The 220,893-nt window shown below is 41.3% G+C and overlaps 3 protein-coding genes across 11 annotated transcripts; all 3 read left to right on the plus strand.

The window, feature by feature from the left end:
• The first annotated feature begins 41,613 nt into the window (after positions 1–41,613).
• On the plus strand, positions 41,614–117,106 carry SPATA13 (spermatogenesis associated 13). 6 transcript variants are annotated; one of them, XM_065678520.1, is made up of 13 exons: positions 41,614–41,790; positions 73,294–75,093; positions 87,454–87,816; positions 89,522–89,666; positions 98,767–98,903; positions 99,320–99,499; positions 100,361–100,546; positions 103,213–103,392; positions 104,024–104,256; positions 106,646–106,775; positions 107,316–107,688; positions 111,858–111,932; positions 113,138–117,106. In XM_065678520.1, exons 2-13 carry the CDS (start codon positions 73,456–73,458, stop codon positions 113,317–113,319), a joined length of 3,822 nt encoding a protein of 1,273 aa, XP_065534592.1. In that variant the 5' UTR covers positions 41,614–41,790; positions 73,294–73,455; the 3' UTR covers positions 113,320–117,106. The 6 variants fall into 6 exon arrangements, with proteins under 6 accessions (XP_065534592.1, XP_065534591.1, XP_065534594.1 ...); XM_065678519.1 differs by lacking the exon at positions 41,614–41,790 and adding an exon at positions 59,436–59,531; XM_065678521.1 differs by lacking the exon at positions 41,614–41,790 and adding an exon at positions 71,487–71,525.
• A 982-nt stretch (positions 117,107–118,088) lies between these two features.
• On the plus strand, positions 118,089–126,416 carry LOC136013932 (complement C1q and tumor necrosis factor-related protein 9A-like). Of its 2 annotated transcripts, none has more exons than XM_065678527.1 (4): positions 118,089–121,976; positions 123,037–123,228; positions 124,531–124,593; positions 125,197–126,416. In XM_065678527.1, the coding sequence occupies exons 2-4, from the start codon at positions 123,063–123,065 to the stop codon at positions 126,000–126,002; spliced, it is 1,035 nt and encodes a 344-aa protein (XP_065534599.1). In that variant the 5' UTR covers positions 118,089–121,976; positions 123,037–123,062; the 3' UTR covers positions 126,003–126,416. The 2 variants fall into 2 exon arrangements, with proteins under 2 accessions (XP_065534599.1, XP_065534598.1); XM_065678526.1 differs by having other exon boundaries at positions 118,090–120,154.
• A 6,879-nt stretch (positions 126,417–133,295) lies between these two features.
• Positions 133,296–206,870, plus strand: MIPEP (mitochondrial intermediate peptidase). 3 transcript variants are annotated; one of them, XM_065678528.1, is made up of 19 exons: positions 133,299–133,631; positions 136,374–136,547; positions 140,181–140,269; positions 142,427–142,513; positions 143,426–143,489; positions 145,288–145,470; positions 148,035–148,191; positions 148,629–148,677; positions 149,323–149,383; positions 150,023–150,075; positions 162,067–162,220; positions 163,155–163,232; positions 164,203–164,407; positions 167,123–167,232; positions 175,299–175,373; positions 181,259–181,378; positions 197,548–197,669; positions 198,442–198,515; positions 206,618–206,870. In XM_065678528.1, the coding sequence occupies exons 1-19, from the start codon at positions 133,461–133,463 to the stop codon at positions 206,710–206,712; spliced, it is 2,121 nt and encodes a 706-aa protein (XP_065534600.1). In that variant the 5' UTR covers positions 133,299–133,460; the 3' UTR covers positions 206,713–206,870. The 3 variants fall into 3 exon arrangements, with proteins under 3 accessions (XP_065534601.1, XP_065534600.1, XP_065534602.1); XM_065678529.1 differs by lacking the exon at positions 175,299–175,373 and having other exon boundaries at positions 133,296–133,631; XM_065678530.1 differs by lacking the exon at positions 145,288–145,470.
• The last annotated feature ends 14,023 nt before the right edge of the window (positions 206,871–220,893 follow it).

A 220,893-nucleotide genomic window follows, 5' to 3' on the forward strand; every position in this document is an offset into this window, starting at 1 on the left:
GTGTAGTTGGGTTTATTGGTGGTACTAAAAGGATGAAGCACACGTCAAGAAAGGAGCTTAGTCCGTGCATTACACTGGCAAATGAGTGATCAGTGTGGCTGTGGTGCTTTTTTAATATATAAACAATTTGGCTAGAATTAAAATGAGACTGAAACACAACTCTGGCACTTGAGGAACGATGCATGCCTCCTTCAGAAATTATTTATTAACCTCTTGATTATGTTACTTACAAAAACAGAGCAGTAAATATTTTGATCTCTTCAGATCTGAAAAGTGATTTCTGTATTTGCCATGTGCTAGCCCAGGCTTTTGCTGCGTGACACACCAGTTGCAACGAGCAGAGAGGCTGAAGAGAGTATTTCTTGTTTACCTCTCTGGAAAAATAAACAGTGTTTTAAAAAGCTCTGGCACTCAAGTGTATGTCTCCTGATTTTAGCCCACAAGCAAAACACTCCACAGCTGCTTGGAAGACAAAAGGAAATGCAGCGTGTGATAGGCTGGTACATCTGCCCCCACAAATGTTTTGTCCAGCTTGATAGAAATGATGGCTCCAGTGGCAGGGAATGGACGTAAGAGCTTCCCACAGCTTTTGGGATGCAGTCAAGCATAGCTGAAGAGCTCCATGAGGTCACTCGGGGGGTGACATCTTCTCCAACCTCACTCACCAGCAGGGATTTGGCCCAGACTGACCTGCCACCAGGTAAACTGGCTCCTTTGCACCAGATTTTAATGTCTTCCACTTTGGGGCTTTAACTGAAGCAAATGTGAAGCCTTTCAGCTTTTTTTGTGCATGCACAACTACACAGCCATCCCTATCTAGGTGGAAAAGTATCTTGTTTCTCACTTCAGTGAGAAGACCTACTTAAAAGGAGAAGAAGGTATAATTTGATGCATAGACCCCTGCTTTCTCTATAGCCTTAATTTTTCAGCTCGCTTTCAAACGGGCACACTCACCTTTTGCATTTCTGTCAGAAAATGAAATGTGACAAGAGCAAAATGTGCAAATTTTGAATTGAAATTATTCTTCTGATGGGAAGCATCAATGCTCAGTCAAAAAATTATGAAGGACAGGAACACTGAGCTTGCTTTAATAACACAAAATTAAGATTTCTCTCTAATTCCTTGCAGATTAAAAGAATTTGCAGAGCCAGTCTCAGTAAAATAACAAAGGCTGTGTGATTGAGCTTGCTGACTAAAGATAATTAGTAAATACTATTTGAGAAGTGCCTGTGTTGAAAAAAGCCAGATAAATGATTGATGAGAAAAAAATCTGACAAAGGCCTTTCCCTTACCGTTAGTTTTCTGTGGATTGATTGTATTTCTTCTCTAGTCAAAATTCATTTGCTTAGTGATTTCTGAAGATAATATATTTTTTTTTTTTTACTTTTTGTTACCAAGAACTCATTGCGTCAGTGGTTTCCAGCCTCTACTGAGTGAGTATCCCACCCACTGCCTCATTTTCTTCCCTGACACCCCCCCCCCATTCCAGACCCTGTGGGTCTGGAACATGAAAAAGGGGAGATTTGTACCATAAACCATCTGGCAGCACTTCCCTTTGGTGTTTTCTGTCACTCCCTTCACCTCTATTACCAATGATACAGGAGGGAGTCTGACAGCAGTGCTGGGGCCCCTGTGTTTCCCATCCTCAGGTGCACAGCACCATGGGGAGAAGCAGTGCATGGCTCAGGTTCCCTGCTTCGCCCTCCCTAGACCCAGCTCTCACCCTCTGCTTCAGTGCTGAGGATTCAGTGTGCCTGTGTATGGAGGGACTGAGGGAATATGGAGTACATTCGGCTTTACAGTGGTCTATAGTGCTACCTCTCCAGGGCCACAGCTCGTAGCTCAGCAGGGAGGTGAGATGCTGTCTGCAGGAGAGGTGCAGTGCAGAGAAGCACAGCCAAAGCTGTGTGACCAGCATTAACATGACAGGGCTCAACTGTGGGGATAAGTTGCACAGCATGCTCATGACTTTTGTCACTCAGGTATTATATTACCATCCCTGGTTTCTAATCATAACTCTCAAAATTGGACTTCCTATAAAACACGGTCTGAAATGTCCTTTCTGCACAAGTCCATAACATCAATATCATAGTTTCATTCCATGGCTGTGTAACTACCTAGGTCTGGGACCTAGGCATTTGAACTGATTTTGTTTGTGGATGGTAGGAAAGCTATTTCTTGTTCCTTAAAGTTAGGTACTCATTGTAAAATCTTTTCTTCCCTTTGCCTGGCACATATCGTTGACTTTTAAACTTCCTGTGGTTTGGGGACTGTCTTTTGCCTTCTACTTTTTCACTAACACCATTGAGCCCAGCCTAGATAGGAAATTCTAAATGCAACCATAATATAAATATTAGAGTAATGGTCACACCAAACTAATTTGATACAAGAGCTGTAGAAACAGAACACAACACTAACCTTAACTTGCTTATGTGAAAGTAAAAATGGTTGACTAGTTTTTTGCAGCATTTGTGCAAGTTGAACTCAGATACTACATTTCAGCTAGCCTATGGAATGAATCAGATAATAGCTGGAGAGGGTACTGACATGTACTAATGAGTTATGTTGTTGTGTGGCTATATAGAAAGGTTATATAGAAACCTCATGAATTTTATGCAGTGTGATTGATTGCCTGACAATTTAAAGTGAAGTCCCTGAATAGTTCAGCCTCCCAGATGTTTTTTCTCTCCTCTTACATCTCTGTTTAGATATCCTTTATCTCTTTCTTTTTATGATTTTTTCCATTTACGCTTTTTTGAGCAAGGAATTTTTTTCTCCTCCTAACTCTTTTTAATTCACTCCCAAGTTTAAATGACAAATAAGAACTACTAGATACGAAACCCCTGCAAGATGACTGACAAAAACCAAAGAGCACAATGTTTTCCACACACAGTGAGCACTAGAAGCTAACTGCTTATAATCTATCATCACTTTATAAGTTGCATATAGGTCATAACTGTAAAAACTTTTATGCCTTTATATGAGTTTATTTGCCTGGGTAATTCCAGTGTAGTAAATGAGACTAACCACAGAACCTCAGGCTACTACACACAGACTATGTCTGTATTAGACTTAAGCAGGGAGAGGCAATGGTCTTCTGCACAGGGTTACAGTTGTTTTTATTACCAGCCTGTTAGGATGCTCCCCAGCATAGGTCAGAGGCAGACTAGCCAGCACTAGGTCTGCACTCAGGCAGTGTGTATAAAACCCTTTTGGGAAGATGGGAAATCTTAATAATGTGGATATGGTCAAACCATGCCACTTGCCTTCACAGCAAGGTACTAACCTCTGCCACTCTTTATTGTGCTAGAACAAATGTATCCTTAGGAGCTACTACTATATAAGGGGAAGCTGCACAAGATCCATAAAGCTTTGTGTCATAGAAATCATAGAATCATAGAATAGTTAGGGTTGGAAAGGACGTTAAGATCATCTGGTTCCAAACCCCTGCCATGGGCAGGGACTCCTCACACTAAACCATCTCACCCAAGGCTCTGTCCAACCTGGCCTTGAATACTGTCAGGGATGGAGCATTCACAACTTCCTTGGGCAAACCATTCCAGTGCATTACAACCTTACAATAAAGAACTTCCTTCTTATATCCAGTCTAAACTTTCGCTGTTTAAGTTTTAACCCATTACCCCTTGTCCTGTCACTACAGTCCCTAATGAAGAGTCCATCCCCAGCATCCAGCATCCCTATAGCCCCCCTTCAGATGCTGGAAGGCAGCTATGAGATCTCCACGCAGCCTTCTCTTCTCCAGGCTGAACAGCCCCAGGCTGAACCTTTCTCAGCCTATCTTCATACGGGAGCTGCTCCAGTCCCCTGATCATCCTCATGGCCTCCTCTGGACTTGTTCCAACAGTTCCATGTCCTTTTTATGTTGACGACACCAGAACTGTACACAGTACTCCAAGTGAGGTCCACGAGAGTGAGATGGGTTAAATGTCTGTCACAGTATTCACAGGTCTGCCTAGCCCCTGTCCATCAGTTCCGTAGCCCCATCATAGAAGGCCACCAGATTGGTCAGGCAGGATTTCCCCTTAGTGAAGCCATGCTGGCTGTCACCAAGCACCTTGTTGTTTTTCATGTGCCTTAGCATGCCTTCCAGGAGAATCTGCTCCAAGATTTTGCCAGGCACAGAGGTGAGACTGACTGGTCTGTAATTCCCCGGGTCTTCCATTTTCCCCTTCTTGAAAATGGGGGTTATATTTCCCTTTTTCCAGTCATTGGGAACTTCACCTGACTGCCATGATTTTTCAAATATGATGGCCAGTGGCTTAGCAACTTCATTTGCCAGCTCCTTCAGGACCCGCTAACGGATTTTATCAGGTCCCAGTCAGTTGTGCACATCAGGTTCCTAAGACAGTATCAGACCTGATCTCCTACAGCGGGCCTAAGGTCTTCAGTCTCACAGTCTGTGCATCTGCCTTCAAAGACTTGGGTGGAGTGGCTGGAGCAAAGAAGTCAATAAGAATCTCAGCCTTCTCCAAATTGTTAGTATCCAGTTCTCCCGTTTTTGTAGCCAAGCAGTCTCAAAATCCAGTCTGATACTGATACAGGGTTTGAAATGAGGAAGAGCCTGAATCTTTCTTAATTACTTCTCTGAAAACAGAGAGAGGCATCAGACTTGTTTTAATCTTCTTGTTAGTGGAAGAGCTTATTGTTCTGTTAAAAGACCAATACAGGCAGAGGTGTTATGAGGAGGTCATATATATCCTCTCAAAACTGTTAATGTGATGAGCTGGAAAACAAGCTGTAGCAGTAAGAAAAATGCTCTGTGCTGTTTTGAATAGTGTCTGAATCCAAACCCATGAAGAGTAATTGCTGGGGGGTAAGGTAGTTCTTTCTGAGGTCATTTGCTTTTACTAAAATACAAGCTAAAAGGCAACAGGAAATGAAGATGACACAGGGAACTTTTGAAGGAGCTAGTGAAACTTTGTATCTGAGTGTTGTTTCCTTTTGATATCAACAGGAGTACAGAACTCTTCCTAGTAAAAAGATTATGGGACTATAGCTGCATGAATATCGAAGAAAGAAATTAAAATAAGGGAGAAATGGATATTACAGTTGGCAAAGGTATTTCTGGGAGCTGGTAATTTAGCATAGTATCATAGGATAAAAAAGAACTATGATTTGAAAGAAACTATTTTGCTCTAAGAAGGATGTCTTAACTATAATTTTGTTATATTTTATATAATTTGCAGTACTTCCTATGAAAAGATAGCACTTGCACATCTCTCAGTGGTGTCTGACTTGGCTGACGTATTTCATATATATGGTGTTTTTTATCTTTCGTTCTCTCCCCTGATAACCAGTCAATGGTGACAAAGACATTCGCATTGCTATTCTTTCAATGGAATTGTCACATAAAATACAACAGAGGAAATCTAACTTGGTGCAGCAAACTCCATATTCTTTGGAGCTCATTTCAGAGCTCTTTCAGAGCTTCATTTTTTTACAGAGAACAAGTTTTTTAATACCTGGTTTGTTAGCACACACCCAGTTCACAAAGCATGAATTCTATACATACTATAATACATAACACATATGTCTCCCATAATACAAATGCAACTTGTACCCTGGAGTTCCCATTCCAGTTAATTTACAAAGCATTCCTGCAGAGGTATTTACTGTTGGCCATGTGGGTCTTGCTTGCACAACGAGAGGGGCAGGCAGGCAGGGTGGATGGGCAGGATACCCAGAGGAAAGCTGGCACAAGAGAAGACCTCAGTGCCTGGGAAGGACTCAGATACTGTGGTGACAGGTATAATAAAGATTCCTGGATAAAGACAATACTGGCCATTAAGGATGAAAGCTTTACAGATATTATTTTGGATTAGTACTTTCAGCTGTAGTCAAGTGCTCTTCCTTGAACATCTCTATTAGCTAAAGAAATTTCCACCACCACATGCTTGTTGTTGCTTGTGTGAACACTCCCTAACCCACTTCCAGTAAAACGAGCTGGATTAAACACTTTAAGTAATTCAGATAATTCTGATGGAGACAAGTCAGAGGGTGATCATGTAAGGGTATCTGCTGACAGCTATGTGTGGGGGCTAACCTCCATCAAGATACCAGTGATCAGCTGGGCATGGGGAGCACACAGGTTAAAAGAGAACTTGAGTGCACAGCTTCAGATGCTATGACAATTACTTTTCCTAATGTTTCTGGAGAACAGCGATATCTTCCTAAACATTGCTGCATTGTAACTATAGGAAATTTGGACATCTGCAGCAGGCATAGGTGGTGAAAAAAGGCCAGTTTGCCGCACCTCTTAGAGATTGCTGGGAGTGGATGGAAAAGGGTTTGCACCAGACTCCAAAACTTTCAAAATGATCTGATATATTCGTTTTCTTGTTGTCGGCTTCCCAGTTCTAAATTCTTCATTTCAATAACATCTCATGTCCATTCTTATTTCCTCTGGAAGGTCTGGTTGACTTTCCTCATTGAGTGAATGTATTGATGCAAGAATCCTGTCTTTAAGTATTAGTGACTTTGATAAAGCATCTTTATAACCGGCCCTCTGTAGTTTGAAAGTACCTAGAAAAGGACACAGTGGTTAAAAACCAGGATGTTTGAAATCTCACTAAACACAAAATTACCCACTGTGTTCCTATGCAAGGAGAGGAAAAATACAGGATCCTGATGGAGCAAAATACTTTGGCATGCATCTAACTCTAAGCATGTGAATAATCCCATTGCATTTCATAGGCTTACTCTTGCAACGATATGCTCATATGCCTGTTAAGACAGGACAGACTAATAGGCCATGCCATCACACACTGATGATACCAGTACCGCAGTAAATATGTATATCCAGCAGGGTGACTCACACAAGTCCCCACTGTAAAGCAGTTCCTCAGCGTGTCTCAAAACTAAACCTAAGCAGTCAAGGATCATAATAGAAATACAGAATTTGTTTTGTTCCTATTTGTTTTTGGGTTTTGCTGGAAAACTTTGACCTGTCATGCAGTTGCTCTAGGTTTTGGCTTGTTATAATGTCATTCTTCATGAGTTTGAAGACCAGGTGAGATCTACGTAAGAGTTTCCCATGGGTATACCTGGATCATAGAGAAATGTTAAGCAATGCTGTAGACAAAATAACAGGCTTATTAAACAGTTGAAAAAGTATGTCCTCTATGACTACAGAAGGAACTGGAGATTTGGTAAGCTATTACTCTGTCCATCTTAGACTGTTTCCTCATTGAGTGTGACAGATACTACAAATGGTCCACTGGCAGTTTAATTACTGATGTGGGATAAGGCAGGTTAGAAAATGAAATATTCACAAAGACAATTGCAAAAGAGTTGCACGGTCCTCTTCATCTTCTTATTCCTAGTGTTGTTGAGGATATACTGGTATCTTAGCAGTACATAGTAAAACAAATAAATAAACTCAATGTTTTATTTCCCTGGCTGTGGCTAAAATTTCTATTGCTCTAGTAGAAGTGGATAAACTCCTTCAGCTGCACAACTGCTTTTGGCAGGAACTCTGGAAAGTTTTAGTGGGAAAAGTGTAGCATAGCTGGAAGATCAAGGGGTGAACAATCTATCTGTTCTTTCTGCAGATAACTGAAAACACGTCCCCAAGCCGACAGACTTGTCTTGAATATTATTATAGCTTGCTCAAGTGGAAAAGTAGAATAATGGCCATTAACATACATTGGCTATATACTGTAGGGAAACAGACTCCGCATTTTGGGTTCCTGCCTCTTCTAAAGAGTATTCTACAAATATGAGAAAGTGACTTTCACCAGGAAGTGAAATCAGTTATAATTTTTTTTCTTTTTTAAAAAATTGAGTTTTAATGGAAAAGCACAGATTTTGAAAATGTTAAAAAATACGAGAAAACAAGATTTTGCGGAGCAAAGTACATGGAAGAAGATTAGTTTTAGTGCAGTTAGTGAATTTAATTAGTTTTAATGACTCATAAAAATGGAGGTTTGTTCTCAGTTTAGAACCAGAGGTGAAAGGCTATTCCAGGACTTACAGATAAGGATATTTCTCTCACCTGCTATTAAACTTGTAATCAACCTTTTCACAGTTCCACCTGGGACACTAAAATATGATAATGCTACACACGAGAGTTTCTTTTGGCATGTTATAGGAGAAGTGCAAAGAAAACATAAATGTCTCAGTTCCACTCAAAAAGGGCCATAATATCCAAGCTCTTGTATGGTTTTGAGCTGTGTTTTTCTCTCTGTTTTACAATGCTGGTTTCAGCCAGTATGATGTTCAATCGTTAATCATGTGCATTTTAATCATCCTAATTTATTCAAATTTACATATATGGATAGTAAACAACAATAGAAAAAACACAAAGAGTGAGTGTAAATGATGTTTTTAAATGTATTTTGGAAGAATATTTAGAGATTAAGCTATGGAACTAATATGCAGTCTTGTTTTGGAAAGGCCATGCAAACATTTTGAGCCCTGCCTGTTGCTAGTAGACACCCTGGCGGGGTATTTTGCTCTTAAGGCCCAGAACTTCTGCTTTATTTCTCTGTGCTTTTATGCCATGAAAGTTCTTGCCCTTGACAGTCCTTAAGTGAACATAATCCAAGACACACCACACTTTCTGACAGCCCCTTTTAACAGGCATTCCAATGCATTTTTCATACTTAATCCTTCATGCAGCCTTAATCATCTTCCCTTGAAAAAGAAATGATACTGCTCACCTACAGCATTTCTAACTCTACACTTCTTTGTTTAAATTCTCACTTTTATAGATTGGCAGTGAATTTCTAGGAGGTAGTTGAGTTCTAGTTATGCAAGTTTATTTTTTAAGATGTTTGGTTTGGGGGTTTTTAGGAGTTTTGCAGTTCAATAACTTTCACTTTTTTAGTAATTTTTTTTTTTTTTACTTTTGTGGGAATTTTTCAGGCTATCCATCACTTCTGCTTTGCAGTTATAATGCTGTAGCGTTACAAAAAGTATCATAGACTTGTTTGGGTTGGAAAGGACCTTAATGATCATTCATTTCCAATCCCCTGCCATGGGCAGGGACACCTTCCACTTGCCCAAAGCTCCATCCAACCTGGCCCTGAACACCACCAGGGATGGGGCAGCCACAGCTTCTCTGGGCAACCTGTGCCAGTGCTTCACCACCCTCATAGTGAGAAATTTTTTCCTAATAGCTAATCTAAATCTCCCCTCTTTCAGTTTAAAGCCATTCCCCGGTGTCCTGTCTCTCCATGACCTTGTAAAAAGTCCCTCTCCAGATTTCTGTTTATAAAATGAGTCAACACAGTATTTCATAAGTAATCAGCATCAGTAACGATGTACCAGCTAAGCTTTAGTTTTATGGAGCCGTACTCAGATGTGTAGCATTTGTCTGCCATGTTGTTCTCACAGCACTAGCACAGGGAAGGAATTTAAATGTACAGCTGCTTTACAAGTGCTGACTCTTTGGGCTTTGTGCTGTTGTTCCAAGAGCCCTTCGAACTATCAAAATCTGTCACTGTCTGATGAAAGAAGTGGTCTCTTCCTGCCTTCATGGCTGCTCATTTCTGCTGCAGGGTTATCTAACCACTGAGTTAGCACTCGTCTCTCTGGCTTTACAGTGATGTGGGCTGGTGAAGTGCTCCAGGTAAAATTAACTTGCCCAAAAAACTGTTTGGGAGCAGCTCCAGTGAATTGAGTGAATAAAGTGAATAATCTTATTTGACTCACCCTATTCAGTGCAGTAGAGTTGGTCATTTCTAGAGGAGCTCTTGTAGGTGTGATAATTGAATGCTGACATCATGAAATAGCTAATGCAAAAGCACAGACATTGACCACTGTTACAGCTGTGTGCACCAGGGTCATAACTGGATGGAAGGGGACCAGGGAACCATCTTCTGAGCAAGCGCCCTGGAAATGTTGCTCATTGGTGCAGAGGCATTCACGATGCTGATACCTGCATGATGCTACCAGTGTGCTCAATGAACAACACTTGCCACGGTGGTTCAACAAGGGTGACTTCCCTCACTTTTATTCAAGTGCTATTAAGCTGCACAAAAGGAAGGAGGAGATAGGCTTTGGCTTTTCTCTGTTCCAGCATAACCACTTGGAATCTTCAACAATCTTCCAAGGTGTGGCAAGCCCACTGCCTTCTACCCCACTGGCACACTGATGGCGATGTGCCACCAGGGCCTTATTCTGCCAGGGCAGAGAATGAGCTTGGCTCACACACACATCCTCAGACATATCTGTTATGAAGCCCTAACACATTCCTCCAGGGATTCTGCCAGCACCAGTTCCTTCCTGTGTACAGCTAGACCTGTGGCTCAAGGAATAGGCAGTAAGTATAGTTAAATTGCTTCTTATTTCCTGAGAACAGAACTTCTTGCTCTTCCAGCAGCACCACAAGTGCTGGAAGGGGTGCCAGCTGAAACTGCAAATGTCTTCCCTATGGCTGAAAAGGTAAGAGAAATCAATGTGTCTCTGTATTGTCTTTCTGCTCCTTAGGAACATGAGAACTTTTCTGGGCTAGCAAACCACTAAGACTAAGCCTTATGGTGTCCTGGCACACGCATCTGCATAAAGTAAATCCCTCGGTTTGAGCTTTGTCTGTGTGTGCATGTGTTTGTCTTGTAAACCTGCCTGCCTTCTCACCTCTTACTATTTTGAGGAAAGCTTGCCCTTTTGTCTGAGTGCACTGACTTTGGACTAAGAGGTCCTCCTGCCTGGTCATGGACTGGACCTGCATACCAGACAGCTCTTGCGGGGCATCTTGCTGTGGACAACCATGGCTTTGTGGTATAGCCCCTGCCATCACAGCCACCTGGGAAGGCATGAGCAGCCAGATCGGAGCCCACAGACCTCTGAGCCCTCCTTTGTCTTCATGGCTGTGTGTGCTGGTACAGCAGGGCTTAGACAGACTGGACACTGAGTTCAGAGGCAGTGACTAACATCTTGCTTCATATTGAAGATGATTTCTTTCCACCATGTTTGTAACTGTGAATTTCAGAAACCTTACTTTACTCCCCTGGAATAAATAATAACAATCAGTCTCCATCAACATACTGTGATTCAACATCCTGACATTTATGAGCTCGCTGTAGGAGTTTAATTAATTAAAGATGATTCTGCATTCTTCACAAAGAAGATTGGCTTTTCTGTTTACATTCTCATAAACAGTCTCATATGCTGGAACACTTTGGATAATTCCAAGGAAATATGCTTCCCTCCCACTTTGAAAGTATTCTCCCTCAACATTTTTGTGTGTTGTTTTTATTATCTTTGCCTCCAGTAAAAATCCTAAGATAGGTACGATTTTCAAGGAGAAGCTTTCTGTAAAAACAGCCTTTAGCACATGTCAACAGATTTAACAAAAGATTAAAGAGAAGCAAAAGATTCATAGGAAGTATGAAAATACAAAGTAAGGCTAAATCAAACCTGCCAATATTCTTAGACCCAAGTTTTTGTTTCCCTTCCAATAACAGTATATCTTCCAATGTGTTGCATCCTTCAGTTTTAAAGATAATTCCAATGTAAAAAAATATCCTGTTCAATATAAAACATTGCTGCCATTGGGATTCTGTATTAAAACGAGGGAGTGACAATGAGAAGTATGTATTGCAGCTGAGAGCAGCCTTGTAGGAGTATGAGAAGGACAGCAATCTCTGGTGGCAGGAGAGAAAGAACAGGCTAATGCAGCAAGAATTGAGATTCCAAGATTGCAGATTTGGGCCCAGGAGCCCTGTGCTCCTGTTAGCATCATAGCACTGGAGTGGAGCAGAAGCAAGGACTGTAGTGGGATTCTCCCCAAAGCCCAGATGGCCTTTCCAGGTCCAGCCTGACAAACAAAGTCTTCCTTCTCAGTATAGCAGAGAGAAAATCTCCAGCCAAATGCAGAAAAGCTGCAGAGCCTTTTTGGGTGGCTTTTTTCATCTACCTGCCTTTGTTTGCAATCTCTGTAACTCTTCATGCAGCACCTGATTAGCATATGAGGAGGAGTGCTGGGCAATGAAATCAGAATACTATTGATTTTCAAGAAATCTAGAAAAAAGAAAGAACCTTAAAAATCGGAAGTGTGACTTCCATTTTCTTAGCAGAGTCACAACTTCATCCATATTTGTGAGTGTATAAAAATCAGAGAAGTAAGAAACACCATATTCTATCATAACAAGCCCATCTCCTGCCCCTTGTGTCTATTCTCCCAATAGAGATGATGAGCTTGATACTTTTGAAGATGGAAGGCTGGCACAGAGGGGTCTTGGAGGAATGCAAGAAACATCTACTGTGTGCAAGGAGCACGTCTCAGGAGCACAGCAGAATGTCTCAGCAAGATAAATGAGAATGCCCTGAGCACTGTGTTGGCAGGAGGGCTGCTACCAGTACCTGCATGAGCACATTTTAAGCTGGCTTAGACATGTCCAAGCAGCTTTATAGTCAATGCAACTGCACTGTTACTAACATTAAGCTGAGGCATGCAGCCTCCTAGTTTTACAGGCCTGAAATTTCTTTCTCATAGGAACCCTTGATACTGCAGATTCTGTGTACACCTGAGACCTGGGGCCAGGAGGAGACCGAGCGAGAAGGAGCATGACTTGGCAGCCAAGTAGCTACAGCACTTACCTCCAGAAGGGGTTTTGGCTTCCTTTCTCTGCCCTCAAGATTATTTGTGGTTTTATATCTTGAGCATGCGAAGTACTTCATAGCCCATCCCAAGGGACTGAAGCTTCTGGCATCTAGCAGTGAGACACCCTCAGGCCTGCTCTCCTCCGAGTCCTAAAGCTCCTGAGGTCCTGGCACCCCAGCCCAGCTGCATTAGGAGGATCCTCTTAGATCATTCTTCTGTAGCCTCATGGTTATGAGGCTTGTATTGGAGATAGAAGATATTAATGTGGATTCTACTTGGCCAGGGGATGCAATTAGCTGTCTTGGACAATTAAGGTGAAAGCAGTTTCCCGAGCCAGATTATCTGATCTAACAGAACGCCACTGAGAGGCAAAAGATCACCTGCTTCCACTACTGACTTAATGCCAAACCCACTAGTCATTGGGCAGCCTGCAAACAAGTAAACTCACTAATCCACAAGATGAGATGAGATTGAGATGAGATGGTATCATATAATATGATGAGATGAGACACCCCAAATAACTCCTTGATGGATAAATGATTTAAACCTTTTGGCAAACAGGTCTGAGAAATGGAAGGGGTGGAAAGGACGACCATGCATCTGGGAAAAAGGTGAAGACCTTCCCTTTCAGCAGCAGTGGGTCATTGGATTAGCCCCACAGCTAAGTCTCACATCTCTGAGGCACTCAGCAGCCGCAGATGAGCCACCACTGGCATCTGGAAAACTTTCAGGCTGAGCAGAAAACTTAGTGTGGAAATGCTAAAGAAGATGCAGAATCTTCAATTTATTTGGCCTTACACGTTTAAATTTTGCATACCTCCCATTTAGACATGAAAATAGGCCTTAGTTCTGCATTTGCTTAGTCTCAGCTTTGACACATTGGCTCTTATGCTTCTACTGCTAAATTAAAGACTCCCATAGTTCCTGTATAACTACTTTTTGATAAACTAAATATTTTGATCCTTTTAAGTCTCTTACTGCAAGGCATTTTCTCCAGTTCTTTTGAGGTTCTTTTTTGTTGCTTTTTTAATTCAACATGATTTTCATCCTAAATCTGCTCAGTGCAATCTGGACATCTGTAAATCGATGGGTCCGGATGGAATGCACCCACGGGTGCTGAGGGAGCTGGCGGAGGTCATTGCTAGGCCACTTTCCATCATCTTTGGTAAGTCGTGGGAAACGGGCGAGGTGCCTGAGGATTGGCGGATGGCAAAGGTCACACCAATCTATAAGAAGGGCAAGAAGGAGGACCCGGGTAATTATAGACCGGTCAGCCTTACCTCCATCCCTGGAAAGATGATGGAACAACTTATTCTTGACTCCATCACTAGGCATATCAAGGATGAGGGGGTCATTAAGAACAGCCAACATGGTTTTATGAGGGGGAAGTCATGTATGACCAACCTTATAGCCTTCTATGAGGAAGTGACTAAGTGGAGGGATGATGGTAGAGCGGTAGATGTAGTTTTTCTTGATTTCAGTAAGGCATTTGATACTGTCTCCCACAGCATCCTCATAGATAAGCTAAGGAAGTGTGGGCTTGACGATCAAGTAGTGAGGTGGATCGAGAACTGGTTGAAAGGAAGAAGGCAGAGAGTTGTGGTCAATGGCGCAGAATCTAGCTGGAGGTCTGTGACTAGTGGAGTTCCTCAGGGGTCGGTGCTGGGACCGGTGCTGTTTAATATTTTCATCAATGACCTGGATGAGGGAACTGAGTGCACCCTCAGCAAGTTTGCTGATGACACAAAACTGGGAGGAGTGGCTGACACACCAGAGGACTGTGCTGCCATTCAGCGAGACCTGGACAGGCTGGAGAGTTGGGCGGGGAGAAACTTGATGAAATTTAACAAGGGCAAGTGTAGAGTCTTGCATCTGGGGAAGAACAACCCCATGTACCAGTACAGGTTGGGGGTTGACCTGCTGGAAAATAGTGAAGGGGAAAGGGACCTGGGGGTCCTGGTGGATAGGAGGATGACCATGAGCCAGCAATGTGCTCTTGTGGCCAAGAAGGCAAATGGCATCTTAGGGTGCATTAGAAAGGGAGTGGTTAGTAGGTCAAGAGAGGTTCTCCTCCCCCTCTACTCAGCCTTGGTGAGGCCGCATCTGGAATATTGTGTCCAGTTCTGGGCCCCTCAATTCAAGAAGGACAGGGAATTGCTTGAAGGAGTCCAGCGCAGAGCCACAAAGATGATTAAGGGAGTGGAACATCTCCCTTATGAGGAGAGGCTGAGGGAGCTGGGTCTCTTTAGCTTGCAAAAGAGGAGACTGAGGGGTGACCTCATCAATGTTTACAAATATGTAAAGGGTAGGTGTCAGGATGATGGAGCTAGGCTTTTTTCAGTGATATCCAGTGATAGGACAAGGGGCAATGGGTGTAAACTGGAGCATAGGAAGTTCCACGTTAACATCAGGAAGAACTTCTTTACTGTAAGAGTGACAGAGCACTGGAACAGGTTGCCCAGGGGGGTTGTGGAGTCTCCTACACTGGAGATATTCAAGGCCCGCCTGGACAAGTTCCTGTGTGATGTACTGTAGGTTACCCTGCTCTTGCAGGGGGGTTGGACTAGATGATCTTTTTAGGTCCCTTCCAACCCTTGGGATTCTGTGGATTCTGTGGATTCTGTGTGGACAATTGTAACTTATTCTGTTGTGCATTAAAAATTCAGCAAAACCCTCATGCATCCCTGGAGCAACTTGTTATTCTGTGACTAACAAGGCAGTAGTCTGAATCAACAATGTTTTCCTATTAAATATATGCAAAGTTTTCCTGTCACTATATCCCAGTACATATGAGTAACCCAGAAGCAAAATAGCAGTCTGGAAAAGTATTTGCCTCACAGAGAGGACCTGACAGAAGGCACAACTGCGTATGCAGTTCAGATGCACAGTGATTTTCCACATGTTGCCTTGAAGCTACTTTTAAATATATTTTTGGAGAGGCATTACTTTTGACTGTGGCAAATTTGTACAGCAGAATGATACCTATGCCTACAAGATTAATAGCTATATGGAAATTAGCATTTTACCTTTTGTTGCTTGTTCTTGATAAGACCAAATTATTTTTCACAAAGTCATTTTTATTTAAGAATAAAAGCACTGCTATTACAGAAAATGAAAAATGACACCATCATGACAGCATACGGATATGTGTTCAAGCTAGTGGCTCATGTATTTACATACAAATGTTTGTATTCAGACAAAAACTGGAAGCATAATACAAAGCACAGACAGAACCCCATTTCCAGAAGATGTTGACAGTATCTTGGCATTTGAGGAGCAAAACCCATAGAGTAAATTTTTTTGTTCTCATTCGTACACATTAAGGAAAGGGACAGGTTGCTCTTACTCTCTTTTTTGCTGCTCCTGAGTATTTTCTTACATTAAAAGCATTATGCAATATGGTCAAGTAATTTCTTAATCTATCTCACTGTCTAAACAATGCTGAGCTTTTTGTCATGGCCTCTTGGTATTCTGTGTTTCAAAATTGTATGTTTGGGCTTACAGAAGTCTCCAGATACATCTAATTGTCATTAGTAGAGCTGGAGGTGGCCTCTCAGCTGCACCAGAATTTCCCAGCTCCCATGGGATGGAGATGGGAACAGTGATTAGATGTAATGTGGCTTTGGGAGAGTTTAGCTTCTGTGGAAAAAACCCAGCGCTCCAGGACATCTCAATTGGAAGGTGGCTTACTGATCATGGCTGCATACTGGTAATGGAACAAAACTTCACTGGGTCTGCCTATGCTTCCCTGCCTGCCAGCAGTGCCTCTGTTCCTGTTCCTCTTAAACTTACTGTCAAGTGTGACTTACTCTGTGTACATGTAATCTGTATAATCTCCACACCAATAAAAGCAGAGATAAGTGCCCTCTCTGCAGCCTGCACAAAACAGGCTGCAGCACTTCCCTGATGCCATTACACTATGGTTTTGGTTGTGAATGGAGACAGGTATTTTCTGTGTATTATCCTCAACTCAGCTAAAATCCACACATATGTCCAAATCCACATCAAGTGGCCCACTAAATGAAAGTGCTTTGAACTAGGAGTATTTATGTGCTGAAAAGCCGAAACAGACACTTTTAGAAGGAAGATTCCTGAGTGGCATAAGCTAAGCTAAGCTGATCCCATCACCTGGTTCTGTGTTCATTATAGGTCTTCCCTAGACCCAGCCACATCTCATCTGGCCATACCTCTGCCTACACATTTTGACCCTTATTTGCACTATTCCCAGCTGGCCCCACAAATGAGAAATTCTGGCTTTATCTCAGCCACTCATCTGAGTGGCAAACCTCTAAAACCAGCTCTGCAAGCCAGCCAGCCATCTGGAACAAGCAAAGTTCATTTCTGAAGTGTACCAACAAAGCAACCTTCAAGCTGGTCTCTGGAGCACTGGCTCACAGCCAACAACAACTTTTCTGTGTGAGGCATTGCAAAATATTTGCAGTTCTGTACTGACGTTTCCTTTTATTGTTTTTTCTTTAAAGCCCTCGTCAGCTATCTCCTGCATTGGTGAGGTGTTTGCCCACCTCTGTAGAACTTTAGTTGCATGCAATAAAATGCTTATCTTGGTTGCTTATCAGGTACTGCTTGTCTTTTTACAAGATGAGTCCACCATTGATCTGTATCAACTGATTTACTGTAGAGAAACAAATGCATAGAACTGAGTCATTAAAATATCGAATGATTCTACTGTTCAGCACTATCAGAAGGGGCAAAATTGCAGCTAAGGTTAATTTTGTTCAGTATTTCTCTTGGCACATTTGCTTTTTTTCTGCAGACACTTGAAATGTTATCACCAAATTGTCTGAAGCATTTATCTCTTGCCAGTAACACTATCAGTTCAGACCTAGTAAGACATGTTCAAGCTTTTCCAGCATAAGCACTATGTACTTTATGAAGTCTAAATTAGGTTCTTTATGAAATCAGCATTGGTTATATAACCACCATGCAGTTTCATTAAATACGGATTATTACTAAGAACATTCTTTTTTGGATAATTTTGCAAGCTCTTTTCCAAGGACAGCAGAGAAAATCTTTCAATCTGACATACTGCAGGGAAGGAAGGAAGGAAGGAAATAGTTCTTGATTTTTCATATTTAAATGCAGTGCATTTCTGCTTGTCTCGTGTTTCATTTGAACTTTTCTATCTTCAGAGGATGTTACAGAGACTACTTGGGGATAACTTCATCTGAATATCCCATAGATGCATTTCTGGGCAACTTTTTAAACGGCTGAAATTCTCCAATATATCTGATTATTTTATAGTTCTTCCTGTGCTTAAAGTTGTGGGTGACGTTTGTATTGCCTGTGTTTGGGCCTGTTCCTTACAGTCCCAAAGGCTGCAGAGCTCCAAGGTCACACATAAGCTCTGTTTAGAAAGCCAATAACTTTTCCTAGTAAATAATGTAGTAAGTTTTTATTTTTTTTACTCCAAATCACTCCCTAAACTTTCATAGGCTGACAATGCACACTCCTGATCTGCAGTGGCTCATCTTCCCATTCCTTTCAAGCTTGTCCTTGGTGGGTTTGGATTTTTATTTATCGCTTATTTGATTTTCTATGGCTAGATTCCTTATGACACTTTCCTAAGACAGCTGCTGCTGGGTTTATGATACACTGGAGCAGCAAAGAGTCTCTCCCATCCTACTGTCTACTGCCTTTCTTCCCTTTTCTGACTGTGGAACAGGGAAGTGCTCATGTGGCTCCAGTGCTTGGGGGCTGGATGGACTCACCCACTAAAAGATTGTGTAGATCAGTGTAGAAAAGTTTGTTAGATAATGTAGGTAAAGCAAACCCACAATCCGCTGAAAAACTTGGGCTGCTTTCTCCTCCTCCAGCTCAGACCAATTCAGCATGTGGTGTTTTTATGTGGAAATCAGATTTTAAAAAGCTATTTCTTTTAATTATACAAGATAAAAAAGGATTGGCCAAGAATTCCTGGAAGTAAATAATATGATAATTCAGTAGCAAACTTCCTGACACTGCTTTGAAATGCATTTGTAAACCAGTAGTTCCTAAATATTTATGGCCTGTACAGATTAACAACCTCTATAAAAAGATGTTTACAGAGGATGCAGGGACCAGGGATACGGGGCTGCTTGGTGTGTAAGCTGTGCATCACTGAGATATTTTACTTTTGCTACTAAGAGAATTCCCAACTGATGAAGAATGCCATTTTGTTTAGGACTTTTCACTTCCACCAAGGTCTAGCCTCACAGCAATACCAAGTTTTTAATATTGACTTTCCTGCCCTTAAAAGCCATCTTTTGCACAGCAATACAATGCAATGACAGGAGTATTGCCACAGGCTGTTTGAAAATTCCCAGCAGACTTTGTTTTTTGATGGGAGAGAACAAGGGCAGCAGTGGTTTACATCATTAGGACATCACAATGTCACTGAAGAGCTCAGCTCAACATACAGAGGAGAAAGGGAGAAGGGAAAGGGAAGACATCCAAGGGAAAAAGGAGCTGCAACCTGAATTATAACAGCTCACAGACCATACAAAGAAACAAAATAATATTATATTTACAGGATCAGAAGTACTGGATTTCATGGTTGTTCCTTATATAAACCTTCTTTCCATGAGTAACTGACTTTACGGATATAGTAAGGATCCTGTACATACGCTCTGCTATGTGATATAGCCATTCTTAGCTACCTTAACCTGAAAACAGGCTATCATGAAACAGCCAGTACTCTGTGGTGCAGAGGGAGATCCACTGTGGACTGAGCCTTATACCATAATTTTATACTCCTTATGTTCAATGAGAATATAGCTCAGTCTTCCTATGAAAGTGAGCTTGCAAGAGACGTCATTTAGAAATGGATGGGGAGACAGCCAGGAAACAGGGGAGCTCATAATTGTCTCTGGAAAACACTTTTTACATTACCAGCAATATAAAGGGTCTTTAAAGCAGTTCTATTGCCATAAAAGGCAGTCTGGAAGCTGGACTTAGTTATGGTTCAAAAAAATCTTCCTGTAAATGACAACTAAGACCTGTGTACTTTCAGCAGTGTTGAATTAGCGCTTCTAGGATTTCCATGGGCTATGACACTGCCGTATTGTATAAGAAGAGCATGGTTTGAAATGAAAGAACAAGTGAAAGCTTCAGAGATGAGGGGTGCCCCTAATAGGAACATGTTAGAGAGCAAAAAGTGGAGAGGTCAGCCACTGCTCAGAGAACAAAGTGAGAGATTTGTCATGTGTGGGAGGAAAAGAGTGGGACACTAGCCTTCTCATCAGTGCATGTGCTCTGTAACCCTGATTTTCCCATGTTTGATCCTCTTATTCAGCCATGCAAAACTTTTCTGTCATATAGCATTACAGTAACCCAAATTCAGCATAAAGCAGAGTAAACAAAGCAAACAATGATCAGCTCCAGTCCAAGCCTCTTTGATACATGAAAAACAGGATGCAGCTCAACCTCATCGTAGCCTGTAGGTCACTTAAGTGGCAAACAAGCTTTTTAGTTTTCACCCAAACCACAGTTGTTTTCCTATGGGTACAAAAGGAAGCCCAAGAGATTGACATTTTCTGGAAGTGAAAAGCTATTATTGACTGAGAAACTATATCTTATCCAGAGGGAGGCTATAATCTCTCAAAATTCTCTGTGAATGTGGGTGGGCATTTCCACCCATCTCTCTGATGCATGTGTTTGAATGCCTGAGATTTAAAAGTACTGATCTCAAAGTTTGCCTCTCAGATGTCTGGGACTCCATTGATATTTGAGACACCCATTTCAAGTATCCACAAGTTGCACTGTGTTAGGACAAGTGCTCTTTTCAGAGGTTTCCTGGTGAAATAATGATTTGACTTTTTTTATATCCAGTATGCCACTGGATGCAGATTTCTAATACTTAAATCAAGCCTTTGTGAAGTCTTAGAATTGGTTTATTTGCCTTTTGGTCTATATTGCCTCTTTGAACGCTTAGAATAAATTTTGTGAAGGGTGAGGAAGTTATATTCGCGCCTATGACATCGTCATGTGCTCTTTGCTGGGTACACAATGTGATACGTGCTCTTTGCTGATCTGGGATAAGACTTACTTGGCAGAATGGTTGCTGGTTTAGGCTACTGAATCTCTGATGTGCTTTCAGTTTCTGCAGTGCTAGATTACTTTGGAGGATATTGCTGCTGAGAACTGAGCGTCTGGTCTTGAAAAGTAAAGGTATATAACCAAGGAGATATTCAGACCTAATGACTTTTGCGTCAGTTAAAGGCATGTTCTGCATTTTTGCAGCTTTGTAGTAAAATTATTATAGTAGCAACATATTAGTTATAATAGTTCCCTTTTTTGATTTTTAACACTACAGACTTTCTGAGACAAGAGAAGGTTTAGTATAAAGGGGTTTCAAGCTTTTTTTTGTATTGAGGAACCTCAATATTTTCCAGTGAGAGTGTGAAGCCTTCTGTAAGCAACATACATGTCTGCTGACAGTAGCGTGGGTGCAACTTGACATTAATTACACCCAACCTTCAGTAACTACAAACTTTCTTGAAACAGTCCAACTCCCTCCCACTTTCCTCCTACTTTTCTTTCTCTCTTGCTCTTCTTCCTACTGTTTTGGTTTTGTTTTTTTTTTTTGTTGTTTTTTTTTTTTTAAGTTGGATCTAGGAGTCATTTCCGTTGTAAACTGAGTTTTCTTTCTGGTAGCAAAGTGAGCTGAACTGACCTGCCCTGCAGCTCCCTAATTGCTTTTCTCCTGCTGGCACAAGAAAGGCATCAGTGGAGCTCATGGTAGGGACAGTCAGGCAGCCTGTTGCAGTGATTGCCTTGGAATTGTGTTGGTTTGGTGTAATATGAGATGCTCTCACAGCTGTCCTTTCCAAATTCTTTAGTAGAAGTCCCTTGATCCTCAGGGATCTGTAACCCACAGAGGAAAACCACTGCTTAACTAATCGGATTATCAGCTAGCTCGCTTGCATGTAATACATATTTAAACACTGCTTAATTTGAGATATTAATTAGAGCCTGCACTGAAAGAATATGCATAAGTCTTTAATTACGTGGAAAGATGCTAGATCTTCAAATCTGTGGATGGAACTCTTGTTCCAAGGGTTTAAGAAGCTGGTAATTGCTTGTGATAACCACTTTACTCTGTAAATTGGTTTTGTCCATGTACTGGTGTCGTGGTTTAAACCCAGGCGTCGTGGCTCAACCCAGGACAACTGGCAAAGTATTGGCTGCTCTGAATTATGTTGCCACCCAGACTGAACCCAAAGCAGATGAGGGTTTTGTAAATTTGATATTTTCCCATAAAGCTTCAACATTGTCCCAGTTGTTTGTTGTCTTAGAAATCTGACTGACTGTGAGTGAACTCAGGCTTCAGGGCTTTTTTGACTCTAAATTGTCTGTATTATAACTTTATGTTGTGCCACCTATAATGGGAATCCCTTTATGTTCTAGGTTTATTCAACAAGGGACGGAAAACACCAGTGTGCTTAGTGCACAGAAAAGAAATAGTGTATGCCCCGTGACTGGCTTCTTATCAAAACAGCACTGATTATTTACAGCACTGGTGTATTTACTAATCCCATTTGTAACCACGTCATCTGTGAATGGATGCTGATACAATTCTGATACACGGGAATGCATTATTTTCAGAACAAATAGTGGCAGGTTTTAGGGAATCTCTGAAATGATTCCTTTGCCAGTTCCTGAACTAAACTGTCACATGGAGAGCTTGCATGTTTAGCAAAGCTGAAAAGAAGGGTAGGGATAGAGAGATCTTCTTAAATTCAGTTTTCTGTGCAGGACTGATACCACTTGAAAGATCCTTAGATAAATCCTTAGAAGTTACTCAAAGAATATAACTTGGAGAGTGAGAAACAGTGAAAATTTGCCTTGGCACAAAATAATTCAAATGAGATTAAATCTTGCCTCTCAGCCTTTCTGAAGGCTTTTTTTTTTTTTTTTTTTTTTTGGCAGTTTGTTATATTAATTTGAAGAAAAATAAATTAAATACCTTTAAAACTACTTAGAACTTCTTTGAAGCAAAATCCTGATTTAGATCCAATGGGAAGCACACAAATACACAGAGCAGAGAGACAATCGCAAGCCTGGATAAGGTCGTGCCTGGAGTCTGAAAGCTTTATCAGGATGCATATTCTAAAATGAGTCCACTGAATCTCATGGTGAAGGGCAAGTGCCTACATAATTGCATTTTTCACATTGTTTTTCACAAAAGCTTTGCAGGAGGGACTTTTGTAGCAAGGTTTGGGTTTTTTTTTTCACAGAAGGTCATTCTAAACTGTACCTGATGCATTGGTGATAGCTTCCTTATGGAGATTATTCAGTTCTAAGTTGTTCATGGAATTAGAAGAGTATCTGTAATAAATACAATGAAATTCAGCTCTCAGCTGCTTTCTCGTAAAAAAAACCCAACATAGCATTTTGCTTCCAAATTTGTGAATCTTCTAATTTCAGTACTATATTGGAAGAATTCATTACTAAATCATAACACCATTACAAAAATTGAATTATGAATTTGATAATCAATAATAAATTTGATTCAATTCTGATGTTACACCACTGCAAGTGTAGGAAAAATTGCAGTTATCACAGAATATTGGTCTAGATTTTATGGCTGCTTGCGATTGTCCAACCTTCATCAGTTTAATACAATGATCAATTTAGTCCATCTAGAATGTTATAAACATTTCACTGCTGTACTTCACTCTACTGCTTCAACATGCAACCAGCTTCTCTCAGCTAAGGAAGATTTGATAGTACATGTCACATGAATGACAGGAAGACTTCTGGCTAATATTTAACACCTAGGCAATTTGGAAGTCCCAGTGAAAAGAATGTCCAATAAAGTTACATATGTAAATATCTGACGTTAAAAACTGCCAAAATACAGAACTATCATAGAGTAAATCTAACTAATTACTACAAATTTATTTCTTGAGATACCTGCCCAGCAACTATACATGGAAGCTCATCTCTCAGTCGTGCTCTGGTCCAGCCTTGTCCCATTCGTAGCCTGCTTTACTGATAGAGACCTCTGCCTTTTCTGCCCATCAGTAACCTGGCCACACATACTGTTACTCTGCCGCATCATCTATTCACACCCTGCTCTCAGCACATCACCTTTGTTAGTCCTGCACTACCACAAATATGCTTCCCCCTCTCCCTTTTCTGAATTCAGTAATAAACCAGCAAATGTTCTGTGTTTATCGTTGCCACAGGTAGGATTTTCAAAGCTGTTTAGTTTTACATTCCATGAAGTTAATGGCAGAATTACTCTTCTAATCAAATTAAATAAACCAGGCCAACATGGATCACCCTCAGAAAATTGACTGTGCTTATTATTTGAAGGAAACACACCTAACCAGGAACAAGAGCTAGAAAAAGCCCTATGCAGACTAGTTTTTCGTTGCTGCCCTTTCCAATATTTACTTTTATATTTGCCAGTAAAGAAATGCAAGTGGCTGTAACAGTATGCTTAGCATCTGTCAGCGATGTACTCATAAAGAAATCTTTCTAATGGAGTACTCAAAGCAGGTGAGCTCCTGTGATTCTCAGCAGCCTTCCAAGAGGCCAGGGTTGGCAAGCTCAGCAGAGCAGGCAGAATAAAATAGGTTTCTAGCAATGATCATAGGAAATTTTCATCGAATTTGAAAACTATAGAGAACTGATACTTTCTCTGAGACAAGCAACAACTAATTTCAGCCTTGTCATAAATACAGCAACTTTACAAAAAACGGGAGAGTTTAGACTAACAAACCTTCAAGTTCTGCATTTACCACTGAGCCTTTTATCAGTAATGTGTGGTCATTTTAAAGTAGCTGCGTTCACACTGTAAACCACCCTGTATTGGTATAGTTTGTACTTGTTGCCAGAAAGGAAACAAAGAGGCCCCAGCTGAACCGCAGGTTTTAAAAAGAAACAATGTAAATTAGCCTGTGTTACAGTACCACAGTTAGATGGTTTCCAATATCTGGCATTGCTTCTGAACACCTAATGTGAATGCATCTGTCCTATACCGTCTGAATAACGTAGATACTCCCATAGCCTCCAGAACCTCACTTAGAGAGTCTTTCGGGAGGTTTCCCTCTTGCAGGGATTATTTGAACTGGAGTATTTCTACAGAATCGGGACGGCTGGAAGTGACCTCTGGGACATCTGGAGGTCTCTAGCCCAACCTCCCGCTCAAAGCACCTCATGTGAGAGCAGGTTGCTCAGGGCCTTGTCCTGTCAATTTTTGCATGTCTCCAAAGATGAAGGTTCTGCCACCTCTTTGTGCAACCCAAATCCTCATGGTAAAAAAAATTGCTCTCTATTGAGTCAGAATTTCTTGTGTTACATCTTGTGCCCATTGCTTCTTTCCTTCTACTGGGCACGTCTGAGAAGAATATGACTTTGTATTCTCTGCAGTCTCCTGTTAGGTAGCTAAAGACAGCATCAAGTACTCTTCTAAGTTGTATCACACAAATTTGAAACAGTATCTTCTTTTTTGGACCTCAAGAAGCTTAAACCTCCAGCCCCGGGTTAGAGTAGTCCTCAAGGAAGGGAGGCCCAGGGCAGAATGAAGGTATTCAAACATACACCTCAACATCCTAGCACATGGCCTGGGATCAGATGGGAATTACTCTTCAGAAGTTCTGCCCAGTCTTGAAGCCATTGTGTAGCAAAGACTGAAGACTTCAAAAACCCAGAGAAAGGGAAAGAACAGTGGGGAGCCCGGCTCTGTGACTCTTTTCCATTCTGTTTCTTGCAGCAGGAACAAATTATGAATTTTGCATGGAAAAATCATTGTCTAAAATGTGTTAGTGGTACTAAAAGCAAAGACTTGTAAGCGGTAGGGTCATTAAGAGGTACAGCTAGGCTCCTTCCTTTGCTCTCTCTCTGTGGCCCCATAAGTCTTTTCACCAATTCACCTCAGTACAATGGCCAAGCTAGGGAGAAAGGTAGCGAACCACCATAAGGGTTAGCTGGTTAGTGTTTGTAAAAATGCTTTGAAAAAAGAGGAGGTCTAGTTAATGTCTTGCTCTCTGCTGTGTACCAGAAATGTGTTATTAGTCATGTTTATTGTGAGACTGATGAAACAGTAAACTTGAAGGATTGTTGTTGTTCTAGGCATTGTACAAATTAAGAATGGCAGGCAGCCCTGTTCAGCCTCATGGGTTTAGAAAAGAAATAGACATTAAAGATAGGACTCATCCTGCCAAAGGCAGATAGATGTCTGCTAGACATCATACAAATTAATTCCATCTTAGAAATATCTTTTTCTCACTGGTGACAGGGGACATATTGATGTATTAAATTAAGCTCACGCCATGAGAAAAAGAGGCAATACTGAAGGGTAGAGCTCATAATGATTTTGCAGAAAAAAACCTCCATGTTGCGTTACTTAGAGGGGGTGAAACAAATAGAGAGGTAAGTGAAAGAAGGAATAACATGGAGGGGGACAGTACAGAGGAAAGAGAAGCTCTAGGAGGTGTAAAAAGAAGGAAGTTGTGATGATGGGTTGAGAGAGGAGAGGAAGAAAGGGACTAGCTGGTCAATGAGAGACATACAGATCTCCTGGGTGTCCAAAGATTGCTGCTTTGGGACCTTTGGAGGACATCCCTTTTGCCTTTGAGCTTTGAAGGCAAAGCTTCCCAGCAGGTGTGATCTTGGCTGGGGGGCATTGCCCCAGCTCCCAGTGCAGCCCAGTGCACAGTTCTTGGACATGTGGCAGTATCTTTGCCTGGGTCCATTCCTTTTCTCTGTTGCCTTGGCTGGTCCTATAGCTGCCTCTGCCAGCTGCTACATTATGCTCCTGTTCAGCACCTGTGGCTCCATCAGATACCTGGTGTCAAGTTTTTTCCTTCCACTGTGTTTTGGCGATAGCTGTCCTTCTGTAAGAAAAAGACAGGGATATCTCTTTAGGTTTAGATGTTGCTCCCACATCTAAGTAATGTAGTGCTGGCAGCATGTGGGATTTCTCCTCTTACATCTATTGTATCTCCAGCCAGGTAGACTTCAGACAGGGATATCTAGTTCACCCAGTACTGAAGTATCATTAAATGACACCTTCAATGCACACATGACTCAAGGTGATAGGATGTTTTGCTTCAAGACAAAACAGCAATTGCTTTGAGCTGCCTGAAGGTACACACCCTTTCTAAACTAACATTTAAATCTTATCCAAGAAGAGAATCTGAAATCACATGTCAGTACAGTGCATTTTAAATGAATCCCTGTGGAAGAATCACTTTAAGCACAAGGCTCAGTACTTAACCCCTGATATATCAGGCTCACAATGCCTCAATAAACCAGAAAAATGTTCTAAAGACACAAAGAAAGAAGCTGATGGTCAATTCTGATTAAATGTAGTTTGTAGGCAAGGAGTAAGAGGGTAAATGGCTATTCTGCAGATGCAATGGGGCATCACTGCCCAATCTTCCATCACTGCAGATGATGGAGAACTGAGGTTCACCAGTGCTGAAATAGTCCCTGGTTAGCCCTGGATCAGGAACACATCATGGTTACTTTAGAGCTCCTTGGTTTTCTGAGCTCTTCAAATATCCCAAGGGTAAAGCTAGCACAGCTGTGTATCACACAATCCCAAAGAGAGATCTGGGCTACCTGCTCTGCACTGTCTACTCCCTAGAGGATCTCTCCAGGGTCTCAAAAAAGATCATAAGTGCAAAAGATCCAAAGTTAGCCTGGAGAATTACAGCTGAATACAGTATGAATGTACATACTGTTAAAAGGAAAAAACCAATGTTTCTTATGGCCAAATATGCACTTGGTGCGGGTTGGTTTTTTTTAGAAAGGTGGATTGGTCAATGCTGAATTTCATGTTTTTTTCCCTGAGACTGTGACAGTTCACTGTAAGCTTTAAAGTCTGCCTCACATAACCATGGCATAACTTCACAAATGTTAGCTAATTTAATGTTTAACACTTTCTTATTGACTTTTGTGCCATGGTTTGTGTTTCTTACAGATGGCCAGACTGCACTTACTCTTTGCATTGGTGTTCAGGAGGGTGGGTTTCCCTTCCACATCCATGTTATTCCACTTCTGCTCAATCATGCACTTTTGGAGCCACAGTCCTGGTCTCTTGGTATGTTCTTCTTTAGACAATTTGCATAACACATCTTACCATCACTTTTTTTCTATTGTGCCATTCATTATGGACTTACAGGACTATAAACCACCTCAGAGGATTTGCTGAATCTAACACGCTTAGTATGAGGCTCACGTAGCTGTCTCTGGTTTCCTACTGTGCTGCATCCGTACATTTGTAGCTGCACTGCAGCCTCTCGTGTCCCACGGTCCTGCAGGTTCATGCCAGATGCAGATGATATGTGGTCCAGCAACCTGCTGCCTCTTGCCACACTTTGGGATCTGGTCCTGAGTAAGGTGCCATGGTTAATGAACAGCAGGTTGGAGACCCAGCCTGCAGGCTCTGTGCTGCTGTCATGCTCCCACCTTCACAGCTGTAGGAGGGACCTAATGTTGATGTGTTCTGGCTCTCTTACGACTCACTTGAGAAAAAGACAAATAACTTTGGTGAGGCTGAGCAACAGTAGGCTACAAGCTTTATAGGATTTATTTGCCACTTCGTTTTCTTTTGTAATTGTAGTAATTACATTGTCCATGCCTCATTGTCATCTCAGAGACAATTCAGAAGACCTGAACTGCAGAGCTGTCTGCATTTGAAATACTGCTGGAACAGACTGCCTCCTGAAACGCACTTTGAACCACAGTGTTATTTATACATAGTCCATAAGGGGAAGATACTTGCAGGATGTTAATCTCTTCTGCCTCCCAGCTTGTTCTGAGCAGGGCTAGAGCACAGGGGTGGAAAGCACTTTTTATTGTTTATTACCTGATGTTCAGCATGCAAGTGAGAAATCTGCTCCTCTGTAATCGAGATCAGATGAAAAGCTGCCTGACCTGCAGATGTCTGAAAAAACAGTTTGTTCTCATTCCTCATTGTACCTTGCAGACAGCTGTAATGATTTGCCCAGAAGTCTACTGCTGTACTGTGTCTAATAAGGTAACTTTGCCGAGCTTGAAATTAGACATTTAGAATATCATCCTCCCTGAGCAGAGGCAGGATCTCTATTACTTTTAATAGCTGTGTTACTGTGTCTAACCAAAGTATCTTTAATTGATTATTCAATTTAAGTCATCTTCAATTCAGGGAATGAAAGCCAGGCCTCCATGTTAGTTTCCCACAATCCCTGCAGGACTTTGATGTGTTCCTTTGTAGCCACTTCCCCTCTGGAAACATGGGATGTAACATAAAGCGTTTTAACAAGAAGGTGTATTTGTGTTTTCTCATATACCTTCACATCTCACAGGTTCAGCAGTTCTGAAGCAGTTACTGAGAGCCAAAGTGGTTATGGAGAGTCACAAACAACTTGGGTACATTATCATTAGGTGTCAATATTATATCAGATCATGGTTTGCCAGTAGATATGAGGAATGCAAGTATTTGGCTACTGTGGAGATGCTTGGCTTGTATCTATCCAGGCCCTGGAAGGGCCGTTCCTCCTATGATTGCTTTCTGCCTGGTCTGACATGATGCTGGTCTGTTCACCTGGGGCTTTCAGTCTCCTCTGGCAGCACTCAGTTCAATTCTAGGCCAGAGTGCAGCTTGCTCTGCCTGAGACACTGCAGGTGTTCCCCAAAATTTGCAGCTCCAGGGGCTGAGAGTCAGACAGACTGTTACAGAGCCATGTACCATTTCCTCAGCATTTCCTACATCAGTGGGAGTAATAAGAACATAAAATCTAAACCAATCCACAAAGAGCTGGATAATTAAAATAATCCATTGCTGCAGGACTGGCTGGCTCAAGCCACTGCTCTGAACAAAAGCCAGAACTCCATGTGACAACCCTTTTCATAACTTTTCCTGGCTTCAGGGCAAAGGAAAAGACAAGGGAATGCCTTTCAGCCCTTCCCTTTAATTTTTTTCCAATTGCTGCTGGGTTTTGCATGGGTTTCTTGGAGCATTTTCTGGAGATGACTTACAATAAACACCATGTCCCTGGGATGTATGTCTGCTGTATGCAACAACCAACTGCACTTCAGCAGATGAAGCAGAAGTGTCATCGGTCACTGCAGAAAGATGTCCACTCATCAGAGTGACAGGCAAGTGACTGTATCAGTGCATCACCCCAGTGTCACTGAGCTTAGAGGTGGCCTTTCCAAGCCTGGCTGACACTCCTGGGCAGCAGGGGTGTATTCAAACTGCCACTACTGATATTATCTTTGCTTTCTAGATAAGATAAATTGAGAATTTGACTCTCTGGCACAGTTAAGTCTGATACTTCTCTCAAGCACTAAATTCATTCATTATTTATTGTTGTTGCATATTATTTGTGAAAAGCTGGTTTCATGCTCAGTATTTTAACGAATTTGGACTCCCGTCTCCATTCAGTCTATCAGAAATATCACAAAACGGAAAGCAATTTTTTTTCTGTTAGTGAGAATTAAAAGATGCTGTGGAGCAAAGATGAAAGGACTGTTGTCACCCACCATTTCCATTTAAAACATGAGCTGTTTGGATTTATAATGTGATGCCAAAGAAGCGCTCCATTATTATGCATAATCATGTGGGCACAGTACTGACTGTGCTACTTGGCAAGAAGGACCCAGTGAGCCAGTCATAGATGTTTTGGAAATTTCTCATTGCCTGACTCAGGGCAGGCAGATGAATTTAGAGGGGCAAGTACCATACAGCCCATTGCTCAAGTTGTCAGTAGGGTTCTGTTTCCCACTTATCTTACCGCTTACTTTCCATTTCTTGATTGTGAAAGATGGCCAGGTCAATGAAGAGCGCCTTTCTGTGAGTGCAGTATCAGCATCACTTAACTTCCTCAGCAGTCATGTTGCATCTTCTGCCTTTCTCGGCTTATGGCATCTGGTTTTGCCATTTTATGGAAATGTAAATATTTACCCAGCAAAGTAACTTGACTATTTGAAGAGAGAAGATTCCATAGTGTATGTTTCCTTCAGCTATATTAATGTCTTGTGGTATAGAAAACATACGGAAGTAACCAATGAGACTGTAATTAATTACATACTTATTTTACCAATGTTGAGACTAGTTTCTGCCTCGCTTCAGACTCTGGAGAAAGTAGCAGGGTGACTGTGGATTTTGATTCTGATCTCCCAGCTGCCTTCAAGCTCAAAGCCCTCTTTTGAGTCAGCTATGGTCTTTTGACACATCACCGTTTAGATGCAGGGTTTGCATGTTTAATCCCTGTAAGCATAATTAAGCAGGCCCGGATTTACCAGCAATGCCAAGGAGATGTTAATCCCTACTCATTTGCTCCTGCCCTTTCTGACTCCCCTCCCAGAGCCTGCGCTGAGAGCAAGAAGAATGACACCCTGGTGGGAAAGGGTGGGATCTAAATGCTCCTGAGAAATCTCAAAGCCTCCCCTCATGGCTAAGGCAGTCTTGAGCAACATTTCTATCTCCAGGACTGTAGCACAAACTAGAAACCACAGACTGAGAGATAAGTGAGGTGTTTCTCTTGGCCCTGTTCTCGGAGTGGCTCAGTGCCCTGTGGTTTGGGATTTTGCAGGATTGCAAAGGAAAACTGGGATTCAGCTAATGGAGTCCCTGTCACATCTGGATCTTGTATGTGCTTTGTCCCCATCATAGTACCTAGCAGATTCAGGGCTGCATCTGATGCTGCCCATTGGCCTGGTTGCTTTTCCTTTGTCTTCAGTAGATTCTCAGGTTCTGCCTCATTACACATTAAAGGACCTATATCCTCCTTTCACTGACCCAGGCTTGACCTCATCTGTGAAAGGCCCCTTTCCCAGAGTTTGGAGAAGGAAACCTGTGCTTGGGAGTTGATGTCTCCCTGTGGCTGAGGGTGGCATTGTCATATGTGTCTGTCTGTTGTAAGCCTTGTTTATCTTTCATATCATTTTCTTTCTCTCCAGCTTAGTTAGCCCGATTTTGAGGATACTTTTTACCTATATGTGACTACACGCATGCACGTAAAAGGAAGTGAAAGAGAGCAGAGCTGTCCTGTGAACTGCAACAGCTCCCTTCCTTGCTCGCTGCACAAATGATGTCTGCAGCACTGGTGGACGGTGCCTCTCCATCTGCTTGTGGCACTACAGAGGGAATACACTAAGGATATCATGGAACAGGTTAGGGTAGGTAGAAAGAGCAAGGTTTCCGTGTTTTGGCTGTTATATCCTAGAGAACTGCTGCTGAAGCCCAGTTCCCAGAGAGGTGACTGTGCTTGCAAAAGTGTATTCCAATGTCTGTCACTGTTGCTGTCGTTTGGATGACTGTATTTGTTAGTGTACATAAACAGAACTGAAGCATATATCTATGCACTGATGTAAAAAAGTGGGGAAGAGTCCTAAACTAAACTATTTGCAAAAGGAAATAGCTCTGTGACTGTTCTTCCTTCGAGTTGCTGTGTGTCCCGTTTTCACGAAGCACACTGACCTGCAGGGTAGGTGGGGAAGAAGCACATTTCAAGAATAGGTTACTCTGTGCCTGAGAAATGTTTGCATGGGTCTGAAATGGTGGTGTTGTCAGAAATCCTTCATCCCAGGGAAAAACCTAGAGGTTCAGTCCAGCTCAGAGGTTTGGGTTTTGTACGCATGCGAAAGAGGTTAGATGGCGAACCCCACGTCCTTTCTTGTTCAAGGTAGAACCAAGTGTCATTTTATCTGAAATCAGCAAATATCAGCAAGAAATTCAGGCTATTTATGTCCAGTGTAATAAAAATTTGTTTTGAAATGTGTCATTTGGCCTAGTTCAAAAGAAGCAGAGGTATTTCTATTTTAAAAATGAATATATTAATTGTACTGTAGTTGTTTAAATTAGAAACTATGGCATCTCAGAGGATGATAACTTAGTCCTTTAAAACTGGCCTTTTTAGAGGAATCCTAAGCGTATATAATGTTTGCCACATGTAACAGATCTGTGTAGTTTTACCTGAGTCATCATCCTCCTACTTGTATTGCTATTTGTTTACTTAAAACCAAAACACAAGTCTCTGGGGAAAGTAAGCAAACCATCGGTGCTTTGATCTACATCATGGTCAGTTTTCTGAGGGGCCTGAGCAGTTTAAGCTCTCATCCCTGCTGGTAAACACCCCAGGGTGTGCTGAGAAAGCAGAAGTAAATGGCGCTGAGTTTAGGGGTTTAAAAAAGTCTTTTAAAACAAGGATGCTTTTTCTCCCTCTGTCAGTAACGTGGTTCCCTACAAAAACAGTTTTCTGTGCAGTTTTCTGTGAATTCATACAAAACATGTGTGGAGCCGTTCAGAAAACTGTGCCTGCAAATCGAGAAAATTATATTCTTAGAAGGCCAAAATCCTGAGTCAATTGAAATTTGTAGGTGCTGGTTTTAACACCAGCTTGATTATAATCTGACAGCCACTGTACTTGACTCACCAGCAACTAAACGTGCAGCCTGATGTGACAAACTGTAGGAGCTGTCACTTACTTAGCAAAACAGGGTGAAAATGTCACTGAGGCCCCTGTGGCTCAGAACGATCCCAGCAAAAATCAGGCATGAGCTTTGTGAAGGCTGGGCTGAGCCATGGTTATTGTGAACAGGGATAAGCAGGCAGTGTCAGCCGCTCACAGAATGGCAGCAGATAAAACCCTGATGGGACACACTCCACAGATCACAAGTGGGAGAATGCGCTGTCTTTGCTGACCTTACAGAGCTACAGAGGGAGAGTTTCCAGGGGACCAACAGGACAGCAGCACTGTCTTCACATTGGTGATGTTACAGAGCTCTGCAGGGGTCATCCCCTTTACTAAACCTTTATGATCTGCAAATGGTTCCGCTTCACCTTCCTTAACAGACTAACATTTCCACAGCACTCATCAGCAGAGTAATCAAGTACCTTCATGTAGGAGTAAACGTCTTCTGAATAACACAGTCGATTTAATTTGATTTTAGACTTGCTGAGTGCACTCACACAGCAGGGTGTCAGTACAGGTAGGAATGGTAAATACAACACCCATAACATTTCACCAGTGTCAAAGTAAACAGGTTTCTGTTCTGAACTACAGACCACTTTGTTCCCCCTGTCCTCAAGTGCCAGTGGATACCACAACGGCCCTGCTCTGGGCTGTCTGGCCACTGATGTTGCTAGGGTCCAGTGGCAGACTCTTTGAGAGGCCTGCTCCTTACCCCCATCTGAGAGCAGCAAACTCCCAAATAGCCATCAGCAAGCGAGATAGGTTCATAATACTCTGCTCCTGGCAATCCAGGCAAAAAATCTGTCCTGATTTACTCGGCATCCTGGCAGCATTGTGCATGGAGTGGATGGCTGCAGGTCACTGCTGTTGTACTGAAGTTTTCCTGAAGCCCTGAGTTTCAGAGACTGCTCGGGTTAGGTTTAAACCGCTCTTCTTTGGTCCTAATAAGCCTCCAACCATCTGGGCTGCAGATCAGCTTATGAAGTACCATGCCAAAAGCTCTGTGTTTCTTGCACTTGTGAAAAGATAAGAGCAAAGGTCGACAAACTGAGAGCTGAAGCAAGGAAGAGAGAATTCCAGTGCCAAGGACTCTCCACTTGGTGTCTTGGCTCCAGCTGCCAGGCATTTAAACCCACAGGCTGTGAGCAAGAGATGGCATGTAAAATATGAGAAGTGGCCAAGTTTATTTAATATGTTGTTTTTTCCACTGCTCTCAGCACTGTTATCAGAACACTTAATTTAGTTACATGGAGCAACGTGGAAAAACACTGGTGAGCATAAAATGAAAAAGCTACTTCTAAGTAGCTTCCAGATTAACTTATTAGTCTCTTTGCATTGCCGGAAATCTAATGAGGCACTGATTACATATAGGACTGATGAGCTTTAAAATACACTCAATTTCAGCTTTTATATACATATTACTCAAAAAAGCCTTGGGGCAAGAAAATACAAAGTCATCTTGTTAGGACCTGAGTGCAGATACCTCTAGGTCTTTTGAGCTGGCTGCTCAAAGGCTTTCTCTCCAAGAAATGGCCAATCTGGGGGGCTGCTTTTCTCAATCATTCTTTTGGAATGGGACCACTGTAGCTGGAAGATGAGCTCATCAGCTCTCCGGTATGGGATAACCCAGGTAACGGGAAATCCCAAACAAGGCAGGTCATGTGGAAACCCTGGGGTCATAGACCTCACCAGAGCTGCAGGCTCTGAGAGGGTCTGCTCTCCTGACCAGTGTTCCAGGGGCCTGGGAAGCAGTTCTTGTCCATGTATAGAGGACAGAGCTTATTTGATAGGTACTTAAATGAACAGATTATATGTGCTTCTCACAGTTACACACTACCCCTTCCTCCTGTGGTTGCTTGAATAGTCAGTGCAGCATGACTGGAAAGTGCTGGGGATCTGTTGCTAAGACAAAACTACTTAGAACATGAGCATGACACTCTTTGCTCCCATCTTGGCTTGATCTTACATATAACTAGAGTGGTAAAACAGGTACTCACTGAGAGAGCCTCAGACTGTAGCCACCCGTACAGACACAGACACAGCATGATTTGTTACCTTCAGTGTATCTGTAGCTTTTACACCCTTTTTGCCCTGCTCTGCATTCTAGTTCACAGTTAGTCTGCAGTTTTGCATTCACGTTTGAACATTGGCAAAAGAGTGAAATCCAGCTTCTTCACCTGTTCTTCCTCCCACTTTTCTCCACCATGCATCCTTGCTGCCTGCCTTGTTGACAGGTCTGGTACTGCTCCAATCACAGAATAAGCTGATGCAACTCACTAGAACAGCAGAGAATTGAGTTAGGAAAACAAGAGAATTGGGAGAGGGAGGAACGTGCAGCTGGAAATGGAGGTGGGAGGGAAGGAGAATTGGGGAAGGAGGATAGCAAAGACCTTCTTTTTGTGGCAGCCATATTTTAACTTGGTTCAGCAGCCATGTGAAATCACAGCTTCCCCCTGAGCAGCAGCAGTGCTTATCATGTTAGTCTTTTCAGGAGGACTGTTCAGCATGAGTAAACTTCGCAGATGCTGGCACAATGTTTTCCAGAGGCTACAGGTGGAGTTGGTGTCACAGCCTGGGCTATATGCAGATACACCCCATGTTTAAAGAACAATGTTCTGGTTCTGATCAACTGATTGATTAACTGATTGACTGATGCTATGCCACAAGAAGGCCGTGCTTGGGAAAGCATCCAGCTTGCAAGTCCTACCTCTCTCAGTACTTTTCATCCAGAAGATTCATAGCTAGAGGAGGAAATTAAAAACTGAGGCAAGGCAGGAGGCAAACTGGTCTTTCAACTTGCTGGGCCAGCTGAGCAAGAGACATGAACAATAATATTAGGAGACCTTTGAAAGTATTTTCCTTTTTAGAAGGCAAACTATCTCTTTAAAATATTATGTCTTCCTGCAAGCAGGGCATTTAGAGAGTAAATTGAAATCACTCCCACGAGCGTTCATCCCTCTTTGAAGCATGACTGGCTACAGCAACCTGCGCAGCACAAAAGCCAGCAAGGGAGGAGGCACTGTGTCAGCCTACAAGTATTTGCTATAAAATATAATACAGACAGAAGAGACATTCTCCAAATCCTTCTGAAGCAAAGCCAGGGGTGACTGCACCAGCCTGCTATGGTATGCTGGCACTCAGACTGCTATTTGATGAGCCCTGAGTCTCCTTCCTCCTCTGTGCAGGTGTACTTCATCCGCAGTGAGTGCCACCCTAGAGGAGGAAGATGATGTCAGCATACCAGGGCAGGGGTGGGAGCTGGTGCAGGCTTGCAGGCAGAGCAGTCAGGAATCACAAGGTCACTTGGTAAATCAGGAGGCAGGTCAGAGTCCTCCAACAGTGCGTCCAGGTACAAATATTGCATCATCTGAATGGACTCATTGGTGGCTCAGAGCTGTCAGGGCCCTGAAGGGCAAAGGAGCTGCACAGTAGCTTTAAACAAATTAACACTTTCATGGTATTTGTTTCTGTCTATGTCAAGAAATAGGTTTTCCTTGAGAAAACCATTTGCGTTGTGCAAACTATCCATCTGTACTCACCATGGCTTGTAAAGTATGTGCTGGGACAGATCTGAGGCTCAACTAGTAACCAGCGGTAACAGCTACTGTTGACGTGATGCTGTGGGTAACCCGTGTTGAGATGTTATTGTACACTGAGCACTTCTTCCCCTTCTTTCCCATCAGGATGCATCCCAACCCAAGCATAGTCCTGGCTCATGATTGCATGTTGTGAATGCTCTAGCATGCCTGTGGGAGCTGGTTCATCTCACTGGCTGTAGTAAAAATAGAAAAGAAAAAGAACAATTGTCAGTTGAGTGAACTAAATTTACTCATCAAATCAGCAGAGGGACAACAGAGCTGGCATTAGGTGCAGGTGAAGACCATTGCCCAGATAGGAAGGAGGAAACTCACTCAAGTGGCAGCAAGCCATTAACTAAGGCGTGCACCTTGTGAAACCTTACCCACTGATGCAGTGATGTAATTACTCCTTTTGTCACTTCCTGGCACAGTTCTGTGAAAATGATCTGTGCAAGCCTCAGTGTTTTTCACTGATTTTTTTTCTTCCTGACCATTCTGAGACTGAGAAGAGGAGGGACAAAATGTGCCACCCTGTTGGCAGTTATGAGGAGACAGCAATCCTCAGGGAAGTGTTCATTGGTGGCCTGAACAACATCTCTGGCTGTGGCCTAAGGGTACACCCAGGCAGTATATTTAAACAGGGCTAAAAGATAACTACTCTCAAAAAGTGCCTGGCAGCCCCCCTTACCTTCCCACTTGGGTGCACTCCCGCCCTTTCCCTTGGAGCAGCACTGATGCTTGTCTTGATTCTGTGGTCAGAGAGTTAATACAGGGTAAAACAATCCAACAGGAAGCAAATAAAGACTTTTCTGCTCTCTAAGATAAATTAGCTAACGAAAGGAGTCAGGCAAACATCAGCTCCAGCATAAAGAGCTGAGCAGAGGACAACCCTTTCAGCTGCTGTTAAATGGCACAGCTTCACCAGCAAGAGCTGTAGGCAGCAAAATCATTGCGCTTGCACTCTAGTTTGAATAAAGAGCACCTGCCTCTTCAGGCATGGTGCATCTATTTGCTGTAGCTGACATATCTGCCACTGTGTTATTTAGGACTCAGATTCAATAAATTTCAATAAGTTGATGCTAAGGTACTTCCCAAAACACCGCACTGAACAGCGGTACATGTACAAAGTTCAGAAAACTTGATCGAGTGAAAGAGCTTGGATTCTTGATCTGCTTTGGGTAAGGGGCATCTCTTCGAGGTGAATGGGACTTTCAGGTTTAGCTTTTGAAAGAGTGGATCATAAGCTTCTCATTTTGTTTGCTGTGTGTTTTTATCCTGGGCTTTGCCTTTTAGGTTTGCCTCAGTTTTTTGTGGTCTTTTATGGACTGCATCCTGCTGGACTGAGTAGGATCCTAAGGAAATGATTCTGTAAAACTCAAGTTACACTCAGAAAGTCAAGGAGGTCAGCCCCGATACGGAAAGGAGTTCTCAGCCCCGGCTCTGACAATCTGCTAATCCCTTCAGGCAGTTTCCAAACGACACTGAGACTCCTACTGAAAGAGGCAAATCAGTATTATATTCCATAAACTAGTTCAAGGATGCCTATAGAAAGTTCATGACTTGCATGAAGGGCTCTGTAGGTTCCTGTGTTCTCCCTGCATTGTTTTGCTCCCTATGGCTAAGGCTGTACCCAGACTTCCCCACCCCATTGTCCTGCCCTCAGCAAATAGATCCTTGGTGCCCACAGCAATGTAAATAGATGCTGAATACTGGCCCGAATAATTAAGCTTTAAAAATGTAGCCGAAAATCCATTGTCACACAAAATGGCGCATACAGATAAGAAGCAGGTAATTGACAACAGTCTTTTATAGTCTGTACTTAACCATAAATGCTGGCCAGAATTCAGGAAGGATTAAGTGTTTCTACAGGAACCAGAACATTTGCAAACATAGCACTAAGCAGCTGCTAATGCTTGTGCTTGCATCTCTGGGCCAGAGCCCATTTCTTGTGTTCCTTTGCTCCTTTGCTTTCTAAAACACCATTACAAAACGATACAGGACTTTTCTGCTATCTCATCAATATAGTGGTTCACCTTCACTTGCAGGCCTAGTAAGTGTGCTTGTGCAACTTTCTGTTATCATCTCCTGAAATCCTGCGGCTGATGTTGCCAAACCGCTACAATTCTAAGTTATCTATGTATGATAAAACAGTCTAATTATGATATAAGTTCTAAGTAAATAGTCCAAGCAGGGTATCTTCACAATTTGATCAAAAACAGATTCAGGAAAACAAAGCTAAGCAATCTTAGCACAAACTATGCTGTGGATATTTTCCAGCAAAGGTGTTTCTAGAGTCCTGCTAAAAATAAGTTATAGAGCATATACTACTCTGGCTTTGTGTGGAGTTTGGCTGTTGTTTGGTTGGTTGGGTTTTTTTTTTCCCAGTTACTAGCTTATTATTTCATGGAAACTGGGCTCCCTTTACAAAAAAGAGAAGTTACTTTAGTACTTACAGTCTTGTTAACAGCAGAGTATTCATTTGGTATGCACAGAGTACAGAAATACAACTGATTTACATCTTATCTATTTTGTAATTTTTTGAGAGACGATAATACATTATTCAAAGTTGAGGTTTTGAGTTTGTGAACATTCTGATTTTATATACCATGTGTGGAAGATCACAGGTACTGTACCTCAGTCACCTGAAACACTTTCTGAGCTCAGCCAGCTGATATTCCTCAAGTACCTGCGTGGCTGCAGTGCAATAGCATTTCAGCGGCTTACAGTCTGTAGGGACTGGGAAGAGCATTGTCCCATTTGACTCAGAAAGCACAGACACAAAAAAGCTCAGATGGGAATTTGATATTATGTATAACCTACTGTAAGTGGGGCTGCTATTGTGCATTCCCACTGCACTGTCACCCACCTGCCTGCACTGCCTGACTCTGCATCCAGCAATTGAACAACTGGCAGCTTAACCAGCTGATGAAATGGAAGATTATGACTTTTGGGTGGGTTGGTTTTCGAGTGGATCAGTTGCTGAAACCATTGCCCCAGTGGCCCCAGCATTGGCGAGGCACAAGACAGATTGTGGCAGGGGATGCAAGGAAAGGATGAGAGTGATATTCCCCTTGAGCCTGCAGCTCATGGTTACCAGCTCATCAGGTGCAGTGTCAAACTGAGCTCAACGGCAAGTCCAAAGAAGACCTGTTCAGAAGTGTAGCTCCTGTTCCCTGCCTCAGTGCCACCAGAGCTACCAATGCATTTTTCCTTGGGCTTCACTCGGAGGCAGGGCAGAGGCCCAGCAGTGCACCCTTTGGAGTTACTTTAAAATATTTTAAAATCTTAACCAGACCTTGTCTGCCGAGGTTTTGTCTTCACATACCCAGGAAGTGTAAATTGCACAGCAGCGCGGTTTTGTGCTATAGCTTTACAAGCTTCATAATAGCTACCATTTCCTGCAAACATTTACAATATTTAAAAGAATACTTGTATTTTTGCTATTGGGTCAGGATATTGGCTGATGATAGTCTGAGAAATACGTACTGATGCTGGACCCGTATTTCAGAATCTATCCTTGAAAAAGTTTAATGAAATCTTCCCAAAGGATAAGACTTCCAAAATCATGAGCTGTGAATGCACATTTAGACCTCTTTTCTTTCTCTCAAGAGGATTTTAAGGTCTTCTCCAACCCTAACCATTCCATGATTCTATGAATTTTCCCACTTAAATGACAGTTCAGGAAGTAACTAATGATTCTCAGCTAAACTCCAGGAAAAACATATGGATGAAGAACTGATCCATTTTGTTTTGTGGGTGTTTCTGCGGGCAATAAGCAGGAATATATTGCGAAGGAGATGATGATGCCTGAGTGTTGGGGGAAGGTTATGGTCATTTGTGATGAATCTCAAGGTTGGAGAAAAAGAAGTTATAGCTTCCAAAATGCTAGATCTCTGACTCTTTATGCTGCTCTGCTGTTTCCAAGCTTAAGCACTTGTCTAACCTGGCTCAAAGACAAGTTTTCCATAGTAAATAATGCACAATTAAGCCCTTAAAGACGTTTGTAAATAAGGCAGTTGTTATAAGGCAAAATTGAGTTAAAACACTGAAATATTGCTTTGAAAGCTCTTTTTAACGCCAAGTACTCAGGTTTGGGTTTTGTTACTTTTCCCTCCACCCTCATCCTTTTGCAACTGGGGTCAAAAAAGCCCTGCAAGGCAGCACGGTTGTGCCCCTGCTGCCGGGCTGCCCCCACAGCCTGAATTACCAGTAAAAGGTTAGAATCTGAATGCAGATCTGTGTAAGGTGGCATCAGTTTGGACAAGTGGATGCCTTAAAACCCATTAAACCCCACGTGGTCCCTGCAGCACAATTCTCTTTTATCAATCTCCCCTCAACCTCCCGGAGACTAAAGAGCTCATCTCCATAAGGCTCATCTCCATAGGACTGGGGAAGCAAAGCCTTGCACAGGCTTAACATGTTTTTGACCCTCTGCTATTTCTTCTGGCTTGATAAACTTTATTGGGAACTTCGAAGATGTGTCAAGCATCTTTGGAGGAATACGATACATGTATGTGAAGAAGTTAGAGAAAAATACAAAATCTTGGAACCTCCTTAAAAATTCTGAATGTTTTACTTCACTTAAAAAAGGGCCACGTATCTGAATAATGGATTTTTCCCTTTTACTTAGTAATACACTTTCTTCAAAGAGTTGTGGAAGCCCTTAATATTAACCACTGTAATGAAACAACCCCTTAGTCTGGGTGTGAATTCTCTAGTGTATAAACATTCACTCTCTTTATTTCTTCCTTAGACAAATAAAACCACATAAATCAGCCTGCTGCAGGCTGGATAAATCTTTCTCATAATGAATTGCTTTATGCAGATGGCTTCTTAGGGGGTCAAAAACTCAAATGTGGTTACTATGTCAACAAAGGACAGGATTTAGGCATTTTTCTCAAGGACTTACGTCTGCAGAAGGCTGAGGGGAAATTTATGGAGCGTGTTGTGCTGACACTCTTCCAGCTGTTCCTCCCCCTGAGTGCAGAGGAGGCACAGGAACGGCTCCAGGGTGCAGCGGCTGTTCCAGAGACCCCCAAGCACTCGGAGGAGCCTGGAGGGCTGGGGCTCCTCACGGAGGGTGATGTGGGCTGCTCAGAGGGGGCTTGGGACATTGCAGGAGAGAACAAGAGCACTCCTGCTTTTCTGTGTGCTGAGATCTTTACCTGCGGTTGAGGAAGGATTTGTACATGCAGGTGTCTGCTGTGCTTGCTGAGGAGTTGGCAGAGAGGTAAGACAGATCTTTTCTCCAACAAGTTTCCTTTCCTGCTCTTTTCCCCTTCCCACCCTAACTTACGAGCATCCCGGTCCCGTTACATCCAGAAGCCTCTGAGCGTAGCTATGTGATTGCTGCTGCTGTGTTCCAAGGGTGGCTGTGTTTCTGCGCCTCTACAGGCAGGCAGAGTCCCCTTTCTAAACCTGAACCTTGGTTGTAGAGGCAGTGGTGTTCAGCTCTGGAGTCCTGGGTGCCTATGGCCCTCAGAAAACTGAGAAACATAATCCACAGTCAAGCGATGTTATCCCTAGTTCAGGGTTATTTGGGGGTCATGAGTGCTTGTGTGTTTTATTATTGCATGAGGCAGGTTTTTTAATTTACATGAGGTCATTCCTGTTCATGTCTGATCTGGTAAAATTAGTTAGGATGGGTGAGGAATGGTAGGAACTGCTGAGGGGAACTCGGTGCTGGCTGGGACATGGACATAAGGAGATGTGCTGGGGGCTGCCTGTGCCGAGTGTAGCTGGAGTTGTTCTCTGAAGATGCTCTGCTGCCCTTATGTGCAGCTGCCCGTGTCTCACCCCTGCTTTTCCAGCACAGATTTCTTTCAATTCCAACCCCCCATCCTTATGTATCACAGCTAATCTCGTTTGGGCTAGTTTGCTCATGGGATTTTGGAATTCATCACACAAGCACATTTTTTACAGTGAAAGTGAAGCCAGTGTGTAGCATTTTCTGCTTCCTTTACACCCACAAACCCCGAGCCTTAAAAAGCTGCTGCCTCGTCAAGTCCTGTTACTACATCAGCAGACCCACTTTAACAGAGATGCATGGGGCCTCACGTATCAGACCACAGAAAAGCCATCCCAGTGCTCCTGCAGGAAAAGAACAGCTGTGTGGAAAGATCAATAAACACGACCAGTTGCTCCAAGAGTCATAAAATGGAAAGACTCCACATAATAAAATGTGTGGCAGGGGACCCTAGCTCCAGACAGTGCAGGACAAGTCCTGGGAAACACAGTAGTTAATGGGAAGCCTCAAGCTTGTTTTCTTTGGGTGGTTCCACACATAAAAATATTTGGTTTAGGAGATGAAATCACAGAGGTAGGAAGAAATACCTATGCAAAAAGAAGCCTTGTTTATGCTTAATGCATTGGATAAACTGTTCATGAATGATTTAGCTATGTGAAAATAAAACACAGTGCTACCCAGGACAGAGAGACCTCGGGTGAGCTGCATGTTTGTTGGCTCGCTCTGTGAGCTTTAAGTGTCTGGTGCTGCTTTGGTTGGGTTTATTAATTCTAAAAAAACCTGTGAGAAACTTCATGAAAACTGTTTCATTTCAGTGAATTTTTTATCTTTCTACCTGGATTTTCCACGTTACTCTAGGTCTTTGCTCCCTTGTTGGATCTCTGGTTTTCCCCAAGTTTTCCTTCAGCGCTGAAGAGAGAGGAATCCCTTGGGAACACATGATTTCCCCTTTCTGGCTTGCTGCCTCCTCTTCATCGTGACCCAGAGGCCCCTTTGCTCTCTTTGCAGCTCTCTCATCCCACCCCTTGCTCTCCTCAACCCCTCTGATGTGGTAGTCCTTCTCCATTGCTCTCACATCTCCCCCAGCCTGGTCTACTCCAGCTCTCCCACCTGTATCCTGCTGCTGCTTTCACGCCTGCTCATGCTCACCAGCCTGCGTCACCACCTGCCTTGCTCTGCCACCACTCTGAGAACCTGCGAGCACCTTGTCATGACAAGTTTCCCGAGGAATGCTGCAGGCTCCGCAGTGATGTCATGTGAAGGAAAAAGAGCAAAGAGCTGCCCGGGGTTGTATCTTTGCTTCAGGGCAGCGTATACAGCACTTATGCAGAGCTCTGAGTCCATCTCTTTCATGCAAGCAGCTGCAGTGGTTTCCCTGCCTGTATAAACCTTAACGTCAGGAGGTTTGCTTTTTTCCCCTTCCCTTTGACATTTCTTCTTGAAGCATTTTGACAGCTGTGTGCCCATGAACTCAGAACTTAAGGTGTGATCGATGGGCAAATTAAGATTGCTAAATAGTTTTACTGCTAAATCCTAGAATTAGACTGATTTGTGTTGCGTAGGGGTTTGTATACACGTGAAAAACTATTGGTAAAACTATGGCAGTAACTTATACCTCTTCAACTCCAGTAGGGATTTGGAAGAAGACTGGAGGCAGCGGGTGAGAGCCTGTGGCCCCTCTCATGCTTTGAGCCATGTGCCAGGGTCATTAGCCCTTCCTGCCATTTCCTTCCCCAGCTGAGTGTTTGTGTTTAGGCCTCTAATTCATCACATGGAAACCTGCGGTTCAGTAAAGACGTTCAAGTAGGGCTTTGTGTTACTACAACTGTATTAGTAATAGAATTATCCTGTCTAACTTTCCTATACAGGCAAAGGCCAGTGGTCTGCTTTGAGTCTCACTTCTGCTGCCTTTAGCTCATATGGGATAGAATCCAAAGCCCACTGAACTCCCACTCATCTTGGTGGGCTTATACTCTGCCTCGTTGCAGCTAATCTCACAGATAGGAGCTCCGGGATAAGGTTCTTTGATTCTACCTCAAATGAGTATTAAATTTGCCTAAGGTAAACCTTACTTAGGTATTTATGTAGGCGGTATCTTCACTACTGGTTTCACTTTGGGGCTGAGTCAATCCTGGATATGCACCTTCACGATTAGATTCTTCCCCTTCTGCAATAAGACTGTCCCCCACCACAGTGGGGGTGTTGCAATGACACACTTCAGGACACCATATCAGGTATATGGGCTTGACTGAATCCAAGTCCCTTTTACACCTGTGTGCCTCAAACTGTCTTTCTGTAGAGTGGTCAAATGGGAAATGTTATATGAGCCCCATGTGCTTTGATCCCCAAATGTCTCTTTCCAGCAACACTTTGCACTGTACTCACACGTGGTTTCCTAAGAGACTGGTTGGTTTGGACCAGCATTTCTCTTTCCTGTTTGTACTAGTTTTACCCTGAGAGAGCCTAGAGCAGAGGAATCACATGGAGTTGTTGATTGAGAATTGCTGTCACTTACGTCACTCATGGGTGAAGACTCTGGTTTTCTGTTTAACCAAATGTGGTTACAAACAATGCAGGAACGGTCACTTTCAGTTGCAAATTGTTTCAAATTTTCTTAAGGGATTAGAGGGACCATGTTGCTATTCAACAGGGATTTGCAGTTCCTGCACAAGGCCTCCTACTCTGAACAGGGGTGTGACAGTCAGTGAATCTGGGGTTAAGCAGAAGTGAATTGAGTACATAAATTAATCTCGAGGTCCTCAAACTCCAAAACCCCTGCTGCATCTGGGAACGGTTCTGAAACTACTTAAGATCAGTTCTGTAAAACCCCATGGATAGACCCCAAACCAGACTCAAGAGCCAAAATTCTCTCTCTGATGGAAAGAAACAAAGTATTATCAATAAAAGTCTCATTTTTTGAAATGGGACTATCATGATCTTCACTTACCAGAAAGTCACAGATAGAAAGCCCTTGCCTTCACTCCATGGAGAGCCAAGTTACACCTGTCTCTTTTGGTGTGTAGATAAGACCCTTCTGATGTCAGACATACAGGAGACAGACATGCCCCAGGCTAGGGCATCTGACATTAAATGGAGATAATTTTTAGATCATAGATGAGAGTAGTTCATGTGTAGCTATGATTCAAATTTTACAGTGGTCTTCCTGGACCCAGCCTTAAAAAAGATGAAAAGATGAAGGTACTGATTTTTAGGTGGAGACACAACTGTATTTTAATTCATTGACTGTAATTACAAAGCACCATGCTGCCATCAGGCAGGAGCATGTCTGCGCAGCACATGTAACTAAAAGTGACAGTCTGGGATACTGACCTCTAGACCTATGTTAGAACCCAGACCCAGATCAGTGATGGAGACATCCAGACCTAACTGGAAAGATCACAGAACCATAGAATCAGGAGATTCTGTGTTTCTCCAGAAGAATGCTGTCATAGACATAAAACCATGGTTGCACTGTGTGCCGTGGACACTTTACCTAATTTTCTGATTGGAGATATAGGAATCCAGGGAAGCTGTAGGAGAGCCATGTGATTCTGCCCGCAGACAGGGATTTTGTCTCATGCACGTGATGGGCTACACTCGCTAAAACTTGGGACTTGCTGTATGTCCATACTGCATCCCATGTGCAGGATGTGCACGTGCATGGCAGCAGCATGCCTGAGGGTCTTGTTGGCCCATTGTACCCTCTGGTGGGCTCAGTCACCTGCCATCTAGAAATTCTTGGCAAATTATCTAATTCCTTCTTTTCCAACCAGACTGCATTTCTGGATGGAAGAATGTACTATTTGAACAGGTAAGGCTAATAAGAGAACTTAAAATCAAGTTAGTTTTTCCTTACTAGCATAGATTAAGCAAATTAGTGGGCATAATTCCTGAAGACAGTGCATCAGTGAGATGCACTTCTCAGGGAGAGCTGGAAATGAAGATTTCCTTGTAGACTTCGTAAATCCTTTCCAAAACCCTCTGTCTTTTGATAGATTAGTACAATCAGCAAACAAATCACAAATGAATTAAGAGCAATGAAACATGCTGAAGTCATGCATGACTAATTTGTACTTGTTGCCTTTCTTCCAATTTGCAGTATCACTGCTGCTAGTGGCATTAAGTGTCATCTGCTCTCTGAGGGGCCACAAACCTTGTTGGAGAATCTTGTATTTAATTACATCATCTTGTTTCTCCTCTTATAAGAATGTTAACATGTTGTCTTATGAGGTTTGAAAAGACCATCGCCTGTTTACTGTATCTGTTAGCAGACCCAGGTTTTTATGCATTTTTGTCATCTATATATAACTGTCTTTTAGATTCCAACACACAAGGAACAGTGTGATTTGCCAGTCCTCAATGCCACTCTCTGCATGTTCCATTTCCAGAACCCTAGAAGGATGTAAGCAGGATTAATTTCCAAGAGTTTATGAAGGAGCTCTGATAAACTGTCAATTATTCAGATAAAAAGCTGGTGCTACTTAATGAGAGGCATGAACACTTAAAGAGAAGGGAAGAAGGAGAAATGATTTATGATTATTAGAACCATTTGTGACTCTTTTAAAATTGTTATCGTAAACAAATGAGGACGCACTATTTTTATCTTTTCTCTGTTAATTCCAATCTTGGAATTTCTACTTTTTTAAAACACCAGTGATACAATTGTGGATCAGCAGATAGGTGATCTGGACATTTTTTATTTCATGAAATAGTGTAATTGTAGTCTATTTATTTGAATCAAAAATAAGCATCAAAGACATAAGTATTTGTGGCAAGATGAAGGCTCTAGGAGATGACTGCTGTGGTATGGAAGACTGCCACATCCACATGTGTCCCAGATGAGGGGAAAAGGTCAAGGGCTGTAAGATGGGCTTGAATAAGGCCATAGAGGTTTTTAATTAGAGGTTTTAACAAGCTTACCAACTAGATGAGAATTACAGCTGTGTGGCAGTGTAGGGGAGCAGCAGTTACCTTCATATGCTCCGCGGAGCATGGACAGCTTTTGAATGCAGTTTTGTAATGAATCGATCTAGCAGGCGCAGGCTCAAGACCTTTTTTACAGCTTGCAAAAGCAACCCTATCTTTAAGGAAATCGGTCTGTACTTTGCACTGTTGGGGCAGCAGACAGATAATCTCCTCATAGAGAGACCTCCAGGCCAGTATAGTCAAAGCTTAGCCAAGACAATGTGAATCTCCACCCTGTAAAACTAGTAGCCCAAACTGCACAACTTAAGCTATTGAAGTGTTATTTTCTGTCTTCTTGGTCTGTTTTAGATTTAAGCAAAATACCTGGCAAATCCGGCCAATTAATGAAGTGAAGCAAAAAGAAAAATCACCGTAATTTGAATCTGCTTATTCAGTTATCTTATTTCTAGAAGTGGCAGGTTTATGACCCTGTAGAGCTTTGGTAACTGGCACCACTTACTAAGACAATATAGATTTTTTTTTTCCTGAAGAAAATGGAAACAGTTCTCACCTAGAATACTGTTGAATTGCAAAATACTGATATAAGCTTGGAGTCACTGAGTGAACCTGGCTCATGCCATGCATGTTTAGGTCTTACACTGTAATAGTCTCAGAATGCTGTGATGGATAATTATACACACACAAGAGCAAACATACATATATGATTTTAATGATGAACACCAGGTAGATATACTAGGGAGGTAATGAGAATGTGAAGGATGTTATGGTGCACTGGTTGTAAGTCTTGCTTATATGAATTTCACAAAGGCAGAGTTTCAATAACTCCTACATGTTAAGCCCTGTAAGTGTAGGAGAGGCGTTACTATAGAACTCCAGCACTAGGAGCGCGCAGTTGAGTGGCTCTGTGTTGAACAAGGCAGAGGCTGAAACAGCAGAAGCTTTTCTGCCCTTCCTATTACATTCATAAAGACTGTCACATCATGTTTTCCTCTTCATGGATCCCTGATTGATCCCTGAAATTGCATAACCTTCCTCTTGTCACTGTGCACAAGGTATCGCTCCTGTCTCCTCTCATATACTTCTTTATGGTACAAGATTCTTCTTCACTTGAGGCAAAGCTCCCCATCTTTCTCTCAGCCAATCTTGCCTTCAGATTTGGCTGTAAAATCTTACCAAGTTCAGAATCAGACTGAAGAGTCAGTTAATTTCCCTGCAACCCTCCTCCTCTTTTTTAAATAGAAGCATCACATTTTCTGTCCTTCAGTCACACAGTATTTGAAATACTTGTTAAACATCCCTCCACATGAAATGTCTTTTGGTTAATACTGGGGTCTGAGAGAAACAGTGCTTTGTATTACTTGGTCTTTTTTGAAACTTTGGGTTTACTGGTGTTCTCAAGGTATTAACACCGTATGTATGTGGCCCTGGAGGAGCTGCTCCGCTCATGCTAATTGCATTATTTTAAAGAGAAGGAAAATAGTTTACAGGACTGAACCTCAATTCATATCAATCAAATACACCGGTGGTTCACTAGGAACACAGCACATGGCTTACTTTTCCTCCCAAAATTTTCATTACATGAAGCCATGCTTACAGATAATAATATGAGTTATTGTGATAGAAAGTTGCTTAGCACAATTTTAATCTAGCTCCAAGCAATCCTGAAATGCAGTTTCACCAGCCAGTCTGTTGAACAGTCTTCTAAATCTATATATACTTACACTGCTGGCACATTATGCCAAATAACCAAGGAAAACACCTACATCATTAGAAAGAATTATATGTCTGAGAGATTATATCATGTAACATTCCCCTATCTCTTTCCCTTTGTCTCCCTGGTATGAAACTGGAAGGGAAGGAGAATGTCATAACTTTTGCTAATGTAAAACACAAAAAAATTCTGAAAATTCAGCTTTGTCTCGTATTTCCATCCAGGACACTTAATCTCCGAACCAGTAAAGTTTCTCAGCATTGATCTCACCATAGATTCCACAGCAATCTTTGATTTTGAATCGCAATAAATTTTGAGTATGTTTGATGAGAATACTTTTTATCTAAGTGGTGTGACCATATATGGACACACAACTGTACTGAAAAGTTTGGTTTGATTAGTCATTGGGTCTAGCAGTCTTACATTTGAAGGCAATGAAAAGTTCTTTCCATTGACTGTAGTGGTAGGACAAGGGGTAGCGGGTTAAACAGGGGAAGTTTAGACTGGATTTAAGGAAGAAGTTCTTTACAGTGTGGGTGGTGAGGCACTGGAATGGGTTGCCCAGGGAAGTTGTGAATGCTCCATCCCTGGCAGTGTTCAAGGCCAGGTTGGACAGAGCCTTGGGTGACATGGTTTAGTGTGAGGTGCCCCTGCCCATGGCAGAGGGATTGGTACTAGATGATCTTAAGGTGCTTTCCAACCCTAAATATTCTATGATTCTATGATTCTATGTACAGTAAGTGGGAATCCAGAGTATGCTTTGTTTTCTGTGCAGACTACAATGTGCCGTTATGAAGATGGCGGCAAGAGACAACTTTCTATCAGAGTGGGATATGTGAAGGCCAAGTTTGGCAAGATAAATGAATAGCTGTAGAAAAGAATGAAATCCCAGGAAGGGAAAAGACACAACTATTGAGAGCTAAATGGACAGGCTGCAAATGGAAACTGTCCAAAAACCACAAGTGATGTGATAGGGAACAGCTGAGCTTTTAACCTTTCCTGGAAGGTATTGCCACGTTTTCAAGTTCTCAAAACTGTTTTATCAATGCCTTGTGACATAGTGTGTTTAATGCTCTCTATAATTTACAGAGAAATAATTATTATTTACGATTAAATAATTATTAGGTCATTAGTTAAATTAGACCCAGAATGCAAACAGTTACTAATAAAAAAGAGATTAAAGGTTTTTTTCTTTCTCCTGGAGACACATCCCTGTCAAAGTATCATTAAAAGGAGAACCATATTTTGCACAGCATTAAGGAAGTCACCAGAGAACTGGAGACTATCCCACTCTCATACGTATGCACAGAAATTTGCATTTGGGAAGTAGAAAGTGAATTGAACAGTGAAAATGCACAAATTCACTCATATGCTTGACAGATATTTGGTATATTATGGCATTGACTTTGCAAGAGGTTGGCCCTTATGCACAGTTGCTTGCACATCTATATTCTAGTGGCTCTGTTTCTAACATCTGCATAGATTTTACAGTAAAATTTGCTGAATTACTTGAGTCTGAGTTTCAGAAGTAGAGACAAGGGGCACGCAGCCCAAAATAACTCCAGGAAAAGACTGGTGTCTACAGTGCCAGTGGCTCATTTATCCTGGATCCAAGCAGGATAAGTGCAAATTCAGTCCCTTTTAATACATACAGCCTGTTCATTCTGAGCAGGAGGGGATGAGAGAGATTAACACTCAGACAGTATCACTTGTGTCTGAGATATCTGTCTCTGTGCTACATCTTTGCTGCATATCTGAGAGTCAGCTGGGAAGTGTGCGACCTGCAGTTGTAATGGAACCTGTGGGACTTCAGACCCTGCCTTCAAGGCAAGACTCATCCTTGATCTCATACGGGATTTTTCACAGACAATCAGAATGTCATATTTCACATTTCTGTATTTTTTCATATTTTTTTCTGTTGTGCAAATGCTTTATCCCTCCTGAAAGCATACCAGTTTTCATTAATTATGTTAAACAAATCAAGACCACTTTAGTTACACTTAACCTAGCTTTGCTTCTGCACAGGCTGCCCTTATATATGTTGCTGGCAGCAACCGTTGCTTTTTGGAGACCAGCTTTCCCACTGCTGTATGCACTGGTAGCATCAAGTAAGAGTTAATTTGGTGTGCAAGAACCAGCTGTCTCATAAATCCAACTCATTTCTTTCATTCACCCAAACCATCCTATTGGAGTAGGGCATTGAGCTCCAGCTAAAATGACCTTGATTTGCCTACTAGGCACCAGCTGCATCCGGCTATATTTAATAAGTAATTAATTCTTTATCTTGGTCAGCTTTCTTCATTTGTTTTCCTGATTAAATTATGGAGTAGAGATTTTGATAAATTTATCATCCCTGTGGCTTCTATTTCACTTGTATTTTACAGATCTAGATTAAACTTCCCAGCACTGCTTACATATTCAGAAGTTCTCTTTCATATGTCCTCCATTTCCTAGGTTGAGAAAATAAAGGAGGCTTTTGTGCACTTGGGCCAGTAGAAAATAAAAGTCTGTTGTAATATTCAAAGTTCAGATGTTCAACAGCTCACTCAGCTACCCACCTGAGGCAGGACAGGTACACTGCAGCAGCTGCTGAGCTTAAGCCACATATTTTGTGGGATGTTTCCTTATTTCTAATGAAGGAAACTTCTTTATAAAAGCTCCTGAATTCATTTTTACTATGCTTAGCATTTCTATGATGAGGAGTGTACTTCCTTATTCTCTTGTAATTTTGTCTAGCTCTTAATTATGGTAATCTCATGTTCTACTTGCATATGGAAGAACTGAAGCTAAGAACGTCAAATGAAGCCAGAATCTGTCCCTGCATTAACACTGTTGCAGAGACTGAATTGCAGCCAGAGTGCTTTTTCTAAGAAGCAGATAAAGCTGTCTCTGGGCAAACCACATGAGTATAATAGTTCAGCCAGTTAACAGACTAAATAACCTTAATAATGATAATGATGATGATGATGATAATGATAATACTAATAATCACAACAATAATAATTATGACAATGATAGTGATGATGATGTATTAGGTTGCACCAACCAGAAAAATAAAATAAATGCAAAAGTTTTAAAGAGAAATCTTGTAGAGAAACTTTGTCTAAAATTAAGTTGCTGAATGATAACAGCAGTTTGGAAAGTGGATGACTACTGGGAAGAGTTTGGCAGCTTATGATACTATAAAATTGTCTGAAAGTTGGCTATTCTAGATTACTGGGTTCCTGCAAAGTCCTCTCATAGGACTTCAAATTCACTCTGAGCTGAAACAATTTTCTTTTCCTCTTTGTCACTTGTCCTTGCCTATGACAAAGGTCAGCATTTTTAAGTACAGTGCTTTGGAACTGTTTGAAGTAAGCTGTTGCCTTGTTCCAGTGTGCTAATCAGGACCTTGTAATTAAAAGTAACCTCCCAACAATGGACTGAGGGCTCCATGGCTCTTTGGTATGCTTGGTGGTTTGTGTGTGTGTCGTTGAAATGTTTTTGTGTTTCTGATGGAACAGTTTAGCTATCCAGGAAGAAAATAGCCAAGTTGGCTAAATACCTCACAGTTATACACTTGTGTAACATACTAGAGAAAAGGTTAACATGGAACATGATACTTCCTGGTGCACTGGCTGCTGAGGGAGGAACAACGGTTTGAGAAACTGGTGGCATTCATCAGCAGGGTTCTGAATTCCCAGCTTGTAAACGAGTTGAATGAGTTAAATATGTTACTTAAAATCTGAATGACAGCATCAAACGTGAGTAGCATGTGGAGAAGCTAGATCAAGAACAGCATGCTTTTAAGGAATTATTTGTTATGTATTACAGTTCATTGGGATTGTTAAAAAAAGAAGAATCCCCTCCTAGTGGTATGAGAAGCAACTATGACCATCATTAAAATACTTGGGCAATAGTCCAGAAACCTAATTTGCATACATGTCCATACGTCTTCCTGCCAAATGCCCTCCCCTTTCTCATTCTCTCCTGGAAACCCATCCTTCCTGTTTGTTACTTCAGCTCTTTCATCACCTATGTCTGCGAGGCTGGAGGCACCCAGCTCTCAGCACCCTCTGGCAGGACTGGATTTTCAAACCTAGATGCAGCATTACCTGGGCAGGAGATTAAAATCAAACCAAAGGGAATACACTTCAGCCAAGGTACAGATTAATAATGGGGATTCAGTAAAATACAAGGATGTATGATTTAGAAACAAATGAATTAGTGAAAATAGAAAGAAACCAGGAAAATTCATGGAAAAGTGCCCTAACAGAAACACAAAATAGCGTATACTACATGCAGCCTCTAAGAAGACTAAACTTTAGTTTACCAGAACAAGGGAAAGTACAATAGAGGAGAAAATTTTATGTGTTTGTCTTGTTCCTTGTTCCTCCTAAACCACTTGAAGACGAGAGTTGCTTAGATGGCTTTTCAGTTCAGTCTAAACGAAGTAGGTCCTACCTAACAACTTCCTCTTGAAAATGAGTTCAGAAATCTGGCTCAAAATCTTGTCCTGGATTTTGCACTGCTCATCTCCAGTGTATCTGGTTATAATTTAAATATTAACATCTCATCTGGTAACTTTTAAAATAGATATATTTCTTGTATTTTACCAGCTGCACTTTAACATCAGTGTTAGAAACTCCCTTACCACTGATAGTACTGAAGAGATACTGTCCTTGATGAAAGTTTTACAGTCTTCCTTATGAAACAGGGTCTTATTGTTGAAGAATACACATTAGTGGGTTTTGCTTTTGTGGATGTAATCTGTTGCATGTTTTCTGTGTGACAGCATGAGAAAAAGAAAGAGAGAGAGAGAGAATCATCTAGTTCCAACCCCCCTGCCTTTTCATCTTGTTACAAAGAAATCAGACTTTGGGGGCAAAGGACAGTGGTGTTTTTGTGTATTGACAATAGCAGTATCAAATCAGCATTACTCCCAAGTCCTACAGAGAATGCTCCTGTGCTGAGGACTCAGTACACTGGTTTACCTTAGCAGCAGTGAGGTACTCAGCTCTTGGGCTGAGGAATTAATCTTCTCAAAGGCTTTAAAATATTGTTAAAAATAAACCAGGATCACTGAAAACATCTTTTCAGGTGGCAGCTGTTAATCTGCTCGCCTCTGCATTGCGTGTCCAGGCCTAATTGCCTTGTGTGACCTGGTGATGAATTGGTCTTATGAATGATGCTGTGCCTGGATTACTTTGCAGTTGCTAACCTAAATATTTGCAGGGAGGATTGTCCTTCTTACAGGGCCTGCTTCTCGTATTGTGTGAAGTTGTTAAGGCTGAGAAGCCTTAATGTAACTGATACAGCAGCATGCAGATGTGCTTACTTTTTTCTTTTTCTTTTCAGTTTCTTTCTTTGTTGTTTTTCTGTGTTCTGACTATAGTAAAAATTATGGCACTAAATGGTGGCAAGTGAACTGTTATTCTATTTTTTCTGTATTTTCAAATGAATTTTGATCTAATTAAAAGTAGTCGATGAACATTCTTGAAAGCCACATCTTTTATTTACAGAACATAGACAGCATGGGAAACATGCTTTGTTGTATTAACATGCTCAAACTCAGGTTATCAGTGTGAACATATTACTCCTAGCAGTGTGTTTAATGTCCAAGCCCTCTTAAGCCTTCTTTGTATAGGTTGAGACTGCTGGTAGTGGTTGTAAAAAAACAATAGTAGCTTCCAGAGAGACAATGGTCCTCTGGAAATGTAACAGATTTCCAACTAGTAGTAATCAAGGGCAGAAATTCTGAAGCAACCATGGATTTTACCAGATGCTAAACCATCACAGGATTGAAATCCTGGTTGTCAAAGGGGGCTTGAGCCATTTCTGTATCTGCCAGTAGGACAGCACAGCAGGGCACAAGCAATCCAGGAAGTTTCCAGAGTGCATAGAGGATAACTTGCTAACACTGGTGACTGAGAAGCCAGCAAGGAATGACACTCTGCTGGACCTCCTTATGCTTCCAGAAAAGATCTGGTTGAGGACGTGAAGGCTGGGAGAAGCTTTGGCTGCAGTGACCAACAGTGACGAAGTACAAGATCCTGAGAGGAGGAAACCAGACAAATAGCAGGATCACAGCAGTCAAAAGAGCAGACTCTCTTCAAGAGAGCAGACTTTGGCCTCTTCAGGAATCTCTTTGGAAGAATCCCATGGGAGAACATCCTGGAGAGAAGAGAGCTGATTGCCTTTCAATAATCACCTTTTTCTCCAAGCTCTAGAATGGTCCAGTCCGAAAAGCAGAAAATCAAGCAAAGATGACAGGAGGCCTGCATGCATGAACAAGGAGCTCCTGATGAGCTCAAACATCAAACAGAAGCACACAAGACTGTATTCAGTTTACATTGCAGGATTTTGGCACTGGAGCAGGTATCCACATTGCCGTGTGGAAAGGACTAGCCTAGAGCAAGTGGGTATTTCCTGAAGTAGCTGCAGTCCTTTGAGAGCCCACACAGGAGCAGATTCTGCTGAGAGGAACTGCAGCCCATGGAGGAGCCATGCAGGAGCACGTTGATCTTGGAGAAATGAAGCCCATGGAGATGACCCATGCTAGAACACTTCTCAAAGGACTGCAGCCCATGGAATAGACCCACGCTGGCGCAGGTGAAAAGCGTGAGGAGGAAGGAGCAGCAGAGACCAGCTGCAATGGACTGAACAGAACTAACCACAGTCCCCCATTCACCTGCATTACTGGGGTAGGGTCTGGCAGAAAAATGTGCAATGAAGGAATGAAGCTGAGCCTGGGAAGACAGGATGGATGGCAGAAAGGTGTTGTTTTAATTTGTCTTTGTTTCTCACTATCCAAACCTATTTTAATTGAAGCAAATTTAATTAATTTTCCCCAGGTGGAGTCTGTTTTGCTCATGAAAGGAATTGGTAAGTGATGCCCCTGTTTTTGTCTTGACCTATGAGCTTTTCTATCTTGTTTTCTCCTTCTGTTCTTTTAAGGAGAGGTAGTGAGAGAGTGGCTGGGTGGCATCCAGCAGCCAGCCAAGGTCAACCCATCACCAAGAGGTAGAAGCAGGGGCAGGTGACCTGGGAGGAATGCAAAGACACTGTCCAAGCATGCAGAAATGGGGTTAGAAAAAGCAAAACCCGCAGGGAATTGAAACCAGTGAGGGACCTAAAGGACAACAAAGAAGGCTTAAAAGGGTGTATCAGTGGTAAAATGAAGACAGGAGAAAATGTGGGCCTACTGCTGAATGTGGCAAGCAACCTGAAGGCAAAGGCTATGGAGAAGGCTGAGGAGTGCTTTCTTCAGTTTGGTGTTTGGTAATATGAACCTTCAGGAATCCCAAGCTCTGCATGGGAACACATGAAGAAAGGAAGACTTTTCTTCAGTAAGGATCTGCTCAGGGAAGATTTAAATGAATCTGAATGTACAAGTCCATGGGACTTGATAGAATGCACCTATGAGGGCTGAAGGAGCTGGCTGATGTCATTGCAAGACAAGTCATGATGATCTTTGAAAAGCTGTAGTAACATGGGGAGGTTTCTGAGGACTGGAAGAGAGTAGTCACTCCTGTCTTCAAGGGCAACAAGAAGGATCTGGAGAAGTACAGGCTAATCAACTTCAGCCCTGTCCATAGGAAGGAGGCGGAGCACAGCTTCCTGAACTAGATGATATCCAGAGGTACCTCACAACCTCAACACAACCTTCTATTCTGTGACTAGGTACTCAAATCTAACACATAATTTTGCTAGACTCTACCCAATTGGACATTTGTTCAGTTTCTGTGCTTAAATCTCAGTAAGCCATATATTTATATTTGTCTCAGTAGTGATTTAAAACCTCTTTGTCATAATTTCAGACAGTAAAAATTATTTTGGGACAAGGAAGTTATTTTCCATTGAGATGTACTTGCCCTATTTCTGCTTTGACTTGTGTAGGTAGCGTAACATAAGCCCCTAATTCTCACTGACTTTGGAAAAATGCACTTTCATACTTTATAGTAAAAACCTGGATAAAACAGCATAGAATGGAGGTGGTACTGTGTAGTATTCCACTTCTAAAAATGAGGTCATTAGGCCTGGATAGTTCTGATTTCCTGCTAATTTTGAAGATTATACTGCAGTTAATCTGGCCTTCTGTAGATTTCTCTTGCTGTTTTGGCTGCTTCTGCCTTAATCAACTCTTAAGATTTGCATTGAATAATATTTTTTTATGCAAGTTTGCACTGCTGATTGTTTCAAGTTCAGGAGGTTGCTCTCCAAAACTTTTTTCACCAAAAACCTGAACACTGCTTTTACATTTTGACTACTTCACATCTTGGGTGCCAGCATTTCAGCTCATCAGATCAAAATCTGAAATGCTCAAAATGTAAGGAAAAGTCTGAAAAAAATTGAAAATATTGTAACAGGCTTCATACAGAGGAAAAGTTTAACTTACTCCAGTTTGTAAAGTACTCGGAGAGTCTGAGATTGCAGCTACAATTCAGGTACAAATATAATGGTCTATTGTCCTCCAAGCAGGAACCTCATCAAGATATTTCAGTTACTGAATTGCAAAACTGGACTGGACCTTGCCGCTAGTCTTGCCAGGAAGCTAAGGGTCATATAGCTCTCCAGACTTAGGTCTGTCTTCTACAACAGCGTCTGATATCCTAAGCATAAGCACAGTTTCATGGGCAGGAGTACCAGAAACTGCGAGAAAAGGCATTTATCACATTTGTGTCTTTGTTGCTCTTTTCCCTTTGTGATCTGAATCCCAATCCTTCTCTTTGCACTTGTGAAGTGTCTGGAGATTGTCTCATGCCAAGTAGTATTATTTAATTTTCAGTTTCTCCTAAAATTTAAAACCACCAAGCAAGACGGGGTATTTCTTCCCTTCCTCCCTCCCAGGACCATGATCAAATTCAACATTCACATGGAAGCATCCTAGGTGAAAATTCGTGGTGAGTGACTTGAGACTAAGAAAATTACTTGGATTTAGCCTGTAAGATAACCTTTACTTAAAGATTTATAGAAGCAGAGGAAAGTCCCCTTAGCTTTACTGGGCTTTGTATCTGACTCAGAAGGCTCAAAATGTTAAAAGCACACCCTTGCATGGGAAGAGTATGGCTGTGAGGATCTTGCTTCTTCCTTTTCACTGAAGGCTTTGAGAGTAAGTCAAACATTGTGGAGTTGTGATTCTCTCTTTATACTCTCATATAGTTAATTTTCTTGGCACTAAGATTCCAGCAGAGCTTTCAGCTAAAATGAATGTAATTAATAATTGGGAACTCAATAATATTTGAATTTCAAATTATTGCATGAGACATATGACGCCTTGTACTTCCTTATAAGTGATTAATTGGGTTTTGAAAATTATCTTGGCTATGTAAATCTGTTATTAAGGAAATCGGTTGGCATTTCTACTTTCAAGAAATGAATGTAATATTGCCATTAAAAATTCTCCTTGCGATTATTCACAGAATAACTCCAAGAAATGTAAGACAGAAATTAATTTCTCTTTGAACTAGTGTTCTCTTCCATTCACAACTGCAGTTATTCTCCACATCTTGCTACTCTGATTCAGAAAAAATGCAATTGGAAGTTGCTATTTCTTCTGGGGAGGAAAAGAGAAGTTCAAATCACATTCTAGCGGATCTTCCGTATATATTACTTTGTCTTCTGTCTAGGGATATATAGGAGGGAGCTGCACAGGTCCTTTTGACTGGAGAGCACAAAGCCAGGGGCATTCTCTGTTTCTGTATGCGATGCCAAGCTCTCGGTATAAATGTGGGTCTCCAGCTGAATGAGTTTCTCCCCCTGTACACCACACAGCAAAATCAAGGAAGCTCAGGTCCCATCTTTCTGGCAAGCATATACCTGGTTTTCCGCACTGTGTTCTGCCACTGGGATAACTCAGCTCCCCAACTGCAGTGCCTTCTGCTCACCCAATTACTTTCCTATAGTACTTTGCAGCTCTCAAAGACATAATTATACCTTTGACTTCTTCCTCTTTCATCTGTTACAGTAAATGACCAGGTATGGCCAGGTATGTTTTTGACATTTAGTTCTGCTGCTGACACCTGCAGATACTAGAGCTGGCTGATAGAGTTTTAAGGTTTGTTGTTGTTTTCATCTTTGTGGATGTGCATTTAGCATGTGCCATTCTGGATCACCCATTTTGTCCAGGTGCAGCTTGCTCGGGGTAGATTCCAGCTGATAATAACCAACTCACAGTTTGCACAATATTTATCTAGAAGTCTTTGATCACAACTTTACACTATTTCTTCCTTGACTGCTTAATTTTACTTTCACCAGATGCTCCGAACCTTTCCTTTCATATCGTAAATATATAGGAATGCTGCATATGAGACTATTCAACACGAAGATTTTAATAAAGCGCTCCTGTAAACATGCTTGCTTCTCTGTTACAGTTATTCTAAGTGTATGTTTAACTTGCTGATTTCACACACCACTGTGCAGCCATTTGTTATATATTAACTTCAGACTCAAACCCGCAAGATACTGACTGCTTCTGAATCATGCCAAGTCCCTTTTCTTCCCATCAGCGTTAAAGGGCTTACAGGGCACTCAGCACCTTGCAGGACTGAGCCCTGGATCTGAGCAACAGCAGCCTCTTTCAAAAGCCAAGCAGGTTTTCTGGAACAAGGTTTGTACTGTAGTGGGCAATATTTTGTGCAATGGATTTTTATACGTTTAGATTAAATCTTATCCAGAGCAACAGATCTTGTAGTTAATGGCTGCTGGAAGACATAAACTTTAGGTATATAAGATGGTAGTTAACTACATTTTACAATTATGGCTTTATTAGTTGTTTCAGTTAAGTGCAATACCATACTAATCTTTGGTGTGCTGGTGGCAGCGTGCTTTGCCCCTCTGTTGAAGTGTGTCTGGTTTTTAGAGTTGCAGATAATTTGTTTAGTTCATGTAGCAAAGCCATTTGGGCAGTATTTACCCCTGAGCTTACCCCTACTGGAAAATGGGGTGCTTTGTGTACTGCTACTTCAAGGGGATCCCACTGGCAGAGGCATTGGGGGGCAGATTCCCTGGCATTATCCCAGATTTCTGGAACACCCTTGGGCTTACATTTTGGAAAACCAGGAGAAATATTTAGTGGCCAAATGTATCTTAATAAGACCAAGATGTAGTGTAACCTGTGTATACTACAGTATTAATCACTACTCTTTCTCTGAAACTTGGTTTGGGAAAAGACTGTGGTGTTAGTCTGCATTGTAAATTCAGATGCGTTTGGCACAGAAAAAGTGTTGTAACATACTGTTTCCAAAAAGTTATTCTTGCTGGTTTGTATGCAGATGAAGAGCATAATCTTCCATTGTTTGCAAGGAAAAAGTAATGGGGTTTAATTCCACCCATAAGCAAGGAAAATTACTTCCAAACAGGCAGCCCCTACCTTCCCTGTTCAGCACCCTGCCGTGCTAGGCAAGCAAGGAGGTGCTCTTTGATTTTGATCCTGGTATCACCTGCAAATGGTGGTAATTAGGAGCTGAAAACTAAACCTGAATTTTGCTTTCAGACTTACACTTCAGGTTGGGCAAAGACCGAGGCACAGTTCTGCTCTAGGGACTGATGGAGGAATCTCTCTTCAATTCAAATGTACTTGTGTGCTAATAACAGTAGCTTTTCAAAATAAGCAGTGACACTGTTGGCCTTTGCCCTCACTCCCACAACTTAACTATCAGTTGTGCACATAATTATGTGTGGATTATCTCTTGAGATTGGTGTTATTTTAAGTATGTACTAGTAGAGGATCACATACTTGAATCGTCTGCAGGATCATGGCTCTGGCGATATGCTCTAACTGAAATCAGGGGATGAAATTGGTATGTAAATAGACTCAGGATTAAGCAACTTGCTGACTGTCAAGTTGGCTGCTGTGCTTTTCTGGACAATAAGCAAAAAACCCAAACAAAACTGAGCTTTTAGGAGTCTTTAGTAAATTGGAGAGTTTTCTGTGCAGCTCTAAGCACAATTAGCTAAGCTAGCAATTCTAAGAAGTTAAGAGGTTTTTACCCATTAAAAGAAAGTCAGGAAGTAGGTAGAAGTTTATGGGAACAAAAGTGGACTGCTGATGCCAGTGAAGTATTTTCCAGAACTTTCAGCATAGGATGAAGGAACCACATGATCCCATATAAGAATATTGCAGCAGAAAGTAGTCACAAGTACTCAATATCCTCCCTGGGAAAACAGCTCCTGGTTTAGGGGAAATGAGCCTGGGGCTGGCTGTATGCTAATTGCTTTTCATTGCTATGTGTTAACAAAGCTGTTTAATACTTGCTGTAAAGCCTGGATTTCACTCTCCTCTCGTTTAATACCAGGTTAAATCTGGACTAATAAGCTCTCAAAAGCTTAGAGGTTCCAGTAAAATGAGATTTGGTTAAAAATTACAAGTTGTTTTCTACTAGTAAATGTTGTAGCTTTAGTGCCCTAAGCAATGAGAGAAGTAATACTGGTGAGAAAAGAGAGTACGCGTCATTGGGATATTGAATGATTTAATAGAGGGTGCTGTGTCTTACTGCAAACCTTAGGATGGGTTTCTTTCTCCGGAGAGCCTGAACTCCCTTTGTCCCCCTTTTCTTAGACTTCAGCACAATGAAAAATGTAATAGTCAATTTTTAATCATTTCCAAGTGTTTGTATGATGTATCCTGGCCTGTATCAGACATAGTGTGTTCATCAGGGCCAGGGCAGTGATCATCCCCCTGTATTTGGCACTGGTGAGGCTGCGCCTCGAATCCTGTGCTCTGTTCTGGGCCCCTCACTACAAGAGAGACACTGAGGTGCTGGAGCAGGTCCAGAGAAGGGCAACAAAGCTCATGAAGGGTCTGAAACACAAATGTGACAAGGAGCGGCTGAAGGAGTGGGGGGTGTTTAGTCTGCAGAAGAGAAGGCTCTCTACAATCTCTACAGCTACTTGGAAGGAGGATGGAGTGAAGAGGTAGCTGGTCTCTTCTCCCAAGTAACAAGTGATAGAACAAGAAGTAACGGCTTCAAGCTGTGAGAGGGGAGGTTTAGACTGGATAGGAGGAAAAATTTCTTCACCAAGAGGGTGGTCAGGCATTGGAACAGGCTGCCCATGGAAGTGGTGGAATCACAGTCCCTAGAAGTGTTCAAAACACTTGTAGATGAGGCCTCTAGTGACACAGTTCAGTGGTGGTCTTGGCAGTCCTAGGGCAAAGGTTGGACTTGACGATCTTAAAGGTCTTTTCCAACCTGGTTGATTCTGTGATTTTGCTGAAGTGTTGAAAAATCAAGATGTAGAATATTGTGCAAGGAGCAGAACGGCTGTTATTTCAGTGTTTCACAGGCAGCAACGTCTGTGACTCTGAGGGCTCAACACTGAACAGGAGCTGTTTGTCAGCAGAATGATAGCAGGATTTCTGACAAATGAAGCATCTTCTCTTGACCTGGTACATTGAAGTATAAAGCTGATCCTGCAGTCAGCCGGAATTGGCTTGTTATAAAGGTACACCCATGACTCTGGTTAAAACAATTATTTGGAATGTATTTGTCTGTGGCTCTTCAGGACTTCCAGAGTTAAAGCTTTCATGTAAACCTTGTCCCTGCTAGGAAAATTACCAGATGCTGACAGGGGGTGTCACCAGTGGCTCAGCTGAACATATGCTGCATACGGCTTGGCTGCAAGTGCCGGACAGGGAGGTTCCCTGCTGCTGCTGAGACTGCTGAAAACAGGTTTTAAACCGATTCCAGGGCAACATTAAACGGCAGCCTCTATGTAGTGTCCATCCTACCAGCGAGACTGAACAACTATTCAAATGTAGATTGGCCTGCCAAAATTTTGTTGCATCAAAAAAGTGTTAGGTGGCATCTTTATTATTACACAAATGGTATTTTTTAAGTACTTAGCAATCCCAATATCCTTGCATTGAGATTACATTTGTATTATTTTGTGGTGAGGCTGGAATCGAAACTGAACCAGAGACTGAATGTAAAACAGATTTAAATCTCTATTCACCTAATGATTGATTTTGATCTCTGAATTTGGCACGACAGCCCTCCCTGAAAAATTCAATTAACCATTTTCTGGAGAAAGTATTTTCTTGCTTTTCCAGAGAATACATTTTAAAGTATTTCCTGCCTGGGATGGTGCACAGACTTTGGGGCTTCTTTTTGTGCCTTTTGCAAACCCGCTACAGGCACCCACCTCATACTCACCTCACACCCACACATCCTGGTACCCTACAGCTTTGAAACACAACGCATGGAATAAGTTGAGGGCAAGTGCATGTTCCTTTAGCCCTTTCCAATCCACAGCCCTCCTGGGCAGCTCCGGAGACAAATTTCAAGTCTGGAGCCATTTCAGAAGTCCCATTGCTTGTGGAAGGAGTTTCCACTCACCTCCTGGCACTTGGATACTTCCACCTTCTGCTCTGCGACAGCTTGGGTGCAGACGGGGGAGCTGGTTCAACTCACAGCCTGGCAGCAAAAAGCAGAAGGCATGTCCAGCATCTCTCACTTTAGGTGGTGGCAAGCTCTTAGATCAGCTGGAGCCAACAGTTCTACTTTCATCCATACAGACCAGGTAGATGGAAGGAGATGACATGAAGAGGAGCAAGTGGTCTATGGGGCATCTCTGGGTCAGTGTGGGTAACAGGAGACAGCAAAGCAGACATGCTTCTCCTGGAACAGAAGGAGAAAGTTTGCTGAATTACATCATGAAAAGTGAGATATGGGAAGAGATCTGACTCAGTATTTTAGTATTGCTTAGCTAAAAGACAACCTACGACAGAATTAGTGCAAAGTGCCTCACTTTCATACTGGAGCAGGAAACATGGCTCACATCTCCAGCTTAGTATTTTAATTATATACCCCAGCATGTTGAGGGAATGGCTTGTAAGGTCTTTCTTGTTATACCTTCTTAACCTGAAATTTGACATGGTCTTTTTAAAAAGGCCTGTGGCACTGACAGGAACTGAAATGTCCATTTTACTGTTTACATTGTTTAGGCAAAGACAGTCCACCATTGTAAATTAACTTTCATAGTAAAGAAATGTGTAATCTTTCCTAATCAGAGCTATCCTGTGCTCTTACAAGACATAAATTATTAGGCAGATCTGCAAATCTGCAAAATTTAGAAGATTAATGGACCATCATCAAAATAGGCAACTGAGCCTTGAAATGGGCACTTTAATCTGAACTCCTTTCAAAAAACTGGAATTCAGGGTTTGTCCTCTGCACGGGTAGGTAATGGATTATTTTCACCATGTGTATACTTTTTATAGCTCTCATCACTGTATTCATCAAAGTGCCAGAGCAGCATTGATGGATTTGTCCTTGCAGGCCCATAAGTTATAAGGTACTACTCCTATCATCACTTATTTTACACATATGGCACTTAAGCTGAGAAAAGTATACTGAACTGCCAAGGTCAGAGAGGAACAAAATGCAGCATATCTCTTCGCTGCCTCAGTCATGAAGACATCTTTGCTGTCTGAGATGGGGGTTTCATTTGTTCAGATAATTTACTATTACTTGGGGGTCTGGTAGAATCCAGAGTTGTTTAACCTCTACTCTTTGGAATATGAGTGTCTGAGGCAATGGCCACAAAGGACTCTTGGGGCACTGGTTCCAGCCCCCTCTGTTTCAGACAATTTGGTAACTTAGGTATACATAACTAACTCACCTCAGGCTACTATAGTTAGGTTTTCTTCCACATCATTCTGATAGGAAGACAGTTGCACAATTCCGATGTTCTGATCTTAAAGGAATCTGGTTTCCCACCAATCTGACTTGTGCACCTGCAATATCTTACAGGGGCAGTCCATAGGTATTATTTGTATTGATTCCTAGAAACAATTGTTATATTACAAATAACATCAGGTTGTAAGAGATTTCCTTGACTATACTATGATAAAAGATCTAATTGAACATGTATGGTTGGTTTTAACAGGACCAGTAACCTAGCCCAAAAATTATAAACTTGTATGTGTCTGATTCCATGTCCAGACAAGTAAGTTTTTGAGCGAGCAGCACTGTGTGTTCTCTGTGTCTTTAAAATCAGGCAACTTCCTTTCCCGACAAAGTAAATAGACAGTTTACTTAAGTTTCATCATCCATGTTTTAAAAACCCCTCTTGATTTTAGTATTAATAAAGAAGAGAATTAGTTACTACAACACTGCAGAAACAAAGGGATGACTATTTACTGAGGCTTATTCTTGCTTTAAAGTTTTCAGCAGGCTAAATTTAGAGCACAAATTTTATTGAAAAGGCCTAGCACGTAAATGTTGTTGTAGCACTTCATTGTTCAAATGGGGTTTTTCTAGTTTTTCCATTCCGTGGGATTCTTGATAGAGTAAATAAAAACAAAAAAGTAGAAGCTATTGACAAACTAGAGGTAGAATTAGTGAGAAGGAAAAACATGGTGGAGCTGGTAATTCAACCTTCTGGCACAAGAAACATGACCATGAATGTTAATGTACTTCAGAGTATAATAAAGACAGCAAGTTTGTCCTTGTGAAAACAGACTAGACAAAGAGAAGTACTGATACTAATTGAACCCCCTCCCCACCGCCCCACACCAAACCTCAGTGCTTTCCCCTCAAATGCTCCTTTCCTTAAACTTACTGAGATACTCTTCTGACCCCATGAACATACCAAAAGCTGTGACTGTGCAGGGCTTTTTGACTTTGCCAGCACAGAGTTAACAAAGGTGCACAGCTGCATTCTAACCAGTTGTGTATTTCTTGCATCACACTGGGCCAATTATTCTACTGAGACCTGTTATTTTATTGTAATAAGCATCAGAGGTAAGATGATCTTATATATAACTTTGCATAATCTCTACTGATGTGGCATCGTTCCTAATGAAGTCCACTACCTGCTTCACTTGTAAAGCATTTCTGTCTTTTCTAACATCTGACGGACACTACCTCTGCAATGTTGCTGCATCCCTACTCCCTTCAGCACAACCGAACAATTTAAATAAGGGTTGGGTGCTACCTGTGCTTCCTCCGTGACCCCAGGGAGAAGCACCATTGCTCGGAAACCAAATAAACCCACATACAGCCCCTTTCTATGGCTCATACACAAAAATGCATGAAATGCACCGCCTCCTCCCAGTCACCCTAGCCCTGGTCTGAGAGGTGCAAACATCCACTGCAGGTGACCCTCAGCCCTCAAACTCCTCAAGATCCTTTATGTATGTATCCTTCCACTGATACATTTTGGCCTCCTGACTGTATAACAGGGCACCTTCATGTCCTCAGGTGATTTTGGAAGGGCAGTTTTGAATAGAGAGGACGGAATGGCAGGGTAATTAAGTGGGTGGGGAAGAAAGTTAATAAAGAGCTCCTAATAGTCACTTTTACATGTTATTATTTCAAGCAAGAAACATAAATACAGAATGGCTGTAGGGCCATCAGATGCTGCAGTGAGAGGTATGACATTGGAAGGGATGGCAGGTGGAGCAGAGAAAGAAGAGAAAGCAAATGGCTGCAGAGTGGGACAATTCCAACTCTTTGAAATCTCACCCTTTCCTCCCAGCTAGTCCATATCATTTTGATGTACATCCATCTAACAGAAAATCTGGTAACTTTTTTCAAGGCAAGAAACGCCCCCCCCCCCCCAAAAAAAAAGAAACAGCATAGAAAAAAGATTAAAAAACCCAATTTTTTACTAATTTCTTCTTCCTATTTCTGTGTACTTTACATCTCCATGGCTCTTTCCCTTCCTACATCTTACACTTTGTAAGACACAAAATAAAGGTGGAATTCAGCCTTGCTAATTGGTAACTGGAAGTCTTCTTTATGTTTAAACACAATGATCTGTTTATTGGAAACTGTTCTTCTGTAGTACCAGCCATCTCTTCATGTCATGCTGTCTGAATAATGCCTCTTGAGGATGGGGAAAAAGAATAGCATCACAGTCAGACCACTCGGGGTTATAAATAGCATTCTAGCAGTCTGAAAGGCTGAAGCCATCATTAAGTTGCATGCAGCTGTAGTGGTGTAGGTGGGTGAGTAAGAGCAACTCGGAGATGGGATAATGGTAACCTGGTACACAATGGTCATTTTTCATTGATGGTGTCACTCCATTGGGCTATTGTGTTCTCCCTAAATTAGGTCTCTGTTTATCAGAACTGAGCAAGCTCAGCAGAACAACCTTGGCAAAGCACGTTTAAAAGAAGATTACAGGGAAAGACAGATTGCTGTGTGTTGTGTTTTAGACCAAATTGTGACAAACTTTCCTCACTCTGGTCATTAACTGCCTTTATCAGCAGCAAAGTAAATGCCACAGGAAGTGGCCTTTTGGAAGTGGCATACCATCTTCCTGCACAGGGGCAATGATGACTTTCACTGGGCAAATTAAGAATACAGCAGTTTAACCCAAGCAGTTCTTCGAGTGTTCTCCTTAGCAACGTGATTCATTTTCTGGAATGGTTTTTTTCAGTGCCAAGATGACAAAGGTCTTGAATTTGGAAAACCCCTTTCAATCTATTGTTACTAGTTTTGTTGCAGATAAAAGGAAATGGAAAAATCCTACATTAATTTCACATGGTTTATATATAAAACAGATGAAAATAATTAGCAGCCTATGTTAGCTTGATCTTGAATACGCAAACATACTACTTTTCCCTCTTTTCTAAACTGAACAGAGATCTTGATCCTGCTCTCAGTCAAGTCGGTGGGGGAGCTGCTTTTAACGTCAATAGATATATGACTCAGCTTAATTCCCCCTGTGGGACCTGTCACTGTGTAAAGATTCCTTGGAGGTTAATTGCTTACAGGAGAGTCTCTGCCTGCGATGTAAAAGGGAGGTGCAAATTGCAGAACTGAAGCATTAGCCATGTATTGCAGCCTGGAGAAGACACTGTCATTTAGAGCAAAGGGATCCCTTATTTCAGTGATTCTGCATTCTAATAGTTAAATTTGGTCACTCATTAATTTATAGTATGTCTTAGAGAGTCACTTCCTTTGCCATCTTGCCCAATAGCTGTTAAAGTAGAACAAATGTTCTTATGTTTTCCTGAAATTATTCCTTTTGGCTCTTTTATATTCTCTTTATAGTACTTAAAAAAATAAATAAATCACTACTTCAAAATAGACTTCTGAAAAGTATCTGTAAAAGAACCATGAAAGAAATAACAGAGCTGTCGTAGTGGAATTTCTAAATTACATAGAAAGAGTAATACTCATTTAGACTTTTCGGATTTAAGTGAGTGACTTTATTACATAAGTGTGCCCTTCACTATTCTGAGAAAGCAAAGAGATGTACCACTACCCATTAAAAGTTGGGGGAAGGGTTTTTCTTCATCATTAAAACTCTATATTCCTTCTTTCATGTCACATTTTTTGTAATCCTTTCTTACCTCTATTACACTTGGAATAATCCTTCTCATTCCTTGTCACATGTGCATTAAACCTCCTCTAAATTACAGACTTAGAGCTTCTAGAACAAGCATTCTGTTTTTGTTGTGGTAAGTGTGATGACCGTTGTCATATCATCATTAAAAATCCCATCCATGTACCAATCTCGAACTTATTCTTGGGGCTCTTCACATATTACTGTACTTGGTCAACCATAACACGAACTGGTGGCATTGCCTCCCAGTTCACTGCAGCCTTTTTTACTCGTCTGGAGTCAAACTATTAGCCTGTAAATAACAGAGAAACATAAGAAAGTGCTATGAATTTGCTCTTATTTACACTTTTTCAATCATTCTCAGGGGCAAATAACCTTAATCCTCTCAAGAAATAAAAAAGCTGAAGAAACTGACAGCTCAAAAGTGCTTTTTTAAAATAATAAATTTGTATGACATTTCGCTTTTTTAAGATTGTAGAAAAACCTCTATATAGGCAGGACTAATCTACTGAAAGTTTGTTTTGTAACCTTAAAGAAACACTATAGCTCATTTTTCTTCAAATATTGTAAGAAATTGGAAAGTGTTCAAGTTTCTAGAGAGAAGAGTGATTTGCCTTCTTTCTTATGGCAGTGCTGTTGATAAATTTTGCTTTGCATAATTTTACTAAACCTTGGTGTAACAGCACTTGAATACCATATACACTTCCTAGCCATTAAAACCATAATATTCAGATTAAGAAGATATTTAGGTAATTATGGGTCTCCAAAACAGAAAGTGAATCTTGTTCTCAGACACACTCTTTGGTGTGCTGCGTCCGTGCTTTGCTAAATAGTCCGTGGAAGAGCAGTCTCTGACTCAAGGAGGCTGCAAGAGTTAGAAGAGGGTTTTTGCATACTACCAGTGTGCTAACAAGTCTGGAAGATTAAAACTGTAGTCTTTACTTTTAGAAACTTGATGAATGTCTAACTGACTAAATACTGTTACCTCTGTAATTGCAATTTTCTAGGTATTTCCTTTATTAAGTGACATTTAAAGAATACAACATACAGTACATTTTACCTAACTATCTAAAGTGAGGATTTTAGCAGGGATTTCCATGGCAGGGGGGTTGGAACTAGATGATCTTAAGGTCATTTCCAACTCTAACTATTCTATGATTCCATGACATTAAGTTCTTGCAAGCATGTTTTTAGCCTGTTGGTACCTTCTTTCATAATTTCTATTTCTTCAAGACATTTTTAACCTGCTGATGAGCTTCAAATATGTTTAAAAGAAAGGTCCAGATCTCAAAGTTACCAGAATTTCTCAAGTTTCAGCAACACTGTTGGCTGGATAAAGGAGACACCCAAATTAGTCCTTCAGTTCAGCTCAATAGTTTCTTCTGCTCTGTCTTTTTGTCCAGCTGGTGGAGAGAGGACACAGGAAGATCTGGGGGTTCCCTTCTCTGTGGGCTTGTGGATTTAAAAGAATGTGCAATGGATGAGTGCAAGGGATATATCTGGCATATTGATGGAAAAGAATGTACAGGAACATAGAAACACAAATTCATTGAAATTCAGGTTTGAAGAGTGCTGTCAGAAGCTTAAAGTGACCAGCACAAACCCCCAGAGATACCAGGAAGCCTGTGAGACAGGTTTACAAGACCCGTTACGTGTGTTTTTAAAGTTAACTTCTGGTACATTTCTCACCTCATATAAATGAAATAGTATTTCCCTTGGTCATTTTAGCGCCTTCACTGAGCTCCCTTCCGAGACTCCCCTTTATCAAAGTCTGAAGCAGATACTTCTTCCTGTCTGCACTGACTTGAGGACTTCCCCCCAAGCTAACACAGGCATGGTCCATAAGGGACCCTCTCCACACAGTGTCAGTGTTTCCCGTCTTAATCTCTGTTTATTTCTCCTCTGCTTCCCATGCTCAGCACTGTAAAGCAACCACTTTGCCTGCTCATTTGACTCATTCTTTAAGACTTACTCCTTTCATGGGGTGTCCCATAAAGCTGAGGCCAGCAGGACCTGGGCTGGTGTCAGGCCATGCCTGTTGCTGCTGACAGCAGGAGCAGCCTGTGGTCACTCCCATAGTTATTTGCTACCTCATTTGACCTATATCCCTTAAGCCCATTTGTTTGCCTCATCACCTAACTACACCTGGCCTTTGAGAGCAGGCCTACAACTGCTCTCCAGAGAAGCAATTACAGCATGTACAGTCACACTGGTCTCAAAGGAGAGGCAGTGGGGCTGATGCCTTTGTTATTTCTTCAGGGTGTCTGTGCCATGCATTCTGTGTTGCCCCATTTTAATTTTGCCTCTTACCTAAGCTACGTTAAAACAGTTCTAATTCTGTCTATAGCTCCAGTCCACGTATAGAACTATTCTTAGACAATAAACTATTTGAGCAAGGATTAGCAGTTGTTACGGGTCATGATATGGGGCTGTGAGACATTGTCTCAAAAAACTTACCTCATAATATATGAACACTATTCAGATTGTGCATAAAATGTTGCTCTAAATATACTTTGCTGGGGTGAAAAAGGAATGACACATGATCAGAGGCTTTTTTTCAAATACCTTAGGTTTACTAGGAGGAGTAGTTATAGTGCGTAAGGAAATGGACTATTTAACCTGCAGTTTAGAGCTGGGAAAATAAACTCACAAAATCATCAAATAGGTTGGAAAAGACCTTTAAGATTATCAAGTCCAGCTGTTGCCACAGGACTGCCAAGTCCACCACTAAACCATGTCACTTAAGGGCCTTACCTATGCATTTTCTGAACATTTCAAGGGATGGTGATTCTGCCACTTTCCTGGGCAGCCCGTTCCAATGCCTGACCCCCCTTTTGGTGATATGCAGCCTAATCCTCAGCTGGTGCACGCTTGAGCACGGGTAAGAACTAGGCGATGTGTTGGCCAGTGCTACACGGCAGGACTACAGCGCGAAGCCTGTGCCATGACAAAAGCAAGGCTGAGAGGAGCCCGCGTCCCTAGAATGCACGGTGAGAGGTGAGGCGGCAGCACGGGTGAAACTGTGAAGGTTCCAAACGCGGCGACCCCGGGTGGCCGGATGCCTTCAGCCGGGGCACCGCCGCTGCGCGCAGGGCTGACTCTCCTTCCCGCAGCCCCGGCTGCGGCCCTGCGGGAATCCCTTCGGAGCGGGCGGAGCGGAGCGGATCCTGACCGGGGTACCCGGGGGCTCCCGCCCCGCCTCTCCCCGCCCCGCCGGGCCGGCGCTGCCCGCCCTCCGCTGCCATAGCGATGCGGGCGGCGGCGGGGACGGGCTGCGGCGGCGGCGTGCGCCGGCTCCCCCCAGGTAAGGCGCTGCTCCGGCAGCGGCAGCACCGCGGGGAAGTTGCTGCAGGCTGCGCGCTGCGAGCCGAGTCCTTCGTTTCATTGCGTTGTGCTTGTTCTCCTGCCTCTCCCGCTCCCTTTCTCAGGTGCGATTTCTCCCAAAGCCGCTTTCTCTGGAACTTCCCCGCCGAGAGCAGTGTCTCGCTCTCATTACTGCTATTTACTCTTTCATATTTTTCCGCGTGGAAATTCGCCAGCGGTCCAAGAGCACAGGGACAGGCCCTTGAAGTTTCGGTGCCCTGCGGGTTTTTGTCCGGCCCCCGTGCCGCGGTGGCGGGGACAGGCTTGGCCCGGCTCGGCTCTGTACTGCCTTGCAGCCCGGCGGGCTCCCGCCGCGACCCCGTGAATGAGGGGGATTAAAAACAGCGCAGAGGGAGACTGCAGGCGTCTCGCTGGAACACAAGAAAATCCTTTTATCCCGGAGGGACGGAGGCTCGCAAAACTTGTTAAAGTGCACTCGGGGGGAGCAGCCTTAAAACCAGTGGGTTCCGAGCTCCTCGTTTCACGTGGTGGTCGGGGTTTGCTGTGCGGGGTTCGCCGCACCTCGGCCAGCTTGATACAGCCCGGCAGCGGTGGAAGCCCCGGCAGGTTAACGCACCTCTTTTGGGGGCTCTGCCGCTGGTCCCCCGCTCTCCGGGGACCACCCACCACCACCCGCTGTCCCTCGGAGCCCCTGCGGCCACTTGAGTGGAAAGAAACAAAGAAGGGCCAGGGCTGCCTCTCTCCATCAAGCAGAGCTGCACGTCTTCCTCGTTTCGGGGTGGGGAGATATCCCTCGCCTCCTTACCCCGGCAGTGGCAGGTTTGTGAGGATCCCACTGGCACTTGCAGCGAGAACCTTCATTTTTAAGATGGTGCCAGCTTTGGCCTGAACATCCCTGTGTGTTGGACTGAGTGCTTTCCGTGTGTTGGGCAGCATGGGGGTGAAAGCACCTGCCTGCCTGGCAGAGACACATGCCTGGTGGTGCCCACACACTGGAATGTGGTTTGGGCTGCTGGATCTCCCAGGATCAGCCTCGGGGGGAGATCCCTTATGCAGCATGTCTCAGTCACAGAGACTGGTCAATTCCAAATTTGTTTTCATTGTGCTGTCATGACAGCATAGCCCAGCTTCTGGCTTTATGTACTTCTGAATCTTGTTTTCTTTGGCTGGGAGAAACACTTTCTGTGCATTTGATGTAACTTTTAGGTTTACCTGCTAGGGCACAGACAAGACAGTTGAGCATCACACAGCCTTCTGACAGCAGCAAGTGTAGGAAAACATCAGTAGGTTTTCCTCTTCTTTGCCTGCTGTTTGAGGATTAGGTGGCACTTGATGTTCATGCTCAGTTCTTCGCGTGAAAACTCGTGTGTCTTGGGGCTCAGTGCTCAGCAAGATGAGGAAGGAGACTGGATTGCTGTCGTTGGGGGTTTCTCTGTCTTAAGTGTGTGAATTATATTTAGTGTTGTAATGTAGTTGTGGTAGTCATACTGAATTTATTAGCTTATTAAGCATTATTGAGGATGAGTACATATTGAAATTATTCTGGTCTCTTAAATTGCTAGTGAATGCAATAATACTTTGAGGGTGTTGTGAATGCCTTCTCTCCACTGCAACACACCTTTGTTCAGTGAGAAAGAACTCCTTTATTTCCTGTGTGCCTTTATTTCCTACGATAGGGCTCAAACTTCTTTTAGTTAGGGACTTTGTAACAGATTTCTCTAATGGTTGGTTTTGTTTTCCTGGTGCAGGCAGTGCAGCCTGAGGGAATCAGCTCACCCAGCCGATGGGAAAGCAAGACAAACCAAGGTGCAGCAGATGAAGGAGAGGCAGCAAGGTCAGCTGGTGGAGAGGACAATGTTGCTGCTTTGAGCTACCCCAGCCTCCATCTCCACGCGTACAGCGTCGAGAGCATGACAACATTTCCAAATGGCTGTGGAAATGGCACCACCGTTACTTGCATAGTTATGGAGAATAAAGAGCCCCACAACCAAACTACCTGTGTCAGCCGTAATGGGGGGTACAGCACCAGCAACAGTCATGAGGAGGAAATTCAAGAGGATAAACTCAGTCCTTCCAAAATCATGCGCTTTTTCACCACCCCTCGGAAACGGGCGAACTCCAGTTCTGACAGGCCTCGCTCACTGGTTTTGATGGGCAACACAGCCACATGGAATGCTTTGTCTTCCATCAGAAAGATGGGATCTTTCAAGAAGCTGAAATCTTCAGTTCTCCAAGGAATTCAAACACGGGAATGCTCAGACATGTTAAATGAGAATGGCGTTGGCAAACAGGGTTCGAACGGGACGGTGGTGCGAGTTCAGACTAACAGGTATTCCTATTCGGGACCTCTACAGGACTTCCAGAATGAGGTGGATGGTTTAGGTTCTGACTGCTCTGATGCGGAGGAGTGTGATGAGTCTTTCCTGAGGAACACTCACCGCTCACGCAGCATTCGGCGGGCTTATGGTGCTGGCCGCATAAATTTGCTAGACACGGATAAAGTTCAGAGTCATCACAACTGTACAAGGCCAATGTCGCCTGTCATCGCAGAGCCAAAGATCTGTGAAATCTTGGTGAAAGACTCTGAAAACAACAGGGTCATTTATCGGAGAAGCAAAAGTTCAGATAACTTGAACTTCCTGAAAAAAAGCTCATTCAAACGGAAGTCCACCTCGAACCTTACCGACCTCAAGGTACCAAATGACAAACAGATGCCAACCAGGACTGTGAGTGATACTTCTGCTGACTCGGACAAAACCGGTGGGAATCCCGAGAGGAGATCCAAGCGGTGGAGGAGCCCTATCAGGGCAAAGGATTTTGACCGAGTTTTGAAACTGGTCAGTAACGTTACAGATGTTGCATGGAAGAAGGATGGCTCTAAGAGCATGGCTCCTTCTCCCACTGAGCAGTCCCAGAGAACAAGGTCGAACAGCAGACTGCATGATGACTACTCCCGCAGGGTTTCCAGCAGCACGGATCATGACAGAAAGAAATGCACCTCCACGGTATCTAGTCCAGACACTTCCTTGTCTGGAACACCTTGTCTGCAAAGCCCTGCAGTTGCTCAGGATAAAAAGGTTGAAATGAATGTAGCTGTTTCTGAAGACAAAAGCCTCGGGACGTCATCAGGTATCCCAGACTCCGACAGCTTATCACCCATGCTGAATGACATTAGTCCATTTCCCAATGAAGTGTTCTATTCAGACTCGGATGAACCAAAAGCTACACAGCAGTTTACATACGAAGCTGAAAACACTCATGTTCCGGTCAGGCCAACTACTCCAAAGCCTGAAAGTCCTACTGCAGAGAAGGTCAAGTGCAATATGAATTTACAGTGTCCAAACCATCACAGCACGTTGTCACTGAACTCATCGGAGAGTGAGGAGAGAGTTGAGGTACCTGGGCTGAAGCTGTGCAAGAACCCTGTTTGCTTCCAGGACTCGGTGCAAACTGTGTACTACGATGATGGAAATGAAGACAGTGGCATAAGCAGCCACTCTCAGCTGAGCCTCAATATAACCTCTGGTGCTGAAGAGAAAAAGGAAGAGGTAAGAAAGAATGCAAAATCCTTTAGAAGCTGTATATGTATCTATTTATTAATGCAAAACAATGCAAACAATGCAATATAACCTGACTACTAATACCTATTGCAGGTTGTTACTGCTAAAATATGCTGACAGCAATTATTTCCTTTAATATATTCTCTTTGGATGCTAACGTCAAATTATTTTTTCTTTGTGCATTAATATCAAAGACAGTTTTGGCAGCAATGGCATTCCTGTTTGTTTTCAAGGGCAGCTTATTGAACCCTGCAGATACATCACCTTGTCATGTGGTCTTGTCGGATTTTACCAGCCTGAGCAGGGTCTGGCTGTGTTTCCTTCTGAGCTGAAAGGTCTCTGAAGTGTCTGACTGTTTTGAATTAGCATTGATTCAGTGCAAATAATTGGCTATGGAAGTCTTGAAGAACATGGTAATATTCGTAGAGCAGTATAGCATGAAACATATAGTAGAGAGGTTTAAGCATGGAGATGTGTCCAGTGTTTTCATTGGGCAGTGATGGCTATGCTGAGGGTGAGCTGTTTGGTTATTTATTTGCCTTATATTTAAGTTTCAAATGGCAATACTTTAGATGCTGGGCAGAGTGTGTGGCTGCTAATGTTTTGGTGAAGATACCACCATTTCACTGCACCTAATGCATCATTTTATAGTCTCAGTAGATGGGTAGGAAGAGGTTGCAGCACCTGAGGTAAGGTCATGTAATAACCTTACCTAAAGCACAGTGTGAGCTGGCACTAGAGCAGTTGCAATGGTTTGGCAGTGTTGGTGAAGAGCTGTCCGACGTATCCTGCACCCATCTGAAATGATGCAGTTACTGAGCCCCAGCAATGCGCAGTAATGTGGGTTTTGGGATGAGGCAGCAGAGAGATGTTTGCTGCTCACTGGGAAAAATGCACTGGGGCAAAAATCCCTCTGGATCTGTATGAGTATAGAAACCATTCACAGAATAAAGCTGGCATCTTTTAGGTCACCTCAGTTCGACTAAAAGTATCTGACACCTTAGGAATGGGGTAGACGAAGGCAATTGTTGCAGCTGTACAAACTTCAGCATTTCATGCCGTGAAGTCTTACAATGTCTGTGAAACTGTCTGACTTTTAAAAGCTTCTGGTTTTTGCAGACTAACTGTAAATGGTTACAGAACTTATAAATATTGCCCTACTGGAGAAAAGAGAGTTTGTTTACTGCAGTGCTTGCGCCTATGGTAAGATTGGAAAAATAAACCCAGTGTATATAAATTTTGGGGCTTTGAGGTTATTCCTCTTCTGGAGTCCCAGAATTACCCCAGAATCCATCTTTTTCAACATTCACTCAAGAGTGTGTGCAAGGAGATGCTTTCACACCGCTGGAAGATGTGAGAGCACCAATGTGGACATGTATCAGTTGTATTTCTCAGGAACAAAATGGGAGGTAAGAATTAATGCTACTCATCTACCATCTAGTGGTGATCTGCGATCATGACTCAAGGGAAATTCAGCTGGTCCCTCCCCTTGGCTTCAACAAACCAGTACAGTTTTTAAATGAATGTGTACAGTGGGTGGATAAAAGTTACTGCAGTTTCAGTTTTAACACCACATTGTGTTATTATCTAACATGCAATTTAAGCTTCTCTTTATATTATAAAGTATTTTAGGTTAATTGTGAGTGCCTTCTAGTGCTCATTTCTGTTGTCTAAAACACGGAGTGTGCACTGATGGCAGTCTGAGTGGTGAACGGGTGCTGGTGTGGGATGGAGCCCTGCAGGAGATGAAGGAAATGGTGGCCATGGGATGGACTCCTTGGCTGTTTGGGCAGCAGTGAGGGACTATAGCCCCATCCCTCTGCTGTGAGCAGTGCATGGAAGTGCTCTGCTGTCAGCAGTGCATTCCCTGTGTATGGAAGAACAGCTGCAACCACCCAAATGGTGCAGCTGCATCCAGATGTCTCTTCAGATCCAAAACTCTGAAGTTTTGGAGGTGTTAGCTGTGGATTGGAAGCAGGAGCTGTGCAGGACAAGGTTTACTTCTGTCTTATCATGCAAGAGATATGAATTCTGTCCTCTGTTTTTCCGCTCCTGCTCCTCATCCTATATGCAACCTTAAAGCTGTGGCACTCAGAGTGACTACAAAACAGGAAGAATGCTTCTCCCTGCCATTTCTTTGGGAGGTTGCTTGTTTCTTCCTCCTTTACAGCATGCTTCCTTCAGTGTGGAGGTAGCTTGGTATCAAGGGTACTTATGCCAGGTTATTTTTTATGTGGAGTTTATGCAGCCTGCAGGCACTTTATGAATGCCACATGCTCACACAGTGAGGTCACTGGGGTTTGAACTTTTGACTACAATTCATTTTCATTTCTACCTTATACCTCTACATTACAGAACTGTACCCACCCAGCAAGTTGTTCTTTTGACAGTCAAGTGCTTGGTTCATTCTCAACAAGCATTTGGGATGCCATGCTGAGTCATTTGTATCACAGATTTTAAAGACTTTGTCTGAACCTTAAATACACTGTGTTGACAGACAAATCTGCACTGTTTCCATGTTTCATGCATCTTCTTTTCTGTATGGTTTTCCTGTAAAAGCCAGTACATATTCCTGTACAGCCACTAAAATCTCTGTGGCTTGCAGACATGTCTCAGTACAAAGCTTACAATGTGCTAAGTGGTCAGGCTCAAACGTGTTCTCCTTTCAGGACTGGCTGCTGTAGCTGGAAGCAAATCTAGTTTTTTCCCTTACCCACTCACCTAGTAGACTAGCTGGCAAATGAAGCCTGTGGAACTTGGCCTACCTCTACACTTTCCCAAATGTGGAAACTAAACATTTCTATCTTGTGTTCCCCCAGTGCTGTAGTGATGACTTTGCAGTACGCACACACAGCTGTCTATCACTTTACCTGAATCAATGTTTTCCGGATTTTGTTCCCTATGTGATTCATTCTGGAGATCCTGTCACTTTGTCACTTTGTTGGCTTCACCAGAAGGCAAGATTTGCACTGGAGCAGGGGTGGTGTTTGGCCTTCTCGGTTGTTGATCCTGCCAGAGGTGGCTTCCCAGGGAAGAGCTAATGAAGTGTAGCCTGGATCCGTGCCTCAGCACTTCTTAAGTTGCAGAGGCGTGAGTCACCAAAGCTCGTCTGTGACAGCCCATGCTTTTACAGCCTCTACTTTGTGCCACTGTCACATTCAATATGTTGCTTTTAAATACATCAGGAAATAATTAAGTACAAGTTTGTATTTGGCCTGTTTCGCATGGTCTTTACTTCCCTGAAGAGCCTCATGTCACTGTAAATAATGAAAGCTTAAACTCTTTGCTTTGGACTGGCATGTGTCAGCCACTAAGGCTGCCTGAACAAAAACTGCAGAATTTGTTGCAAAAAAGACAAGTCAAGCTGTTTGACGTTTCACCTAGTCTTTCACAAGGTCTTGGAGCAGCTGCTGTCTAAGTTGCCCTGCTGGCATCTGACTTTCCAGTACACCAGACTTGTTACCAAAATATCTTATCTGCATGACTATAAGTGAATGATAAATTACAGCGAAGAGGTAACTCTGGTGTAATTAAGGTTGAGTCACGTTTTGTTTGCAGACTGTATTTTAAGCTCTTTAAGACCTGTCTCTTGACTCATTTGTATTTGTGCCATGTGAAAGCCGGTGGTCCCAACTAATCTACATCATGCAGTCTATCAGCTGCTGGCAGAATTGAGCTGGGTTGTCCCATATAGGTCTCTGGATATTGAGTGCCAATGGCTTAACCTGGAGGCCAGCTTATGGAGAAGAGGAATAAGAGCTGTACAGGTGCGAATATGGAAAGGATTCAGCTCTGTCCTCACTGTTTGTCCTCCCTATTTCTTGCTTCAGAAAGTGTCCTTACAGTGAAGGAACAGAGGGTGGTGGCTGGATGTGGTCATGCTCAATACCCACAGGGAGCATGCAGCAGCCAGGAGCTGAGAATGAGCATGCTTGCTACCCTACCACAAGCTCCCAAGTGCTGTGGGGCTGGGCATGAGCACACCTGCTGGGAGCAGGCTGGCCTCAGCTCTCCAATGCTTCTCTTTGGATTTATTCTCCTCTGGTTCATCCACATGCAATTTGGAGCGTGGCTTAATCTGTATGACTGAAAATGTGCTAAACAGCAAAGGATAATTAGATAACGTAAATAAGAGGAGAGCTTCTTAAAATGCTATGAGGCTTATAATTTGGAGCAAGGGCTCACCACTGATTCTACTAGAACAGAACAGCAGAGCACTGTAACAGGCTCTCAGCAGCATCTCTGACAGTAAACTTGGGGTTTCATTTAACCAGAGTGACACTGGATTTACACTGAACTGTCTGACCTGCTCTGCACAAGTCAGGATACATTTACAGAAGGTCTCCACAGTTGCGCAAAAACAAACTTTCAGGAGAACTTGCCCAGAGCAAAACCAGAAACCCCTGCGCAGTGCTGCAAACCCAAGCTGCAGAACTGATCACTGAAATGATACTGAAGGGAGCCCCCAAAGGACACAAATATCTTCCTATCTCAGCAAAAAAACTCTTCCAACTCACCGCAGCAGAGGTTTCTGCTGTTCAATATGTCCTGTAAGCATTTGTTGCTGTATCCTCTATTAGGAAGAAGAAAAAACAAGGCAGTAGTGGCAGTAATCTGAATTCTGCATCAGGTTAAAGTAGTGGACCAAGTAACTCTGCAGTGCTGAATAAAACTGGCCATTCCTGAAAACCATAGAGTAAAAGAGAAGTTACATACAAAACCATACAAAAGGGTCTGTGGATGCTGGAAGGGGGAGCTTAGATGGACTCCCACTGCAGATAGCCTGGGGCAAGCTGCTCCCTTTCCTTACTGCATTTGTGCTCCTCTGCCTTTCCAGAGGGACTGAGACTTGACTCTGCTGTAGCTCTCCTCTCACACCTCAGTAATACCCAGGTGTTGCTTACCCTGGGATCAGGATAATAAGCACCTGAGAGAGTGGAACAGTACTTCTGACCATGTAATTTGGTTTTTACATTGAGCACGGTGTTGAGCTGTTAGCACTGAAAATGCATCTCAATGATAGGAGGTTGCAATGTCCTAATTCAGCAGAGGCAGCTGCAGTTTCCTCTGAGCCGCCTGTGTTTCCCCTTTCTGGCATCCGGAGGCAGCTGTGTTGCTTGTGGTACCAGGATGCTGAGCGGGATGCTATGGGAGGCTGTGAGACCAGCTGGGTGCTGGAGGAGACCAAGCACAGCAGTCCTGACTCTTCCTACTCCAAGATCAACCACAGCAGCCTCACCCTTACTCTATGTTCTAGGAAGTAATAATTTGCAGAAGTACAGCTGCCTGAGGCAGTTCCACCCCACGCAAGCTGCAGTTTGTGACTGCTGCTAGGACATGACAGTGGCTGGGCTTGGGCAGAGACAATGAGGTTTTGCTCTGGAAGGGTGGAGAGAGGGGGGAACCAGAGGACCTTCGCCTGCAGAGACACTGAAGAGATGCAAAGGCCTATGGCTTTTTATGTTTTGCTTTGCTAGCATAAAGTTCCACTTCCAACATGTGGTTATCATCTGGCTTTTGAGGTTCACCAGCAGATATTACAAAGATAGCCTGGAAAAAGTTGCTTGTTTTGCCAAATAAAAGGAAACCGGATTTTTTTTTCAGACCTGTTACTTGATCTGGGGTGTTCTGAGTCAATTTAGAAATTCCTCACAGGTTTATTTAGGGATTATCAATGCTTATACATTTCCGAAAAGGAGGTGAAGGCATGCATACTCCTTTACTATACACTAAAGGCTTGCTGTTCTAGTTCAATAGTGAACAGGGACAGCACTAGAGCATCACCCGGCTATCCCCAAGTATCAGTCACAAGAAAACTAGTGGAAACAGTCTCCTGGTTTTAGCAGGCTTGCATTTTTATACGACTGATGAGATTTCTGCAAAGCAAATGCATTTCCCTGCAAACTCCCATATGTCAGTCGGAAATATGTTAACTGATCTGGTTTTGGAAATGAGTTAGAGGAGAGGATGAAGGAAATCCTTGAGGCTGAAGAACAGATTTGATAGTCATGAGATCCGCTTGTCATTTCCAGTTCAGCCTTATGCTTCCTCTGTGACTTAACATGACTTAACTGCTTTGTGTCTGCTCCTTGTCTGTGCACTGTGAATATTATGAAGGTGAACTGACTAATCATGGTAAAAAGCATTATGCTGGTTGATCATGATAAGCAGACTTTCAAGGGTCAGGTTAAATGAAGCAAACCTGCAATAAAAATGCCTTAGAAAAAGTATGGCTAAATTTTGTTTAGGTTTGTTATCTATACAGCCAGATCTTTTAATGTGGTTTTATAGGTATGATCTGTTAGAACACCACAATTGCTCTGGTGTCAACAAATCCCAAGAGTAGAATTATATAAATCTTTTCCCAACTTCTAAAACTTTCAAAATGAGTGTGTTACCACAGTAGTTTGTGTTGTTAATGGGGATTGATTTTACCCTATTACAAGGCACAGTAATGTAATTTTACTTTATTACAATGTGTAGCATTTCCCACACCATTTCCAGGAGCTCATATAAGTACAGTGCAGTGGTATTCCTTTGGGAGTCCCCCTTTGAAGCAGTGTTCAGCAAATGTTTAAACCGTAGGTCTGCTCAATTTTGGGTGAGGGAAAGAAAAGGCAGATTATCCTGCTATAATGTTTATAACGTGCAAGCAGCTAAAACATATGTTGTATTACTTTTCTTCTGCTTTGCTTGTTTGTATGGGTGTAAATGTGTATGTTCTTAAACAGGGGTTTTTTGCAGTTCTTTCACAGATCATTTTCTGTCTTGCAGACCAGTGGTTGAATAGCACTGTGTATTTTAGGGACAGAAAACCAATGCATTTATTTCGGGTCTTCTCAAAGGCTAATTAAAACGAAAAGATGCTAGTGGCAGAGGGGCAGAGGGATGTAAAAAGAGAAAGAAGAAATCACTTCCAGGGTAACTATTGCTGTGATGGTATTGCTGGAAATTGTCAGCCTGTTGGATCAACAGGGCTCTCATAACACTGTAGGACCTTTTTAGAAAATCCAGAAAGAAAGCAATGAATGTATTTTCTCTGGGAGGCTGTATTGTCTTTGGAGACCCCTAATCTCTGTGTCTGTCATAACAGTTTGCAAACAAAAATATTGATCATGTCCATGAAACATAAACCAAGCTTTTGACCTCAGTTAGTAGTGATGATAAATGAGCTTCAACTAATGCTTCCCCACGGCTATTTAGCAACACGAAGAAGTGCAAAGGTTGACTTCTATGATGTACCTGGGTAGAGACATGTTGTCTGGACTTTTACTCTGTTAAGTGAAGGTGATAAAATAATTTATAACCACTAGGTCATGATCACTTGGTTGTTTACATTTTTCGTTGCTTGTATGAACTGAAAAGTCAATCCTAATATTACTTATTGAGTTCCTAGCATTTGGCAGTTACTGTGTCCTACTATTTAGCTGTTTAGTAGTCACCAATTATAATACTGGCATATAGCTGACATTGCTAGCATAAGAAGTTTGTACATATTTATGTAGACCCCTAAATGTACACGCACATCTGTACTCGTGATCAAAATACAGAGATACTTATAGCACAAATACTGTGAAGCTTTTAAGCCTTGTCATTGGCAAAAGAACATGACTGATTATTGATCACATCTTTTCATTGAGAACTGTAGTAATTGTGCTCTGAAACTTCTCAGCCTATGCAGGTTTTCCTTGTAATTTATTCTCAGCCAGAATTATCATCTGTTTAATTTCTCACACCCTTTTATAAATTGCATCTGGAAATTAATATTAATCTCTTGTAAAGACCTTATTAGATTCTTATTATCACCTTTCTCTGGATTAGAGAAAGGCAGCTGTAGTGAGCAAGGCAGAATTTCAGCCAGGGAGCTCAACATTACAGATGTACCAAAAGAAGAAGCGTTGCAACTTATCGTGGCACTGATGAGGGGGAAGGGGTGTAAAAAAGGCAGAAGGAACCAGAATGCCCTTTCCCCAGGAGACCAGCAAGGCTGGGGGTCCTTGTCCAAGAGGCACCTGCCTGTGACTTCCCAGCAGCTTGCCAGGTAGGGAAAGAACTTGCAGGAGATTTAAGTGTCCCCTTATATTGCCGTGCTTGTCTATATGTGTATGTTATGAAGCACTAATTGTCTAAGTACATTTAGAACATAAAAATTAAATTTTAAAAATTCCAAATAGGTAATGGTAGGGGTTGAAATGCAGATTAGTGGGCAGGGAGCCTCAGCAATGTACTCAGGCATCGACCCATTTATGGAGTGTTGATTTCATTTTCATTAGGGCATCCCTTTTCATAAACACATTAAAAAATCATGCAGAGATTGTTTTTCCTTTGCTGTTGTGGTGGCAGCAGTACGTCAGCCCTCACAAGCATGACAACAGCAAGTTGCCAACCAATAAGCTGCGTTGGGTCATACTTATAGTTTGGGTATTTTTGCTGCAGTGAAGAGCATGGTCAGGTATACGGTGAAGTTATGCATGCTAGTTTAACTGTGCCAGCAGAAGTCCTGCTGTGCAGTCTCAGGTACTGGCAATTTTTTGTTGTTTCATTGGTAAAAGTTGCAGCCATATAAGTAAAACTTTATCAGCACTCAACAGGTCAGATCTCAAGCTCCTTGGGCAGCAGTCTCTCTGAGGACAATTTTGGGTGCTGAATTTATTAAATACACACTGTAGTTTGAGTAGTAGTTGCAGAACCTGGCTCTCATCTCAAAGGCTAAGCTAAGCCTCCAAAGGCTAAGCTAAGATTTCAGTGGTTAAACACCTGATGCTTATGTTGCTTGCTTTAGTAATAAGTAACAGGGAATGCCAGCAGCAGTCATGTGCCATTAAATGCAACAGGGTTGTACCAGTGCCAGATCCTGTTGGGTGAGGTCATGATGAAGTCCTTGAAGCTGCTGTGCCAGGGTTGGGAAATCAGCCTGTACCTGGGCAAAGAAGGGATTTGGTCTGGTTGGGCTCAGACTCCATGGCGTAGTTATCTACCTGGGAACAGCCTAGGAAAGCTCCTGCCATAGCCTGTTTGGTGCGGTCAGGGGGCCCTGGGGAGCACATCCCAAACAACACACCTGAAAGTGGCACCTAGAGCTGAGTTATCCAAAAGTAGTGGTCAAGTGCAGTGAGGAGCAGGTATCCAAGACAGCTGCGCACAGCTGTGAAGAACCTTGTGGGGAAGCTGCACCTTGCTGGAGTAGGAGATGGGGATCAAGGCAGGCTCCCACAGTGCTGGGGAACATGGTTGTAATGCCACCTACATCTGCCTGCAAAAATCTGCAGCTCAGCTAAATTACCTGAACATGAGCTGGTGGAGGTGCCCTGCCTGGTTCCCCCTTGTCTCCAGGGGCTGCTTCTGGATGGCACTGGCCTTTGTAGGTCTGGTGTCATACTTGCATGATGCATGGTACATGGAGATATTTTAGATCCCTTTGTACATTTGAAATGGCCCTGAGTGCCTATGTTCAGGCAACAAAGTTTCACCCCAGATTCTTGCAGACAATGATGGCAGCTTTAACGCCTGGCTAGCATACAGACACCTCCATTGCAGACATAAACATTTAGGTGTGGGAATCTGGAGCTGAATCCTGCCCTAAGAGTGACATATTGTATCGGAACAATAGCAAATAAAAGTGTAGCCTGGATTGAAGTAAATGTTTATTTTAAATGGTTGGATTTGTAGATATGCAGCTATTGAAAATTGAAATACAGCATTGTAACGCTCTGTTGTAGAAATTTAGCCATCCAGCTAAAATGGATTTATTTGCATCAGTATAAATAAGTAGAGCTGTTTGTGTTTGTAGTTTCAGAGGAAACCTGAGGATGCAGCCTAAAAGACACAATGACTAATCTTGATTGCTAACATTGGTGATCCTGTGTGTGAATTCCAGAAAATAGTGCGGATACAGCTTAGACTTTAACTTCTCAGAAATCTTTAAATTCCTTGAGATTTCTGACCAACACTTACAATGCATGAGTCAGTGCATGACATTTTTAGTTTCATCCTATATGAAGTGCCATGTGTATCTCTACTCTTGTCTGTAGATGTTACCAGTAATAAACCTGATTTCATTTATAAAGGATTAATCGAGTGAAGGTTATTTGAAGTCAGTGGTCAGTGGTATAAAGCCAGTGACGGGTGGTACAAAATTGTTTCCTCAGAATTTTTTCATTGATGTCAAGAATCACACTTATGCTCAAGTGACCGCAATACTGGAGCCTGTGAGTTGTGTGCTTGATATTTTACTCCTACTAGTAAGTAGTCACTTGATCAGGTCTTGCCAGAGTAGGTCACTTAGTGGAATGTGAGGTTATCAACCTCATTTCCTCTGATTTTTGCTAAGAGAGGATTATATTTTCTGGTTTATTAGTATTCTTCAATGCAGTTTGTGGATCTAAGCCTAAAAGTACATGTCCTTCAGTGTTGTTTATCGCACAGGTGCTGTCATTTAGCACATATCCAGCTGTCATTTAGATCACTACAGTAGGTGGAGTGCTGCAGAAGGAAAGCAGTCCTCTCTTTGCAAATGTTGTTGCTCAAGATAAGGGCGTAAAAAGCAGATTAGGAGATGACATGTGACATGTCCTTTCCTCAGTCTAAAAGTACAGGATCATGAGATGAACTTTGCCTGACTGGTTATGTAGAGAGCGTGCGCACATTTGTAGCTCTTATGGACAAGACTTTGCACAACAATAACATAAAATGACTCTCATGAGCTCCTTTCTCAGCCACTGCATATGTGGAGACCCTTTACCTGTGTCTGATTCTGAGGTAAGCACCTTCTTTAACCTGTGCTTTTGTTGCTCTGACCTCAGAGCAGCTGTGTTTAAGGGACAACTTTGCTGAAGCTTCATCGGTACCAGCCAGGGAGTCTCTTTCTCTACTGAATTGCTTGTACTACTAGAATTGGTCCTGAGCTAAAATCTGCAGAGAAGCTGAAGCATGTCTGAGTGACAGGTGTGACACCATAGAAATTGGAATTTATGCAAGTGCTCTATTTAGAACAGATTTCATGCTGTAAGTGAAAAAAGTGAATGTAGAGCAATATATGACATTGCTCATTTTTCATACCTTAATTGCAGTAATCATCTGTTAAAATGCTGATTGTTTAATAGCTACCTACTAGCTAAAGTGCTTTCAGGAAGTGAAATTTATCTTCAGTTGTCTTTCAAACAAAAAGTGAAATCTGCCCACTGTATCAGGTGAGCTTCTAAAAAGGGTCATCAGAGTTGTACTGGCCTGGTTGGGAATGGTAGGTGGAGAAGAAGGTGACAGAACTGAAGTCCTGTATCACAGGCATCACTGCTCAAGACAGATTCTGGGATGCATGTTTTCTTTCAGTATGAAAAACCTTAAATGCCTTCATCTGGTTTGAAACAGATGAACAAAGTATAGCCAGAAACAAAACTATGCCTCTCTTTTTTGGAATACTTATTAGCTTTGAACATCATCAAAAATGTACTTGGATAGTCTAAAGATATCCTAATAAAGAAGTAGGCTTGCTTGTTCTTTAAACCAATCAACCGAACAAAACCCCATCAGAAAACCAAGCTCAGGAGGGATCATGACTGCCTGTTTGGTATCAGCTTACAACTACTTGGGATCAGCAAGCAGTAGCACTGCAGCTGTACTGTTTGTTTTCATCACTGAGTAGGGATTAAGCAGAAGAATATCACAGAATGGTTTGGGTTGGAAGGGACCTTAAAGCTCATCCAGTTCCAACCCCCTGCCATGGTCAGGAATGCATTCCACTAGATCAGATTCCCCTAAACACTGTCCAACCTGGCCTTGAACACTGCTAGGGATGGGGTAGCCGCAGCTTTTCTGGGGAAATCCAGTGCCTCATCACCTTCATAGTGAGGAATTTTTTCTAATATCTGATGTAAATCTACCCTCTTTCACTTTGAAATTGTTGCCCCATGTCCTCTCACTACAGGTGCTGGTAAAAAGTCCAGAAACAAGGCATGCTGGTTGAATTATTTTTATTGGTGTTACGTGTAACATCATAGTTGTGCGCAGGAACAAGTCCTTTAACACCAGAACTGTCTTTCCAAGACATGTTTGTGAATTCAGTGTTTATGTTAGGGCCTGTACGTGCTGCTGAGGTAACAGGTGAGTTTTTAGTCCTACTAGTCATGTTTGCCTAAGAGGTGCTGCTGGTTAAGTGTTAACCTTACTCAGCAGAAGCATCACGATGTCTTCCCTTTGGAAAGTTACTCTCTTTCTGAATTGTCAGCTGCATTTGTTGTGTTTAAGGTAACTGTTTCTTTTTAGAAATGTTAAGTTGATCTGCCATATGAGAAAATCACAAATGATTAACTGTCAATGATTAGCTTATTTGACTTGTTCACATTTAAAAAGGTTGTTTCTGATGAACACTGGAAGAGGTCCCTATCCCAGGATGAAGAAAAGGCAGACACACAAAAGGTCACACCCAGGAGATGGGGCTCTGGAAAAAGATCTCGGCCCAGGCCTCTCTCAGACTATGGCCAAATGTCGATCAGAAGTTTCTCTATACCAGAAGATGCAGTTGCAGTGGAGTCTCAGATGACAGATTGCACAGATGGAGAAAATCAGCCAGGACTGGCTCCCGTCGGGTCTGCGATCCAAAGCAATACAGTAGGCTACCACAGAGGGAGAAAAAGAAGACCCATCTCCGTAATAGGTGGGGTCAATTTCTATGGAAGTGGTCCGGCAGAAGAGATAGAAGGTCTGCTGACACAAGTAAGATAAGAGATGTGCTCTCTGCAAACTGCAGAAGACCCTTTCACTTCCTTGTCTCTATCTTCAGCCTAGAAAATAGAACGGATGCTTCCTCTCTTCCTTCCCTTTTGTCAAGCTGACATCATGTACTTACTGCTTTCCTGGTCACTAATTACTTTGTCTTGTTGTTAAACAACAAACCAGCATGGAATAAAACTGATACTGACTTTGGGATAATCTTTTCTGTATTGTAAATTAACCTTATTTCTGTCTTGGAATGGTCATTCTGTCTTGTAGTGGTATATAAGAGCTCATTTGCATATAATACAGCTGTGTATTTAGTCTCCTTACAGGATGCAGGGCATGAAGAATAGAGGAGTATAAACTGATATGATAATAACACACTGTTTATTGATCATTTCAGATTCTCCAAAATAAGGCCTATTCAAAACCTGTGGCCTTAGCTGTTGTGTTCAAAATCTTGGTAGTGGCATAGCAAGGATACTTAAACTAATAAGTACATTGCTTAAGAAAATTGGTGATAAATGATAAATTAATGAAATAAAGAATCTTAAGAAAACTGGCAATAAGAATAAAATGTCTGTTTATGTACTACTAAATTGACCTGATGGAATGAATGGAAGCCTGTAAGAAAATAGCATGTGGTTGAGTTAGCACTTGAGTAGTTCCTATATACGAACCTGCCATCTCTTTTGGCTTAGGTGAGAGAGTGATTTTTTTTCCCCCAAATCTTTGAAAACTCATGGGAGAATTTGAAAAGTGTAATGCTAATTCCTTCTTTGTTGTGTTTTGTTTTGGTCTGACAGCTTAGGTGACAGAAAAACATTTTCAAACAATATGAAATCACTGGTTTTATAACACAGTGTCGAGACATAGTTCATTAAAGAACCATCCCTAATGTTTCTGATTACTTAATAGAAGGCCTATGAACAGTAACAACTGAAAGCTAAGACCTAAAAATGATGTTCTCTGCCACTGATGTGCTGAGGTCTGCCTGTTTAATGTTGAATGTTTATGCTAGGTCATTCAGCCTGGCTAATGTGGGTTCGGGGTTGACATAAAATTAAACTCAATTTGCAAATAAAGCAGGGATAGGTCCTCTGATCATAATTAAGCAAATGAATCTAAAGAAAATGTCTTCTAGATAAAGTTACAAGTAAACTTAATATTACCTCTTTTTAATGAGGCTCTTGAGAACTTGGGAGCAGAGGATCATTTAGACAATTACTTTTGTCTTGTAATATTACGTTTACTTTACTTAAAAGCAATACATTTATTTTAAGTCAGCAAATGTCCCAGGAAATGAACACAACTTCCAGCCATAGTGTTTCTGGTTGTTCTTTCACCTTGGGTTTCCCTTGAGATATGTGTTTACGATGCCAACAGGCATTGCACAGGCTGTTCTCAAAGCAGTTAGATCCCAGAGCGTTTGGTCACAGAGTATTTTCATCTTGTAATAAAAATTATAGAGCATGTCTGATCATAACAGAAGCCTAAGGAGTTTTAATACAACAGAGACCAGTAACATAATAAAATGTTTTCTGTGATGCTGGTAGATATGGTATGCAGTGTTTAAGCAATGTCACTTCAAAGTAGGGGACTTGGCTGCCCCTGTAATTAGCTGGACTTAATTCATACCTGAGTTTTCCTCAGTTGAAGTTCCTGGTAGCTTTACTAATACTGGCTTTTCCTGTGTTCTCTGTAGCCTGTAACACGGCCACCCGTTCCAGCGCACCAGGTACCCCCTTACAAAGCTGTTTCAGCAAGGTTCCGGCCGCTCACCTTTTCACAAAGTACCCCAATTGGCCTGGACCGGGTTGGGCGGAGGCGGCAGATGAGAACATCTAATGGTAAGATGGGCAAGTCTTTTTAACTTTCTAGATCTCAACTTCATGCTCCAGCTTGGTCAGGAAGTGCATTAGAGTGTGGAACACAAAAGGGTGCAAACCAAATCGGTGACAAAGTAGCACCCAGCTAAGTTTTGTGTTTCTCATTAGAAGTTGCTATGTTCATGTAAAACTTGTTTTTCACACCTGTTTGACATTACTGTGGTTTATTCTTCCGTACCGCTTATAAGCTCATATTTTCCACTCTATTCACACACTTGCCTGAACATAGTAGAATATGAAGGAAGGAAGATCTAATATGCTTGAGTTCATACCCACAGTCACACCACACATGTGTTTCTAATTTTCTGTTTGCCATGTATTCAGCTTAATTACCTTGATAGTCAAGCCTTCAGTAAGTATCTTGTGTCAGAGAACCATATGCAGGGAGCCCAGTCAGTGTTCTGGTGCATGACAGACAGGTTCTTGGAAAACATTGCTTTTTTTAGAAGCACTACCCTTTATCAGACTCTCTGAGGTGCACTGTGTATTTTTGCTGTAATTGTTTACTATTGGAGTACAAGGCTACCTTCAGTTAACAGAAAGTGTTATGTAGTGTTAGTGGAATGTTTCTTGGCAGGTGGGGCCAGAAGAACCTGGGTTAATACCATTTGTGTTTTTTCATACTGCTGTAAACATAATCTGAGCAGTTTACCCATGTTTCACTGGCAAGGATTGGAAATAAAAGGAGAATTTTCACTCTATATACTTCACTGTTAATAGTGAACACTAATAGTGAAACACTACTGGGAATCTTCACTCTGCCTTTCTGTGGAAAGAATAAGTAAATGTGTCTAGATAGGGGCTTGCCATGACTGAAGTAGGAAGCAACAAATAGCATTTTCAATGTTTTGTTATTAAAACTATACATACGTTTGTACATACACATATGCCAATATACACACAAGTCACTATTGGCTTTTATAGTTCTAAGCTAAGTTTCAGCTGCAGTGATGTCTGACTTCTGCTCAAAAAAATCCCTCAACTACAAATTACTTTATGTAAGAACATGTTAAAACTGCATTTTCCAATCTTCAGTAGAGCATGACAGCTTTCTTCAGAAGATGCTCTGCAAGGAACAGACTTGAGAACTTTGAACTACAGCAGTGAGATACATTATATGTACTATATTAGTATTAGTATATTAGTATTTTCCTTTAATTTATATTGTAATAAAATATTGGGAACTACTTTGAAAACCATGGCTAGATTGCGCCCTTGCTGTATGTATCTCAGTATACTTAATGATCCAGACTAGACATCAAGGTAAATTAACATCTAATGCTGTGACCCTTGCTGAGATTACATAGTATCTCAGCCCCTGATTCCAGAAGAGAATAACACTCAAAGAATAACAGGTTTGTCATGAGCTAGTTTTGGAAAAAAGAGACTCTTTAAGTATCACAGAGAAGGATGTACTTTTCTATATTTACTTCTCCTTTCCATTTCATGTTTGGAAACTGCATGAAATACTACTACTTAGACAACTGCCTGAGAGCATTCCAGGAATTTAGCTTTCAAATAATTGGCCTCCTAAACGTAAGCATCAGGATGACAAATACAAAAAGCAAGGTTCTGGCCACTTTTGAAGACAACGAAGCCAAAGCAATATTGGTTATTCTAGGTGTCACTTTTATGACTCATTGCAATAAATGTAAAAGTTGAGCAGGAAAAGCTTCTGAAATCAAAGCCTTGAGGACAAGTGGGGAATATCATTGACTTTGCAGTCTGAAAGTAGTTGCAAAGATCTGTTAAGTAGCTCCAGCAAAAAATAATGACGCGATTACTGTCACACATTCTGATTGCTTTCTTTTTTCTCTTAAATTCGCAAGGCATTTCCTTGTCTTTGAACATGTGAGAGTTTTTTGTTTGCTCATGTACAGTGAAATTTGATAGCACAAAAGCCCTTTATTATAGAAAGAAATTCTAAACGCAAGCACTGCAAACCAGTGATGTCTTTTTTTTAGTTACTTGCTAAAGCCTAATACGTTGCATGTCTACTTTTATAACAATGGGAGATAGAATTGAAGATGTACATTTTTAGAAAAACAACAGTTACAAGACAGTAAATTGTCATATTGTAGGAGACAGAGTAACAACCAGCCAAGACGTAAGGGAAACTTCCCTTGGGACTTACATTGCTACTCTTCCTCTAGAACTACTTTTATAATATCTTAAAAACAAACCCTTTTTTTTTTTGCGTATTGTGGTGTGCAACTTGAATTTGGCTAATTTAATTGAGCTCCTTTAGATGGGCTCAGGTCTGAGTAGATGGGGTGGGATTCAGCTCAAGTCTAAGTCACCTAAATTTAGTCTAAATGTAGGTACCTACATAAGAGTTAAACATTAGAACACCTATTAGAGGCACTAGAGGACTAGGGCTTGATTTTTACCCACCCCAGGGTCCAGTGCTGTGTGGGGTACCTGAGCATCTGCCTGCAGCTGGCAGAAATGACAGAGGACCTATGGGAGAACTATTCCTTTCTTCAGTGACAGCTGGAGGCCAGCAGGATATCCAAAATACTTCAAATGGCACTAAACATCTATGTTGAAACAACTGATCTGAGGCTCTAGCCATTGCAGTCAATGAAAGAGTAGGAACTGCCTTTGGATGCAGTGTATTGCTCTGTGAGCTGGAGAATAACCAGTATATAACCATTGTGCAAGCTGTATAGAAATAAGAGAAAATATTGTACCAGTAAAAGCGGGTATCTAACGTGTTAAAGAAAAGAAAATAAGAACCAAATCAGATAAGCAAATTGATTGTATCATCAAGTGTCACAGGATCCATGAACTGGAGTGACATGCCTAAACGAGAAACAATATTGTGACAGAATTACATTATGAACCACTTGAGATCACCAGGGCAGTGACAGCAAATGTGACAAACCAAGGAACCAGAAAAGTTTCAAAGGCAGCAAGCACAGTCATAAAAGAAGATTTAAATTGCTGTGGTATGGGTTAAGAGTTGTTCTTGAATCATTCCTGAGCTGTGTGCAGGATCACACGTAAGAGCTACTCTGTAAGAGTGCGATGTGTCTCTATGGATTCCCTAGCTAATCTAGGTGACCTTGGCCGGAAGAAACAGATAATTTAGGGTGCTGTTCATTGACCAAATACAGACAGACGATGAATCTTGGCTGCTGTGTCCGTAGTGCACTCTGAGCAAATATCCTTGCAGGAGTGAGAACAGTAAAAAAACTTAAATGGTATGTGTTTTAATTTAAAAAAGGGAAAGTGAATAAAACTGAGAAGTCTTTTATGTAACAAAGGAGTTTAAAGGAGCAGAAAAAGGTGCTGAATGCTTGCAGGCAGCATGGAGATTATTCAAGGACAGCACAGGAGATGCTTAGAGCAAATTCATGTCACCTGTCAAAACAGAATCTGGAAACACCAGAAAAGGGTTCTGTCATTAAACACATGGAAAAGGAAACTATCAGAAGAAAAAAAGGCATCCTTCAGATTGTTGCATTGCATCCAAATAGAAAAAAAACCCCAAACCTGTAGCAATTTTGATGCAAAACTACAGGAATGTAGAAACAGTTTGCTAAAGATATAAGAAGGAAGATCCTCCCATGCTTTAACAAATGAGTAAGTACTAAGTAAAGGAGAGGGGGAAAGTGGTTGGTTTCCGTAAGAAGAGAGCTCATGAGTGGTGCCAGATGTTCAGTGTCTTCACAAATAATGCGGGAAGGGAGGTACAGAATGAAATGATAATTCTTGCTTGTGTGTAAATTATTCATGGTAGTACAAGCACAAGCTGCTTGAACAGAGTTGCAGGAGGATTTCACAATGCTGAGGCAAAATGCACAGCACTGGCAGCACGTGAATTCAGTGTTGATAAAGGCAAGGTAGTGCACATGGAGGAATATGAGCCTGGTATGCTTGCAGAGGAACGGACTTTGAGCTGGATATTGTCATTCACAAAGAGATCTTGCAATCCTAACAGACAATTAAAGTGTCAGTTCAGTGCATAGTAACAGTCAAAACAGTAAATAAAAGGGCAAGAATTTGTAGGAAGGGAATAGAGGACAAAACAGAAAGCCCAATTGTGCCACTGGTGTGGCATGTGGGGGCCATCTCCCTGTTGTTCCTTTCCACCTCAAAAGGCATCTTTTACAGGGAACGATATAAAGGCAAAAGGACAAGAAAACCTACTCAGTGCCTCTGTGCGAGGAATGATTAATGCAGCCAGGGCTCTGCAGCTTGGCAAAAAGGGCAGTAGAAGAATCAAAGTCTGATTGGCATTGGAAAAGTGAACAGATACTAGTTACTGTTCCAATAATGCAATAACTGAAGGGCATCGAATGAAATAATGAGATAGCAAGTTCAAAATAAAAGACAGTTTTCACACTCTAAAAAATTAAACAATGAAAGTAATTGCTACACATGATATTTCACATCCCGAAAGTTTACAGAAATTCAAAAAGGGGGTTGAAAAATTTGGTTCATTAAACACAGAGATATCACTTCTGCCCCAGGAGGGATCTGACTCTGATCTGCAGATAGCTGAAACTTAGGGAAGTACCTCAGAGAAAGGCCATTACATGCCTCATCTACTTTTATATTCTTCCCTGGACATCTCCTACTGACTGCTGTCAGAGCAGTGGGTGGGGGTACCTTTGGTTGCCCCAGGGTGGAGGGTCCTGTGGTGCCAGAGTGGTATCTAGACCTGGATGTTCTTGAGGTGGGTAAACTAGCTGTTAGCATTAGTATGTGCTACCTACAGCCTTTTCAGAGTGCCCTGGGCAGTGGGCAAGCGAGTTCAGCATACACTCAGACAGGGTCACTGTGGGCTGCCACTAAAAAGGACAGCCTGCGCCGCCTCCTATCCCTGCCTGATCCCTCGAGGAAACAAAGCCACCACCAGCTCAGCCCAAACGAGTACTTTTGTGGTGGTTCAGTTGGTGGCTGCACAGTTGGGAGATGAAGAGATCCACCCTCCCCAGCAGCATCCCATGGTGGCATTGGGTTAGTCACCAGGTAAAAGCACACAGGCTGTTCTGTTCTCCAGAATTCAAACCGAATGACTCTTCTTCAAAGATAATTTTTAATGCATCTTCAGAAAGAGCTGTGTGGGATTTGAGCTCGTTTTCCTTTGGCAGTTCAGCTGGTTTTCCCTTGTGGGTAGGGGTTTGACATGGCTTGTGCTCTGGCTCATTAAAAGTGTGAAGCCTTCACTTGCAGGTCCCATGATCATAGAATCATAGAGTGGTTTGAGTTGGAAGGGTCCTTAAAGATCATCAGCACTTCAATGTTACTTCTGTTTGCTGGGTTGTTTGTTGGGTTTTTTTTTAATGATTTGTGCTCAGAAAACTGTGTATAAACATAGTATGTAGCAGCTTCTTTTCACTGTGCTATCCAACAACTGTTCTTGCAGCAAGAAAAAATAGGGGTAGTCAGAAGAGGATTCCTACCAGCCTCCTGTACTGCAGCCCAGTCTGAACTTTTGTAGGAAGATGGCATTAGCATTGCAGGGTGATGTTTGGCCTTTCCTTCTCGGTAGAGGCAGCGTTAGGGGAACCCATGTGATTTCAGTGGGTGTTGAGAGGTCACTGTGTGCAGAAATGCCTCCAGGGTTTTGTGAACCCTGAATCCCTGGGGAGGCAGTCCCCTGTTACAGGACAGGCTCAGCTGAGCAATGGAGTTTGCAGGTAAAGAGTGAGCCATAAAGATTATGGAGCTTTCCAAGATGTAAATGCAGTGCTGTGTACAAGCACAGATTGCAGCAGGCTTTGCACTCTGCTGATGGCAGTAGCTCCTGTCTTTGCTTCCAGTGCATGAGCTGATCCAGCAGAACACCGGTGTGAGGGTGGTAAATGCTGGCCCATGGTGAATGAATGAGGTTGTGCTCTGGCTGGGTCAGTCCCAGTGAAAGCTGGACTATTTGGGTGCTTTCCTGCTTCATTCCCTGTTTTCTGGAGCAGCTGAACTAAGTTTGTAGTTTCAGGAAGAAAATGTCTCTGTCCTCCTCTCTGTTCCTGGGAGCAGCCTGCTGCAGCCTTAACACTTTAGCTGCTTGTGCCCTAAATAATGGTACAGCGTTTGCCTGTGAAGCAAGAGAAGTTTTAATAACTATGCAAAAAGTATCTTCATTGTTTACTTCTGCTGGAATTTTAACCGGTATAACGTAACACAGATAGACCGATACTTCTAACAGTGTTGTAACACAAGGAACTCCCAGCTCCCATCCAAATAGTCCTTCCCTTTGAATTGCAGTCATTTGAATATAGATTGAAATCACATTAAGCTGCCGTAATGAAAAACAAATGCACTCCTTGGCTGGCTGCGTTCGAGACGCTGGGGCTCTCTGGGAGCGGCACAGGCGGCTGCAGGCACAGCGCCGGGGCCCAGCAACCAGGGTTTTGTTTCTTTTCTGGAACTTCCTCCCTAAGGGCACCCCATGATTTCAGAGCGCTCGCGGCCAGCCCGAGCGCGCCGCTGGCAGTTCCCGGCTGGGCTCGGCCGCGCAGGCACGGCCGGCAGCCCAAGGCACCGCACAGTGCCTGCCCGCTGCGGGTAGCTCCGAGCCTTTCGTCGTCCTCCGCCAGCCCTCCAGGACCCAGCATCACCTGTTGGAGGTCAGACCCTTGCCTGGGGTTGTCTGACTGCAGCATGGTAGCGCGGGGGGGAATGTCCCGGTTTTGGAGTCTGGAGAGCCTTCAGATGGGTACGTATGAGGATAACATGCTCTCTCGCGTGCTGATTTTACAGTGTTTTTAGAGTGAACTGGTAAACTGTGGCAGGCAAGGGGCCTGATTCTGATCGTGCTTATACCGTGTCACCCACAGGAGCCTGCAGCCTTACAGTGGTGACAGAGCTGCTAGGAGATTAGAATCAGTCCCGGGCTGTTAAGTTTTTGCATCCTGTTGGTGCGATCAGAAAGCCCACGCCTGCCTCTGATATTTCTGTCTGTAAACAATAGAGGACTAGATGCAGAATGCAAGTGACTGATTTTCACTGATTTCAACTATGAAGACAATGTAAGCTTGTTGGTTTGGTACAGAATAATGAACGGTTATCAGTCTCCAGATTGCACTCTTTTTTCATCTGGAGCCAAGTGAATTAGGTTATTTTGGTGTGCTCTTGTTACTGGAACAAGCCATCAGGCAGTACTGATAGTACAGCAGAGATGTATAAATGATCACTGGGATTAATTTTTTGGTGTTGCTTTATAGGCTGAAAATTGATGCAATGAATTATTTATTTGCAGGTTGGGTTTTTTTATAAAGCAGTTTCAGTAAGTTTCACAAGATGTGTTTTAAAAGTTTGTCAGCACTCACATTTATGAGGCTGTAGGGAAAAAAGAATCTTATTTTTTTAAATAGAGATCCTGCATCCTTTCTGGTTAGGCAGATTATACGATTAATATGAGTTTATATTTAAAATGCCAGGGAGTAGAACAGAACAGTCAAATAGATATGTTCTGTTACATCAAGGCTGTGCTGTATTTTTCCACCTTTGAAGGAAAGAAAAATCTTACAAGTCTTTTAGTGAATCTGTGCAGTAATCAGTTTTGATGTCTCTTATGAATTAATACCTAAATGACCAAATATTCTAATGATGGTATAAGTGCCCATAAGGAGGGGGTTAAGGTGTTTCTCCCTGTAAGGTAAATAATGGACGGGCAGTGGTGTGCCTGTGCGTTATGTAGGTGTGTAGAGTAAAGCCAGGAGACATCTCTGTGACTCACCCATCTGGAGCCCAGAGCTCAACAGGCAGGTGGTACTCAGTCTTGAAGCAGGGCAGAGAAGAGGCAGGTCAGGGCCCTGCTGCTCAGCCTTGCTGCTATGTGCAGGTGAAAGGTTTGGTAACTGCGCTTAAAGGCCCCTTACAGGGCACTGTGTAGCAAGAGAGATGCTTTGCAGGCTATGTGGCAAACTACCTGGGACACACTAGCCATTAGAAAAGGAGCTCAGTGCTACCAACCCATTCTGATGATATTATTATTATTTATTATTATTTTTTTTAATCGGATTTTTGAGCATTGTATGATTTTCAGCCTTTCTAGTTATTCACTGCTTGAGACTGCCTTAGGAATAAATCCTTAGGGATAAATTAACAAGGACCAGGGGGAGTACTCAAGCATTGGACCACTGGTCATGAACACTTCTTGGTTACCAGCTCATCCCCTGCTCTGTTTGACATTACAGCTGGCTTTGAAAGGCAAACCTACTCTGAGAGGGCCTAGCACTGAGCAGTGTGGGCATGAGTCAGCCAGTCTTACTTGGTCCTGAGGTCAGATCCCAGTCCTCTTCATCTGCCAGAACAGAGATGGACACCAAAAGGATCTACCACCCAGTGATGTACCCCAAACGGGTTTTACAGTTTTATATAGTAACTGCAGATTTACATGTGCATAGTGACAGTCACATGACATTTCTCTTGGTTTATGTGGCTGTGTAATAAGATGAAGCCCATCTTAGTTCTGGCCTCTATCTCCTTACAAAGCTGCCTCTTTGGTCAGAAGATGCACCACTGTCAAACCAAGTGTGATTTGAGGCAATTAGAACAAGTGTTATCTCAGGCAGTCCAGGCTCTCTGTCCCCCTGGGGGATACCCTGCAGATACCTTGGTGCTGCCAGAGCCTCCCCCAGCATGTGAGAGAGGTGATGGCAGCCGGCTCAGAGGGGCACAGGGGTTTTGAGTTCCTGCAGCGATGTGATGATGTGACAGAACCCAGCCTGGGACTGACAGTAGCCCCCTCTGCCTGCCCACTGGAGCTCTCTGATCTGCCACATGGGAAATGGCATTGAGACCTCCCAGCTGATTCATGTCGTTTGAGATTTCCTCTGGGTAAAAAATTAACAAATAATGGTTGTAGTTCTGGTTTTTGCACATAAAAAGGAGAATTTCTAAGTTTCATCAGAGAAAATTCCAAAGAAGAGTGAAAAGTATTCAGTGGTGGAAAAGTGTTTTTCCTGAGAGCTCTGCTGTCCTTCACTTGTGCTGTTATTGTTATATTATGACAACAAAAGCAACCTCTCAGCAATTCCTCCTGCATTGTTTTTTAGGAGAAATCATAAAAATGATGAAGTAAACAGCTGTTGCATCTTTGTTTTAGTTGCTGCAGATGGTGGGACTGAATCTTCAGCCTTAGTGGATGACAATGGCAGTGAGGAAGATTACAGTTATGAGGAGCTCTGCCAAGCCACTCCCAGGTACCTGCAGCCCGGAGGGGAACAGCTAGCAATTAATGAGGTAACATCCTGGGCTTTGCATTGCTGTAATGACGGGGCTGGGGGTGTTTCTCACAGATGTGGTGTTTCATATGAGTAAAAACTGGAATGGCAATGGCCAGTGTCACGAAGAACCCGGCAGCCATGGTGTCCTGTCTCTGGCAGGGCCCATGGGCTGATGCCAGGGGAGGAGCACAGTGACTAGTACTTCATTGGGAGCGTAACTTGTTAGCCTATGTAACTGCTCTGGATTAGGACTCTTAATTGTTCCCCCTAATAAATATATGCCTGGATTTCTGAAAATCCAGAATTTTAGTTTTATCCTGTAACAGGAGTAATCATGGGCACCCTATGGAGTTGTTTTGATCTTTTAGTAGTTCACAAACAGTTAGTTGTTTATCGCTTGTCCTTCACAACCTCATTTTCTTCCCATCTCAGCTGATAAGCGATGGCAGCATTGTCTATGCAGAAGCTCTCTGGGACCATGTGACTATGGATGATCAGGAGCTGGGCTTCAAAGCTGGAGATGTCATTAGAGTTCTAGAAGCTTCCAACAAAGACTGGTGGTGGGGAAGAAATGAGGATAAGGAAGCCTGGTTTCCAGCGAGCTTTGTCAGGGTGAGTAATTGTCTTACACAAGTGATTCTCTGCATCTTTGTATCTGAAAATCAATGGTGTAACTTCTAATGACTTCACAAGGAAAAAAGCCATAGAGAATCACACCCCAAGATTCCTTAGCTCCTTTCACACCTGTTAATCTGGCTTCTTCCTTTGTGTGGTCCTTTTGTAACCAAAGGAATTTCTCAAGCAGAAATGAGGGCAGCAGAAAGCTCAACCGGGAGCAATCAGTCTATACAGAAAGGACACATCATCTTTCACAGGCGAGTGGGGAAAGCTGTGCTGCAGGGATTTCATGGTAAAATAGGGCTTAATTTATTATCACAACATTGTGTAGGAATCTGGTTCACAGTCTGAACTCCCCAGTTAGAACTCAGCCAGATTAATGACAGTGTAACTCCTGTGTTCCATAAAATTGAACCATGTTTTAGAGATTAATGTAAAATGCTTTTTGAGAGACTGTAATGAAGCTTGAGCCACACTGGATAAAGTTCTACATAAAGCACAAGAGATGGTTCCTGCCTTTGCCTTTCCTTGCTCTCCAGCCAACATGGGCAATCAGACAAAGTCGAAAAGGGAGGTGCTGTTATCCATACTGTGTAGGTGGGGAACTGGGGCAGAGGGAGACTAGTTAAGAGTGTTTGAGTTGCCTACTTTTGTAATTTCTGCTCATATGCTGGCTTGGCTAAAATCACACAAACTATGAATGAGGGTCAGAAACAAGTTCAAGTCTGAAAAATAACAGGCAACACATTTCCATAGCAGGTCCTCTCTTAACTGTAAGAAGTTTGTAACTGTTTTATCACCCTTTGTAAAAGTTTGCTGCTTTACTGTAGCTTGCTTTGTTTGTTTTGGCCGCAGCTGCGAGTTAATCAGGAAGAAGTGCCAGAAAATGGTAGTAGTATCCAGGATGAAGAACAAGATGCAGATACTAGCAAGCATCGCCAGAAAGCAGCTGAAAACAAGGATCAGATGAGAACCAATGTTATACAGGAAATTATGAACACAGAACGAGTCTATATCAAGCATCTCAAGGACATCTGTGAGGTACATGCTTTTACCTAAGGGCATTCTGCCCTAGTGTGAATAAAATATTCCATATAAGTTGAGAACCGGAGTGATTTCTTATATGAGAATATACCCAGTTGCTCTTCTGAGGCTGTCAGTCAGACCCTTCTTGTGCCCTCTTACAGATTTCCTCCCTGCTGACTGCCACAAGGCACCGCTTCCTTTAAAAAAACCCAAACATTCCACTTTTGGCATGGAAAAAGTGCTTTGCTTGCCTGACCACTATTTCCAGAATAATGAGAGCAGGAAGTTGAGTTTATTTAGAACTTTTTGCCACTTGGTTTAGGTAGAAAACTTTCAGTAACTTTAATAAAATCAATTACAGTTCAACTTTTTGAAAGTAACTTTTTTGTTGGAGGCCCACACTTGGACAAAAAGCTACTTGATACTTTTAACTGAAGTTTGCCTCTTCTTGTGTGGACTGTGATGTGTTTGACCTGTATTTGACTTATATTTGTGGCTAGCATCTGGAAGGGTGCTAAGCAACCTACCAAAATATTCTTTGTACCCTTAGCCTGCGAAGTCTCTGTATTTATCTTGTTGTCATCCTTTAGTCCATCACTCACCTTTAGATTCTTTCACTGACAACAAAACAGAGAAGACAGCAGTGGGTTCTGGTTTTGGTTTTGGTGTTAGATCAAGCTTTTTTCATGCATTTCGAAGAAAGAAAAAAAAGGAAAACAAAAGAACAAAAACTGGTTGCTAATGGGCTAACTTTAAAAGGTGAACTACAGGTTTTGTCATTTAGATTTGCTATTTACCTAAACTAGTGAGCTTGACTGTGTGCCTGAAAGATCAGGGAGAAATTTTTATATGCAGCTGTGTTGCTGCCATAGTTCTCTGACGTTGTTCACTGACAGCATGAGTTCTAGGACATCACTTCTCATATTTTCTTTTTTCATATTTTTCATTTTCATATTTTACTGTTGATTCTTATACTGATCTTATTAATTATCTTTTTGTAATACATATATTCCATACCTCTTTTTAAAAATCTGGCATGCCTCTGAGTTTAGTGGAAGAGAGAAAACACACATTTTCCAAGTAGAAAAGTGATGCTCCATGTCAACATCTGGAGTAGAGACAGTCTGCTTTCCTCAGAATGAATCTGTAAGGTGATGCAAGTAGGACATAAATAAGACTAAGTCAGAAAATCTGCTACAGATGGCAATCCAAATTTGCAAACTCTGCACTACAATGAGTCACTATGGCTGGTGCAGTCAGGGTCATTTAGCTGGAGCATACCCAGAAAAGTAAATTACATACAGTAAGTGTCTGTAGTCCACATTACAGGAGCTACACAGGGATTAGTTTTCCTTGTTGGAGTTATCCTCCTAACAGCAGTAAATGTAGTAGCTGGCTTGCAATGTAGCCACAGCACAGCCCTCAGAGCAGATGGCTGCCGGGGAGACAGGAATATTCATAACAGTGCCAGCAGTATTCAGGGTTGTTTCCTGGTAAACCTCACCGGAGCAATTGCAAGGCTTTTTACAGCTGTCTGCTCCCAAAGTGATTCTGGGGAAACCTCCCTGAAAGCTGCCAAACATAGGACCCTGTCAGATAAACCCCATTACACCAGTTAACCTTCACACTCATCTGCACACTGGCGCCATAGCTGAGATGAAAGTATGAGCACAGCAGCTAATCCTGGTTATTCCTGGTCTAGAGAAAGGTGTCCCTGCCCATGGCAAGGGGGTTGGAGCTATATGATCTTTAAGGTCCCTTCCAGCTCAAACCAGTCTGTGATATTCAGCCCCTGCACTGTATTCTCCTTGCCATGCTCAGCTTTGTGGAACAGGTACCTAAGGATGTGCTGGCTGTGTGGCAGCTGCTGCTGAATATTTAAGCCCTGAGAGGCCTCTGATCTACCTTTGTTTCTTAGTTATGCAAATGACAATGCGATCTAATGTCCATTACTGATGGCAGAGGACTCAGTTGTGTATCTACTTAACACTGCATGCAAACCAAGTGAACTGGACCCCTGTGATGTTCTTGCAAGTAAAGGAAAAAGAACTAGAAAATAAACTGCATTTTTATGTGCAGTCTTGCCTGTACCTCTTGCCAATTGCCTCCTGCCAGTACCATACAGATTTTACCAAACAGCAGCATTCTGAATGCCTCGTAGTATGTTCTTCATTTTGTTTCTCTGGCAAAACTTAGGCTGTGCCCTACTTACCTAGTGGTTAAGGAACTAGTACTTTAACCCTCGTAGAAGCCACCTTCTAATGAACTATTTTAGGGTTTGTTCTCATCTGCATAGAGAAGAATTGTTATGGCACAAGAGAAATTGCTACCAAAAAGCACAGCAGCTGAAGTAGGAGCATGCATGGAGCCTTACACCAGGCTTGCCTTCAGCTTGGCGGGTGGTCATAACAAGGAGATGCAAATGGACTTTACACACTCTGCAGGTTTCTGGTTCCCTGATTCATTTATGGCACTGTGGGACAGAAGTAGGACTGCAAGAGTTAATATGTAAGCATTTCAGTTGCGGATGGGAAATAGCATGTCTGTGTGTGTGTTTAGGGCTGGGAAACAACTCGCCTGCATGTTGATCACAGGGGTTTTGCCACCTCAAATGGGCTTGTTCAGGGTAGAACCTGTTTTTGCATCTTCAGGCTGAAGAGTGTTTGTAATTTCATTTGCAGGGTTATATTCGTCAGTGTCGCAAACATACAGGAATGTTCACCACAGCTCAGCTAAGCACCATTTTTGGAAATATTGAAGATATTTACAAGTTCCAAAGGAAGTTTCTGAAGGATCTTGAGAAACAGTACAACAAAGAGGAACCTCATCTAAGCAAAATAGGGTCATGTTTTCTTCAACATGTACGTTGCAGAAGTCAATTTTATTTATGAAATTAGCAAAATATGATAAGAAAATGCTAAGTTACCATGTTAGGAGGGGATCTTAGTAACAAGTGCTTATCAAATACTAAACTATGTGTATTATTTTAGAATGTAAAATAATTTGCAATTAAAGAATTATTTAAATGTTTTAGATTTCTCCTTATCTTTAGCAAGCATGTAACTTTGTGTACAATTCTGTTTGCTTATCAAAACTGTAATGATCACAGATGAGCTGTAATATTTGCAGTGATCTTACATGGGGCATGCAAAAACTTCCTAAAGAAAATAAGGAAGGAAGGTGGTGGGGAAAGAGGCTGTGAGCTCATGATAGGCACTTGATAAGCCTATAGCTGCCTTCCCCAAAGAAAAGTACTTAAAGTGGGTTTGATTATCCTCACTCAATGGGGGCCTCTATTTCTGTGTTCTGACAGAGAAGATACATAGTTTTGGCAGTTACAAAATAGATTTCTGCCTAGTTCAAAGGTTGATCAGCCTGGAAACCATGTAAGGAATGGGTTAATTAATCAGGTATAATCGATGTTACAAAAATGTGTTTCCCCTTTATAGACAAATACTTCAGTTAAAGCTTTGATTTTTTTTTTTTTAATAGCAAGAAGGCTTTGCAATTTATTCGGAGTACTGTAACAATCATCCCAGTGCCTGCATTGAACTTTCCAACCTAATGAAACAGGGCAAATACCGTCACTTCTTTGAGGCTTGTCGCTTGCTTCAGCAGATGATTGACATTGCCATTGATGGTTTTCTTCTCACACCTGTTCAGAAAATCTGCAAATACCCCCTGCAGCTTGCAGAATTGCTCAAATATACCACACAGGAGCACAGGTGAGAGAATGAATACAAATAAATATTATAAGATTTGTATAATGGTAATAATACGTAATTACTCAAGCTTTCTGGGTGACACAACACAGAAGCTTTTGAGATCAGGGACAAAGCTCCCATTGACCATTACAGACATGAGCCTCTTACTAAAATGGGCATCTTGAGACCATCACAAATATTAATGAAAACAGTACCTGGAAATGCAGCCCAGGGGACTGGCAGGGTTCAGGACAGAATGCAGAATAAGTGAAAGAGGGAGAAGGAAAGGAAGAAGGTGCTGAAATAGGATGCAGAGAGGGATGTGTAAATCAGAGTGGAAAGAAAAGCACCAATGTGTCAAAGAAACGAAGAAGGAAATCCACAGAAGAAAGGAGGAGGCTGCATAAATATTGTGGACGCAAGAAAAGGTAAAGAAGGACTTAGAAAAAAACCCCAACACAATCTAAGCAATCTTGGAGGTAATATTTTAGGAAATTATTAATAATAAACATTGCCTTCATTTGCAATAATGTCCAGATATTAGAGTTCTAGCTGGGGTAGATAAGAATTGAAGTTGCAGATTATGGCCCTCTCTAGTATATACCTGGCCTGATTAATTATTTGACTAAATTAAGATTTTATCTTTAAACATCTGCCTTTTTACCTTGTACACTGCAAGACAATTGTTCCATTGTGACCCTTGTGCTCAAAGTCCAAGTGCAGCCTGAGGCAATGCTTCCTTGGCCAAAGTCTGCACTTCTTTAACCTTGGGAAAACTCCCCTTGGAGACCAGGTTGTTTTTTTTCATCAGGGGCAAAATGTGAAGTATTGTATTGAAAAATATATTGAAAAATGTGAAGTATTGCATTGAAGGGGATGTGAAATACTAATGTTCAGGTGTGAAATGTCCCCGTTCAATTCAGTGGCTACCTTGGAAGTCCTGCAGTAACAATTACTAACATGGGTATTTCTTTCATTGCTACTAATCTAGAAATATTATTCTGTGAGCTATTAAACCTGCAGATGAAGTGACAGCAAGGTCTTGCTACCTTCCACCTATAGTACCTGTTTTCCTCATCTGTGGCACAGCATCCAGAGATGCCTGCAAGCACAGACAGTCACCTGGTGTACAGAGATGCTCACAAACAGGCAGACCTACACCGACATGGAGCCTTGATAAAGCTCCAGCCAACTGGGTTTTTTTGGTAGCTTTTTGGTTTGTTTTCATAAAAAGTTGGAAGATCCAGTGTGCACAGCCTGCCATGAAGGCTGCGGGTTATGCAGCAAGTGTGGAATAACATACTCGCCAACAGAGTAAGAAGGAACTGAGATAAGGAAGGGCAGGAGTAGCAGCGCAGATATGCAGTCACCCTGTGGGCCACCTCCCTGATGTTAGTAGGATCCTGTCATTGTTAATCTCACTTTTTGTATACAGTGTGGCAGAAAGCACACAGATGTAAGAGAATCTCATCCATCAGCAGCAGCTGATGGAAATAGGAACTGAGACAGAAACAGATAAAAAGGACAGTGAGGCCAGCCTCTTTGCAGGATTATTTCTGGCTCATGCTGTTTTCTACTTCTGGCTTCCTTTTCTGCAAGAGGCATTCTGATAAAGGAGGGAAGGCAGCTGCTGTGCTGGGGCTCTAAGGCAAGATACAGGTCTCTTTGCTTCTCTCATCTCAGAGGCTTCATTTGAGGAAGGTAAAGGAGTGATGGAGGCTATTCATGGGGGAACGAAAACCTGGGGAGATTCATAAGCATGAGGGGAGCAGAGCAATGGAAGGACAGGAGGCTTGCATTTGAGCTGGAACAGGAAGGGGAAGGTGGCTGTCTTGGCTCTCATGCACTTGTTCCATGAAAACATGTCAGTTTGTGACCTTTGATTCCTCTCTCTGGTGCCCATGTCCTTGGGTTCCTCACTCACCCCATTTGAGGTTGCTTTCAGTATTTCTTTTGCTCATATAGCATTCTTTATGTGTGTTCATTGATCCAGTGGGAACAAGAAGGAGAAAATTCTGTTGTTAAACACAATTAAAGGAATGCCCCTCCCAATAAAATCCCACTAAAACTGTGCTTAAAAATAGTTTCCTTTGGTGAAATGTGGATATCACTGAGATCAGTGGGAGTTCTAGCACTGTTTTCAGTGGAGACAGTATTGCAATCCTTAATCTACCTCCTCTGCTTCCTTCTGCAAGTTTAATAATTTGCTTAGCAATGCAGCAGCACTGAATTGTACATACCACCATGTGAAGTTCAGGGTAGCTGAAAATCAGGTTTCTCTTATTTAAGTACTCTGAGTTAGAGGTATACATGGGCAATGTGGGCTAATAATTCAAGCACTGTGTTGCATTTTGTGATTGCATCATATCCATTGCATAAGTGATCTTTGAAATGTGCTTACATTTCACAGTGATTATAACAACATAAAAGCTGCATATGAGGCTATGAAGAATGTAGCATGCCTGATCAATGAGCGAAAACGCAGACTAGAAAGCATAGACAAGATTGCATGTTGGCAGGTCTCTATCGTAGGCTGGGAGGTAAGTGTCAGCCTGTCCCTTTCCTGAGCAAAGGTACTGTGTACAGTTCTTCATGTCCTCTGCAGGATATGTTTTTCTGCATAGTAGGTTGTTTATTGTCACTGCTCAGTTAAAAGTCCAGTTGCTTCATTTGCACTGGTTCTGTTACTGATTACCTGTTTATAAATCAGGAAGACCCGCTTGTATTAACATGGACACTTACCTTTGAGATGACACCGGACTGAGATGAAAAAACAAATTCTTTAGAAGTGCTAGACCTATTGAATCTCCTTTGGATTTTTGGTGGTTCTGTCAGAACTTGAACCTACTTCACTGACTGCCATGAGTTTCCTCCTGATTGATGCAGAAATACAGTAGAGCAGAACCACATTCGTTGAGTTTGCCTGTATGAGATTAACTACATTCTATGTCATTTTCAAATCTACTAATAAAAATGCAAGAAAAATTAATGAACTTAAGACCTGATTATAAGATAAGACCGGTTAGGCACACTGTAAGATCTTAATGTACTATTTACCTCACGCATATGCATCTTCTTAGGGACCAGATGTGTTAGCCAGAAGCTCAGAACTGATCCACTCGGGAGAACTGACCAGAATATCAAAGCAAGGCAAAAGCCAGCAGAGGACTTTCTTCCTTTTTGACCACCAGCTTGTATTCTGTAAGAAGGACTTACTGAGAAGGGACATCTTGTATTATAAGGATCGTATTGACATGGACGAGATGGAAATTGTGGACACTGAAGATGGCAGGGACAAAGACTTTAATGTTAATGTCAAGAATGCTTTTAAGATAATTAACAGAGCAACAGAAGAAATTCATTTGTTCTGTGCAAAAAAACAGGAGGATAAAAAGAAATGGATGGAGGCCTGCAAGAATGAGAGGAGAAGGGTTCAGGAAGACAAGGAAATGGGTGAGTGGAAGGATTTCCTCTCTAAAAGGTGGTAAAAACAAAGGGGAATGTTCTTGCTTTTACACTTTATGCATTGTGCAGATGTGCATTCTTCCTTCTGGAACTGGTATCTCTTAACCAACATGACCTTTAGTGTAAGTGAAGCCTCTTCAGGTGTGTTTTACCTGCCATTGTGCACCAGAGACCCAGGGCACTTAGCTATGACATCCATATCACAGTGTAACCCATGTCATTCTGGTGCATTAGGGAGAGCAGAATGAGATATGAGATACAAGATGCAATTCACCAAGACCAATCAATAGTAAAAATCCATCCAAAATCCTAGCGCTCTTGTATGCATCATTAGCCCAAAACATCTGCTCATAAAGGACACTTTGTTATAAAGCCACACAGCAATAATTGTAGATTTATACTGTCCATGTTATAAAATCACACCTCCTGTATCCAGGAGACCTGTGCAGTTGCATGGTATCATTAGTTACAAACCCAACAATAGCACCACTGGGCAGTTTATAGAGAAATGAAGCCTATCCTTCAGTGAGCAGGAATAAAAGTAGAAATTCCTAAGATCAGCTCTAGACTGTGCCCTGTGGGACACTCTAAAGACAGTGTCTTCCATGTGAATATATATTTAGGATTGGATTTTTTTGGTGGTATTCTGGGGGGGGGGGGGGGGAAGGCCAGAGGGGGCTGGTGATGTAGTGTGTGTCATATTTTCATGCTTCTTTTAAGATCAGTGACATCAGCTCCAGCAAAATTTCATTGGCACACACAAAGAAGGAAGCAATGCTAATAGGAAAACTAAGTCTCTCTCTAATATTCCTAAAGAAGTAAGAAAAATGTTAGCGCATCTGTGTGCTGACTGCAGGAGAACTTACCCTTTTTATAACACTCTCCAGGCTTAGGCTGTAAGACGACAGCAGATTAAAACTGGAAGTGCAGTGTAGTGGATGATGTAACTCAAAAATTATTAAAATGTAAACAAGATGCCAAATCTCATATTCCGTGTTCACTTAAAACACCTGAGAGAAAGACAAGAATAACCCTTGGATTACAAATTTAAATCTGTTCATCTTAGTGGCTTTCTCGTGTTTTGTACTGTTTCAAATACAATAAAATAAGGTCTCCTCCATGTGTTCTCGATAGCCTGTAAGCTGAAGAAAACACTTTCAAGTTTACCAATTTATACTCTAAAATCAGTTCTGAATCTTCTCCATGGCACCAACTGTTGCAATTAACCCAAATTGTCTCCAGACTAGACCAAAATGAAGCAGCCACAGCTAAACATTTGTGAAACTTTCCCAGACCCAGCTCTTCTGTGCTGAACATCATGGTGTGATATTATGCCCCTGTTGGGCACAGCACTGATGGCTTTCACAAGTTGCTCTATGTGGAGTTTGTTCCGTCACCTTTTGCTGATGGGGATGGCTGTTAGCTGCCTTCCTAATTCACCTAAACAGAACTTTAAACCAAAGTGGATATTGCAAAAGGGTGAAGGTGATCAGCAGGTAATGAAGCAGTGCAGACGCTCTGAGGATGAGCATCCCAACAATCCCTCTTACAACAGTTACCGAAAGCCTCCATTCCAGCATATGAGAACAGTCATGTGAAAGGACAATATGGAATAAATCACAGCTCCTGCACTTCTGTGAGTAGGACTGAGTGAAAGAAGATAAAATGTGAGCATTTTCCATTCCCATCCTTTCTGAGGAGCGTTCATGAGCTCTTTGTATCTGTATCTACACCTCCTTCTGCAGTGGGTGCTTTATGGAGCACCAGAAGAGTATGTTGAGTGGGCTAAACGCTCTATGTCAGGATGCTTCTGAGGCTCACACTAGTGCTTGCCTTGGGCAGCAGCAAGTCTGTCTTTTGCAGGCAGTGGGGTGTTAGCACTCCTAAGTGACACTGCTGCAGAAATCCCCAAGCATGAGGAAACTGAAAAGCAGTAGCAGCTGTAGCCCTAAATGTCATTATATATTCTAGAGGGACCTCATGAAAACCAACATAGAATCATAGAATAGTTAGGGTTGGAAAGGACCATAAGATCATCTAGTTCCCGCACCCCTGCCATGGACAGGGGCACCACACACTAAGCCATGTTGCCCAAGGCTCTGTCCAACCTGGCCTTGAATACTGTCAGGGATGGAGCATTCACAATTTTCTTGGGCAACCCATTCCAGTGCCTCACCACCCTTACAGTAAAGAACTTGTTCCTTACATCTAACGTGAACTTCCCCTGTTTAGCATATGATATTCAAAAGGGTACTCATTCAACAGTGGTGGCAGCGGCAGTGGTTAACAATGAGATTTGTAATAATGACACTAACCCTTATTTAGGGCTGGGTCACAGATTCCCATGGTGCTGAGCGTAAGGATTGCAAGGGAGGGTCCTTTGTGCTTGCTGCTCCCCTGGCACTGTGCAATAGAAGAAAATACAGTATAAAGAGAAACTGTATTTTTTATACTGGCACATAGGCACGTGCAGTCTCTCTTGCCCATGTAACATCCAGCCTTCTGGAAATTTTCTTTTCAAATGTTGCAACTCATTTTTCTGATGTACCTATTTTGGGACATGGATCACGCACCAGAGGAAAGACAGCTGAGTTGCAATAGCTGATGTCCATCTGGTCTTGTGAGTCACAGTGGCTTGTTTTCTTCATTACTTAGAAGATTGCTTCTTTTCTAAAATTTCTTCTTTTTCTTTCTTCTGCATAATTGAACATTTCCTTTAGCCAAAACCAGTGGGAAGGTGCCAGTATTCTCAACCTCAGGTTTAAATTTATCTTGTTGATTTTGTAAGCTATCTTGTTGGTCTTCACACAAAGCCTCTGATCTAACCACTCAGAGAGCAAGCACATGCTCTTCCAATTCAGAACTGCAAATGGCATTTTACTTCTATTTCCAAAGACACTTTGCTGCTAGTCACTGTCTCCCAAACCATATCTAGCTTTTCTTAGCTTTTATGAATATATGGGAAGAGAAGGCCACAGCCAGAAAATTGTTCTCCAAACCACTAATAGTAACCCTAAGAAAGTGGTCTGATCTCTTTTGATGAAATTGCTTTCTTTTTTTTTTAACGTTTCCATGCTTCTATAAAGGGATAAAATCCCTCCAGAATAAAACAAACTTCTGCTAGCCCAAAATTATGGCTCAACGCTGTTTTATTGTTAGTTAATAGGCTGATTTGTAATAACTTATTCGTAAGTTGAAGCTAGAAAAAGTAGAGGCATTTTAAAAGTGTAGGGAAGTATGGGAAGATGCAAAACAGAACCAAACCAGATGCTTCTGAGTTTGAATTACAGCTGCTGTGCTCTTTATGTGCATATGAATGAAATGAATGACAGTGTGTGCACCCTGTTGTCTCCTTGTGCAAATGTAACATATCCGTGTATCTCAGCTGTCTTGTACACAGGGAAACTGGAGTGCCTGTGCATGGACTCAGACGACACCAGTCACTGGTGTCACTTTTCATAGCAGATGTCTGGCATCCCTGTACTCAGCACAGATTAATCATACACCTATCATGTGATAATAAATAGCATAGGGGTGGCCACATACTACAGCATCATGTAAGATATACAGGTATGCAAACAAGTACATGAGAAACCAGGGTGAGACATCCAGCTCCAGTCTGATGCAGCCACAACCACATCACAAGCTGCTTTGGTGTCTGTAAGATTATGTGATGCTCTCTCCTCTGGGTGGAGGCAATGGTGCCCACATTTGTACTACTATAATACCAGCGACTTCCATTTGTTACTCCAAGTTAGCTCGGAGTGAGTGAAAAAAGAAACAGATTCTGCATTTGTGATCTACTACTTGGTGCCTTGTAGAAGTGTTAATGTACACTTTTATTTTTAAATCTCTTGTTATCTGGACTTGGCTATAAAAAGAACTTTTTAATGTGGTGAGTTCCCCAGTGATTGCCATTTGCAGGAACTAGAAGGCAGCTTTTCCCAGTAATTAGCAGGCACATGAATGTTCTTATTGTTATCGCAGTGAAAAACTAAATTTATATGATGAAGTAAAACGTACTTCTAAAAATTTCATGTATATTACTATTAAGATTTAGTAAAAATTATGTATAGTTTACTTTTTGTTTTAAATTAATGTAATCAAGTATTAGATATAGCATTTTTACCAGTGCCTCAATTTACACTCTGACATAGGAATGGAAATCTCAGAAAACCAGAAGGTACAAGCCATGCAGAATGCCCGTAAGTCAAGACATGGAAAGATTAAAGGTGGGTGTTCGGAGTTGCTTTACTTACTCAGTAAATACTTACTCAGTATTCTTCATGTTAGGAAATGGCTCAGTCTGGCTATGGTAGTGTTCTTCAATCTTTTAAAAAATGTTCATAGTTTATATGGAATTACATTGTTATTAAATAATTTCCATTAAACTGTTTACCAAGTATTCCTCAGACAGGCAAGTCAGCATTCTCTTTACTACAGAAGAACTCAAGACGTAAGGCAAGCAGTTTATTGAAGCATGTAAGAAAGCAGATGCAAAAATTAAATAAGAAATGGGGGTTACTTATTCCTTCCTTTGCTTTTACTCACACAGCTTGTTCTTCTTTAGCAATTCTGTGCTTTGTTAGAAATTCCTTCTGCAAGCCACATGTTGCTGTATTTGTGATAACACACTAGAAAAGGTTTCCTTCTCTCCTAGGCTAGGATGGACTAGAAATGTGTTACTTTGGAAAGAGCATTGTTATTTCTTTTCTCTCTCAGAAAGAAGCGTGTTGTGATTTTGTCCTTTTCCATCTTAAAGTCAAATTTGGGTAAATCTCTAGTGTGTTGAGAAAATAAATTGAGAAATTTGGACCAGATTAAGCCTGAATTTTGGAGTGATGGAGTTGATGTTAAGTGCTCCTCTACTCCCTGGCAATACTATTACTGAAGCATTTTCTCTTTATCAATCAGTAGAAACCTATCAAACCTGACTATATTTTCAGGGAGTGGCTGAAAATTGTGATCAGGAGATTCTGTTCAGAATGCACGAAGGTCAAGGTCCGAGAATATTGCCATGGAAAAACATTTTCAGAATGGAATAAATAACAATTTTTTTTAGCAATATTTTACCCACCCATATTCTGATAGTTGAGTGAAATGCAAGTATCTACTGTGTTAAGTTATTCCTTTGAAAAAAAACAGAATTTACTTGTATAAACAATACAGCCAGGCTACGTGAAACTGCAGCTTATTTTTGGTAGTTCTGTAATGTTATTTTTAGTGGTGTCATTCTCCTCTTCAGCCAATCAATGCAGCAGTTAAAAAGCCTAACATCAGAAAAGGTTAACCATTACTAGTGCATCTGTTCAGGATCATGGCAAAATTTATACCGGCTTTATTGACCACTGAATTTGTCCCATGATCCTGTGCAATTTTCCCAGTATTGGAAGCTCTGCTAGCTGTCTCATGCTTTCTGAAACTGTTCCTTTTGCAGGTGTAAGCTATAATGGCTGTCCTGTGCCTCCTCCACACCAAAGCCTGCACCCTATTCATCAGCGCCACATCACTGTGCCTACCAGCATCCCACAGCAGCAGGTTTTTGCCCTGGCGGAACCCAAGCGGAAGCCATCCCTCTTCTGGCATACCTTCAACAAACTCACCCCCTTTAAAAAGTGAGAGGCCAAGGACCTGGGAAGGACATCGGCATGGTGGGAGACTTACTCCAGAGAAGGACCTTGGAGACATGGTGGAGCTCATTCGAGCTCAGTGAATCTCCAGTTGTGGAGGCAAAACCTTCACCTCCCTTGAGCCAGAAATGCAGCCTTTGGCTAGAAGAAGAACGAAGTTTCTTAAGACAGCTCTGAAGTCAATGTTGCCAAGTGCCAGCATTGCTGATGAAGAGCAGTCTCCCGTCTGACAGAGACAACTTGCTGTCACTCTGAAGCAGCAGTATTTGATCTTTGTTTCTTAGTTATGTTGAAGTAGTGAAGGAATCATTCAGGTCTTTGTAACATTTCATTTTTCTTAACCTTGTATTGATGGCCAAATTTAAGATAGGGAGGAATTTTTCCTTAGTGGTGTATAAGCAAGGAATCTTGGGAGAGTTTTCTCCTTCCTTTTGGAGCACTGAGGTGAGACCACCTATCAAAATCAGGTGGAGACATCCCATGCAATTAACCAACTGTTTCAGAATTCAGTGCACCCTAATCCTTGCTGTCTTTTTCTATTAAATTGCCAGATGGCAGGAGAACATCCCGCAAGGCCTTACCGTATTCCAGATTGGAACAGGGAAATTTTATTCTGTCATATAGAAACATGAACAGAGTGTGAAATGAACTGTAAAGATACGTGCATTTATTGCACAGAAGTGGAAACAAGAGGAGCCCAGGGCATCTCAGAATGATTAATTTCAGTCACAGCAATATACTACATGCATGTAAGCTCTTTGGAATGGAGCTTTTATATCACTTTTTGTGCACTTCTTTGCCTGGGAGATGCTTCTTTATATTTCCAACATGCTTCTTTCTCTGTGTAAAAAGTATTTTTTTTTGTTTTCTAACAAAGATAATGTGAATGTACAAAGTCAAGAGCTGAGACAGTATGTGCTGACTGCTGGATATGTTACATAGTTCTCACCCTTTATATTCGTATAGCTTGAATTAGAAAGTGGATAAGTAACAATGTAAATATATTGAAGCAGTCTGGATTCATGCTCTTTATACACAGTCAGTTGCCAATGGGTTTTGACCAATTTTCTTCATAAAGAAAGAGAAATCCTTAGTGGAGGAGACAGAGAAACTCTGTGGACCAGAGGCAGATTTTTGTCTCAGAGTCTCTATTGGAAGGGGAGAACCTGACTAAGATGGATTAAGGTCAGCTCTGGCCAGCATATGCAATACATGATTTGCATTGCTATGATTTACCTATGACATGAAGTTGATTTGGGAGAATAACGTCTAAAAAGCCACCAGGAAGAAACAGGATCTTGGTATTTGCAGCACTGATCTTTTCTGCTTTGATAGCTGTCATTAAGAATGACAAGACTGCTGGTGATATAGAAGGAAGGACTTTGTATGTTTCAGAATTGATTTGCTATGAATGTCTTTACAATGCTTTATCCTATGCTGCTGATTAAGGGCATTATATGATGATAAGGATAGATCCAAGGGTATTCTTTGACAATGGACACAATCAGCTTTGTCATGAATCTGTAATATGTGAAGAACAAACAAGGGGCTAGAGGCCAGGCATCTTAACAGCAATGCAAAAAGGCCTTATTTTAAACATATATTTGTTCCTACTGCTATTGTTACCTCTATTTCTTATTTTATTGTCAGTGTTGTGAAGCCCACTAGTCGTTAGCTTTTGTGATTTAATAACTTTGTGGCAACTTATGCAAAGCCCAGGTTTGTGGTTTTGATTTTAAAATACGTCTTTTGACAACTGTACATTTCAGATGCCTTGTGTACATAGGTCAGCAATAATGCAAAGTCTGGATTGCTCAGCCGGATTGTTCACTGCATAATAAACTTCCTTGCTTGTGCTTTCCCATAGTGATGCGAGATGACCTGAAACAGTTAAGAACAAGCTATTTCTGTTCAGATTTTTTGGGTTTTTTTTAAGATAATTCTAAATGCTCAATTTAAACATACAGAGCAGACTTCCAAATGCAGGCATGGATGCATGCCCTTTCCCTTAAATGAGTAACTCTTTTGTGTTTCTTGCATAGACATTTTTGTGGCTGTTTACCACATTCAGGTCTGCAAACCAAAGCGATGCATGTACTGTGGAAGTGGAGATTATGTTTTTCATAATCACACTTCAAAAGACTTTTCTAGATGGAAAAAAGAAGTGTCTGAAGTTGGATTGCAGTGCTCACCCAGAAACATTCCCAGCCGGACAAGAAGATGTTAGGAGATCCACACTTACTTACATATGTGTCCTTGCTGAAACCTACTTCCTTGAACGCTTTGGGTCTGTGGAGCGCTGGAGAAAAAAGGAGGTATTGGGATGTATCTTCTGACACATGAGTGCCCATTGAGGCTCTTCTCCTCTTCCCACATACTAGTGCTGGTGCCTTAGCCCTAAAAATGAACAGAAATGTTTGCATATGGTTTTGGATGCGGGAGTTTTTTTCTCAAGAATCAAATGTCAGAAATATGAAAAGCAAATGTTTCATGGTGCAGATTACTCAGGAAAGTTTTACATATAATGCCCTACGTAAACACATGGTGGTTTTATAATACTCTGTATCTGTCTTTGCAATCTGACCTTGCAACAGATAAAATATAACAAGACAGACCGAATTCAGACCACACCATAATCTTTTAAACAAATTACAGTTAAAGGAAAACACACAATTACATTATCCAACAATTAAGACAAATATTTCCTTGGGGTTCAGCCTGACTTTAGAGTCTGTGGGAAAAAGATCTGCAACTACTAAAATATAAAAGTTCATACTCTAGCAGCTCTTGTCCTGATTGTCCTTCTAATGACAAAACTTATGTATGATCAGAAAGGTATGACAGCAACTTCTGCTCTTTTGCTCTTTCTTTTGCATGCTTTAAGTTACCATAAAAAGTTCTAGGGCAACTACTAAGCATATTTGTGCCTCATTTCGATAAAGCACGGCCAGAGCCTTCCTGACGGCCTGCTGAGCAGATAACCTCAGACTTTGTGCATAAAATGCAGTAAAATGTAATTGTCCTCAAATGTGTTCCCACTGAGTTAGGAAAATGCCAAACCATAATTGCACCTGACTCAGAGCATTTGATGTATAAAATAATAAGATTGTTTTACAAGTGGCTCTTGCCATGCTAAATTTCACATTGAGTTTTAGTGGTCAGTGTAATAACGGAGTTCGAGGACAGACTACTCAAATGTTCCACAGTTTAGTTGTCTTTTGAAAATAATTACAACAGAGTTTGGAGCCAAAGGTCCTCATCCATAGCTAACACAGTACCTTTCTTTGACTGCCTTTCTGCTTTCTTTTCTATACTTGTGGCATTTGTATGTAGGAGATGCCTTCTGAATGATCTCTAATTTAAAATTGTTTGTTGTAAATACTAGGGATGACATTCATATATATATATTTTTTTTTGACAAGTGTTTTGTAACATTTTATCTTGCATACATTGCTTTGTGAATCTTACTATCTGTGTGCTGTTACACATGTTGTAAGTGAATTGTCCTGCCTACAGAGCAGAGGAATTGGCTGTTGACAGCTGAAGTACAATGTGTAGGACTCCAGTAGTCTGGTGTACATTTGTTTAGAAGTAATTGCATTACAAGGTTTATTTACTCTTAGAACATTGTTTGTCAAATGAATCTATTTTCTGGAAATAAGTACAAACTTACATTCCCATTATTTTTCTCTTATTGTACATGTTTGAATTAAATAATGTACAAGGCTGAAATTCCTCAGCTGTGTCTTATAAAACTTCATTATCCGGTTTTAAAATGGTTGTGGAGTTTTTCTATTGTCTACAAAATATTCCCTGTGATGCAAAAATATATCAACTGTCATATTTATTATTTTAAAGCAAAAGAACAGTTACTTAGTTTTCCAGTAACAGCTGCAGTACTTCCCAGCACAAGTTCATTTTAACAACTACTAAACCTGATTCTGGGTTTGAATCATTGTTCAGACAAAAGCCATCCTTGTTATTGCCCAGCCGTGTGCATCCAAGATCACTCTGCTTTACCTTGTCCTGCCAGACAGCTCCCACAGCACTCCTTGAAAGTAAATGCAAATGCAGCTTCTGTATTAATAAAACTCCTGCTTATGGAGCATGGTGACAAGTACTGTAGTTCAGGTGGGGAAGGATAAATGCTCATTTTCTTTGGAACAAAAGCAAAACCTTTTGAAAGGGTTCACCCAAAAATTACGTTCTGTAAATGTGTGTGAAGAGGCTTACCTGCCGGCTTGTTAGAGCAATGCGCAACACTGACGGAGATTCAGCTTACCACTCTGATTCAGGGAAGTTATTCCTTTCTCACTATTCTGACAGAGCAGGAGACCACATCTGAAAGGCACGCGTGTCCTTCCTGCTTAAGGCTGCGTCAAAAACTGTTTCCTGGAGACGTGTGAGCTTTAACACACTTTGCTGACATCTTCTCATCAAAAATGCTTTGGTGAGATCAAATGCTGGTAAGAATAGTTGAGTTTGCCAGTTCTTTCTGCCTCCTTCCACTGTCCAAGCTCTTATCTCTGTTTCTTGGTTTGCCTTAAAGCTGAGAGTATCCCAGGCCTCCTGAGTGCTGCTGCTGCAGTGAAATGTGTGCTGAGTGCTCCCAGATCAAAGTGAAAGGCACAGTCAAGCACTTAGGTAGATTGGATGACTGAAAAACATACTTTGAGCAAACACTGGAGCAGGACATTGTGCTCAATAGGCTTTCTAAGGAACCTGCAATTCATCTGGCCATGGTGAGCTCATTTGTGCATTTTACTTTATGCTTTTGCAGTCAGGCTGAATCCTGAAAACTGCACATCATGCAACGGAAGCATGCAAACATTTAGTGTGTTTCTGAATGTTTTTCAAAATTCACTTATTCTAATTAGCTAGAGAGCATGTAATTGTGAGAATATGTCAAAACTGCATAAACTGTCAGCATATGGGGGATTTTTAATCTTAGGTCTGTGTTAGGTTCCGTTCACTGCAGCCAGAACTGACTCATGGTTTTCAGGTGAGTACTGAGAGCTGAAACTTAGATATTTAGGCTCTGGTTTCAAAAAAAGAAAGACTTGTGTGTGTATGTGTTTTTATATATATATATATATATGTATATATTTACACCCCCTTTATAGACTCCATATGGCACCCCCGGATGATGTCTCTGCTGGCACCTACAGCAGGTAGCACCGGAGAAGTGATACACACCCATTGCACCCTCCCTCTGTTTATGTTGCATCTTGTATTTCTGTTGTGCATCTTGGCCAGGGGCGGAGGGGGTAGGACGGGAGACAATGGGGTGATGATACCTGGCAAGGTTTTACCCAAGGAATTTTAATGTTTTAAACATTCAGGGTGGGCCACCAGCAGTGACAGACAAACCACTCCAGACAGGTGAAGGTTGAAAGCTGTCCACATCACTGGGGTCTGGTGTCAGCCAAATGCAGAAGGGCAAATCTGAGAGGGCAGAGGTTAGCAGAGCAAGGACTGCCACTGCCCTTCCAGGGCTCAGTTTTGCTTACACGAGAAACACAAGATGATGTAGGATTTATCGACTGTTTGATTTTTGGAAAGCTGAAACCGCTTCAGGGAAAAGGAGGAGCACCAGGTGCTCCTGAGGGACTTTGCTAGCAGAACAAGGTATGCATCAAATTCCTCCTTGCTACTTTCACACTGGAAATAAGAAGGCAGACGGCCCAGTACATGCACTGAAGTGAACTGTCAGTAGTCATATTGGCTAAGTACAGTTAACCTTGGCCTTTACCTATAAGTATACCCATACATTGAGACAGCTACTCATGAAGGACTGAAAAGGTATCTAGAAGGTGCTCTCCTAATAAGGTTGGGTATATCTTCTTTTAATAGCCATCTATCTTATGGTCATTACCACCATATTCAGCTCATAACAAAGGCAATTAGCACAGCAGTCAATCTAAAAATCCCTGCATCTACTGCCATTCAGATGCAATGTTTTTTTAAGAGCAAATAGTGAACTTTTGCTACTATGAAACTATCTCTAAGGCATTATTCTGTGATGATACAAGGTACATGAGAAAGCACCTGATATTAATGTTTGCCTTTAAGGCCATTCTTACACCAGTTTCCTTGGTTCTCTGCTAAGAAAGCATCAAACCAGACTAATTGCAGAGTCCCTCAGGGTAGATGTAACTAATGAATTATGTCATTCCATCTCAGGATTGGGACAGACAGACCGTGACTGTTATCAGTGTAAAATAAACAGCCTCTTCTGGGCCAGTGTGAGGACCCTGCCACCCCAGGACTGCTGCTGTGAGCGCCGTGTCCCCAGAGGCCCCCAGTGCTATCCCCCACAGAGCCACCAGCTCTCCCATCATGGCTTTCATTTCTTCTCTACCAGCACAGCAGCGAGGTTAATTTGGCTGCAGAAGTTCATTCAAGTAGAGCAGCTAATTGCTGCACATTGTTCTTCCTCTTTCTCAGAGCACGGTAGAGGCAATGTCCCAGATACAAATCAGGGCACCATAACGCTTGCAATATTTCCCTATTACCACAGGGTGGTGGTGAAGACCTTAATGGACACAATTCGCTGCTGAGCGGTGCAGTAACGTATCCTCACATTTGATACGTGACCACGCACGTCATATCTCTGCAGTGTGGGAACCCCCTCAGACAGTGTTTTCAGTCACTTGCACCAACAGGGGTGAATTGAGGCCACTTCCTGTAACACATTAACTCCTGTTACTATTGGTTTTATCCTTCACTGTTCATAAGCACCATTGAAGGAGATGATATGCTCAGTTGCTTTATTTCCATTAGTACTTAGACAGCAGAAGTTGCAGTAGTTTCAAGAAGACGCAGTTAAGTATCAATTTATGGCTTCTTCAAATTTAGTTACCAATAGTAGATAATTTAGTAGCACAATAGCTTTGACTGATTCTTGAATGGCTAGATGGGGAGCCTGCTAATTACACATGAAAAGCTTTCTTTGGCATTCAGTTTATTTACTTTAATTCAACTTGGTTGCTTCTTTTTCATAATCACCTAATATTTGTAATGACATGTTCACAGCATTGTGATTTTTAATTTCTATAGCTTTTATGTCAGTAATTCTGTTGTAAATTGCTTGATACATGAACTAAATTTATTACATGTTTTTGCAGCACAATAATAGTAAAAGACATTCTTCCATCCTACAAACCAACCAAGCTAACATTTGTGTAATGTATTTGTATAATGGAACAGGCAAATCAAAGACTGACTAATCCACTTTAACAATTTTCTTTCACATAACAGCGGTGAGAGCCAAAGTACAGGGCACTTCAGCTTAATATTGGAATAAATGGGAAGATTCTACTTTAAACCTCTGTTTTAATTATTGAACAGCTCTCAAAATTAAATCACTGACCTTTGAGAATTTAGTGACCAAATGCTTGTCGTCAAGGCACATATTTGCAGCTCACCTTCCTTTACATGAAGCTCTTTAGGCAAGACACACTCCCTTCTTGGACAACTGGGAATGGTGGGTTTTGTCAGTAGACAAGGACTGTCAGGCTTCTCCATGGGGTGCATCATATTCTACCAACATCATCCAGAGCAATTCCTCCTTTTACACTCCTCTGGAGTCCTCTGACTAAGGCAGTAAATGAGCTCAGAAGTAGCAAATATTTAATGTATTTTCAACTTAGTTCTAGCCAGCAGCAGCAGACAAAGTGGGATTTTACTGCTGGATTTTTTCAGCCTCTCTCTTTAGACCATTGGCAAAGTCACCATAAATCACATTTCCAACAATGGCTGCAAAATAGGGAACTTTTCTAAAGACGGAATAAAAAGATTAAGAAATGTGTACCAAAATTAAGGTCCTCCTTTATAAATTAAGTTCAAAGAATATTTAGATCAAATATTACTAACAGGGTTTAAGTATTCTTATTGACAACATACTAGTCTGTTGCCACATGGTATTTTGTTGCACTGCTGTGCAGTGTTTCACAAGACTGAAAAATGGTGGTGAAGAGGTTAAACAAAAGACATAATTTTTTTGAGTAAATACTAGTTCATATTTCAAAAGGAATACTGATCTTAGTATAAAGTTCTCATTAATGAAAGAACCAATTCAAAATCCAATTATGTAAAATTTACTCATTCTATCACTTTTATGTGTATAAGTACTTAACCTGTATAGCTAAAGCTTCTGTGCATTAGGGTTTTATGAATATTAATTCAAATAAAATGTGGCTATTTGATTTTTTGTTCCTCAGTCTAATCTCTTCCCATTAATTGCTCTTAACACTCACTTAAATCAGTTGTGTCCAGAATTAAGTACTAATTTGCTTTGGCGGTCCTACATTAAAAGACTTTGTATAGGAGAGACACTAATGAAAAGACAAGTATAAGATGGACTTTAAGTAGCATAGTTACATGAAGGGCGAGAACCAGATTAAAGACTTGTTTTTGCCAAAACTCTCTTACTTGATCCCTCACATCTTTGCCCTCATCTCACCCTGCTCCAGCTCTGACCCCCTCTAAGATCATTCAACCTATTAACCCAGCAGATGACTAACTCAAATTAAAAAAAAAAAAAAAAAAAAAAAAAGAGAGAGAGAAAGAAAAAGATGATTTCTTTTTGCTGAATTAGGAGGTTGAACTGCCCTAGATACTCCTCCAGCACCTAGGAGATAAGAGGTACAACTCTGCAGTTACAAATAGGTACAGGGAGAAGTGTGGATGGAAAAGTGAGCATTAAGACCTCTGCTGTTTCTTGGTTATGTTTGACTAGCTCAATTACTATTCCTTTAAGAACCTGTTAGACAGATACTGGGTTCTAACTGGCTAACACTGATAAAAGTCTGGAGCTCAGAGAGAAGGGTTTCTTTACAGACTTCAAATGCATAAGGTGCCAATTGATAGGAAGTCTTTGAAATAGGAAAGAGGAAGCTGAGAGATGTAGACAGGCTTTTATATGGCTCTGAAAGTCAGCAGGGGCCATGAAATAGCTCCTCTCTGGGCACTGTTCTGCCTATAGGAATGTACAAAGAGATTTATGAACAAGGAGAATGCCTATATATTATGTAGGCAAAACTACAGCTCAGAGAAACAGGGCATTGTATGAATCCTTGTGTATGAACATGGGATTGCTGGTCCTACCAGTTCACACCCCAAGACTTAGTATTTTGTCTGTCGATTTGGGCTTAGGACAGCAACATTAATATTAGTATACTTACTTGTAGACTTGCCAGACATTGGGGGTCTTAGAGCTTTGGTTGGAGTAAGACAGGTCAATGGAAGTTCTTTAGCAAATAGCCACTGCAAGTGTATATTCTTTGCTGTGATTGCTGGGGGTGGGGGTAGGTGGGGAGAGGCAATCACTTTTGCCCAAGCTGCCTTTTTATTATGACCTTGAGATTTGGGTTAAATTCAGCCAAATCCATGAAATCTAGTCTTTATTAATGCACTCATGGGTTAAATATAACAGGAATAAGGAATATTTTAAATTGTGTAAATCTGAGTTAATATTTCAAATGAATAATGACACTATGTCTGATATTCCCATTAAATTATTAATTGAAATAATACTCATAAATCTCCAGGACTGTACTTAAAGCTATATAGAGACCTATAAATAATCCAAACCAAAGCAACAGACATGGTGAAAAGCCATTTCCTTTTGTTCCTCCCTCCACCATGCTGCACTTCCTTATAAGGTAGACTTAGGCAGATGTACTTTTCTCTCTTAAATTTTCAGCCAAAATTATATAGCCCATCTAAAGAATGAAAAGTTGGATTATACTGCTGGCTGTTGTAGTCAGCACAGCAGAAACACAAAAACAGGACGTCTGCACCCAAGGGTATCCTGGCATCCCTGGCAATCCTGGGCACAATGGCATACCTGGTCGTGACGGACGTGATGGTCCAAAAGGTGACAAGGGAGATAGAGGTACTGTCTTCAAAATAAATGATTTCATGTATCAAATGCAATGTTGTTCATTCCTGAAGCTGTTGGTAGTCACTGCATTAATGGGATTATTCTGCCTAGACTTCAGAAAACATTTCAGACATTTGTCTTTCACTTGTTTGAAGAAGGAAATATAAAGAAAGACCTAACAATGAAAGCAAGATGGCTTATACTATGGAGAGGCCAGGTCAATGGGATAAAAACAAAAGAAAAAAGACTTTACCTTCCACTATGGGAAAATTTTAAAGCCTGTAAACCTACTCCTACTTCTCTGATAGCAATTATATTTCCGTGAAGAGCTTCAAGCCCAGTAAAAATAAGCCCAACAACTGATACCTTGTTCAGTGTAATAAGAAGTATGTAGTGGTAAGATTTCTCTTTCTTATCTAAATTTTACAATCATAGGACTTACTTCTGAGTGTGCCTACTTGCTGTAACTCAAGAGCCACTACAGGAAGTTCAGGAATAGAGACTATTGAGAAGCAGTATAGGATTCATGTGTACTCTAACAGGCTTTAATAAAGATTTGTGTGTGATACTGAAGACAGAGGTAATCTTCTCAGCATCTTAAAGCTAATAATTCCCATAGTACTTTAAGCCTTAGCTTAATGATGGCCCTTGTATTCATGCTGAAATATCAAGACCAGGGTTGCACGAAGCAGTAAATCCGTGGGCATGTGGAGGTATAACGCTTCATCTGAAGTGTCACAACCCCAGAATGAAAAACATAAGACAAGTGCAAATCTGCTGCTTCAAATCTGTTCACAAAATTTTGGGGGAGAACTTTTCCTCAACAGGTTTTATGTTAGGTCAGCTATTGTATGGCATCATAGAGGTGGCATTATGGTCTAATGCATAAACCAGACACTGTCATCATGGGCCTGGTTAACTCAGCTGCACAAATCAATCTGGATCACACTTGTCCTTATCAGATAAACCTTTCCACCTTTTCCTGCTGGTGTCTTCCATGGATCACAGCAATAATAGGACAAGAGGTTTTCACATTGGTGGTCTGGAAGAGGGTGTAGCTCCTCTCCATATTTCAATAACCCTAGGATTTCCTCTGTCTCCAAAAAGCACTATCCTCAAGCAGAGTTTCTGTGCTGTCAATCTCTCCATATGATAAACATACCAGCATCGGCACCTACTAAAAATCAGGAATAAGACTACTCTTTACATCACTGCTTAGCCAGGCTTGAAGAGGAAGAGTTAGAGAAGCATTCATGGAAAGTTTTCTAGTAAGGTAACTGTTTAATGGAAATCTGTTTTTCTCTTTCATACTAGGTGAAGCAGGACTTCCTGGCAGTCCAGGAAAAGATGGTGCAAATGGCGAGAAAGGCGAACGAGGTCAGAACAGAAGTGTTTCAATTTATTGTCTACCACCTGCTGCCCTTGTATTTGTGAGCACTACACATTCTAGCTGTAGTGAAAGTACCATAAAGGTTAAAAAACCTTTTTCCAGAAGTAATAGAGGTTGCACACAGATATTGACAATGCAAGAGGAATTTACCACCACCAATTGTCCTGCTGCCTCTGATGCCATATAACTTGTTCACTCAGCCTGTTATCCTACCTTCCTCATCTCTGATCCTTATGTCAGCTGCTGAGGAAGACACTGCATCTGCAGTTACCTCAAAAAAATGAGGATCCTGTACCTAAGTATTCAGCTTCAGAGAAATGGACTTTATAAAGAAACTGTAGAAGATAAAAGTTATACACCTAAAAATAGATGCTGTATATATACTTCTTCTGTTTAGCCAACCTATGTGTATGCAGCATGCCTCCTTGTCAGATGGATGTATATAAGAAGAGCAATTTGTGCATAAATGCACAGAGTCAGCCATTGAGCAAGTGGCATCACATCATTTCTGCACTAATTCAGTAACCTGGGTGCTGGACTTGCACATCTTTAGAGTAATTCTTTTTTTTTCTTTTTTTTTTTCCATTTAGGAGTGAATGGGACTGTTGAAGAGAAGGGGAACAAAGGAGATAAAGGAGAAAGAGGACGACCTGGGAAACTGGGACCAAAAGGAATTATAGGGTCAGTGGGTTACAAGGGTCAGAAGGGAGAGCTGGGACTGCAAGGACAAAAGGGGTTAAAAGGAGACATTGGGCCCATAGGTCCAAAAGGGACAAAGGGTGACATTGGCCATCCTGGAAGAGTTGGCTTCCCAGGGCCAATTGGCCCAACTGGTAATCCAGGTCCTAAAGGTAATACTGGAGATCTTGGGCCACAGGGTAATCCAGGAGTTCAGGGGGAAAGAGGCTTGAAAGGAGACAGAGGAGATAAGGGGAACGTAGGTGCCCCAGCAGTCCTGCCAAGAAGTGCTTTTAGTGTCGGCCTTACAGTCACCACCAAATTTCCTCCTCCAAATCGCCCAATCAGGTTTGACAAGGTACTGTATAATAGTCTAAATGACTACAACTCAGCTACTGGCAAATTCACCTGCAAATACCCCGGTGTTTACTATTTCACCTACCACATCACTGTCTACTCAAGGAACGTCCGAGTAGCTCTAGTTAAAAATGGCATCAAGATGCTGCACACCGTGGACAGGTACCAGAGTGGAGAGGACCAGGCTTCAGGAGCCGCCATCCTCGAGCTACAGGGAGGAGACGAGGTGTGGCTGCAGGCTCACCACGGAGAGACTTTCAATGGGCTGTTTGCAGATGCTGATGATGATACCACCTTCTCTGGGTTCCTCCTGTTCAGCACCTCTGACCTGCTGGAGACGCTGCCATCACCTGCCATGTAACTCTGTGTCATCTGGGAATACCACATGTCTGTGTCCTTCAGCCCTCCCTAATGAAGTTACCTGCTGGCCAATTTCTGCTGGATTCCACAGAAAATAGAAATCAGCCGGGGAAGTACATTGAGAACTGAAAGGGAGACATAGGAGTGTGGGGCAGGTTGGGACAAGCTAGGCATCTCCCTAAAAGTTGATTATTTTTTATGTTTGTTTTAATTTTCTTTTATTTTCCTTTTTTACTGAAGTCATCACATGGGAAGGTGTAGGATCACACTGTTTGCATCTGTAGGAAACCAGGCACACAACTGCTCACTGCACAACTTACAGTGCTGAAGTTTTCATGACCAGTTGCTAAAACAAAGCTTAAGGCTTCAAAGCCATACTCAGAAGAGTTTGAAATAAACACTTTCTTGTCCCAGTCTTAAGGTACTGTCGTAGTTTAAACTCAGTCAGCCACACAGTTTCTACTCCCCACCCCCTTTCTTTCCTTCCCCCCATACCCCTTCCCCGCTCCCAGAGGGATGGGGAGGAGAATCGAAAGAATGTAACTCCCATGGGCTGAGATAAGAACAGCCCAGTAACTAAGGTATAACACAAACCACTACTGCTACCACCAATAATAATAATGATAAGGGAAATAACAAGGGAAGAGAATATGATACCACTTGCCTAAACAAGCCCGACCAAGAAGAGAGAGTGCTCTTCCAAGTAACTCCCAGTTACCTCCCCAATGATAATAATGATAAGGGAAATAACAAGGGAAGAGGATACAACTGCTCACCACCCGCCGACCGATACCCAGCCTGACCCAAGAAGTGATTTAACCCTCCTGGGTAACTGCCCCAGTTTATATAGTGGGCATGACGTGCTGTGGTATGGAATACCTCTTTGGTTAGCTTTGGTCAGGTGTCCTGTCTCTGCTTCCTCCTGGCCTCCCCTTGTTCTTGGCAGAGCATGAGACACACAAAGTCCTTGGCCAGGGTAAACATTACTGAGCAGCAACTAAAAACATCAGTGTTATCAGCTCTGTTCCCAGGCTGAAAGTCAAAACACAGCCCTGCACCAGCTACTAAGAAGGAGAAAAATGACTGCTACTGCTGAACCCAGGACAGTATCCACCCCTCATTCCATACCATTCACGTCATGCTCAGATCCCGTATTTTCAATATACCATCGCTCTTACATATATATACATCCACATACACACACAGAGAGAAAGAGATAATTTCTTAGTGCATGGACCAATCCCTATTATGCTGCTGAGTCCATTTGGTCCATGATGTCAGGTTCCATCCCTTGTAACAGTCTTTTGGTGCAGGAGAGGCTGTGTGCAGTGTTGGATTGTTCCCTGCTGATGCTGATTGTTTCTTTACTGCAGAACTCGTCTGGTTCTATCAAAGTTCATTCTCTGTTGGGATGATGGTTGGAGGGAAGTCAAGGCCAGTCGCTGGTGACCTGAAGACATCTAGCTGATGGGATATAAAAGTATTACACAGCAGGCAACAGCATACAATTAAGTTCATTGGCTGTTTTCCCCTAAAATCAAATCCCCATCTTCCCGCATTACCCACCAAGTATACCCAGGTCCCTGAGCAAAAGCAATCCCACGAGTGGGTTGCCTTTACCTGAAGCAGGAATAACCCAGACGGTCTTCTCCAGCAAATTCTTCATGTGCACCACAGGAACTTTGTCCCCCTCTACAATATGTAAAAGTTCTGACTGGGCTGGGCCAGCCCTGTTGGCCGATCCTCTGGTGTTGACCAACCAGGTGGCCTTTGGTAAGTGCGTATCCCAACACTTGAAAGTTCCCCCACCCATTGCTCTCAGTGTGGTTTTTAACAGCCCATTGTACCGTTCGATGTTCCCAGAGGCTGGTGCATGGTAGGCGATGTGATTTACCCACTCAATGCCATGCCCTTTGGCCCAAGTGTCTATAAGGTTATTCCAGAAATGAGTCCCATTGTCTGACTCAATTCTCTCTGGGGTGCTGTGTCGCCACAAAATCTGTTTCTCAAGGCCCAGGACAGTGTTCCGGGCAGTGGCGTGGGGCAACAGCGTATGTTTCCAGCCATCCGGTGGTTGCTTCCACCATGGTAAGCACATGGCGCTTGCCTTGGAGGGTTGGTAGGAGTGTGATATAGTCAATCTGCCAGGCCTCCCCATATTTGTACTTCAGCCATCGTCCTCCATACCAAAGAGGCTTTAATTGTTTGGCTTGTTTAATTGCAGCACATGTTTCACACTCATGAATAACCTGGGCAATAGTGTCCATTGTTAAGTCCACCCCTCGGTCATGGGCCCATCTATGTGTTGCGTCTCTGCCCTGATGGCCTGAAGCGTCATGGGCCCACCGGGCCAAAAATAATTCACCTTTATATTGCCAATCTAAGTCCATCTGAGCCACTTCAATCTTAGCAGCTTTATCCACTTGTTGGTTGTTCTGGTGTTCCTCAGTGGCCCGACTCTTGGGTACACGGGCATCTACATGGCGTACCTTCACCACCAAGTTCTGCACCCGGGCAGCGATATCTTGCCCCAGTGCAGCAGCCCAGATGGGTTTACCTGTGTGTTGCCAGCTGCTCTGCTTCCATTGCTGCAACCACCCCCACAGGGCGTTTACCACCATCCATGTGTCAGTATAGAGATAAAGTACTGGCCGCTTTTCTCGTTCAGCAATGTCCAGGGCCAGCTGGATGGCTTTCACCTCGGCAAACTGACTCGATTCGCCCTCTCCTTCAGCAGTTTCTGCATCTTGTCATCAAGGACTCCATACAGCTGCCTTCCATCTCCGATGCTTTCCCACAATACGGCAGGACACATCAGTAAACAAGGCATACTGTTTTTCACTTTCTGACAGTTTGTTATATGGTGGGGCCTCTTCAGCACACATCACCTCCTCCTCTGGTGGCATTCCAAAATCTTTGCCCTCTGGCCAGTCCATGGTAACTCCTAGAATGCCTGGACGACTGGGATTTCCTGTTCAAGCTCGTTGTGTAACTAGTGCAGCCCATTTACTCCATGTAGCATCAGTTGCACGATGTGTAGAGGAGACGCTGCCTTTGAACATCCAGCCCACTACAGGCAACTGGGGTGCCAGGAAGAGCTGTGCTTCAGTGCCAATCACTTCCGAAGCAGCTCGAACCCCTTCATAGGCTGCCATAGGCTGTATCTCTTTCTCAGTTGGGGTATAGCTGGCCTCAGATCCTTTGTATCCCTGGCTCCAAAAGCCAAGGGGTCGACCTCGAGTCTCCCCTGGATTTTTCTGCCAGAGGCTCCAGGTAGGACCATTTTCTCCAGCTGCGGTGTACAGTATATTTTTAACATCTGGCCTGGTCCGAACTGGTCCAAGGGCTACTGCATGAACTATCCCACGTTTAACTTGCTCAAAGGCTTGTTGTTGCTCAGGGCCTCATTTAAAATCATTGTTCTTCTGGGTGACATGATAGAGAAGGCTTACAATCGAACTGTAATTTGGGATGTGCATTCTCCAGAACCCCACTGCACCCAAGAAAGCTTGAGTTTCTTTCTTATTAGTTGGTGGAGACATTGCTGTTATCTTGTTGATCACATTTGTGGGGATCTGTCTACGTCCATCTTGCCATTTTATTCCCCCAAATTGAATCTCCTGTGCAGGTTCCTTGACCTTACTCCGTTTTATGGCAAAACTGGCTTTCAGCAGGATTTGGATTATTTTCCTCCCTTTCTCAAAGACTTCTTCCGCTGTATCACCCCACACAATAATGTCATCAATGTATTGCAGGTGTTCTGGAGCTTGCCCCTGTTCCAGTGCAGTCTGGATCAGTCCATTGCAAATGGTAGGGCTGTGTTTCCACCCCTGGGGCAGTCGGTTCCAAGTGAACTGGACACCCCTCCAAGTGAAAGCGAACTGTGGCCTGCACTCTGCTGCCAAAGGAATTAAGAAAAATGCATTGGCAATATCAGTCATGGCATACCACTTGGCTGCCTTTGACTCTAATTCATACTGAAGCTCTAGCATGTCCGGTACGGCAGCACTCAGTGGCAGTGTGACTTCAGACAGGCCACGATAGTCTACTGTAAGTCTCCACTCTCCGTTAGACTTTCACACTGAAAGGGTGAGCGGGTCCTGCTGATCACTCCCTGACTCTCCAGTCTATGGATCAGCTGATGGATGGGAATCAGGGAATCTCGATTGGTTCAATATTGCCGCCGGTGCACTGTTGTGGTCGGGATTGGCACTTGTTGTTCTTCGACTTTCAGCAACCCCACAACAGAAGGGTCCTCTGAGAGACCAGGCAAGGTGGACAGCTGCTCAATTTCCTCAGTCTCCAAAGCAGCAATACCAAAAGCCCATCGGTACCCTTTTGGGTCTTTGAAGTACCTTCTCCTGAGGTAGTCTATGCCGAGGATGCATGGAGCCTCTGGACAAGTCACAATGAGGTGCTTTTGCCATTTCCTCCCAGTCAGGCTGATTTCAGCCTCCAGTACAGTCAACTCTTGGGATCCTCCTGTCACTCCAGAAATATAGATGGGTTCCACCCCTTGACATCTTGATGGCATCAGGGTACACTGTATAGATACTGCACCAGTATCTACTAGAGACTTATACTTCTGTGGGACTGATGTGCCAGGCCATCTGATCCACACAGTCCAGTAAATCTGATTGTCCCCTACCCCCACCTGGCTGGAGGCAGGGCCCCTCTAATAGTCATCACAACGCTGGACACTGAAGTTGTGTTGAAAGGGATTATTCTTCATTATCACAGGAGCTGGAGTAAAATCAGCTCTTCCACTCCATCTGGGAACCCACTCACCAGAGACTGAAGCCGCAGCTCTCATGGGATGATCAGTCTTGACCCTTGCTTCCCTCTTCAATTCACTTACCCGTTCCTCCAAAGCTGAAGTAGGTTTTCCATCCCACTTCGTCATGTCTTCTCCGTGATGCCACAGGTAAAATCATAGGGTGGCCCATGGCATATACCTCCTCTATCTTCTCTCTCGAAGAATAGGACACTTTTTGTTAATAGCTGAGACGTGTGTTGGTACATGTGAGGAGCTGGATAAATCACATAGATCGTCCCTCAATTGTTTGAGACCCTGGGACAGTTTTTCCACAGCTGAGATGATGGAAGGGGTGAGATTGTCTTACAAGTCTCAGAGTTTATGAATCATTTCATCCACTGTTAGTGGTACTGTCATTCCAGGTTACTGTTGCCAATGAATGGGCATATGATGACAGTGCATTTCGTGTAAGTTTTCGCCACATGGGTTGTGTGCATTCGACTTCATCTGGGTCTATGGGTATATCCCTGTTATTCGGCTAGATGTGATAGATCATCTCTACGATGCTGATTCCCTCAGAGACTGGATGCCTTTGTCTAAAGTAGTCCACTTGGCCGCACGACTCATAACATTGTCTTTGTATGGAAACCTTTCTTTCACAGCTGCCAAGAGCCACCTCCAAAGACTGAGGGACTTTTTCTCTCTTGCAATTGCTTTGTCAATTCCCCCTTCTCTAGCAAGTGATCCCAGCTGCTTGGCTTCTGTACCTTCCAGTTCTTGACCATCGGCCCCATTGTCCCAGCATCGGAGCAACCAGGTGATGATGTGCTCCCCTGGTTGACGGGTAAAATCTTTTCACATATTCCGCAGCTCGGTTGAGGTCTGAGGTCAAGAAGTCACCTCTTCTTCTTCTTCTTCTTTGTCATGTGATGATGACTCCTGATCAGATGCTGGACCGGGTGGTGAATACATTGTTTCTTCATCTTGCTTCACCCTTCTTGCCTCTTTTTTGATTTTTCTCTTGCATGCAGGGGCAACCCGATATCGGTACAAATTGGTCTGGGAGGACTGCTACTGCTAAACCCAAGACAGGTACCAGGTGTTTATTTATTAAACTCTCCTAATCTGCTGTCGTTAGCTTTGTTGTTTAAAACTCAAACAAACAAACAGTCCTAATGTACATAAACTGTTTCTATGGCTACAGTTCCAGGAACAGGAGCAGCTTCTGCGCAAGACAGCACAACTTTTAAGAATCTACAGTGCTGGGGTTGACACATGACTGGTTTGGTGACTTATTGTAGTTATAGAGGGGTGCATACGCCAGTTCTGAAGGACAACTGTTTTAAAAGAAAGTGGGCCTAAACAGAAGATAAAATTTCAAGTTCTGGAATTATGAAATGTGGGTCCCTGATATCTTGTATAAACGTTAAGAGCAGTTACTTCCAAGCCAGTTGATATCTTTCTAGGTGGCACGTGTAGATGGACTTGAAACTTGACTGGTTTAGATCCAAGCATTTGAAAAGAATTTTTAAACTTGGAATTAGTGTAGTTTGAGATCTCCACAGGGACTGCTTGCCCTGTGTCACAGTTTGATACCCCCACAGGGGCTGCTTGTTCTGTGGCACAAGTGAGTTTTATTGCAGCTGGGTGGATTTTACAGCTTTTAAACGTGGTTCTTTGCTCTCTGTGTAACAAAAGGTCTGAAATCAAGCAAAATGGAGTGACAGAAGGAAGTGCCGTGTGGATTCTCTGATGTGGGCAGATATTCAATGCTGGTGCAAAAATAACAGCATAACACTGCCGTACTTCAGTTAGCCGGTGAAAACCAAATTCTCACAAGTGAAAGATAACCTTTAATCAACACGGAGGCAGACATACTGGAGAGCTGATCAAGAGATATGTCATGTGCCATGAAACCTTAATTTTTGTGAATTTTGTTGGAATCCTTTTTTCCCCTTTCCCCCTAAAACTATTTATATATAAAATTTAAAAAAAGTCCAAAAGATGCTGGTAAGTCTCACTCCCTCTCTTACAAGAGAATAAAGCAGAGATGCGAATTGACACAGGCCAGCATAGTGAACTGCGGCACGAATGCAATGCATGAGGCCAGGGTTCCTGTCACCTCTGATGCTGCTGGGGAAGCAAGGGAACATGGACACATCCTCACAGCTGTCAAACCGCCAGTGCGGACCATAGACCCAAAACGCTCCTGGAGGGATGAGTTTCCTTCAGAAACAGCCGCTGCACTTCCCATGTCGGCTGGGTTACAGGGAGGGAGACACTAGGGCACTAAGACAGAAAAAAGGTTTTGTGACATTGTCAGTGAGAGCAGATGTTTTCCCTGATGTAAACCAAGGCTGTGTATGAAGCATCTTGACCAAGAAACGCTATAAAATCGACTTAACTGGAGAACACGGGAGAAGGCTGTGTCGGCAGAGGCCCCTCCTCCCGCCAGCCCCGCAGCTCATGGTGCCGGCGCGCCAGGCCCTCCCCTTCTCCTCAACACCGGGACAAGGCGCTGGCAGAGGGCGCCTCCGCGCCGGAGCGGCCGGGGGAGGAGCGCGGCAGCCGGGCGGGCGGGCTGAGAGGAGGCGGGGACAGCGAGCTCGTCCGCCCCTGCGCCCGGACGCGCGGAGGTCGTGGCTGAGCACGGCTTTGGGCGCCCCTAGGCCTTTCCCGGGGCCCGCGCCGGGCCGCTCCGCCATGCTGGCCGGCTGCCGCCGGGCGCTGCCCGCCGCGCTGAGCCGGGCGCTGCAGGGCCGGGCCGCGGGGCCGGGCCGCCGGGCCGTCAGTACCAGTTGGTCCCCGGTGGGCGCCGCCTTCGATGCGAAGCAGCAGCAGCAGCCGCGCAGTAGCGCGGCAAGCAGGGAGACGGTGAGCGGCGTGAGGGGAGGGGCGGGGGCCTGCTGCAGGCAGCCTTGCGCTTTGCTTTCCTTTCCTTTCCTTGTGTGCAATTCTGGCTTCTAAAGCTTAGCTCGTGGTGGCGGAGACAGCCGGGCTGTTACCAGAGGGTTAGGCCCTTACAGCCTCGTGAGGGTTTGTTTTGGTTCTAATGAACCGAAACATTCTCTCTTCTGGACACATCAGCATTTGAAAATCACGGCCTTGTTTACTGAAACATTTGCTTAGAGCCTCAATAGAGACTACACATACATGACCCCTTCCACTCCCAGCACTTACCTGTCTTTTTTTAATGTCAGTGTCCTGTCTGTGCACTGGTGCACAATGTCAGGGCTTTAAAATCACTTCGACTGCTGACAGCCTCTTGTGTGGGTGTCATTCTTGACATCCGGTTGCTTGTGGCAAGAAAAGCAGTTGTTTGCTGGGTTGGTGAAAACCCTCGGGCTTTTTGGTTTATTTCTTTTGGGGTGAGTTAGATATGTTTGTTAATGAGAGTGCCGGGAATCTAAAGCAGTTCTGGACAACGTGGGATGGGTTCTTTCAGTGGCAGAGTGTGTGTGGAATACTTACACCTGTAAAATCCCAGTGTCAGTATGCTGACACAACTATTCCTGCTATGGTGCCCGGGCTGGTGAAGCTGTTGCATTCTGGCACTAAGGGTTTTAGTGAGGACAAATTTCACTGCTGTTTATAATCCAGCATTTGTTTGGGAAACTTTTCTTCAGGCTGTCCTGCCTCTGCAAACCCACTGGTGTAAGTCTTACTCTAGGGAAATGATTCGGGTAAATTACTGGTCTAGAAATGAGTTCTGGATTTGCTTGGTGCACGGAGAGGATATTCAGTTCTTTGGGAATAGAGATGTGTATTTCAGGCTTGCGAAGAGGCTAGGACAGGTAGGGTGTAAAGCCTGACGCCAAGCAAAGAGAATAATGCTGAAGCCACGCAGCCACACTGTTAAAGACACAGAAATCTGCACCAGGCTTAATTATTTTTTGGGGGTAATTTTTAAATTTTCATGTCAAGCTTGGTGTGATATAGAAGAGTTGCTTTGTGGCTAATTTATCTCTAAGGGAAGATATGTCCTGTTCACAGAAGACTGCATGTGCAGGAGGAGCTCACCTGGGAGGGTGTGCAGTGATATAGGGCAGCAGGAAGGCCAGGACCTCACTGGGAAATTGCAGGACCCTGCATCAGCTGACTGAGGAGTTTAGTGAAAGGGTAGTCTTGAGACTCTTATACAGCAAGCACTATTGAAGAGTGATGTGTATATTTATGTTTACGTTTGAGTGCACTTGTTTATATACTTGTATATATCTATAAACAAACATGTCTTTTTCAGTGTTACTTGCAGAGATGCTGTTTTAAGTGATTTTTTTTTTTACTATTGTAGGTGTATATTGTGGAACTTCTCTAGAAGGTGTGTTAGCAATTTTGTTTGATCTGCAGTAGAACCTCTTTAATTCCCTTCCAGAAATGAAGAAAATAACTGCTGTGTGCGTCTACCCTGCACAAGTCAGTGTGTTTACCTTGCCCTGTTGGACAGAGCCAGGCTTTGTAAGAACTTCAGGAATAAAACTGTTCATATCATAACATTTTTGAATTGTTGCTGATCATTCCTTTGAAATCTGTTTCCAGTATTTGAGCTTGTTTAATGACCCTGAGACTACTGTCTTACTGCTTGATATCAAGGGCAGCTGGCCAGCACATTGTTTTGACACTCCTGCTTAGTCCTTACCTTCATGGATAAGTCTCTTTTGCTTCAGAGGGATGACTTTACCTCATTTCAGAATGTAGATGGGCTTTCTAGAATTTTTCTGGTGCCCATGCTTTTGAAGCAAGATAAAAAATACATTGAGAAAAGAGGCGGATTTGTGAGTGGTAGACGTTGAACTGTTAAGGTTTGCTGAGAACAATCCTGAGAGCTTCAGGGAGGTTTTGCTCTGGGAAATGAAGATGTTCTCATGTGATATCAGTGTCTGCGATTCATTTTGTGACTATTCTTTCTAGAGACACTCATGTGGGAACATTTTAGTGAAGTGTCACAATATGGTAGCTGGCGTAGTTTTGATAAAATTCTGTGGTGTCATGGTTTGAGCCCAGCCGGCAACCCAGAACCACGCAGTTGCTCACTCACTCCCCCCACTTTCTCCCTCCACTCCCAGAAGGATGGGGAGGAAAATCGAAAGAATGTAACTCCCACGGGCTGAGATAAGAACAGTCCCGTAACTAAGGTATAACACAAATCACTACTGCTACCACCAATAATAATAATGATAAGGGAAATAACAAGGGAAGAGAATACAGCCGCTCACCACCCACTGACCAATACCCAGCCTGACCCGAGCGGTGATTTAACTCTTCCGGGTAACTGCCCCCAGTTTATATAGTGGGCATGACGTGCTGTGGTATGGAATACTTCGTTGGTTAGTTTGGGTCAGGTGTCCTGTCTCTGCTTCCTCCCAGCTTCCTCTCCTCCCTGGCAGAGCATGAGACTCACAAAGTCCTTGGTCAGAGTAAACATTACTGAGCAGCAACTAAAAATATCGGTGTTATCAGCTCTGTTCCCAGGCTGAAAGTCAAAAACACAGCTACAAAGAAGGAGAAAAATGAGTGCTGCTCCTGAACCCAGGACACGTGATAATTACATCCTGAAGCAAAGGGGCGGAAATGGAAGAGGTTAATGTTCAGGTGTTTTCATTGTGTTTTGCATTGCAGGGTCTGTTTGGCGTTCCGGAACTGAGCTGTCCAGAAGGATTTCAAGAAGCACAGGACAAAGCATTGCAAGAATCGGAACAGCTAGTGCAGAAGGCATGTTCAGCACCACCTGGGCCAGAGACCGTAATGATCTTTGATCAGCTTTCAGATAGCTTGTGCAGAGTAGCAGACCTGGTAAGTTACTGTTTTTTTATTATTACTTGAAGCAGTTTCTTTTAAATTCTCTTAGTAAGCTTACACAATGTTACTCCGTTTCATAATTTTTCTGCACTGCAGTAAATAGAAGATCAGCTCTGTGAAATCTTGTGCTAAGACAGAAAATTACATTGATTGAAAGTCAATTACAAAGGCTTTTACTGAATGATAGGTAACTACAAATCCTGTCAGGCTGTCCGGTTAATTTTTGTACAGAAATAAAAATAATGTAAAGGTCACAAGAAAAATAGCAGTGAAATCAGGATTGTATTTCTGATGTAATATCACTACGTAAGCTTTCCAGTGTAACTTACATTAGGTAAAGCAGGGGATTGCTCTCAAAGCTGCAGTACACGTTTTTAAATTATGAAGGTCCATAAAGAACTTGCAGATTAAAAGCAGCAGATGAAACTGAACAGAACTGCCTTTTATTAACACAAGAAAAAAATGCAGGTATTTCCTAGATTGCAGTTTCTGTTGTCCACAACAGAAGTACTTGGTCTGATATTCTGTATCAGAAAATGTTAACTTTAACAAAACACTTTGGGCAAACAGTTTCTAGAGAGCAATACAAAGTATATCTTTCATTGTAGCATCACTCTTCCCTTGAAGGAAGGGGATCAAACTGACATACTGAAATCAGTTCTTAATAAATAGGTCACTGATTTCTTTTTCACATTTGAATTCTCTGTGTGTTTTCTGTTCTCAAATCTTGTTACTTATTCTTTTCTAGATTCAAGACAGGTTTATATTTTTAAAGGTACAGAGCTGTGTCTAGAAGCAATTTGGTGATTGGCAGAAATTGAGAAGTGCCATTCAGCACCTATTCTGTCAATATTCTAAAGGAGTTTAAACAGGGGTTCTAAGAATTGTTGGATGATGAGAAACTTAACATGAGCCGAGAAAGCCAACCATATCCTGGGCTGCATCAAACGGAGCGTGACCAGCAGGTCAAAGGGGGTGATACTGCCCCTCTATTCTGCTCTTGTGAGACCTCACTTGGAGTATTGTGTGCAGTTCTGGTGTCATCAACATAAAAAGGACGTGGAGCTGTTGGAACAAGTCCAGAGGAGGGCCACGAGGACGATCAGGGAACTGGAGCACCTCCCTTATGAAGATAGGCTGAGAAAGTTGGGGCTGTTCAGCCTGGAGAAGAGAAGGCTGCGTGGAGACCTCATAGCAGCTTTCCAGTATCTGAAAGGGGCCTGAAAGGGTGCTGGGAGAGACTCTTCATCAGGGACTGTAGTGATAGGAAAAGGGGTAATGGGCTTAAACTTAAACAGGGGAAGTTTAGGTTAGATCTAAGGAAGAAATTCTTTACTGTGAGGGTGGTGAGGCACTGGAACAGGTTGCCCAAAGAAGCTGTGAATGCTCCATCTCTGGCAGTTTTCAAGGCCAGGTTGGACAGAGCCTTATAGAATCACAGAACAGTTAGGGTTGGAAAGGACCTCAAGATCATCTAGTTCCAGCCCCCCTGCCATAGGCAGGGACACCTCACACTAAACCATCCCACCAAAGGCTTCGTCCAACCTGGCCTTGAACAATGCCAGGGATGGAGCACTCACAACCCCCCTGGGCAACCAATTCCATTGCCTCACCACCATAACAGGAAAGAATTTCCTTCTTATATCCAATCTAAACTTCCCCTGTTTAAGTTTTAACCCGTTACCCCTTGTCCTGTCACTACAGTCCCTGACGAAGAGACCCTCCCCACCATCTCTATAGGCCCCCTTCAGGTACTGGAAGGCTGCTATGAGATCCCCACGCAGCCTTCTCTTCTCCAGGCTGAACAGCCTCAACTTCCTCAGCCTGTCTTCATATGGGAGGTGCTCCAGTCCCCGGATCATCCTTGTGGCCCTCCTCTGGACTTGTTCCAACAGCTCCATGTCCTTTTTATGTTGAGGACACCAGAACTGCACACAATACTCCAGGTGAGGTCTCACAAGAGCAGAGTAGAGGGGCAGGATCACCTCTTTCGACCTGCTGGTCACACTCCTTTTGATGCAGCCCAGGATACGGTTGGCTTTCTGGGCTGCGAGCGCACACTGCCGGTTCATGTTTGTTTTCTCATGAACCCAGCACCCCCAAGTCCTTCTCCGCAGGGCCGCTCTGAATCTCTTCTTTGCCCAATCTGTAGCTGTGCCTGGGATTGCTCCGACCCAGGTGTAGGACCTTGCACTTGTCATGGTCGAACTTCATAAGGTTGGCATCAGCCCACCTTACAAGCGTGTCAAGGTCCCTCTGGATGGCATCCCTTCCCTCCAGGATATCAACTGAACCACACAGCTTGGTGTCATCGGCAAACTTGCTGGGGGTGCACTCAATCCCACTGTCCATGTCAGCGACGAAGATGTTAAGCAAGACCGGTCCCAACACCGATCCCTGAGGGACACCACTCGTTACCGGTCTCCAGACGGACATTGAGCCATTGGCCACAACTCTTTGTGTGCGGCCATCCAGTCAGTTCTTTATCCACTGAGTGGTCCATCCATCAAATTGATATCTCTCCAATTTAGAGAGAAGGATGTGGTGTGGGTCAGTGTCAAACGCTTTGCACAAGTCCAGGTAGATGACATCAACTGTTTTACCCTTGTCCGTCAGTTCTGTAGCCCCATCGTAGAAGGCCACCAAGTTGGTTAGGCAGGATTTCCCCTTAGTGAAGCCGTGCTGGCCGTCATCAAGCATCTTGTTGTTATTCATGTGCCCTAGCATGCCGTCCAGGAGAATGTGGTCCAAGATTTTACCAGGCACAGAGGTGAGACTGACTGGTCTGTAATTCCCTGGGTCTTCCATTTTCCCCTTCTTGCCTTGGGAGACATAGCTTGGTGTGAGGTATCCCTGCCCATGGTAGGGGGTTTGGAACTAGATGATCTTAAGGTCCGTTCCAACCCTAACTATTCTATGATTCTAAGTAAAAATCTCAAGTGTGTTAACCTTTATAAGGTTGCCTGTTCAATCAAATTACAATCATACTGTTAAACAAAGTCAAGCCAGCCCCCTTTTAGCATCTTTCTAGCCTTCTGAACTCCCTTAAGTATTTGGAGACTTACTTAAATTAGTAAGTCAAATAAAAACCCTGTTCTGAATCCAAAAGAACTTTGGGGTTTTCTCTTTAATTATATTTGTTCCCACTAGGTAATGATGTCAAAGTGTAACTGGATGGTCCATTCACAAGAGTAAAAAGGGTTTGAAAATACCAAACCCTGGATTCGTTTGGTGGTGTGCTTTCTTCTTAGGTGTAATTTTTTTAGTTCAAAAAAACTCTTTTGTAATAACATTTAAATACTTTGGAGTATCCCTATGTTGTAAAGACTCTAACATACCCAGCATACTGAAAGTCTTAAGAAGTGGATGGATTAAATATGTTCTTTGGAAAGGCATGTTCACTGTCTGGTGTAATAGTTGTCAGCACAGTTTTCCAATAAGGTTGACTTTTTTTTATTTTTTTATTTTTTTATTCTTTAGAAAGAAAAGGGCAAACTCTGCAAATAGATTGCACAGAACTTTAGACATAAATGTTAATGTCAGTAGAACTACTTGAGTGCAACTTTGTTTAAAATTGAAGATTTTTTTAATTTGTCTTTTTGCCTCACTGTTTTTTCCTTCTGTCAGGCGGATTTTGTGAAAATTGCCCATCCTGACTTTGCATTCAGAGAAGCTGCTGAAGAAGCTTGCAGGAATATCGGTACTATGGTAGAGAAGTAGGTGTTCTGCTTTTTTGTGTGCTGTTTCCATATGCATCTTTAAAAATTTGTGAATGATCATCTATGACAGCAGCAATCAACAAAAAAAAATATGTTGGAAGTATTTACATGTGTGAATAAAGCCTCAGTCTTGTTACAGTGTCGTGGTTTAAACCCAACCACAAACCTCGTCCACTCACTCCCCCCCCCTTCTTGCCCTCCTCTCCTCTACTTAAAGGATTTAGCTTTGTTACAGTATCTCATGAAAGTCTTTTCTATTTTAGTTTCAGTTTATGTTCTGAACAGTTTTTAAGTTATCAACTGACTCCATGTCACTGAAACCTGTAAGACTCAAAGCCACATTTTTCTAGGACTTGTGACAGTTAACTGGCTGTCGTAAAGTGTATGTACAAACACTAATTTGTTTTTAAGATTTAAGCTGTTATATTTTACAGCCCTTCTGATTTGCTGGTCCCTTGACTTTCAGCCACTGAGCGGGATATGTGAAAGAGGACAGTTTCCCATTAAAATAAGAGTTTGAGGATGTGTCTGTTTAGGGCTGTGGTACTAGGCCTGGTCTACTCTGGCATGCCTATGCTTTATTTAAAACCTCATTTCATAGAACATGTTCCTAGAGACTCTGTTTCTGAAGTTTGGCTCTTCTACAGGTCTTTTTTTTTTTTTTTTAATATCTTAAATCCTGAAAGTTACTTCTGTGATCCTTGATCACACTGAACTGTTTTGCTTCTCTTCTGCTCTTGCTGCAGAGAAAGTGAAAAGGGAAGATCTTTAATCTGCAAATAGTGTCCTTTCAGTATCTTCCCTTCCTGTAACATTCAAGAGTAGCCTTATTAAGTGAAAGTTTTATCAAGCAGTGCTGTGAAAGTGACCCAGTCTGCTGCTTCACTCTTATATAACAGTGGAGGCAGTGACTAGTGGACTTGCTGTCCCAAGTTTGTAAGTTGTAGAGGCAATGAAGTCTTTCATACTTTGAGGAGTACAGCAGTGCATCAGTTCGTTTAGTAAGCCTTGTGAGTAACATGGTAGCTAAAAATATAAGATTAAATTTGGTCTTGCCAGTGTGTTTGAGAAGCCTTTCCCTTGAAACTGGGTTTTTCAAAACTTTGAAGTATATGATTTGATTGAATACACCATAATCTATAACAGCAGGACTTTAATACCTGAATGCCGCTTCAGATTTAAAATATGTAGAAAGAAGAAAATATTCACAAAATAGCCCAGTAGGCTCATAAACTACTGTAAATGATCAAAACTATTGTTCAGTGTTCATTTTCATGAACAAAAGGTATCCCTCAGGAGCTACTACAATACATATCTGCTTTTAGGCACTTTTTGACAGTACTGGGCTTATTTATCGTCTTCTGTGCAGAGCCTTTTCTGAAGTACAGGCATGATGCAACATTGTCTTCTGCTTCTGAATCGGTTATTGATAATTATTAAGTTCATTTTACCAATGGGGCTGCAGAGGCTTCCTCCATGTCAGCTGATTGAAGAAGTTAGTGCTTAGGACTATACAGGCTGAGGGCTGCTGCCTACTGCAGTTCTGCCGATCTGTGCATGTATATATGCTTCATTCTGCACTGTGATTCCCACTCAGTAATCCAGGTCAACATACATGCTTGTAGTTAACATGACCCCAGATTGGAGAGACTTGGCATTGTTGGGCCCAGGTACAGTGATGAACATCAGGAAATGTTCTGAGGATATTAAGCTATTAGTCTACTTCAGGGGCAGCCAGCAGCACGTTTATCTGATGGCAAACTTGAGCACAGATTTTTCTTTAATGGAGTCCTTTCAAAATAAGGATGAGAAAACGGTTCTCCCACCCTTATGTTCTTGCCATGACTTTGTGCATAAAAAATAAACTGTCAGTCTTAGACTTGCTCAAGTTTGCCACAAAATGCCATCCACAAGTATTTTCCTATTGGATGCACAAGACCTGTTTCCATGCCAGTTTTTTGACACATCCTTTGTGTACAAATTTTGTAGATTTTAAGTGTGGTTGTGAACCAGAAAGCATTTTGAAAATACAGTCCTTTGTTTTAAATGTTATTTCAGTAAACATTAAGCTCTGCCTTTGAATGACTAATACCAAGATATTGAAATATCAGTGTTTGTTGTTAATGTGTGATTCTTTTACTCTGTTCTTTCCAGATTAAATACAGATGTTGAGTTGTGTCAGAGTTTGAGACGTCTGCTAGCTGATGAAGTTGTTATGAATTCCCTAGATCCAGAAACCAGGTACTTAGTAGTGCTTATAAATTTTGATATTTAGATGCAGTATATCATTCCTTAATGTTCTTATATTCTGTTCTCTTAAACTAATTACTACAACTGGAAAACATACTACATCTCCATTACTAACCTAATCATCACTGTTAAATTACCTGGAGAGGAGTTAGGAAGCCTGTAGTTGTGTATTCTTGGAGGATGTCTCTATGACTGTACAGCATAAGATATGTTTAAGATGAATAACTGAGATCTGTAAAAACAAAAATTAAGAACTTAAGATTTTCTTCGATAACACCATTTTGATTAAAATGAGGTGCTGCACTGTGGTGTATATATCAGTGTTTTAGCAGTAAAAACATGGAACAGACTATATAACTTGATTTCAGTTTATAGTCTTACATCTTTCAAACCAGATTATCAGTATATTTATTTAAAACTTACTTTATGCTTGCTGTAAAATATTTTATTAGCTGCTTATTCAGTTATAGCTTTTAATTATTTCATCGCTGTCATGGTTAGACAAGCTTAATATTTGAGTAAGTTTGTTTCTTCCTTCCCCACTGTGAAGGATGGTAAATTTGGAGAGGTCTTTTTCTGACTTGTTAAAATAAATGGAGTGTCAGATTAAAATGGTAATTTGCACAAATTGGTTTAACATCTGGATTAATGTAATGGAATTATTTTGAAGTACATTTTCAATGCAGACAACTAAAATAACAACAATGAAAAAATCCTGTTTCACTGAGTAAGCTGGACCTAAAACATAGGAAGTCTGTGTCCATAATAACAGTACTCATATAAGTGTTGTTACTCTCTGTAAAAGACATGAAACCTAAATAACTACTAAGGACAAAAATCTGTTAAGAAATTGTGCTTATTATCAAATGAGGCTGTTTTAACAGGGATTTACTGTATTTTTAGGCGAGTGGCAGAACTTTTTATGTTTGATTTTGAAATCAGTGGCATTCATTTGGATGAAGAAAAGGTAACTTTTGACTACAATATATGAACAGAAATTTGTCTTACTACCAAAGACCAGATAATAAAACATGTGGGACATGAATCATGTGATTCTAGGCCAGTTTGTCTTCCAAGATTAACATTGTCCTCTGTGGAATTTTGTCTTCTCAGCGGTGATTAATTTTGTCTATTTTAAATCAGTTGGTTTTTAATGTGTTTTTTAATGTCTTTTAGATATTAGCTGGCTGTTCTTCCTAGTTTGTCCCTCATTGTTCCTTTGTTCTGAAGAGCTGTAAGCAAGACCTGGGGTTCTTCTTTCTTTGACTGGTGTCTGCATCAGATACTTAAAATAGTAGCTTAGCTGTCTGAACAACCTGTTTACAGAGGAGGGAAGCCAGCACCCCATGCACTATGGTGACAGGTTAATCAAGAAGAGTGTTTTAGAAGGGTGTGTGGCCAGGCTTTCCTTTAGTGCTTATGTAATCAGAAGTTGTAAATCTTGTTCAAAATTGAATGTCTGGGCATGGTCTGACTACTTCTCTTGGAGCTTTTATATGCTTTCATGGTAGCCAGAATCAGATTTGCCGAAACAGTCGGCTTTCACCATGCTTTGTGGTATGGATGCTCTGTTGGATGTTTGCTCACAGCTCATGTCCCTGTATAAAGTTAATACCTTGTTTATTTGAGTCATCCCCTCCAAAAAGATCTCTACGAAGGCTCTTTTACCAGATTTATGTGACAAAATTACTCTGAAGATCATGGTTGTGATTGCATTTTGTTACCTGGAAAATGCTTCTAGAATATATTTTTAAAATTATCTTTGTACAAAGAACAATTCTGAAACCTGGACTCTGGGTTTTGTTTCTGATTTGACTGTTGGTTCTACAGTACTTCCTTCCCTTTCGGTTAAAATTTTATTTGCACCTTATTTTTGCACATTTTCCTCTTCCTCCCCTACCTATTTCACTTTTCTTCTATCCTTGCTGCTCAGTATTTCTTTTCAGTTCTCATTTCAGACTTCAGAAATCCTTCACTGTCCTTGAGATTTACTTCTGCTGCAAAGAATTTCTGCTTTCTGAAATAAAACTCAGAAGATGTGTTTTTAAGAGTAAGGATGGAATGGGAGGACAGATCTGCAGGTTTTGTCAATTTTTTGGACTTTGCAAGTAGGTTGTATCTATACCCTCCGCCTTTTCTTTTGAGCTGTGAACCCACAGGCAATAGAAAGCATGCTCTACTAACATGAGCAGGTTCACTGAAGCAGATTTTACAATAAAGTTAAACATGTGAAATACTGTAATGTATGGTGATAACGCCTGAAATCGCGAACTCCTCAGGGGAAGGTTGTAATACCACAAATGCTTTTTGGTCTACAGGAAATAGTGCAATACAAGCAGTACCAAGTGAATTGTAATTCCACATGTATTTCAGGCCACTAGTAGGATTTGTCCATCTCAATGATGCTTCCTTTTTTTCTCCACTGTATTTTACATAGCAGTCATACTAAGCATAATTTTATAAATGCTTGCCAAGCAGCTAGCAAAGCTCAGGTAAATTATTCTAAAACTCCACTGTACATTTTCTTACAGCAGAAACACAGGCATTTGCTTTCAAATTTCAATCCTGTATGAAATTATAGATCTGTATGAGCATCTGATCCTGTTGACTTTAGCCCTGTGCTAGGATTTTGCTGATGCTGTAGGTCTAATCTTAAACGTTGTATTTCCTGCTTCATTTCTGGAAAAGTCCTTTAAGGTTTTAGAACCTTTGAGTTCTGCTTGTACTGAAGATGCTATGTGTTTTGTACTTTATTTCTCTTGCAGCGTAAAAAGGCAGTCAACCTCAACGTCAAAATACTGGATTTATGTAATGAATTCCTGACAGGAGCTCACCTTCCCAACAAGATTGACAAACATGTTTTACCAGAGCATATTTGGTCTAATTTTTCAGCTGAAGGCAATTACTTGCAAATTGCTGGTCTGCATGCTGATTGTCCTGATGATCTGGTGTGTACTCCTGAGTTTGCTTTGGCATACTAACAAAATGTTGTTATTTTACTTGTTACTGAGGCAAATGTGTATGACGTATGATTATAACATTATGACAAACAAGGAAGAACTGATTTAGAACATAATAATAAACGTCAGCCTTGGCTGTAGCAGCTATGGCATAATGGAGGTGATGATCCATTCAATGATCCTGAATGGATTGAGGAAGAACAGGGGCAGAATACAGACCCTGGATTTCAGGCACACAGATTTCAGCTTATTCAATAACACTGGGGTACTAAGATATTCAGTATAAGTGCATCATGATCCTTAGAAAGCCAAGCAAATATATTGGGAACCAGGCTTGGCAAGCAGGGAACTCCTGACAAAGCTTCATGTTCAAAAGGTAGCAGGCATGAGGTGGAAGCAGGTACAGATACAGGGCAGGAATTTAGAAATATTACCTGTATATATAGGGATGTTGTCAGAAATGCCAAAGCTCAAGTGCGGTTGAAACTTGCAAGGGACATCAAAGGCAAGAAGAAGAGTAGTTAATACTAAAAGGCTGGACAAGGACAAGGTGAGTGACTTAGTGGCAGCAGATGCAGGTAAGGCCGAGATGCTGATTGCTTTCTTTGCCTCAGTGTTCGCCAGTGACTTCTCCCAACTCCCTGCACTTAGGGAAGTGGTTCAAAGAGAAGTACAACCAGCAGTTGATCAAGATATAGTTTGGAATTACTTGAGAGCACTCAACCTGTATAAGTCCTTGTGAGTAGATGGGATCCATCCAGGGGTCCAGAGAGAGCTGGCTATTGTCCTTGAAAGGCTTGCAGTCTTTGGTAGGCAATGAAGATCAGGGAAGAACCACAATGACTAGTGTGAATAATATATTCCATCCACCTTCAGAAAGGTCAGAAGAGCCAAGTGGGGAACTACAGACAGCTTTACTTTGATTCCTTGGAAGGTTATGGAGCCAAGGTAGGAAATTAGAGTCTGCACTGGTGGACAACCAGATAGGTAAAAAAACCCTCATTTAATGAATTACAGAATGCAGTCCTCTGAGCTAGGTCTTTGGAGAAGCTGTTTGGAAATCATACAATTTACTTTGGAAGTGACCTCTGGAGCTGGTCAGTTTGAGCCTGATCCTGTACAGAAGGATCAAGTAGATCAGGTTTCGAAGTGACATGTCCAGTTGAGTTTTGAACACTTCCCATTCTATGGATGGACATTCCATTACTGCTCTGGGCAGCGTGTTTGCCCATCTTCACTTTTTTAAAAATTTCTTTATATCAAATGGGAGTTTTTAATCTTCCAGCTTGTGTCTCCTCCTCTTGCTCTCCAGCTCCAGTAACAGTCTGGCTGCATGTTCACTGCTGTACTGTGTGCTGTACTACTGAGTAGATGAAGATTAAGATCTTCATTGATCTTTTTCTCCTTTAGACTGAACAAACTCAGCACTCTCAGCCTCCATTCTGTTACATGCTTCAGCCCTTAAACATTTTGGTGGTCCTATGCTGGATCCACTCCAGTATGCCAGTATCTTTCTTGTCCTGCATAACCCAAATCTAGTCTGTACAAATGTAGTCTGGACAATACCAAATAGAGGGAAGCAATCACATCCATGAACCAGATGGCTCTTTCTAATAGGGCTCATTATGCTGTTGTCCTTTGCTGCAAAGGCACACTGCTGAACTTTGTTCAAGGAAGAGGAATCACCTCCCTTACTTTATTTGCCTTTTTAAAAAAATGAAAGCCTGCTGGAACAGAACAGGGATGAAATGACTTGTGAATTATTATAGTCATGTTTTTTTATAAACCCAGGGCCTGCATTCTTGTTGAATATATTCTCCAAAGAGAGAAGCTTATTTCAAATGGAGAAAGCAGAAGCTGTTGCTGTATTTCTTCAGCCTGTTTCATATTTACAAAATAAATGTCATCTGCAATGGGTTTGTAAAACATGAAAAGCATTCAACCAAACTTTCTGGGGCTTGAGGTGATTTTTTTTTTTTTTTTTTTTTTTTTTATTTGAGACTTATAAATGTTACCAAACAAACCAGAAACAGGAGAAAGGCTTGATTGTCCATGGTTAGATGGGCAAACTAATAGCTTGCTACTTCAAAAGAAATAAGGCTTTTCTCTTCTTTTTTTCCTTTCCCCTGACCCTCTCTGGTTCTTATCAGATCCTTCCATAAGCCAGCTTAACTGACATGCAGAGAACAATTTGGCTTTCTTTTGGATTTATTTTCAAAAATTTTAGTGAGTTAAGACAGCCCACAGAGTAGACTGAGAAGCACAGATGTTGACAGAAGGAGGGAGGCAATGAACAGGACCCTTATTGGCAGTCCTGATCTGTTAAGTTCTCTCACTGCATTTCCTCATTCTATCTTTAATGGCTATGAGAGCTGTAATTGTCAGGCAGTCAGAATTAATATTGTTAAAAGGCTTTAGGCCTTTTCCCAACAATATTGGTGAAATGCAGCTGTAATGCCAGATCAGAGAATTGTAAAACTTCATTTTTATCACTTGTGTCCCTTAAAAATTGCAATGTAGTTATGTGACCTTTTAATGTCTTTCTTTATTAGGTGAGAGAAGCTGCTTACAAGATTTTTCTTCACCCGAATGCTGAGCAGTTGAGCCGTTTAGAAGAATTGCTTGCTAGCCGAAACAGCCTGGCACAGTTGGTTGGGTACGACACCTTTGCCCACAGGGCTCTTCAGGGAACAATGGCCAAAAATCCAGGTATCAGGGGACAATGGCCAAAAATCCAGGTATAAGGCATGTGTGGAAGAGCATGCTGAGAAATCAAATGCACTGTGTTAGGTCTGAGATGAGAAGTTGTTAGTTTCTTTTGCTAACTTTGCACATGGTACTTCAGTGCTGTTACTTTTTGCTGTATGCAGTACTCAAGCATTATGTAAAAGGCAGTACACACTGAGTAAGAACCAGTGTTTCTGTCAGAATCAGTGCTCACTCCTTCAATTATAAAATTGCCATTATCCCAGCATGTAACAAAGTAAGTATGGTACTAAATTCTCTTGAAATGATGGCACAGTGGTCAAAGGAGTAGTTTGTTGTTCTAAGGGAGCTTGTTTTGCTTGGAATGTTTTGATGTAAACTTAACATCTTTTAAGGGAAGAAATCACGTTCTTATTTTTCTCCCCTTATTTTACTTCTAGAGACAGTAAGAGAGTTTCTAGAGAAGCTTTCTGACCAATTGTCTAAAAGGTATGTCTTTGTCACTAAGGAATTTTTCTAACCATAATCTTTATTGCAAGAATAGAGGGACTTGTATGCTGATAAATCAGTGGTGCTTATTATATGCTCTGATGATGCAAAAAGCAAGATTTTCTCAGAGTTCTGAGGGGAGCTATTGACTTAGAATAAATTTTGCATCTATGATTAGAGAACACACAGCACTAAATGCAATGAATGATAGGCCAGGAAATGCATGCAACAGCAAACAAGACAACCGAGTTTAAGTGTTGACGAATGTCTGCTCTGGTCTTCTCCCCGTATGCACAACTCCATATATTTTAATCTATAAGGAATTTTCCCCCTTTGTCCTTCTTGTCTCCTTTAGTTCCACACAGCACAAAACAGTTTCATCACTGTGTATAAATAAGGTATATTTTAAGAAAGACAGCGCTTTGGAGGTGTACAGTAGGGTAGAGAAGTTTGATTTGAAGGTACTTGAATGACAGAAACAGAATGGAAAAGTTCTTTTATTGTAGTATATATGGGCCTGCCATTTTATAGAGTACTATCAATATCTGATGAGGGGCATTTTCGTAAGACAGAGTATTATTACGTACTGTATTCAACTGCCCAAAAATCTTTCATTAACACTTTCATCTTAAAAATATTTTTCAGAACTCAGAAAGATTTTGAAATTATGACGAAGATGAAAATGAAGCTCAACCCCCAGAATTCAGTAAGTTAAGTTTTATGCGTAGTTTTCTGTTTTATTTCTTTTTAAAAATATAGTACAAGCTAACCTTGTTTTACAAGAAACAGTAACTATTTCAGTGTAGAACACGCAGTGTAGTTAGAAAGAAAAGCTTCTGTCTTCCAATGCTTTTTGACTGCTTAGCTGCTGTTTGTATTAAAACCAAGCACTGGATGCAAGATAGCTGTTGATTTATGCAAAATGATACTGAGATACCAGAACATAAATTGGTGAAAGTGAATATTACTGTATTTTGAATTAATTGACTAATTTGAAAAATAAAGGCTGTAATTCAGCTTTGATGCACGTCCAGTTTGCATACTGTATTGTATGTATTCTAATTCTGCACATAACTAGTTTTATCTTTCTATTTGAATTAAGTGTATTTCTTGAAATCTGGTATGAAGTCCCATTATATATTGGAAAAAGTACCATCTTTAAGCAAGTGTGAAAAAAAAATTATGGTGCTATTTCTGATTATGTTTTTAGCAGTGAATGTTTCCCATTATGTTTTAAAGTTTTGTGACTTGCTGAAACTGCAGAAATATTCAAAGGAAGCAAAACTATTACTTTGGGTTCACTTGTTGTTCATTATTGTATTTATAAGCTGGAATTCTCTTTCAGAAGCTGATGCCGTGGGATCACCCTTACTACAGTGGCCTCCTTCGTGCTGAGAGGTAAGCTCCTTATGTTCGTGATTCTAATGTAAATGAGTGTCTTTATTTCATTCCTTGCAGTAAGGATAAAGAAAGTCCTCAATGTAAACAGAATTTCCTTCTTTGAAGATGTACTTCAGTTTGGAAAATATAAAGGGTATCTGGTGGGGCAGTAGTTTGTAATATTTCTCAGTTACTGCTGGAATGCCTTTAGAAGATTTTGGCTCCTTTGTTGTTTTACAGTGGAGTATGGGCTCTCTTTGAAGATGTAAGAGGATCAAATGGTTTCAAAACAGCTAGCAAATCCTTACACTTGTTTTGCTTTTACGTCCTAGCTGAGATGAAGTAATGTTTAAAAATAAATTTTGATCACCAAACACAATCCACTTCTTCATATTTTAACCATAATGTACTTATTATTGAACATGTAACTGTCATCCCCTTCTACAGACTTGAAATAGCAACTTCTTGAGTAGATCTTCACTGTTTATGGATAGCATTCATTCTCATCTCTTCTGGAAAGACTGGGAAATAAATCCTCTACACAGACTTAAACAGTGCACAAGACCTTTGCACATAATGAGGTGCCAGTTCTGAAAGATGTGAGCCCTGCATGTTGCCTTTATTAGATCAGCAGCAGTGACCTTTTAGGTTTGTGTTGAAAAAGATCATTTAAAGTTGTGCTTTCTCACAAGAAGGGGAGAAAAAAAATCTTCCTTCACTGCAGAGTTGCAGGTTTTTTTTTTTTGTTGTTTTTTTTTTGTTTGTTTGTTTTTTTTTTTTTAACAAAGTTAGACTGGATGTATGTGGTGAAAGTAGTAGTTTACTCTGTCAGAAGGCTATGGCAGTATAGACGCAGCATGGAATGCCTGCCAGCAGCTGGCCTGGCTGTTCTGCTGCTTTCTTGTACTTTGTTACTGAGGCAGTAGTTTTATGAGCAGTAGATCTAATATTGGCCTTGTCTTAAGCTACTGCATGCTCAGGTGGGAACTGACCTATGTATGTGCAGCATGCATATATGCAGTATGTGTCCTGGGTGCACAGAACTTTCCGTGCAGGAGAGGGAGAGTGATGTCCAGCTGCTGGGTCTGCTTCTGGTAGCCAGTGCCAGAAGATGCAACACTCAATAGTGTATGTATGGATTGCTTGTTTTGTGGCATGGCCTGGGAGTGGCTGCTTTCATTTCAAACTGAATAGGTAGCAGACACCCTTCTGTGAAAGTGGGAGCAAAGTAGTGGTTATACTGGAGGAAAGTCAAGGTCCATCTAGCTCCAAATTCCATCCTAATAGTGGTCACTAGCAGTCTGTGGAAGAGTACTGTCATACTCTTTCAAGATTATGTAGTTTACAGATCTCCTGTACCTTGCCTGTATAGTGTCTTCAGAACAGCAAAAATTAAATTGATATATTGTACTTAATTACTGTAAAATGATGAAATTTATTGTCTGTGTATCCTATTTATTTTCTGTAATTCCTGTAATGTCTGCTTTCCCTGTTTTCAGAGTTAGAGCATTAGGTGTAGAAGGGTCTGTGTTTCTTTCTCCTGCTGGAAGAGTATCTTCTGATGCTGTCTTATTGTCCTTCTTAGACCATCTCATGAAGCTAACCGTATTGTAATTGAGTTGCTGATGATCACATATAGACTATTCTGCTCATCTTGGCATTAGGAAGAAAAATGTTTCCTTTTTTTGTGCAGCTTTGTAAAAGATGCAGTTCAGTTACTAAAAATTGAAAGGCAGCTTTATGAAGGGAGAGCTACAGGTAAAACAGACCAAGGCATTGGCAATGTGTCTTTGCTACTTTTTTATTTGTTCAGGCACCAGGTTTGGCAGCTGGATCAGTGTGGAGGTTTCCTGAACTTACATAGGACCACCCTGACTACAGAGCAGGATTGGGGCCCAACCTTTTTCTCCCTCCAGTTTGGGCAGGGGTATTTTTTATTGGCAGGTATACAACATCTACAAGACAGAGAAGGCAAAGTAGTTTTCATCTCCTTCATGTGCAGCAGTGTTCTGCTAAAATCCAAGGGCTTAGTTATTTCACTGTCCTGTGTTCCGTATAGTGGTCTCTCTTTGGGAAAAGTTCTTGATCTGCTTACTTTTTTGTCTGTTGTGTTTTGAGACTCTGTAGTAGTTTCTGCGGTGGATTTCTGTATTAGGAATTGTTCTTTTTTTTCCTTTTTCTGCTTAGTAAAATGTTTTTGTTGAAAGGGAAGCAAATGATGCTTTTGGGTTTTTCTTTGGACTACCATTGTTACTGTTGCTCCAGCTGAACTACAGAACCGTAGTTTCCTAGATATAGTCAGATGCATGAGATGCAGATTATCTTCACAAACCTAGGTATAAAGAAAGACTACAGTGGTTTAAGTTTTTGATTCAGTAATTTAGCAATGCTCTAATATGTTGCACATGCGCCACTAAAGGGTGCAAGAAATATTAGATGGGATGATGTATGTATCTATTGAAAAATATTTACTGTTTCCTGCAAACAGAAATGCTGAGAACAAACATTAGACGTGATCCTGATGTGATCTTTTACTTCCTCTTTAGTTCTCCACGTTTTGACCAGCTACATCAGTTTGTCCCAGGTGATACTGAAACTCATGACACTTTTCATGCGTCTGTTTTATATCTATTTATGTTGTATATTTTAAATGTGTTTATATATTTTATATTCTGAATATGTTTATTCTGTATTAAAAGATGATTAGGGAAACAAATTCTTCATTAGATTCCTCATCATTTGTTTTAAGAGCTGGATACTTCTGAAGAATGTGGGATGTTCACATGCGTTTGGACTATTGAATTTTAATGACATTTGCTGTCATACCAGGTTGCCTTTATTTGCACTCTGCTTCTACAGTCATTACTGATCATTTCTGTTTTGTAAATTGAACAGCAGGAGGAGCTCCAGACTTAATTCGCAGCGTCCTACTTTCTTTCTCTAAACTTGGCCACAGTAATTTTGTTTCTGTCAGCTTTCAGCAAGTTGTTTCCTTGGAAATTTGATCCTACTTCAAAAGTCTAAGTTTCTCATTGATGGTAACAGGATAGTTTACTTTCCTCCCTCTCTAAGTTATGTTAAGTAGCCTCTCTGGCTTTAAACCCCACTTAGGACAGTTTAATGCTTTTGTAGCTATAGTTGAAGTGGCAGAGAAAATAGTTGTCTCTGTAAAAGTACATCTAAGAGAAACTGAAGACAAAAGTCTGAAATTCATAGTTGTAGTACCTTAAAAAAAGACAGAGTAATTAGGAGAACCTCAAGAATTTTGGCAGGCTAAGGGTAATAAAACAGTGAATGCTAGAACATGCTTCAGCCTCTAACAAGTAAGAAGGTGTCTAACATGTATATTACAAGAATAATACTGTTGAATTTTAGTGCAGGCAAGTACCGTAGTATTAATTAAATCCCATTACTTCTCAGTGAGTGCAGCTGCAGTTATAAATAATTCTCAAGGCCCTGATCTTGCAAAGATGTAGTAGCCTTTCTGACTTCTTCCTTAAAAAAACCCAACAAAACCCAACAGACAAAACAGAATGCTAGAAGAGGCCTTTTGAGGTCGACTATTTGCCTTGAAGGTGGGATTGTGTTTAAGCCCCTTCTGACAGAAGCACAGAACTGTTCTTGAGAACTGTCAGTGCTGAGCTGAGCATATTTGGTGTTAACTCTTGTTTGCCTAACCTTTGGTTCTTACCAGGCTGGGCTGACTTCCCTGGCTATAATTCACTTAGGGATTTTTGCCAGAATGTCATAGATTTTATTCAACTCGCAACTGAGATGTGCATGCAGGGTATTGCACTCTGTGCTGGTCTTTTTCTTTGAGACTGCAGAAATAATGAGTTTCCTTGGGAGTGAACAAATCAAAGCCAAAATAAGCTGTTTTCCAGCTGTGTGGGAAAGAAGCTACCACAGCAACTGCAGTCATTTTGGATCTTGGGGTGACCAGCTGAGCAGGAACTCATCTGTGTTCTTGTAGGGACTCTACATAGGCAGCCAGCTTCAGGGGAGAGTGGGTAGCCCTTTTGTTCTTTCAGAGAGGTAGATTCAATACCAAGATACCTAAACATGACTGGATGTTTCTCAAGTTGCTAAAAGCTGCAACGAATGTTGAGGTTTGCAGGTTACTTGTGAACAAACTTGTTTGTGGCTGCTTTTTGTTAAATTATTTTTAGTTTCGTGGAAGAGTATTCTCTATTGGGAGCCACATGGAAAAATAGCCCAAACCCTTTATAGAATATGTGAGAAAACTGTCACTCTGTTCAAATTGGAAAAATAATGCAGAATTTAAACAGAACCAGGAAAATTTTTGACCCAAATGCTCACAAAGAAGAAAAACTTCCTATAATACTTGTTTATAAGCAAGGGAAGGCATGCTTTTATCGAATCAACTAATGTTGACTTAAGCTGCAAAAAGTCCATTTAACTTGCCAGTCACTAAGCTAATGAACTAAATGTTTTGGAGGAAAATCTGAAAGTTACTGAAAGGCTATTACTTTTTATTTTTATTCTTCAAAACATAGTGAAAGGACAAAGAAGTTGTTGTTGATATGAAAACAATTAAAATCTAGAAGTTGTGTACAGTGTTGATACCAAACCAATGTTCCGAATTACCCCCTGACCTCCTCCAAAATACTCAAAAGTACAATTAACAGAAAGAAAAGAGGCATATGAAATACAGGTGCTAGTTTATGGTTGATGAAAGTACAAAGGCTTTCTATTATTATCATTATTATTATTATTATAATATTTAAGAAATCCAGAGTCCTCTATAAATCATGGCTTAGAGTCTCCCTTCAGGTAAAGAATTAAATTTCGTAGTCTGGCATGTAATGAAAATTGGAAGGGGTTTTCCATGTCTTGATCTCTCTAAGTTAACCTGAGGGGTTCATCTCACTTTTATCTTCCACTAACAAGACTTTTTTCAAGTTTCTTTGAATTTTTTGACAGAATCTGTTTTATTAAGTGATACTTACCCTGGTGTGCTGTATTTTTGTGGACTTCAACAAGATAACATAAGGATATGTGGGGGACTTACAGCCGCTGATAAAAATTCCTGCCAACCGCCTAATTTGCAATTGTTAAGAGTCTGAATGCTCATGTTCTGAAGAACAGTGATCCTTACTCAAATATCCCTAAGGTCCAAGTTTATAAAAGGCATGCTTAATAGATGAAAGTCATGCTGCACAAAACATTCTTAGTTTCCTTCCAAATAATACAGCTTAAGTGAAAGTGATTTTAGAAGTCTGCATTTTCTTTAGACCCAGTGAAGTCATACAAGCTTAGAAATAATTATTTTTAATCACATACTACATCTTTATTCTTCCCAGGGACACAACCTTTTTGTTTGAAGCCTGCTGCTCTTGAAGAATAACCAAACCTCATTGTGTCAGTTAGCTTCTTTTTAAAATTGTTTTTTAAATTGGTTTGGCTACATTACTTCTTTTAAAAATAGTGCTGGACTGCATACTGTAAAAGTAAGGTGTCAGGGTTTTTTAACTTAGTTTATCCTTTAATATAAAGCAGGTATTTACATCAAAGAAACTGCTGTTTTCTTTGATATTTCTACTTTCTTTAGGATGGTACTAAGATTTCTGCTTGTAAAATTTCTGAGCTCATAAAAATTTTTTCATTCTTTCCTGGGCTTTGTTATAAATACAAATGCTTTGGTGTTTGAAATCAGATGTTCAGTGTGAATTAAGATGGAATACATTGTAGGCAAAGTGAAAGCAGAGCAAACTTCTCTTGTTCATTCTTGTGCTTCTCAGTCTTTCACAGTTTTGGACATTTAAGTATAGGAGTTATGCAGTTCTACAGGAACACAGTAATTTAAGGTTCATTATTACAATAAAAGGGACTTCTATTATTTTTTGAAAGTTTAGCACAGAGAAAAAATATTCTTTTCCGCTGTAGATAGTGCATGTATGTATTTCTTGCTGCTGTTTCTGATTTGTTCAGTGAGATTTATATACTGGTGTACTTTATTTTTTTTTCTTTACATAAATGTAAAATGGTATTTTTACATCTAAACTAAAAGTTTGTTTTGTTTTTTAATATCTAGTCTTGTAAAAATGCCTTCTTGACTTCAGGAAGTCATCTTTTCTATTAATAATTGTGTTTTCTGGTGTGTATTTCTGTAGCGGATAGAAATTTTGGTATTTCCTTTTCCTGCTCTTCCAGAAGTACATTCAGATCCTTTTAGTTTCATGTAATGGCTTAAGAAAATTTACGTGCTCGAGTTCAAGGGTAATTTTGTAGCACTGCATGTATCAAAAATCAATTCATATCAGTTTTCCTGACCTCAGATACCCTAAAAGAAAGATTCTGTGGTAAGAAATCTTTTTGATTGGAGTATACAGCGCTCTGCAAAGTTCTTGTGATTCATCAGAACCACCATTCTTCCATCTCCTTTGCCTGCATTATCAAAGGCATCTTTCCATAGGAAAGGCTGTGCTGTTCCTCCTCTTGGGAATCAGGTATACAACATGCAGTCCAGTCAGGAAGCCTAAGGTCCGGAGAAGAGCCGGAGCTCATAGCTAAGTTTAAGACTTCTGCTAGTTAGGTCTAGTTGGCAACTTACTAAGCCTGAGAGTGGAATATATTTATGTCTGCCTTTCTCTGGTGACAGGCATAGTAGGTGCCTATTCAAAGCACTCTGAATCACCTTGCTGAGGCCCAGAACTCATATTTGAAGTGAAAGGGTACCCAGACAGGATGTTCTGATTCTTGCCCTGGCATGCTTAGCTGACCTGAATCTGTAGAAGTGCTGTAATCATGTTGTCATGTATTTGCCAGCTTTGGAGACAGCAGTACTGTGTTCTGCTAGTCACATTAGTAATGCCATGTGCAGTGAATTCTGCTTGTCTGCTCAGCTGGGACAGCAAACAAGCTGCAAATTACAGCACATAAGAAAAGCTGTCTTCAGGCACCTCTCTGCAGTTGTTATCACCAAATGGAGCCCCAGTTGGTTTCCAGCTCAGATTAGCTGTCTGTCTCCAGAACATTAACCTTTCTTGCCAGCAGCAGTAACCCTTAGCAGAAATTTTACTGGTAGCAGGATTCCTGTTAGTGTAGTTCAGTATGGTTTGTAATAACTTCCTTTCTGATTTCTTTTCCCAAAAATACTTGAATGCATTTCCTGTTGGAGATAAAAATTGTAACTTGGCTGAATAAATGTAGAGACAGCTTGCCAAATAATGACCTGGAAGAGTGTGCTCATGCTAAAGCAGCTGCTTCTTGCAGTTTTATTTGAAATTTTTACTATTTGTTTTAAATAGAAGGAACAAAGCTAGAGAACTGTTCAAGCCAACAGTTGATAACGGCTTGAAAATCATCCCTAAAGTGAGCCTTAGAATGGCTGCTACCTTTGACACCTACTGTAATAAAAATAACTACATACACAGTAGAGCCGTCAACAGCTATTAACATGTAGATTGTGAAGATTGCTTTGCTCTGACCAGTGAGCACTTCAGGGGCAGGCTAAGCTTGTAGTACTATGGAAACTCTGCTCCTTTTTTTTTTTTTTTTTTTTTTTTTTTCTTTCATTCTATCCATAGACAGATAATACACAGTGGAATTGCCTTGTTTTGTTAGGGTTTTATTGGGAAGCTTTTGTGTGCATTTTCAAATACACTTGGTTTCACATTTGAAAAAAGAAAAAAAAAGATCAAAGAAACACCATACACCTGGATAGAAGATGGTGAACTTTGAGTTTTCCCTTTAGCTTCAGGAGGAATTAATTTTGCAGTCTTGGATCAGCCCTCAAAAAGTCTGGCTGTGCATCCTACGCATGCGCGCTCTATTTTTGTTACAGGGCAGTTTAAAGTGCTAAGGGAGTGTATTGGTAGAAATCTTCATCTTGGAGTTTTGTGTGGTCTTTTAGATAATCTGGCCCAGGTCAAAGAGTGTTTTGAAGATACAACCAGAGACCCTTGAACAGCATTAGAAATTTCATTCAGAGGGCTGAGGGAAGAGATGTTTGGCTTGCTGTCACAATTGCAGGCCCCATTGCTGCCAAGAAGTTGTGCCATGGTGGTTTAGCTTAGCATGGTTTGGACACTGAAATACTGTGCCTGGGAAATGTGTTCTTGCAGTTTCACTAAGGTGATGAAGCTGTGAATAACTGAGTTTGGGTAATCATTTGCTAGCAAACAGATGCTTTTTTTTTCCTCTGCCATCTGGAAACAATGAAGTTGCTAATAGCTGCTACCAATAGCTGCTACCATTTGAGTGCCTGTAATCAAGTAAGAATATTCAATAAGAGAGCATGTAGTTTGTGTGTAAACTCTTCCAAATACTTTCCACCCACACCCTCCAACCAGACTTCAGTTTTACAGATCTAGTAGAGATTGTAGGATTTCCTGTTCTGCTCGCTGAGGTTTGGTTTTTTTTTTTTTGTTTGCTTGTTTTGGGGTTTTTTTTGTGTGTGTATTTTTGTTTTTTCTTTTTTGTGGGGGGGAAGATTCAAGTCTTTTAAATTAGTTTCTTCCCTTTTCCTCATTGTCCTCTAATCTTATCTAGTGTTACACACCTTTCACTCTGCAGTGAGTAGCATTAATTTTTGAAGGTGGGGGTGCAGGAAAGGGTGAGTTTTGTTACTGAAAGGCAAGATCATTTATTAATAATAATTTTAGGGGTTGAGGTTTTTGTTACAGGACATCAATTTCAGATAGCTGAGGTTTTGGCTAATTTCTATTCCTAAATAAGCTCAAATAAAGTTTTCCTGGAATCAGTGCAATTTTTAGGTTAAGCTTTCTTCGATGATTGTTGGTCTTGATTTGTGAAAAGAGAGCTCATGTATAAGGCAGGACCAAATCCAAAACTTGTGAATTAAGTCTGTGGTTTGGTGCCTGGAATGATTACTGCTTAGTGGGCATAGACTGGTATTAGAGAAAGATTTTTGAAGATGTACTGTCCACTTCCTGGAGCAGTAGGGTTTTTTTTTTTTCAGTATAGAGTACTCATTTTGAAGTGTGTTATTGGTTATCATAATTGATTTTGAAAACTGCTTTATATTACAGTATTTTAACCACTTTCTCCATAACTTATATGATATTTCAGTGGCTAGCAAACAAACAAACTGGATGCCATATAAGGTATAATAATCACCACTGATTGATGTCAGGTTAGTCAGAAAGTAATTTAAGTATCAGTCTTGTGTCATAAGACATGAGTGCTATTTAAGGATTTTTTCATTATCTTCGTCTTCAATCTTTGTACACTGGTGTAATAGGCAAGGTAAAAATGGAGAAATAAGTGAGATCAGAACTAGAAACTTTTTTTTCTGTGTGTTCTGCATAAAAAGTTCGGTTTCACAATTTTTTTGTGATTTTTCTGCTGGCGAGAGGAGTATTAACACACATTGTAAGGATCAAGCCTCTCCGACATTTAATGAACAGTTTTCTACCAGAAGTGGCCGACATTAACATAGAGTAATTAAAACGGTTGTTTAATCAGGACCTCATTGTACTCAGAATGTCAAAGATTGTGACATCTTCAGCCAGGCTGGGGGACTAGTTCCCCTGGCGAGACTGTCATGGAGCCAATATGGTCTGTTACTGCTATTTTCATGTGTAGGTGGATAAGTATCATGTTTTTCCAAAAGATAAAACTATTCCAGACTGGTTCCCCCCCCCCCCCCCAAACTTTTTACAGTGTGACATTGTGTTACAAAATACCTATCAGAAATCCTTGTCCCCATCCTCTTCATCATGGGGTAGGTTCATGGAGTCAATGCACATGTTCACAGAGTGCTGAGAATGAGGAAGAAATAGGCACTTATATTCTCTCTGTAATACATTAACGTCAGCTCTTCTACCCATGAAGAAATATCACCACTTTCCCTTGCTTGTATGTATCTATGTTTTTACAGAAAGGAAATGAATCATGAAGTAGTTTCAGAGTTCTTCCCCTCCACCCCCCAGCAAACATGTTAATCCAGTATTTCAACTGAGTGTGGTAATCCTTTGCAGTTAGAATGAAATGTTGTCGTCTGATAAAACTGGAATCTGTCTCATGCTGCATCTGTGTGGTGTTAGTCCTGGGCTCTGTATGACATCCTCACAGATCACAGGGTAGTTGAGGCTGGGAGGACCTCTTCAGAATGTCTAAGTCCAAGCCCTCTGCTCAAGCACAGCCACCTAGACCTGGGTGCCCAGGACCATGTCCAGATGATTTTTGAGGATCTCCAAGGATGGAGACTCTACAGCCTCTCTGGGCTGTCTGTGCCAGTACTCGGTCACCATCACAGGGAAAAAGTGTTTCCTGATGTTCAGAGGGAGCTTCTTGTGTTTCAGTTTGTGCCCATTGCCTCTGATCCTGTCTCTGGGGACCACTGATAAGAGCCTGCTCCACGCTCTTTGCACCCAGGACTGGTCCCCTGGAGTACACTGCTAGTCACTGGCCTCCAAATATACTTTGTGGCACTGGTCACCTCTTTCCAGGCCTTGCCATTCAGCCAGAATTCAGTGCACCTCCCTGTCTGCTCATCCAGCCCATACATCAACAGCTTCTCTCTGAGTATCTTACGGGAGACAGTGTTGAAGGCCTTACTGAAGTACAGGTAGATGATGTGCACTGCTTTGCCCTTGTCTACCAGGCCATCACAGAGGTTTTATCAAGTTGGTTAAACATGACTTGTTCTTCGTGAATCCATGCTGACTATTCCTGATGACTTTCTTGTCTTTGATGTGCTTGGAAATGGTTTCCAGGAATATTTGAAAAAAGGTCTATCAGAAAAATATTCTGCTCTGCAGAAAATTTTGAGCTGTCTGGTCTCTCTTGATACCACACTTTAGGAAGGGTGGTAAGTGGATAGGGACTAGCTTGCTCTTTCACAGTTGGTCCCTCTGAGCCTTTTGATCATAGGCTTAAAAATAGCATAGTTCTCATGTTGCTGTTCAGGTATTGTAGTCTAACTGTTGAGCGTTTAATTTTCAGTGACTAGTTTCTGTTACATAAAGAAGCAAAAGCACAAGAGCATGAAAGAAGATAGAAGGCAGGGACTGTGATTCTTTAGAGTTGAAGAGTCTTTACTTGGAGACCTGAGAAAATGGTATAAAGAGCACTTGGACTTTTTATGTGAAATTAAGGGGGCAAGAACATTTTTACCGTTTGGGGTGCATGCACAACTACAAGCACATTCCAGTTCTGATTTTGCTGTTGTCTCCAAGGAGTTGTGTGGTCCTAAGGAGATTGTTGAAGGTGTAAGTTTGCTTCATGCCGTTTTTAAGGTTGGAGTTTCAGGAAGTTTGAGCCCAAGTACAGGCTGCATAAATCACTAAACTGCTTTTATAATTGCTTTTTGTTCCTTCTCAGTTTGTGCGTGCATGCAGATGCATGATGTCTTCCTCATCATGTATGTCTTCTGTGCTGCAGCGTCTTGAACATAGCTGTTTGATGTCAGGCTCAGGAAATCATGTTTGAAATCCATGCTGCATACTAAAATCTTCACATGGCTCAAAGCTTTAAGGTACTTTCTACATGTTTCAGAGAGTCCCCAGAGCTTGAGGTGTGATTCACGTGTGGGGTGTGATTGTGTCTCCTTGGTGTTTCAGTTGCTCCAGTGACAGACAAAACTGCAGTGTCAGCAGTGATTACTGGTTGGTTTCCTGCTCTAGCTGAGGATTTGGCTTACACCACAGCCAAAGGCAGCTCTATTTTCTCATTAGTCATGCGGCACAACCTTGACATGGGAATGGCTCTTGAGTGCCAGTGGCTTCTTGTGGATCAACAGCCACAACCTGGCCACCCATGGTATCATCATGTTCTGTTTGAGCTACGTGTTCACTACATCTTTGAAAATCATAGTCAACATCTGATGAATTTGGTATCCAAATTTGACTATAAGAAAAAATGAGTTACTGTGAAGCACTCCACCATAACTAGTCTTTGATTTAGTTTCCTGATTTGAAAAATAAAGCCAAACATGCTCAATAAGGGTCTTAAGGCTTACGTGTGTATTTTGTCACATCCTGTAGCTCAACTGACTGATTTGGGATTCTTGTATTTCCTTAGGTACAACATTGATCCTGGCTTGTACTGTCCATTTTTCTCACTTGGGGCATGCATGGAAGGTTTGAACTCATTGTTCAGTCAGCTCCTAGGAATCTCCCTTTACGCTGAACAAACACAGAGAGGAGAGGTTTGGTCTGAAGATGTTCGAAAGTTGGTAAGTATTCTTGTTCCCAGCATCTGAACCAACAAAGGAAGTTTAGGCAAGATGGTGTGTTCCTCTAAGCTGTGAATCAGATTTTGGTTTTACATTACTTGAGTACCTATCAAAGGCACAGACTACTTATCTAATTTCAGATCAAGATAGACTGCAAGGGCTTTATACTCTCTTAAGTGCCTTTTGTATGCTGCTATTTTATGGCCTTTATAATGTGTGTTTGTGTGAAGGGTTACTGAATCAGAAGCAGTTTCTTTCTTTGGAGATGATTGCTTAGCATTCAAGCTGTCAGGAATCAGCTTTGCTAGTTTTTTTAGTTTTTATTTGTAGGTGACTGTAGACAACCAGAATGCTGTAGGTACCTATTCTAGCAGTCATGTGTCTGCCTCATTTCTTTATTTCTTCTGTATGTCATTTTCACTTTGCGAACTGGTTTTATCTTTCTTTTTTTTTTTTTTTTCCCTCTTCTTAAAGGAGGGTGGAAGTGAAAACTTGAGCAATAATTTACCATCATGTTCCCAGGTTCCTCAGTTGTCTTCCTTCCTTGTATTCATTTCCAGATCTTCTTCACTGCTCTTCCACCTCCAGCAAGAGCTGCTGTTCTTTGTATCCTATTGGTCAATTTATAAACACTCCTTACTCTTTCTATTTTATTTCTATGGTAAATCAGCTTCTGATGACGTTAGCTTCTCTAAAGTCATTTAGGGGCTACAGACAGTGTTACTTTTAGGACTAATCTGTGACTAATTAGTTCTGAATGAAATGCAGAAATGGCTGTCATTTGAGGGACAAGTTGTGGATCTTACATTAAAATTCTGTTTTCCCAACTATAATTGCCAACAGATTTCTCATTAATTATTCTTAGTTTTATTTGTCATTTATGCATTATATAGCATAGTGTGTTCACTGTGGAAATGATGCTTTATTTCTTCAGGCTGTCGTTCATGAAACGGAAGGTATGCTAGGATACATCTATTGTGACTTCTTTCAGCGACCTGATAAACCACATCAGGTAACATTTATGATCTGAGTCCAGAGTGGGTGTTATTTGAGTAATGGCTGTGGTATTAGGGCCGTTTGTAATCTAAGTTTAGTAGAAGGTACCTTGATTTAAATCAAATTTAAACAATGAAAGCCTGTAACTTAAAATATAGTTTTAGGTAAAATTTTTTGTGAGTAACCTTTCATTTTAAAGAAACCTCACCTGATAGACTGAACTCAGAGTCTTTGTTCCGCAGAACACTGTGAAATGTCAGAAATCTGTTTAGAGAAATTGTAGATTCTAAACATGTATTTTCTGTTCAACTACTTGCAAGTAAAAACAAGTCTGAAATTTTAATACTCTCTAAAGGTGAAAGCTCATAATGACAACTAATTTTTGTTCAAAACTTAGCATAAAACTGTAGATGACTCCAACTCTTGTGGCTCACTCATGCTGTCTAGTGCCAGTATACAGACATTTCATTCTGTATAAACATTTGCAAATTAACACCTTTACTGAGGTGATAGGTAGACAAACCTGAAATTTTTATTAGTTTAATATATTACTCAGTTTTACTACTATTTCACAATATACTAGGAGTGCTGTGCAGTATATTTTTTGTGAAGAAGTTGCTGCTGAAAAATGAGAACAATCTAAAAATTATGTTTTACATACCTCAGTAAATTTCTTTGAGCTAGTCATATTTTTCAGAAAAAAAAAGAGGTTTTTATAATTCTAAACCAAAGTAAATTTTATTTTCTAAAAGCAGTGCAACACAGTCTTTTCTTTATGGAATAAGGTAGTTTTCAAATTAATATGGCTCGCATAATAAAGATGGAAAAACAGCATGCTGCTGTTGAACAACACTGTTATCGATCATTGAATTTTGCTTGTGTAACTCAATGTGTTTAGGTTTAATTTAATAGTTTAATAATTTCATTACTGCTTTAATATCATTGATGTAATGACATTGGCTGCTGTTTGCTTTCATCTTGAAAAGGATTGTCACTTTACAGTCCGTGGAGGCAGGTTAAAGGAAAATGGAGAGTACCAGTTGCCTGTAGTTGTTCTTATGCTTAGCCTGCCCCATTCAGCAAGGGGCGCACCAACGCTACTAAGTCCTGGCATGATGGAGAATCTCTTCCATGAAATGGGACACGCTATGCATTCTATGCTGGGAAGAACTCGGTACCAACATGTTACTGGTAAGAGAGTTAGTTAGAATAGTGGTTTTTTTTGTTTGTCTTTTGTTTCAGTTAAATGTATAATTTGTAGAAGAAAGGCATAAACTAAAAAAAAGGGGGAAAAGAAAAAAAAACTAAACAAGAAAAAAAGTGTGAATAAAAATGATTGAGTCATGTTGATGCTTATACATCTTTGATGACTTGAAAGTACAATATCAGATCCTCAGATTTTATCTAAACACCAAGTAGATAACACTTGAATATTCTTCATCTCCTAATATGAATTAGATATTTGTATCTTTCCTTTCTGTACTGCTGATCTTTGTTCTAGTGGTGGTGTCCACTCTTGCAAGCTTGCTTTATGTGGAGTTATAATAATGGAATAATTGAAGTATTTAAAATAAATTCAGCTAAACTTTCACCTAGTGTAAAAGCACAATGAATCATGGGTTGGAAATGACTTAGGAAATTGAATGAAGAAAATCAGCAAATAATTTTTTTGCAAAGAGCATATACTGACAATATGGAGAATATGTAAAGCCAGGCTTTTTCTAGTTAATTCTGATTAAAGCAAAGTTGATAAAAATCATGTTGTAATTGCAGGCATGATTAACTGGAGGCCTTTTTGTCTTATGTAAATGAACAGGAATGAATATGCAATCACAGCTTAGTGGATGCACAGGAAAGGAATATTGTCTTTTTTCATTTAGTCCCTCTTCTCAAGCAGTGGCAGTGAGTGTATTGGCTGACAGCTTTCAGGCTGTTTTGGCAGATGGTCAAAGATGTGTTCGGCTAAAGCTGCTTGGCATGCTACTTTTCTTACCTGCAGAGAGCCTGCTATGTCATCTTCTGTAATAGCGTGCTGGAAATCATAGAATCATAAACTGCTTTGGGTTAGGAGGGACCTTGAGGAGCATCCAGTTCCAACACCCCTGCCATGGGCAGGAACACCTTCCACTAGACAAGGATGCTGAAAGCCCCACACAGCCTGGCCTTGAACTCTTCCAGGCAGGGAGCATCCACATATCCACAAATCCCATTTGCAGTAGATAGTTACTTATTAAAAAAAACCCACAACCAAATAGATTAAATTGTAGCTTCTCTGTCTGAAGGATTTTTTTTTAAATGTTTTACCATTTTTGTATTATGCTTTTGATAGAAAGGGGAATCTATGGTAGAGTTATGTGTTATCAACAGATAGGTCTCACCCAGTGTCAAGATATTCTTTCTCAAGGCTTCCCGTTAAAATAGACTGAGCTGGTTTTAAGTGTGTCACTACTGGACATTGTTAAAACAAATTGACACTGTATATGCTTTTTCAGTATAAGCTCTGTATACTTCAGACTGTTGAGTGCTCTCCTCCACCCCTTTCACTGATATGGCTTTGCTTATATTGACCACCAGGCATATTTGTATGTTTGATAGAGTTCTCTTGTGATGAACCTTACAGGTCTGCTTGTTGAAGCGTTGAAGGGGCAGGAAATGGCTGATTTTTCAGGCTCAGACTTTCCATGAGTCCCTGGATATGGTTTCAGTGTTGCCTTAGCTCCAGGCAGTCCTGAGTCCCAGGGGATTTCACTCCAGATCTAGCATTGCAAAAGCAGCATTGGGGGGCAGTCTGATTGTTTCTGCAGAAAACCTTTTTTGTTTTCAGGATTTGGAATGTGTGACAGTCAAATGGCTTGCCCCAGGGATGTCTGTTAGGGACCATCTGTGCTCATAAGAACAAAAAATTTTATATTCTAGTTGAGGTGCACTGAGTATTTCAAGTCTTTTCTACTCTTCCCTGCCTCTCTTCTCTGATTGACATTTCCAAATATTCAAGTACCCATTCTGCTGCTAGTGGGGCCTAAAGAGTGGTGTTGGTCTGAAAACAGAGTATAAACAGGTTACAAATTCAGATTAGAAATTAGAGAAAGATTTGTAAAACTCAAAGGAGGGATTAAAAAAAGGAGTCTTAAAGAAAGAATAGTAGGAACAAAAACCATACTTACATTTAAGACTAGTTTTGAGTGTTGACATTGTCTCTAGCAGACAGGGACGTTGCTATGTCCATGGTCAGTGTTAGTAAAGCAACAGCTTTATACATCCCTAACTTTAATATAGAAATTGAGATGCAGCTTTGATTTGGTGATGTGCTTCTTCTTAACTTCCAGGGGTTTTGGGAAAGTGCTTTTTGAAACTACTAACTGTTAAGATACTATTATTACACTTAGAATGTCTTCAGTCTGCAAGAGTGTTCCTTGGATGAATGACTTGGTATTATATAGTGAGGTTAATATAAAGCATAAGTAAGCTCAGCAAACAGATGGAAGCTGAAAATTGTAACTGTGAATGGGATTAAGGCAGAGTTCTATTTACACTGTAGTTTGATTTAGGTTTAAGACACTTAAATATATTTGGCGTTTCATGTAGGGCCAGTTTGGCTACAGTCTGGTTTAGTTTAAAAAGGGTGTGATCCAGAGCTTTATAAGGTGCCTCACCCAGCTGTTCAAATATTTTGTTTTACTTTGTGATTTATAGTAAAATGTGTAGGATTATAATGAAGTTTTTCTGGCAATATGTACAATTGCTATAGAAATAAAATATTGACTTAATAAATGAAAGAACATTAAAGTTCACCAAAAGTCCAAACTGAAAGTTGCAAAAACTTTTAGAAAGAGTTAACTGTTTGTGTTAAGGAAAATAACAAATGCTAATGCTAAATGCTAATGTGTACAATTATTCTACCTCTAGGAACCAGATGTGCTACTGATTTTGCTGAAGTTCCCTCAATTCTAATGGAGTACTTTGCAAATGACTATCGAGTGGTTAACCAATTTGCAAGGCATTATAAAACAGGACAGGTAAGGAAAATTAATACGTAAAATATTGAAAATAAGAACTAATGTATTTGGGGAAAGAATCATATTTTCATGTGTTATTTGTTAATAATGTTTAAAGGAGAAATAAACAATGAATCTTAATACTATAACTTCAGTTATTCAGAAAAAGTTGATATTCTTACTGCAGAAGAGATAAACCTAATCTGTAAAAGAATAGAAGATCCTTATATCCAAGGTTCCAATTACATTTTTAAACTTTTCAACATTTTTTTCCTATAAGGGTTGTTGTGTAGTTCCTATACTACACAAACTTAGTGTAGCAGGTGAACTTCTGTGTGAATCAAGTTATGCAGAGTGTTTTAATTACAGGTAAGTTTTGACAAAAACGATTCATCATTGAACTGTATAAAGTCTGTCTGTAAATAAAGCTTGGGTACATAATCATAGAAATAAATTAAAATCCTCTGCAGTGTTTAAAACCTCCCATTTTTAGCACAGTGTAGGGTAGTGATCGAAGTATTTTCTGATGAAAAGTGTTCTGCTTTATTTAGGATGAGATTAAGATTAGTTAGATTCTGGCAATCATGAATCTGCATTAAAATTCTGATCCCTTTTTTACATAAAGCTGTTCTATGCCATTCTACTGCAAGGATCTACTTTGTGGGAAAACCAGTGCTCTTTGGAACAAGATGACTTTCAGTGGTCATTTTAACACGTCAGCAATACATGATTCATATTTGTACAGCCATTTAAAAAACACAAACAAACCAGTAAATAATAACCAAAGATTTTTTTCCAAGTGCTTTTGAGTGAGGCAGGTTTCAGCATACTTAAATGCAATGGCTGAAGACTAGACTACCTATCAATGTAAAATCAAGAAAGCCTCTTAAGTTGTGTAGTGTTATACTTCGTTGAAACATTTTATCCAATACTAAGCGCTCAGTATATTTCCGTATTACGGAAGTGAAATTACGTTTGCTTCCATTGAACACTTAAAAGAATACCTTGTTTAACTTTTATTTTAATAGATATTGTAAATCAACTTTGTTGGTTTTTGTTGGTTTGTTTTTTGTTTTTTTACATGACGATAATTTCTGCAGAATTGGTTGCACAAAGAAAGTCTCCTCCAAACCTAGGAGCTGACAGTACTGGGTTTAGGAGTGTTCCTCATTTATGTTTGAGTCCACATACTGAAATACTGCTTTCTAGTGTTCCCTGTAAAGTTCATGTTTGTTAGTGTTTAAACATTGTGGAGTTAATCTGATTGCACAGGAGTTCAGAGAATGAGCTTGACTAAAACATTCGAAAGAGATTTGTGGAACATATTTATGGCACTGTATTTTCAAAATGACTTAACCATGTTTAGTTGCAAAAGCTGAGAAGCAGACTCTGTGTTCCAGCTAAGAAGCAGACTCTGTGTTCCATTTGGCATTTCCATAAACTTCTTCTGTTTATTGGTGGTGAAATTTGCCCTTTCAGAGAGTAATTGAGATAGATTTAGTGTAGAAATTTGGTCTTGAAGGGTTCTTGAAGAGTGGATTATGCTGGAAGATGAGAAGAGGAGCCTGAAAAGGCTCTGTGGCTTTTGAAGGCTTTAGACGGCTTCCTTCTAATTGCTTTTTAAAAAATTTAGAATGTATTTTTAAGCCATTATCCAACATCTATAAATCTGCTTTTGCTTATATTGGTTTGTCTAAGCTAGATGTAAGTATCTAATATCAGATTTCTGTGTCTGTCATTTAAATACAAATAGATTGAAGTAATGTTTTTTGTTCTTGAAATTTAGTGATTGTTAGAGCAATTACTTTTATCTGTTGTATGTATGCTACAAAGTACTTTGAATAGAATATCCCCCATCTCTTACACTTACAACTTCACAAAAATCCTTTTGGGGCTTGCTTATCTTTTCTGTGCTTGTTCCTGGACTAATTTTTTTGGTGTGCAAATAGAAATTTGAATCAACATTATCTTGTCTATTTTTTTAGTTATTTGAAAGAAAAGTGAGTCCACTTTACTCTCTTTTCAAGGGGAAGTAAGGAAGGTGGGTGAAATGGCTAAAATGTGAAATTTGTAAAACCATTTCATCCAAATATTTTTCTATGTGAGAGCTTCCATAAAGTTTCTTCTTATGAGTAAAAAGGCTGAGCTCTTCTGTGTGAGAAGGATCTTTCCTGCAACAACTACACAATCATAGCTCTGCTGGATGTTGACAAAAGGAGGGTTTTTTACTGACTTAGCTTGTTAAGGAGGCAGAGCAGATAATTTGAAGCATCATCCTTCTTTTGGCATTGCTGCATCTATGTGACAGTTTTTGCAAGTAAATTTTAGATGGTGTCATTTTTTAACACTCCCACTGAGCATAATTACATCAGAAAAACTTGGTAGCATAGTATCAGTTTATGATTGCTCTTGCCATAAAATCCAATTATAGAAGGACCCTCAGGATCCTCACTTAGGATCAGTGCTTATGGTTATGGGAAGAGGAGGGGAAAGAGGTATTGTTTTCATTATTAAAACATAGTTGGAAACTGAGTTTTAGTAGCATTGCAAACCAAAGATTTGGTGGGCAAGGCTTCAAAGCCAAAAATGCAATATATGCATAGATGTGGATCTTGAAGATCTCGTGCAAAATACGTTAAAGTTTATAGAAAGCTTGTTTCTGCTTTCTGTGCATTTTGGATGGTTGTGCTATTGAGTACTGAGGAGTGAAAAAGCTTGCAAGCTTTTCTGGCAAAAGGACCAACTGTTGTGAATTTAGTTCAAAAAGCTGGCCACCACAAAAGTAGTTGTTCCAAGAAAGTAGCAAGCCTAGTTTTACTTTCATCTTAAAGATAACTCAAGCCAGAAAATCCTTCTGGGGAGGAGGGGAAGGAATAGAGAGGACTGTGTTAATTAAGAAGTTGAACCACTCAGGTAAGCTCCATACCAAAATGAGGTTGTCGCAGTGCTTAAGCAGACAATGGTGCACGCGTACCGTTCTGCATCACTGTGTTTGATTTTGTTAAGTGCACAGGTATGTGGTAGGTCTGCTGAGCTGAATCATTTTAAGCTTGTGTGTCTTTGGAGGCTCTCTTTGACAAAGGCCAGTATTTCAGCTGTTCAAATTTGAACTGACTTAATTTTTCACAGAGATGGAATTACAAAGGCAGTATTGTATTAGCATGATTGCAAGAATAAGCCCTCAGATAGTAAACAATTGTAATGTGTCGTGGTTACTACACAGCAGTAAGGAGTTAAGTGTGCTTTGGGACACTGGGAATTCTGTTCTTTTAGCCACCATGGCAAACATGCTGGAAAATTTATGCCAAGATCTTAAAGTTACTTAATATAAAAGGATGGAAAAGTGGAACCCAAAGTATAGCATGTAGGGTTTAAATTTTTAAAATGGTATGGTTATTCACTTAACATAGTCTTAGCCAAAGCTCTGCAAAGTCTTTCTTGGAGGAGGATGACAGTTTGATTCTGGTTTTATCAGAGGGCTCATCTTTCAGGATGAGTAAAATAACTATGCTGATGCATTTTTTTTTTTTTCCCTTTACTTGACTGCTTATTAAGGAGCTGTATGAGATTCTCATGGAGCAAGGAGAAATAGTTTCTGTTTCCTGAAACAGTACATCTTCCTCAGTACATGCAAGACCTCAGTATATCTGTAATGCCTGATACTCACAGAAACAAACATTGGGGAGGAGTTGTGATCTTTGGAAAACCCTCTGGAATCTAATTTTAGTTCCATGAAAACTTAAGTTTTAAAATTGCAGAGGTGCTTTGGGGTAAATAAGTGATGTCTTTTTGTATCATTCTTTCAACTTAATCTAATTTTGTCAGTGTTTTTCTGGTGACAAATTCTGCTTGGCTTGTGAATGATAACACAATGTTTGAGCCAGATCACTAGCGCTGATAGACTTAAACAAAGGCACATTTATGTCTCTCCTGTCACTAGGGTTTGTCATAAGAATTATTTGTAATTTCCTGTTGATTTTAGTTTTCTCAAAGACTAGAGCTTGCTCTTTAAAGCAGAGTAGATCTACATTGTTTGATATTTATATGGCTGCAAAAAAGCTAAAAGTATTTTCTTGGAGGCTATTGGTATTAAAAAAATCGTGGCAGTCAGGTGAAGTTCCTGACAACTGGAAAAAGGGAAATATAACCCCCATTTTCAAGAAGGGGAAAATGGATGACCCAGGGAATTACGGACCAGCCAGTCTCACCTCTGTGCCTGGCAAAATCTTGGATCACATTCTCCTGGATGGCATGCTAAGGCACATGAAAAACAACAAGGTGCTTGGTGACAGCCAGCGTGGCTTCACTAAGGGGAAGCCTGACCTGGAAGCCTGGGTCCTGCCTGACCAATTTGGTGGCCTTCTATGATGGGGCTACAGAATTGATGGATAAGGGTAAAGCAGTTGATGTCATCTACCTGGACTTGTGCAAAGCGTTTGACACTGTCCCACACGACATCCTTCTCTCTAAATTGGAGAGACATCAATTTGATGGATGGACCACTCGGTGGATAAAGAACTGCCTGGATGGCTGCACACAAAGAGTTGTGGTCCATGGCTCAGTGTCCGGCTGGAGAGCAGTAACAAGTGGTGGCCCTCTGGGGTCGGTGTTGGGACCGGTAGTGTTTAACATCTTTGTCGGCGACATGGACAGTGGGATTGAGTGCACCCTCAGCAAGTTTGCCGATGACACCAAGCTGTGTGGTCCGGTTGGTATGCTGGATGGAAGGGATGCCATCCAGAGGGACCTTGACACGCTTGTGAGGTGGGCTGATGCCAACCTCATGAAGTTTAACCATGACAAGTGCAAGGTCCTGCACCTGGGTCGGAGCAATCCCAGGCACAGCTACAGGTTGGGCAAAGAAGAGATTCAGAGCAGCCCTGCGGAGAAGGACTTGGGGGTGTTGGTTGATGAGAAAAGGAGCATGAGCCGGCTTCAGTGTGCGCTCGCAGCCCAGAAAGCCAACCGTATCCTGGGCTGTATCAAAAGGAGCGTGACCAGCAGGTCGAAGGAGGTGATCCTGCCCCTCTACTCTGCTCTCGTGAGACCCCACTTGGAGTATTGTGCGCAGTTCTGGTGTCCTCAACACGAAAAGGACATGGAACTGTTGGAGCAAGTCCAGAGGAGGGCCGCGTGGGTGATCAGGGACTGGAGTGCCTCCTGTATGAAGACAGGCTGAGAAAGTTGGGGCTGTTCAGCCTGGAGAAGAGAAGGCTGCATGGAGACCTCATAGCAGCCTTCCAGTATCTGAAAGGGGCCTGAAAGGATGCTGGAGATGGACTCTTCACTAGTCACTGTAGTGATAGGACAAGGGGTGATGGGTTAAAACTTAAAACAGGGGAAGTTTAGATTGGCTATAAGTTCTTTACTGTAATGTTGCTGTGGCACTGGAAGAGGTTGCCCAAAGAGGTTGCCCAAAGAAGTTATGAATGCTCCATCCCTGGCAGTTTTCAAGGCCAGGTTGGACAGACCCTTGGGTGACATGGTTTAGTGTGAGGTATCCCTGCCTATGGCAGCGGGGTTGGAACTAGATGATCATTTTGTACCTCCTCTCAGGAGTATGATTCAGAATAGGATAGATGTTTGTAGAAGCATATAGGGAAGAAACGAGTCAATGCAGAGACTGCCCTTTCACCATTCTTCTCTGGCTTGAGATCAGCTACTTGTGGTGCAGTCAAGAGAAGGCAAGACTGTGTTGGGTGAGTCTGTAAGAACTGCTTAGCTCTGAACTGAGAATTAGGCCTGCTTCAGTTGTTTCTTGAGCAGGGTTGGATGTGACCAGCTCTCTTAGGGAGCATGTAAAGCCTGTCCGCATCGCTGAACCTTGCTGCTCTGTGTCCCAGGGAACTGCAAACTTGGATTTCCCAATTCAGTTGAGGATCTGTGGGACTGTGGTTTTCTAAAATGCCATTTAGAAAAGTCTAGTGCCTTTTGTTCTATTTATTTTGTGTACCAGTTGAAAGTCTGTGCTCTTAACATCCTCTTATACCATCATTTAATATAGCCGAAAACCAAAAATGAGAATCCATTATGTTGAAAGAGGTGGTTTGACCTTACTGGAAGGAGTGGTCTTGGCTTTAACACTCTTCAATTATAACTGTGTGAAATATACATATTTGCTGTTGCCAAGCTTTTGTATGTTCAGCTTTTGTAACACTGGCAAATTACAATTTAAGAATTCCCATCCAGTTTTCTCACACTTTACTGTATCCAAAATATGGGTACCCATAGAAGAAATCAGTTTTATTTGATTCCATACTGCACTACCTCACTATGAAATGAAGAAATGAAATGAAAGCCTCCAAAAAGCTGCTAAAACTTGCTGATAGGTTTGGTGCTTAATAACAAGATTTATTCAAAATTCTATAGGTTTTCTCACAAAAGGTTTTCTTGCATGACAGCTGAAACTGTTATTGCCAACCCACATGTGCCTTATTTCCAGGATGAAAAGTCACCAAACTCCATGCCTTATTCTATGTAGGAGGATGAGACAAGAGGTGTTCATAAAGCCAGGATCAAAATTGTCCAACCAAAATACTTTTTACCATTTGTAATTTTTTTCCTACTTTGCTTCTTGTGTTAATAACTGTTCTACATAATGAAGTAGTATTGCGAACAATACTAAATCCAGTATGGAGCCTCAAGGTAGTCAGCTACTAACATCTTTATTATGATGGATAACTGCTCATTTGCTGTTACTCTAGTTATCCAAAATCATCATGTAATTTGAAACAGAACTTTTATATTTAGGAAGGGTAAATACTGTCCTAAGAAGGATATACTGTAGGACAGACTTCATTGGTGTATTTTCTGTGCTGAAATTGAACAGCTGCGCACATTTATGACAGGCAAAATAGTGGGTGTTGTTCTATCCCATTTTTGACCCAGCTAACATTTGTCTGGGAGAAGAGGTTATAAGCTTTGGCAAGCTACTGCATAAAGCAGCTGTGCAACTTGAGAGTTTGTCTAATCTGCTTTAACTTCCAGATTCCACAGTGTTAATTGATAACATTTTCCTTACTTATGAGTAACTTCTCTGCAAATGGGTTTTTGTTCTGTGAACATTAACATTGCTTGTCTTGAAGTCATATCATTTGCACAGAATCTAAACATACAGCTCAGCCATCAGGATTTATAGGCTTTCATGTGTTATTTCTTAAACACTTCAACACACTGTAAAAGTTTAGGTGTGTTTTTAGAGCTCAGTGTAATACCAGACATCTGTATTACATTGTGTAACATGTAGTAGCTTTCTTAATATTTTAGCAAGAACCCAGTTACATTAACCACATTTAATATGCTTGGTTAATAAAACTGCTACTAAAGAAAAAAGAATATGCTTACTAGGAAAAACATCTATTGAAAAGCTTCAGGAAGCAATGGAAGAAGTAAGGAAAAAGTGTCAAGCATTTATATACAGATACTCTTAAAAATGTGGCATGAAAATATCTTTGGAAGTACTCATAGATGTCTGGACAGAGTGTCAGAAGGGGTTTACTTTAATGACTTGAAAAATGTCTCTGAATTTCAGCCTGTGGTGGCATGAGTAATTTTATTGCCATAGATATGGAATAAATTCAACTTTGTTAAAAATTTCAAAGGGTAGATACTTACTGTTCAGTATGACAAAACGTTTTAATGTGGGTTAGGGTAGAAGCCCTGATGCTATCCCAGTTGAAGTTAGGAAAACCCTACCAGCTCAATGGAAGTAACATGGTCTCCATGTAAATCTGAGTGAACTATGCTCAAAGACCAACGGGAGAAGCTATTATAATATCTGCTTTGAAGATTAGTGAGGATGACCTGGAAGGACTGTAGCTGCCCCTCTATTCGTTATCTCTAAAGATAGTCATAGTATTTTTAACAGGCGTATAAGGAAACACAGGATCAATTTACAGAAAAACAAACAGACGCACAATGATTTCTTGGTTGCTGTGTAAATTATTGCCGGTATCTTAATTGTCCATTTCATGCTTTGTTTAGCAAATGAGATTTTCTTCCTCAATGCAAAGCACTTCAAATATGTTTTCAGCAGCAGCAGCACAATTCTAAATAGGTTCCTTTTTTTTTTTTTTATTTAATTCAAGCCACTACCAAAAAACATGGTGTCGAGACTGTGTGAGTCCAAAAAGGTGTGTGCTGCAGCTGATATGCAACTCCAGGTATGTTCTTTGCATTCTAGTCTCTACTATCTATCTAGAGCTTACAGAACATATTTTGATTCTTATAATTTTATCAATTGTTTATTTTAATATAGACACTTCATTAACTATATGCAAAATAATGAAAAGTAATTCATGTTTATATTGATTTCCGTGTTCGTTTTGGTGAATGTATTCTGTGCTGCCTGCTTAAAGCTAAATGTCTAAATCTGTAGGAAAATATCATTAAAACTGCAGCTTTTGAAAATGGTTGAATTGTCAGAATTCCCAAATGTGGCTTAAGATTGAATTCTTAAATTAATGGAATCATTTAAGGAGAACTTGCTGTAGAGGAAGTATTGCATACCTTTGGATTATTAAAGTGTAGCAAGACAGATTCAGGCCACTTTAGTGTCACCAAAATCCAGGAAATAAACTAACCATAATGAAAAAATCAAACCAGCTTATTTATTTATGAGAATGTTGATTGGAGCTCCCATAAACAAACTGTGTTATTTTTCTTCAAAGGAAGTAAAAGAAATTAGGGCTCTATCTAAACTGGTTATTTAGGTTTTTTCAGTCCTTCAACAGCAGTTCTCAGTTGTGAACAGTAGCATTAGCATCCAGCCAAGTTGTTTTTTTTTTAGAGTGGGAGTTTGGCTGCATTTAGTATGCTACAAGCTTCTGCTGTGTAATTTCTGTGAGTTTGGTTTCTTCTTTGTTTTGCCTTAAGCCAGAAGCATATAATTTTTCTTTTTACAGTTGGCCTAGTGTTTAGGAGAGATAACTCTGCTAGTACCTTAGTAAAGGGTAGCCATTATTTCTGAGATGTGTAAAGAAACAAAGACCAGATCTCTGTAATTCTTCACTTTGAAAAGTGCCCAAATGATTGCAACTCTATCTACAAGCATGAGTTATGCTGGTTAACTGAAGTTGATTTAAAAGCAAAACTTAGTTAAATATTTGCAGTTTACTCTGTGCAGTTATTTATAGTGTTTAAAAACTATAAAAAAAAAAACAGAATACTGGAGTGTGGACTTGTGAATGTTTATGTGTCAGTTACACTAATTAAAACCAGACTTAGTCCTGTTTTCAGTGTATACTTTTTTTTTCATTGGTTAAACTTCACAGATCTTTGAGTTATGCTTTCAGTGCAGTGCTGGCTGTCAGTGGCCAGTGTTGGCTCTACAGGTGTGAACACAGAGAGTGCCATCTGAGGCTATACCTCTATGATATGAAAGTAACTGCATTCTCTCTGCAGATCTGATTTTGAAATGCACACCCCTGAGTCTGAAAGGTTCTCATATAGAGATAGTTGAGAATCCAGAGAGAATGAGGGCAAGAGCAGAATTAATTCATGTACAAATTGGTTTTTTTTCCTGAAAAAAACCAACAAACAATTTAGGATTGCAATAAAATTTATACTGAGAATGCTTAGTGGTGGACCTCTATTCATGAAGTCCACCAACACAGAATAATTTGTCAGTGTACAGGCTAGTAACCATCAGTGATGATCCAGTGCTTTCACATGCACCCATTCTTTTCTAATGTGTCCATAACAGCTATATAGAGATCTAACTCTGATTTCCTTTCAACTTTTAATAGATGCTTACTATAATCTTGTCAAGGTTTGAGACCAAATTGTCAATGTGGGGGCTAAATGGTCTTGGATACCAAGAACACTTAAGTCACAGATATATTAAGAAGTGACATGGCCTCCCTGTTCTCTGGTGGGGAAGACAGTGTGTAAAGTCAGTAATGAAGGGGTCATTGCGTCAGTCCTCTGGGGTGGGCTGTGCAATCCTCCTGCCGCTGTTTGCCCTCAACTCACCCTGGGGTCTCTGTAGGAACTGTCCCAGAGGGGCTCCAGACCTCATAGCTTTAGAGCCAGGGAGAGAGCACCCACTTCTGGTGGGCTCAAATTCCTGTGGGCACGTAATGTTTGACTGGTGCTGGCAATGCTGCACAGATTAAGCAGGCTGCTTGCCCTCAAATTACTCTTGTGTAACAAATGTTCAACCAGTCTCAAGCTGCACCAAATGACCACAGTACCACACTGAAAAATGTTACTGATTTCCTACTTTCAGCGCCATGTTTTTGAAGATTACAGATGTAATACCTGCAGTATGCACTCATTTCAAGGAGACAGCCTGACAGAGCCATTATGTTTATTAATTCAGAAAAAGTGTCCCAGAGAAGTGAACTGTATGCAAACACGAAGTTCATACACTTCTCTGTAGAAGTGTGTGCACTGTTATTCATGCAGATTTAAAAGTATAATAATACATTGAATAAAAGCATGTATTTCCATCTGTAGATGCTGAAGTATGTATGTGCTTCTAATGTATATACCTGAAAAAACTGTGAACAATGATGCAAATACTTTTCCTTCAGACTTTGCTAGTGGTATATTCTGTTTTGACAGCCAGATGCCATGTAAGCCATATTTGACCTTTAGAAGAAATTAAAATGCCTACAAATTTTCCAGCAGTGGGGAAAATACCTAAAGGTTCTTCTGTGGTCTGTTCAGAAAATAAATATATTGGCATGTCAAAATACAAAATCATGCTGGTTTTTCATCATAGCTATAATACTTCTGCATTTTCTTCTGGCTCATGTAATCCACAGGAAAGACAGGAGAATCCATGCATCTTCCGTAAGGCTTGTGCCATGCAGATTGAGTCTCAGAGTCTTTCAGTCAGTGCGTTCACTGGAAAATGCATAACTGTTTACATATGAATGCTATTAAGCAGAAAACAAGCTAGAAAGAACTGTAATCAAGTGAAAGTAATATTAATGTCTGTGCAACATATTCAGTACAAAGATAACTTTTTGATGGCCTTTTTATATTTTGGCAAATGTGTTTTACTGAAATTGGAAATCATCTTCTAACTACTGCTTAATATTAAGTGTTAACATGCTCCCTAGCAGTATTACCTAAAATCCTGTGGTCTTGGGATATGTCTCTCTTTGCCATTTCAAAGGCCTGTGTAAACACACAGAACAGTGCTTTGTAGATGGGAAGGTTTATGGTTGTAAAGTTCATCTGAGTTTATTTTCAGGGATGGATTTTTTGATTTTTATTTTATTTTATTCAACTTTTCTGTTCAGGTGGCCTGGCTTAAGGCTTTCTTCCCAGGGTCAGGGGAAAGCTTGTAGCTGCCTTCAGCAGCTCATTTCCCTGGCACCATGTTGTTCTTTACTGAGTCTATTTCACTGGCCTTCAGCTGATGATTCCCCACTGCCTAGCTGTGAGTTGAGATTTTGCTCCAGCTCCCTGACCGCAGACTACTTGCCTCCTGTCGTGATTTAAACTCTGTCGGCAAGTCAGCGATGCAGTCTAGCCCCCCCGCCTCCCTGCTCCTGGAGGGATGGGGAGGAGAATCAAAAGAATGTAACTCGCACGGGTTGACATGAGAACAGTCCAGTAACTAAGGTATAACACAGATCACTTCTGCTACCAGCAATAACGATAAGAGAAATAACAAGGGAAGAGAATACGATACCACCCACCAAAAATGAGCCCGACCAAGCAGAGAGTGCCCTTCCGGGTAACTCCCAGTTACATCCTGGGCATGACGTGCTGTGGTATGGAATACCTCTTTGGCTTGTTTGGGTCAGGTGTCCTGTCTCTGCTTTCTCCCAGCTTCCCCTCCTCCCTGGCAGAACATGAGACTCACAAAGTCCTTGGTCAGACTAAACATCAATGTTATCAGCGCTGTTCCCAGGCCGAAAGTCAAAAACACAGCGCTGCACCAGCTACTAAGAAGGAGAAAAAAATGACTGCTACTGCTAAACCCAGGACAACTCCATATTTCACTTTTGCAAAGGTCCACAGCTTTGCAGTTTGCTCCATCTTGTGATGGACCTGGAAACAGGTCTTAACAAAGTTGAGAGATAGGAAAAAAGGATCAAGCCTGGGCTGAAGCTGGATGCTGAAGTCTATTGTCAGATCATAGAATCATATCATAGAATCATATAATGGTTTGGGTTGGAAGGGATCTTAGAGATCATCTAATTCCAACTCCCCTGCCATAGGCAGGGACATCTTCTGCTAAGCCAGGCTGCTCAAAGCCCCATCCATGTTCGGTTTGGGTTTTTGGAGAGGAGGAGACGAAAGTGTGAAATGATTTTGGCAGGGTCACAAAGGCCTAGGGAGCAGGTGAAAGTGAGTTTTTTAGGACTCTAACATCAGGTAGTTTTCAGATGTATTCATGGTAGAATAGATCTGTTGGTCATATTCTCAGTCACCCTTGCTACCATAAATGCTATAGCTTTTGTTAAACTTTGTTAAAAAATGAACCAGAATTCTAGAGACAAGCTCTGAGGATGAAAAGTACAACCAAAGGCCTTGCAAAACTTCTTTCTCTTCTAAGATGTGAGTAAGAAATACTGCTGTTCTTACAACCTATTATAGGTTTCTCTTTAGTTTCTTAGTTTTTCGTGTTATCAATATAATTATGGAAAATTAAAAATAACCCTGTGAAGACTGGTTTTAAAAAATACTCCCTGCTATTTGCTACTTGTTGCAGTGTCTTCATGGAGTTACCCTCTGAACAGATATTTGCTGCCTATTCTGGGTTTGTAGATGGGTGATGTTAAGTGCTTGCATCTCTTGTTGCTATCTGGGTCACAAAACTTGCAATGTCATTAATGAGTGATTGTGCAAGTTTAGGTCGTGTTGACTTCTTTTCTCCCTATTAGCTGTGTAGGCAGCAAGCAAGGAAATCGGGAATACCTCTTACAAGTCCTGGCTTCTTCACCCCTGTTCTTATAATCTTCAGTTTTACTTGAAAAAAATAATCAATTTTCACATTTATCACTGGTCAAGAAACACTGTCAAAGGATTTATCAGAAGACAACTTATTCAAGTAGAACAGATATGATTCTTTAGAAACATCCTTTCATCTAAACTGTGAATGTGTTGTATTCAGCCCAAATAAAATGAGTGCTGAATTCTGTTGCACAGGTGGCTGTCCTCTTCAGTCTTTCCTGCACTTCGCAGAATATGAAATCTTCATATTAAAAATAAAATAAAATAAATGCTGAATTGAATTTTTTTGTTTTCAGTGGTAGCGCATACTGAGCTTTGGCTTTGTTTTGTATCCATGCCTAGTTCATATTTGCTATGAAAGTGCCAGATACTCTCCTTTGCTATATTTCCTTGAAAAGTAATTTTATTTGTGCTGCTATCTTGATCTCCACACACTTCACTAATTTAGTCAAGCATATGTTCTGCTATAGTTCACATGCTTCTGCACAGAAATTGCCTATGAACCTCTGGCAAAGTACCCTCCTTTGTGCAGTGTGATTGCTAAGTTTACACTGCAGCAGTTTATTGCTCTGATTGAGAGAGCTGAAATAAAGAAAGCACCTGTTTTAGTACTGCACTGAATGAGTACTCTAGGAGCATCAGCAGCTCTGTCTGTGGCTTCTTGCGTTCACTGCCTGGGCCATAACTTGCCTCTGCAGATATATTTTCTCATGTCTTCATGCACATGTCTTGGAATAAATTATTTTGCTATGTCCACTCAAATAACTTTAAGTCTTTTTAATAAATTCATTTTAAAAATTAATCTACTTCAGAAACAGTTTTGAAAAAGGGAATTGCTGGACAGATTTAGGGACAGATCTTAATTTTATTTAAAAGTGCAGATTTATACTGCCAGTGTTCTCAGTAAAATAAACACAGATTTATGATAGGTCATGATGATTGTGGTTGGTGTGCTTCAAAAACCTGTTTCTCTCATTATGTATTATACTAAAAATAGAAGATTTACAGAACCATATATAAATTATTTAGACTCTTCCTTTCCCCTATTCTTTCTCCTTTTCTGTTTGTCTTTTTTGGTTGTCAAATGCCAATGCCATGGGCCAAAGGCAAACATGTATTTTTATCTCCTCAGGTATTTTATGCTGCCTTGGACCAAATCTACCATGGGAAACATCCTCTAAAAAAGTCAACCACAGAAATTTTAAAGGAAACACAAGAGAAAGTTTATGGATTGCCATATGTACCTAATACAGTGAGTAGAAACATAATGACATAAAAACATGTGAGAGTAAGTCAGTGTGAAACAGGACTTGAAAGTGAGTTTTTTTCACTGTACTACTGTGATCTTTGTCATATCACTTATCTTTTCATGGGGTATCTGAAAGCGTTAAAGTCTTGAGTTCTTCTGGGCTGTGTAATTTTGATATTCATCATGACTAATTGGGCTTTTGTTCTGTACTTCATGACATCCAAAGGTACTGTTTGCATAGATGATAGTCATGGGATTTCCTGGGCTGTTTGGAGCTGAATTCCCAGCTTGACCATGGCCCAAATCACTGTTCGACACTTTGGTCAGAACACCTAGATCCTTTTTGTGCTTTCTGCTTCTCAGGAAATGTACTTCCCTCCTTAGCAAAAATGGTGTTTCTTTCCCTGAAAAGGGTATTATGAGGTCCATGCTTGAGCCCTTTGCTCATCAAAACTGTACTGCCTCTGGCAGCAAGATGTCTTCAGAGTGCGATGTCTGACTTAACATTTTTATAAGGATTGTTTTACACCATTCCTCTGCAGGTGTTAGATATCAAGTGATGAAATGGTTCAACCTGCTTTGACAGTTAGCCTGTGGGTTTTGTTCAATTTAAAATGTTTTTTTATTTAGCTGTTACCTTCAAAACAGTGAAACATCTTGTAATGAGCATAGCCTCAATATGAAGGACCTCAAGTTTTGGCCTGGGGCTTTATCCCAGGAAGGTGTACTGTGAACTTTTGAATTGTCAGAAAGTCTATATTCTTCACATTTATTGAATGTAGAATTTATTGAATGTCTAGTCAAGAACTGTAATACAATTTAAATTTTAGTAAAACTTATTAAAACATTACACTAGAAGAATGTTAGTGCTCTGTAGAGTATTTAATGTCCATAATTTGGCTTGCTGTCCTGTGCTGCAATTTCTTCTGAACTTAGGATATTGTAATTTAATATGTAGTCCAGATAAAAGAACATAAATGTCTTGAAAGTGAAAGATGTTTGCTTTATTTTTTAAGAGAAGAAAGTCTTTTCCTTCCTTTTGTTTAATTTCAGACCTAGTAAGAGAGATCAGCTTTTATTTTCACCTGCATTAATGTGATTTTCTGTAGTAGCTGTCAGGGCTATTATCTGTCAGGGCTGCAGAAACATCCATTGTTATCCCCTGATAAACCTTAATTCCTTTTTCCTGCTCCTGGCAGGCAAGTAAACTTAGCAAATATCCTCTGAATGTACTTGAGCTTCAGTCTCATTGTGTAGACTCATTTTCTGAAGTAGTACCACAGCATACATCTTCAGCAGATGAATTTCTGAGGTGCTGCTCTGATAACAGGACAATTTTATGCATCTTTTTGTGATTGTACTTTCAAAATGAGGCATAAAAACTACACCTAATAATTAAATGCTGCTGTACTTATGTGGTGATACCTATTTTAAGGTAAACCAAAGCATCATTCTCAGCAAATATCATGTCTTATGTACCAAGCGTAGGAGGGATAGTGGAAAGAAAATGCTGTTGAAGCATCATTTCAAATAGGTTTTACAGGCATGGGACAGCTGGCACTTCATGCAGTAGTATTTACATTGGCCGTGTTGACACACACGGTTGGAGAAGCTAGTGCCACATACAAGACAGAAAGAAAAAATGGAGCAAACTGTAGGGAGATGGAAGCACAGAGAAACAGCACTCCATGAGACTTTGTTTTCCTGAGGAATGCAAATCTCCATTTCTGGCTGGCTATTGTTTATCTGCTCAAAAGTATACAGTTTGCTGCTGGCTCCTGCAGGATGAAATTCCAAGTGGGATTTCTTTGCTCTATTACCAAATCCAGAAGCTAAAGACAGCCAGGCAGGGGGAATGTGTCTGCCTGTTTTTGTAGTGTCTGATGGATTTGTTGCCAGAGGAGATTTGTGTTATTGAGTTCGGAAAATGAATAGAGATTTTGCGCAGGCTGGGTTCTTGATGCCTTTAAGAAGCAGCCAGCCTTCCTTTTGACTCTTCTAAGAAAGCAAGATAAACCAAGTATTAATGACCAGACATTTTTCTGTCGTTTCTTCCTGAATGTGCTTGGTGTCAAAATCTGTGCACTGTGGGGGGATTCAGTACTTTCCCTTTGCTCAAAATCATAGCTTATTTCTCATCTCTTGCAAAGCCAGTTTCCATTTACTATGTATGATCTGCCTTGCAATTGATAACACTGTCTGCTTTTAGAGTATCTCCCCTGGTCTCTTCCACCTTTGTCTCCAGGGTTTCCAGAGTGACTTTTTAAAAAGTATCAGGTGACCCTTTGATTAACCCAACACATGATCAAAGTTCCTCCCCATGATCCGTTGCTTAGTCCCCTGCCTGTCCCCCAAGTTCAGACTTGAAAGCTATTTCCCTTTGAGACAGTCATCAAAACTTAATGATATGCCATTGTTAGTTCTGCGCCAAGCACAATAATTCCTATCTCCTGCTGTGGGTTTTGGTTCAATATCGTAACAAAAAATGAGACACAGGGTAAACAGGCTCTGCAGTGATAGTGGATATTGCAGGCTCCTGCAGTTACAGGAAAGAGTTCCCAATAATGAGGTGGTTTTACAATAAACAACAGCTGCCCAAATCATCATACCTGAATTTTCTTTGTGAAGTATGGAATTACATTGAACTATTGATTCTTATTTACAATAAAATATTATGGTCGTACATATTTTCCTGCCCATCGTTGTAAGATTTCTTCATTCTAATCTGGAAGTTTGCTGGTTTAACTTGTGAGTCTGAGGAAAAATAATTTTGAAGAGTGAGGCACAGTGAATGTGTGTTCTCTTTTAGACCACTGCTAAGTAGTCCCTTTTGCGTTTTTAAAAATTACATGGCCTTCTGGTAAGCTTTTGTTCCAGAAACAGAAGAATTTTTTCTGTGGTACTTGAATAGAGAGTGCAGAGTTGGAATTAACCCGCAGACATCATTATAATTACATTTGTTAGGAGGGAGCACATTGGTATGTAGGGAGCCTTTTGATATTTTCTGGAACACTAAATAATTTGCTATATAACTTTTTGCTCTAGCACGTTAAGCATGTATTAGTTCAGAAGGATCACCTGTAGTGGTGGCGTAAAATTTACATCAGATTACAGCTTTAATTATGCTTATATACTTTTGTCTAGAGTGCAGGTTTCTTTGGCAGCATGAGAACTTCTTAATAGCTTATGGTTGCTAGTGACTGGAGAGTCCAAAACACCTGTGAGACCAAGTAGGTTAGCCAGCCAAGTTTGGCAACAGAAAACAAGGCAGGTATTGTTACAGATACCCTAGAGGGAAGAAGTACACGAAAAATGGTGTATCACCAATGTGGTTGCTAGTCTTTCTTCTTCCTGCAGCTGGGGGGACTCTGCCCAGACAGGGATCCTGACCTCGGAAGGCTCCAGCTAGGTCCTTGTCTTAACTTGCTGGGATTGTGCCTGTCATGTTCCTGACAAAGGAAATCAGTGGAAGAGATGCAACCTAACATTAGGAGTGCTTGCTCAGGGAGCCTGTCAGGCACCTCAGGAAAACGTGGCTTGCCATGGATTCTGAAAACACAAGGATTTCATTAACAGGGCACATATAAAGGTATCTGGGATGCTGGTCAGCTGAAGAGGAGTTGATGTCACTAGACAGAGAAAACTAGATTCTCTGAAGAGATAAAATAGTTTCTGTATCACATTGTCACAATATGCCCAAGACCACTTCTTATGTTGTTGAAGAGCATCTGAGAACAAAGGAGCAGCTCTCTCTCTTTTTCTTTCTTAGGAGCCTTTTCTTAGGAGTTTGAAGGTGTTAGGTAAACCAGAGGCCAAAATTGGAGACAGTGTGGTTTCTCGAGTTCTGTATCACAATCTTGTACTGAAATGATCGCTGTCAGTGCTGGTGCTGCAGTGGAGAGTATTGTTTTTAACAGGCCTATTCCTCAGCCTACTGAAGGCTGGCTGGCAGTTTGAGTGAAGTATCTTGTTAGTGGATCTGTCATCTGTGTCATTGTGGCATTTGTTGTTTTAGGGTTTCTTTTTAGGTCTTAATGTATAGTTATAACTCCAGTCCTGTATAACATTAATGTGAATATCAGTCACCCCATATAGAAAGACTTGTTGGGCCGGGCAAGCAATAAGGCAGCTGCCTTAAAATAAATAAGTGATAACCCTTAACCTTTGAAGGTAAAAGTGGGTTTGGATTCTGAAAACTTCACTCAAGTGGTGAACATAAATATTGAAATTATTGGTAAAGAAGGCTAGCGGCTGCCTAATGAATTTTAAACTGTAATTTCACTTCATATTTATTCTATCTGAAATCTTCCCAAATTTGTCTTAGATTTATTAAGTTAAACTAATGTAACCATAGAACATAAGCAAAACTGAAAACCAGATTAAAGGAAATTAAAAAGAACAGCTGAAAGGTAGGCCTCCATGATCTCTGGAACCAAGGTCAGCCTTCACAGGAATAGTACAGACCTGTGCTTCATTTATGCAGGGAGAAGACATGAAATGCCAAAGCTCACTTAGAGTTGAAACTGGCCAGTATTGTTTCAGATAACAAGAAGGGTTTCTTTAAGTGCATTAATAGCTAGAGGAAGTCTAAAGAAAAAATTGGACTAATACATATTGAAGATGGTCATCTGACTAATAGGCATGAAGAAAAAGTGGAGGCATTCAGTGCAGACTTTTTGGTTCAGCCTTTAATAATACTGATAGACCTTGGGCTGTCTGGTCCGTGAGTTCAAGGGCCACAAGTGTTGGAACAGTGACTTCTTATTTGTGGACACTGAAATTGTAAGGAACCAGCTGTATCACAAGTCCATGGGGCCTGATGAAATTCATCACAGTTCTGAAGGAGGTTGTGGGTGTTATGTTTGGACCCTTCTCTATCATCTACCAAAGGTCCTGGGAGTCTGGGGAGGTCCTTGTTGGCTGGCAGCTAGAGAGTGTTATTCCAGTTTACAAGAAGAGCATGATTGATACCCCAAGCCTGTCCATGTTCAAGGGGCATATGGACAATGCTCTTAATAACATGCTTTAACTTTTGGTCAGCTCTGGAGTGGTCAGGCAGTTGAACTGGATGATCATTGTAGGACCCCTTCAACTGAAATAATCTACTTTGCGTTAGGAAGGCAATTAAATATGTAAGTATTTAAAGAACAATATGCCAGAAGAGTGTGGTTTTATTTGTGGGATGCTGTTAAAGAAAATCGTACCTGTTTTGTTGGTTTATTAGGGTTTTTTTAAATATTTTTTTTTATTTGAAGTTGGGGACTTAGCAGTGGGTAATGTTGTGTCTTGTAGTAGGTGTGTCTACCTCTTAAAAAGATAGAGAAAACTGGAGGAAATACAGGCAAGTGGTTTGGTGAAGATGATAGGTTTGGAAACATGACCTGTGAGGAAAGTTGGGGAAATGGAGTTTGACTAGCAAAGAGAAAACCAGTGTAGGCACACGAGTGTGTTCTGGTATTGAAAATATTTATGAAAAACAAATGTAATCGAAATTGAGACTGATCATTTGTCTCTTATGAGTGAGCAGATAGTAGAAGAAAAGAATGGTTTAATTTACAGCAAATGTGATTATGGTTAGTATCTAATCTTTTGAAGTCCTCTCAGTCTTTTCCACATTTATTGAAGAAGGAAGCAGACACCCAGTAGGTCTAGGATCTCCCTTATAGGGAGTTTTAGAGAAACCACTGTTGTAGGTCACAGAGACATAAATTTCAAATTAAATGCAGAGAGCCTTCATAGAAGATTGCTTTTCCACTTTTTCTCTCTCTTTAGTTACTTAAGAGGCACTGAAGTTGCTCATTCCACTTTTTGGAGTGTTTTGAAGAGAAGTGAAGTCATGTGTCATTACTCAACCTCTGAAAGTTTGTGTAACCCCTTCAAAGTAATTTTTTACCTTGCCATGTTGGAAACCAAAGTTGTTTATACGAAGTGCAAATCCCTGGATTAGTTTTCATGTAAGCCTTCTTAAAAGTATACTATAAAATCAAATTGAAGAGTTTGGGTCTGAGGAAAAGATGACTAAAAGAGTGCGCAGTGAACTCTGGGGAAATGATAGTTCTATAAATAATTAATAGCTAAAAGCTATTTCAGAAAGATTGGAGTCTTGCTGAGGTCAGTATTAAAGTAGATGCTGGGACTTTCAAAAGCTCTTAAAGTCACCCTTCAAGGTTTGTTTAGGTTTCTGTCTTTGTGGAGTTGAGTTCATTTTATGATAAAGAAAATGCTGAAAGCAAATACAGTGAAGATTTGTTTTCTGCTGGTAATATGACACTATTCACTGGGCAGCTATCTACAGCAGCAAAGTGTTTACAGATATCATAAGATATGAAGCACTTTTAAGGAAATTCTTTTTGCAAGTGTTAGCCTCATGAAACTCAAACATACTTTAGTGATAGCATCTACTATGTAGTAAAGCATTTTAAGGAACACTGCAGGAAGTAGTTGCATACATCTCCTAGTAACATTTTGAAATAGCTATATGTGCTTTATATATATATGTATGTAAACAGAGATTGCTTTGTTTAGTTTTGTATAATTCTGTTCTCACAGCTCACATGTCCTTTTTTTTCCCTCAAGATTGCAGTACTGGAGCTGTATTTGATAGTGATAGATGGAACTGAATATATCTTTGCCATAAACACAGGCACTTCAAGTATATTGGGAGATTGTCTGTTCTAGGAACAGCTTGCAGTCAAAACAGAAAAGAACGAGAGAGGAATTGTTATCACACTCGCTTAACAGGAAGGGGAGCTAGACTGGGAAGAGTTAAAAAAAAGGTAGTTTCTTCAAGTTCATATTGCAATTTGTGACAGATTCAGGATTAGAATCACGATTCCTAAATCCCTGTCTGGAATGGCTCTGGCAAAAGATAGTAAATGGTCATTACAGTAAAATAGTAGCTATGTCATCTTCCAGTGTAGGTACAGATAATATACATTACTGAGTTGTATTGACAAATATATTTTGCATTTACAACATTGCTAAGATACTTCTTGGGTTTTTTAAGAGTTTACCTTAAACAGTATTCGTGATGTCTGTTTCAAAGAACAGGTCAATATAAAATATTAGGTTTAATTGGTAAAGTAGAATAAAAGCCTTGAGCTTCAGTGTGAGTCTGTACCCAAAGGAAACTGGTGGTCTGATTCTAGTTTATCTCAGGCTTATGAATCTTTAAAACTTAGGCAGTAAAAGAACTTATGAATTGATAATAGAGTGGTGTGTGTGTGTTGCATGTGTATGTGTGTGTAGTTACATGTTAAGACATGAAGGACTTGTTTGGAAATTGTCTGATTGCATGTTTCTTATATTTTACCTTAAAGACTAGCTATTGTGTTTACAAGTAACACTGTCTATCAACCTGTCCACATAAGATCAGTCAAAGGACACAATGTAGAATCAATTTTCATATCTTTGTGTTGTTTAACCCAAGTTCTAAGGATTGTGGAAAATGCAGATCATACATACAGCTTTTTGATGTTATTATTCTTTGTTACCTCCCATGTCCCCTTTCCTTCAGTCACTCTGGGTGGAGAAGAGGGAGAGCAGTAAATAATTTTAAATGATTTTGCTATGAGCAGCTCAAATGCATTAATAGTTTATATATAAAAATGAAATATTTTTCTTTAAGTAATTCAAAGACCATATGGTACATATCAAGAATCACCTAAGTGGTTAATTGCATGTTAAATTCCTTTCCTCTTCCCCAGTGTAAACAACTGCAAAAATATTTACATTCCCTGCCTTTCTAGATTTATTTATCATTTTATAATAAAAACACAGAAGTGTTATAAATTGAAATCTTAATCTCTTGCTTGACTCGCTTTCTAAAATGTCAGCGGTGTCTTTGGGTTGGTTTACTTTGTGCACTCTCCCACTCCTAACACAGAAACACAGGACACTGGAAAACTAGAGTTAATACTCTAGTATTAACTAGAGTTAACTATTATGTTAAGCAAGTTAGGGGTGCAGCATATGATGCAGATTCTTGAAATTGGTTTTCTGTTATTCTAAACAAGATTAGAAACTGCAGCAAAGGAAGTGGCTTTAAAGCTCTTTATTGGATTTTTTTATTGTTGTGAAGCTCCAGAACGATGATGATGTAATTCCATAAAACTTGGAGGGGCTCAGGCCAGATCCACAGAAAGTAAGTTGACTGAGCAAGCTGCTGCATACCTATGGAAAGAGTCGTTCCTGCCAGGCAATGAGTTCTCTAGCTTTTCCCCAGAGGTACCTACTGGCACAAACAGTTTGCAGGCTCTGCACTCCAAACCTCATTAAACTGTTTCTTTGAGTGAGAATGAATTGAGGCCATCTTCAAAGAGAGCCATAAATTTATGTAACAAACTAATACAATAAGGAGAAAAATTCTGTGTTTCGTTTCAGAACAAAAGGCTGAATTCTTTAAACTGCACAGTGTATGTGAAAATCCTTTTCTTGTTTCATAAAGTTAGAATAGTTTAAGCAGAAAAGTCTGAGAACAAATTCTGGTATGACAATTTGGCCTCCCCAAAGTAAGCATACCCAACAGCAGAGCTTGAGCTTTGGAGCCTGGCAGCCACAGCCCAGGCTCTCGCTAGCAGTGCTGGGCTGCTCACTCATTTCTGTGTAGGAGCAAGAGAAAAAGAGGAGTCTTAGCAGGAATCTTCTCAGCTTGTCTAACTGCAGACATAGTTATCTCGGGAAAGGGAACATAGAAGAGGTTCAGAGAAGGGTGTTTCATGCAAGTAGATTAGCACACTAATTCTGGGAGTCACTGTAGTGAATGAAAAAGACTGAAATTCTCTGTACATGATGACTGGATGTTGTTGCAGTTCTGTGCTGTGAAATCTCATATCCTCTTTGAATTTTGAGAAAAATGATCTATGACAGAATATGGGTGTGAAGAGTATGAAAATACAAAGTGGAGTCAAAGGAAAAAAGTAAGACCAGATCTCCTGGTCATTAGATAATGCATTTTTTTCTTATACTGAAAGCACTTCTTCCCTCTGATACTTTAAAATCATGCCTCGGCAGCTAACATACCAGGATGGGAAACTTGCTAAGCTAAACGTGGAGCATCCCTCCAGTCTGCACCATGCTACTCGCCATTCTTTTCTGGTTCACAGGGAGTTACCAGAGCCTGGTGCTTCTTCATGGCTCTCAGGAGTTTTCTACCCTTGCTGATAGCTAAATTCAAGGGCATTAAGAGCAATAATATTAGGTTAGTGCCAGACCCAGAGGTTCTCCACCCAGTAGTCCCTGAAGGAGATAAGTTGGCTGCTCCTCCATTGGATTTCCTGCCAGAATAAGAGTTTAATTAAGAAGTGGGAGGGCACCAAATATCATCTCCGTCAAATGTTGTTCCTCATGGAAACTATTCAGCAACTTGCGCATTGATGTAATTACTGTAGCACACATTTTGTACTTTTCTTAATTTAGTGCTGGGTCTTTTCAGGTTCTCACTTGTGTTTTTTGTCTGAAGATGCAAAAGCAAAATGGACTTAAATATACTTGGAAATAACTGTAGTCACAGCAGAAACTGTTGGAACAGCATTTTGAAAAGTTCAAGCACTTGTCAAGAATTTCTGTAGGGTTGTTTTTTTGGTTGTTTTGAGTTTTTTCTGTCCAAAAGATTTAATAGGGTTTTGTAGTACTGCTTCCATGTCATTAGTGTAGCTCCATGGAACAGTGATTACCCATGCTCAGAAACAAAAGCAAGGTTAGTATATATTAAGGTACCTGTAGGTTTTGGGTTTTTTTTTCTTTCAGTTTTGTCTTTTTATATTCGATCATTTTTGTGATAATCTTCACAGTTCTGAATATAGAATTCAGATAAATGAATCTTAATTTATATAGTCTTCAAAACAGAGTACTTTAACTGATCCTACCATCTTGTTCAAATGAATGAGGTGGCTTAACTGTTAAACAGAAGACAGAAGCTGTAGTAAATTATTCAGATTCCTCCTAGAGCAGTAGTGCTATCCTTTCCAAAGGTAACAGGATAAATACTTCTTTCCTTTGACTACAAAGGAAGCCTACATGACTAGTTTGGGCAAGACACCTAGTTTAAGGTAGCTAAAGTGAAACAAACTGAATCTTAACCTAAGAATGCATCCTACAAAGACTTTTAAAAAACTTCCTGATAAGGTGTAAGAATATAAAAGTACCAGTGGGGTATTTTTATATGTGACATGACAGGATGGAAAGCCATTACACATGGAATTTTGGAAATATTTCAGACATGGTTATAAGGGAAGATTGGTAATGTTGGGGGGAAAAAGGCCCCTATAATAACTGCAGTGGATCAGTCACACACCTTTATTTCAGTCTGTTGTGCTAGATAAAAAGCAGGTATGAACATGACCTGTGGATGGCATATTATCATAACCCATGGGCTATGCTGTAAAATGCACTGTTTTATAAACTTCTGGAATGGGTTCATGGAACTTTTTGAAGTGTTTGCTCAGAGTCTTCATTAACTTCCTAGCTGCTTAACAAGAATACAACATTTAATAAAGGAGATGGCCCTAGTTCTACATGTCTAGCCTTTACCCTTTCCAAAAGGGAAATTGATATGTCTTTTTCAATGTGGAGAAATCACTCGGCATTGGAAATAACACAAGAAATCTAATCATATTGCATCTATAGCTAATTTTATTAAAATGAAGTTTTATGCTGAAAGGGAAACCATTTCGTTTTAAACACGTTCACAGTGATGTGTTTACTTTTTGTTCTCAGAAATTTTTAGAGGAGTATTTGCCTATGTATTCTTGGGGTTTTTGAGTGTTTTACTACCTAGATCCTAATATCATCTGTCTGAAATGGAAGATTTGTTTTAATGCAGGCAGGTAGCTCCTTGTGAATGAAGGTAGAGGATGTGCTTAATGTTTAAATATTTATTTGCAGGTAGCTAACTCCAGTTTTGGGAAGTTAATTGCTAGAAGAGCATAGAATCAGAAAATGTACTTAAGTAATGTAATAGGTACTGGGTAATGGTGAAATATTGAAGACTGGGAACTTGTAATCCAAAACTTGGTGTGAGAACTGAGAGAAAACTAGTGACAGGGAATGATAACGTGCCAGAGTTATTGATACTCTAGAGTGGGGAATATCTGTACTGTCTGAAAAAAACCCGCACTTTAAAATTTAATGTAAGCTTCAGACTTCACTATGAAATAGGAGTTTGTGATCAGATTTCCTTTACAGCTGTTTGCAATAGGAAAACAATCTTAACTGCATTTAAGGATGGTAGTCATGTTATATAACTTGAGCTATCCAAAAGTATTTTCTTTAGGTATTCCCATGAAGGAAGAGAGAATGATCTATACCTTATCTGTGTTAGAATCATAGAATAGTTAGGGTTGGGAAGGACCTCAAGATCATCTAGTTCCAGCCCCCCTGCCATGGGCAGGGACACCTCACACTAAACCATCTCACCCAAGGCTTCGTCCAACCCGGCCTTGAACACTGCCAGGGATGGAGCATTCACAACCTCCCTGGGCAATCTATTCCAGTGCCTCACCACCCTAACAGGAAAGAACTTCCTCCTTATACCCAATCTAAACTTCCCCTGTTTAAGTTTTAACCCATTACACCTTGTCTTGTCACTACAGTCCCTGACGAAGAGTCCCTCCCCAGCATCCCCATAGGTCCCCTTCAGATACTGGAAGGCTGCTATGATGTCTCCATGCAGCCTTCTCTTCTCCAGGCTGAACAGCCCCAGCTAGATAGACATCTGGATTGACTTTCCTCTACTTTTATTTCTTTTCTTGGATATTGTTCTGTTGCCAATGAATATTTGAATTCTCAACTTCATCATACTTGAATGCTTTGGTAGATGAGGATTGGGTTAGGGATCAGCTATGCAAACTGGACATCTGTAAATCGATGGGTCCGGATGGAATGCACCCACGGGTGCTGAGGGAGCTGGCGGAGGTCATTGCTAGGCCACTTTCCATCATCTTTGGTAAGTCGTGGGAAACGGGCGAGGTGCCTGAGGATTGGCGGATGGCAAAGGTCACACCAATCTATAAGAAGGGCAAGAAGGAGGACCCGGGTAATTATAGACCGGTCAGCCTTACCTCCATCCCTGGAAAGATGATGGAACAACTTATTCTTGACTCCATCACTAGGCATATCAAGGATGAGGGGGTCATTAAGAACAGCCAACATGGTTTTATGAGGGGGAAGTCATGTATGACCAACCTTATAGCCTTCTATGAGGAAGTGACTAGGTGGAGGGATGATGGTAGAGCGGTAGATGTAGTTTTTCTTGATTTCAGTAAGGCATTTGATACTGTCTCCCACAGCATCCTCATAGATAAGCTAAGGAAGTGTGGGCTTGATGATCAAGTAGTGAGGTGGATCGAGAACTGGTTGAAAGGAAGAAGGCAGAGAGTTGTGGTCAATGGCGCAGAATCTAGCTGGAGGTCTGTGACTAGTGGAGTTCCTCAGGGGTCGGTGCTGGGACCGGTGCTGTTTAATATTTTCATCAATGACCTGGATGAGGGAACTGAGTGCACCCTCAGCAAGTTTGCTGATGACACAAAACTGGGAGGAGTGGCTGACACACCAGAGGACTGTGCTGCCATTCAGCGAGACCTGGACAGGCTGGAGAGTTGGGCGGGGAGAAACTTGATGAAATTTAACAAGGGCAAGTGTAGAGTCTTGCATCTGGGGAAGAACAACCCCATGTACCAGTACAGGTTGGGGGGTGACCTGCTGGAAAGTAGTGAACGGGAAAGGGACCTGGGGGTCCTGGTGGATAGGAGGATGACCATGAGCCAGCAATGTGCTCTTGTGGCCAAGAAGGCAAATGGCATCTTAGGGTGCATTAGAAAGGGAGTGGTTAGTAGGTCAAGAGAGGTTCTCCTCCCCCTCTACTCAGCCTTGGTGAGGCCGCATCTGGAATATTGCGTCCAGTTCTGGGCCCCTCTGTTCAAGAAGGACAGGGAATTGCTTGAAGGAGTCCAGCGCAGAGCCACAAAGATGATTAAGGGAGTGGAACATCTCCCTTATGAGGAGAGGCTGAGGGAGCTGGGTCTCTTTAGCTTGGAGAAGGGGAGACTGAGGGGTGACCTCATCAATGTTTACAAATATGTGAAGGGTAGGTGTCAGGATGATGGAGCTAGGCTTTTTTCAGTGATATCCAGTGATAGGACAAGGGGCAATGGGTGTAAACTGGAACATAGGAAGTTCCACGTTAACATCAGGAAGAACTTCTTTACTGTAAGAGTGACAGAGCACTGGAACAGGTTGCCCAGGGGGGTTGTGGAGTCTCCTACACTGGAGATATTCAAGGCCCGCCTGGACAAGTTCCTGTGTGATGTACTGTAGGTTACCCTGCTCTTGCAGGGGGGTTGGACTAGATGATCTTTTTAGGTCCCTTCCAACCCTTGGGATTCTGTGATTCTGCGATTCTGTGAAAGCCTCCCCAGATGCAGGAAGAGAAATGAGCAGTGTCTTTCCTTGCTCTTTCTATATTCCTATCTTTTCTCTTTTGAAAGAAAGCAATGTGAAGTTTCTTACTTAATTTTATTAGCAAAGGTCAAACAAAATGTCTTACATTTGAACAGAGGGTACTGAGGGCTGTTTTAGGTGCCAACTCAAAAAAGCTTTTGGCCTTGTTAGGTTTTAAGATGTTCTTTTTTCCTGGCTTACTTATGACAGAGAGTTGCAACAAACCTGATGTATGGAATTGCTGATCATCCTAGAACTGCAGACAAGCTGTTTTTTTAGGTGCAGAGCATTAAATGCAAGAGCATTTGATGTGCACAATGTAATCTGAGCTGTTGAAGAAGACCTACTGGCCTAGTTATAGTTTATATGATGGATTAAAATATTTCCTTTCTGAAATTATTTTTGTTTTTAGCAGAAAAAGCACCTTGGATTTTTCACTGAAATAATGTGTTTGGAAATTATTTAGATTTCCAAGTATGTGAAAGCAATTCATCAATGAAGTATTCCACATTCCTGAGAGTTTCAAGTTGAAACTTAATCCTAACTTTGAAAATTTACTATACAATAAACCAAAAACTGACGTTTTCCTGCTCATGCTTCTAAAAATGTAGGCTTGCTGATGTGTTTCAGAATGTGCTTTTAGTTTAGTGATTATGGTTGTAATTAAGGGACTACTTAGAAAAACTGCACCTATAAAGTATAAACACGGCAACCACAGTACTTTTCAGAGCAAACTAGAGAAATTGTATCCAGGCTGAATGTTTGTGCATACTTGCATTACATGAGATATGGTACAGTTGGTGTTTACTTTAAAGAAAAAAAAAAGTTAATAATTCTTAATAATTTGCATCATGCATCAAGACCCACAGGAAAATTGAAGACTGGAGGTGCTTCTTCATCTCCTCTTAACTTTTCTGCTTCTGCTTTCAGCCAGTTGTGGAGGCTACTGATAGAAGCTAGATTGCTCACCCATGGCAAATGCCATCTGTTTTGGACACGTCTTTAGGGTGGAGATAACCAGCTTGTTAAAAGTAGCCTTTGAATTGCTAAGTACAGCTAACTGAGAAATTTATTTGTAGGTGTTGCTTGGAAAAGGGAACTAACAACTTTGTTTCTCATCAGCTGTTCACAATGATCTAGATTATAGGCCACTGTCTACTATGGTTTTCAAGGTAAAAAGACTGACTAAAAGACAAATTCTTTTTCTTCTCTCTCAGTTTTTTGGTTGTTTTGGGTTATGGTTTTTGTTTGTTTGTTTTTTAATAAACACGTATATCTTTGACTTGTCCAATGGAGAATAAGCTGATGATCAGCACTTTCTTGAATTAAGAAACAGTTTATTTCAGCTGTTGAAAATCAAGAGATTGTTACTCACAGTGTGATAAAGAATTGCAGAGGTAAATAATTCTGGAAGATTGCTAATGCCCCTTCACTTTTATATTTGGCTGTCTTAGAAATTTAGCTGTTGACTTTAGGATAAGAACAAGCATCTGACAGTCCATAGATTTAAATTTAAACATCTGTTATGATACTTTATTGTTTATCTTATAGTTCCTCTTTAAAATTATTTTCTCTAGTATCTGCAAAACCTTGACAACAGTCATATCACAAGAATGTTAGGAGCTTTTACTTTGGATAGGAGGACAAATAAGAGGTGGGACTTGTCTCCTCTTTGATTTCCACACAGAGCTGAAAGACAGGAGTTTCTCATTCCTTCGTGTAACCACTCATCCATCTTCAGTTCAAAAAAAAATGTGTCCAAATCTGTTGGGAAACAAGTTCTTTTAAAGCTTGGACCTGCTTGCCTTTCCACATTGTACCAGAGAGATTGTATACCAGTACCTCCCTGGAGGTACTGAGGCTTTAGACAGAGCCCTTAGAAATCTCATCAAAATAGGCTCTCCTTTGAACAAGGGTTGGACCAGATTTGGAGATCTCTCCCATTTTAAATGACTGTTACAGTTAGGGAGAGGGGAAGGTATTTTTATTTCTGTGAAAGCAAGGCTGATACTTCTGACTTTCTTTGCTAAGAAAATATTAAGTCAACATTCAACACCAGCCAGCATTTAAAAAGGAGTCCACTGTCACTGAAACAAGTCATAAAGCCAAGTAACATTATATAAATAAGTAACTATAATTATGGACAATAATCTGCTATATCTACGCATTTCAAACATGCAAACAAATCTGTGAACAGTGACATTGCATGTTAATGTAATTTGTCTGCCCTGAGTTTTTGTTGGCATATGGGAAACTGTATTTTTTTTATAGTATTAAATGCAAGTCCCTATTGTCATTTTGTTTGTGGCAAAAGCTTATAAATTGAATTTTTTTCAAATTTGATATTTCACTTACCCACATGGAAAATTATAAAATGTGCTGTTACTTGTAATAAGGTAATTGTGGTTTTCTTTCAAGACTAGTAGAACAACAAAGCTATTATCAAATATGAATGCATTTTTTACTGCTTGGTTTTCTTTCCTTCTGACCCTATTTATGTATAATTTCAATTATGATAATCGGTATATTGGATACACAGTATTTAGGTTGAAAAGTGCTCCTTAGAATAAACGATGTATTCATTCTGCGATTTATAGTGGTGGCTGATTTTTTTTCTTTTTCTTTTTTTAACTGTTTGTCATAAATAGATCTCTTCCATCATACTTCAGAAAATGCTGAACAATTTAAAGGATTTTAAAGATTACTTCTGTTTTGTGTTTGTTTTCTCCTTACAGGCCTGGCAGCTGCGATTCAGTCATCTTGTGGGCTACGGTGCAAAATATTACTCCTACCTCATGTCTAGAGCTGTTGCCTCCATGGTGTGGAAACAGTGTTTTGCTCAGGACCCATTTGATCGGTAAAAATAGAGAAATTATTAAGTAGAATAAAGTGTTATGCTACTTACTTCTGCAAGGCATGAAACAACAGGGGCCACATAGGTTGATGGGCTTTTTAAATGACAGTTTTTAGCCTTTGTTTTGATTTTAAGAGGATTACAAAACAGGAAATAACCACAAGTATAAAGTGTACTCTGGGACATGTTTACTGGTGAAAAAAATATTCGTATTGATGTTTCGAAATATGCCATTTGCGAGGCACTGAAATCCATATTTACTGTAATTAGAGAGCTTGATTTTCATAGATGCCTATTTGCTTGCACTTTTCTATTAAAATCAAAGCAACTGCAGGTATTAAACAAGCTTTGTATCACCAACTTCAGAGCTAAGTATAGCTATCCTACTCATTCTGCTTTATGAAATTAAAAGGTAAATTTTGAGATCATAAATTATGAGTGCTCTTATACCTTAGCTGAATGTTCAGAGGATTGTAACAGAGTGACTTTTCCCCTTGGAGCAGCAAAGGCTGAAATGTTGTTCACAAATTCACTTCTATAAACACCAACACGTATTCATATGTATAAAATTTGTCTAATTCAGTTACTCATAATATAATTTTACATGTAATTTGAATTTCAGGAGTCAACATGGACTCAAGGCAGTCATTGTTTTCAGGGTGGGAAATTTCATCTGACTTCTGTCTCTGTGTTCTGTAGAGAACCTAGAAGTAAATGTGACTGAAAGCTGAGCAGGTTGTGTTTGCAAATGGCTCTAACATCTGTGTTTCTGCAGGGCAATGGGTGAGCGTTACCGTAGAGAGATGCTGGCACATGGCGGTGGAAAAGAGCCCATACTTATGGTTCAAGGTACAAAAAAAAACCCCAAACCTTTCATTCCCTTGCTCAAGGAAGAAATAATTTCCCAATTTGGTCCCTTTTGTTTAATTATAATCTTCATTGGATTTATGAAAGAAAGCTTGTTCATTTATTTAGTGAAGTGGACTGGTATCATGGTCAGTAGAACTCCTTGTGATACAAAGGAAAAACCCACACGTAGATAGTTGGGGTGAAGTGTTGGAAGGGTTTGTTTTACAAGACTGTCTAAAGAATTCAGAATAAGAGTATCACATACTTAAAGATAGATGACGTTTTCTGGATACAGAAATTGAATAACTTTTACATACATGAAATTTATAATAGATGTGGCTATTTTGTATTGAAGAATTTGAACTTGTTTTGAGCATGTCATTTTATTATCAAAATAGCTTTGGCTTTATCAGTACTTTGAGTATACATTATCATGAAACAGAAGTCTGAAATTCATAATGAACATACTTTATTATTCCTCTTAATACAACGTGTGCCTTTTGAACCTGGAAAATAACTTTCAAAAATCGTTCATTGTGCTAGCAAAAGTCCTATATTATTACATTTTAGGTATAAAACAAGAGAATAAAACAAGTTTCTCAGACTGCTGACTTTATCTCAATTCTGTCAGTGAGACCAGGATAAAGATTTTCCTCTGTAATGTTGCAATATTCAAACCAAACATATTTGCATTATTGTCGGTGTTCCTGATATGAGCATGGTAAGTCCTAAATGCTCTGAAGAGGCATCTTTCAATTCACTCTAAAATTCTTAATAGTAAGAACGAATATTGGCCTCTGTTCACTCCAGTTTGGTAAACTGGAAGTTGTGGAGGTTTTTTATTCAGATAAGGGAGACAGTGGTAATGTCTCTATATTTCTTCATGAGACTGGCACAGTTTTCGTAACCAGAATGTCCACCCATCTGTTTATGTTTGAGGCCGTAACCTCTGCTCTCCTTAGACTCATCATATAGTAAGCAATTATACGTTTTCTAGATTAGTCTATTTATATTTCTGATCTAAAGAGTTGCTTTTCTTTCAGCACGACTTTGCAAACTTGCCTTTATTTACTGTTCTTGAAGACGCCGTGTTTTTCACCTTAAAAAACTGTAGCCCAAACCTGTGAACTAAGTAGTTGCAAGGCAGGAACATAGAATCATAGAACAGTTAGGGATTGGAAAGGACCTTAAGATCACATAGTTCCAACCACCTTGCCATGGGGAGGGACACCTCACACTAAACCATGTCACCCAGGGCTCTGTCCAGCCTCACCTTGAACACCACCAGGGATGGAGCATTCACAACTTCCCTGGGCAACCCATTCCAGTGCCTCACCACCCTTACAGGAAAGAACTTCCTCCTTATATCCAATCCAAACTTCCCCTGTTTAACCCGTTACCCCTTGTCATATCATTACAGTCCCTAATGAAAAGTCCCTCCCCAGCATCCTTATAGGTCCCCTTCAGATACTGGAAGGCTGCTATGAGGTCTCCATGCAGCCTGCTCTTCTCCAAGCTGAACAGCCCCAACTTTCTCAGCCTGTCTTCATACGGGAGGTGCTCCAGTCCCCTGATCATCCTCATGGCCCTTCTCTGGACTTGCTCCAACAGTTCCATGTCCTTTTTATGTTGAGGACACCAGAACTGCACACAATACTCCAGGTGAGGCCTCACAAGAGCAGAGTAGAAGGGCAGGATCACCTCCTTCGACCTGCTGGTCACGCTGCTTTTGATGGTTGGCTTTCTGGGCTGCGAGCACACACTGAAGCTGGCTCATGTTCATTTTTTCATCGACCAGCACCCCCAAGTCCTTCCCCGTAGGGCTGCTCTGAATGTATGTAAACATACATCTTTACAAATAAATCCAATTATTTTATTGTAACTTGTATGGGAGATATAGATGTTTTAAAATACCAGTTATGTTTATAATCTCTTCTGTTTCTGGGATGTATTTTTAATTCTACTGAGCGTGGAATCTTCCTGAAATGTCATAGAGGCTATGGTGAAGTTGCTAGCAGTGTGCTCCCTTGAGTCAAATATTTGAATGAAGTTTGCAAAATTTATCTGTGGAAGTACAAGTGGCTTTACCAAAGCAGAACATGGTACAATCAGTTTGCAGGATCTTACAGGAAACTGTGTCAAAGACCTTACTGAAGTGCAGGTAGAAAATGTCTGCCTCTCTCTCCACTTGTACCAAGCCAGTTGCTTCATCAAATAGGGTTATCAAGTTGATTGAGCATGACCTGCCCTTGATGAATGCATGGTGACTACTCCTCGTTACTATTTTTTGTTGTTCATGATCCTGGAAATGGTTTCCAGGATTTGCTGCTCTACCACCTTCCTTGGGATTGAGGTGAGCTGACTAATCTCTAGTTCCCTGGGTTTGCCTTCTTGCTTTTCTTGAAGATAGGAGTGACATTTGCTTTTTTTCCCAGTCTTTTGGCACTTCGTCCAGTTGCTATGATTGATTAAAGATTATTGAGAGTAGCCTTGCAGTGCCATCTGCCAGCTCCTTCAGTACTCATGAGTGCATCTGTGGGTTTATGTATATCCAGTTTACTTAAGTATTCCATGATCTGATCGTTTTCCATAAGCGTGCATCATCCTTGCTTCAGGATATCTCCCTGGCCAACTTTGTATTCTGGATTTTACTTTTATACTCTATATTTCCTTAAAACTATTTTAAAGTTGAATTTTTAAACGGTACTCAAAATAGTAAAAATAACCAGAATTCATCAGCAGGTTCCTTGCCTGTGCCTATTGTGATGTTCATCTGTAGACTGTGCAAAACTTAAGCATGGTTGATTGACTCCCTGAAAAATGAAATTGAGGTGACTCAGGTGTTTTGACAATTAATAATTTGATTGCTTTCTTGGGATTATTTGAGGTTAAATCATGTAACACACCTGATGGGAAAAGCTAATAAATTTATGCTTAATTGCACTGAATTTATTATGAAAATAGAAAATTAAAGGAAAAGAGTAAGAAGAGTTACTTGTTCTTTAGTTTGTTTAGGTTCACTCAGCTCCTGACTCTCTTTACTGTTTGTTTTCCTTTTCATTATGGATGTTTCAGAATACTTGATTTCCACATTTTGTTGGTTTTCATCAGCTGCAAAACTGCAGTCCCGTAGCAGATGACCAAACTGATTCCTGATTAAAGACAGATTCCACCAGACTTAAAAGCTTGTTGATTTGTACTCTTCTTCAGGGAGACAGTCCAGATTCTGTGTTCGTTAGTGCCATGTTTCAAAAACCTTAAGTTCCCTAGGCTGGTACTTCAGGCATTTTATTTATTTGTCTTTTAATATAAAGAAATATGCTTGTACAAGTCTGATTTTTGGATGCACATATGTAGCCTCACCCTTGAAGTGCTTCCCTATCTCATTGTGAAGTTAGCCATAATCGTTGACTGTTTGATAATAGATAACTTCACAATTGAATTTTATTTATACAGTTTCTTTGTTACGATTTTTTTCCTCAGAAGCTTTCTATTGTCTTTTGTGTTTGGATACGACCCTGTCTTTTCATCTTTCTCCCACATGATTCCATAGATGTACTGATTAGGGAAGATAAAGGATCTGACCTGCCATCCTGTGGAGTTACTGACAAGATTCCTGTTTGGACTAGTCTTTAATTCAAAAACACAATGTACTTTTTTGGTTTTGGATTTGATTCTCTTGGCATTTGTTTCCACTTAAAAAGAACCAGAACAACAACACAGAGGCTTTATGAAACCTTTTTTAACATTTTCTGAAGTGGCCACTTTTATCTTAATCCTTCGGTAATCTGCAAAATACAGAAAGAGTCACAAATATAGATAGCAGGAGCAATTAAATCATGAGTGAACAATGCTCTGTCCAAGAGGCTTTTATTAATTTATTTATTTCTTTAGAGGAGAAGCACAGTTTGAGAAGAACTTGGCTCTTCTGTCATTTTGTACTGGCCACATGGCTGTTGTGGACCCTCTGCTTCCCAGGACTATATGGCATTAGGGATTTCAAATTCTTTTAAAGATATGTAACCCAGGTGTCCCTTCCAGGTCCAGTTGTGTGCTGGTTGCAGGTCTGAACAAGATTCAGGTGTGCACCATTGCTCCCTGTCTCCCTTGGCACTCCCTAACTGGAAATAAACCCAGGTGCATAGGCAGAAAATGTATTGCAGTGTGAAAAGTACTAGGTTGGATGATGTGGGAATGTATCCTGGAGTGCGCTTCTCCTGCAGTCTTGATGCAGTCATGTTGCTCTCTGGGTGTCTGAAGAAGTCCCTATGCAACATACAAGTGAAGTCGTGTTCTTGACTTGTTAACACTGTGTCACACTGCAGACGTACTCAGCTGTGTGCACATGTGGTAATCAATGTGTAAATAAAAACTCATTTGCCCCAATGCAGTTTTAAACTTTGTTTTTCAATGCCTCAGATTGTACTTTGTGGAATAATTGGGATTTGAAGAGGCTGTAAAAATCTTTCAGGTCTCTTTGAAAGTATAAGAAATATGATTAAACCTTAAAAGGTGATGTAACTGGCAACATACATTAACTCAAACTACATGGACCCAAAATAATTAGTGTTCCAAAGGAGCAGAGGCCAAATTTTGCCACAGGCTTTATTCTTCTCCCAAATTTCAGTGATTGTAGGTTATAGCTAACCATCTTTCCAAAGGGTGTGGTTAACCACAGTGCTGTAATGTGAAAGAAAACTTCAAAGCAGAGAAGATAAGCTATGCAGTTGCCTTAGGCTTGGGAGAGACTGAGCTGTAATAGGAGTTGGGCTGAACGTATGAAGTACACTCACAGATTTTGAAACTGCAGCCATCAGACCTTGTGGACACTGTACTAAATCATTTAAACTGAAGTGTTGAGTACTTACAATATATCAAAGCTGATCTTGCTTTGATATAATTTAATGGAGTTTAAAGGGGGACATGACCATTCTTAATACATCTGTGTAGAGTAAGAGGTTAAAGCACAGAAATACCATCAGTGTCTGTTTCTTTTGTTGCAGTTGTCTACTCTAAAATCTGTAGTAATTTATTTCATAAGGGCATGATCATTTTACTGCAGTAGGAGTTCAGCAATGACCTCAGTTACTCTTCATCCTTCCCTTGCAAAAGCAAATTCTGTTAATGTCTGCTTTTGATGTCAGTGACGGGAAAACAGCAATGCAGTAGACCACTAATGCAAGAAATCTGTTTGTACTATCGAAAGTTGGAACTACTGGGTCGGAGGTCATTTGACATCACTATTGCCAGAAAGATTTTGAATTCTTCTACATATTTAAAACAAACCATGTGGAGTCCAAATGAATGCAATTTGTAACAAGCTTTGAGTGAGATTTGGTAAGACTGTATTCAGCTGCACTAAAACAAATCCAAGTGTACTGTAGTTAATTATGTCTCTTTCATTCATTTTGTAATATCCAGGGTTGGAATGTTTTTGTTATGCTTTGCCATTTTTATGTAAGAGGGAAATTAAATCTACTTGAAGGTAATCCCATCATCAGTCTCTGTTCTTCCCCCTAATCATTATATTGTTAGCTTTTCTTCTTTTGTAATGTATTAATAATTGTAGTTTTAAGAATTGTCAACAGCGGAATAAATTTTAGTGTGTCAAAAGAATTGGCTAGACATCATCCAGGCTGGCTGCTTCCTATAGCATCAGATTTGGAAGGGGATTTTTTTATTTATTTATATGCTGGGGCTTGGGCAGTGGTGGTTATGTCTGTTATGGCTGTCTTTGTATGCTGCCTATGCAGCATTAAAGTCATCCCTCCATATTGATGTCTGATAGAAATAGGCACATTGGATAGAGAAAAATAATTCTTTTATAGAGCCACACCTTAAAAATTGGAGCCTTGAAATTTTTATACATGAGCTAGTCATCCAGGTTTCTTTTCTGGAATAAAGGGAAAAGTAGGTTCTTCATAGGCACAACTCATCATAAAGTAGACCTCTGAAAAAGGTCAGATGACTGGCACCCATGAAGCTTTTCCTACTGTTCAGTCCCTATAAATAGAGACAGTTAGTTCAGATGTAAATGTCTGCAGTGAAATGAGATCCGAAAAAAAAAAAAAAAAAGCAGAACCAATTGCAGTGTTGGGACTAGACCGCTTCAACTGAGTTTAAGATGAAGCTCCAGGAGTCATGCATGACAGTAAGTGTTCCAGTGGGCTGCCATCCGTGTCACCTTAAGGCATTCTCTAAACTTCAGGGTAAACATGCAGGAAAATAGTACAAATTTAAACTGGATTTTTTCCAAGGCCGTTAGGAAGCAAATACGCATGTCACCCAGCCAGCCCACTCAGAAACCTGAGAGAAGGAGTCTGCAAGAGGCCATGGCTCTCTGAGGGGGTTAGATTAATAGCTGGTATCTGGACACATCTGTTTCTTAGCCCAGCGTATAGCAAGGCATTTTTCATTGTGGACTAAAAGTAACTCCACAGCAATTTTACTGTGATGATGACAAGTTTACCAAGTATTTGGAAATCTGTTCTCTTTCATTTTAAAAACAGTATGATGCAAACTTCTTTTAACAGAATTTCAAGTTAACCTATGTATAAGTACAAGATTTGTTCTACTTTTAGTGTTCAGTATTTGTGTATTGACATTTGCAACATGTGTTTAAATCAGATTGAAATGGGATTCTGTGAAGTCTTAGCAAGAACATTATTTTTGGTTACTCACACAAAATTACCTTGAGGTGTTCTGTTTCCTGGTGGGCTTTGAATCATTGTGTTCTAGTGAAAGATTCGGGCTTTTAGCAGCGTGCAATTATAATTTCGACTAAAAGCAAATATTGTGGAGGATGTGAAAGAGTATAAAATTATGTTCAGCAGGTATGCCGATCAGAAAGGGTAGAAGGAGGTTATATTTACATTGGCATTTGTCAGAGAGAACAGATCACTTCAAAGAAGTACAAAGATTAAATTTTACATTATTTGGCAGCTCTACTGTTTGGATTTATTTTTTTTTTGGGTACAAGTAATGCAGTAGATTTCCATATATAATATTGAAAATGTTCATAACACTGAAAAGACTAACATTACATTAATGTTAAGTACAAAGAAACATCTGAGAATAATTTTATCATAGGACCATAGGTTGATTTGGGTTGGAAGGCACCTTAAAGCTCACCTAGTTCCAACCCCCTACCATGTGCAGGGGCACCTTCCACTAGACCAGGTTGCTCAAAGCCCCATCCAACCTGGCCTTGAACGCTGCTAGGGATGGGGCAGCCACAGTTTCTCTGAGCAACCTGTGCCAGTGTCTCACCCCCTCACAGGGAAGAATTTCTTCCCTATATGTAATCTAAAGCGATCCTCCGTCAGTTTAAAGACATTATCCCATGTTCTGTCAATTTACAGGATGCATTCTTGTGCTTTCTAAAAACTGGGATTCTGCAGGAAGGTGTGAGATTTTTAGCTGCTCTGTTTGTTATAGAATTACCAGACAAAGTACTTGAGCATGATTCTTCATTACGCTAATTTCCCTGTCTGTTACTGTGTAGATATGCTAGAGCTACAGCAGCGCTAAATAAAATCCTTAATAAAAGTCATGATACTGTAAAAAAAAAAAGGGGGGGGGGGCAAAATTAAACCTGCAGTGCACTGAAAATACTTCTGTCTATTTCATACCTTGTGAAAAAATCAGAGATTTTTGTACTTTAAATACTAAATTAGATGCTATTGAAGTGTGCAACACTTTGAGAAAATATGTTGTTTTTTCTGGCCCTGTCAGACCTGAGGCTTAGCAGATAAGGATTTAGATATCCACTCAATCACTGATTTATTCCAGTCACTTGGAAATGACTGAATCTATGGCTATATTGCTTTAAAATGGAAATAATTCCCTGCTTAAGCAAGATAGTAATGACAAAAATCAGTTAACAATCTTGAAACCTGTCAATTCTGTGATAACATGTAAGAGGTAGCTTGGAGAAAAGAAATAATCTTTATACATTATAATTGCAGTTATTTCTTGACAAATGTGATAGCTGTTTCTGTTGTATTGTGACATTAGAAGTTAGATAGCAGTAAGTATTATTATTGACAAAGCTTTCAAGGCCGTAATATTCTTGCTGAGAGTCTGTTGTCTTGGTTTTGTAGGTATGCTTCAGAAATCACCTTCAGTTGAAGACTTGGTGGATGCCCTTGTTTCAGACCTCGACCAGGACTTCGAAACATTTATCATGGACTCATAAAAATATTCAACAGAACTGAATTATTTTATGGAAGATTACATATGTCTTCATAATTGTGGGGAAAATATTGCTGTGACTGGGTTTGCTTTTTGGTGAAAACCTGTAAAAGTCTGAATATCCATGTTGGTGGAACATTAATAAATAATTTCGTTGGATCACCTGGTTTCCTTTATGAAGGTGGTGTCTTTCTGTTGCATAGGAGTTCAAGCATGGAATTTGAGAGAACAAATCCTCTAGCATGTACTGTTAGAAAATTCAGTCTTGTTGGAACAGGTGTTTAAATAGGAATTTAGCCCATCCTCAGTGCGAGTGGAGTGGTATGAATGGTCGTTTGGTACACACATTGCATTCAGTATTAGAACATACCTGTTGAGTGTCAGGACCCAGAACTGTTAGCGTGTTTCAGTGTTCAGGGGTCAGCAGTTGTTTTCTGGGGAGCATTTTCTTATTTAACTGGGTCCTGTAGTCCTTTATCTGTTACCTGGGTGTGTTTGTTTTCTTGTGTAGTGGTGGTTTAGTTTTGGCCCCAGGGCTTTACTGGATGAAGTCTATCATGTTTTGGTGAATATGGATTTGTAGGCATTTTAACATTTCCAGTGCAGAGAGCAGTTACTATTGAAATATGTTGGCAAAGTTCCTGTGTAGGAACAGCCTGAATCTGGACTCCGCATATTTTTTTTCATATGGAGTTTCCTTTTAATGATGATAAGTGGATGAGTGCTGGGGAACTGCTTGACATACAAGAGGGCAGGTTTTTGGGGGGACAAAATCAGTCAAAACAAAGACTTTTTTCCAAGATAGGCTCAAGTAGTTTAAGGTTGCACATTCTATAGTGGGTAATGAACAAAGGAATATTATCAGTGGGAGTTTCTTCTCTTGAAGTAAATTGTGAAATGGTATGAGTGCTAGTAAAAAAAAGGTGACTTTTTCTCTAGAAATGGCCTTGTCTTTGAGAAGTCCTTTGCGGGTTGTTACAAAAGGTATCAAAATTATACAAAAGTGTCCTCAGTGGAAACACAGTAAAAGAAGCAAGATAGGAAGAAAACTGAGGCTGAGAGATGAGCAAATAGCTGGGAGAGAAGCAAGAGAAGAATAAAGATCAACCAGAAAAAGTAGATGTTTGGGAAGGGGTGAATTAGAGTGACAGCTGATTGGGATCATTTGCCCCTGGTTTTTAGCAGACTTTGTGCTATTGGTTATCATTTGATATTTTACCTGTTTTTTGTCTGGTTTTGCCGGGTGGAAATTTGTTTTGTATGAACAGCACTGCCATTACCCATACAGCTGGGTTTAGACATTTTTAGATATGACATGTTTTGGTTAAACAATAGCAGGCATATTTTCAGACGTGTACCAGAACAAGGCTTCTGTGTTGTACGTCTGAGTGACTGCATTCTGTATATACAGATACAGAATTGGTTGCTGCCTACTACCAGGAAAGATGAACAGTTTTGCTTAACAAACTAGGTGAGTATTTTGCTGTAAGTTAAGTGATTAAAAACCACAAAAACTAAACGCATGTAAATTTAGGTGTGCGTAAAAGCACACTGTGAAGATGGGAAGTTCTTAAAAGGATACAATAGCTCATGAATGTAAATTTAACAACCCCTTGTAGAGTGTTAAATGGAAGTATGTTATAAAGGGAATTTAGGGGTGTTGCTAAGGGAGCCTTGTGTTGCTTGTTGCCTTGGTTTTTGTACTGGAGCAAAATACCAATAAACTTAATCTGGAGCTGGCACATGTTGAAAGATCCACTGTGACAAAAAAAGAACATAGCAAAAGGAAATCCTAGTGCTGACATGGCCCTGAGAGCACTTTGGTAAAGAAAATAAAGCATCATGATTGGCGGAATAAGCAGAGCGTTTCACATTAAGAGATTGCCCCATGATTTTAATTTGAAAGAAATTCAAGTGATGGTGTTCTAGAGGGTAGATACTCTATCAAAATGCGTGTAATAGTCACACTGGTTTATGCCCATGGCTGCTATTATCTCTTTATTCCACTGTCTCATTTGATCTTTCTGTAAACAACAACCTTTTCAAGGTTTTATCAGAGTGGCATCAAACAACATCTTCCTAATACTGAAAACAGGTACAGACAAAGAAAGGAAGAAAGTCTTGTCTTTTGCCAAAGCGCAGTGGACTGTAGCTATTGTTGCAGATTCGTTAGTCCTGGGACGTTGGACAAAGATGGGAGCTGGTGGAAACGTAAATACAACTCAGAGTGACAGCTTCAGTTTCTTTCTGAAGAATCTCTGTTGACTCCAGTAATTTTTGTTTTATGAAATAACCTTTGAGGACTGAACAGTAGATGTGATTAAGCCTCTTGAGAACACATTATATCACCACTATGATGCTTACTACAGAAAGGGAAATATTATTCTAATTTTTTTTCTTCCTTTTTGGTAGTTTCTAAAAATGCTTCCAGCTGTTCAAATGTCTGATGCTTTTTCCTTTCTTTTCTTCTTTTTGAGACTTTTATTTTCCAGCAAATATGTGTTCTTTCAGTAATGTGAGACCTCTCTTGTGACCAGCAGCGTAACTCTTCATAAATGTAAAAACCACTGTAATCCCTTTCCAGCATTCCATATTTTCCCACTGGGGCTGCTGAACCAGCTAGCAAAAAGTTGGTTTTATAACACTCTAAGTCAGCATCATGCTTTTAATCTGAAGTTGTACTATGATTTGGATTTTAGCTGCTACAGAAAATAAGTAGTGAACATCTCCAGAAGAAATGACACCCTTATGCAATCCTGAAATAATAACACATAATTACGACACATCAGAGAAACACACATGGGTTGCGTTTGATAGTCTGAGGTGTCAGCTCTGCTTTTTTTTTCATGTTTGATGTGATTATTTTTCTGAGTCACTTAGACTGAAATATTGCTTAATAACTGCTTTCTGGTGACATAAATGCTCCTGGTGCTGCATGGAGTTCTCTAAACTCCTTTCCAACAAAGAGAACAGGAGTAGAAAGCAGTAGTTTAGTATAGAAGGGAAATGGGGCAAGGAAGAATTGAATATAGATTAGAAACCAGGCATGAAAAAGTGTTGATACCGAATCAAAATGACCTCTGAGTCGGAAACTAGTGGGGAGTAAAAGAGAGTTTTCTTTCCAAAGCAGTAAGTTTAAAATGGAAATTGCAGCCCTGTCAGTAATGGAAAAGTCAGAGGTGATCAGGAAGATATCTGCTTTGTCTTCTGTGGAAAGCCAGGTAGAAGAATTCATATCATATGTTGATAAAATCCTTTCTACAGATGTTAAATAGCAGTGGGTCACACTTCAGATTGCTGTGCAACAGTTAAAATGAATATACATCACAGTAATGGAGCTTAGTTTCATAGTGAACACTAAGATGGAGTTACAGAGATAACACAGCAATGTTGATGGCTCAAAATATGCATTTCAGTTTATCAGAAAATTAAGATACCTTAATTGTAATACAGAAGCAGAAATCTGAAAGGTTAATCACTTTGGAAACAAGCGCTCAGCAAGAGCCGGTAGCTGCCTCTAATTTTTATGACAGCAGGGACAGCTGAGCACTGGAACATGGGTGAAAGATGGTGCTGGGATTGGCTAATCAGCACGAGAAATGTGTATTAAAACTGAACTATTTTCTCAAAACCCTGCCACATTAGTTCAGATTAATTCAGAGAAGCCCTGTAGCCTCAGCTGTGCTAGGGGACAGCCGTCTTGTGAGCTGTGATATGAATGGACTGCCCTTGGAAGGAGATTTTTCCATGTGGGTAGCAAGTCCATGCTCGCTGGGTAACTGTTCTGCTGATGGCTTCATGATGAGTGGAGAGATGAAGAAACAGAGTGAGCCAAAGAGCCGCCTCTGCTTCTTGTTTAGTGGCAGGCACTGTGCATCTGCAATCTCAGATTCCTTCTGGGCAAAGTATTGGAGATTTGCTGTTCCCAGAGCCAGGGATTTATTTACTTGCTGTTGGGAACGAGCGCAGGTGAGTGCTTTATCCTGGCAGGTTTGCAGTATACCAAAAGGGGAGCACTACATTAAAATTTGAAGACCTAATGAACTTGAGAATTGGAAATGTGTGATTGCAGAAAACAAGCACACGGATTTCCCTGGGAGATGGACTGTGGGAGAACAGCTAGTATGCTTGAGGCAGAGAAGGAAGGAGATAGAAGATAAGGAAGTATAAATCAGCACCAGCGGGACTGTCGGCCCTTCTGATCTTCCCCAGGCTGAGATTTGTTTACCTTTTTAAGTCCTCTGTGGCTGCTCTTCAACAAATGGCTCTTTAAACGGAGCACCACGGCACGCCGGAGCCACGCAGCTGTAGGAAATCTGTGCGGCTGCTTGTTCAGAGGAAATGTCCCAGAAATCTGTTGAAGTCAAGATACTTAAACCAGAAGCAAAGTGCCGATAAAGATCTGACAGGATGACTGTCTGTGCTCTACTGGTGCGTGGATTTAAAAACACAAAGGGAAGGCAGTGGGATGCCTCTTGCCAAGCAGTTGCCTGTGAGCCTGTAGCCTCTAGGGCAACTTGTAGATGGCTAAAGCTTGCTGTTACAACTGCCTTTGTGCTTGAGGAGAAGAAACAAGTACCTTTTAAATGAGATATATCCTACCTCTCTTAGGATGGGATGAACCAGCTCTTGCACATGCCTTTCGTTGCTCCAATAACTCTGAGAGAGCACAGATGGCTGGGATGGAAGTAGCTGAATCTTGTTTAAATTTGGAACACCTCAAAGCACCAAATTTACCCTCTTTTTTGACATCACCTTTTTTCAATCGTCAAATGCAACTGTTGCTTGCTTTTGCTGTCATACATCATAGAATCACCGAATGGCTTGGGTTGAAAGGGACCTTAAAGCTAAGTTCTAACCTTCCTGCCATGGGCAGGGACACCTTGCGCTAGACCAGGTTGTTCAAAACCAATATAGTGACTGAGTTTATACATGATTGACAATATCATATAGTACAATATTAAAATAGTTACAGAAGATGCTTTTATATTCAGGGCATCTTGGGGTTTATGAAGTGCTTTAGGCAGCTGACCCTCCAACTCCTTACATCCCCCTCACTTTGCTCCTTAGACACCTCCAAAAGTCTCCCTTTTCCCTCTGCAATTTCAGCTGCAGCAGGGCATGGCCCAAGCAGGGAGGAGAAGATAATGGGAGATTTGGGCTGTGGCTGAGACCTGGTGGTTGTGATCATGTCAGAGGGGAAAAGCAAAATGGCAACATGGTAGGTTCTGCCCACCCTATATCAGCCGCACAAGGCTGCTGCTGACATGTGCTCATATAGCCTGAAGGATACCTCATGCTTGAACAGCATTTCTCACCTGCCTTCCCTGCACAGTGAGAGGTGAGTGTTGGAAAAGCTGAGCCTTGTGGAAATGTCCCAAATGTGACCTGCTGAGAAGGCGACATATTGCCAAGCCAGGGCAAGTCGGGATGGACGAACCCCCTTAGGTTGCATGCTATGGGGCAGCAGCTCTCAATACACTACAGGCAGCTGCACTTCATGAGTAATAGTAATCTATCAAATAGGTGTTTCAATATTGACTTGTCTGTGAAACAGGGTCAGAAGCCTGTGTTTGGCTGAGATTTACAGCAGCCCTTAATGTAAGGGTTGGGCAGGCTCATGGAGCACCTCTAGCAGATTCCCTACAGGTTAGCAGGGCAGTTGCTAAAAATAAAGTCTGTTTATTAATATATATGAAAGGAAAAATGTTTATGAAGTCAGAAGTTGCTGGAGTCACATAGTGCACACTCCTACCAATCCCATGTTTCTTCATCATGAAGGTGGAATTTTGTTAACTTGCTTTGCAACCATCTTTACAGAGCCAAATCCTCCTCCAGGATAAACTTTATTAAGTTATTAAAGACCTACTTTATTTGTACATGTAGAGCATTTTCCCCCAGGGTCATTTGACAGGAATCCCAGCTCCTGGTTACTGAGCACCAGCATCTGCTCTGGGCAGCCATGAGCTGTATGGAGGCAACTTACTGATGGCCTGGGAGGACATGAGTATCTCCAGCTTTGAACAGCTGACAGTGCTGGAGTCCAGGAGTGATAGCATTTCTATGCAAGGTTTTTTAGAATCAAAAAAGGGCAACAAAATTATCTTGAATATCTTGGCTTACAATGCTTCTCTTGATGTGCTCAGTTGTCTACACTTCAGTTCCAAGAATACAGTTGTAACCAAATCATTTTATAAGAGAGCCCTGGGGGAATGCAAGTGATACATCAGCTTTTATAACATCCTAAAAAGTCTATAAAACTAATTATATGTGTTATCAAAATGATTCATGCTAGCCATAGTAAACCCAATCATTACAAATGAGAGTTGAAATTGCGGTTCACTGTCTCTTAACATTTGCACAAATAGCACACAAAAAGGACTTCCCTAAGAGTTGGAGATGTAACCGCATGCTGCAAGAGAGATAGAATGCCACTGGGATCTGTAACCCACTGCAGCTGTCAGAGGCCAGGTAAGTTCTGACCAGACTGGATTCTTCACCATCCTGGCAAATTCTCTTTTTATTTCCCTGTAAGTTTAATTTGTTGCTGTGTGCTGAGCCTGTCCAACAAACGCGTCCTTCATGCACTGGAACTGCTGTGTGTCTGTAGGTATTGCTCTTGCTGAAGCTATTTAACACCGAGGGCCTTTTGCAAAACAGTGCTGAATTGCTGGCGGTGTTTTCCATAGGGATTTAGATAACTTGTTCTACTTAATCAAATTAGTTATCTTCGATTCAATCTGGTGTCTAAGCCAAATTCCCAAGACAAGGTGGTTTGCTAGTTTGTTCAGTTTGTAATCTCTGAAAAGAAAACCTGCTTTTTTTTTTCTTTCTTTGGTTTCTGACAGTCTCAATTGTGTGTGAAAAACTGATGTAGGCTGGCTGACTGCAGGGAAATAGCTCATTCAACATTCAGTTTCTACTCTGTGAGCTGTTCTGTTTTCCAAGCCTTTTCCTAGGCCTGTCAGAAGTATCTGTTTAGCTAGTCTGAAGCCTGTGCCTTGCTGGCTTTGGCAGATTTTTTTTCATCTTCCCTGCTTCATGTTTCTCACCCCATCTCCAGCTTGATCTCTTTCATTTGGCCAAAAAGATATTTCACAAACTGAAATTGTCAGTAGGAGCTAAACTCTCTCTATAACTTGTTTTCTGTGTGTTGGGACCCTTTGTGCCAACTGGAGACACTTCAGATCCCAGTCACGGCACCCTAGGCAAGAGGTCAGAAATGCAGGGCGTCTTTAGATAAACCAGACCCATGAGCTTTTTTCTCTTACTTTTTCATTATTCCACTCTTCACGTTGGTTTTTAGGCTGGAGAAGTCAGACTGCGTGCCTCGTATTGATGCAGGGACCAGTGAATGTGAAAGTCTGAGTGCACATTATCCTTGACTAGAGCCCACTTTGATGCTCCAGCTGCGGGCAGAAGATCCATCAGTGCTCTCAGTAAACCAAGGCACACAGACATGTATGCTTTTTTAGCTCTGGTCCCCCAAAAATGTGTGTAAGGGCCAAGGTTGGTGTGGGGCTTCTGTGATTTCTTGAGAGGCTCTGTTAAAAGTGAGAGCTCCCTGGATAGCTTATTTATCGAGATCTGAAACAGCAGTTGCAGTATATACATGGAAGAAGAGACATATGAAGTTGGAGGTCGTGCTTCGGCTGATGTCCTAGAATTTCATCTCCGTCTAAATGTTGGGGCAAATGATGGAGTAGGTGAAAAGTTTTGGGTTTCTTCGTATTAGAGAAAAGCCCGTTGTGCTAAATAATCTGAGCCAGCTTTGGGCCCTCCTTTTTATGCTGCTGCTCCTCACCACCCTTCACTGACCTGCAACCTGCATTGTATTAATCTTCTGGCTTAATCTGAATGTGTTTTCTTTCAGAATCCATTCAGAAAAGGCATGCCCTGGTTGTAGGAAATCCCCCTGATAAATTAACCCCATTTATACTGACTTATCCTATAGAGGAATCCTATCTGGGTTCATGGTGCTGCTGCTCTCCAACCTTGCCAACCTATTGGTGAGGCTAATGCTGGGAGAGACAATCCCTGTCCTTGTGGGCAACTCATTCTTCTGCCTCTTACTTGCTTTTTTCTACCTGTACCACAAATGTGGCATCCTCCTGTGCATTACTATTCATACAAATACCAACGGAAAGGTTAGCAAGCCTCTGGCAGGGCCAACGTGCATCTGTCTGTAACCTCTGTCTTTGTTAGTACTGCTCTAATGTTGTAAATGCTGGTAAAAAAATAACCAAACAATGCAAGGAATATCAAAGACATTTTAACTGCTAATCTGATTTCCAGAAATGCTGGGACCATTCAGTTCAGAAGTGCAGAAAACCAGGAGACTGGTGTCCTAAGTGTTGTAATGGGAATTCAGAGAGCCCTACTTTTCCACTTGAAAATGTTTGGATCTAATGGTGAGGATGTAGTATTGATGTTTAATTGTGAGGATATTGTGGATGCTGTTACATGACAATCCTTTGATTTGCACTGAGGTTCGTACTTGACGGAGTCAGACTGTGGTTTTTGCTTTGCAGTCTTGCCTCACCTTGGCTTGCTTCATGTCTCCTCTCTTGCCTCTTCTCCTTTTCCTCTTTTTATCTTCTCAAAGTGTGTGCATGTGCATTAAAATCTCACTTCAGTGGATGTAAGATTGCATTGTCCAGAGAGGTGGCGGATGTGCCACACCTGGAGACATTCAAGGCCAGGCTGGATGCAGTTCTGGGCAACCTGATTATTGGGAGCCTGAAGAGCTGCTAATGTCCAAGTCATTTCTGGGGTTGGGACTTTTAAAATACTATGAAAGGCAATGAGCTTGAGTGTGTCTTCAGAAGTCTAGTCTAACCATTTGCTCCTTGGGACAGAACCACTGTAGATACAGCTGCCAACACACCCTCATTATTTTAGCTGCTCTTGTACCACCTCCCTGTGACGTGTTGACAGTCCCAAGGGATTTGTGAACTCAAAACTTGTCTTGATGTTTGCTTGCTCTGACTGTTGTGTGCATGTGGATCTCCTAAATATAGAAGAGAATGCAAAGGATAAGGAGTTGCAGACACACTTTGCGGAGGCACCCTGGGTGAGCAGCTCAGCTGGCTGCAGTACTCTGCAAGCATGCTGTAGTTGATATCAGACCACTACAGACCGGCTGGGAGTAGGACATGTCCCATCTCTTAGACAATGCACACAGCAGCTGAGCACAAATGTGTCTAGGTGTAGTATTTCTACAGTGGCAGCAAACTCAGGCGATGAAATGAGGTGCCTGATTCAAGTTTCTTCTTCCTGAGTCCCCAAGAAGGCAGCGTTTTGCTGCAGACCTACATTGCTTCTCCAAGGGCTGGCTGCCTGCATGCTGCCAACAGGCTGCTGGCACCTGCCAGTGGGATTGAGGAGATGTGGTTTCAGCTGTGGAGGCAGCCAACAAATTGCTGTCCATAGATGAATCTCTAAGCAAATGAAATGTGAATAAACCAGCTTGCACTGGAAAGAGGTACTGGATCAAGCAGTGACCACTGTTTGGAAAAGAGTAGGTGTTAATATGCCCTGAGGTCATCTGGGGCAATTAGTAGTCCCGTAACATCCTTCCGCAGGGCACGAGGCAGCCAAACTGGTATTTTCATAGAATCATAGAATAGTTAGGGTTGGAAAGGAAAAAGATCATCTAGTTCCAGCCCCCCTGCCATAGGCAGGGACACCTCACACTAAACCATGTCACCCAAGGCTTCATCCAACCTGGCCTTGACCACCGCCAGGAATGGAGCATTCACAACCTCCCTGGGCAACCGATTCCAGTGCCTCACCACCCTAACAGGAAAGAATTTCCTCCTTATATCCAATCTAAACTTCCCCTGTTTAAGTTTTAACCCGTTACCCCTTGTCCTGTCACTACAATCCCTGATGAAGAGTCCCTCCCCAGCATCCCTATAGACCCCCTTCAGGTACTGGAAGGCTGCTATGAGGTACCCACGCAGCCTTCTCTTCTCCAGGCTGAACAGCCCCAACTTCCTCAGCCTATCTTCACATGGGAGGTGCTCCAGTCCCCTGATCATCCTCGTGGCCCTCCTAAGGACCTGTTCCAGCAGTTCCATGTCCTTTTCGTGTTGAGGACACCAGAACTGCACACAATACTCCAGGTGAGGTCTCACAAGAGCAGAGTAGAGGGGCAGGATCACCTCCTTCGACCTGCTGGTCACGCTCCTTTTGATGCAGCCCAGGATACGGTTGGCTTTCTGGGCTGCGAGCGCACACTGCCGGCTCATGTTTGTTTTCTCATGAACACAGCACCCCCAAGTCCTTCTCTGCAGGGCTGCTCTGAATCTCTTCTCTGCCCAACCTGTAGCTGTGCCTGGGATTGCTCCAACCCACGTGTAGGACCTTGCACTTGTCATGGTTGAACTTCATAAGGTTGGCATCAGCCCACCTCACAAGCGTGTCGAGGTCCCTCTGGATGGCATCCCTTCCCTCCAGCATATCAACCGAACCACACAGCTTGGTGTCATTGGCAAACTTGCTGAGGGCGCACTCAATCCCACTGTCCATGTCACCGACAAAGATGTTGAACAAGACCGGTCCCAACACCGATCCCTGAGGGACACCACTCGTTACTGGTCTCCAGCCGGACATCGAGCCATTGACCACAACTCTTTGTGTGCAGCCATCCAGGCAGTTCTTTGTCCACTGAGTGGTCCATCCATCAAATTGATGTCTCTCCAATTTAGAGACAAGGATGTTGTGTGGGACAGTGTCGAACGATTTGCACGAATCCAGGCAGATGACGTCGACTGCCTAGCCCCTGTCCATCAGTTCCGTAGCTCCATCATAGAAGGCCACCAAATTGATCAGGCAGGATTTCCCCTTAGTGAAGCCATGCTGGCTGTCACCAAGCACCTTGTTGTTCTTCATGTGCCTCAGCATGCTGTCCAGGAGAATGTGCTCCAAGATGTTACCAGGCACAGAGATGAGACTGACTGGTCTGTAATTCCCCGGGTCTTCCATTTTCCCCTTCTTGAAAATGGGGGTTATATTTCCCTTTTTCCAGTCGTCGGGAACTTCACCTGACTGCCATGATTTTTCAAATACGATGGCCAGTGGCTTAGCAACTTCATTCGCCAGCTCCTTCAGGACCCGCGGATGGATTCCATCAGGTCCCATGGACTTCTGCATGTTCAGATTTTTAAGATGGTCTCAAACCAGATCCTCTCCTACAGTGGGCCCAAGGTCTTCATTCTCACAGCCCCTGCGTCTACCTTCTAAGAACTGGGTGGTGCTGTCAGAGCCTTTGCCAGTGAAGACCAAGGCAAAGAAGTCATTCAGAACCTCAGCCTTCTCCAAATCCTGTGTAGCCAGTTCTCCTGAGAGCTTCCGGAGAGAGCCTGTGTTGTCCCTAGTCTGTCTTTTGTTTGCTACGTACCTGTAGAATCCCTTCCTGTTATCCTTAACATCCCTGGCTAGGTTTAATTCTAACTGGGCCTTAGCCTTCCTAACCTGGTCCCTAGCTTCCCGGACAACATCCCTGTACTCTACCCAGGCCTACTATTGAGGAGCACTGGGGTGTTTGGCAGCAGCTGTGGACTCTACATCTTGCTCCCTTTTCAGGGTCATCAACAGTGGGTCAGATGAAATGCCATCCCTCCTGCGGGGAAGGTGTTCATAACAAGCTGGGCATTGGCAACATGGAGAAGTCAAAACCATCAGTAATCAGTGGCTTTTCTAGGAGAGGGCTCTACCTGGTGGGGTTGGTTTAGCTCCTGCACAGCCAAGGCTGGACCTGCTCATACTGCTTAGCCACAGCCACAGCGTTAATGCCTGAAGTACATCTTCCATGGCTTTTCCTGTTGGCCTGAGTCTGGTCTGCCACTTCTCTGTCTCCCAAAACCCACACACAAGTTCCAAGGGAGGGATGTCCAGTGTGGGGCCCCCTGACCTTCTGTGCCCTGAGCTGGAGCATCAGGTGGTCCTCCAAATCAGCTCTTCCATGACCCCATCTTGGGGTCTGCACAGATGTTTTGATGGTTGTGTTGCTTGTCAATCTAACATAGGATTGATTGCTTGTCAATCCAGCATAAGATTTCCCACAGAAACCCAGGGGAAGACATGGTGAAAGACAAGTTTGGAAAGCCAGCCTCTGGGGAGGCGGAGGGGGAGCAGCTGGAATAGTGCTGTGCCAGAAGCCCTGGGCATGGCGAGGTGAGGGAAGAGGAGAATTAAAACACAAGAATGTTTTAGGTCAGAATGGGTTGAATCAGGGTGAGGGGTTGGCTTTGCAGATGGCAGGTTCAAAAGGTTTCAAGCCAGTGTGTCAGGAATGGAGGCTGTGGGTTTGAGTAAGCACAGAAAAAGGAGAAGGGTGCATTAAATGCTTGTGTCATGCCATGACCTTGAAATGAGAGCTGGAAAACTGGGGTGAGTTCTGGAAACAAAATTAAGGAATGAGGGCAGGAGATCTGCAGGGGTTCCCAGGATTAGTAAGGACTTCCAGGAAGTGCCCTTGCAGAAGGAAATCATTCACAGCCCTGTGCCACTGCTCCCCATTGCTGGCAACTCTTCATCTTTTTATGTTTTAATGTTGCATGTGAAATCTGTGCAGGACGGTATCCAACAAGATGTACGCATTTAAAGATAGCTTCTTTTCTTCTGGAGAAAACACAGTTCAGTTTGCTCAAGGGCCAAAGAACAACTGCCCAGGGTCAGGTAAGATCCACCTAGGAAACTCTCCATGCCAGCTTTTTCTATGAATATGCCACATCACAGCTTTGCTATCTTCAAGGTAAATCTGCAAAATGCTTCTGTGAAGCCCCATGCAAAGTCCATGTGTATCTTTCATTGAAACTACGACACATGGTCATGGCGGGCTGCTGGAAACCTGGGCTAATTCACCAGGAAGAGTGTATCTTTGGGAGGGTTTCCTACTCTCTGCATATGCTCTCAAGCTGGTCAAAGGTGTAGGGAACACATCTAAACATTTCTAGCGGGAGAGATAATAAATGAAATTGATATACGCAGAGGTCCTGATGAACATGCTTTGCAGGCAGCACTCGAGGCACTCACTCAGCTGCCTTTCTGAATTCAGGGACTGTGAAGTGTGTCCTTATGAGTCAGTTTGAGCTAACGTGTGTACGGCACAGCTCTGTTGTTTCAAAAAGCAGAAGTGTCTTAAGCTCTAAGGAGGGAATTAGACCTTGCTGAGGATGGCCAAAAAGATGTTGAGATCTTTTATTTTGACTGGAAATGGGCGTCACCTGCATACTTGGGTCAGAGTTACTTACAAACTGCTTTTAGAAGTGGCTTTTACAGAGAGAGCCCTCTGTCACTGTCCCCATGCGTTCCTAGCTGGCACGATACACATTGTACCCCGTTCTAGGATCTCTTTACCTTCTTTAGCTGATCTTTGGGCAGTTTTGTACGTTCTGCGTTGTGTCTTGTCCTCTCTTCCCCTTTGGCCTTGCTGACACATCTGTTTCACCTCGTGGCTTCCCCTCCTCAGTGCTGCACCGAGCTGGCTGTCAGCTCCCAGGCTGGACTGTCCGAGCTTGCCCTGCTCTGCTGGGAATACCCTCCCCTTGTTGTGATTTGCTTTTGCTTAATTAAAATGGAAGAGTAGCATTAGTGGAACACACTGGTGTCAAGGGACCAAGCCCCTTCCCCAGTACCTGCATTTCCGCACCACTATGGCCCTTGGGGCTGCGCTAATCAGCCTCCCCAGTGCAGAGCAGTGTCACCTGCCACAAGCTGCCTCTGCTGCCTGAAGCTGCCAGGCAGAGCCTTGTTAAACTCCCAGTGGGCAAATCCAGCCTGTGGTCAAATGCCATAGAGCTGTGTGGGGAAAAGGGGGTCAGTTTTGTGACAGCAGAAAGCAGCCTGTTTCGCTGCCTTTTCTGCTGTGCCATGTCTGCCTGTACCCTCCATGAACTGTGGCGTCAACCAGCGATGGGCTGCATTTTTCTCTGGAGGATGAAATTAATGATACTGTCTTCCATCTCCAGCAGTGGCTGTACCCGGTGTGCCTTACTTTACACTGCGTGTACCCCATGAGAGCTGCCACATACCCAGCAAGGCCACCAGCACTTGACAGACACAGAGAAGAGGGGTCATCTCTAACCGGGCGTGCTGTGCTGAAGGCTGCTTCTCACGGAGCGCTGGCTTTGCTGCTGAAACCAAGTGTGCAACTGAGCAGAAGGGGAAGCAGCCTTTG

The sequence above is a fragment of the Lathamus discolor genome, chromosome 4 (genome assembly GCF_037157495.1).
Source record: "Lathamus discolor isolate bLatDis1 chromosome 4, bLatDis1.hap1, whole genome shotgun sequence".
In the NCBI taxonomy this organism is placed as follows: domain Eukaryota; kingdom Metazoa; phylum Chordata; class Aves; order Psittaciformes; family Psittacidae; genus Lathamus; species Lathamus discolor.

Coding starts and splice junctions, on each gene's coding strand:
- MIPEP (XM_065678528.1), top strand. CDS start 133,461: ATGCTGGCCGGCTGCCGCCGGGCGCTGCCCGCCGCGCTGAGCCGGGCG. Junction 150,076..162,066: donor GGCCTCCTTCGTGCTGAGAG/GTAAGCTCCTTA, acceptor GTATTTCCTTAG/GTACAACATTGATCCTGGCT. Junction 198,516..206,617: donor GCCCATACTTATGGTTCAAG/GTACAAAAAAAA, acceptor TTGGTTTTGTAG/GTATGCTTCAGAAATCACCT.
- SPATA13 (XM_065678520.1), top strand. CDS start 73,456: ATGACAACATTTCCAAATGGCTGTGGAAATGGCACCACCGTTACTTGC. Junction 98,904..99,319: donor AACAGCTAGCAATTAATGAG/GTAACATCCTGG, acceptor TTCCCATCTCAG/CTGATAAGCGATGGCAGCAT. Junction 103,393..104,023: donor GGTCATGTTTTCTTCAACAT/GTACGTTGCAGA, acceptor TTTTTTTAATAG/CAAGAAGGCTTTGCAATTTA.
- LOC136013932 (XM_065678527.1), top strand. CDS start 123,063: ATGAAAAGTTGGATTATACTGCTGGCTGTTGTAGTCAGCACAGCAGAA. Junction 123,229..124,530: donor AGGTGACAAGGGAGATAGAG/GTACTGTCTTCA, acceptor CTTTCATACTAG/GTGAAGCAGGACTTCCTGGC. Junction 124,594..125,196: donor TGGCGAGAAAGGCGAACGAG/GTCAGAACAGAA, acceptor TTTTCCATTTAG/GAGTGAATGGGACTGTTGAA.